The sequence below is a fragment of the Phodopus roborovskii genome, unplaced genomic scaffold, assembly GCF_943737965.1.
Source record: "Phodopus roborovskii unplaced genomic scaffold, PHOROB, whole genome shotgun sequence".
Taxonomy (NCBI): domain Eukaryota; kingdom Metazoa; phylum Chordata; class Mammalia; order Rodentia; family Cricetidae; genus Phodopus; species Phodopus roborovskii.
This window is the reverse complement of record NW_026125281.1, coordinates 33,129,350-33,374,698: the sequence shown is the minus strand read 5'-3', so window position 1 is coordinate 33,374,698 and position 245,349 is coordinate 33,129,350. Positions and strand designations below refer to the sequence as shown.

The 245,349-nt window shown below is 40.0% G+C and overlaps 4 protein-coding genes across 4 annotated transcripts; 2 read left to right on the top strand and 2 right to left on the bottom strand.

Annotated features, from left to right (window-relative positions):
* Window positions 1-12,713: 12,713 nt before the first annotated feature.
* LOC127233520 (putative methyl-CpG-binding domain protein 3-like 5) lies at window positions 12,714-14,048 on the top strand. Its single transcript, XM_051200027.1, has 2 exons — window positions 12,714-12,758; window positions 13,452-14,048. The coding sequence occupies exons 1-2, from the start codon at window positions 12,714-12,716 to the stop codon at window positions 14,046-14,048; spliced, it is 642 nt and encodes a 213-aa protein (XP_051055984.1).
* Window positions 14,049-21,828: 7,780 nt separating this feature from the next.
* Znf558 (zinc finger protein 558) lies at window positions 21,829-36,403 on the bottom strand. The gene is made up of 7 exons (XM_051198677.1): window positions 36,211-36,403; window positions 32,072-32,188; window positions 31,501-31,589; window positions 30,809-30,935; window positions 24,922-25,017; window positions 24,186-24,280; window positions 21,829-23,743 (listed from the first exon to the last, which is right to left on the bottom strand). Exons 2-7 carry the CDS (start codon window positions 32,103-32,105, stop codon window positions 22,958-22,960), a joined length of 1,227 nt encoding a protein of 408 aa, XP_051054634.1. The 5' UTR covers window positions 32,106-32,188; window positions 36,211-36,403; the 3' UTR covers window positions 21,829-22,957.
* Window positions 36,404-46,253: 9,850 nt separating this feature from the next.
* Window positions 46,254-50,540, top strand: Mbd3l1 (methyl-CpG binding domain protein 3 like 1). Its single transcript, XM_051200018.1, has 2 exons — window positions 46,254-46,308; window positions 49,890-50,540. Exon 2 carries the CDS (start codon window positions 49,908-49,910, stop codon window positions 50,475-50,477), a length of 570 nt encoding a protein of 189 aa, XP_051055975.1. The 5' UTR covers window positions 46,254-46,308; window positions 49,890-49,907; the 3' UTR covers window positions 50,478-50,540.
* Window positions 50,541-54,134: 3,594 nt separating this feature from the next.
* Window positions 54,135-192,949, bottom strand: LOC127233096 (mucin-16-like). The gene is given in 89 exon segments (XM_051199507.1): window positions 54,135-54,288; window positions 56,172-56,251; window positions 56,570-56,611; window positions 57,325-57,491; window positions 59,693-59,760; window positions 60,079-60,239; window positions 62,365-62,400; window positions 63,156-63,328; window positions 63,459-63,517; window positions 63,601-63,713; window positions 65,324-65,389; window positions 67,367-67,402; window positions 68,813-68,985; window positions 69,116-69,174; window positions 69,267-69,388; window positions 70,645-70,710; window positions 74,840-74,875; window positions 80,148-80,320; window positions 80,421-80,479; window positions 80,577-80,698; window positions 81,607-81,681; window positions 83,091-83,126; window positions 84,322-84,494; window positions 84,634-84,692; window positions 84,786-84,907; window positions 85,832-85,897; window positions 87,923-87,958; window positions 89,068-89,240; window positions 89,371-89,429; window positions 89,531-89,652; window positions 90,373-90,438; window positions 91,366-91,401; window positions 92,785-92,957; window positions 96,195-96,262; window positions 96,356-96,480; window positions 98,092-98,127; window positions 98,841-99,013; window positions 100,111-100,178; window positions 100,279-100,403; window positions 103,412-103,584; window positions 105,419-105,486; window positions 107,081-107,205; window positions 109,552-109,608; window positions 109,898-110,070; window positions 111,164-111,231; window positions 111,364-111,488; window positions 113,259-113,294; window positions 113,404-113,576; window positions 114,163-114,230; window positions 114,423-114,544; window positions 117,216-117,272; window positions 117,435-117,470; window positions 117,564-117,736; window positions 118,851-118,918; window positions 119,051-119,242; window positions 120,592-120,749; window positions 120,956-120,991; window positions 121,102-121,274; window positions 121,862-121,929; window positions 122,122-122,243; window positions 125,151-125,186; window positions 125,280-125,452; window positions 126,532-126,599; window positions 126,732-126,923; window positions 128,269-128,426; window positions 128,633-128,668; window positions 128,778-128,950; window positions 129,535-129,602; window positions 129,795-129,916; window positions 132,585-132,641; window positions 132,802-132,837; window positions 132,934-133,106; window positions 134,166-134,233; window positions 134,366-134,490; window positions 137,975-138,010; window positions 138,122-138,294; window positions 139,792-139,954; window positions 141,781-141,837; window positions 142,789-142,961; window positions 143,964-144,031; window positions 144,238-144,362; window positions 154,806-164,105; window positions 165,324-165,866; window positions 168,455-168,568; window positions 171,920-173,735; window positions 173,738-173,972; window positions 173,974-174,415; window positions 174,656-177,718; window positions 192,871-192,949. Coding segments are annotated over 89 exon segments (23,844 nt in total). The 3' UTR covers window positions 54,135-54,189.
* Window positions 192,950-245,349: the final 52,400 nt, after the last annotated feature.

The following is a 245,349-nucleotide window of genomic DNA, read 5'->3' as shown; positions in this document are numbered from 1 at the left end:
AAACTAGGAATACTTCTAACAAATATCTAGACCTACAGCTGCCCAAGGATTTATCCTACTGCACAAGAAGAAAAAAACCTACTGTTTGGTTCCATGGTTATCCAATCAGAAATCCTCTTGGGGTTAGGGTGATTAAATTTGGGTACAGTTTCTCAGTAAGCAATTCTTGTTATTTAAATAAGATCATTTCTGTAATATCAGGTTGCAAATAATTTTGATTAGCTGCACAAATCTGCTGTTCTATTAGGTAAAGGGCAACGCGTGTTTTTGTCTAGGGAATGTTTTTTGGAGCTTGGTTAAAACTGACCTTCATCCCATCTGTACTATCACTCTCCTGTTGTGGGACAGACTTTTTGTACACTGTGAAGATGTGTCTTTGTCAAGGCACCTTTTGATTGGTTCAATAAGGAGCTGCATAACCAATACCTATGAAGGAGAGGATAGGCAGGACTTCTGGGGAGAGAAAGGAACTCAGGGGAAGAATCTGAGAAGGAGGATTTCCATTCAGACACAGAGGAAGTAGGGCATATGGTACTGAGGAGTGGTAATAAGCAATGTAACAGAACATAGATTAATATAAATAGTTAATTTAAGTTTTAATAGCCAGGTGGGAACAAGCCTAAGCTAAGACCAAGCTTTATACTTAATAAGTCTCTGGGTAAGTCTCCACAGAAAGCCCTGCTATGCTCTCCCTCTCCCTCCCTCAATTTTATTATTTTATGTCTGTGGGTGTTTTGCCTGAATGTATGTCAGTGAGTGCATCACATGCAGGCCAGGCACCCGCAGAGAGTTGCCTGTCCTGGAACAGGAGTAAAGGGCTGTCGGGGCTGTGTGAGTACTGGGAACCAAACCCGGTTTCCCTGGGAGAACATGCAGAGCTCCTAACTGCTGAGCTATCTAGCCTCCACCCCACACTGCTCTTCCTCTACACTCTGGTCTTTGACTTCACCTGCCTTTTACTATTAATGTTTCCTGTGCGAAATATATGTAATGTACACAAAAGCCGAGAAGCCTAACAAAATGACCCCCAGGGTTTCACCAGCCATTAAAAAACTTAAAATTCCCGTAACCTTGCATTCATCCTAGACGTAACTACGGCTACGGATATCCTTTTATTTCATTATATTATGATCTTCTACAAATCACACAGAAAGGAGGCAACTGGAAGTAGTGGGGTTATCTCTCAGATTAGTGGGACACCTAGGAATCCTCCTAAAGTTCTCTTTCTCTCCCCCCCTCCCTCCCTATCTCTCTCTCAATGACCAATGGCATTTGGCACAAAGAGAAACACCTGCTCATGACAAATGCATGAAGATACCAGAAGAGGGCACCCAAACATCACCTTTAGTTTTCCACTGGGTGACTGGGAACTTTTTTTACACTTGGCACAGGGCTGTGGTCAGCCTATTTCTGTGTTGGAGTCCCTTGATAAACAAATACAGACACGGATAAAATATGAATAAATAAATTGTATGTGTGTGAGGTGGAGTAGAGGATGCTCTGTATGTGAAGGTTGGAGGACAAATACAGATGTAATTTTTCTTCTGAATTGTGGGTCCCAGAGACACAGCTCAGGTTGGTGGGCTCACTGGCAAACACTTTTACACTTTAATCCATCCCACCACTGCCATAGGTGATTTATTTGTTGACACCTGGTTTGGCTTGGAAATATTATGTAAAACAGCCTGGCCTCAAACTCATAGATCTCTTCCTGCCTCTGTCTTCTTGGTTCTAGGATTAAATGCAGGCATCACCATGCATAGATAGCCCCGGTGACATTTTAAAGTGCTGTAAATGAACACTTGGAAACAATCATAGATCGTCTACTCTCACCTCCCATGAGGGAAAAGGTGGGACTAAGCTAGTATAGTGAAACCTGTTTGCCTTTCAGGTCAATGCCATCAAAAAATGCCATGGACCAGTCATTCATATATGGCAGGAGTGTTCATTAGATGCTGCTTGCACTTGTCTAGCTATCTTCAGCTTCATGGTAAACTGAAGGTTCATGGAAGGACTGTACCGGGTTTACTGGGAGCTGAGTGTCACCACCCAATGACCCCGAGAGCAGACATTTCACCAAAGAGCTCTTCCAGGACAATCTAGAAGACATGATGAGATGAGCCTTGATCCATGACCATAGCCCATTATCTTTAGCCGGCAAGAATTCCTAGGGTCTTATCTTCAACTTAACAGCTAGTAGTACAGTAATCATTATGGTATTTGACTCTCCACACTTCTGTAGTATCTACTGCTGGAGTTTTCTTCATTTTTGCTGTATGAGATTATAGAGACATGCAGGGAAGGCTACTGAAACTCTTTCCAACTTTCATAAGGCCTTTGAGCATCTTCTCTTTCTGAGTCTGGTTTTATGAGAGCCACAATTACATTTTAAGTTTTGACTACTGTGCCTAAAAGATGTATAAAACAAAAATGCTCTAAACTGTAACCCCCTAACCCAAGACCAGATGCTTTCTGAAGTGCTGTTGTTCATATAACAAGCCACATATTCCAATTCCCTAAACATGTTTGGTTGACCCAACTGCACTGAATGTGCTTGAATTCATGAAGGTGGGAGGTATGTAGGCTGGAAGTACTTCATGATGTATGCTTGCCCCTGACTGGATGAAGGTGGAAAATGTGTATCTTGTGGTTTTGCCATTATAAGGAGCTGGCTGTTGTAGCTCTTGGCCATTTTCTGGGAACCCTTTAAGGGACCTTGCCAGAGTTCATCATCCTGGCCAGTATTCAATTAAAACTTGCTTAAAATTTGGTTAAAATAGTGGTAGTGGTCTTATTCTCACCCATTGGGATTAATAGCTTAACCCCCCCCCCAAAAAAAACCCACACGGACCTTGGAGACTTCCAGTCTCCTGCTGGATTGCTTGAAGTTTTTCTTAGTTTAGAGTGGTTGGCTGTTAGATGCTGGTCTATAGTTTATGTAATGTAGAGAGAATTTCAGCTTTGATTGTTATTTGATATTGTTTATCTGATGTAGGTAGCAATTTCTTTGTGCTTATTCTTTCCTTTTCTTTCTTCTTCTTCTTCTTTTTCTTCTTCTTCTTCTTTTTTTTTTTTTTGTAAGCACTTAGCTAAAATTTCTCCATGGGACTGATTTTATTGTATTTCAGGGGTTGTGTTTTTACTTTTATTTAGTTCCATAAGTAAACTATTTCTTGACTCTTTTTTGCCCTATTTATCATGCAGTGATGAATGAGTTGTTTAATCTCGAGTCCCAGGGGACCATGTCAGTTCTCTGAGGGCAAGTGCCATGTACATGATGTCTAGAAACATGTGCAAGCAAAGACCCATCTTTATAAAAATAAAAGGATCAAAAGGTCAGGGTCGTCATTTATTCATAGCAAATTGACCTTGTGCCAGAGACTGCAGGGAAAAACAATGATGGGTGAGTCATATCCTAACATGACCACTTAGATATGCATAGATCTTGTCTTACAGCTAAACTTCACTTTATAGATTGTAGGTGAGGCATGATGATGTGTCCACCACACACTGTAGTTGTGCCCAAGGTGAGTGCATAGGCAGGGACCTGGGTAGCTGGTGGGAACGTGGGAACATGGTGACAATAGTCACCAAGAATTGGGAACTGGGTTTTTTTTTTTTTTTTTTTTTTTTTTGGCACCTTTCCTTTGTTCTGAGACTCACTGAGAGGCATATTTGGAGACAGGGAGAGGGAGAGAGAGAGAGAGAGAGAGAGAGAGAGAGGAGAGAGAAGTAGGTCTTTCTGGGCTGTGCAGGCATGAGCTGCAGCTTCCAACCAAGCAATATAACAATATGCAACCAGGATTCACCAACTCACCTTAGCACAGACTCCCCATTTTTCTCCTTAGAAACCCACTCGTGCAAAAATCACCTGCTGCTGCTTTCTGTCTGCCTTTGCCTGGCCCAGAGGCAGCCTCCTCCCCATACCCACATCCCCAGGTAGCAAATATCCTCTATGCTGAGAATTCGGTATCCGGTTGTGTCTGTACTGACTTGGGGATGCCAGGCACCCCTCCCCTACACGTGTTACAGGAAATTTTGAGATGTTTGATCTGGGTGCTGGGAATGGATCTCAGGCCTCTGGACTCAGTACTCAGGAATTTACTATACTTTGTTTTTCTACTGTTATTATTGCTCATGTCAGTGTTATCATTCTTATTCTTTGACAATTTTCATATTCCAACTCTTCACATGTTCTCCCTCTTTCCCTCCCTTTCTGAGACATACATATCATACATATATGAATAATCTCACCACAGTTCAAAAGTGCAAATCTTTTATTTATTTTTATTTATTTATTTTTTTAAACATGGTTTCTCAGTGTAGCTTTGGAGCCTGTCCTGGAACTAGCTCTTGTAGACCAGACTAGTCTCGAACTCACAGAGGTCAGCCTGTATCTGCCTCCCGATTGCTGAGATTAAAGGTGTGTGCCACCACTGCCCTGCTTCAAAAGTACAAATACATATTTTCAACACAAACCCACTTAAAGCCTCAGTGCCAGAGAAGTTGCTTTTGGTCTTTCCCACCACTGGATTTTGCATTTATGTTCCCCAATGTATGCTAAAGCAAGGGTTGGGGTTAGGGATGGAGGAAAGGGAAACAGAAGAGAAAACCTTAGCAAGGCAAGGTCACACCCTTGGTCATAAAGCAGCCTCAGAGAGGCCATTCGTTCTTCCACATGTATCCCTTTTAAAAAAAATATATTTCAGAAGAGTGTTGGATCTGTTGCAATTGAGGTTTCAGGTGTTTGCAAGATACCTGATGTGGGTTCTTGGAACCAAGCTCAGGTCCTCTACAAGAGCAGCAGCAGCAAGCACTTTTAGCAAATGAGGTATCTCACCAAATATCACAACTAGGCTTAAAATTGTCCATGTGCATGCTCCTTTCTGCTGGGGTAGGTTAGAAATTCCCTTAACTTTACCTTTTCTAAAGGCCTGGGTATCTCTGTACGCTGAGGAAAGTTGGTTCACAGATGGAAGCAGCTAGAAAGACAAAGGTATGCTGGTGCAGCTATCAAAACGAACACAGAAGTTATCAGGCTAGGGGTCCTTCCGGCAGGAACATTGACTCAAAAAGCAAAATCAGTTGCTCTCACAAAGGCAATAACCCTGGGAAAGGGAAAAAGACTTAATATTTATACAGACAGCCACTGTGCCTTTTCCACAGCCCACGTCCACGGGGCCATTTATAAGGAAAGAAGGCTTTTAACTGCAGAGGGGAGAATAATAAAAAACAAACAAGAAATTTCAGGACTACTACAGGCCCTGTGGGAACCCTGTGAATTGGCCATCATCCTGCCCAGGTCATGAGAAGCGCACTGGACCAATAACAGCTAGAAAACAGCCTAGCAGACCAGGCGGCCAAACACGCAGCCTTAACCCGAAAAGTTGGCTCCTTGTGGAGGTCTGTTTGGGGTTCCATGAACCTGGAATAACACAGTGAATCAAGAAGCACACTCCATAAGGAACCCTGCAAGGGGCGCCATTCCCACCCTGCCTCTCCCCCCTCAGGTAGGGAGAGAGAGCCTTCACCCAGTGGATGATGAAGACAGAGGCAGATACCTGCACTTGGTCTCTGAGCCAAACTCCTGGAGTCAAGTTGCAGACAGGGAGAGGTGATGAGCAAGAGGGCCAAGACCAGGCTGCAGAAATCCAGAGAAAGCTGACCGGAACAAGGGGGAGTTCATGGACCCCAGACTGATGGCTGGGAGACCAGCATGGGTCAGGAAACCCGAGCAGTCTAAGGGACCTCTGACAGTGAAACCAGGATATGTTCCTGGTGCATGAAAGGACTTCAGGAGCACATTCCCCATGGAGGGACACTCCCTTAGCCTAGAGACAGGAGGGAGGGCCTAGGCCATCCCCCAAGTGAACTTGATACATTTTGATGATCCCTCCCTGCAGAGTGGATGGTGAATGGGAGGGGTTAGGGTGGGGACACATGGGAGCAAGAGAGGGAGAGGGAACTGGGGTCAATAAGTGAAATTTTAAAAAAATAATAAATAAAATAAAAATAAATAAAAGAAGTACACTTCATCTCATAGAGCGCACATGAACCGTCCAGGAAATCAGTGCTCAGCCAGTGTTCAGGAAGATACTCAAAGCACTGGTAAAAAGTCCTCATAAAAGTCCAATCCCAGAGAAAAACCTACTCAAACAGAGCCCACAGGCTCCTGGCTTGCTACTGAAATTCATTTAATTTAGCCACGGCCTCTAGCATCTCCCATGTCAAACTTAAAAGAACATATAATGAATTACATTTTTTTTTAAACAATTTCAAGCTTTGGGGAACACAATGTTTGACAATCATCTACCAGCAGGACTCAGGTTTCAAAAAAATGAAGCTAAGGCTTGGGTGTGCCTTTAATCCCAGCACTCTACTCAGGAGGCAGAGGCAATTGAATCTCTGTGAGTTCAAGGACAGCCTGGAGCCTGGTCTAGAAAGCAAGGTTCAGGACTGCCAGTGCTTTTAGTAGAGACACCCTGTCTCAAAACAAAACAACAAAAAACAACAACCAAAAAAGAAAAAAAAAGAAGCTTTGTCAAGAAACTATGAAATCCAAGGAGTCACTTAGATGTGTAGTTCTCTACATAGACCTGTCTGTCCTGGGATAAACTTATCCCATAAAAATAAAATAAATCATCACAGAGAAAATAACAAATAATGGGCTGGAAAATAACAAATAATGGAGTTAAAAGCACTTGCTTCTCCTTGGTTCTGGGTTCAATTCCCAGCCTCCATATCTCACTGAAAGGAGTAAACTAATAAAGGGACCAGACCCTCACTCAGCTCCCTGATTTAGAAGCTGTGACAGGCTACAGAAAAGACATGTAGGCCTCTCACTCAGTACATGATTCAAAGAAACTTCAGATCCCCTCGCCTCCTGGAGCCTAAGGCCAAAACTGAACACAAAGAAACTCCATATCCCCCCCCTCCCCCAGCCTCCTTAATGCTTGGTTCCTGGGAACTGTTTGGCCACAAAAGAAACTCCAAGGGAGACCAAAACCTCCCTCCCATGCAGTCTCCAAGATACAGTTCTGAAAATTATTGGTATCTATGAACAACAGGCCATCTGCAAGTAACAAGACAAAGCCATAGAAACCACAGAATGTTCCCTTTCAGCACTGACCAATGAAATAATTGGTACACAGGTATTTCATTGCCAAAATGTGACTTTGAGAAATTCCCCTTATTGTTCCCCAAATGTCACCCAATCAGAAACCATCCCATACCTACTGATGTAATCCTGTGAGTTTTGCCTTTAAAAACCTGACAGTAGACAGGAAACTCAGTTCCTCTGGTGGCTGCTGTGTTGGCCAGCTAGACGAGGTCCCCATCATGGTTGGGTGAACAATATAAGCAGTAAACCTTATGCATTTGCATCAGTGGGTCTGTCCCTCCCTGGTGGTCTTTGAGGACCTTTGTGACTTGGGCACAATGGTATAATAGCACCTTTAATCTCACTACTGGGGAGGCAGAGGAAGGCAGACCTTTGTGAGTTTAATATCAGCCTGGCCTACATAGTGAATTCCGGGCCAGCCAATGAGTAAGATGCTGTCTCAAACAACAACTAACCCAACCCTCCAAAACAAAAAACAATCAAAACCCAAAAAACATAGTAGATGCTCATGCAAATAAAGGGCAATGTTTGCAACAAGCATGACAGACCCTCAAAAAACAAAACACTACAATTGAAGCAATTATAGGCATTTCACTGACTGTTACAAGAACTGAGTGAAATAGGCTATAGGGTCACTTGGAGTTCAGTCAGGCTTGTAACAGCAGAACTCAAGGTACCTGTGATGGCTATTCTTGGAAAGCACAATCCAGAAATGGAGGGCACACCTGTGATCCAGGATGGACGACACTTTTTTTTTTTTTTCCGTTTTGTTTGTTTTTGTTTTTTGAGAGAGGGGTTCTCTGTTTAACAGCCCTGGCTGTCCTGGACCTCACTCTGCATACCAGGATGCCCTTGAATTTACAGAGATCTGCCTGCCTCTGCATGGATTAAAGGCGTGCTCCACCACCACCTGGCAAAACACTGGCTTTTGACCCAGATTTTGAGGTGAGAAAACTCATCCCTTTAACCCAGATCTGGGCCACACCTTGTGCTGCAAACCTATATAAGGACAATGGTAGAAGAAAGGTTCATTCTTTGCCTGCTTGCCCTCGTCTTGGGAGCATATCCATTCCTTCACTGGCATTGGGGCCTATTTGTTTGGGATTCCAGCATATCCGGAAGACCAGCTTAGACAACCCGCCTTGTGAGAGTGAGTACTACTGGGTTCTTGATCTTCCTTTGATAGATAGCAATTGCTGGACTATAACTTGTAAGTCATTCCAGTAAATTCATATGTATATATGTATGTATATATAATATATTCTGTAAGTTCTGTGACTCTAGAGAACCCTGACTAATACAGTATTTTAGGATTCTTTATGGATTCTGAGTCCTCAGGTTGGATGCTCTGTGTGCCAGTACTTTAGTCAAGGCAGCTGTGGCTGCAGGAAGGGTTTAATTAATGACTCTCAGTTAGGGAGTCAAATTATGGCAGCATCTAACAACTCAGCTTTTACAAGGGACACGTTAAATTAAGAGAGGCCTTTACAGTAAAGTCTTATCAAAACCAAAAGCAGTGATTTAGTTCTTAGTACTGTTTAATTCAGAATACAACACTCCTATCTCAGGGCCCTTAACAACAAGAGGAAATTTTTCTCTAACATCTTCCAGGTGAAGCCTCTGTGTGTGCATTATCATTAGGGTAAATGAGGCAGAAGTAGAGAGAAGGTGAAGTCAAGGGTGTAGAAAGATACTCCAGTGTGCAAGACCAGAAAAGAGAAACATGGACCCCTGATGGTTAGAACTGCCCCCACTGCATGTGAGATGCTTCCTAATATTTATGTAAATTATGCTGTATGGAGCTCTGTCTGTTGAACATTCTGCATTTTTTTTTTAAAAATCCATTGTCTTGTTGAATATTTTCATTTAAATTTATTCTAGTTCACAGCTAGTTTGAGTCTAGTTTCTAAGACCAAAGTAAAATGTGTACAGTGTTGATGGGGATGGTTGGCTATGTGCAGGGGAATATAGTATTTGTTTTGTCTGTGTTTTGACACAGAATTTCAGAATTTCATTATTTAGGCTAGGGGAAACTAGAGTTTACAACACCCCACCACCACCACCACACCATCCTGAGTGATGGGGTAACCATGCTCAGTACAATTGACTTACATTGTGCATACAGCTTTTATAAATGTTACTCAGGCCTAGGATGGTGGCACAAGCCTTTAATCCAAGCATGGGGAGGCAGAGGTACGGGGATCTCTTTGAGTTCTCAGTCAGCCTGGTCTACAGAGCTAGTTCCAGGATAGGCTTCAAAGCAATACAGAGAAATCCTTTATCAACAAAACAAAACAATAAATATTACTCAGGTGTTCTCAGGGTAGATGGGCTAACTTGAACTTCCACGAACCTCCTTTGAATGATCTTCTCATCACCCGTGACTGCTGTTTTCAATTTACCTAAATTAGCTGGGTATACTAGTGTTTTACTGTGACTTTAAAAACAATATTCACCATAAATTAATGATATCAAACATTTCTTTACATGTTTATTAACCATTTGTTTTAACTTCTTTTGTGTAGGGATTACCAAATTTGTCACCCATTTTACAAACTGTTTCTACTTATTTTTGTTGATGGACTTTACTGGATGTATATAACCCAAATCTCTTTGCCCATACTGTGGGTTTTCCCCATCTTTTGAATATACTTTGACAAATATTAGCAACTAACATAAATTAGTGTGTTATAAATTATAATTTTGCCTATTTTAATTTATTGTATCCAAAGAAACTATATTCTCCTCATTGATTGTAAAGTTTCCATTCTTCAAGTTTTAAATTAAAGCTATTGACTACTTAGAACTGAAATTCTAAGATAATATTAAGAAGAAATTAGAGATCAATCTGGACATAAGTTTGGAAAGCAGTAGAAACCGGAAGTATTCCAAAGTAATGAGTGAAGGGCAATTTAAAATTTAGAACTATGTGATTAGTAATTGTGTGAGATGTGATCAAATGGCAAAGACTGAGTATCAGAAACAAAATTTCCAAGCAAGCTGGGTGAGAGACTCTTTGCTATTAATGTAAACACTTGCCCAGTGGAGGCAAGATGTCAGAAGCACAAGGTTCTTGTCTATCTGGGAATTACAGCAAGTTTGAGGTAAGCTTTGTGCTAAAGAAAACTGGCTAAAAAGCTGGGCAATGGTGCCACATGCCTTTAATCCCAACACTGAGGAGGCAGAGGTAGGTGGATCTCTAAGTTTGAGGAGGTCCTGGTCTACAGGGTGAGTTTCAGAGAAACCCCCGTCTTAACAAAACAAAGTATTAGGTAGCAATGCTGTTTCCAGTGCAAGATGTTACATATGCTAAAACTCCAGAAGATTATGAATCCATGATATGAGATTAGTCACTTTTGATAAAGCTATGGTCTTTAATCAGATATTGGTTGACTGAACCTGTACAATTTATTTTTGAGTGTTGGGGATCAAACCTGGGGTCTTTCAAACGGGGAAAAACAAAACAAAACAAAACAAAAAAGAAAACAAACAACAACAACAAAAAAACCCAAAACCTTGGAGAAATTTCCTTCCAAGTGTGAGGCCGGGAGTTTGATCCCTAGCACAAAAAATAAATTGTAGAATGAGTTCACAAGTTAGGTGAAAATAATTTCTAGTGAAATAGATCCAGGTATCTTTCCTAACACCAGGCACTACTGAGCATGTAAATATTCTCTATCCTGCGCGAAGTGTTGTGTTGGGTGTGTTTGTGCACACCTTTAATCCTAGTACTAGGGAGGCAGAGACTGAAGGATCTCTCTCAGAAGTATGATACAAGGAAATCTCAAGTTCAAGGCTAACTGAGCAATTTAATAAAGCCCTCTCTCAAAAGTTAATGTTGAAAGCCCAGGGAGTACAGCCCAATGATAGAACTTCCCTAGCTACCCAGAATCTCAAGTGCAAACTAAGAAGAGAGCCGAACATATATAATATAAAATATATAGAGTATAAATGAAGGTGGGCTCAGTAGTGGACTTAGCTCAGCAGAAGCAGGCAGGTGGAGCTATCTATGTTCCAGGGCAGTTAAAGTTAGAGTGACTATTAAAAAAAAAAAAAAAGAAAGAAAGAAAAAGAAAAACAAGGTATAAGTGAATGTTATTAAGAACATAGATCTGTATGTTAATTATAGTAAGCTTATATAGAGAAAAGTAGAATAAAAAATACTTAATTCTAGCCAGATAGTGGTGGTACCCACCTTTAATCCCAACACCTTTGAGTCAGAGGCAATTGGTTCTTTGAGTTGAGGCCAGCCTGATCTACAGAGTGAGTTCTAGGATAACCAGGATTACACAGAAAAACTGCCTTGAAAAAACAAATATATGGTTCTAAATTGGATTAAAAGAAAATAAACCAAGGGCCTCAGAAAGGATGTGATATAAGCATGGTTTATCAGAAATGACATGAAATTTCAATTTACAAAATAACAGTTTCTGTTTCAAGACCTATGTATTGTATTGAAACATCTGTGCTATTTCTATAAAGCACACAGTTTAACTGTTTGGGTATTTATTGATAAAATATTTATTTATTTATTTATTTTTGAGAAAGGGTCTCCTTTGTAACTTTGGCTGTCATGGAACTCACTCTGTAGACCAAGCTGCCAGAAATTCAGAGATCTGCTTGTCTCTGTCACCTCAGTGCTGGGAATAAAGGAGTGTGCCACCTCACTCAGACCTGATGAACCAGTAAATACTATCAAATTTTATTCTGTACAAAAGGTGTTGGACTAGGTGTGGCCAAGTACACCTTTAAACCAAGCAGGAGGAAGGCAGAGACCGAAGGATCTTGAGTTTCAGGCCAGCCTGATTTCCACAGTGAGAACCTGTCATTAAAAAAAAAAAAAAGTGTGAACATTTATTTACATAGAAACATCTATTTTCATTTTTATAGAATGTATTTGGAAACATTCAAGTATGGAGAAAAAAATGAATACATTTTAAATGCTGCTATGAAAAAGTTGGTGAGACAATTGGTATGGTATTTAGATTAGTGGTGTCTTCATACTTACACATAGATCAGAACATTCAATTGTTCTTTATAAACAGCTTGTGTTGTGTTTTCCATATAGGCTTTCTCGTAAGAGTCTCATCTGTCATGGAGTTGGCTTTGTATACAGGCTGGACTCACAGATCAGCCTGCCTCTGCCTCCCAAGTGCTGAGATTAAAGGTGTGTGCCACACCCTTCCCAGTTTATAAGGTTTTAAAAATGTAATCTTTAAGAGTTTCAATATAATGAAACACTATTGTCACCTCATATTTAAATGCTTTTTGTGTATTAACAGGGTCAATATTTTTGCCTTTGAATAAACACTTAAATACCCTCAAACTCCATGGGTATGAGACAGGTTCTCCCATAGATTGTTCATTGATCATTTTATCCAGTTCATTTGTGGTTGGATTATCCACCAACTGATTTATTTCCTAGCAGTTTTAACACTCATTGGTTTATTTGTAGGTTGGACTGTCTGATAATTTGAATATCCATCTCTTCCTATATAAGAACAACATTAGAAGAGAAAGACACTGCTATTTCTAGCAACTCAGGCCTTGTTTGCATCTCTGTAGCGTAGCTTTCAGGAAAAGCTCTACAACCATGCAAGGATCTTCGGGAAACTCATGTCCAAGCCAGCCTTCGATAGTGAGTACTTAATTCATACTATTTAATGTTCATTCTTGTCCTTTCTCTTTATATTTAAATCTTTTAATTTAATATATAGTTGTACTTGATACAAACTCATGTCCCATGGAAAGCTGCTAATTACTTGTTAAAATTTGTTGGAAGAAATTTAAAATGTACTTCATCAGCCCCTAATGTCAAGGCACATTGTTCTGTGAAATGCATTGCTGGATGATTTTTGTCCTTGCATGAACATCTAGAGTATTCTGGTACGATCTTAGATTGTACATTTCTGTACTAGTAAGAACTGTGGGTCACTGAGGGTAGGTTTGGGACATAAGCCTGCAGTGACCGTAAGAAAGAAGAGTATCATTCTTAAAGGAAGATAGAGGGAATTTGTGTGTAACTGGCTTAGTAGAGACCCTTGGCTTCCAATCCTTGATAGTCACATGAGCTAGATGTCCAAGAAGCCTCCTAACTAGAGCCTTTATTGCAGCCACATGAATGATCTAGCAAAAATTCAAATTCTGGGCCCCACCCTAAACATTTTGAATTTAGAAAACTTCCCAGATGACTTTGGTCCAGGCTCCGATTTGAGACCTGTTTTTTCAGAGAAAAGGGATGGTAGAAGATCTGATCCATGAACAGAGAAGATTCTGCATATCTGAGTAGTAGATTTAATCCTCTGTGTTTACATTTCCTTTGTTTTCAAAGGGAAGGCTCATAAGAAGTATGATACCCCAGGAAATAAAGACCTGGAGGGCCCAGCCTGCCCAGAAGAAGGCCAAGGCCAAACAGCCTCATAGGGGTACTCCTGTGAGGATGACTAGTTGTATCTTCTCAAGGCCTGTGGCTAGAGTAACTTCCCACCCTGAGAATATCACCAAATACAGGAGGAACGAAAAGAAGCTGGAGAAACCCCAGCGGCTTTGTGTATTTAGCAGACTGCAGAAACATCTACTTGAAGACAGGAATGAAGAACTATTATGTTCATTGGATATTACAAATGTTTTGGCTGAAGCCAAAGTTCAAAGCTGGAATAATCCCCACACTTCCCCACACTTTACCTCTGTCCCACCCCAGAGTTTGGATAAGACAGTGCAAGAGAGTGTTCAGCTGTCGCCATCTTCCTTCAGTCAAGGGGTAAGAATGCCAATTGCTCTTCAGTTGTCATCATCTTTGTTTAATCAAGTAGTAACTACTGCAGACATCAGAAGACAGGCCCAGAAGGTAAAGACAGCCAGGAAGAGACTGGCCAAGGCTTTGGAGGCAGACAGGCTTGCCAGACAGGCAGAGACTATGGGAGAATAGAGCAAATAGGAGTATTCTGAAAACTAAATGAAAACAAAACAAAACAAACCGGAAAACATGAGTGTGGTGGACTCTACAAGTTCTCCATGAAGGAACTTTGTTTTACTTGTATGTCTGTTTTTCAAGGTAGAGTTTCTCTGGGTAGCCCTAGCTGTCCTGGAACTCTGGAGACCAGGCTGGCCTCGAACTCAAGAGATTTGCCTTCCTCTGCCTCCAGAGTGTTGGGTTTAAAGGCCCACATCACTACCACTCAGCATTACCTGTATGTCTTTATATAACAATCCTACCCTGCTGCTGTTGATATACCCAAATCACTCCTTTTAAAGCTCTTTTTGAAAAGCAAAAATATAAGCAGCAGTGCTTTAAATAATAAAGCTTTCAGTTTTGATAGAGATGTTCTGAAATAGATTTCATGTGAAAACATCCTTTAGGTCAACTGTAGTCCACAACAGGACCCTGGAATAGATGCAACAGCAACTTACAGAGCAAAGGGAATTCCCTGTTACAGCATTTCAATGAGGTGGCTCTATGTCCTGAGCAGTTAGTTCAGTGAAGCTCCTGGGTGGATAACAAAGCCTTAACTCAGGCTAGTCAGGCCTGGCCAGCATGAAGCTACTTCTTTGTCCCTCCCTACCATGGGACTTCTACTTGCTATGTGGTTAGCTCCTTAGTGATGGTACTAGACAGCATATAAGACTGGAATTCTGGTTACCTTAGCCCTGGAGAGAAAAGCTTCAGCTGGTATGGCTAATCCCATCTCTAGTGATAGGTCTATGACCTAACAAGTATATGGCTTTATAATATTAGGTTTAATGGGAGAAGAAATGGGCTCTTTACTCAATTGTTCAATTTCAGGTTATCTTTTTTAAAAACTTGGTAACTGTTGGAGTCTCCCGTTATATGTCCTGCATTTGATCCTCCTGCCTCAGCCTGATGAATGTTATGAATGCATGCCACATTCAACTATATTTATTTTTATTCACTTTTTAGTCTACAGGAACAATCTAGCCTGAGCTAGTTAGTATTTTATATTATTTAACTTAATACTTCTTAATGAAAAGGTGCTCCTTGTGCTGTACTTTATATACTACTGTCTTAGACTTTATTTTTATTATTTTTTTTGTGGAAATCTCTGTTGTAATCCTAAACTATCAATAAAGGTTTCCATTTTAAATACAAGTTCAGTGATTCTTTTATGTGCTGGTAATTTGATGCCATAAGATATTAAAGATGTGGTTATATCTATCATTTATCTATCCCTCTATACTAGCTCTCAATCATGAGCTATACTCTCCCATATCCTACAGCTAATTTTAAAAATAAATTCTTTTTTTTTTATTATATAAAGTTACATTGAAAGACTTAAAACTAGCAAAGAAATTAAATGGAGCCCAAATAATTGGAATGCAGGGCAGTCTGACCCAGAAAGCTGACCAAGGCCACTGTGACTTAGTTCCGCTAACCACCTGCAACCTCTCCCTTACAAGGCCCTAAGATAGCCGGATACCAAGAATTTCCAGATGGGACGTAGAGAAACAAAGAGATAGCTGTAACTCCTGTTTGCTTAGGCAAGATTGATTAGCACACCTTGAGGCCTACTGACCCATAGTGAGACCATCTAAACCGGTAAAGAGCATGCTAGAGCCCATGATTCTGGTCACCTGGGTCACGGACTCTCCCTAAGCTTGTGGATTTTGCCTTTAAAAATACCCGCATCAGGAGAATGTTTGTGCCCATTTGCACAAACGTTTCCCATTCATTAAAGCCTCTTGATTGATGCATCAACTGGACTGGACATTGAGTTCTTGGGGTGGGGGGAACCGACCGAAATGGGGAGACTCCTCATTCTGAGAGTCTTACAACATAGGTCATTTACATGTGAGGATATAATCCTGCTGGGCATAGTAGCACACGTTTGATCAAATCAGAGGCTTTGATCACTTCAGAGGCAAACTGGTTTGTTTTTGGAGACAGAATTTCTCTATGTAGTTCTGGAACTCACTCTGTAGATCAGTGTCCATGGAACTTGGAGATCTGCCTACCTGATTCCTCAGTGCTGGGATTAAAGGCATGTGCCACCACCTGTTGGCCTGAAGACATTATCTTGGTAATGGCTCCTATTGTAACCCAGATTCTTAAGCACTACTAGGTAAATATCTGGTACTCATACAATGCATGCCCAACATTTGGGCATTGTGGTGTTATTGTCTACACAATATATGCTGAGGTTTTTTTTCAGTGCACAAAAAACCTTTTAAATAAGTTTTGTGATTTTTGTGTTGGTCTGAATTCATAGCTATCCTTAGCTACATGTTCCTACATGGTCCCTTGGACCATAGGTTGGGAATAGCTGTCAGTAATTATACACTGTTCCCATGATGTTCTGCCACACCACAGCCCAGAAACAAGAGATAGAACTATAGACTGGAATTTCTGAAAGTGATCAAAAATAAAAAAAAAAAAAATAAAAAAAAAAAAAAATCTTTCTTCCTTTGACCCAGTTAAAAATATATATTTGTCACAGTAGTAAACTCTAACTCAGATTAAGTTTGGAAGGAGCCAGAATTTTTGACTAATATCAAGATGTTAGACCATTAGAATTAGGTGTTAGCAATGGTGACTGCAGTAACCCTGGTTACAGTGGGTCAAATAGTGAACAAGAATGAAGGAATAGTTATGCTTTGTACTTCTTGTAACTGGTTCTAGCTTACCTTACTCCTGAAAGACCGTGGACCTTCACACTCCCACTCAGGAAAGGCGACACCCCAAATCACTCACAAGAAGCAGTCTTGATGTAAAAGCATGAGGTCTTTTATATTCCAAGTGCACTGGGGTCCACAGTCATAGGCCACACAGGGATAGAGGACTGAGGACCCTGAGTACAGAATTGAGACAGCTTTTATAGGGTTACAACAAAGCCCGCACATCATAAACCCAATCATAGCATCCAGAGCCCATGCCATGAGGGCCAATCAGTTTAAACCATCCAATCTGTTTTCTATAGCCCTGGAGGTCTGCATTTGCATGAGCTCCTAGGTGGGTGGTGACAAATGGCAGATAGGTTAGGTCATTGGGGTGGGGGTTTCACAGTTTACAAAGTCAGATAAGTGGCAAGGAGTGTGACCTTTCGCCTATTTACTGGCTGAGGACAGGGTCTGGAATTTAAGGTATTTAGTATTTTTAAACTTCTAGCTTCCTGGGGTCATTGGAGAGTTAGGTTGTAGTTTTCCATTCTTACACTTCATCCTAGTGCATATTGGTTCTCTTAGGTATCTGTTGTGTGGTCTTGTAGTTCCTCCCCTTTCTCCTTAGGCAAGTCTAGTCCTCCAATGGTCAACCAAAGGATAAAATTAGTCTTATCTAGTCCCTTCCTGTCTGACTCTTATCACACAGGCTGTTAAGTGGTGTGGAAACTCACCCCATAAACCTCCAAGAGCAAGAAATCCAGAGTTCCTGCCCAATTGTCTATTGTAACTCTCCAAATTAAAATTCATCTGAAAGTAATATGTCTCAGCTTTCTATGAAAAAAATGAAATCAAAACAAAACAAATTCAGGACATGAATGACTGCTACATTTGTTTATCATCATTCGGGGAAAGAATACCCAAGTGCATATGTGGTGTTGGGAACAGGTAAAAAGCATCTTGTCTTCAGTGCTGCCATTTTAGCTTCAGATCCCATTATACCCATAAGGTGAAACAAAGGTCAGGTTCTCAAACCTTAGGGGAGCTAGAAACCTTCCAATTACTGATCCACCTCCAGAGAAATAGTCATTATGCATCTTTAATTCTCTAGAAACATTATGGCTGTTCCTAACAAGCAAAAGAAAAATGAATCTGTCTGGACTGAAAAGCTAGTATTGTATTATTAGAGTGTGTGAAATATGAGCATAGGTGTATGTGTGGCAGGGTGTACAGGTAAAGGTCAGAGGACAATTCTGGGTGGTTCTCTTTTATGGTGGGCTCTGGGGCTCAAACTGGTCATCAGGCCTGCATAACAAGCACTCTTACCTACTAAGCCATCTTGCTAAATCTGTCTTTTTCTTCATCCATTATTTCCTGATCCCTGATATTCCAGAGGACTTTAACTAGTGAAAGCCCAAGTGTCCCCAGTGCTTCTGAATCTGCCTAGGTAGAACCGATTTTTTTCTTTTATTTCCTTAGATTACATAGCTATCAATTCAAGGAAGAACAAGTAGATATAGTAACTCAGCCTCTCCACTTTCCCACTAAGATTGATGATCCCATCTCTATCATAATCTCACATGCTAAGCTTCCAGGGGGCTCCTTCATTTCATGTTTAAGTCTTCCCTAATTGAAGTAGTTCAGATGCAGTTTTCTGTACGAGACAGCCAACACACCTATCTACAAGCCAATACAGATTTTCTATAGTAAGAGTCAGACTTGAAGGTAACCTTCTATCATTTCTACTTTGCTCTTTCTCTTTTGCTTTTTTGCTACTTTGCTACTTTGCTTTTTCACGGATTCCAACTTGTGTTCTCAGGGAGGCATCTTTGGCACTGGTCTAGTTATTAGTCTTTTTACCCTTGTACCCTGACATCTATAATAGCAAGCCACACCTGCATTTCATTCATTTTCGTTTCAACATTCTCCTGCTAAGTAAGAGTACTGGTAATCAGAACAGGATCATATTTTTCTTCTTGTAGTTCTCCCATTACATGGACAAGTTCGTTATGGGCAGGCAGTGGAGCTTGTCATCTTTCACCACTCACACAGAAGGGCAAACTGCCATAAGTTGCTTACCATCTGGTCCCATAGTACCACTTTTGGGAACTGTTGTATGTTCTCTAGTTCATTGGCATTTTTACTAGTATACCCTCACTCTTGTAGAGAACTCCAGTAAGGTGTGCCACCTCACCCCATGCAAAGACTGTACTAATTAGGTATTTTTGTTTGTTTGGTGTTGGTTATTTGGTTTTTCGAGACAGTTTCTCTGTGGCTTTGGAGCCTATCCTGGAACTAGTTCTTGTAGACCAGGCTGGTCTCGAACTCACAGAGATGCACCTGTGTCTGCCTCTTGAGTGCTGTGGTTAAAGGCATGTGCTGCCACTACTACCAGTTTGCTCTAATTAGTTGTAACTGTCAACTTTACAAACTCAAAAGGAATCAGAAATGAGTGCCTCAATTGAAGACTTGCCTAAACCAAACTGGCCCTTGGGAAATGTCCAAATTGGTGTAGGAGGGCCTAGGGTACTTTGAGTAGGCAGGTGGTCCTTAGTTATATAAGCTAGTTTAGCATGATCCTATAATCACGGCAGACAATGAATCATTCCCCTATGGTTTCTGCCAGAGTTCTTACCCTAACTTCCCTCAATAACATGATTTGGAAGTGTAAGATAAAACATGTTCGGCCCTTTCTTAGGAAGCTTTTGGTCAGTGTTTTATAAAAGCAACAGAAATAAAGTTCAGTCACTCTGGATTTTTCAAGATATTCCCCTTTCAGATGGCTCAGCCTTGGTTGCATGTCTTATTCATATCGGACAGCATGAAATTACCACTAAAGCAAAGAAGGCACACCATCTCCTACCATATTGGGGAAGGTCTGTATCAGGACTACTCCAAAGATACTCCATCCTCACAAGGATCAGTTTTGGGAGTACAGATTAAATCCCAATACAGAGTTCAAACAGCTATAATCTCCCCAAAGAGATCTTTGGTTTTCTGTCCCTGTATGGGTGCCCTATTTGTAGTGTGTGACTTTCTGTGGAAAAGTAAACAAATATCTACTTCCCAGATAGGGTGCCAAAGCCAGATCAAGGGATCTATTCCATCAAGCCTGGCTTGGCAAACAAATGAATTACTGAAGGTACTTATAGGAATATGGATGACCCTGAGGCAGCTGTAACACCAAAATCCCTATCCCAGCATGGGAGGTAACAAAATAAGCTGCATCTTTGGGGCTTCCTTCCCAATTTATTGGCAGTTCCATACATTATATACAAGCTTTCTCTTTAGCAGCAATTATTTACTGTTCTGTAACCTGGGGGATGGCCCCTGAGCATTTTGAGTCCTGAAGGTTTGACAAGTTTTCCTGTTTCATTAGCTTCTTCTTCCAGTATCATTTAGGGTATCTTTGTTTACTCTAGGAGAGAAGATTTCAATTCAGCAAATACCTATATAACAATTCCCAGAACATACTCAATACATGGACTAGTATTAAGATAACAGACTGTCTTATGTTCAAATCAGTACTATAATATTAGCCAGAGAACTCAGGCAAGTGTGATGCATGCCATATTAATGTTTTTATTGGTAAATTGGGAATAATAACAGAACACTTCAATGCTTATTCAGAGCACTCAATAGTTACTCATAAGGCATTCCTTCTTGTCTATGAGAAGCACTACATAGCCTATTTACCATTATCAAGGCATTATAGTACTTTGTTATGAAAAATGCCATCTCAGTACAAAACACTTCTCACAAAAAGACACCCAATCTTGTATGCACCTAGTTACAGAACTCCAAAATAAATAGGAAAAAATGCCAAAATTATAAATATGTTAATCCATAATCACAGTGGAAGACTAATATGGCTCTACCACAAATTATTTTTAAACCATTTGTACATACCATTAAAATAGATTGTGTTAATGTGCATCCTATATCAACACGTAAGAATATATATTACTCTCAAAGAACTATGGATATTATTTGATGAATAGGTTTATCAGTTTGATACTGCTTTATGCTGGAACTTAGTATCACCTTATACACAATCAGGAAATTATGTTGGCTTCAACTAGTAAGGTGTTACTTTTAATCAAAGAATGATTAAAAAAGAAAAAAAAAGGAATCTAGAACTAATATACTCAGAGGTTTTTTGAGGAAACTAAGTCACTGTTACTGTTCCACTGTTTATATAATGATCAAAACAAACAAACAGAAAAAAAAAAAAAAAAAAAAAGAAACTCACTCCAGATCTTATGGCCACTTGTCAGAGAAATAGAAAATAAATGACAAGTCAGGCTTTCCCTTCAGTCCCTTCAGTCTCCAAATTTCATGATTATCAGTCTTAAGCTTAAAGAAATCCTGGCATAGCATACTATTTTTCTTAATGATTGATTTATTTTTATGTGCATTGGTGTTTTGCCGGCATCTATGTCTATATGAGGTTGTTGGATCCCCTGGACCTGGAGTTACAGACAGTTAAGAGCTGTTATGAGGATGCTGGAAATTGAACTTGGGTGCTCTGGAAGAGAAGCCAGTGGTGCTCTTAACTGCTGAGCCATCCGTCCAGGCCCCTGACATCTTATTCTAAAACACCTACAGATTTTAAAAACAATATTTATTTTGTTGTTGGGCTGATGTGTGTGGATGTCAGAGGACAACTTGTGGGAGTCTGTTGTCTACTTTCACTGTCTGGGTCCTGGGGACTGAACTCATGTGATCAGGCATGGTGGCAAACACTGTCACTCATTGAGACATCTTGTTGGTCCTAAGCAGGACAAAATGGACATTAGATACTTTGAAGAAAGAAAGAAAAAGGATCAAAAGTTCTATACTCTGACAAAAAATACTATGTCAGCTAGTTCTAGCTTGCATCAAATTCACAATCCACCTTTTGAGCCTCCCAAATGCAAGGATTACTAGTGTGTGTCACTGCACCCAGCCCTTCGGAAGATAAGCTGTAAATATATTGCAGTGCATTGGAATTTGGGAAAAGACACACGTTTATAAAACAAAGGTTGAAAATTACGAATTTGGTAACTGAGCCTACAGATACTGCCTACTATTAGAGATAATCCCACACTCTTCCATTTCATTTCCAGTATAAACTTTATTACACAGTTACTCAGCAGAAAACTGATGTGGCTGGCACGCATTTCTTCATTTCCTAAGTGTTCCTCAAATTTATGTGCTTAAGAGGAATTTGCCAGTTGTTTTCCTACATCACAGGAAACCTTGAGGGCTTGCCAATGGCTATGATACTCAGGGGGGCTTATCAAAAAGCATTCTCATACCTCTTTAAGAAAGGAAAACAGTTAACGATTTCCCATTATTACATCAGAGCGACTCATTATCTGTGGTGAGCAATGTGAACACTTTGTTGCAGTTTCCTGAATTTCTCTGTTCCTTAATTGTGTGATTTCCCACAAGAAAGACTAATATGACTGACATCACTGAAGACAATCACCATGTGACCACTATTCTACTCACCAGGTTTTCCCAACACATCATCTTTGGGGCACCTTATGATAAGTGAACTAAAAAACATTATCACACAGATGTTTCTGCAGAGAGATTTAACAATTTACTGAATGTTATTTCATACTGATTGAAAGGATAAAGGCGTATTAGACTTCATTAATTTCATGGTAGGTTTCTCAGATGGTTCCAGAGAGCTGTCTCCTGAACCTCAGATATTCTGTAGTTTTCTCCCTTGTTATATCAAGGCTGGTCTGTGTTTGATGAATACAACAGAGAAGAAGTGAAACTATATCTTTTGAAGACAAGGTCATAAATATTTAATTTTTTGAACTTGTTACTCTTGGAACACTTGGGGTAGGGGATTTTTGCCATATTATAAAGAAATGTAATCATGTGGAGAGGCCTATATACATGTTAAGTCAGTGAAGGTTGTCAATAACCAACAGTAAATTCCCAGCCATGTGATGAGCCATCCAAGTGATTCCTCCAATAACAACTTTAGAAGATGAAACTCTGCTTGATGTCTTGAATGTAAGCTCATGAGAAGACCTGAGGAAGAACTACCCAACTAAGGTGCCCTCATATTCCTGACCTATAAAATGTGAGGTATTTGTTTAAAGCCACAAAATTTGGGATGAGTATATATTATACTGCAATAGATAATTTGTGTACCTGATGAAAATTCTCCCATTATCTTAGGATCAACAAAACTTTCTTTCAGTAATTTCTCACCACCATTCATATCCATCTATTATGTACTCTTTTGTGCACAGAGAGGTAGGAGTTACTGGTGAAAGATTTCCCACAATCATTACATCCATAGGGCTTTTGCCCAGTATGAGTCATTAAGTGCTTCTTTACAGCTGAGAGATTATTAAAAGCTTTTCCACAGTAACTGCATTCATATGGTTTTTCTCCAGTGTGTATTCTCTTGTGGACAGTTAGAGAAAAGCTACTGCTGAAGCACTTCCCACACTCATTACATTCATAGGGCTTCTCTCCAGTGTGAGTTCTTAAGTGCTGGGTTAGGTACGAGCTCTTCCTGAAGGTTTTCCCACAATCCTGGCATTCAAAGGGTTTTTCTCCAGTATGAATACTATTATGTCCAGTGAGAGAGGACCTTGTACTGAAGGCCTTTCCACACTGAGTACATTCATGGTGATTCTCACCCCCTGTGTGAATTCTCTTGTGGCTTTTGAGGTTACAACTGGTACGGAAGACATGAAAGCACTGATTACATTCATAGGGCTTTTCCCCAGTGTGAATTCTTACATGAAGTCTGAGGGATGAGGGATCACTAAATGCTTTCCCACAGTGATTGCATTCAAATGGTTTCTCCCCATTATGGATTCTTCTGTGAACAGTAAGATAAGATTTACTGCGGAAGGATTTTCCACACTGACTACAGTCGTAGGGTTTTTCTCCAGTATGAATTCTTTTGTGCTGAGTAAGGTTAGATTTCGTGCTGAAGACTTTAAAACATTGATTGCATTCATTGACTTTCATTCCATGATGATCTCTTTCCTGTTAATTATGACATAAATCATAATTTATAATGTTAATAATAAATCATGCTAAAATAAGATTACCTTTCCCAGAAAATCTATGACATAAAATAAGTTGGCTCTTTTCAGGACTTATACATGATTTCTGCTTAGTTTGAGCTCCTTCAAATGCACAGCCATTTGGCTATCAATCCTTATATCCAAAAATATTTTCTGATAAATTTAGGACCACTTATGTTTCAAACACCCAACAACTGATTCAAACTTAATTAAATGGGAACTTCTTGGAACTCTCACTAACGAAATATGTTTGAGGTTGGCTTAATTTTTTTTTCTATCAAAATATCATACTTTCACAGTATTTCCTCAGACAATGCCCTTCCTCAAGTTTAAATGATACTGTTCATATGACTCTCTGGGGTTTCTACCTTTTCTAAAATGGAAAAACTAGAAATCATTACCTCCAGTTTTACTGTTTTTTCATTATTAGCATGTTCTTTTCTAGAAATCAGCTTTTCAGGAGTTAGCCATTTGGCTTTAAGTACAGTCTCCGAATCTGAAACAAATTAAAAAGAAAAATAAGTCAACAGAAGAAGAAAGATGGTGAGGTGCATACATCATTTAAGGGAGACTCTGAGAGGTCAGAATACTTGGTAAAGACTGCAAAGAAGGGGTAGTCAGTTCTGGAAATTTTAGGAGTTAAAGAAAATAGACATATACTGAGATTCAGAAGAAATGGACAAAATAAATTATCAGGAATGGGAACGGTGACTTAAAATTTACATTAAAAAATTTTTTTTAACTGTGTTCATGTGTGCTGGTCTATACTGATGTCTGTGGTAAACAGAGGGGTTAGGGTCCCCAGAAGTGGGAATTATAGGCAGGTGTGAGTCTTCCTATGTGGTTGCTGATAACTGAACTCTGTTTCTCTGCAAGAGCAGTATGGGCTGTTAACCTTAGAGCCATCTCTCTAGCCTGTGGCTTAAAATTTAAAACACAAAGAACTGCATCTTTGTTTTTCTTTCACAGGCCAAAGTGTGAGATGACAAAGGCTGAGTTGACAGAAAAGTAAAAATAGTGGTAGTTCATGCCAAATGTTCACATCTACCTTTGTCAAAGGAAAAGAATACTTTTTTTCACTCTTGCTTCCTAGGCCAAAGGAACTTCTCAGAAGAGCTCAGATCCACTTGTACTCACCTGGAGAAATGCCTGAAATACTTCCTCTGTCCTCTGTTATAGCCTTGTCTTCCTGCTCCAACTGGGAAATCAGATTTGGTTTATCAAGGCAATACCCTATTTATGGAGAAAACACATGTAACGTTAGTGAAATTTTTCATGGGCTATGGAAATCTGTAGATGGAGGTTTCTGTCCCACCTGGTTCCATAGCCCCTTAATTCCAAATAAACACAGAGACTTATATTAATTATAAACTATTTGGCTGATGGCTCAGGCTTCTTATTGGTTAGCTCTCTCTTAATTATTAACCCATTTCTATTAAACAATGTATTACCACAAGGCTATGGCTTACCTGTAATGCTCAAGCATGTTACTCCAAGTTCCTTCTCCCTGCCTTCTCCTAGTTTGGTAGCCCCGCCTATATATACTTCCTGCATGGCTACATCCTGCCTGCCTATTTGCCAAAACAGCTTTATTCATCAACCAATAAGATAAACATATATTCACAGCATACAGAATAACATCTACTATCACAAATCCATAAACCTGAAGCCAAACTTTAAAAGGTGAAAAAAATATGACTTTAGGTACAGTGGAATTTTGTCTAAATTCCAAAGAACATAGTGACTTTTATAAGAAACAAAAATATCTCTATCTCAATTTGCAAAGTAATGAGTTATTAATAACCCCAGATATACATGCCTAAGTTCAGACATCCATTTAAAAGGCCTTCATGTTTGAACTATGGAGAACATAAACTCAGGGCATGAGAGAAAATAATTCCTCAAGGAAGAAGTTAGACAGAAAGTTCCACATCTATTTTCAACACTGTGCTTTGTGAAATCTCTATTCACATTTAAGGAGATAAAAGTGCTTAGAAAGACTTATAAAATTGACTATGGAAATGGTGAAAAGGTGAATTCAAACTTTCCCTGAACCCAAACAGAAACAGTAGGTAAACTTAACAGAATGAATTACTTTTCTGAACTACAAACTTCACATAAATAAATAAGTAAATAAATCTATTAGTAGACTGTTTAGATATGGAAATAAAATTCAAATAACACATGTCCAACTAAATCTGTGTAAGAGGGCTTCAGTCCATTTTTAAATGACTCACACCCATGTTTTCTCTGTTCTGGTGTGTACCCGAAGAAGGCAGCAAGCATTGTCTGTCCTAGAAGGAACAGAACAGAGCTCTGTCTATGTTTTCTTTTGTCCTCCAGGGTCTTCCTGCAAGACTGGTTTAAATGGCTTTATTTGTTTAACTCTAAACTCAGAGACACATGTGATAAATACATTTAAAGGCCGGTGTATAAGAAAAGAAGAGTAGACATAAACAAGCACTAAGGAAGTAAAGCTCAGGAGGAAAAGTAGACTAAAAGATGTTTGCTTAAAAGGGTATTGCAAACATAATGTTCTCCAGAACAAGATTGTTACAGACACAACCAAAGCAATAGCACACCCTCAGGAAAGACCTTACTGGGCTCACATTCTTGGGTGATCTCTGGCTTTGCATGAAGCAGAAGGTCAAGGCAGTATTAGAAACATAGCTTTAAGTTTTAGTATTATATGCCTGCACCCCATGCTGACAGCTAAACTGAGTACAGTTAAGACTCTCCCAAGTATTTCTATTTTTGAAGGATGAAGGTATTAGGAAGGACAGCTAAGGCTTGGAACCTTGTGGCAGGGTTGGAGTCCCTGAAGAAAGGCCCAGGATGATATTAGTTGAAGGTACAGCTCAGTTGCAATGGAGACTGGAACATGATGCTGGAGAAGCCAGTATCATGGCATGATGACTAAAGACATCAGAAGCTGTGGAGTGGAGCTGTCTAAGCTTAGGAAATAAGCTCTGTGTGGTGTAGAGGGTGGAGCTCCAAACCCTTTGGAGAAGCCCAGAGCAGGGTGAGTGATCGGAGGATGCCCAGCATTTTATACTGTTGAACTTTGGTTTTGCTTTGTTTTGATTGTAATTGTACTCTGATTTTTCCCACATGGAGTTAAGAAAGTGTGTCAGTTTTTCCTTTGTAGGAGCTCACAGTTGAGAGTTAGTGACTTTATAGTTTTAGAGAGACTAGGGATATTTTAGAGGTATTTTGAATATTTTAGAGAAACTATGAACTTTGAGATTTTGGATATTTTAAAGAAACTGGATTTAAAAAGTATTTGAATTTTTTAAAGACTTTTAAATGTTGGAAGTTTTTATATTATGATATTAATATAAAAATGTGATCTTGAGGATGAACAAGAAAGTAAAGTTATAGTTGTGATGTGCTTGTGTGTCAAGTTGGCAAGGGGTCACTTGTACTGGTGAGTTTTAAGTCAACTGGACATCAGCTAGAGTTACTTTGGAGGGGAGAATTTCATCTGAGAAAATGCCCACACCAGACTGGCCTGTGGTATATATTCTTGATTGATGAATGATATGGGAGGGCCTAGTTCACTGAGGGTGGTACCACCCCTGGGCTAGTATTCAGGGTGCTATAAGGCAGAGAAAGCCATGAGGAGCTTAGTAAAACAGCATTCCTCCATGGCTTCTGTTCCTGCCTCCAGGTTTCTGCCCTGAGTTCCTGTCCTGGCTTCCCTTACTTAGTGTTGGGCTTTATAAGCTATAAGGTGAAACAACTCTTTCCTCCCCAACTTGCTTTTGGTCCCAGTTTTATCAGAGCAATAAAAACCCACAATTAAGACAAAGGGCAACAATGAAAAAAATGAAAAGACATGTAACAGAAGAGTTAGTAGGAAACTGTAATTTGAAAAGGTCTCTGGTATTCAAAACACCTAGCAAACTATAACAAAAATACAACCCCACGGACAAAGGACTTGAATGGACATTTTATTTTTTCACAGTTAATTGGTTAACAAGTACAAGCAAAGATGCTCAACATCATTACTCATTTAAAAAAATGCAAATCAAAACAATGAGTAAGTTTTCACACCTATTAGAATGATTATGATCAAAAGAAAATGTTGTAGACGAATTAGTGTGACTATATAATGGGGCATAAGACATGGAAGACTTAGGGAGTTTATAACAAAACAAGTATCACAATAAAGAAGAGCAAATGATTAAACTAATGTATAAGTATTTATAATAGTATTATTCACAATAATCAAAAATAAAAGTGTACCCAAATGATTATCAACAAATTGGCAGATAAGCAAAATGTAGTATCTCCATAATACTAGTGATTAATTGCAATGAATGAAACACTAGTACATGTTACCCCATGGCTAAACCTTTAAAATACAGTATTTGAAAGCAGATCAATGGTAACCAGGGGCAGCGGATAAGGTTTGAGAGTCACCTTAGCAAGCTCTGTATTTTTCTCTCATAAATGGTTCCTACTCCAGGGCCATGCCTGCCTGCCTGCTTGTCTACCTGCTACTATGCCATCCACCACGATGGTGGATGCTCTGAAACTGTAAGCAATTTATAATTAAATGTTTTCTTCTATAAGTCACAATGCCTTTTCATAGTGATAGAACAGCAACTAAGACAAGCATTTTGGATACACATAAAAAGTAGAGTTTGATAGCTGACTATATCAGGAAGGAGACAAAATGCCAGCTTCCAGAGATCTAGGCAACATTCTGTACCCCAGGGTTACTGCTTCCTAGAAAACCCGATTCATCTTCAGTATTTGTTTTATGCAGGGCAGGTTTTTATCAGAGGTAAAACTGTGCAGCACTTGGATAATCTTCGCAGCCTTTACTTGCCAAAGGATGGTGTTACAAACACCATCTGCTGTCACTGCTCTATTTTAAAACACAGAGTGAGGATGTTTGACATTCTGAAGTTGTGACCTTCAGCCATAAGGCCTTTGATATTTCAACATTGACTTTCTCAATCTGGGGAAGGAAAAGGACACAGATGAGGCGGTGAGGGGATGGAGGATGGGGTTAAAATACCTTGGTGTTTAAAAGTGTTAACTGAGAAATTTTAAAAAGTTTGTCTCTAATTAAATCCTAAACTTCATGTTGGTTTAAAGAACATGGATAGAAAAAGAAATAGAGTTTGAATAAGAGTATCTTTCTAGAAATCTTAGTGCCAGACATGAAATACCTCCCTACTAAGTTATTGATCTGGAGCTATTGCCACTGTTAAGTTGTCCACCATAACTAGACAATAAGACCCAGTGCTGAAGACATCATTTACAGTGGATGCACAAATATAGAAAAATTAACCTTAAAATGATCAGGAACCTCTTTCTCTGATGACTCAGTTGTTTAGTGCCAGAACGTGTTATTTAGGCTCCCGATGGAGAAGAGACATCAATGGTCTTACCCAGTGCTATATCCTGCATGCCATAATACCAACTAGCTGACAAAAATGTGCCCACTTGTGCAACAGTGAGTGGCATGATGATTATGGGGTTAATCAATTGCTTTCTGACTGGCTATGTGTCCTGCTTCACAGGAGAGATTTCATGCCTGGTACTGTAAACCTGGTCAAAAGTCCATGGCTGGAGAAATCATAGATTCTAGGGAGGAATACACTTGTCTTTTGCTAAATGATTATGCTGTCAAATAGCACTTGTTAAATACTTATGTTTATGTCCATACATCTGTTCTTCTCTCAACTTTGTTTAGAAAGCTTTTTTCTGCCTTGGACAGTAGTTAATACAGAGAATCACAACTGATTAAAGTGCTGAGGGATGGGTCATCACTTAAGTGGATGAGAAATAATGTAGGAGCTGGCAGATTGAGGGGACAAGGATGAAATGCTGACTTTTGGACACATCATGGCCATTGCATGCACCAACTCATAACAGATGTGGTTACTTATACAAGATCGAGCCAGTCAAAATTACAGCATAGCTGGAGGAGGGTCCCCAAGGTGGAGTGAGTGGCCACATACTCGTGTGGATTCAGGCAACACTAATTAGACCCAACACTAATTAGACAGAATCAAAAAGATGAGAAAGTTGAAAGGGAGTTAAGTGGGGGAATTTAGGTGTAGGGAGGTAGTGATGGACAGTATTAATATACATTAAATACATGTATGAAACATTCAAAGAACACACATACACACACACACAAACACAAAGCTGTCTTAGTCTCTTTTTAATGCTGTAACAAAATATTGTGGCAAAGTACTTGATAAGGAAAAGAGCCTTATTTTGACTAAAGATTTTGGTGTTCAGAAAGTAGAAACAGCATGGCACTTGCATTTTAAAGAAGGCCCCTCCCTGGCTTTGTCCCAATATGGCAGAGAAGGGCTAGAGAGGCAGTGTAGTGGTTACGATTGTATACTGCTCTTACAGTGGATTCAGGTTCAATTTGCTACACTTACACTTAGCAACTTACAACTGCCTATAATTCCAGCTCCAGAAGGATGTGACACCTCTGGCCTCCATGGGCACAGACACTCATACATATGTCACGCATGAACACATACTTAAATACAATAAAACAAATGGCTTTCTGTTTTAAAGGGTTAATATGGCAGAGAAGTAGAAAGGGAATCAACTGTATGAAGAAGACTCTAAACATTGAGTTGCCTCCCTCTATAACAACTCATTCTTAAAACAGAATTAACTTGGTTCCACAAGACCTGACTGTCAACCAAGAAACAGCACACATCCATTTTGAGGAAGGTCTCTTAATCTTAAAACTGTCTAACATACCCACCATCAGAGGTTTCCACTACTTTAACACTGACTTCCATAGGGGACTAAATTTCTAGCACATAAACCTTTGGAGGTTAAACCAAACCATGGCAGAAGTAATGAAATGTTGTGAAGTTACATCGCTGTACAGGATGATAAATATACTAAAAGTCACCCAATTGTATATTTTAAATATGGTTCGAACATTGCTTTGTTCTATACCCATACACAAACTGGACTGTAAATCTTGCTTGAAGTCACTAAATAAATGCAGCATAGGCAGATGGTGGCTTACCGAGTGAGGCCAGGTTCTTCCAGTTTTCCAGCATTACCTTCCTGTACAAGGTTCTTTGTAAAGGATCCAGCAAAGCCCACTCCTCCTCTGTGAACTGCACAGTCACATCTTCGAATGACACCAGCTCCTAAATCATTCACACATCACAGTTTAGTTAAGGATGCCATCAAAGACCAGGAGAAGAGAGCTGAAGATTGCAGACACTCAGGTGAGAACCAAGAATACAAGATGTATTGGCAGATTGAATTCTGTCTGCCTTGCTTTCCATGTTTGGTGTCCTGGCTTTTGTCCTGTCTACTGTCCTACCTCCCAAAGTCCCTTTCTTCTACTCAGATTTGAGCTCCTGAAATCTCATTTCCCGGATCTGAGCACAGGCTTGGGACAATCCACAAAGAGAAGAAACAATTGTTATATGAATGAATAATTCCCCTATGCTGTGATAAACTGCATGAAAGAAAGACAGAGTCAAAACTTTTAGTTGACCTCACTACAAACTCTTAGGAAGTATATGGCGTCCTTAAGGGCTCTGGAAGGAACTCCGAGAACACAGTGAATATTAATACAAGAGACATTTTCTGAGATGTCTCCCAGCCCTTGCCAGATACTTGGTGATCCTGGCTGGAGTGTGTAAGTCTTTATAGTAACAAGTTTTATGCAAAGGATGACTTGGAAAAAAAGAATATCTGACTCACCTGTATCAAGTTTGTCAAGAACTCATTGTCCAGCCCTTCTTTCCCTGTGTGCTCTTTCTCAGGAGATGCTGGGTATAGAGAAGACTGAACTGAAGAAGAAATAAATCATGAGAATCTAAGGACATCCTAGGATGGTCTGAGGTTTACTTATCCAACTGAGACTGACAATATAATACTATCCACAGCATGCATATTCACAAGCACAGACAGATATTCTTTTATCCCTGCAGATACTCAGTCACAGCTTTCATACGCATGACAAAACCTTGTCTCAATTTAGCTAGATTTTAGGGCACCTGGGTCTGACCACTTACGAGGAACATTTACTCCAGGAACAATTAAATTCAAAAGAGACCACATAGTCATCATGAAGATCACAAATCCAATACCCAGAAACTACATCCTACCCCAAGAGCTGTCTATCACATCCAAGGACCAATGAGCTTCACTCTTGACTTTCCTGCTAGGCCTGAGCCTATTCAATAGCTACCCAACCTTTACCACTTTCTGAACTGTAGGCTTGGGGGCCTCTGAATATCACTCTAAGGGTTGCTAGGACCCAATGACTTACCATGGATCTGAGGAACGACATTTGCTTCCATCATGCTTCCAACACCAGAGTTCCTGAACACAATGAGTAGACTGGCCAGATATACTTCAGACTCCCACAGACACCAAGGGCAGCAGTCTGGAATCAAAAGAGGACAGGATGTCTACACAGCCACTCTCTTTCCTAGGGGTGTTGAGGGCCAGCCTTTTTTTCAAATCGTCTACCTTTGCCTTCTTCAAAATGCACATTCTGTCTCCTACACTGGGCCTGCTTGGCAGGTTGTTTGCCATGGTTAGGCTGGGGGCAGGGAAGGGAGTCTGTTTTCCCTCTGCTTTTACATCACCTTCAATGATTCTTCCCACTTAAAGCAACAAAGCAATTCTAAAGTCCTTTCCAGCTGGAAGTCTACTAATTCAATCCACTTCTGGAACAATCTGCTTGACTATATTATCTGACTTGAATATTCACAGGCTGCATGATCAGTTCCCTGAGTGCCCCTTAGATGCCAGTTGTCAGTACTTAGTGAGTGTCCCTATGTTCTGGACACAGTGGCTGAAAACTGGAGCTCCCAGTTCAATTAATTTGCTTGAAGGGTTCACACAACTTGAGGAACATTTAACTTTGTTGGTGGAGTGTAGCCATTTCTGTCTTATCTTGTTAAAACTCACAAAGTTTTAAGGAGGCTTATTAAGATGCTGCAAATTCTAAACTGAGGCTCCTTAAGACATGGGAAGTAAACAACTCAGGGGAACCTGAACATCCATAAAAGTGACCAGACTCACAAGGCCCAGTCGCTCAGTTATATAAGCAGTAAAGACTGCTGAGGAGACTAGGCCAGCCTAGCTACCTGAAGAGGATCAGAACAGCTAAGCTGCCTTGAAGAGATGTTCTCTGACCTATGGCGCTGCCTGCAAGCATTGAGTTGCAGGGCTTCAGTACTAGTAAGCAACCACCGATGTTGGGGTAGTTTTCGGTGATATACTTACTCTTGGTGGTCCCATGCACCTTTTCCCTCAAGCCACGCAAGCCAGGTGAATAATCTTGGTGAAATAATCTTATCCTTAAGTATGTTTTGTTTGTAGTTACTGTCCAGTCTGTTTTCCTATATCAGCCAATGTTTCTCATGATGTCTCCCTTCCTCTTTTCCTACACTCTCCTCACATGGAAGCACCTACTGTCTACCACTTCCACCTCTGAAACAATATTTCTGAACCAATGACGTTGACTGTAATAGAGGCACAAACTACTGTTACCTGACACTATTTCCCATCTGTTCCATGAGCAAACCACAGAAGGCTGCAGCCTTTGCTGAGGATACAAGGAAAAGCTTTCTCACACACAGCTGAGCATGGCTCTTATGAAATCAAGCTGTCAACGTTAGGCCAACGAGAATAAACGTTCAACATTTACCCTTTCAATTCCATTTCTAAGAAATAGCTCAATCATATTCAAATACCAGAAGACTCGGGTAAGGTCACTGACTGCATTTATAACAGCAAATAAGATAACCACAAATGGGTCTGGGGAAATAGCTTAGCACACAAAGGCACTTGCTGTCCAGCCTTGAGACTTCTCTTGATCCCAGGAGCCCACATGGTGGAAGATGAGAACTAGCAAGGTGTCCTCTTACGACACACTATGACACATAATACTCATGCAAAAAATAGATAAATGCAATAAATACAGCCCACATAGTACAAGGAGAGACCCAACTTTTACAAGTTGTTCTCTTACCTCTGACACATATGAAAATAAGAGGGTAATAAAATTTAAAAAAATTAAATGCAAATGATCATCTAATGGGAAAGGGTAAATAAAACTGTAGGTAGCAAGAAGAAACATAAAATCCAACTTGAAAACATCTATAGGTACAGACAAAATTTATCTTCAATTTAAGTGGAAAAAATGAATCTAGGTACCAAGAAAGTGCCATGTATATACATATTTTTCCCCCCCTAGAGGAAGGGGAGATCTCCTTTTTCTGAAACAAGCACCATAAAAGCAGCTTCTTGAGGTTTAGGTGATCCCAAGGAAAGTAGTGTAGGGCACACAAAGCAAGGACACAACATAAAGAGTTTGGACAATGTGATAAAGTGGATTTACAGGGATTCTTTGGCTCTTGATGCTCTTTGAAAGACAGATTTGTAACTCCTCTCTCTCAGTTCTACTTTACAGCGCCTATAAGTATGTCTCTATAGTTTGCAGAAAGAATTATGATGCTGTAAATAAGGTGAAAACATTGAGTTAGGGAATTATCCTGGATGATACAAATTGGGCTGCATGAGGTGGAAGGAGAGAGGAGGCAGAATCTCAGATTTGATGGTATGAAAGCACAGGAGTGAGAAAGGGTAAGGAAGGTGGGAACCGAGATAGGACAGACAGGACCAAAGGCAGACAAACACAGAGGCAGAGAAAGCAGAGGCTGCCTCCTCGTTGGTTTTAAAAGTGGAGGAAGATTGTCAGGTATATGGTGCATACCTTAAAGCACTCAGGAGGTGGAGGCAAGAGGATCTATGAGCTGGAGGCCGTGCAGGGCACTATAAAATGAGACCCTATGGGAAGGGGGCATGAAGGGAGGTGGAGGAAAGAACCACAAGTCAAGGGATGTGGAAAGTTTTGAACATAGAAAAGGCTTTTTAAAAAGCTTGAAGGAAAGCTGTCTGAGGCACTTAGAAATACTCAGCTCCAGAAGAGTCATCTGAGGCCACTGTTTATAGTAATTTGAGATACCAGGCACTATTAGCTTGCAACCAATTACTATTCCTTTCCAAATGGCTCTGTTGTCTCCTTAGACTCAGTTCTCAATATTCTCATCCTTACTGTCTTTTCTGTTAGAAAGTACATTCCATGGAGATAGGTCAAAGTCATTTTTGGGCCTCATGCATCAGGCCAAAGGCCCAGCTCATGAAAGTGACCAACTGTCCTAGATTGTCTATGACTATTCTAATCCTTTGTCCTAAGAAGCCTTGAATAAAATGAGGGTCTTGATCCTAACTTGTACAATAACACATATCAATCACATAATAACCAAACATTCCCTTAATATTACTACAGGAACACTAAAATAAAACTTGGCAGGAGTAGGGATTTGGCTCATTGGTAGCACACTTGCTTAACTTGTCCAAGACAAGTGTTTGCTCCCTTGCACTGGATAAAAGAAATCAAACATATAGCTAAAACTATTTTCCACATATAAAAGGTCATACTGCTGTTTCAGAAATGTTAAGTTCCTATTGGGAGGCAAGATGGGAAGGACAGCCTTGTATTTTGTTCTTAATCTGAAAGGTATTCTTTAATAGTCTTCCAAATGTTTTCAATCTTATCAACATTTAGTAGCTAGTCTATTCAATTTTAGATTTTGTTACTAATATAAGGAAACACAAAACATTTTCATACATGCCCCTTTATTCTGAAACTTCCTGAATATGTACAGGTTTATAGAAGTCACATGGAATAAGCTTGAAGAATGCTACTACTTAGCTCTAGCATTTACTGGGAAGGCTTGTAAGTGCTAAAAATACATATAATTATCTCATGTTCACACTTAAAATAAAACCCTCAAAATTTTGGTGTTGAAGTACACAAGAAAATTCCCTACTTATGTGCTTATTCATATTCATGGTTAATTATGCCTACTTTGTGAAATTTGCATTTATCTACATTTACTTATTAGACACCTTAGTATCCATTCCTTAAATACAACTTATCCAAACATTAATCCAGCTTCTTGAGATAACCTACATTTTTAAATGGTTGCATTTTTTGAGTTACAACCTGTTACAAGCAAAAGAAAAGCCCTATATTAGTTCCATACTGCAGGGTCCGCTGGAACTCGTTTTGCTTTACATATCACGTCATATTCACCTGGTTACATGAAATTCATAGATTAATGAGGGCAGGCGTTCGCCGAGGGGTTTCAATACAATATTGAGGTTTCAACACAAATCTGAGTTTGAATGCTTTTTTTTTTTTTTTTTTTTTTTGGTCTGAAAAGCAAAAAGCATTTAAAAACAATTGACGCTGAGGCCTTTTACAGAAAACACTAAAGTTATGACTGAAAGCAAAACAAATACCACTCCAATCACCCCCCCCCCCCAACATGTATTTACTGATTTAACATGTAATAACAGCCCAGCCTGTGGCTGGGGAAATGGAATTACCTGATCTCTATGCAGGCACAAGCTCAAAGGGGCAGGCAGAGGATGAAATGATATGTCTGTTTAATTGTGCAACTTATTTGACTGGAGAGCGATCTTCCGGCGACTCCAGGGATGGTCAACATGCCTCGTCGCTTAGAGGGCCTGCAAGTGACAGGGCTGGGCTAGCTTCTTCACCGAGCTGAAGAATTGCCACTCTGCTGCCTGCACGGCAGGATGGATGCAGACGGGACGGATGCAGACAGGACAGCGTCCCGGGCCTCCACCCCGCCTCTCTCTCCAGAGCTGTGAGGTGGAAGAGCCCGGGCTTTATGCTCGAGGCCTGCAGGAGGACGCTCGCAGTCAGCGCTGCAGTCCGTGCTCCGTGTCAGCTGGACCGGAGCTGTGCACGGCGGCCCGGAGCTGCGCGAGCTCTGCAGGGCGGCCCGGGGCTGCGCGAGCTCTGCAGGGCGGCCCGGGGCTGCGCGAGCTGTGCACGCCCGACAACGCCCCGCCCAGCGGCGCCGCCCTCACCAGCAACCCGAGCCCGGTTCCGCCTTCAGTTCCGCCTTCAATTCCGCTCTGCGCTTCCACTTCCGGCCCCGTGCGGGCCTCTTCCAGTTCATTTCCGCCCAAAACTTCCTGGAGGGGGGCGGTTCAGGGCGGGGCAGTGGGCGGCAGATTGGCCCGCGTGTCCCTTCTAGATTGTTCTCCCCACTTTGCTTATTGACCATGTGCACAGCCGGACTTTGGGATAGGTCAGCCGAGGAGACCGGGGCGGGGGGGGGGGCCTGCGGGAGGAAGGGACCGTGGGAGAACGCGGGCGTGGGAGAGACGAATAGTTTGCAGGTAGTGGCTGCAGCAGGGATGAGTTCCGGGGGAAAGATGGTGGGCGCACACAAAGCCAGCAGGGAACTTGGTCGATTGAGGGTGGAGATTGGTTTCAAGGGCGACCAATGGTAGTGTAGGGTGTGAGGTAGGGCTTGCTACTGTCCCAGGGAATTGGAGGGGCTAGTGGCAGGGAAGAGAATATGGATGGCCATGGGTAGTGCCGGGTGTGGGAGCCCTCTGGCCGGCCCTAGGGGATGCAAGGGATCATCCCCAGGGGTGCTGCTGCATGACCCTCCATGGATCATGTCAGGACACGGTCTACGAGTGAAGCTGTGTAAGCAGAATTCTGAATGGTTTAAGGAAACTCCAAGAGAACAGGCAAGAGTCTGTGACCTCAGCCCCCGTCCCCCTGCACAAAAATTGTTCTTGGAATGTTCTTTCATTCCCCCTCCCAGGTATAGTGAATAGGAGTGGGTTTACTTCAGATTACCTTACTATTGAGATGGTGTTTCTAAGCATGGGTTGTTTTTAATAACTGTATGTAGCAGTTCTCAACCCGTGGGGGCGGGGTTCCTAAAACCATCGGAAAACAAAGATATTTACAATACGCTTCATAACACTAGCAAAATTACAGTTATGAAGTAACAAGGAAAATATCTTTTTGTGGTCGGGGGTCACCATAATATGAGGAACTGTATTAAAAACTCACAGCGTTTGGAATGTTGAGAACCACTGGTATACAGCCTAAGCTCACGTGAACATGCTTTGCCCTTGTGACTGTATACAGCTTGAATTCATGTGAACTTTGCTCTTATGGCCTTGCCTAACCCTTGGATATACATTGTCTGATGCTCTGAATAAAGTTGACTATTGAATAAGACTTTTAGTCTGCCTCATTTTTAGGCTCCGATCTTCTAGGCTCACACAACCACCAAGAGTGATGACAGATCGCTCAACAGTAACTTTTCTTCAGTCTGTTCTCCATGACTGTACAGCCTACTAGAATTGCATATTGTATACATTTCTCTGCAACTTACTTCTTGAAAGACCAATATTACTTAAATTTTTTGACACTTTTACACACATCTATATAATGTATTATGGTAAAATAATTGGAGGTATAAGCAGAAAACTTTCAGCATTAACACTGGATAGGGAGGGATGACAAAAATGATTCACCTCATGACCCTAATCGCTGGAGCTTTATGGTAGGAAGGAGGAGGTTTATTATATTTAGAGCATATGATAGTTGTAGTTCTAGTGCTGTGAAGAACTTCCTTACTGACTCCCATGGTGGCTACACTATTTTACGTTCTCTGAAACAGTTTATGAGATTTTCTTTATTCTTTATCCTTAACACCATGTGTTTTTTTTTTTTTTTTCCTGATGAAAGGTATCCTAACTGAGCAAGTTAAAAGTCCCTGCTATGCTGTTGTGTTATACTACAAAGAATCAGCATTCTAGTTTGCTTTCTACTGCTATGATAGAACATTCTGATAAAACACTACTTGAGAAAGAAAGGCTAGATTTAGCTTACACATCCTGATTGCAGTCCATCACTTAGAGAAGTCTGGACAGGAACTAAAACTAAAACAGATGTGGAGGAACACTGCTTACTGTCTTAGTCCCTTAGATTGCCCAGCCTTCTTTCTGAAACAACCTAAGATTTCCTGCCAGGGTGGTATTGCCCATAGTGTTAGGGATTCTCCCACATCAATCATAATTGTTAAGGGGCCCCTTCAGGCTTATCTGATGGAGGCATTTTCTCAATTGAAGTTTTATCTTTACAGATGACTCTAGCTTATGTCTGCTTGACAAAAACCACCTCAATTTGCTATAGACATATCTACATACTCATGTTTGTTACTTCATTCTTCACAATAGCTATGGTGCAACCAGCCTATGTAGCCATTAACAGAGAAATGAATAAAATGTAATTATATATGGTCTATCCAGCCATAAAGAATATGCCATTTACAGAAAAGAATGGACGGGGTTGGGGATTTAGCTCAGTGGTAGAGTGCTTGCCTAGCAAGCACAAGGCCCTGGGTTCGGTCCTCAGGTCCGGGGCGGGTGGGGGGGGGGAAGACAGAAAAGAATGGACAAGGATGGTCATCATATTAAATAAAGCATCCCCACAAAGAAAAATATTGTGTGTTTGCTGTTACTCATGGAATCTAGGAAAAGATATAGGAGGAAATGTCATAAGCCCATTTCTTTGTACAATTAACATGTTAATTTAAAAGTACATTTGTTTAATTGTGTGTCCTCAGGAGTCAGTTTCCTCCTTCCACCCCATGGTTCCAGGGATAGAACTTATGTTGTTAGGCTTGTAAACAAGCACCCTTAACCACTGAGCTAATTTTTAGGTGCACTGTATATTAATTTGATAAAATATGTTTTTTTTTTTTATGCAAGACAGACTAATCCTAAGCTGTGTCAGGGGTCATTACCTTAACCTTGTTATACATAGGCATTTCACATTCTGTGTTCTCTTGGCTGAAATGGATTTCTCTTGAGTTTAATCTGTACCCAGGAATTAAAACAAGGACCAAAATGCCGAACGCAAGCATCAGGGCCAACTGGAGCCAGGGTGTCAAAGTCAGTTCCCAGGCACAGATGGAGTTCCGTTCCTGGTTCCACATCTACTGCAATCACCTGTGTGCTAGGGGATGTGCTGCAACTGAACAGCAACTTTGCTGGGATCAGAGTGGGCCATCAGTTGTCAGCAGTTTCACCCTTTACAGCGTGAAATCATGTGTAGCTAGAATAGGAATCAGCCTTAAAAGGCAGGAATACCGACCTGCAGTACAACATGAATGAAACATTTTGTTGACAAGATATGCCAGTCACAAAAGATAAATGCTATCCATTTATTCACACAGTCATCCCTATTGTAGTCATATGTATAGAAGTAAAAAATAGAACCGTAGACTCCCTAACCTGGGAGAGGAATAAAGAGTGTGTAGTAGGAGAATTATTTGTGTTTTGGAAATGACAGTTCTTGAGATGAATGGCAGTGATGCACGACAATGTGAACATATTAATACCGCCGAGCCAGGCACTGGAGAATGGGGCAGAGGGTTTAGTTTATGTTTTGTAGATTTTATGGGTTTTTTTTTTTAAAGCAAAGGAGTATGATCTGTAGCTACCCCAAGACTGCCCTGTTTTCTTTGTTCATTTGAATGCAGCTCCCTTCCTTTCCTCCACCTCTTCCCTCTCTCCCTGTGCCCCTTCCTCCTCCATCTCCTCTTCCTCAGTCTCCATTTTCTTCCCTTCCCTCCATTTTTATTTCTTCCTCTGTTATTGATTGCTCCAAGACTGTCTGTCTCTCTTTGCCTCTCTGTTTCTCCTCCTTCTCGTTTGTTTCTGTCATCTGCTTTTTAATCACACCTCCTCCCAGTTATGCCGCCAAATTATTTCCTTTCTGTTAGAAAATCCCATTTTTTTTTGTCTTTGTTTCTGTGCCCCTCAAAGCAGGTGGACCATTTAAGCCGTAAGAATTAAGATAAGGACTAGGATTTCATGAGAAAAAACAAGATATCATATTGCACCCCACAAATATATTCATCTGTCAAAAATTTAAAAGTACACAAGAATGATAAAATTTGTGAACAACCTATATAGACATAGAAGTGATTATATGGCCTTTTAAAACTAATATTCTTTTTATGTAAATTACATTTATTTTTAGCTAATATAACAACAAATTTTACATATTTACAGAACAATTTATTAGTTACTTTTGCATCATTGGGGTTAAAATATCTTATAGGAATGATTCAAAGCAGGGAAAGTTTGTTTAGCTATAGTTTCAGAACATTACCATCTATCTTGGCTTTGGGGTTGTGAGACAGCAGTTGTGCACATGTGAGCAGCCTAGGAATAAGAGGCAGCTAATCTAGAAATAGAAGTGGGTACAATGTTCACATTGCCAGTTCCTAGTGATTTTCTTCTGCTAGACAAGACCCTCCTGACAAAGGCTCTGTGCCTTCAAAATGCTTCCATAAGGTGGGGACTAAAAATTCAAATCATAAGTCTATGGGGTATAGTTCAGACTGAAGCCATAGCAGGTACGTGTATTGTAAAATGTTCAAATCAGGTTAAATATACTGATCTTTTTTTTTTTTTTTTTTTTTTTTTTTTTTTTTTGTCATTTCTACCGTTTTTGACTTTATTTTTTTAATTTATTTTATTTTATATAACAAAGTCGAATTAAATGAAAACAAACATTTATACACAATATTTGGATATTTGGGCGTTGTTCTTTCCATACTACTTCCTGCTGGTAAGGTGCTTTGTCATGGGGGATTCGAAGAAGATTCAGAAATCCTGGCTGTAGTCTGTAAGGCTGCTTTGTCCAGCTGTTTTGAATGTAGGGTCACCTTGTACTCTGTTTCAGGCAGCCTGGCATGATCAAACCACATTAGTCTGGAAGGAATCCACATCTTTTCATTTTCTGTGGAAACAAAAATAGAAATCCTTTTCCCCAGTAACTTGTTCTTCAACTTAAACACCCTCCCCTTCCATCCCCCCACCCCAATTCCATATGTAGGGGAATGCCACCCAGTTGGGGTCATGTAGATCTGACAGGTCCTGTGAAGTATGGACTAGGGCTTCTCTCCTGTCTCTAGGGTAAGGCAGTTATCCCTCCAAGGGGGATATGTTCGCAAAGTCCTTTTGTGCACCAGGGATACATCCTGGCTCCACTGTCTGAGGTCTCTTAGACTGCTCAGTCCTTCTGGCTGAGACCCATATTCAGGGGGGCCTGAGTCAGTCCCATGCTGGCTTCCCAGCTATCAGTCTAGTGGCCGTTAGCTCCTCCTTGTTCAGGTAAGCTGTCTCTATGTGTTTCTGCAGCATGGTCTTGTCCTCTCCATCTGCTTCTGGGTTCTAGTTCGACTCAGTGTTTATGTATGGGTGTTTGATCCTGTTTTCAACAGGCATTAGTTGAGGGCTCCATGGAGAATTTAGTTGTTGATCTCACTATCCAGGAAGGACATTTATGATAGCCTTTCCACAGAAGCTGAGATTGTTAGTTGGGAGCAGACTTGTAGTTCTCTAGACCTTTCTTTGTGTTCAATTTTATCTTCAAACCAATATTGGCTCCCTCTTTTATGTTCTCTCTCTCTCTCTCTCTCTCTCTCTCTCTCTCTCTCTCTCTCTCTCTCTCTCTCTCTCTCTCTTTCCTGTCTTCTATTCTTAACCAGGCTCAATCTTCCTGGTCGCACATGTTTTCTTTTCCTCCCCCTCATTTTCTCCTACTTCTCTCTCCATTCGCTGCCCCCCCCACTTCACCTGTGCTCTGGGGGACTTGTCCCTGCCCAGTTCTGTGAGGGACTTTATATGACTCTCTTAGAATACACCTTGTATCCTAGTTCCTCTGGTGGTGTGAATTTTAGGCTGGTGATACTTTGATCTAGGTCTAAAATCCATATATGAGTGAGTACATACTGTGTTCCTCTTTTTTGTGACTGGGTTACCTCATTCAGGATGGTTTCTTCAAGTGCCATCCACTTGCCTGCGAATTTCAAGATACCATTATTTTTTTTCTGCAGAGTAGTATTCCATTGTGTAGATGTGCCACATCTTCATTAACCATTCTTCAATTGAGGGGCATCTAGGTTGCTTCCAGGTTCTTGCTATTACAAATAGTGCTGCTATGAACATAGTTGAACAGATGTCTTTGTTGCATGGATGTGAATCCTTTGGGTATATGCCTAAGAGGGGGATTGCCAGGTCCTTTGGTAAACTAATTCCCATTTTCCTGAGGAACCGCCATACCGATCTCCAAAATGGCTGTGTGAGTTTGCACTCCCACCAGCAGTGCAGGAGTGTTCCACTTTCTCCACATCCTCTCCAACATGAATCATCATTGGTGTTTCTAATTTAGACATTCTGGCAGGGGTAAGATGGTATCTCAAAGTTGTTTTGATTTGCATTTCCCTGATAGCTAAGGATGTGGAGCATTTTCTTAACTGTCTTTCAGCCTTTTTGATTTCCTCTATTGAGAATTCTTTCTTCAGTTCTGTACCCCATATTTTAATAGGGTTATTTGGTGTTTTGTTGACTAGTTTCTTGAGTTCTTTGTGTATTTTGGAGATCATCCCTTTGTCGGATATAGGATTGGTGAAAATCTTTTCCCAGTCTGTGGTCTGCTGTTTGGTCTTGTCCACTGTGTCCTTTGCCTTACAGAAGCTTCTAAGTTTGAAGAGGTCCCATTTATTAATTGTTTCTTTCAGTGTCTGTGCCCCTGGAGTTATGTTCAAGAAGCAGTCTCCTATACCAATTTGTTCAAGGGTACCTCCTACTTTCTCTTCTAAGAGGTTCAATGTGGCTGGATTGATGTTGAAGTCTTTGATCCATTTGGACTTGAGTTTTGTGCTTGGCGACAGACATGGGTCTATCTGCAGTCTTCTACACACCCTCATCCAATTGTGCCAGCACCATTTGTTGAAGATGCTGTCCTTGCCCCATTGTATAATTTTAGCTGTTTTCTCGAAAATCAGGTGTTCATAGGTGCGTGGATTAATATCAGGATTTTCAATTCGATTCCATTGGTCTACCTGTCTATTTTTATGCCAATACCAGGCTGTTTTCAGAACTATATAGCTCTGTAGTAGAGCTTAAAGTCAGGAATGGTGATGCCTTCTGATGTTCTTTTATTGTATAGGGTTGTTTTGGCTATCCTGGGTCTTTTGTTTTTCCATATAAAGTTGATTATTATCCTTTCAAGGTCAGTGAAGAATTGTGGTGGGATTTTAATGGGGATTGCATTGAATCTGTAGATTTCTTTTGGTAAGATTGCCATTTTTATTATGTTAATCCTACCTAACTAAGAGCATGGGAGATCTTTCCATTTTCTGCTATCTTCTTTAATTTCTTTCTTTAGAGTCACAAAGTTCTTATTATATAGGTCTTTTACTTGTTTGGTAAGTGTTACACCAAGATACTTTATGTTGCTTGTGGCTATTGTAAAGGGTGATGTTTCTCTGATTTCTTTCTCTGCCTCTTTGTCGTCTGAAAAAAATAGGGCTACTGATTTTTTTTTGAGTTTATCTTGTATCCTGCTAGTTTGCTGAAGGTGTTTATCAGCTGTAGGAGTTCCCTGGTAGAGTTTATTGGGTCGCTTATGTAAACTATCATATCATCTGCAAATAGAGACAGTTTGACTTCTTCCTTTCCAATTTGGATGTCCTAGATCTCCTTTTGTTGTCTTATAGCATTAGCTAAAACTTCTAGTACGATATTGAAGAGATATGGAGAGAGAGGACAGCCTTGTCTTGTTCCTGATTTTAGAGGAATTGGTTTAAGTTTCTCTCCATTCAGTTTGATGTTGGCAGTTGGTTTGCTGTATATTGCTCTTATTATGTTTAGGTATGTTCCTGTTATCCCTGACCTCTCCAAGACCTTTATCATGAAAGGGTGTTGAATTTTGTCAAAGGCTTTTTCCGCATCTAGGGAGATGATCATATGGTTTTTCTTTTTCTGTTTGTTTATATGGTGGATCACGTTGATAGATTTTCGTATGTTAAACCATCCCTGCAATCCAGGTATGAAGCCTACTTGATCATGGTGGATGATTTCTCTGATGTATTTTTGAATTCGGTTTGCCATTATTTTATTGAGTATTTTTGCATCGATGTTCATCATGGATATCGGTCTGTAGTTTTCTTTCTTAGTTGTGTCTTTGTGAGGTTTGGGTACCAAAGTTATTGTGGCCTGGTAAAAAGAGTTTGGCAATGAATCTTCTGTTTCTATCTTGTGGAAGAGTTTGAGGAGTAGTGGTATTAGTTCTTCCTTGAATGTCTGGTAGAATTCTGCACTGAATCCATCTGGCCCTGGACTTTTTTTGGTTGGAAGGCTTTCAATGACTGCTTCCATTTCATTGCGGGTTATAGGTCTATTTAAGTTGTTTGTCTGTTCTTGATTTAATTTTGGTAAGTGATAGTTATCCAGAAACTTGTCCATTTCCTTTGAATTTTCAATTTTTTGTGGAATACAGATTTTCAAAGTATGTCTGGATTTCCTCTGTTTTTATGTTCCCCATTTCGTTTATGATTTTGTAATTTGCATGTTCTGTCTCTGCTTTTTCGTTAGTTTGGATAAAGGTTTGTCTATCTTGTTGATTTTCTCAAAAAGCAACTCTTTGTTGCATTGATTTTTTGTATTGTTTTCCTGGTTTCTATTTTGTTGATTTCAGCCCTCAAATTGATTATTTCCTGGTGTGTACTCCTGCAGGGTGAATTCGCTTCTCTCTGTTCTAAGGTTTTCAGTTGGGCTGTTAATTCTCTTATGTGACTATCCTCTGTTTTCTTCATATGGGCACTTAGTGCAATGAACTTCCCTCGTAGCACTGCTTTCAAGGTGTCCCATAAGTTCGGGTATGTTGTATCCTCATTCTCGTTGAATATTAGAAAGTCCGAAGTAGGGTGGACTATTGGCTCCACCCTCTGTCCCAGTGCTCAACCAGAGCAGCAGGACCATGGGTGGGGTAGGGGACAGGGTAGGGGGGGTAGGCTGGCGGTGGAGATGGGTGGGGGTGTATCAGAGCTCCAAGGGTGCTCTCAATGGGGACCTGAGACAGGAGCAGCAGGATCAGGGGCCAACCCAGGGAGTCTAAATATACTGATCTTAAGACATCATTTGTTTATGCTGACAATATAAAAACCCATCAAAATTTTAATACATAGCCATTATTATTTCTATAGTCATTTACATAAAAACACATTCTACACATGGGGGAGGGCCTGGGCCCTGTTCCAAATGATATGACAGACTTTGAAGACTCCCTATGGAAGGCATCACCTTCCCTGGGGAGCAGAATGTGGATGGGATGGGGGTTGGTGGGTGGGTGGGGGGGGGACAGAGAAGAACGGGAGGGTGTGGGGACTGGGATTGATATGTAAAATAAGCTTGTTTCTAATTTAAATAAAAAATTATATTAAAAATACATTCTAATAATTAAGTTTGTATTTTCTGTTAATAGCACATATTAATGTATGTGGTGAATTTTATCTCTGTAGTCAGGATAATTATGTTGGTGTGATAAGTCATTTTAAAGGCTGAGGCTTAGACAGGAGGATAGCGACTCCAAGGCTAGCCTGGGTTATACAACAGGTTGAAGGCTGACAAAGATTATGTACAGCCAGAATCTGTTTTAAAAATTATTATGTGAAAAGTTCCTTTTGGATGTAACAACAAAGGGTCATTGTGACGTCTTCAAGGGAAAGAGCCACAGAATGATCACGCCATATGAAGGTTCCAAGTAGTCTGAGGAGCTGGTTGGAGGTAAGATGTTCCAGAAAAACATAATACAGATGTCTCTTTTGAGCAGCTTGTGCTAAGAGGAAGGGACAGAGGAGGTTAGGCAAGGGCTTTCTATGTAGCTCAGAGAAATGTAGGCAGTAAATGCTGAAGGAAGGATTCTATAGAGAAAGAGACATTGAAGATTGAGGGACTTATTGGTGCATTGTGGGCATGAGGTTACTAAACAGGAAGATGGGAAAATCTCAGATCAGGAGACAAAGGAACTAGCAACATACCTGGAAGAAATTTACAGTCTAACATACGTGTAAATATGTCAACTAGATATATTTATAGTTTCTCCAAGAAGTACTGGGGAAGTTTTAAGGGAATTTGACTGTGTAAGAGTGTGAGGGTTTTATTCCTCTGATCTTGAGTGCATGTAAAGCCTGCTCTCATTCCCTTGCAGTGATGGACTATTATATGCAATTGTAAGCCAAATAAGCTCATTTTCCATCCACTGCTTTTGTCAGGGCATTTTATCACAGCAATAAGAAGTGGAAATAACAAAAAGTAAATGTGGAAAAAGAATCAAACAGGCTTAAGGGAGATTCAGTGACTCATAACACATAAATGCCCAGGTATTATGACTTTTTTCCATGTTATTTCTAAATATTTTGTATTTATAGTTGCACCAAAATAGTATGTTGTGTTTTTTTCTTCCAATAGGTATCATAGGGCAAGCAATAACTGTGGTATGGTGATGATGGCAATCTTCCTAATTTGAAGTTTTACAAGGTAGATAAGCTAAATGGAAAAGACTTTTTCAGTAATACCAGTGGAATTATTGAGACCACAGACTGTAAAACTGAGTATGGATATGGGATCAGGAGGAGGGTACTTGGATAATGGTAAAGTTATGCTTCAAGAGTCAGTTCTTACATTCTATGAGCATGTGACTGTAGTTGACAATATTTCATACATATGGTAAAAAGCTAGGAAAAAGAAATTTGAAGCTCCCCCAATAAAGGAAATGATAAATACTAAGATAGTTAAAATGCTAATTATAATCACAATATAGTATATATATATATATATATATATCACATGATCATACTCTTCGTAAATGTTTTTATTTAGTATGTTAATCTAAAAGAACAATTCCTACAGAAGTCAAATTATAGAATATGCCCAGATGTCTATCATCATATGAATGGTTAAAGAAAATGTGGTTTATATAGGCAATTGAAATTTTAATTTTTGTGACAGGGTTTTGTGACAGCCTATGTAGCATAGGCTGATCTCAAACTCACTGTGTAGCTGAAGATGCCCTTAAATTTTTGACTTTTTTGTCTCTGTATCCCAGGTGCTATCATTATCAACCAACATCATCACACTCAGTTTTAATGAGATCAAACCTAGGGTTTTGTGCACACGAGGCAAAAACTCTACCAACTAAGCTCTATAGTCAGCCCCTACACAATAGACTGTTATTCAGCCATAACGCAGAATGAAACTGTACCATTTGCAAGACAGTGACTAGAACTAGAGACCAACATACTGAGTGGAAGAAGTCAGACTTGGAAAGACAGATACTAGGCTGGGGAGATGGTTCAGTGGATAAAACACTTTGTGCAGTTATGAGGATTGGAGTTTGAATCCCCAGAACCCACATAAAAGGCAGATAATATTTAGGAATGTACATATATATGGGTAGGTAGACAACAACAATGAATAAAAAAGGGGTCAAGAATTTATAAAAGAGAAAGGAGGGGCATATGGGGGCTTGGTGGGAGGAAGGAGAAGGGAGATGATATAATCTCAAAAATAAAATATATTGAAAGACAAAAGCAAAACAACCAAAACAACCAAATGGGCAGTGGCCACCTGCAATCCCAGCACTGAGGAAATAATAGATCTCAGGGGTAAGTTGGATTCCTCAGCTAGACTGCTCAGAATTGGTGAGCTCTGTGTTCAATGAGAGACACTGCCTCAATAAATAAATAAATAAATAAATAAATAAATAAATAGAGTATAAGTCTATTCCAGAACATAAATGACATCAACCCCAGGCCTTCACAGGCACACATGTACATACGCACACACACATACAAAGACATAGCACATGCACATTCTACCCATACACACCCCAAAGAAAAGACAAATACCATATTCCCTCTCATGTGGAAACTATATTTAAAGCAACTTTAATATTTGTGTCCTTTTATGTATTTGGGTGTAGATATGTTTGCCATGACGAGCATGTGGAGGCCAGAGAACAGCTCATGGGAGCTGATGCTCAGGTTATCAGGTTCATCTGTAAGGGTCCTTCCCTTCAGAGCCACCTCTACATGGGATGTGTGTTTTAAATAACATGAAAGGGGGAAACATGATAGAAGCAGAAGGGAAGATCAGAAAAGGAGGAGGGAGAAGAGGCATAATAAAGAGCAGTAGCTGTGGTGTCTATGATCAAAGTACATTATTTGTGAATATGGAAGTGCCACAGTGAAGCCCTTTTGTGTAGTTAATGTATATTAATAAATACTTAGTAGATAAAAGGGATAGAAGTGTTCCAGACTCATCTTTTGTTTTTGAGAAATAGTTATGTGCCGTGTACTCTTACATACATTCTAGAAAAACAACCTACTAGAATAAAAATATGGTAGTGAGTATTCGTCCTTCCTTCCTTTCTTCCTTCCTTCCTCCCATCCTTCCTCCTTCCTTCCTTCTTTTCTTTTTCTCAGGTCTTGTAGTGATTCTTCAGGAGTGATATTGTTGGTATTAATTTTTTAAAAATACATATTTATTATTTGAAAGTTTCATACATGTATGAAATGTATTGATCATATCGTCTTCCATTTTATCCCCCAGCTTCACCCAGATACCCTCACCACTTCTTCTTCCAACTCCACGTCCTTCTTTTTGAACCTACTGAAACTTATTAGTGTTTCCAGTATGTGCATGGGTGTAGGGCCATCCACTGAAGCAACCAATCAGAGTCCACATTCTGAGGAAAACTCACTGTTCCTTCCTTAGCAGTATCAGCTGCCATGAGCTTCTCTCATATCTGTTCTGGAATGTTGGCTGGCCTGGTCTTGTACAGGTTTTCTGCAAGTAATTAGAGTGTCTGTGAGTTCCTGACTGCAGTGTTCCTGTTGTGTCCAGGAAATGCTTTTTCCATAGCACTCTTTCCCAACCTCTAGCTCTTATGATCTAATTTCACTTTTATTTAAATGTCAAAGGAGCTATGAAAGCCATGTGGCTAATAACAAATTCATCAAATATCACAGAAGAATGGCAAAATTAGATACTTAGAGGAAGAATGGGAACTGTGTGTCATGACAGGGAATATGAGAACTCAAGCAGTTGGCAGTTGATCCAGAGAGAATAAAAATACACTCAAGCAAGGAGGGAGTTTTGCCAAGTGGTTGGGGAGTTTGGACTTTGAGCTTTCTGTGCTAAACTTAGATCTGTTGGATGATGTCCTTGAATACAGGTCAAATCCATCACCAGAGAGAGGGGGATGGTGGAAGTTAAAAGCGACACTGATAATTGATAAGTATCACATAGAAAATATAAGGAGGCAACCTGCATCACATTAATGCAATTTTCTGACATGCTTATAGGATTAAGAAAGGAGTCAGATGGGCAAGGCTTCACAGAGGAAGCAACGTGACTATGAGAACATATCAAAGCCAAAGGCCTGTTTAAACACCTCAATCCCCTTGAGGATGTCCAGTTATACATTTAAGAGGCCAGTCACTAGAATCACATCCCATCAGTGCAATGAGGTGAGATATCATCAGTGGGAGGAGACCTTGGACAAGCCCCAACAAGTCTGCTGGCAGAAGAGACTGCAAGGACTCCAGGCCTACAGCAGTGTAGGAGAACTTTTGAGCACTTCAGATCTCACCAAAGCATTGCAAGACCTTACACCTAGAGGCACAGATGCCTCTGTTTCAGAGACTCAAGCCAACAGCATTGACTCCAGGCCCATGCCCACCCATAAGTCATCTTCGCATTTGGTGGAGATGATTCCAGAAGCAGGTATCCCACGGACCTTTTGCAATCAGTTTCTCGTCACTGAAGAAGATATTAGCAACCAGGAAAGGAAAGTGAAAATAGCAAGAGAAAGACTGGCAGGTGCATTGATTGCACACAGGCTAGCCAACGAGGCAGAGAAAATGAGGGAGTCAAGGAAGGCAAACTTATAAACACAGGGATGGGGAGCAGGGGAGCAGGTACTGCAGATGAAATGCAGACTTGTTTTAACACTTCTTTGCAGTGTCTTTTTGTTGTTACTTTGAAGATTTAAACTTGGCAATACTTTGTTAAAATTCTTTGTGCAATGCAAAAAGTGCAAATGATTGTTCTCCTATACTCACCTCTTTCTCTGTGTTGAAGATTGACCCCAACTTCCCACTCATACCGGGAGAATGCTCTACCATAGAGCTATATCACACAGCCAGTAATTTTTATTTTTTAAAATTATTTTAGAGGCTGGAGAGATGGCTCAATGATTAAGAGCACTGGCTGCTCTCCAGAGGATACAAATTTAATTCCCACCATCTACATAGCAGTTGACAACTGTCCATAATTTCAATTCCAAGGGGATCCAATTGCTCTTTCCTTATCTCTATGGAAAACACACACACACACACACACACACACACACACACACACACACACACACGATACATAGGCATACATAGAGGTGTAAACATAACAAATTACTTTTAATTTATGTGTCTGTGTGTGTTATGTGCATATGAGAACAAGTGCATGAAGTGAACAGAAGAAGAGGATATTGTATTCCCAGAAACTCTAGTTATAGGCAGTTGTGAGCTATCATACAATGGTTATGGGAACCAAACTTGGACCCTCTGAGAGAGTTTTAAATGCTCTTAGGTATTGAGCTATCTCTCCAGCCTCAGTAATTTGTTTTTGAGAAGAGAAACTGAGATGAGAAAAGATTTTTCTTTTGCTCTTTATAGTCCTATATTCATTCACTATTTTATTTTTTAAAATGTTTATGTATATGTTATGCATGTTTTACCTGCATGTATATCTGTGAATGGTATGTGTGTTGATGCCCATTGGATACCCTGGAACTAGACTTAGAGGCTGTTGGGAGCTGTCATACAGCTTCTGGGAAAGCTTTAATCCCAGGTCCTCTGGAAGAGCACCAGGTACTCTACTTCCAAGCCATAATTTACTAGTTACCTAACATTCTTGTATTTTACTTACTATGTTTTAAAAATTGTTGTGGCCTATGACATTCCTAGGAGGCACAATCTCACAGAAAACTCCCTGGATTTTAATTTTTTCTCTTTACAGTCTTTCTGTCCCTTAGCAATGATGCCTGAACCTTAGGTTCAGAAGTTAAGTTGTATGTGTACCCATTGGGACTGGACTCCACAACTGCATTTTGATTCATTGTGGCTTTCTGTAATGATGTCTGTCTGCTGTAAAAGAAAAGTTTCCCTGACACAGGTACTATATTTTTCTGTATAAAGGTATATGATACAGTGTTTTGATATGCATATGTAACAAGAATAACAACTATCATGTATCACTTTTCCAACCACTAATGAAAGACATGTCAAAAGCAACTTGAGAAAAGTGTTTATTTTGCTTTACAGTTCGAGGGAGCAGTGAGGAGACTTGGATGCAGGAATATGAGGCAACTGCTCACATTGTATCTGTAGCCAGGGAAACAGTAAGGCAATGCTGGGGTTCTAGTCACTTCTCCCTCCATTTTTTCTTCATATTCAGCCTGAGACTTCAGGATAGTACCAGTCATGTTTACGATGGAGCTTCTTTCCTCAATTAAACTATGAAAATATACTCATAGACATATACGGAATTTTGTCCTCTAGGTAACTCTAGGACCACTCAAGCTGACAGTGGAGACGAATACCCTGATCTAGTTACAATCTCACGGGTAGTACAAACATGTAGGATCTGGCTTAATCAATTTCCATTATATAGCATGGTGTTACTGATTGGAATCCTACACTGCACATTAGAGCTCTGGATATAGTCTACATAACTAGTTTTGTGCTCTCTAATCTGCATCTGTCTGTGCTCACTACTGTCCATAGTTACAATCATTCTATTGTCTATTTTCACATATCTGATTTTGAAAGACTCCATAAAGCTGTATCATGAAGTCAACTACCACCACCGTGTGTGTGTGTGTGTGTGTGTGTGTGTGTGTGTGTGTTAAATGTGTACCACAGAACATTTCAGAGGACAAACTCATGTGTTGATCTTCACCTTTCATCTTATTTGAGACAGGATCTCAAGCCCATAATCTTCCATGGACTCTCTGGCTTCTTTCCTATTTCCTCACAGTAGTGCTGGGATTTCAGACACATTCCACTGTGTCCAGATTGTAGAATTCAAACTCCATGTCTGCCCAGTATTTACCCACTAGGCTGTGGCCCCAGATTGCATATTTCTTTTTATGTCAAACTTATTTTGCTTAAGGTCAACAGGAGTTATTGCATATGTCATGGAATTAGGCAGACCTGCTGACATAGGCTTTTATAGTACCAGCACCTGAGACGGTAGAGGTGTGTATTGGGGGCCATAGTTGCAAGCACAGACTACAGAGCTACACGGAACGTCACAGAATTATGTAGTGCTTTGTCCTTACAGGTTTTGAAGGCTGTTCTTGGTTGTCAACTTGATTGCATATGGGATTAACTAAAACCCAAATGGCTGGGCACATCTCTGAGGGATTCTTTTCCTTAATTAACTCATTCTATTCTGGATCTTTGAGGTGGGAAGATAAACCTTTAATGTGGGCCACACCTTCAGCCTGTGTAAAGGACTTGGAAGAATGAAGCTTGCTGTCTTTTTTCTTGTTCTTGCTTTCACTATCAAGTCCATTCCTTCATTGGCATTACAACCTACTCAGGATGCTGGCATATACTGAAGACATCTAGCCTTGTGGACTGAACGAGTACTGGATTCTTAGACCTTCAATTGGTAGACAGCCATTGTGTTAACTGGACCACAGTCTGTAAGCCATTCTAACAAATCCCCTTTCTTCTCCTACCCCCCACTCCAATTGCAGCACTTATAATTTTCAAACTGGATAGATGTTAAAAGTGCACACTATTCTTTCTGATGGCCAAAGTTCAATCTTCAGCATCCACATCTGGTTGCTTACAACACATTGTAACTCTACTTTGGGGGATCCAACAATTTCTACACTGATGTGGTTTGAATGTAGACTGTTCCTTACAGTCTCACATATTTAACCACTTTGTCTCTCCAGCTGGTTGTGGGAGAGTTATGAAATGGAACCTTTCTGGAAGAAGAGTTGCATAGAGTTATGGGCTCTGAGATATTATAACCTGGCCCCCCACTAACATCCTCTGTAATATGACCAGCTTGGTGCCTGCTTTGGCCACCACCTTTCCCCTACCATAATGGACTGTGTCCCTCTGGAACTGTAAGCCTAACCAAACCATTTTTTTTTTCTTTCAAGACAAGGCTTCTCTGTGTAACAGCTCTAGCTGTCCTGGAGCTAGCTCGCTAGTCCAGGCTGGCCTTGAACTCACAGAGATCCGCCTGCCTCTACCTCCCAACTCCTGGGATTAAAGGTGTGTGCTACCAGCACCTGGCTTAAACCATTCTTTAAGATGCTGTTGTCAGGAATTTTGTTTTAGCAGCAAAAAAGTAGCTGCTACAACCAGTTTCACAAAACCTGCTGTGCCTGAAGCATGATGTACTATGAGGCCACAGACCATAACTAACAGTCTCCATCAGGACTTAATAAAAGAGGAACACTTTTCACTTGATCCCCAGGGACATCCTCAGGGATAAAGTCAAGAAAGTCACAGGTTCTGAATCTGACCAATGTGGTTTATTCTTTGGACCCTGCTAGGGAGAAAGTACCCCTGGTAGGTGGAGTCATGGGAGCTTCCTCAGGTCTAGGTGAGGCAGGTAGTAACCTAGGCGATGACGTTGAACCTGGTAGTCTCCCTCCTTTTTTCTTCTGCAGATAGTCACCTGTGAAGGTCAGGAGAAGCCATAAGAATAAATTAGCCAGACCCCAGATACAGGAGATCACGAAGGAAAACATGGCCAAAGCCAGAGGTCTGATGTTTCTTATATCTCTTTTCTTCCTTTTTCTATTTGGGTTTCTCCCTTAAAATGCCTTCTTCCCCCTCTAGTCTTAATTAATACTCCACCCATATATCTCTTATTTCCATTTCTGAATTAATTTATTAATATTCATTTAACACTTAGCTATAAGTCTTATATAGGATTCTCTACCATGCATCATTAATTTACTCTCTGCTTGTGTCACCATTTGTCTCTGAATTATCTGTCATCTTGCAATCATTTATGAATCTATCATCTATCTATCATGTATTCATAATGTATTGTCTGTTATCTATATAGTTACTATCAACCATCTGTATATCCTGTCAATTAGCAGTATGAATCGACTATCCATCATCTATCTTATGTATTTCTAACTACCTAGCTGATTTATAATTTTTTTCTCCCAATATTCTTTTCTCATTTTATTCTCAGCTCAATTTCTGGGCTTCCTCCCCACTGTCATTTTTTCTATCTTAAAGGAGAAATAACTGACATGTAATAAAGTCAACACATTTAAAGTGAATGATTTAGTGAGGCATAGTGATATGTCTCTCTACTCCTCGCAATTAGGAAGTTGATTTAAGAAGATTCTTAATACTAGCATGAGCTTTATAGTGAAATTCTGTTTCAAGAAGAAATAAATTATTTGATTTTTATGACAACTCCCTAAGTTATCACTCAGAAAGGCGATGAGAAACACCCATTCATCATCTCCAACTGTGTTCGACTTCATCATAATGCTTCCTATTTGCAAACATAACTATGATTCCAGAAATCTCTGGGCTGATTTCTGCCTCTACAGATCAACCATTCATTTTTTTTTAAATTATTGAATAGTATTCAATTGTTGAGATATACCTCTTGATGGAAATGGAACTAGTTTGTTTTTGGGTTGAGTTCATTTTTCTTTTCTTTTTTAAAAGTTTGGCTAGGACTGAAAAGGTATTTATGTACATTTTTGTACAAGTCTTTGGATAGGTATTCTCTTTATTATTATTATTATTTTTTCTCATTTTACATATCGATCCCAGTTCTCCCTTGTTTTATTTATGCTGCTGTGTCATGGCATTTCACTAATGCCTAGTGTTAGAATTTTAAGGAACATGCTGACTACAGTTAATGTAATACATATTTAAGAAATACCCAGAGTAAGATTCATACCACCCAAAATGATATGATGATATTTACTTGATTTAGTAATTTCTTAATGCATACCTTGCAACTCATACAAATACACATTATTTGTCAAATAAAAATAAAATATATAGTGAGCATGGTCCTCCCATTATTTGGGAGGCAGAAACTGGTAGGGAGTTCTTGAACTCATGATCCTCCTTAACTACTCAGTGAAGAAGCCAGCCTGGGTTAAAAGCAATAAATCACAAACAAACAAACAAACAAACATAATTAACAGTAAAATTAGAAGAGAGGGATTAAAAGGGCCAGCTGCATGCAGTCTAAAAGAAAATGTTCATAAATCATCACCAGTAAAGGACTTGTATATGTATAATGGACAGTCATATACTGTATAAGATTAAGGCCTTATTTTATGAATGCAATGCCATTATACAAACATCATCGACAATATTTAAATAAGCTTAGATGGATACAATGGCATCAGGAAGCATCATTTTGGAGAAGATTGTCATTTATGTGACATATATGTCACATCTTAGGTCCATCCTAGACCAACGAAGTGCTGTATGGTGCTTGCCTGTTTAAAACTTCTTAACAATTCAATATTGAGAATACAGTACCCCTCCCCCCCACACTTTCTTGCTCACCAGGAAACAGCACATCAGGCATGTGATGAGTATCAGTAGTACTGCCAAGCAGATGAGAATGATAGCCCAGAAGGGAAGACCTAGGAAGACAAATACTGGAATGAATTCCCTATTGCCATCTCCTGGCAATCCTTCCTGAATTCTAAGTGGTCTGAGGATGGGTATGAATCTTGTGGAGAGAGCTTAGTGCCTCAATTTCATATGAATCTGCCTCACACTTCTTTTTGTGTGGGCTTCCAACAGGACAAAAACCCTAATGTGTGTCCTCTCTACCTTATCAGTCCCTGCCATGGGTCGACCCTCTTTCACCATGACCCTCTGCATACAGCACTTGATAACAGAGTTACAAAGAAGATGCTCCTGATGATACCCCAGATATGGACTAGTCTGGAACTCACCAGAATTCTTTATCACATCATCATCCCTGCTTGAACAATACCCTGGAAATAAATAAAAAAGAATGCACATGAGAATGGTTTTTTGAGTTTTCAAGACAGGGTTTCTCTGTGTAGACCTTAGCTGTCCTTGAACTTGCTCTGTAGACTAGGCTGGCCTCAAACTCAGAGATCCACCTGCCTCTGCCTCTGCCTCCTGTGTGCTGGGATTAAAGGCATGTTCTATGACATCTTTTTTACTTTCTGAGTCTAGGTATAAAGTCCAGGCTCTTGGACATGGGGAGAGAGTTATGTACCACTGAGATATATCCCCAGCCATGCTTTATTTTTAAAAATTTTTATTTCTCTGAGACAGGATCTCTGAGACAGGATTATATAGCCCTAGCTGGCCTGGAACTCACTATTTATTCTAGGCTGGCCTTCAACTCACAGAGCTCTGCCTATCTCTGCCTCCATAGAACTTAGACAAAAGACATTCATCATCCTGCCTGGCTATTCATTTAAATAAAACTTAACAGAAATACAGAAAAGTAGACAGAATAGTATAATAATTCACTGCTTAAGTTTATTAGTATTTTATCCAATTAAAATAGTAATTACAAATGATTGCCATTTACTATCCTTGTTTCATTTAGCATTTTCATTCAAATTTTAAAATCAATTTGACATCACAAATTTTATTCTGAAAACAGAAGAAATCTAGCTAAAAACCCATGGCTATGAATATCATTTTGCCTTTACTGACCAGGGAGCCTTACCATCCACAAGAACACTCTTCCGGTCCAATGTGAAGTTTAGCAACTGGGTACCATTTTGTGTCATCCGAAGGAATTCCTTGTAGATAGAAACTCGATCCACTTGTCGAGCCAATGGTGAGAAGTTACACACAGAATCTACTCCTGTGTGGTTGCTGTTGGAGACAGACCTGAGAGGGCACAGAGGATGAACAAGGGTGTTTGCTATTCTACATTTACGACAGATTATCTGTTGCTTTTCCCTTTCTTGAAGAATTTTGTCCAACATTCTGCAACTACACTTTCTGATACAGGTGTTAATTGTATCATGCTGCTCCTTTATAATAGAAATGTAGCTAAGCCTGAATGAATCTTCTGTATTATACTCTTCCTCAAAGGGTCCTGTGATCCTGTGTAATGAGGCAGGAAGTATGTAAAGCCAGAGGTCAGGAAGTAGGGCTGTGAAACAGTGTTTTCTAGATATAACTGGACCACTGCATTCATGATTCACAGGTTCTGTGGTTGCCTACAAACAGTTTACAGAAGTCAAAGCCAGACTAAGACCTTGTTACTGAAGGCACCAAACACTTTTTCCATAGGACATGGAGTAATCATGAGCATCTTGGGGAATCATATTCATATTAAGTGTGTTTTTATCTACTCAGATATCTTATCGATAGAGAAACTCTCAGATCTTGAAGTCACTTATTTATCTGATGAATAAAGAAAACTTTGGGACATATGATTATTTATTTGAGATTGGGTGCCACTGTGTAGTCCAGGCTAGCCTTGAACTCCTGATCCTCCTGCCTTGGTATTTAATGCTTAAGAAAGACATTAGCAGGTGTGGAGGCCATGGAAGATGGTCCCCTCCCTCATAATCAGCATCATATTCTATAGACTTATTTCTTAACACTAAAAAACAAACAAAAAAATTACATTTGCATTCCTTAAAATTTAGAATGTATATAAAAAGGTGGCAACATAATTTGTTGAAATCCTTTAAGGCAAAGTTGCTTCCCTCTGGTCAAAAGAATGTATTCTGAGTTCTACCTCTGTCTCTGGGTAGAGCTATGACATTCTGTTCTGCTTAGAGGGAAGAACATTATATAACACTATTTCCCTATTTAAGAGTTAATCTAATCAGGGCAAGATCTAAATAAAGGAACAATTATCCTCCTAATAAAGTTATGTATTTAGACTCACTAGAAGTCTGTACTTTGATACAGTTGCTTACAAATTCTCACTGTTTGCTTTTCTGAGTTCTAATTCAAAACTTATTGTTTTTCTCCTTTCTATCTATTCTTTACAAGTCAACGAAATTCCTAAGCATGCTTTCCTTGTCAATCTAAGCCATCTTAGTTTTTCTTCGAAGAATTCCTTCATCCCCTGTGGCTCACACATTTCATATACTTCTTGAAGACCTATAAGGCTTAACCTGACTCAATCATAGATTTTTCTTTCCCTCCTCTTCCTGGAAACCCCTTGTTGCCTGTCCTGTTTTTCTCTCAAAGTCTAATAAAAGAGTTTTCACGTTTCTCGTTTAGTTCTTTTAAAAGTTGGTTTTGTCAACAAGTTTAAACTCCCAAATTGGAAACCCCAATTCTCCAGGAAACAGAGTACTGGCATTACAGATAGGTCTCCATGCCTGGCTTCATGGTGCTTCTTGACAAGTCTTACTCTCATTTACAAATCAACTATTTTATGTTGAAATCCAGATTATTTAAATAAAAGTTAGCTTCTTTGAATATTTCTATTTTTTATTGCAGATATATATTTGCTATCATTCTACACTCTTGATTTCATGACACATCACCTACCAATCACCATCATGTCTGGCAGGCTTCACAAACTCAGCGAAGTTTCTAAGACAGCTGGACTTCCTGCTGTATGAAAGTGCTAGCTTTTAGAAAACAATGTTATATGCCATGGAATGTCTTCCTTAAAATAGGAACCAAGAAATTATGAAAAGGAAATCATCTTAAGTTTCTCTCCCCTGTCCAGCTTTGGGGTAACAGGCATATGAGGCCATGCCAGGTTTTTAATATGTGTTCTAGGGATCAAACTCAGATCTCCATGCAAGGTAAGTATTTTACTTTCTGAGGTATCTGCCAAACCTACCCCCTCCTCATTCTCTTTTTGAAACCATATTATGGCTGCTATCCTTGACAAGGCCACTGGAGAGCAATACTGTCCTATGACTGTTCCCCATGGTTATTAAACTGTAGAGATTTAGTAATTTACCATATTTGATGATATAGGGCTGTACTCCCAGCACTCTATTCCAGAGGTAGAGGTAGCAGGACCAGAAATTCAAGGTTATATTCATTTACAAAATGAGTCTGAGGCAAAGGAAGTCCTCAGGGTCAATAGGTCTTGAATCAGCACTTACCTGAAGGCTAAAACTTGACAGTCTGAAAAGTAACTCTTGATGCTGCTGTTTCTGAAAAGCTGATTGAGCTGAAAGATAGGACAATGTTTCCTATGTCAGAACCTCAGGTTCCATTGTCAAATTTGACAGCTAATAAGGATACTTCCCAATCTATGTTTTCAACGACAAATGCAAACCCAAGCGTAGAATGTCTTATTCTAGGGCATGGCATAGCTGTAGGACCCTTTCCTAGTTATTGAATCTCTTACTGTTTTTTTTTCAATTTATAAGTGGGAATAAGAATGTGTTTTCAAGAACTCTTATTTAAAAAAAAATTACCCACTGACCCAGTGTTCACAGTCAGTTTCTGCCTGGGAATAAAGTTGGACAAGCAACATGATTCTCACCGCATATTCAATACTTCTTTTGTTTTGCTGGTGTTTGGTGGTGCCTGGCTGTGCTATGTCTTGGGAATAGGGTAGGTTGGTGATGGTGAAGTTGAGGTTGAAATGCTGAGAATTGGAACTTGTTGGGATTTCTGTTGGCAGAAGAATTGGTGGCTTCATGTCTAGAGAGAGAGTGAGAGCGAGTGAGAGAGTGTGAGAAAGAGAGGTAAGACTTCTATATTAATTTATTTGTCAACAAACATTCAGCCATTCATTATTTATTAAGGACACCCAAGGAGGAAGCTCATCTTAGTTTACATGTAGGTTGTTAAGGAGATGGCTCAGTCTGCCTGTGCTCACTTCACAAGAATGAAGACCCGTGTTTGAAACCCTAATACTCATATAAAAAAAACTGGGAGCAATGATCTCCTGCTGTTATTCTGCTAAATTTATATAGTATAAACTACCTTATAAATCATATCTCTCTACATATAGATTAATGCTACTTTTAGACCTCACCATAGAAGTTCTTTTGCACAGTAGAAATTGACAATACTTAATAAAGAAATTCATAACTGATCAAAATACAGAGGATAATTTGTTTTGGAGTACTCAGCAAATGGGACATCTATATCACACATATACCACCTCTGGAGGATTTGAGAACCATTATGGAACAGAGGGTGGAGAGATTTTATGAGCCAGAGGTCAGAAAGGACTGGAGCAAATCAACATCTGGTAGACATAGTATTATTTCTGTATAGCAGTTGTGGTTGTCATCACAAGGTCTGTAGAAGATCAATCCAGTAAACATTCCAGCATGGAGAAGAGAAGCCTCCATCCACAGCTAAGGTGCCTGACAGTTGGAGGCTTATGAGGGAGGGGAAATCCATTTTTTTTTTTGTAAAATGTGGCCCTTCCAGTGTGTCACTCCACATTCATGAATATATGGACATCATAAAATAGACTTGGTGGGTTATGAGAAACAAAAGAGGATATTAACTTGGGAGGGGTGGAAGATGAGGGCTGATATATAGAGTTGAGGGAGGGGTAGGAGTGAATATCATCAATTTGTATGCAAGTATGAATTTTTCAAAACATTAATAAAATTTATATTAAAAAACCTGGGTGTTGAGCACTTAAGTGTCTTTCAGCCTTTTTGATTTCCTCTATTGAGAATTCTCTCTTCAGTTTTGTACCCCATTTTTTAATAGGGTTGTTTGGTATTTTGGTGACTAGTTTCTTGAGTTCTTTGTATATTTTGGAGATCAACACTCTGTCAGATGTAGGGTTGGTGAAGATCTTTTCCCAGTCTGTGGGGTTCAACATCCTTAGCTATCAGGGAAATACAAATCAAAACAACTCTAACATACCGTCTTACTCATGCCAGAATGGCTAAAATTAGAAACACCAATGACAACTTATGCTGGAGAGGAGGTGGAGAAAGGGGACCACTCCTCCACTGCTGGTGGGAGTGCACAGCCATTTTGGAGAATGGTGGTTCCTCAAGAAAATGGGAATCAGTTTACCACAGGACCTGGCAATACCACTCTTAGGCATATACCCGAATGATCCACATTCATGCAACAAAGACATCTGTTCAACTATGTTCATTGCAGCATTATTTGTAATAGCAAGAACCTGGAAGCAACCTAGATGCCCCTCAACTGAAGAATGGATAAAGAAGATATGGTACATTTCCACAATGGAGTACTACTTCATTGTAAAAGCAAAGGAACAATCAACTTTAAAATAGATGATGACATTAGATTTCTTGCTATTTATCTGCCCTCTTTGTGATAGGGAAGGTTATTATTCTACAACCAACATACAGGCTAACTTGGTTTTACAGAGAAGGAGACAGAATAAAGTCATGAAATATTCATTGTAAATGCAGGTTCAGGACAACCAATCATGGCTGTTGATGGCTTTTCTTGTTCATGAGCTAAAGACCTGCCTTTCTTATATAAAGCATTTTCTATCCACCCACTGAAACAACTTATTTTAAGACCACATCTTGTTCCTCAAGATGGGTTTAAACCGTTGGTTTAAATAATCTTCCTGCCTCATCTTTCCAAATATTGAGGACCAAATGTACACACCACAACCCCAATCTACACAATTAATATTTAATGATCATTTATCTGATTCCTGCCAATAAATGGAGGGGATTCATACTTTGTTTTTATTCAGGAAATACCCTATCTTGTGTTTCTAGCTACTCTCCTCCATGGTGAGGATATGGGCAGGAACTGTTGTTTCCCATCCTGAATATAGTGGAAGGAGGTTTGGGATTGGGTCACTTACCACTAGGGCTAGTTCCTGCAATCTTGTGAGTATAACCTAGAAGAAGCAGAGATATTGGTGAAGTATTTGTAAAAACAATTTAGCAACCTGGGACTCCATCTGTAAACACATTCCTTTCTCATTGGAGCAATAAGTCAGTTGACCACCACAAGTTCTTACCAGCTTACTAGCCACCACCTACTTACCCCTTTTGTGGGCAAACATATCCATGAACTAGAAGCAGTGTACAAATCTATCCAGTTTGTTTTAGATGCCCCAGTATACTTTTGGAAAAATTCTCTATATACCACCTTATGACTGCCTGAGTAGATATGAATATGATTAAAATAAAATGCATCATTAGAAAGTAGAACCATAGTAAACAAAGGTTTATATGACCTACATATAACAAAACAGAAAGCCAGCTGCAATCCACACCTAGAAAACAATTCAACCTCCTCCAGGACCCAAAGGGAAGAGCTGTGAGAAAGTGACTCAAGGCTCTTGAGGAAATCTAGCTTCAGCTTGATGCTTCCTTCTAGTTTATTTGATCTGTATATTTTGTTTTGCTTTTGAATTAAAGCTCCTGCTTCTTAAGAATATAAAAACAAAAACAAAAGAACAAACAAAAACAAAAAGGAACAAAAAAAGCTCTTGCTACTTATTTATGTGTGCTTTTTCAATTCTTTGAAGAAATTCTGAGAAGCTAGAAACAGTAAGATCAGAAGGACACCACCAGTAACTTTGGCAGGTATAGAGAAAACTAAAAAGTGCCTGGAAACACTCCATAGCAAACCACATACCACACTCACCATTGACATAGAGACTATTCTGGTCCAGCATATAGCTGCCAAGATGTGTAACTCCATGAATCAGCTGGCTCAGCTTTGTGTACAGCTCCTGAATGTCAAGCTCAGGATATGCTGGGTTATGATGGTAGGAGCAGATGGCATTCACCCCCGTTGCTGTTCCATTTTTCTTAGACCTGAAGAGAAAGGGATATAGAGACATTAGAAAGAACCTAATATGGATGTAAGTTCCAAAGCAGGGCCAAGCAAAAGAGTCACAATAGGGGATGATCATTTCTGTGAAATGGATTAAAAAAGTAGAATTACCTGAGGGAAACCAGTTTGCAATCTGAGTAGAGGGATTCATTCTGGAAAAATGGTCCAAGCTGAAAGGGAAAAGCAAGGGAAGAGGTAATGGAGGCAGGAACAGGCCTCATTAAACTGCAAGTTATCAAAGCGAGTATCTCACCAGGTGCTGCAGGATCCTCTCAGTGGAGTTGAACATGGCTGAGCTCATGTCTGCTGAGTATGGGAGGTTGGAGATGGTAAAGTTGAGTGTGAAAGTCTTCAAATGCTCCATGGCTACAGGAAGAGAGGAAGAGGCATAACCACAAGTTATAGTTTATGTGGAATAAATCTGAAGTCCTGCACTTACCAGGCCATCTTCTTTCCCACTGTATGACTACCTACAATGTACCTATCCTTGAAAGAACCTGAACAGATCTACATTTCCGTGATGGGAGATGTCATTCTGTATATGTTTCTCATACTGGTTAATAATAAAGCACTGTTGGCCAATAGGAAAGGAAGATAGGAGGGACTAGGAGACAAGGAGGAAATAGGAAGTAGTAAAGAAAGCCAAGATGGAGAGTCTGGAGAAAGCAGTATGCTGTCGGCTCCCTGGTAAGAGAAATACATAGATCAGCACAAATGGGTTAATAATTAAAGGCAGAGCTAGCCGATAAGAAACAAGTAACCAGGCCAACAGTATAATACCAAATACAAAGTCTCTGTGTATTATTTGGGGCTGGCGGCATGGCGGCGGGACAAGACTAGCGGCAGCGGGCAGAAAAACCGTACTCGTTACATTTCCGTGTCATACCAACTCTGTTTTCTGAGTGTTCTTCACATGAATTCTCTCTGCTCCCCATCACAGCAAGGTCTTATCCTCTACATGCTAGAATACCCATTAGTTTTTGTTTGTTTTTGTTTAAAGGATGTTATCTATGCACTCCAGCAGAAGAATCTTTATATAATGGAAATCTCACTAAAACTTCCCCATGAGTAGGATTACTCATGACTCCTTTGAACTTTCAATATTAAATTCAAGTTGATTTTACTGTGGTGTTGGGGTCTCTCTCTCTCTCTCTCTCTCTCTCTCTCTCTCTCTGTGTATGTGCACATGCATGCCCTCACATGTAAATGTGGGGGTCAGGGATTAATATCAAGTATCTTCCTTGATCCCTAACAATCATTATATATTGAGACAGGGTCTTTTATTGAACCTAGGGTTACATTATTGACTAGACTAGCTTGTCAGTTTTCAGAGGGGCCCTCTTTCTCATCTTTCCCAGTGCTGAGATTATGTCTACCATGTTGGGATTTTAAGTGTAGTCCTCATGTTTGTTTAGCAAGAGTGAAAACCACTATGCAGACTCCCCAATCCCAAGGTGAATCTTTTTGATTATGCACTCAAAGTTTTTTCTGATCTGGTTTTTAATGTCCTTTTATCATTAGTTACCTATCCATTCCACAACTACCAGCACAACTCTGTGAGTTCAGAACTAGACATATAGAAGCTATATGAGAAGAAGAACTTTTTTGGTTCAGGAAAACCAAGTTCTCTGTTCTCCCCTCACATTAAGTTGCTGTGAGCCACTGAGCCCTCACTGAGGGAATACTATCAGTATGACTCTACTCCTTATCTATCTGGGTCACTTCTACTCATCTTGAGAGAGTCAGTTCAGGTACAACATTCTCTAGGACGTCATTCCCTCTTTATATTATGCTATATGGCTCCTCTCTGACTAAAATACCTCACTGTATTATAATTATTAATTCAGACTCTGGTGGTTGCATGAAGGGAGGCATCAGATTGAATTATTAGACTCATCTTTATTATTACAATGACATGTGGAAGTTAGGTAGTGAATGGGAATCTCAGCTAGGATAGGAAAAAAGCTCTAACATACCTGTTGTGGGTTCTGGCTGCATAGATGTTGATGGAGAAGCCAGGATGGTGGTGGGTGACTCAGGAGCTGGGGAAAAGATTGTCATCAGGATGGACTGAGACTTCACATAATGAGAGAACATTTCATTAGTGTTCCATGTTATAGAAATCGTTCCCATGAACAAGAGTAAAGGGATTGCCTGAATGTAGGGGGATAAGTCTGTGAATGTTACTAATTCAAGATAGTGAAAGTGGATAGCAGGAGAGGGTAAACAAACAGGCCAGATGAACTGGAAGACAAAAATGTGGAAGAGATGAATGCATGAGTGGCAGAATGATAGATAAATGAATAGTAAAAACAGATTAAAGAATAAAAATAAAGACAAGGTAGAGTGATGGAAGGAAGATAAGATTTAAGAAAGAGTAGATAAATAAATATGCATGTGGTTGGTATATAAGTATATGGGTGATGGATGCAAGGATTGGTGTGGGTGGTTATTTGGATGGATGTGGGGCTATAGAGAGTAAGGACAGGCTGCAGGGAAAATGCTAAGAAGATAACTGGACAGAAAATGTTGGCAGATGGATAGATAGATAAATATATAGACATAGGGGTCAGTAGGTAAATATATGAGTAGGCACACCATAGATGAATGGATAAGAGAGTAGGTGAATTGATGGGTAAGTAGATACATATACACATGAAGAAAAGACAGAAGTATTTCCAAGCAGGCAAATGAACAGAAGGAGGTGATTTATAGATAGATGAACAAATTGACAGATGTAGAAGTAGGTAGACATATGGATACGTGTCTAGTTAGGTGGGTGGTTGTCTAGCTGGATAGAAGGTTAGGTAGGTATATGCATGTGTTTGTAGATAGAGAAAGCAAAGAATTATTAATGAAGGATTAGTAAGACAATGGGTCAAAATATTGATGGATGAATGTGAGGAATGAAAATGGATTAACAAGTGAACAGTAGAAGGGATGAGGATAATTCATGAGAATGGGCAAAAAAGTGGGTAGGAGGATAGACAAGTAGATATGTGGATAGATATATGAGTGTAATGTGGTACTTGAGGATGAATGAGTAGAAAAAAAATGGATAGCAAGAAAGGCAGAGGAATGGGTCACCAAACAAGAGAAAGTGAAAATTTTGTGAAAATCTCTTAAGTATCCATCAGAATTTTTAACTTAATAATGAAGCTCCTGTAGGGGGACATTTTATTTGTTTTAAAAGACATAAACTGTATTACAGTCTTCATTTGAACTCAGCCCTGTAATTCTGCAGACAACATTTATATAAACATCTTTCTACAGCCAAGAGGAGTGAAGAAAAAAAATCTAACACTTTAACTGATTTTCAAGAAGAGGCCAGAGACAGCAAATTTTCTTCCACTAAGGCCTTAGTCCCTTTCAAGAAATTGACTTGTTCTTGATTGATGACTACCTTATATGCCATCCTGGAGCCTTCATTCAGTAGCTAACAGAAGCAGAAGCAGACACCCATAGCTAAACACTGAGCCAAACTCCTGGAATCTAGTTGCAGAGAGGGAGGAGTGATGAGCAAAGGGGTCAAGACCAGGGTGGAGAACCCACAGAAACAGCTGACCTGAACAAGGAGGAGCTCATGGACCCCAGACTGATAGCTGGAAAACCAGCATAAGACTGACCCCGGACTCTGTATACATGGGTTTCAATTAGAAGGCCTGGGAAGTCTTTGGGACCTCTGACAGTAGAACCAGGATGTATCCCTAGTGCATGAATGGACTTGGGGAGCCCATTCCCCATGGAGGGATACTCCCTTAGCCTAGAAGCAGGACGGAGGGCCCAGACCTACTCCAAATGACTTGACAGATTTTGATGATCCCTCATGGAAGGCCTCACCCTCTCTAGAGGGTGGATGGGGGATGGGATGGGGGTATCTGTGAGGGTATTGAAGGACGGGAGGGAAAGGGAACTGGGATAGATATGTAAAATAATAAAAATATTAAATAAAAAAGTTTCCTTTAGAAATGAAGAGAAATGTGTGGACCAGGACCTAGATAGGCCAAATTTATACATACTTGTAGGAAGCCCTTCTGCACCATGGTCATTGTAACCTATAACACAAAAGGCACACATAAGAGGAAGGAGCAACAAGGCCCTATACACCATGCCATGGTACATACGGGACAAATATGGATGCACGTTTTTGTATATAATTATTTAGCAACTATTTATGCTCCAAGAACTAACATAAATGCCAACATGAACAAGAATTTATTGCCACTTCAGCCAGATCCAACATTTCTTTACCACATCTAGGACATGTTCCTAACAAGAGCTTCTCATAAGATTTAGTATCATATCTCAGTCCCCATTTATACATATCCACCTACACTATTATCTTCCCTTTTACTCTTCTTCTATTTATTCATCCAGTTTACGTTTATTGAGTACTTTTTTTTTCTAGACAGGGTTTTTTTGTGTAGCTTTGGAGCCTGTGCTGGAACTCAAACCCACAGAGATCTGCCTGCCTCTCTCTCAAGTGGGATTAAAGGAGTGTTCCATCACTGCCTGGCTTCTTGAGTACTTTACATATGGTTTCCCTACTTATAGTTGAAGAAATAGTGACTTAAAAAATTCTGTGCCTACTGTAGTTTACATTGGGACAAACTGCATATGTAGCTTATTTGTCTCTGGTATCTTGCTTAATGTTTGCCTAAGATGCTTGATGTTGAGTAGACAATATATTGATGCATATAAATTGTGTACTTTCTGAAACTGTATACAATTTCAGAATTATAGTGAAAAGATCAAAACTCAGATCATTAAAGTTCTAATTAGCAATAAACCTGTTGTGTGAATTCCACTCTCCCTATCTTCAGTTCTCATTGTTGAAGTGAGGGTAATAGATAGAAAGGCAAGACACCAACACTCTGATATATAGGACTTAATCAATCTTGAACTGAACTGGAGTCTTAGTCACTGCTAACTGGTGTACCTTTAGCAGAAGGTGAAGTTCAGGATGCTGAGAGAGAAAACTAATTAACATTTTACCTAGCTGTGAACCTTGTGTGTTACAATACCAAATTCTCAGGTAAGATATGTTCAATAGTGCAATTGTGGCATGACTATTATGGATATCCAACTGATTTCAGATTAGATTTGGGAATGGTTTAATGAAAGTAAATTATTCCTGGTATATTAAATCTCCTAAAAACCTCTGACTGAGAAGGTAATCAGCCCTACATGGAAAATTATTATGTTGTTCTAAAAAGACATGGCATTAAACTGCTTTTTAAATACTTATATTCATAACCACAGACAATGTCATTTTAGGCTTGATCAATCATAATACAGAGAAAAATGCAGACTCAAGGTGTTGAGAAAGACTGTTGCATATTCAGACATAAAGAAGACATTTAAAATATCTCTCTGAAGTTCAGAGAATTTTTTATATACTCAGAAGTGTCTGAAAATAAATAATGAATGTGGATAACCTGTAGCAAATTACAGAGCATACGCACCATTGACAAATAAACTATCCTTGTCCAGTGAGTAGTTGCCCAGCTGGGTGATTCCCTGGGTTAGATTTTTCAGCTGTGAATACAGCTCCTGGATGTCCATCCAAGGATGTGCAGGGTCATGGTAGAAGGCACAGATGGCATCCACACCAGTGGCTGTTCCATTCTTCTTAGGCCTGAAAAGAGAGAGTGTGTGGACTCTAGAACAGCCATAGTGTATCTCCGAAGCAGAAGGAATGGGCAGCAATGAGAATGGGAACTATAAGCAATGGTCATTCCTGTCTAATGCACAGAAAGAGGACTCACCTGAGGGAATCCAGTCTGCAACTAGAGTTGAAGGAGCCATTCTGGAACAGGTGTTCAAGCTGTGGATGGGCAAGGAGGGACATCAAAACAGGTGTGGATAAAGGGGTCATATGGGATCAATCTCCCCCAGGCTGCAGCATAAGCTTCTCACCAGGTGCTGGAGGACACTCTCAGTTGAGCTGAACACAGCTGAGGCATTGCTCATATTTGATGAATATGGAAGGTTGGTTATGGTGAAGTTGATTGTGAGGATCTGCTGATGGTACCCCATAGCTGCAGCTACAGAAGAAGTACAACTGTGAATTCACTGATACCAGAAAAAAATTCTGTTCTCATTAGCTTGTCTTGTTTTTCAGTCTCCTACCACATCCCACAGCATCAGTCAGTCAGAACATAACCAGTTCTTAAGAGCACAGAAATAGCCTTTCCTTAACATGCCCCGAATACATTTCCTGCAGACTTATTCAAAGCTGTGTTTAAGATGTTCTCTCTTCTGAGCAAAGAAGCCTCTTTCTGAAATGAAAACTCACACCAGAATGGTCTATAGTCCATTACTATCTATGGTTCCATTTGTATTTTCAGTGTAATTTTTAACTTGAAGATTTGATGCTTGGTGTGGCTAATATTGGTTGTTAAGTAATCATATGTGGGAATAAGAATTGAGAATTGCTTCCATCAGATTGACCTGTGGGTTATCTATGGGGAAAATTTATTCATTGCTATTTAATGTAGGAGACACAGTCATCAATTTGCAGCATCACCACAAGGCAGGAGGCCTGGGTTTGTACAAGAAAGGTAGCTGATATGAAGCCAAAATCAAGGAAATAAAGAGTGTAACTCCATGGTTTGCTTTAGGTCTTCTCTGCAGGTTTCTGCCTTGAGTTCTTGCTAATGTATACACACATACTCCCGCAAGCCGCATTAGGCTATGTCATTAATCACAGCAACAGAATATATCCTATAACAGCATTCAATTTGTCTTCCAAAACTTCTGAGTCTCATATTCACATCCTTCCTGAGCCTACCACTATGATCCAGCAGTTGTTAATCAGGACATGTAGAGGCTGCACTTGGCTGAACATTATGATTCCTGGAAATCAAATTCCTCCCATTCTTCTGATTCCCTATAATGTTGCTGGTCCCTGAGCCTTTGTACTGAGATCCTCATTTCTAGGAATATTTCATGCTTTATTTGTCTGGATCACACCTACTCATCCTGAGAGATTCAGTACATGAGGAATTCCCACTCCCCAAAGCCTTTCCCTTTCTACATTATGTTACATACCTGTTAGCCCCATTCACCAACACCACAAACATCCAAACTATTGCTGTAGTCTACTTTTCTCACACGCTTTTGGCTGCATGTGGGCAATTGCCCATTTTGATTTTTAGTCTGTTTTTTTGTGCATGTGAAGATCACCGTGACAGTAGCACCTTTGTATACTGGTTCCTTAGCACTTTCTGGAGGATAGGTGGTAGAAGAATGGACTGGAATCTAATCTAAGGTAGACAATGGGATCCCAAGATACCTGTTGTAGATTCGGGCTGCAGAGAAGTAGATGGAGAAGGTAGCATAGTGGTGGCTGGCTCAGGGGCTGTGGAAGAGATTATCACTGCTGAAATCCTCACTTCCAAGAATATTTCATACTTTACTTACCTGAATTGCTTCCACTCATCATGAGAGATTCAGTTCTGGGAGAATGTTTTTCAGAAAAGCATCCCCTTTCTACACACAACAAAGCCTGTCTACAGTGAGAGTAATTTTATGAGTATGGTTAGGGAGAACCACTGTTCACATGTGAACCATGTGAATTGTTCACATGTGAACCATATAGTGGAGTGATTTTGTGACTGGAAAAGTGAACAAGAGTATGAGTGGAATTACCTCAAAGTATTGTTATCAGCACAAAGGATGAGAAAAGAACACACATTTATTAGGAAGGTAGAAAATAGAATGGGTAAATAGAAGGATGGATGGATGGATAGATATATGAAAGGAGAGTCAAAGCAGAATCTAAGAAGAATCAAATCACACAAAACTTGGAGAGACTGAAGAAAGGAGATAACAAAGGCAAATTAGGTGAATGAACCTGATGGTGGGGGAAACACGTGTGTGTGTGTTTGTGTGTTTGTGTGTGTGTGCGTTTTCCTGTATGTGTCTCTGTGTGTTGATGGCTCTAGAGGAGATTATAGCATATGCATGCACTACTATCTTGTTTGTACAAATAGAACCTGTCTGTTGGTTGGGGGAATGGATCTTGCCACTAGCTACCAGTAGATATCTGGAAGTCTGTGCAGACAGGCAAGAAGTGAGATACCTGGGTTGACCCACAACCAAGCAGGGAGAAACAGGAATTCACTCTCTTGTCTGCTGATAGATAACCTAAGGAGGTAAGGTGTGACATTGGATTGCTCCATTATCTGACATTCAGATAAGCTTTATTTGTACAAGCAAGATATCACCACATAGGTATATATTTGTGTAGGTGATTACTAAATAGATGGGAAGATGCATGGATGAGTAGATAGGTGCTGTATTCATGGATACATGAATAGATTGACTCGTGAATTCACAGAAAAAGAAAGAGAAAAAATGATTGCTAAGCAGCCAAGCAAACAGGAGTAATAGGTATACAAAGAGTTGAATGGACTGAGAGATACATAGGTTGTAGCTGACCGGAGAGTGGCTGATCATACAGGGTGTGAATACATGTAATTATAGGCAGGATTTGGTAGATCAAAGTTCAGGTAGATCTACGTGTGTATGAATAGAGAAAAATAAAAGGAATAAAGTACAACTGGGAAAAGGAACTCTAGTTTGGATTTACTGATGCATTTGAATGAGCTTGTGAATGAAATTCTGAATAAGAAATGGGAGAGGAAAGAAACAAAGGAAGTATAAAATATCTAGGAGAACAGATGGATGGATGGACAGAATGATTAATAGAAAGACTGATGGAGATGTTATTTGAGTGCAGGAATATTTAGAAAAATGGAAGAATGAACTGCTAGAATGATAAATGATGAATAGGTTGCTGAAAATCCAAAACTCATCCCCAAGTGATTAAACAATATTTACATAAGTCCTGATTCCCTGATCTTGTTTAGGAAAAAATGGGGAATGCACTTGAACTTACTGCCATGGGAAAGTACTTTTGGGACTGAGTATGTACAGCATAATTTTAAAGATTAATTATTAATAAAAAGTACTTCATGAATCTAAAAAGTTTCTCCTCAGAACAAGATTACATTGTTTGAACATAGTGGCTTCCTAGAGAATGGCAAAATTCTTTATACCAGCTAAATATCTGTATATACACAAAAATTAATCATCCAGATAGTAAACCAATTAAAAACTATGGCATGGCTCAGATAATTCTCACAAAGAAGTACAAATGAAAGAGAAACATCTTTGAATAAATGTACAATATCCCTTGGTATCTGGGGAAAAAAATTAAACCTCTAAATAGGAGAGGGAGGTCAGAAGTTCAGGCACACAGCAGCTTCAGAAGAGCCACAATCCTCAGATGCAGGAGCACAGCAGAGGGGAGCCTAAACTTCAGGCCAGAGCAGTAGCAGAGGGAGGTTCTAGTTTCAGGTTCAAGAAGCCCCAGACCTCGGTGGAGTGTCAGGTGGTGGCCCTAGCCTCAGGCCCAGGAGTGAGGAGTGATAACCTGGTGAAACAGCAGCAATGTTTTCCAGCAGCAGATTCCAGAAACTATTGCAAAAAGTTCCTCTGGGAAAGAGCACTGTTGGGCATATATCTAAAGGAGGCATATTCACACCACAAGGACATATCCTCTAGTACTTACATAACAACACTTTTTATAATAGATCTTGGAAACAATCTAGATGCATCTCAAATAAATAATGGCTAAAAATGTATATTTACACAATACTACTCAGGGGTAAGAAACAATGACATCTTAAAATTCACAGGTAAACAGACAGACTAGGAAAAAAAAAACATCCTGAGTGAGGTAACCCAAAACCGGAAATAAAAATATCGTATCTACTCACTCATAAGTGGATAACAGACATAAAGCAAAGCATACCCAGCCTACAATCAACAAACCTAGAGAAAGTACAACCCTCTTCTATATACAGATGGAATCAGATGAAGAAATCCAAACTAACCAATGGGCCAAGCTCCTGGAGTATAATTTAAGTGAGGGAGAAGCAATAATAAGAACAAAAGTGTCAAGAATACGATGGGAAACCTACAGAATCAATTGACCCAAGTTATTGAGAGATATCTGACTCAGATCTGACAAATAGAGAACCTACAGAAGACCAAACTAGACTACCTTAATACAGGTGACAATGGTGTGACTCGGACAATATATGAGGTCACTAGCAGTGTGACCAAGATTTAATTAAATGCAAAAACTGACTTATTGGAGCCCATTCTATATGTAGTGAAAGCTTGCCCAGCCTAGACAGAGGGGTGTGGGAGGTGTAGAGTTATGTTGGTCTTGCCTCTATGAGATGATAGGACAGACTGAGTAGACTTTCTAGGGGAAGGCATTACCCTCTCTGAGGAGGAGATGTGAGGTCAGCATGGGATAATCGGGGGAGTGGGAGGAGAGGAGGAAAGGAACCGGGATTAGAAAGTAAAAAAAAAATAAAATTTTAAATAGTCTGAATAAAAATGATACAGTTAAGATGTCCAGGTAAATGGGTGGATTAGGAAACAATCATTATGAGTGAAGTATCCTGGAGTCATATGTCCTCTATAATTTGTAGATTTAGCTTTGAAACTTTAGATTTTAGTGTTTCATTACATGGATATGGTGATATTAAAGATTGAAGGGGAATGATAGACAGGAAGGTTCAAATGCAGAATGAATATGGGATGACCAGGTAGAGATGTAATACAGGGAGGGATAATTTCCACTAAGGGCATTCAAAAAAGTCACACAGACCACTAATGCTGTAGAAGATTCCTGACATATATGCACACACACAAAAATGTCTCTAAATTGAATTGATGTACAATGAGGGAACAGTGCCCAAGTAGATACCACAGAATGGCAAGTAATAGCCCAGAATCAGGAGTGGATTATGCCTTCTGTAGTTGTTGGTGATGCACTATAGACTCACATACTTTACTGCCTATTGTCACTGCTTTTGGTTACCCTCCTGAACATCTTCCTTAGACATTTCTTCTGACTAACTTTAGAGTGGTGGTAGGTGCTGTGCATGCTACTGTAGGAGGAAAGGAATCACAAAACTTACTCAACTATTAACACTTTGGGCTACAACAATGACTGGCCTGGTAACACACGAACACTGATGCAACAGCAACACAGATCCATTGTATAAAAGTCTCAAAGAACTAATACAAATTAGAAAAAAATTAAAGAGAGAAGGGAATTTTAGATAAAATTCCTAAATATTTATCAGATTTTGCAGGCTGTTAATGAGATCCCTGACAGTGAAATTTTTTTTAGGAAACATAAATTAGATGGTAACCATCTAAAGAGTCCCATAATTCTGCAAGTTACATATTTACAGATATTTTTATCCAACAAAGAAGAATATGAAAAATTCAGAAAACCAACATGAGGGCTGCAGTTTCAAGAGAGAGCAATTGTTTTGCATCAGAACTTCACTGAGACCTTGTTGTCTCTGAACAGACTGGCTTGTATTTGTGTCAATTTTCCTTTGGACATGAAGAGAAAATATGAACAAAGACTTAGGTTGGTGTAAATCGATACATACTTGTAGAAGGTTCTTCTTGACCAGGTTTATTATAGCCTAGAAAATAGAAGACATGTAAAAGGAAGGAATAGGAAAGGAAAGGATTCTGCCTGCTTTTGTCCACATGTCACCACACCACCCTTATATAGATCACTGAATCACCATTCATAGGACAAATGATAGATTACCAAACCACCATTCACAGGACAAATGATTCTGGAAATGAATTTCCTCTTATTTCAACTATGACTATCTCTCCCCCTTCATGCAGCATTTTCTCAGTTAATCCTTACAAACCATGTTTTCACACCTCCATTTCTTAATAATATACATACACATGAGTTTCTTCCCATGTATTCTACCAGTATGCATCCATCCAGAAGATCCTTATTGAGCACTTTTTCTGTGAAGTATTTGAAGTATATAGTACTAACAGACAAAAAATATAGTGTGTTTCCCCTCTTCAGTAACACAAGGAAAAGGTACAGACGATAGTTATTTGTTCTGTGTATCAGCAATAAACTATGGTATAAAGTAAAAGCTGAATGGAAAACAGTAAGAGGTTAAATGGTACAAAATCTCTGCCCACATCATGGAGTCTTATGGTTACAATGGCTAGGCAAATGATCAGACATAGAGTGATTGAACTGACAATTCTCTGGATATATCTGAAAGCAAGTTTCTATGTCTGGTTAATCAGGATGGAAAAACCAGTGTAAGTAAATGTGTGTTCAATAAGCATTGGGATACATTCCTGGATTGATGTAGAAGTAGAAAGGAAACTCAGCAAATACATTCATATCCCTACACTTGCTTACTTTGTATACATTATAATCACACACCCATACCTCCATGCCAGGCTATTCCTGTGTGCTTCTTAGGTTCCTGAAACAAGGTACTAAGTACACAGAATCAACTAGTGTAGACAGTACTAACAATGTTACTGATAGATGAAGAAAAAATAAAGGATACCAGGAGAAATTCCACAGCATACCACAGAGAACACTCACTATTGACATATACACTATCCTTGTCCAGTGAGTAGTTGCCCAGCTGGGTGATTCCCTGGGTTAGATTTTTCAGCTGTGAATACAGTTCCTGGATGTCCATCCAAGGATGTGCAGGGTCATGGTAGAAGGCACAGATGGCATCCACACCAGTGGCTGTTCCATTCTTCTTAGGCCTGAAAAGAGAGAGTGTGTGGACTCTAGAACAGCCATAGTGTATCTCCGAAGCAGAAGGAATGGGCAGCAATGAGAATGGGAACTATAAGCAATGGTCATTCCTGTCTAATGCACAGAAAGAGGACTCACCTGAGGGAATCCAGTCTGCAACTAGAGTTGAAGGAGCCATTCTGGAACAGGTGTTCAAGCTGTGGATGGGCAAGGAGGGACATCAAAACAGGTGTGGATAAAGGGGTCATATGGGATTAATCTCCCCCAGGCTGCAGCATAAGCTTCTTACCAGGTGCTGAAGGAGACTCTCAGTTGAGCTGAACACAGCTGAGGCATTGCTCATATTTGATGAATATGGAAGGTTGGTTATGGTGAAGTTGATTGTGAGGATCTGCTGATGGTGCCCCATAGCTGCAGCTAGAGAAGAACTACAACTGAGAATTTGTTGATTCCAGAAAAAAATCCTGTTATTACCAGCTTGTCTTCTCTTTCTTTCTGCTATTGCATCCCAAAGCATCCAGTCAAAACCTCCTCAAGTTCTTAACTACACATTACCCAATTAGCCTTTCTTTAAGATTATTAACATTAATTCTCTCCAATATCTAACTTAGATCTTATCTTTTTATGCACAGAATATATATCTCAAATGCTTACTAGATTCTCTGTATATCTGTATAATGATGTTCTGTATCCTAACCAAAGGAACCTCTTTCTGTAAACCTTTACTTGCCATGATTCCATTTGTACATCCAGTGTCAAGTTTGCACTTGAATATTTGACACTTGGTGTGTCTTATATTGGTTGCTAAGTAGTCCCATGTGGGAATGAGTATTGAAGAACTACTTCCATCAAGTTGACCTGTGGGAATATCTATGGGGTATTTTCTTGATTGCTATTTGATGTAGCAGACACAGTCATCTAAGTTCAGCACCACCACCAGGCAGGTGGGTTTGTGTTGTACAACAAAGATAGCCGAAATGACACTGAAGTCAAGCCAGTAAGCTGTTTTCCTCCTTTGTCTGTTTTATATCCTCTCTCTAGGTTCCTGTCTTGAGTTCTTACTTAGCCTTCCTTAATATTAGTCTCATATTACCCAAAGCTGCTTTAGACTATAGCATTAATCACAGCAACAGCATGCATTTATATAATAGCATTCTATTTGTCTTCTAATGACTTCCAATTTTCGTTTACACATTCATCATTATCATACTCTTATCCCCAGTAGTGCTAAGCAGGACATAAAGATGCTGCACTTCGCATTGAGCATTACATTTTATGAAAATCAAATTCTTCCCATTTCTTCCCATTCACTATATTGTTGGTCACTGAGCCCTTATACTGAATTTCTCATTTCCAGGAACATTTCATGCTTCATTTATATTGTTCATTCCTCCTCCTATGAGATTCACTTCAGGAAGAATTTTCCCTGATGGTCTTCCCCTGTCTGTCTACATTATATTATATGTCTTGTAAGCACATCCCACTCTCATAAGAAACAAAGTATTGCAGTAGCCTATTTGTCTCACCTTCTTATTCTTTTCATGTGAGCAAGTACGTATTTGGATTGTTAGACTAATTTTGGCATATATGAATATTACCTTGACACTAGCATCTTTATACCCTGATTTCCTGGCTGTCTTTGGAGTATATGTGGGGGAAGTGTATGATAAGGGATATAAACTAATGGGATCCTTAAATACCTGTGATTGATCCCGGCTGCAGATATGTAGATGGAGAAGGTAGGGTAGTGGTTGCTGGCTCAGGAGCTGTGGGAAGGATTGTCATTGCTGAAAAATCTCATTTCCAGTAACATTTCATGTGATTTACCTGGATTACTCTTACTAATCTTGAGAGATTAGTAAAGGAAGTATTTTTTTTTTCTCAGAAAAAATTCTCCTTTTTATATACATCAAAGTTTGTCCATAGTGAGAGAGGCTTTTCTACCTATGGTCAGAGGTAGAATGTCAATTGACAGTTGAACCATGAGCTAAATTGGAGTAATTGTGTGAGTGGAGAATAAATCTATGTAAATGGTATTAACTCAAAACATTGAGATTAGTTATCAGCATAAAAGACGAGCAAACAATACAAATAGATTAGGAAGACAGAAAATAGAAAGGGTAAGTATATGGATGGAAGGAAGGATATATAAAAGGAAAGCCAAGGCCGTTGGAGAGATGGCTCACAGGTTACTAGCACTGGCTGCTCTTTCACAGGTCTAGTCTTTAATTCCCACTAACCACTAGTTGCTCACACTCATCTATAATGTGTTCTGGTGCCCTCTTCTGTAGTGCTCACATACATTCAGACAGAACACTGTGTACTTAATAAATGTATAAATCTTTATAAATAAATAAAGAGAACTCAAGAAGATTCAATGAAAGACAACTTGGAGAGATTTAGGAAAGGAGAGAATCGACAACTAAGGAAATTAACTTGATGTTGCATAAACAAGTGTGTGTGTGCCTATGTTTTTGTGTATGTGTGTGTCTCTGTGTTTGCATTTATTGATCAATAGGCAGATTATGGCATAGGTATCTAGATATGTAGATGATTATAGAATAGATGGGAAGGTACATGATTGAGTAGATAAGTACTGCATGCATGGATACATGGATGCATTAGTTTGTAAATTCACAGAAGGAGAGATAGAAAGTGAATGCTAAACAGCTAAGTCAACAGAAGAAATAGAAGTATAGTTGAATGGACTGAAAATACATAGGTAGTACTTCACATAAGAATGACTTATCATACAGGTTGTGAATATATAGGTAGATTAAAGATTAGGTGGATCTATGAATGGATAAAGAAAAAATAAGAAATAATAATGTATGATCTGTAAAATAGACACTAGTTTGGATTTATCAGTGAATGTGGATGCATGAATTAACCTGATCGTGAACAAAGGAGAGAGAGAAGGAGCAAAGTAAATACAAAAGAATAGGTAGGAGAATTGAATGGATTTAGGGATTTATGTATGTATGTATGTATGTATGTATGTATGTATGTATGTATGTGTGCATGGGTGAATGGATGGATAGATGAATGTGTCAATGTATCAGTGGTTCAGTGGTTGGATGGATAGAAGAATTGACGGGAATGTGGTATGAGTGCAAGAATAACTAGAAAAATGGAAGAATGAACAGCTGAAAAGATGTGATAATTAGGCTACTGAACACCCAAACTCAAGTCCGAATACTTAAAACAAAACAAAACAAAAACAAACAAATAAACAAACAAACAAAAACCTTACAGAAGTCCTGGTACCCTATCATAATTGAAATACATTTGAATTTATTTGTATGGGAGAGGAGTTTTGGTAGTGAAACTGGATAGCATAGTCTTTAAGACTAACAATTAACAAACAGGTCCCCATTAATCTAAAAAGCTTCTATACAGAAAAGAGAAAACATTGTATTAGCAAAGTGGCTTTCTGTAGAATGGCAAAATTCTCAGCTAAATATCTGACAGAGGATTAGTTAAGAATAAAAAATTGACCACCAAGAAAACAAGCCAATTATAAATTGTTCCATGTCTCTAATAATTCTCACAAAATGAAATACAATTTTTTGAAAAACTGTTCAACATCCCTAGGTATCAATAAAAAATATTAAAACTTCTTTAAGATTTCATTTTACCCCTATCAGAATGGCTAAGATCAGAATAAAACAAACAAACAAACAAACAAACAAAATGACAACAAAGGCTGGCATGGTTGTGAGAAAACAAGAACAATTATTCCCTTCTAGTGGGGGTGTTACCACTATAGAAATAAGTGTGCTTGTTCCTAAACTCCTGGAGATAGATCTATTATAAGAACCAATGTTACCACTTTTTGGCATACACACAAAGAAGTCTATATTTTTTTTTATATCTGGTTAGTTTGTATGGAAAAACCAAGTGTGAATAAATGTGGGTACCATAAACACTGAGGTACATTCTTGAAAGTAGATACAAGAAGTAGAAAGGAAGCTCAACAAAGTCACTCAAATCCCTCTGCTTGCTGATTTTGAATGTGCAACCATACTTCCTTGCCAGGCTATTTCACTGTGGTTCATGAATTCTGGAAATAAAATACTATCAATACTATTTTTAGTGTAAGAAAAAAAGGGGGTGGTTGGGTACATTCCACAGCAAGCACAGGTCATGCTTACAATTCACATGTAGACTTTCTTTGTCCAGTGTATAGTTGCCCAGTTGGGTTATTCCATGAGTCAGTTTGCTTAGGTCTGAGTACAGTTCCTGGGTGTCCAACCCAGGATTTGCTGGGTCATGTAAGTAAGTGCAGATGGCCTCTACACCAGTGGCAGTTCCATTCTTATCAGGCCTAGATCAAGAGGATTTTAGAGATTTTAGAAATGTAGTAATGTAGATAGGAATCAGGAGGAAGAAGCAAGCAGAATAATATATTTTAGGCAAATGGACACCTGAGGGAATCCAGTCTGCAGCTTGAGTTGAAAGAAGCATTATGGAGCAAGGGTTCCATCTGGGGAGAAAAACATTGAAAGCAATGAAAATAAAATTTGGATAGAGTTGGTAGATATGATTTATCCATACAGAAGCTACTGGAATGAGGATCTCACCAGGTTCTTTATGAGTGTCTCAGTGGAGTTGAACACAGCTGAGCCATTGTTCATATTTGCTGAATATGGAAGGTTGGAAATGGTAAAGCTGACTGTAATAATCTTCAAGTGGTGCCCCAAAGCTAAAAGAGATGAGGACATGTATAGTTAAGAATTTACCTTGGACAAGACTGGAATCCTAATCTCTTCAAGTCATATCTCCTGTGTCTTAGCACCTACCAATGTACCCATTCTGAATATAAACTTAATATCACATCTCCACACCACACCAATTTACCTTTCTGAATGTTCCTAACACACTTTGTATATACTTTCCCACAATAACCGTATTTTCTCTTATCCACACTATCACCCTACCAGACTCATGGGATATACTGTCTAGAGAACTTTTTCTACACTGAACTTAAAAGGAGTGTTATGAAAAGAAAGTCTTATTGATACTGCCCTGTAATTTTTACAACTCATATATCTATGCAGTTTCAGTGTTCCATTTGAGTGTTTTGATTTGTCATTTCTAATCTGGTTTCTCATGATCTCTTAGCTTTGGTTACTCATTAGTCCATAACTACCATCCTGTCTTTATGGGCTCTGAATGAGAAATTCAAAGGCTATATTGGGATATGAACTTTATTCTCCATAGAAGCCAAATTCCTCTAACTTATCCTAATATACTATGTCTTTTTTGTTTAGGAGCCCTCATTGTTAATATAATTTCCAGCAATACTTATGTCCTTTTTATCTGGACCACTCCTACTCAGCCTGAGAGATTCAGATCAGGTTGGACTGTCTCTAGGAAGCCCTTTACTGCAAGTCCACAACAAATTAGGCACTACACTGCATCGGTCTGTTTATCTTATAATCCTGGTGGTTGTCTGAGGCTTGGAAGCTGATTGAATTGCTTCTAAAAACTTCATGTCTGTAATGAAAGCTATGACACTAGGTTCTTTATATCCTTGTGTCTAGATCTCATATAGAAATTGGGACTGTTGAACAGGAGATCTTCTGAAAATAGAAACATGTCCTCTGATACCTGTGGTGGATTCTGTTTGCACGAGTGTTGATGGAGAAGGCAGCATGGTAGTAATCGTAGTGGCTGATTCAGGATCTGTGGGAAGGGATGTCATGAGGGATGGGTAAGTCCATATGTAATTAGAGAAGTGGCAGTAGTCCAAGTGTGACTAAATGTGGGTACCATAAACACTGAGGTACATTCTTGAAAGTAGGTGGAAAATACACAGAAAGGTCAAAGGAGTGAATGTGTATTAATGTTAAAAAAGCCTGTGAATAAAATTAACTCAGATACTGAGTGGTTGGCTGGAGAATGGCTGAGAATGTAGGACAAAATAATTGAAAGACAGTAATGGAATTATATGTAGATAAGTAGAAAGATGAATAAGCATATGTAGAAGCAGAAGGAAGGAAAGAAGGAACAAATAACATATAAGTAAATGAACATAATGAATAGTGGGGAAATACATTAATAAATTTGTGTTGGGGTAAGTATATGAATGAATAGGTAAGTGCATAGGTGATGGATAGACATACTGGCAAGTGGTCAGGAAGGTAAATGGGGGAATGGATGGATTGATGACTGACTTTTATGGTGGGTAGATAAATTAATGAATAGTTAATGAATGGATAGATATGTGTGCATATGGCTAGGTAGATGCACAAACAAATTAAGTGAAAAGGAGTGAATGCTAATCAGACCAACAGATGAGAGAATGAAGTAGTTGAGTGGATTGACAAATGAATAGGTACTGAATATATGGGTGGGTTGTTGTATTGTGGGTGGATATATGAGTGGAAAGGTATATAGGATAATGGATGGATAACAGGGTAGGGGTGTGTGTGTTTGTGTGTGTGTGTGTGTGTGTGTGTGTATTTAAAGGAAACATATCAAAGAAATAAAGGACAAGCTAGCAAGTGGAGAGAAGTAGGAGTTGATGAATAAATAGTGAACAGATGAAGGGTTAGAAGGATGAATAGAGAAGCAATGACAGAATAAATGAAGCAATACAGTAGAATGAAAAGCAGGATGGATGGATGATAAATAAATGGACAGGTGGGTGGGTGCATAGATGGATAGATGGCAGAAAATATGGCTATGGAGGAACAATAACTAGCAAATGAAAGAATGGACAGCTGGAAATATAGATGAGTGGAATAATGCACAAGTGGACTATTTTACCCAAACACTTTAGTTAGACATCAGAATTTGCTAGGTAACAATGAAGCCCCTACTGCATCCTCAATAGCATTTGATTTAGGTAACACAAACTTCAGTTTCTGCATAATTTGGTAAATATTACCACACATCTTCTGGCTCAGAAGATTGAGGAAAATTCAGATATCCAACCCAAGGACTATCAAGTGTCTATAAACTTTGCAATCTTCTTTCCACTGAGCCTTTGGCCTCTTCTCGGAGACTGGGTTATGTTTAGGACAAGCTTCCTTTAGAAGTGAGAAGAAAAGCATGGATCAAGACATAGGTCAAGCTAAATTGGCACTTACTTGTGATTGGTTCTTCTGTGCCAGTTCCACTGTAACCTAGAAAAATAAGAAACACACACACACACACACACACACACACACACACACACACACACACACACACAAGAAGAAGGCGTTACATAGTCCTTAGCACCATGATGTAGATATATATCACTTTATATACTAACTGTGCATCTACTGATGTCCTATGGTCTGATTTATTTGGCATTGTGAAGAATGTCTTGGTGTTTCAACTGAAAACCTTTTCTACTTTATCTCAAATGTGTTTTCCCAAAGTGTGTCTTATTTTCATATATCACTCAACATATTTATATGCATCCACTTACACCATCATCCTTTCTTCTCTCTCTCTCTCTCTCTCTCTCTCTCTCTCTCTTTCTCTCTCTCTCGCACACACACACACACACACACACACACACACACACACACACAGACAGACACATATGTTTATTTGGGAAGTTATCATGTGTGGTACTGCATTTTTACTTGTGTGTAGAATTGAACTAAACACTCCATGCTCCACTACTGTTTACACTGGGACAAAGTGCACATGTAACTTATTTTTCTTAGTGTTAAATATAATGTCTGAAATACAATGGATATTTATAAAATACTGAGTGAACAATATAATGATCAAGTTAAGCTGTGTAAACTATTAGAGAGAAAAATCCTACACAAGTCCTTGTAACAGCCAAGGTAAAGGACCAGAATAAAACATTGAACATTAGAATTCATATCCAGATAGTAGGTAGGTTCATTTTTGTACACGTGTTTTAATTTTTCTCATTGTTAAAATGAGAATAGCTTGGTAAACATCATGGTACACAGTGGTCAATACTGATTGCAAACTGACAAGACCCACAACTTTCAAGAAGACAAAGCACTGGGCATTCTGTGAGGGGGCTTTGGAATTGGCTTAAATAAACTGCATTGCTTCACTCCAATTCTTGGTAGTTCCAGCCTATGGACAAGGTTTCTAAATTGTAAAAGAAATAGGAAGAGAGAGATGAGGGCCATTATTTATGTCCATCTTCTCATTGGCTCAGAACACCATGTGACTAGCTAATTCTACTTTCCTGAAATGCTATTTATGGGTACTTCTCAAATTCTTGGAAGAAGAAGCTAAGCACATGGAAGCAACTGGTCTGGAAAGAGATCACTGGCTTTGAAAAAGCAAGGAAAATAAATAATTGCTGAAGATATTCTACAGGAAAACACAGACCATGCTTACCATTCACATAGAGACTATCTTTGTCCAATGTATAGTTGCCCAGTTGAGTAACTCCGTAGGTCAGATTACTCAATTCTAAATATAGCTCCTCTGTGTACAGTCCAGGATGTGTAGAGTCATGTTGGTAGGAGCAAATGACATTTACATTACTGGAGGTTTGATTCTTTTCAGGCCTGAAAAGAGTGAAAGAGTAAGAGGTTGGGACTCTAGAGATAACCTAATGTGGATGTGAGAACCAAGAAAAGGAGGGAACATCAGAAGGGTCAAAATAGGTACTGCCATTCCTGGAAAATGGCAAGGAAGTGAACCCACCTGATGGAGATCAGTCTGCATCTTGGGTTGAATGAGATATTCTGGAGCAAGGGTATAAGCTATAGAGGAAGAAAATGGGGAAAAGAGAAAAGTGTTAAATGTACGATGCACATTGTTTCTCCTAAAAGGATGTTTTAGGATAAGGGTCTCACCAAGTTCTGTAGAACACTCTCAGTGGAGTTGAACATGACTGAGCTATAGCTCATGTCTTCTGAATATGGAAGATTAGAGATGGTGAAACTGATTGTGAAAGTCTTTAGGTGATGCTCTACAGCTGTAAGAAGACAGGAAGACAGAAGCCTGTAACTGAGAGTTTGCCTGATACTACACTAGATTCCTATATGCATCAAATTATATTGCACTCATCCAAGTTTGAGCTAAACATCTCATCTTCATGTTACCCCAATTTCCTTTTCTGAATGTTCTTCATGTATGCTATCTCTTTTGGCATAACAGATCAGGTCTTATCTTCTCATATCCAAATTATTACCCCCACAATATTCACTGTGTGTCCCAGTGATTTTTTTCTATGACAAACACAAGAAAAGTATTTATGTAGGCAACTTACTAGGATACTCCCCAGTCTTCTTACCAACTATGGCTCCCCTTGAAATTTCATGTTTCTTGTTTCTTGGCTTGATATTCAAGATTACTTTAATGTGGTTTCTTACAATTCCCAGATTCAGTTACTTATCAATTCTGTGCCTAATGCTATGGTCTTATGGGTCCTGAGGTGGACATAGAGAGCTATCACTGGGAATTGAGTTTCATGCTTTAGAAATCCCAAATTCACCACTGTCCATTCACTTGCTCTTGATGGCCACAGAGCCCACACTGTTAGAATATTCTTTCACAGCAACAAACCATGACAGTTTATCTATTATTTTTTTATCCATCCTGGGAGATTCAGTTCCGTTGGAGCTTTCTCCAGAATGCCCCCACCCAGTTATATTGTGTTAGGAGCCTCTCTCTTCACAGGAATCTCTCATTGTATTGTCATGGTATGTTCATCTCAGAAGCCTGGTAGCTGCATGAGGCCAGGCATCTGATTGAAATGATAGTCTAATCTCTGCTGTTGTAATAATGATACTGGCAATACATCCATACAACATGGCTTGCCAGGTCTCATCTAAAGTCAGGAGGTAGAATTGTGGGATAGGGCTTCTTATAAAGTGTAGGAAAAGGCTTTCTCAAATACCTGTGGCGGATTCTGGCTGCATAGATGTCAATGTAAACGGCAGGATGGTGGTGCTTGGCTCAGGAGCTGTGGAAAAGGCTGTCAGCAGTGATGACCCCCATACAGTCAAGAAAGTTCTTATAGAAGTGGTTCAAACCAGGCCAACCCCTCACAAGTGGACCATAAGCAAGAGTGACGGTGTAAGTGAAGGGACAACTAAGTCTCTGAATGAAATTTATTCAAGGCAATGAAAACTGTGAGCAGTTCATCGATTTAAAGTCAGATAAGAAAGTGATGGGTGGATTAAGAAATGAAGAAAGAACAGGGAAAGGACATTATTATGGGTGCATGTATGGTTGATAACTGAGAGAATGGATGGCAGGAAAAAGAGGAAGAATGAAAATGAAAAGTAAATAAAAAATTATGAGGAAAATTAGCAGACTGATATAAATAAGACACCATAGGACTAATAAAGATGGAAAAAATGGTTGCAGAAAAGGGTAGGTGATTGGGTCATGGAATGAAATTGTAATATTTTAGCCAAAACAACTTAATTAGCAATCTGTTGTAGAATATCATTTTAAGGTGTGCTACATTTGTTTATGCCATGGGATATTTGTTTAGTGATGCAAAGATGTATTGCATTCTTTTATGTTGCATTTGTTTAACTCTGTGAAACTGTGTTACTTTGCATATCTAAAACACCTGATGATGTAAGAAAGAGCTGAATGATCAATAGTGAGGCAGGAGAAAGGATAGGCAGGGATGACAGGCAGAGAGAATAAGTAAAAATATAGAAGGATAGGATCAAGGAGGAAAGAGCGCGAAAAGAATCACCAGCCACCCAGCCACATAGCCAGATACAGATTAAGAAGGAAAGAAAGGATATACAGAAATAGATAAATGTAAAAATCACAGAGTCAAAAGATAGATGGGATAATTTAAGTTCAGAAAAGCTTTCTAGAAATAATGGCCAGATGGACATTCATAAGTAAGAAAAACCTCTGTGAATGTATTTATTTGGAAGCTGGGTGGCAGGTCTCCCAAAAGAGCAAAAGAACCAAAGAGAGAGAGAGAGAGAGAGAGAGAGAGAGAGAGAGAGAGAGAGAGAGAAACAACTATAGCAATCACAATTCATAATTTGACAATGAAGAAGCCCCTACTAAGACTATGATAGTTAAGATTATAATAGATGTAAATTAAAGAATTACTTTTTAAAGTATATTCCATAGCCCTCATCAAGGAAACTTCTTTTTGAAACACACAGAGACCATTACAGAGTTCCCAACCAATCAAAATGCATAGTGGTGAAGCCAAGTACCAATGACACTGGATACATCTATAAAACAACTCCTACACCCAAGGCACTAAAATCATCACAGAAGTGTCAGGGGAAAGTTTGTAAGAGCCAAAGGATTAGGGAGTTTGCTATGAGACTATAGACTACAATAATGTCAGAAGCTACACTCATAAAGTCTCACCAACATGACTAAATAAACATAAGATGAACAAGAACAATGACAATAGATATGCCAAAGTGAATGAGGAAAATCCCAAGAGTTCTCAACCCTATCCAAAGAACTACACGCAACTAAGGAATGGTAAGAGTTGGAAAAATAGTCTTTCCTAGGGAAGAGCACAGCAATTGGTTATCCAATATCAAGTACTCAGTCCTGAAAACATAGTTACGAGTAACATTATAGAGACTGAACAGGTTATATTTAAGAATATATATGCATACACATATATGTCTATGCAAGTAACAGCGAATAATAAAAAAAAAGGCCATAAATGGTTTTTGAGGAAGGAAAAATGTTGTAAGTATATTACAATCTCAAAATTAAAATTAGAAATAAATAATTACTATTTGACATGACACTTTTTATAAGTAACAATCTCTCATTTATATTTCTTCCTCTAAACTTAAGGAGTAAAGGGAATTCAGAAATTAAACTCTAGGGATGAAGGGCAAAACATAAGCTAGGGGATAATATTTCTGCTTCTAAGGCCGTGGGTACACACAGGAGACTGGACTGTGTTTGGGGCAAGCTTCATTTGTAAATGAGGAGGAAAGCCTTGACCAAGACCAAGTTGGCATGATTTGATACTTACTTGTAGTAAGTATGTCTGAACCAAGTCCATTGTAACCTAGAAAACAAAGGTCAAGCATAGGTGCAAGGTGCAGAATGATCTCATACATTACACTCTCATGTATGTGGGAAATGGATACTTGTCCTTGTGAGTACTTATTAAATATCTACTCATGTTGTAGGATCTTATGTAAATATCATCACAAGGGAAACCTTCCTGATGTGTTATTCCAATCCAACTCTTCTCTACTAGCTCCCTTGTAGGCTGCTAGAATGAGTGTCTCATATGATTTATGTCCATACCTCAAAATCCAAAGATATACTCTCATCAATGCCATTATACCTATATTCCTGTATATAAAATATAATAACCCATTTGTTATGTGTCTTATTCCACTTAAAGTTGAAGAATACTGTGCTGAATAATATTGTAGCTTGGCTCTGCCTCACTATAGATTACATTCAGATGAGGTGAACATGAAACTTATTCATCTCTGGTGCCAGAAACAAATTCCTGTTTTCAATAGATTCTTAATAAATGCTGACTTGGCAACAAATTAGGCATATAAATTTTGCATTTATTTTGAGAGAGAAACAATGCATAGGTCTTCAATGGTCAAAGGATGAAATATAAACTCAGGACACCAAGACTCTTTTCAGCTACAAACTTCATTTCTTAAAAGTGTATCTTGGCCCATTTCATTTCCAGTGCCTTAATTTCTTTCTTTGTTAAAATGGAAGTATGATGTTCTTTCACACTGCATGGGGTGTAAATATTACTACAAATAGTCAGTATGACAATTTAGTATCACCAAGGAGAAAAACTCTAAGCATGATGTTAAAGGAGTTCATAGATTGGGTCAACCCAGGAGGGATGGCATTCCTTAACTCTAGACAGCACTGTTCCAGGGCCTAGATACCTGGATGGATAAAAGGTAGAGAGCTAAAGACTAACATTTATATCGTTTTCCTTCTTGATGTTGTCTGTGATGTGATTATATACCTTACCTTTCTATGCTTTTTGTGTGTGCTTATTTAATTATTTGGACAGAAATGAAGGCCATAGAAACAGCTAGTCTACACAAAGACCACTAGGAACATTTGACAGTACAGAGTAAATAATGGATGCCTGAGGAGATCATACAACATACAACAGACCATGCTCACCATTTACATAGAGGCTATGATTCTCCAGTGTGTAGTTTCCCAGTTGGGTGACTCCATGGCTCAGAAGGCTCAGTTCTGAGTACAGACCCCATGTGTCCATTCCAGGATGTGCAGTGTCATTCTGATATGTGCAGGTGGTCACCACACCTGTGAATGTTCCATTCTTCTCAGGTCTTAGAGAGAAAGGTATAGAGATTCAAGGGGTGGTCCTAATGTAGATGGAAGCCTCAAGAAAGGAGAAAAGTGAAGATTATCAAAAGAAGGGATGGTAATTCTTGGGTAATTAGATGGAAGTAGAATCACCTGAGGGAGACCAGTCTGCAACTTGAGTTAAGGGAGCTATTCTGAAACAAGGCTCCAAGCTGTGGATGAAAAAGGAAAAAAAAAAAGAGAGTAAACAGTTAGTTGGAGAATGTAGATGAAGTTAATTCTGACATGGTATTTTTAGGACAGAGGGTCTTACCAGGTGTTGCAGGACATTCTCAATGGAGTTGAACATGGCTGAGCCACTGATCATATCTGCTGAGTATTGAAGGTTGGAGATAGTGAAGTTGATTGTGAAGGTTTCCAGGTGGTGCCACATAGCTGGAGGAAAACAGAAAGGTAAAACCTGACTCAGTGTGGTGACATGACTGGAAGACTGCTCTGATCATTTCATTTTCTCTATTATGTGGTCTGTCATGACTACCCAACACTTAACATGGGTGCTAGGAATTTGAACTTTGATCTTCATGTTTGGGGCCAAGCACTTTACCCACTGTTTCATCTACCCATCTTAAGGAGAAGCTTCTTAATTTGGAACTGAAGTTCATTCTAAGCTGTTTGTTATGCCTTTCTTCCTTCATGAATTATCCTTTCTGTAGTGAGTGGTATTCTTCATGCAAACCACTGTCCTGTCAATTATCTGTGTGCACATGCTGTTTCTGATTTACTGAGTCATTGCTGAAGTAATTTTCCTTCAATCAACACTTTATTACCCTTTTGTCTGGATCATTCCTATTCATAACAGCAGTATCAGTATGGGTGGAATTTTCTTCATAAGCCGTCTTTTCTATTATGCCGCTTGTATCTCCTTCTTATTTCCCCTCATTATATTTTAATCATCTGATTACCTTATGAACATGGTGTTTGTGTGAGGGCAGACATCTAATTTAATTGCTGCTTGGATTTTTTGTATGTAATGATGAACCTAGCACTGGGCTCTTCACATCTTAAGTTTCGTAGCTCTCAATGACATGTGGCAACTGTTAGAGGTGTGGGGCAAGGCATTCTTGTCAAGTAAAATAAAAGGATCCCCCCGTATACCTGTACTGGACTCTGGCTGTAGAGAAACTGGTGGGGAGGGTAAGATGGTGGTGGCTGGCTCTGGAGCTGTGGAAAAGGCAGTCATTAGGCATGAACAGAGTGACCTGATATGGAAACCCTTATAGCATTGGTTCATGTCAGAAAAATTACCCATAAGAGTAAGGGAAAGAGAATCATGTTAGTAGAGGAATGAGAAATATCTGTAGATAAAATTAGTAAGACAGTGAGGGTGATAAAAAGAGGAGAAGCTCATCAAAGAGTACAGATATATTTGAATGCAGAAAGTAGAAGGGGTGATTGTAAAGAAAAACATATAAATGATAGGTCAAAGCAGAATTCAAAAAGGTTGAAAGCAGTTTTAGGAGGTAGAAGCAAAACAGAAGGAAGAAAGTACAATTAAATGAATGAGCATGGACATAGGTAGATAACTGGGCAGAAACAGGGTATGAATGTGTGATAGGAAGGTATATTGATAAATGGAAAAATAGGAAGATGGATGGATGGGTGGCCAAGTTGTTCACAGGGTGTCTAGAGAGGCATATAGATGCATAGTGACAGCAATAAAGGGAAATGAGTGTCAAATAGGCATTTGGACAAAAGAAAATGTGTGGATATAGGGGAGAATGGATTGACAAATGCATAGGTAGGTGGGCAGAAAGATTCATGAATAGATAGTTCATGGATAAATGCTTATATGGGCAAGTATACAGATGTATGTGAAGATGTATGGATGGATGGGCAAATGGATAGAAGAAATGAAGGACAAACAACAGAAAACACAAGTAAAGGATGGATGAATGAATATAAAAATAAAAAACATGAAAAGTTCAGTCCAATGCTAGGGATGCAGGTCAAAAAAAGAGGGCCAAGGACTCAACATTATTCATCTACTAAGACCTTAGCCTCTCTTGGGAGCCTGGTTTGTTCTGAGGCATGCCTTTTTGAATGAGAAGACATACATAAGCCAAAATTCTTAATGATACAGACACATACTTGTAGGAGGTACATCCGGACCAGGTTCATTGTAACCTAGGGAAAAAAGTTGCACTTTATTTCTACGAAGCATACAGTAATGAACAAATCGATTTTTTATTGTTCTGAAATTTACACTGGGACAAGATACATTTAAAAATTATTAGTTCCCGGCCCCAGGGATATGATCTGATTTATAGTAGATTTTGGCAAATGTTGACTGGACAACAAAGTGATGCACTTAAAGAGTGAAATTTTTGAAGGTGGATTCTAACCAAGTTTTTTTTTCTGTGACAGAATTGAAGGGATGGATGTGAAGCAGAATACCAAAGTGGGGACATGTTCCTTCCGTTCTCTTTGCCTCAGTGTCCCCTTTGTTAAAATGAGAGCAATGGGGAGGGTGCCAATATCGGCCCTCTCTTCCGTACTTGTGTATAACAGTTACAGTTGATTTCCCAATTTTAGTGATCTTAGAAACAGCTAGGAGACAAACTTCTGGGCATGTCTCTGAGAGAGTTTCTAAGTTTGAGATGTGGTTGAAAGATGTGCCTTAACTGTGGGTATCTCCTTATCATGAGCCATGTCTAAATAGGTAGGAGAGAGTAACCCGAAGGCTTGCACTTGGCTGTTTCTTCTTCCTGACCATTGGCGCTATGTGACCAGGTGCCTCACCTTCCTTACCATGATGAGAGTGATTTCCTTACATTGGAAAATAAATTAAACCTTTCTTCTGTTAAGCTGATTTTGTTAGGTATTTGATCACAGCAATAAAAATAAAGCTACATCATGAGGCAATGGTGATACATGAGTGTGAGTTCCTAGGAACTAGTTCTAGGCATGGTGTGGAAGGATAGGGGAACAGATGAAAAGGGAGGAAAAGGAAAGGTAGGTAATGACAGGAAGAGGAGGGGTAGGAGGAAAGGGAAGTAGGAGGGAGAGGAAGATGGGAGGGAGTTAAGGCAAGGGAAAGAGGGAATTATTTTGACAAGTTGCATTTTAAAATGCCATACAAGGTGTATCTCTTAGAATCTGTCCTTTCTTGGTTTTAGGCCGATATGTAGTGTCAGAATCTTAGGTCATTAGGGACACTCATGCCTGCTTTTCTCCCTCTGTAAGAAAACAGCCCAGAAGAGAAGTTAGTCTACTATCAAGGGTGAGAAGGATGCAGGCTTTGAGACAAATGTATTCTCTTTATTTCTCCAAGATTGACTCTTTTGTGAAGTAATTGCCTAGGGCATCACATTGGCAGTGACATCTGGGATCCTGTCTTAGATTCAAAACTCTCAAGTTGGGATTTGTTAAGGAGTAGGCTTTTGGGGAATAGGTGGGGCTTTGGGTTAGGAGACTAGATTTGAATCCTAATGTCTCCCCAAAGAATTGGTAACTGGTAACTTTTGGGGCATGCAGGAGAGTATGGAGGTACAGATAGAAAATGCTCACCATTGATGTAAAGGCTGTCTTTATCCAGAGAGTAAGGACCCAGTTGGGTGATTCCATGGGTTTGCCAACTTAGATCATAGAAAATTGACTTGGCAGGAAGTCCCAGACTATTGGGAACCTGGTGGTATGTACAGAGGACATCTACCTGGGTCTGGGCACCATTCTTCACTGACCTGAGTTGGGGAGAAAGAGGTGTACATGGAGGAGATTCTGATCACCTGCTGCCCCTCCCCCTGTAGTCACTCTACACAGCTCATAGTCTACACTCTGATTTTATTGATATTGTTTGCTGCTTTGCTCTCTCACTTTTTCAATTTAGGATCTTCACATTGTGCTTACTTTTGTCTAAAAGTTTCTTTCTTCAACAAAATTATCCCAACTTTAGTTTCACCTCTTTTTCTCCCTCTTAACCTCTCCCCTTCTTGCTCATCTCCCTTCTGTTATTTTCTTCCTTCTCTTCCTTTCCTTCTCCTCTTCCTCTTCTATGTTTCCTCTCATCCCCTTTCTCATATTCATTTTTCTTCCCTGTTCTTCTTTCACTGTCCCTTCACCTTCTTTGTCCCTTTCCTTCTTTTATCCTGCTCTTCCTCTTTCCCTCTCCATCACAGTCTTCTTTATTCTCTTTTTCATCTTCTTCTTACTTTTCCTTGTTTTGTAGCAGTTTCTTCCACATTGAAACATTCTATTCTGGTTAGAGGCTCATTATAGACCCAAAGTTTTACAGGGAGGCTCAGTAAAGCAAGAAAATAAAGACTACAGATGTATCAGAAAGAACACTTCTGAAATGTATCAGATTCACAAGGCTCCTCCCTTCCTGAAGTTATATAATCAATAGGAGTGCTGAAGAGGGGAGACTGTCCAACCTGCTCAGACATTCTCAAGTTGCAACGAGACCTCCAGCACAAAATCTTTCATGAGGTTTTTGTCTATATTGGGCTGGGCTTGCAGTAATGTCACTGCCCAAGAGTTGTCCGTGTTCCGATAAGTAATCACTCAAACTCAAGCCTATAAATATCCCAGTAATCTCGTTGGTTCACTGAGTTGTACTTTGGTGATACAGTGACTTTGATGTGTCATCATTTCCTTCTTTGGAGTGAGTAGATGTTCATTCAAATATCCCTGCTAATACTATCATACATTATCCCTCTCTCCTCTTTCCTCTTTTCCCTTATTTCTTCTCCTTTTTCCCATCTACTTCTTTCTCATCTTTTTTATTTCTATTTCTCCTTCAGTGTTTTAGGACCAAGCCAGCAGGCTTTTCTAAACCTCGCAGAATCTCATCCTTCTCCCATTATAGCACTGGCCACCCCCTAGGGAATCGTGTGTTATCTGTCCCAGTTTCTTTCAGAATACAGCACCCATAAAGGCAGGGATTAGACAATTTTGTTTTTTCCTGTCATATTAAAAGTCCTGAACCTGGCACATTTGCCTGTCCTCATGCAAAACTCAAGGTCATATTCAACAGATAAACAAAACATGACATTTACATACAGGTGAAACATTACTTTGATGGGAGATGTCATTCTGTAAATATGCTTCTCTTATTGGTTAATGAATAAAGCACTGTTGGCAAATAGGAAGACAAAATAGGCAGGACTAGAAGACAAGGAGGATTCTGGGAGATGTAGTAGAGGGGAGTCAAAATGTAGGACCAAGAGGAGTAAGAGGTCTGGACCCTTTCTCTGATAAGATAAGACCATGTGAAAATACTTAGACTGATAGAAATGAGTTAATATTTAAGACAGAACTAGCCAATAAAAAACATAGCCAGTGGCCAACAGTTTCATAACTAATACAGTGTCTCTGTGTGTTATTTTGGGACTGACATGGCCGTGGGACAGGCTGGTGGGAAAGTGCACATAACATTACTTGATACTAGAAAAAAATGGAATTCTTACATATCACAACACAGATAAACTTTGAGGACACTGTGCTAAATTTAATGAACCATCCACCTAAGATGAATATTTTATGATGAAAAGAAGAATGGTAGGTAGAAGGGGTCTGCATGTGTGGGTGAATAGTCATGTTTACTTGGAACAGAGTTTCAGTTTGGGAAGATAAAGTTTCAGAGATTGATAGTAGTGATGATCATACAACAATGTAAAGATATTTAGTAGCACTTTACTGTTCACTTTGAAATCCTTAAAAAGACTCAATATGGATGAACAGTTGTTCCTCAAAGGTCTATGTGTTAAAAGCTTTGTTTCAGGCTCCTGTGATAAGGAGGTATTGTGAGTCATTAGAAGGTAAGACCTCATAGTTCATCCTTAGGGCATTGGAGGATGCCCTTAATGTTTAGCACTGGACTCCAACACTCATTCAGTTTTGTTTCCTAGCTTTAATGTGATTTTCCTTCTTTTACCACATGCTAGAGGCCTAATGATGTAGTCCTGTCCCATTTCTTGATCAAACCGTCCAGAACATAAACCAAATACTCTTTTCTTTCTTAAGTTAATTTTATTAGATGGTTCATTAATGTAATCTGAAGCTGACTAATATAGATGGTAAATTTTTGTGAAAAATATAGTTATATATCTACAATTAAAAAGAAATAAGGGAAGAAGAAATGACTTGGTGGGTAATAATGCTTGCTCTTAAAGCAAGATAACCTGAGTTTTTTCTTCTTGTTTTTATTTATTTTTCTATCATACAATACATCCTGACCACTCCCTTCACAACTTTTAGTTCCCCCTCCCTTCTCATTCAGATTCATCACCCCTCTATTTTCCTTCAGAAAAAAAAATCCTCCCAAGGATATCCACCAAATACAGCATAACAAAAATGCAATAACAGTAAACACAACCCTCAAATCAAGGCTTGATGAGGCAACCCAGTAGAAATCTAAGCACTCAGACAGGAGCTCGCTAGTCAGCCAGCCAGTCCATTTTAAGTTTTGGTTTGCTTTTTGTTTGTTTGTTATTTTTGTTTTTGAAACAGTGTTTCACTGTGCATCATAGGCCATTCTGGAGCTCACTACAAAGTCCAGGCTGGCCTTGAACTCAAAGAAATCTGCCTGTCTGTCTCTGCCTCCAAAATTCTGGGATTAAAGATGTGTGTTATTATACCCAGTCTTATGTTTTGTTTTTGTTTTACAATAATTTAATATTTTTGTGATTCTGGCATCAAAACTAGGATCTTGTGCATTCTTGGTAGGTGATCTACAGCCAGGCCATCCCCAAGTCCATTAACTGGTGGATTCTAAGCCATGCCACCACCCCAGTACTGAGGGATTATTGACAAGTACCCTGTTGCTATGAAATATTAAATTATCCTAAAAAAATTAAAAGACAAAACAAAAATATAACTAGGTCTGAGGTCTCCCTATCACCACAACTCTAAGCCTTTTCAAATTGGATAATGGGTTGTTGAGGAGGAGAGGGGAGCTATAAGTGGAAAATGTGTCTCACCTTAGAGTGGCTACTCTACAGCCTGTGTATAGGGGGCCAAGGCTGCTTCTCTGAAACAAAGGGCGGAGCTGTAGAGAAAGAAGTGAGCCAGAGTTGGTTAGAGACAGGCATCCCACTTAGGAGAGGAAATAGAAGTGCCTGAGGGGAAGCAGGCAGCTTACCAGGTGCTGCATGAGTGTATCTGTGATATTGAACTTGGGGGAGCCAACTTGGCCCATGTCAGCTGAGTAACGCAGGTTGTTGATGGTGAAGTTCACTGTGAACATCTCTTCATTAACTTCCCCAGCTGTGCAGGTAGAAAGAGATAAAGCTAAAAGCTGATATGGCAGGTAGATGAGGATGAAGACATTATAGTGAGTCTTTCAAGGGCTCATTTTATGACTCTGGGTTAATTTAAGGGTGATTTGTTAATGGAGGCAACTGCAGGTATCAGCTAAGGGTACCCTTGATGTGAGGACTCCTGATAGACCATTGCTACCCTCCCACCTTCCACATGAGTAAGTTCAGTATAACCACAGGACATTTGCTTTGTGAGGGGAAAGGATAATATTACATACTCAAGCAGGATTGATGCTACCTAATGTCTGTTTGTCCTTTTACTCTCCCTCTGCTCCATCTCTTCCCCCCATGCTTCTCCCTTCCCTTTCTCCTTTCCTATTCTCTCCTTCCCCTCTTAGCCACCTACATTTTCTCTCTTCCTTTACCTCTCTTCTTTGTCTCTTCTTGTTACACTCATCCCTTTTTCTCTGCCCATTCCTCCTCCTTTTTTCTAGATTCCCTCTTCTGTCCTATTTGTCCTTTTCTCTCTCATTTATTTCTTTCCTACACTTCCTTTCTGGCTACTTCTGTTCCACTTGCCATCTCCCCTTTTCTCTCCCCTCTGTCCCACATCCTCCCTTTTTCCCTTTTCCTGTTCCCTCTGTTAACCTCTTCCAAGCACCCTCCATGTCTCCTTGCCCCCAATCTCTTGTCCTCCGTCTTCTTTTCTCCCTTCATCTTAGTATCAACACCAGTGTAAAAGAGGTACAGAAAGTCTGAGAGATAAGACGAGAGAAATAAAAAGATAAAAAGATGGAAAAGAAAAAAAGAAGAAAAGAAAGCATCTCAGTCAAAATAAAAGTTACCAGTAACCTATTCAACAAGATTTAGAGCCATTCAAATAAGAACTCTATAATACATACTTGAATATAACTAAGTACTTTCCTAGTTTTGTTCAGAATTTGTCTGTAATTACACCCCCATGGTCTTTCTTTGGAAGATCTGAACCAACTTTGATTTGGGTCTTCTCATTTCATAAATTATGACTTGATGAAATAAATTATTTAAAAGAAAGTGTTATTGTGCCTCAGTTTATTTCTTAAGGACAGGATTGTAGGAGACTTAAAATGGAACCCATGAAAGGACCAATGTGGTAGGAGACGGCTTCCTCTCCTAAGGAGCCAGGGGAGGAGGGTATTGTGTCTTTCATTGAGGTGGTGGGGAGATGTTGGTGGTGGTGAAGTTGAGAGTGATGGGTACCATCATAGAACACTGAGTAGCTGTTAAAGAGAGAAGCAAGCTCCCAACCTGGAATAAAGCAGTGAGCAAAAGCTCTTCCCAGACCTAACCACAAAAACACTGAGAGACTAACAGTGTCTGAAACAGGGGATATTCTATAACTCTTAAGTTATTAAGACCATCTTTTCTTCATTCTTCCAAGTAACATGTATTGTGTATGTTTACAAGGTTCTCCAGTAGCATCTATGGGTTAAATTCTTTGGCTAGGGAAGTGAAATCTAGTAGGAGATGACTATAAAATCCAACCAAAGACTGAACAAACTCTTTGGGAAAAAATACTATTTCTGGGGTCCCTGAAAGTGGATGCAGAACCTAGGCAATGACAGACAGAAATACTTACTGGTGGTAGTTGGGGCTGCACCTCCAAAATGGTCACCTGAACAGAAAGAAAATGTGAGGGACTTATGGATGAATATCCAGGATCAAGGGAAAAGGAGAACATGTAGTCTTTGGGGCAAAAGCAGAGACAAAGGCAGGAAACAAATGTTCATGAGGATACAGCTAACTAGGCAATGAGACTGAAGGTGGCTAGAGCTAGTTATTGTCTCTGTGAATGCTTTATGGAGGCAAGGGTGTAATTATATCACTAGATCCAAGCTAAATAATAACTGGGTGCTTATTGGAGGCAATTATATAGAAAAAAACCCAAAGAACCACCAGAGAATTCCCCTGCTCTTCCTACTGGATCTGCTGACCCAACAGGAATTAAAGGAAAGCCATGCCTCAAGCACCCCTCTTTCTGCTCCTGCCATCCTGAAGCCACACCCAAAGGGGTGTGGCTGCTATTTCAGGTCCATCAACCAGATACCTACAGTTTTATACTTGCTCTTAGCCAAACAACTGACAAGTGGTTCTGAGATATAAAACTGGAATGCTAATGGGACCAACATCCCTATTCATTCAAAGCAGGCATTCTGTCCAGTTCCCCAGGGTGGTTTTGAACCATCACAATAAAGAGAGAATCAACACACAAAAGGAAGGAAAAATGGACAATATTCATTTTAGATAGAAGTATGAATTGATCAGTACTTTAGCAAAACATAAGATTCTAAGTGGGAGAGAGATCATGGCTTAAATGTTGGAATTCACCATTAATGTAGAGACTGTTCTGGTCCAGGGTGTAGGGGCCCAGACGGGTGATGCCATGGGTCTCATGGCTCAACTCCCAAAATAACTGATCTTGGTCTAACACTGGACTCATGGGATCAGAGTGAAAAGTGCAGATGATGTCCACCCCTGTGGCTGCTCTATGGTTGTCAGACCTGGAAGAAAGACATGAGAGTTTGGAACAGTGAGGTCAGTTCATGAGCCTCTGGAGCATTGAAAGAAAGGGGTAGAAGGGAGAAGGCTGAAGATCATGAATGGGACAGTTACAAAGTTTAAAAGTGGGTCCTCATTGTCTCCTCTGAGTCTCTGGATACTGTTATCATAAATCATTTTTGTGTGTGTGTGTGTGTGTGTGTGTGTGTGTGTGTGTGTGTGCATGCTTGCGCATGTGTGCTCATGTATTTGCACACACATGTGCACATGTGACAGTTGCACAAACACACAATGTGTATGATTAGGCTCAAGCAAGAAATGTTGAGTGTGTGGACAGCTTGCAGGAGTCAGCTTTCTCACATTGTTGAATCAGGCTCTCTCTTGTTTCTGCTGTACTGCATATTCCAGGACCTGGCTGGGGCATTCCTCTCTGTCTGATTCTCACCTCATTATAGGAGTATTAGGATTACTAATGCATGCTACCAAATCTGAATTTTATATTGGTTCTGGGAATCAAATTCGTCATCAAGTTTGCATTGAAAATGCTTTTACCTAGTAAGTCATCTTGTCAGCCCTGCATTCTGCATTATTTTTAATATTCTTTCTTATTGTCCTAAGATAGGGTCATTTATTGGAACCCGAGGCTTTCCAGTTAGGCTAGGCTGACTGATTAGTGAGCTTCGTCATCTGCCTGTCACTTCTGGGTCTCTCATATTGTTCAATCAGGGTTTCTCTTATTTGCCAGTGCTGTGATTACAAATGTTGTCCACCACAACTAGCTTTTTTATGTGGACTCTGGGAGTTAGGTTCACTTTTTCATGTTTCTATGGGAAGCATTCTACAAAATGATCTATCTCCCTAACCCTTCATAAAATATTTTACTTATACTGTAAACAGAATACCCAGTTCTTCTAAGAAAACCCCTGTTTTAAATAGACTATCACTTGAATTTTCAACATTAAACAATTCCTATTAGTAAGTTACTAATTGCTCAATCTACACTCTATCTGGGCAGGAAGAAAGTGTTATGCTAGAAAGAAATTTTATAAGTGCATGATATCTGCTGTTTTACAACAGTTTACTCCCTCTGCAGTCTCACCTGAGTGAAGCCAATCTACATCCAGAGTACTGTGGGGCAATGCTGGTCTTATTGAGTAAGGTGTCAAACTGATGAAAAAAAAAAAAGCATTAGGAAAACTATAGAGAGGGCCTTGCCAGGGAATTGTAACATAGGGTTAGAGTTGGTGCAGTTTTTGGAAGGACTTACCCAATAATGTAAGATCCACTTAGTGGAGTTAAACTTCAAAGAACCTGGATGTCCCATCTCCTCTGTATAGTGCAAGTTGGTGATGGTGAAGTTGAGTGTGATGGGTACTATAATGGTATCATTGCCTGCAGCAGTGAGGAAAATAGAGATGTCCAGATTTAGAACTGGTAATGACCAAGGGTGCTAAAAATACTATGTGACATTGTTGGTCTAATAGGGTTTGAAGCAAGGGATATTCTGGACCTATTAAAACATTAGAATTGGAACTTTTCTTCATGCATCTAGGAATGATTAGTGTGTGAAATCTTCTGTGATAAACTCTTTAGGTCCAAAGATGAATAGGGAAGTGCCACCTAATGTAGAAGCCAGGGAAGTTTCCACTATTATACTTCGAGAGAAGCTAGTAAAAGGGCACTAGGAAAATCATGAGTGACACAACCAATGACTTTAAAAAGCTGTTTGGAGAGAGCATTATTTCAGTTGTGACAAACAGTATAGCTATGAGTTTCTAGAATCTAATCAGTAGGGAGACTACTCCAGATAGCCTGAGTAAAGGCATGCAGGATAAGAGAGCATGGTGAATTACTGGAACTTAATATTACTTCACAATGGCCAGAGGGGAGTACAGGTGTGAGATTTGCAAGATCCTTTGAGCTTATTCCAGAGAAGCAGTGGTTAAATAACACAAAGCTTTGGATGTGACTCAAAGAACAAATGAAGTCACTCAAATGTTATTTATAGGCAAGGAATTCTATACCCTGGATGCATGAACTGGCTTCTTGATTCTGTGATGGGATGCCTTGCTCAGGCTTGATTTAGGGTGGGAGAGGGGTTGGTCATACTTCAATTTGGTATGCCAGATTTTGTTGACTCCCCAAGGGAAGCCTTGGCCCCTATGAGAAGTATATGTGGCTGATTTTGGGGTGGATTGGGGGGAGAAGAGGAAGGGGACACTGGGGTTGGTGTGTAAAATGGAAAAAAATTAAATAAAAAAGAAAGGCATTCAATAGACATAAACACAAAATAAAAATGCTATAGCTACTATGTAGAAGATGCTAGGAAGTCATAATAGATGCTGCTACAGTTTTTCTAGGAAAAATATGCTGGCCTCAATAGAGTCTAAATGATATAGATACAGAGAAAGAAAAGATTCAAGAGTGCTCCCAAAGGAACAAGAGATGAGATTTGGTGACAGTTGGATATGGGGTGAAAGTCAGTATCCTACCTCTGCCCTTGTAATTATGAGAAGAATTGTTATATTTGGAAGACAATTATATCTTCAGGATGAGTGATTGTGACAGTTACTGTTGATGATAAATTAAAAGCGTCACTGGGGAGATGGACTTAGCATACCTGTGGGAGATCATCTTGATTATATAAATTGATGTGAGAAAATATATTTTAACTATGAACAGGACTTTTCCTGGTGGGGTACCCTGTAATGCATAAAATGGAAAAAGGGTATTGGAGCACTAACATGTATTCATGATCTTGTATTCCAATTGTGAATATGATGTGAACAACCCCTTCATTCTCTTGCTGCTTTAACTCTATGATGGATTGTACCTTAAAGAGATAAAAATAAATCTGTCCTTCCTTTATTCCTTCCTTCCTTGAGTTGATTGGATCAGAATGTTTTATCACAGTAACAACAAAAAAAGTAAGTTGGATGTCAAAGAGACTTGACTGGTATCTAGGAAGTGTGTAGACCAATGCTTAGGAACTTGTTTGTGGTACTGACTGGGATCATAATTTGGATCTCAAGTAACCAGACTGAATAATGTAAAATAATGTTATAACTGAAAAGGTAGATGGGGATTGAGAGAAGAATGGTTTGCTTACCTTACTGGTACTAATTAAGAACATGTATCCCTCCCTACCTGTGAAATTGGTTGTAGGGGATGGAGCCAGAGAGGAAGCTTGGATGGATGTAGTAGTCACAGGTGCTGAGATAAAACAAAAATAACAACAAAAAACCTAAGGTGAGAAATGAAATGGTAATTTTATTGGGCTTCTTGAAACCTAATCCCTATGTGACACATATTTAAGGTGTGTTTACTCATCCAGACTTCCATATTTGAGAAGGGAGGCAACCAGGGCTATGTAGAGGTCTGCAATACTCACTGTTAAGGATTGTACCTGAGCCTGGATGCGTATAACCTGTAGAGACATGGAAAGGTGATGAGGAAAGAGAAAGATTGTCAACAAAAAGACAATTTTTGGCATGAACAGGTCTATCTGTTGCAGAACATCTTAAATTACTAGTTTCAAAGTCTGTCTTTATAAAGATGTTATTTCCAATTTTACTTCAGACTGTGTTTGCAGCATACCTTTAGCCACAGAGCACACCCAGATAGAAAGAAGAGACCCACATTCAAACATGAACTTTTATGCTGAAGTAGGAGCTCCTAGTGTAAAAGCTAGGGAGAAAGTATCCTAAACAGTTTGTTGGGAACTCTATTTTTCTATATTTTTTTTCAGAGAGGAAGTGTCTATATCTGGGTCAACTGCAGGAAGCATATCTCTGCTCACTCAAGGCTGGACATTGGGTGAGGGTGAGCTATAGAGACAAGTAGGCTCATGAGCTCCTCCATTTATAATGTCTGGGTTGATTATGGTACAAAATTTCAACCTTAACAGACACCTGAAACCTCATCTTATTCACTGCTGGAGGTAGTGACTAAGATTTGGTGGATATAAGCTGCATAGCTAGAGGAATAAAAGAAGAAGGGTCAAGTAGAAAAAAGAAAAGGAGTATGTGTGGCTTCCTGAGCAGCATTAAAGGTGAGCAGCCTGTAAAGGCTTAATCTTGGCTGTCAGTTTGATGGGATTTGGAGTAACATATGAGATACACCTGGACATGTCTGTGAAAGCATTTCCAGATGAGTTTAACTGAGTAGGGAAGATGCTCACCGAATATGGGTAGTAGCACTCCACAGCTTTAGGCCATGAAGTGAATAAAAAGGAGAAAGTAAATGAAGGCCAGCATTCCTGTCTCTGCCCATGCCCTCTGTGGCATAAAACACTGTATCTTTCCTCAGACTCTGAGACAAAGTTAAGCTTCTCTCCTTAAATTGTGTTGCTGAGGTGTTTTGTTGCATCAAAAGAAAAATGGCCAATACTCATTCCTCACCATTAACATAGAGGCTGTCCTGATCCAAAGTGTAGGGGCCCAGCTGAGTGACACCATAGGTCAGCTTGCTCAGCTCCAAGTACAGTTGCTCTCTGGCCAGGTCATGACCTATGTGGTCAGGGTGATAGGTGCAAACTATATCCACTCCAGTGGCTTCTCCATTCCTCCTGGGACTGTGGAGAGAGTAAAAATGGTAATCATAAATGGTCTTGAAAATTACTGGAGTGACAAAGGAAGAAGCCATCAGGAATAAGAGGTCTGGTACAGAGGCAGGAGGCCAGGTTTAACAAAGAATAACAGACTGTGAGTATTCAGCCCTAAATTATAAACCTTTAATAGCTTTTTTTATGATCAAGGCTTGGACAACACTGAAAAAGTGAAAGCAATAAGAAAGTAACAACTAGAAGTTGGGAATGAGTGCTTTAAAATACATGGCTACTATACTCATGAACTCACAGCAGCTATGTTTACTTGCACAAGAGAAGAATCAAGTCAGCAAAACTTCTAGCATATATGAGGGTCTTACCCATTCCTGTGGAACTATTAGCAGTTGATGGCTACTAGGTAAGATAGAATACTTTTTGTATTCATATTATTTTTATTAATTCTTTGAGAATTTCATAATGCATGCAATGTGTTTTGATCATACCTTACACTCTTTCCTCAAGTTCTTCCAAATATACCCCTCCCTCTATCCTCTCCCAATTTCATATCCTCTTTTTTTCTATACTCCACTGAGGTCAATATGTGTTGTTGCTGATGTACTCATGGGTATGCAGCTGTCCAATCTTATGGAAGAAAACTGAACTCCCCTAGAATTGATTGATTGTCAATAGTTTTTCAACTAGGGGCAGTGGCTCATTGGCATATACTAACTGCTTGTTGTGTGTGAACCATCAGGAACAGTTGAATGTGTCTTGGAATGTATTTTAAGACTGTAGAATATCTTTTGTAAAGGCTAGGGGTATGCCCCTTATGAAAGAGATTCATTCATAATTTCCAGCAGCTTTGCCATATTAGTCACAAATACTGTTCTGGGCTGTGGGTTGAGTTGGGATGATTGGCCTAATTAAGCAGGTATCCACTTCCTCCATCAGCAGCCATGTACATCCTTTCTAAAACTGTATGCTTAGTTAAAGAGGATCAATTTCACAATTAGAGGAGGATTGGTCTTCAATTAAGGGCATCAAAGTAGCATCAAAAGAACACCCAAATGAATTTTTAGGAAAGCCTGTACTACAAATCTTAAATATCCCCCAGATGTTCACACTGCACAGGTGTGATCTCTAGGGTGGAGCTATTGAGAATCGGGGGATTGTTGAAGCTGAGTGAGAGCTCTTTAGATCATTGTGTGGTGTGTCTTCAAGGAAACTCCAGCTTATTACTCTTTCTCACTTTTATTTTTTGTCTAGATATGGGCAAATTTGCTCTATTGCCCCTCCATGAACCAAAAGTGATGATCTTTCTGATTGTGGATAAAGGCGCCTCTAAAACTCTGATCAAAATTAAACTTTTAGTTTTTTGATGTAGCTCAGTTGTAGAGTGCTGATGTAGTGTTCATGAGACTCTGGGTGCCATTATTCTATCACCATATACACTGAGTCTGATAGTACACACCAGTAATACCAGCACTCAAGAGGTAAAGATAAGAGAATCATAAGTTCAGGGTCATTCTCCAACACACACTAAAGTTTTGTAAGCCTGGTTGTTTTTAAAACAACAACAACAAATATCAAGCAAACAAAAAGTGCTTTCTCTTTGTAAGTTGATTATTTCTGGGATATTTGTTTGGTTTTGTTTTCTTTGGTTTGGGTTTTGTATGTTTATGTGACAGAAAGTAATACAAAGTACATGGGAGATTGAAGTTCAGAAGAACAAGAAAGGATAGAATCTGGCATAACCCAGGTCCTGTAAAAGGGCCAAGACCAAAAGGAAGACCTGACTATAGAGAAGGATGTGTAGAAACTTCACTGTGCCTCCCTGGCTGGTCTTCTCTATAAGTCTCACCTGAGTGAGGTCAATCTGCAACCAGAATAGAGTAGGCCAACACTGGTATTTTGAAGCAAAGGTTTGAGCTGTGAAGAAGAGAGAGGGTACAATTAAATATACAGTCTGTTTAGGGAAAAGGGGAGAGGGCGTGAAATAAGTGTGTTGCAAGAAGGGGTAGACTGGGGAAATAGTAGGTGAGGCAAGTAGGGATATGGATGAGACTTGATGGGTGAGAGAGGCAGTAGAGATGTTGATCAGCAGCAGGGAAATAAAGGTAAGTAGACAGGGTTTTAGTGGAAAGGCTGGGCAAGTGGAAGGCAGACAGGACTAAAGAGAGTTGGTAGGACCTCAATGTCTGTGGCAAGAGAGGGATAAGTGGGGATAAGAGAGGTGGAAGAGATGCTAGTGGATGTAGCAACAAAAAAATAGGAAGGGTTGGGATGGGTGGGCCCAGTCATATGAGATATCATATGAGAGATGTGGGCAGATGTCAGAGCAAAGGACAAGAGGAGCAAGTGAAGCAGTGTTAGATGTGGGCTTGGGGACTTTAGTGGGGGAAACAAGACATTGGTATGTCTGGGGCAGGTGAGCACAACAACTGTGTGTAGTGTGCAAGGGCTGTGGGTATGTACCCACCAATGATAAAGGCAAGGGAGATAGGCAGAGATAGATTGGGTGTGTTATAAGTTTGTGAAGCAAGAGGTGGTCTAAGCTGAAACAAGTGGGTGGGGCAAAGTATAACAAGACAAATGTGGTATGTACCAGTAAGTGTGGCAATATGGGGGTTTTAGTGGAGCTTTGATGAAGGGGTAGGAAAAGGGAAGTGAGAAAGCTTTGACTTCATGGACAAGCAGTAAGTGGGTTTGGTAAGAGAGAGATGGAGGACCTGGAACAGGACGGTGGGTACCAGAATGAGTGAATATCAATAGGCGAGGCAAGAGGGGTTGTGGGTGGGACCCTAGTGAGTGAGCATGGACAGAAGAAGGTGATGGTAGGGCTGAGTGGATGGGAAAACAGGGGATAGGGTAAGGGAGGTAGGCAGGTCACCAGAAGGAAAGACAAGAGAAGTAGGTTGGGCTGAAAGAGATGGGTAGGGCACCATGGAGGGTCAGAGGAGAAATATGAGTAAAAACAAATGGCAGAACAAGATAGAGAGGTGGGTAGGACTTTAGTGAATGAGCTGGGTAAGCGGGTAGTGGGTGGAGATAATCTGTAGGCATGGCAAGAAGAGATGAGTAGGACTGGGAAACGTAGGTAGAGAACCAATAAATATTATGAAAGCAATCTGAGTGAGCAAATGTTGGTGAAATAAACAGGGACGTGGATGTAGTGAGTGGGCTAAACAACCACGGCTAGAGTGAGAGAAAGGAGGGGTATGGTTGAAGAGGCATCCGTGACTGTGGCAAGAAGACAGGAATGGAGTGGGTGAATGGGTACCAGTGAACCAGGCAAGGGAGTGGTGTGACTGGAGGAAACAGGTGAGACTTAAGTAGGTGAGACAAAAGGTAGGCAGACACCAATGAGTGTAACATGGGGAATGTATGTGACTGATGATAAATAGAACAAGAAAAAAAAGTGGATGAGGCTTTAGTGGTTGACTGGGGCAAGAGGTGGCAAGTATGGATGGAGTGAGCAAAGACCCAAGGTAGGTGAATCAAGGGGTATGGGGAAGGGTCTCACCAGGAGCTGCAGGACTTTCTCTACTTTGTTGAACTTGGCGTATCCTGGGTCCCACATGTCCTTCGTGTAGGGTAGGTTGGTGATAGTGAAGTTAAGAGTGAGCAGCAGCAGAGCAGAGCTTGAGGCTACAATAAAATTAGGAGAGGTTGAGTTCTGAGTCATACTGGTACAAGATTGTGTTTAGGACAGTCTATATTCATATCATTGGGTGTATTCACAACTAGGGAAATAGTTCATGACATCTCTACCAGAATTAAAAAAAATATTTTGAATGATACCAATAATAGTAATAAAATGCAAGACAATTAAAATAGCAATATCAATGTGCTTTTGCGCTTGGTAAGAGAGCATATTTTGGAGCAGACAGCAGTTACTGCAGGGACTCTTTACTAGTCAGGGTTCTGAGAATGACTGTTAGTGTTTAGATATGAACAGAACACCTATATCATCCCTGAAAAGGTTAGGGATTACCACAATAGGAGGAGGAAAGAATGTGGGAGAAGGATGGGGAAGAGCCATGTGGGATATTGTCTTCAGAATACCACATGGCTGCTGCACTTAAACTCATAGCTACTCTTACCTAGAGAAGTTCTAACATGGATGGAGGAGAGGCTCATCTAGCCCATCCCTGTCTGAGGAGGTATTAACAGGTAATGGTCTCTGGAGTGGTGGTAAAGTTGTGTGGCTACTGGTAGATGGCATACATCTCTATTACTGTTTTGGATTAATTATCTCTTTTTTCTGTTGATTCCCTTCATGCAACAACACGGCAACTGTATAGAGCATTATCCAATCACCACTTCCATGTTTGCTCACTGGCCATGTCCATCACAGAAGACCTTAGATGACTAGGGTACAGGGCTAATTTCTCCAAGCAGGGTTAATTTTCAGCTCAGATTAAGACATTAAGGTAGAGGGCTCTGATAAGAAAAAAATATTTTTAAAGCTATAGAATTTTTTTGTTTTGACATATGCATGTGTGAAGTATGCATATCTGTATGTGTGTTCAAATACATTCTGAATATGTGTGGTGTACAAGTGCATGTACATGCTTGTGAGAGCCAAGGCTAATGTCAGGTATCTTATTTTATTATATATTGAGTCAAGATCTCTCAAAGGGAACACAGAGCTTGTCCTTTCTGTTAGTCTGGCTATCCAGAGATTTCATGTCCTAGTCTCTTGTAGGGTTACAAACAGGTTGCTATGCTCATCCAGGTTTTATGTGGGTTCTGGAAACCAAAACTCTGGTCCTCACGCTAAAGTAACAAATAGAATACTTATTGAACCGCCAGTCAGAACTGTATTTCTAAGATGAAACCTGAGAAAAACAACAGAAACTAATCTCTGGCTTTCACAGTGTAAGTACACACAAGCATGTTTGTGTGCACATGTGCATGCACACACAGAGACACAGACACACGCATAAAGACACACACAGAAACACAGGCAAACACACACACACAAAAACACACACACATAGACACACACACACACACACACACACACACACACACACACACACACACAACCCTTGGTGTTTTGATCTAGTGGGTTAAACCAGGGGATTGACAAAATCATGAGTTGATAATCTTGTACATTGCAGTTTTCACAGAGAAAATATTGTAGAATAGTTGGGGGAAAATGCAGGAACGCCAGAAATGCCTGGTTCATAGATTTTGGACAAATCAAACCTTTAAAATTCTGCTAACGACATATGAGTATACTTTTGCACTCAGGAAGGTAGATACACCTTTACACTGAGGACTTAAGGTTCAGTGCCAAAAACTAGTTACTAAAAGAAACTCATTGATTAGTTGATAAACTATAGCCTGGATTGTTTAATGTGCTGGATCCTTTCACATTAGCAATTACAGATTAAATAAATACCCTCAACCAATAGCCCTGATAGAATGTACTATTGTCAGGGGTGTTGGATGATGATGTGTTTAAGGACCAATAAGATTGAGAAACAGGTTCTAGGGGATGTTTTAGGATGAAGGGTGCTAGGGCCTTGTCTGGTGTTCAAAGATTCCTCAGTGACTTGGGAAAATGCTGTGAGATCCATTTGGGATCATTTGGGATTTTCACCTATGCCTCTACTGATCTTTCAAATGAGTTGGAAAGTCTAAACAGAGGGACATTCTTTATATATATATATATATATATATATATATATATATATATATATGCATACCTGATTTATTGTATGATGCAATTCACTTTTCTTTTTCTTTTTTATTTTTTTAAATTTTATTTAATTTTATATAACAGTCCAATTAAATGAAAACAAACATTTATACACAATATTTGGGAATTTGGGCGTCATTCTTTCCAAACTACTTCCTGCTGGTAAGGGGCACAGTCTTGGGGGATTCGAAGAAGATTCAGATATGCTGGCTGTAGTCTGTAGGGCTGTTTTGTCCAGCTGTTTTGAATGTAGGATCAGCTTGTACTCAGAGGGACATTCTTACCTGTAGGAATGGAGGAAGTTTTTGGCATGCCTTCAGAAACAGTAGCCACCACTGACGCTGAAAAGTAAAAACAATTTAAGTTTTTTGATTGGAGATTTTATGTAATAGGAGATACAGGAGAATCACACTTTCCATGTTCATCTCTACATGAAGGTGTGTTATAGGCATCGAATAGAGATTCAGACTCATGGGCTTACTTATAAATCAAGATACTCACTCCTGTGGGTGGTGGCCAGAATCTGCTGTGTATAGCCTACATAGACAGTGAAAAAAACGTCAAAATGGGGTGGGATGGAGAAAGTAGAGACATGTGAGGAGAGGAGTATGACTCTGAAATATAGCTCACCATTGACATAGAGACTGTTGTGGTCCAGGGTGTAGGGCCCTAGCTGCATGCTGCCATCGTTCAGTCTTTTCAGCTCCCAGTACACATGCTCTCTGTCCAGTTCTTGATTAGAAGTGTTGGGGTGGTAGATACAGATGGCATCTACTCCTGTGGCTGCTCCACTGTCCTCAGGCCTGGGAAGGGCAGGCAAGGAAGGTGATTGACATTAAATAATTTGATTACCTAGGGAGGGATCCAGATGTGTTTGCAACAAACCTGGGTAGAGCCGAAAGAAATGAAGCAATCTGGTATATAGATGAAAAAACAAGTATATACTCTCTGAATGTACTGACTTCTGGTAGTTACCTTATGGCATGAGCAGACATGGAGTGGAACTATTAAATATAATGCAAGACTCAAAGCTACATCCTCATGTCACAGTGCCTAAAGGGCTCATATTTACAATAGATGAACACTGGAAAAGGGAGTGGAAAATCACCTTACCTAAAGAGAAGTCTTATACTATTAACTTAAAACTATCCCTTGCAATGTTTTTTTTTTTTTTTATTCCAAAGCCAGAGAAAAAGGGGGAAAATGGAGAATAGCTGAGAATTAGGATCCTGTGGAGGGTATAGTCTATGGGGATAGCTGAGGACAAATGGTAGGAACAGAAAATAGTCTGTAACTGGAGGTTATGTGTCATTAACTTTCCAGTGCTGAGGTCATAAAGAGTGAAGGCAAGCAAAACGAACTGGCTTAGGAATACCTGAGGTATAATTGGTGTTGTTGTTGTTGGTGGTGGTGGTGGTAGGGTGTTTGTGTGTGTGTGTGTGTGTGTGTGTGTGTGGTGTGTTAAGTCTTTTCATGGAAGAGCATGGTGACCTATATGTGTGTGTGTTCCTGCTTATGTATGCATATGAAGGTTAGAGAATAACTTGAGAGTTTATTCTTCCTTGGGAGCCATTCATCCCGTATTTTTTGTTGTTGCTGTTGTTTTTTTGGGTTTTGTTTTTTATTTTGTTTTTATTTTTTTTTGTTTTTTGTTTTTTGAGATACGTCTTAATCTGAGAACCAGGTTTCACAGATTTGGCTAGGTTCACTGACAAGTCAATTCCAGGGTTCCTCCATTATCTACTGTTACAATGCTGGTTTGACAAACACATGACATCATGCCTGGCTTTTTAGGTGGATGTTTGGGATCAAACTTAATATCCTCATGCTTGGTCCGCAAGTAGTTTGTGATTGAAATATCTCCTCAGCCCCTAGCCTGATATTATAAGATCTCACCTGAGCAATGTCAGTCTGCATCCTTCGTACTGGGGGCCAAGGCTGGTTTTACTGAACAATGACCTGAGCTGCGGAGAAACAGAAGAGCATGTGAGAACTATGCTGAGGATTTAGGGGCCTTCTTCATGGTCATGACATGGTTTTCTGAGTGCAGCTTCCTTCTGTGGGTGGACCTTTGTTCACTCTGGTGGGTATCTCACCAGTCTCTGCAGGATTCTCTCAGTGGCATTGAACTTCCTGGATCCTGGGTGACCCATCTCCTCCACATACTCCAGATTAATGACAGTGAAGTTGATGGTAAAAGTCACTGGAATGGGGGCTGCCACTACAGGAGAGGGACAGGATGTGAGAAACACATTATCTGAACTTTGTCTTATTTTCTGTCTCTGAACCTGAGTTGGGGCATCACCAATGTGCTTCTTTAATCATTCAGAAGGTTTTTGTTTTCCCCAAAAGTGGACAGTTTTCTCATAGAGAAGACACAAACATCAGCCTTACCTAATAGTTACCATGGATGAATAGGATTACTCTAAACTGGCAAATATGCTATCAAGCAGAAGAAATAGTATGTGACTCTCAGGAGAATGAAAGTCACATAAGTATTTTCCTTTTGAATTTTTGTAAGGTGTTCTTGATATCTGACCACTCTTTGACTACGGGTCTGGGTTTAGCTATACCTGTAATTGAGTATGTGTGCACTGTGTGTGCGCATGTGCGTGTGTGTGTTTCTGTGTGTTTGCTTACATGTGTACATGTTTTTGGGTAGTTGTGCTTGTGAGTGTGCATACATGTGGATGACAGAGGACAGCCTAGAAGGTTTTTTTTCAGGAACTGTTCATCTGCTCTTTTTGATACAAGGTCTTTAATTGGCTAATTACTGGTCAAGTATGCTTGACCGGCTGCCCAGTGAATTCCAGGGATCCTCAAGGCTCTATCTCTCATGAACTATGATTATAAGTACATGACACCATGAATTTCCTTCCTTGTTTCCTTTTCTTTCTTCCCTTCTTTCCCTCTTTTCTTCTTATTCCTTCCTTGTTCTCTTCTATCTCCCTCTTTCTCAGCCTCTAACACACATGGGTTTTGGGAAATTGATTTCTGATCCTCAAGCTTGCAAAGAAAGTACTTTAGAACTCATATATCTTACCAGGTTCTATTCTTATTCAAGAAATGTTTGTTGGTCATTTGTTTGAGAGGTCTTTTTATATAGCTCAAAAACAATGACGTGTTATAGAGGACCACGTAGGTATTGTGATGTCCATTTTTGAGCCAATGAGGACTGGAAAATGTCTTAGTAGATTAAACTGCTTGCTGCCAAGGCAAGTAACTTATGTTATATCTGAGAGACCGACATGGTGTAAGAAAAGAAGAATCTCAAGGGGTCTTCTGACTTCCACTTGTGCATAGTGAAACACACACACACACACTCATACACACACACACACTCACACATACATACACACACACCTTGGTCATTTGATCTAGTGGGTCATATCAGAGGAATGATAAATTCATGAGATGATATTCTTGTATATTGCTCTCTGCACAAATTTGTCTTGGATAAGTTGTCTGCTGGATAATTAACATTTTTAAAGGGTTTGAGAAAGACGAATAAGTCAGTATACAACTACATTAAGAATCAGGAACCAGAGAATGGCTTTGAGGATTGGATGCTGGGGTGAGAAATAGTATTCTGAGAATTCTCAGATCTTTGAAGTCCTTCTATCATACATCATTTGTTAACCTTAGGGTGCCTTTGGACATGGTTCTCCACCGTTTCTCCTGCCTTCTGTTATTGAAATCTCCTGAAGCATTTTCAGAGCGAATTTTACCTGGGAGATTGGAGGTGGGAGCTGGCATAATTGAAGAAACAATGTTTGCCATAGACACTGTGAAGGGAAAAGAAATCCATTTGGAGTAGATATATCATCTATGTGGAGACACCAGTGACATCCCATCTGGGTTCAGGCAGGGTTTAAAGTGCTATACTTCTTAGGTTGGAGTTTAGGTGAAGAGTGAAATTGACACAACAGGCTACTTGCTTTCTTTCATTTCAAAGAGCTGGGTATAGTGGTAGGTGGGGTAGAGTACTCACTTCTGGGTGTTGTAGCCAGGATCTGGTGTGTGTAACCTACATAGATAGAAGGAGATTTAAACTATAGTGGAATTGAGGGGAAGAAAGCCTTGGAAGGGAGGGCATGGGCTCTGCAATATAGCAAAACACAGTGGCAGCTGCTCACCATTGACATAGAGACTGTTCTGGTCCAGGAAGTAGGGGCCCAGCTGGGTAACACCCTGAGTCAGACTGCTCAGCTCCCCATATAGTTGCTCATTTTCAAGCCTATGGCCAGTAGGGACTAGATGATAGGTACAGATGGCATCTACCCCGGTGGCTGCTCCATCTTTCTCACGCCTGGGAAGGGTAGATGAGAAGAATGATGATAAATTGATGTCCCCAGGAGGGATTCTGAGTGATCTGGAATGGCACAAGAAGGGCTCAGAGGAGCAGAAATATCTGATAGAGACTTACAAAGTCTTTTGTGGAATTTCTATCATATTGCCCTCCAGCAATGTTTGACCCTGAATTTTAAGTGAGTCCAGAATTTTAATCAGTTACAAGAATCAATTAAGCAAGTGTATGCTATGAGAAAAGTAGAAGTCATACCTGACACATTTGAATGAATAATAATTGGCCCACCAAAGGTCAAAATTAGTGAACAGAAAGGGCATGTCTGTTTTAAGAGAAATCATGTGGGCCAACTTTAAAGTTCATAAGATAGAAGGAAGTAGGAAATTCAAAATGCATGAAAAAAAAGGAGGTCCAGTTTGTTGATAGATTGTGGGACAAGTGTTCCAGAATCAGGAGACATTTGGTACTAGATATGGTACTTCAGTAACTCACCTGTACATAGGACATTCAGAAGAAGGGAAGAATTTAAACACAATATTAGGACTGAGAGTGCTTTAAACCACTCTAGTCTGCCAGTCTAAGGACTCACCTGAGCAAGATCAGTCTGCAGCCAGCATACAATGGCCCAATACTGGTTTTATTGAACAAGAACCTAAGCTGTGGAGAAAGAGGAGAGGGGTGAGACGGAGGCATAGGGGATAGAGACAGGACACAAGTAGATGAGCAAAACAGGCAATAGTAAGTTGAATTTGCACATGTATAGTCAGGATGAGATGGGCAGTGCCTTCTTCAAGGACTTGGATGGCATGGCCAGTAGATGGTGCTGGCTGCAGTGAGCAGGACTCTCACCAGCCTCTGCAGGGTTCTCTCAGTGATGTTGAACTTCCTGGATCCAGGATGACCCATGTCCTCTTCAAACTCCAGGTTAATGATGGTGAAGTTGATAATGAAAGGTAACAGGACAGGGGCAGCTGCAGAGAGATTGAGAGAAACACTTGTTATCAGCCTGGATCATACCCTTCCCTTGCACAGATCTCTTCCCTCTACTTTTCTCTTCTTCCATCTCCCATTACATCTACTCCCTATGACAGTAACACTTCCAGTTCCTTATCATCTATTCATGCACAATTACATATAAACATGGATGTAATCTACGAAACACAAATGAGAGAGAAATATGCTATTTGTTTTACTGAAACTAACAATTCAAAATGTATGAATTTTCCATAAATTTAAATAACCTGTTCTTTATTGCTAGTACACCTGTTCAAAAATTAAAATAAAATGAAGCCCATTCTACAGCTTGAAAAGGCAGAGACAGGTTGATCCCTGGAACTGATTGGATAGCCAGCCTAATTGAATTGGTGAATTTCATATCTGGTGTGAAAAGGCATCCTTAAAACTGTGAAAGAGCTGTAGAGATGTCTCAGTAGTTCAGAGCTCTTAGGTACATGACAGCTTACAACCGTCTGTAACTCTAATTTTAGAGTATCTGGAAGCCAGCTATGCTCACCACTGTACCACCAATGCAATATCAGTTCTAGGGTATCTGATGCCCTCCTCTGTTATCACAGGGCACTGCATGCACATAAAACACCACACACATAAAATAAATAAGCTGGAGAGCCATCCATGGCTTCCCCATGCATGCCCTTACAACCTGCACGTGCTTACACATACACACACATGAATAGCCACACATACAGTGAGATAGATCAGTGGGTAAAGGCACTGTCAAGCCTGATAACTTGAGCTTGATTCCTGGAACTCACACAGAAGTAGAAAGAAAAATCAGTTCCCTCTAGTTGTGCTCCAAACTCCACATGTCATGCCACACACACATACATGAGCAAATGTGCAAATACACACATACAATGCACACCTACACCTACATTCATATACAAATAAGGAATTCTTTGTGGAAACACATTATGAATTTTTGTGTCTCACAAAGGCTTATTGCTTTGGGAGAACATATTGTAATTTTTTAATTAAATTAAAATTTTATTATGATGACTCTTTAAACAGATTTAAATTTTAGTTAAAATATTTTGTGCAGGTACATATTTTTCATGACATTTTCTTTACCCCTTCCGTGTGTTTCCATTCTTTTTTTTTTTTTTTCTTTCTCACATTTCCTCTTCTTATTGACCACCTTTTTTCTCCAGGAAAACTTCACTTCTTTTATTTTTATATGTGTATATGTAGACACACATGTATAAATAAATAAATATATACACAGGTTTTCTGTGACTACATAAATCTAGGAATCATAAATAATAGAAAATATGACATTTTTCTTTTAGAGAATGTCTCAATTCACTTAATAGGTTTAGCAGATATTATTGTGATTCCCACTTCACAGATATGAAGACTGAGCCAATGGGAACCTGAATACATTCTTTCAATTCATGCAACTGTTAATGTGCAGATCTTAATATAAACATTATTTATGCTAATTACATAGCTTTATTTTATTATTTTCTTAATATATGAGATTTTGTGTTGGATTTGGACTATTTTTACACTTTTAAATGCTATTGTATTATTTCTATGTATTAATGTTTGTGTATGAATATGTGCCATATATGTACAGGTGCCTATTGAGGCCAGAGAGGGCAATGAATCCCCTGTATCTGGAGGTACATGTGAGCATGGGTCCTCTGGAAAAGCAGTCCTCTGAACCGCTGAGTCATCCTTCCAACTCCATTTTTTTTTAACATTTTCGAATTTCAAGTGTTGATTCTCAGTGATAATTTGAACACTAACTCCCAGTTAAAGTACATGACAATGCATCCTAAGAGTCTAATTTTTAGGAATTTTGCTGTGGTTTGAAGGACAAGATGGTCCACAGTCTATCAGTCAGCCTCCTACTTCACTGCCCTGCCTTCTCTACACCAAAACAATCCCTTGCTCCCAAAAGCAGCCTCTTGTTGGATATTTTGTCACAGCCTTGAGCAAAGTAACTTTTATGTAACTGACAAAATTTTATGTCACCAGATTTTACAGTACACACTCCTAGATTCAAACATCACAAGTCGTGTACAAGCACCTTATCCCAGAGGTGAGCATATGGATTTTCTTGTTGTATTTACTTTTTGTTATCACACACAAAATACTGTAGAATAATTGAGGGAAAATGCAGGAACTCCAGAAATGCCTGGTTCATAGATTTTGGACAAATCAAACCTTTAAAATTCTGCTAACGACATATGAGTATACTTTTGCACTCAGGAAGGTAGATACACCTTTACACTGAGGACTTAAGGTTCAGTGCCAAAAACTAGTTACTAAAAGAAACTCATGGATTTGTTGATAAACTATAGCCTGGATTGTTTAATGTGCTGGTTCATTTCACATTATCCATTACAGATTAAATAAATACCCTCAACCAATAGCCCTGATAGAATGTACTATTGTCAAAGGTGTTGGATGATGCTGTGTTTAAGGAACAATAGGTCTGAGAAACAGGTTCTAGGGGATGTTTTTAGGATGAAGGATGCTAGGGCCTTGTCTGGTGACCAAACATACCTCAGTGACCTGGGAAAATGCTGTGAGATCCATTTGGGATTTTTCACCTGTGCCAAGCATCTACTGATCTTTCAAATGAGATGGAAAGTCTAAACAGAGGGAAATGCATACCTGTAGGAATGGAGGAAGTGTTTGGCATTCCTTCAGAAACATTAGCCACCACTGATGCTGAAAAGAAAAAAATCAATTTAAGTTTTTTGACTGGAGACCCCATGTAATAGGAGATAAAGGAGAATAAGGCCTTCTCTGTTTATCCCTACATGAAGGTGAGTTATAGGCATGGAATAGAGATTCAGACTCATGGGCTTACTTATAAATCAAGATACTCACTCCTGTGGGTGGTGGCCAGAATCTGCTGTGTGTAACCTACATAGACAGTGAAAAAGACGTCAAAATGGGGTGGGATGGAGAAAGTAGAGACATGTGAGGAGAGGAGTATGACTCTGAAATATAGCTCACCATTGACATAGAGACTGTTGTGGTCCAGGGTGTAGGGCCCTAGCTGCATGCTGCCATCGTTCAGTCTTTTCAGCTCCCAGTACACATGCTCTCTGTCCAGTTCTTGATTAGAAGTGTTGGGGTGGTAGATACAGATGGCATCTACTCCTGTGGCTGCTCCACTGTCCTCAGGCCTGGGAAGGGCAGGCAAGGAAGGGGATTGACATTAAATACATTTGATTACCTAGGGAGGGATCCAGATGTGTTTGCAACAAACCTGGGTAGAGCCGGAAGAAATGAAGCAATCTGGTATATAGATGAAAAGACAAGTATACACTCTCTGAATGTACTGACTTCTAGTAGTTACCTTGTGGCATGAGCAGACATGGAGTGAATCTATTAAATATAATGCAAGACTCAAAGCTACATCCTCATGTCACAGTGCCTAAAGGGCTCATATTTCCAAAAGATGAACACTGGAAAAGGAAGTGGAAAATCACCTAACCTAAAGAGAAGTCTTATGCTATTAACTTAAAACTATCCCTTGCAATGTTTTTTTTTTTTTTTATTCCAAAGCCAGAGAAAAAGGGGGAAAATGGAGAATAGCTAAGAATTAGGATCCTGTGGAGGGTATAGTCTATGGGGATAGCTGAGGACAAATGGTAGGAACAGAAAATAGTCTGTAACTGGAGGTTATGTGTCATTAACTTTCCAGTGCTGAGGTCATAAAGAGTGAAGGCAAGCAAAACGAACTGGCTTAGGAATACCTGAGGTATAATTGGTGTTGTTGTTGTTGGCGGTGGTGGTGGTAGTGTGTGTGTGTGTGTGTGTGTGTGTGTGTGTGTGTGTGTGTGTGTGTGGTGTGTTAAGTCTTTTCATGGAAGAGCATGGTGACCTATATGTGTGTGTTCCTGCTTATGTATGCATATGAAGGTTAGAGAATAACTTGAGAGTTTATTCTTCTTTGGCAGCCATTCATCCCATAGTTTTTGTTGTTGCTGTTGTTTTTTGGGTTTTGTTTGTTATTTTGTTTTTTTTTTTTTTTGTTTGTTTTTTTTTGTTTTGTTTTTTGAGATACGTCTTAATCTGAGAACCAGGTTTCACAGATTTGGCTAGGTTCACTGACAAGTCAATTCCAGGGTTCCTCCATTATCTACTGTTACAATGCTGGTTTGACAAACACATGACATCATGCCTGGCTTTTTAGGTGGATGTTTGGGATCAAACTTAATATCCTCATGCTTGGTCCGCAAGTAGTTTATGATTGAAATATCTCTCAGCCCCTAGCCTGATATTATAAGGTCTCACCTGAGCAATGTCAGTCTGCATCCTTCGTACTGGGGGCCAAGGCTGGTTTTACTGAACAATGACCTGAGCTGCAGAGAAACGGAAGAGCGTGTGAGAACTATGCTGAGGATTTAGGGGCCTTCTTCATGGTCATGACATGGTTTTCTGAGTGCAGCTTCCTTCTGTGGGTGGACCTTTGTTCACTCTGGTGGGTATCTCACCAGTCTCTGAAGGATTCTCACAGTGGCATTGAACTTCCTGGATCCTGGGTGATCCATCTCCTCCACATACTCCAGATTAATGACAGTGAAGTTGATGGTAAAAGTCACTGGAATGGGGGCTGCCACTACAGGAGAGGGACAGGATGTGAGAAACACATTATCTGAACTTTGTCTTATTTTCTGTCTCTGAACCTGAGTTGAGGCATTGGCAATGTGCTTCTTTAATCATTCAGAAGGTTTTTGTTTTCCCCAAAAGTGGACAGTTTTCTCATAGAGAAGACACAAACATCAGCCTTACCTAATAGTTACCATGGATGAATAGGATTACTCTAGACTGGCAAATATGCTATCAAGCAGAAAGAAATAGTATGTGACTCTCAGGAGAATGAAAGTCACATAAGTATTTTCCTTTTGAATTTTTGTAAGGTGTTCTTGATATCTGACAACTCTTTGACTACGGGTCTGGGTTTAGCTATACCTGTAATTGAGTATGTGTGCACTGTGTGTGTGTGTGTGTGTGTGTGTGTGTGTTTGTGTTTGTGTGTGTTTCTGTGTGTTTACCTGCATGTGTACATGTTTTTGGATACTTGTGCTTGTGAGTGTGCATACATGTGGATGACAGATGACAGCCTAGAAGGTTTTTTTTTCAGGAACTGTTCATCTGCTCTTTTTGATACAAGGTCTTTAATTGGCTAATTACTGGTCAAGTATGCTTGACTGGCTGTCCAGTGAATTCCCGGGATCCTCAAGGCTCTATCTCCCATGAACTAGGATTATAAGTACATGACACCATGAATTTCCTTCCTTGTTTCCTTTTCGTTCTTCCCTTCTTTCTCTCTTCTCTTCTTATTCCTTCCTTGTTCTCTTCTATCTCCCTCTTTCTCAGCCTCTAATACACATGAGTTTTGGGGAATTGATTTCTGATCCTCAAGCTTGCAAAGAACGTACTTTAGAACTCATATATCTTACCAGGTTCTATTCTTATTCAAGAAGTGTTTGTTGGTCATTTGTTTGAGAGGTCTTTTTATATAGCTCAAAAACAATGACGTGTTATAGAGGACCACGTAGGTATTGTGATGTCCATTTTTGAGCCAATGAGGACTGGAAAATGTCTTAGTAGATTAAACTGCTTGCTGCCAAGGCAAGTAACTTATGTTATATCTGAGAGACCGAAATGGTGTAAGAAAAGAAGAATCTCAAGGGGTCTTCTGACTTCCACTTGTGCATAGTGAAACACACACACACACACACACACACACACACACACACACACACACCTGGTCATTTGATCTAGTTGGTCATACTAGAGGAATGATAAATTCATGAGATGATATTTTTGGATATTGCTCTCTACACAAATTTGGCTTGGATAACTTGTCTGCTGGTTAATTAATATTCTTTAAAGGGTTTGAGAAAGATGAATAAGTCAGTAGACACCTACATTAAGAAGCAGGCACCAGAGAATGGCTTTGACGGTTGGATGCTGGAGTGAGAAATAGTATTCTGAGAATTCTCAGATCTTTGAGGTCCTTCTATCATACATCATTTGTTAACCTTAGGATCCCTTTGGACATGGTTCTCCACCCTTTCTCCTGCCTTCTGTTATTGAAATCTCCTGAAGCATTTTCAGAGAGAATTTTACCTGTGAGATTGGAGGTGGGAGCTGGCATAATTGAAGAAACAATGTTTGCCATAGACACTGTGAAGGGAAAAGAAATCCATTTGGAGTAGAGTCATCATCTATGTGGAGACACCAGTGACATCCCATCTGGGTTCAGGCTGGGTTTAAAGTGCTATACTTCTTAGGTTGGAGTTTAGGTGAAGAGTGAAATTGACACAACAGGCTACTTGCTTTCTTTCATTTCAAAGAGCTGGGTATAGTGGTAGGTGGGGTAGAGCACTCACTTCTGGGTGTTGTAGCCAGGATCTGGTGTGTGTAACCTACATAGACAGAAGGAGATTTAAACTATAGTGGAATTGAGGGGAAGAAAGCCTTGGAAGGGGAGGGCATGGGCTCTGCAATATAGCAAAACACAGTGGCAGCTGCTCACCATTGACATAGAGACTGTTCTGGTCCAGGAAGTAGGGGCCCAGCTGGGTAACACCCTGAGTCAGACTGCTCAGCTCCCCATATAGTTGCTCATTTTCTAGCCTATGGCCAGTAGGGTCTAGATGATAGGTACAGGTGGCATCTACCCCGGTGGCTGCTCCATCTTTCTCACGCCTGGGAAGGGTAGATGAGAAGAATGATGATAAATTGATGTCCCCAGGAGGGATTCTGAGTGATCTGGAATGGCACAAGAAGGGCTCAGAGGAGCAGAAATATCTGATAGAGACTTACAAAGTCTTTTGTGGAATTTCTATCATATTGCCCTCCAGCAATGTTTGACCCTGAATTTTAAGTGAGTCCAGAATTTTAATCAGTTGCAAGAATTAATTAAGGAAGTGTATGCTATGAGAAAAGTAGAAGTCAACCTGACACATTTGAATGAATAATAATTGGCCCACCAAAGGTCAAAATTAATGAACAGAAAGGGCATGTTTGTTTTAAGAGAAATCATGTGGGCCAACTTTAAAGTTAATAAGATAGAAGGAAGTAGGAAATTCAAAATGCATGAAAAAAAGGAGGTCCAGTTTGTTGATAGATTGTGGGAAAAGTGGTAGAATCAGGAGACATTTGGTACTAGATATGGTACCTCCGAAACTCACCTGTACATAGGACATTCAGAAGAAGTGCAGGGAAGAATTTGAACACAATATTAGGACTGAGAGTGCTTTAAACCACTCTAGTCTGCCAGTCTAAGGACTCACCTGAGCAAGATCAGTCTGCAGCCAGCATACAATGGCCCAATACTGGTTTTATTGAACAAGAACCTAAGCTGTGGAGAAAGAGGAGAGGGGTGAGACGGAGGCATAGGGGATAGAGACAGGACACAAGTAGATGAGCAAAACAGGCAATAGTAAGTTGAATTTGCACATGAATAGTCAGGATGAGATGGGCAGTGCCTTCTTCAAGGACTTGGATGGCATGGCCAGTAGATGGTGCTGGCTGCAGTGAGCAGGACTCTCACCAGCCTCTGCAGGGTTCTCTCAGTGATGTTGAACTTCCTGGATCCAGGATGACCCATGTCCTCTTCAAACTCCAGGTTAATGATGGTGAAGTTGATAATGAAAGGTAACAGGACAGGGGCAGCTGCAGAGAGATTGAGAGAAACACTTGTTATCAGCCTGGATCATACCCTTCCCTTGCACAGATCTCTTCCCTCTACTTTTCTCTTCTTCCATCTCCCATTACATCTACTCCCTAAGTTAGTAACACTTCCAGTTCCTTATCATCTATTCATGCACAATTACATATAAACATGGATGTAATCTACGAAACACAAATGAGAGAGAAATATGCTATTTGTTTTACTGAAACTAACAATTCAAAATGTATGAATTTTCCATAAATTTAAATAACCTGTTCTTTATTGCTAGTACACCTGTTCAAAAATTAAAATAAAATGAAGCCCATTCTACAGCTTGAAAAGGTAGAGACAGGTTGATCCCTAGTACTGATTGGATAGCCAGCCTAATTGAATTGGTGAATTTCATATCTGGTGTGAGAAGGTATCCTTAAAACTGTGAAAGAGCTGTAGAGATGTCTCAGTAGTTCAGAGCTCTTAGGTACATGACAGCTTACAACCATCTGTAACTCTAATTTTAGAGTATCTGGAAGCCAGCTATGCTCACCACTGTACCACCAATGCAACATCAGTTCTAGGGTATCTGATGCCCTCCTCTGTTATCACAGGCACTGCATGCACATAAAACACCACACTCATAAAATAAATAAGGTGGAGAGCCATCCAGAAAGACACCTATGATTGATCTTAGGCTTACCCATGCATGCCCTTACAACCTGCACGTGCTTACACATACACACACATGAATAGCCACACATACAGTGAGATAGATCAGTGGGTAAAGGCACTGTCAAGCCTGATAACTTGAGCTTGATTCCTGGAACTCACACAGTGGTAGAAAGAAAAATCAGTTCCCTCTAGTTGTGCTCCAAACTCCACATGTCATGCCACACACACATACATGAGCAAATGTGCAAATACACACATACAATGCATACCTACACCTACATTCATATACAAATAAGGAATTCTTTGTGGAAACACATTATGAATTTTTGTGTCTCACAAAGGCTTATCGCTTTGGGAGAACATATTGTAATTTTTTAAATTAAATTAAAATTTTACTATGATGACTCTTTAAACAGATTTAAATTTTAGTTAAAATATTTTGTGCAGGTACATATTTTTCATGACATTTTCTTTACCCCTTCCGTGTGTTTCCATTCTTTTTTTTTTCTTTCTCACATTTCCTCGTCTTATTGACCGCCTTTTTTCTCCAGGAAAACTTCACTTCTTTTATTTTTATATGTGTATATGTAGACACACATGTATAAATAAATAAATATATACACAGGTTTTCTGTGACTACATAAATCTAGGAATCATAAATAATAGAAAATATGACATTTTTCTTTTAGAGAATGTCTCAATTCACTTAATAGGTTTAGCAGATATTATTGTGATTCCCATTTCACAGATATGAAGACTGAGCCAATGGGAACCTGAATACATTCTTTCAATTCATGCAACTGTTAATGTGCAGATCTTAATATAAACATTATTTATGCTAATTACATAGCTTTATTTTATTATTTTCTTAATATATGAGATTTTGTGTTGGATTTGGACTATTTTTACACTTTTAAATGCTATTGTATTATTTCTATGTATTAATGTTTGTGTATGAATATGTGCCATATATGTACAGGTGCCTATTGAGGCCAGAGAGGGCAATGAATCCCCTGTATCTGGAGGTACATGTGAGCATGGGTCCTCTGGAAAAGCAGTCCTCTGAACCGCTGAGTCATGCTTCCAACTCCATTTTTTTAAAAAATTTTTGAATTTCAAGTTTTGATTCTCAGTGATAATTTGAACACTAACTCCCAGTTAAAGTACATGACAATGCATCATAAGAGTCTAATTTTTAGGAAGTTTGCTGTGGTTTGAAGGGGAAGATGGCCCACAGTATATCAGTCAGCCTCCTACTTCACTGCCCTGCCTTCTCTACACCAGAACAATCCCTTGCTCCCAAAAGCAGCCTCTTGTTGGATATTTTGTCACAGCCTTGAGCAAAGTAACTTTTATGTAACTGACAAAATTTTATGTCACCAGATTGTACAGTACACACTCCTAGATTCAAACAACACAAGTTGTGTACAAGCACCTAATCCCAGAGGTGAGCATATGGATTTTCTTGTTGTATTTACTTTTTGTTATCACAGACAAAATACTGTAGAATAATTGGGGGAAAATGCAGGAACTCCAGAAATGCCTGGTTCATAGATTTTGGACAAATCAAACCTTTAAAATTCTGCTAACGACAAATGAGTATACTTTTGCACTCAGGAAGGTAGATACACCTTTACATTGAGGACTTAAGGTTCAGTGCCAAAAACTAGTTACTAAAAGAAACTCATGGATTAGTTGATAAACTATAGCCTGGATTGTTTAATGTGCTGGTTCCTTTCACATTAGCCATTACAGATTAAATAAATACCCTCAACCAATAGTCCTGATAGAATGTACTATTGCCAGGGGTGTTGGATGATGATGTGTTTAAGGACCAATAGGATTGAGAAACAGGTTCTAGGGGATGTTTTAGGATGAAGGATGCTAGGGCCTTGTCTGGTGACCAAAGATTCTTCAGTGACCTGGGAAAATGCTGTGAGATCCATTTGGGATTTTTCACCTGTGCCAGGCCTCTACTGATCTTTCAAATGAGTTTGAAAGTTTAAACAGAGGGAAATGGATACCTGTAGGAATGGAGGAAGTGTTTGGCATTCCTTCAGAAACATTAGCCACCACTGATGCTGAAAAGAAAAAAAACAATTTAAGTTTTTTGACTGGGGACCCCATGTAATAGGAGATAAAGGAGAATAACACCTTCTCTGTTTATCCCTACATGAAGGTGAGTTATAGGCATGGAATAGAGATTCAGATTCATGCGCTTACTGATAAATCAAGATACTCACTCCTGTGGGTGGTGGCCAGAATCTGCTGTGTGTAACCTACATAGACAGTGAAACAAATGTCAAAATGGGGTGGGATGGAGAAAGTAGAGACATGTGAGGAGAGGAGTATGACACTGAAATATAGCTCACCATTGACATAGAGACTGTTGTGGTCCAGGGTGTAGGGCCCTAGCTGCATGCTGCCATCGTTCAGTCTTTTCAGCTCCCAGTACACATGCTCTCTGTCCAGTTCTTGATTAGAAGTGTTGGGGTGGTAGATACAGATGGCATCTACTCCTGTGGCTGCTCCACTGTCCTCAGGCCTGGGAAGGGCAGGCAAGGAAGGGGATTGACATTAAATACATTTGATTACCTAGGGAGGGATCCAGATGTGTTTGCAACAAACCTGGGTAGAGCCGGAAGAAATGAAGCAATCTGGTATATTGATGAAAAGACAAGTATACACTCTCTGAATGTACTGACTTCTGGTAGTTACCTTATGGCATGAGCAGACATGGAGTGGAACTAGTAAATATAATGCAAGACTCAAAGCTACATCCTCATGTCACAGTGCCTAAAGGGCTCATATTTACAATAGATGAACACTGGAAAAGGGAGTGGAAAATTACCTTGCCTAAAGAGAAGTATTATACTATTAACTTAAAACTATCCCTTGCAATGTTTTTTTTTTTTATTCCAAAGCCAGAGAAAAAGGGGGAAAATGGAGAATAGCTAAGAATTAGGATCCTGTGGAGGGTATAGTCTATGAGGATAGCTGAGGACAAATGGTAGGAACAGAAAATAGTCTGTAACTGGAGGTTATGTGTCATTAACTCTCCAGTGCTGAGGTCATAAAGAGTGAAGGCAAGCAAAACGAACTGGCTTAGGAATACCTGAGGTATAATTGGTGTTGTTGTTGTTGGCGGTGGTGGTGGTAGGGTGTGTGTGTGTGTGTGTGTGTGTGTGGTGTGTTAAGTCTTTTCATGGGAGAGCATGATGACCTATATGTGTGTGTTCCTGCTTATGTATGCATATGAAGGTTAGAGAATAACTTGAGAGTTTATTCTTCCTTAGGAGCCATTCATCCCGTATTTTTTGTTGTTGCTGTTGTTTTTTTGGGTTTTGTTTGTTATTTTGTTTTTTTTTTTTTTTTTTTTTTTTTTTTGAGATACGTCTTAATCTGAGAACCAGGTTTCACAGATTTGGCTAGGTTCACTGACAAGTCAATTCCAGGGTTCCTCCATTATCTACTGTTACAATGCTGGTTTGACAAACACATGACATCATGCCTGGCTTTTTAGGTGGATGTTTGGGATCAAACATAATATCCTCATGCTTGGTCCGCAAGTAGTTTATGATTGAAATATCTCTCAACCCCTAGCCTGATATTATAAGGTCTCACCTGAGCAATGTCAGTCTGCATCCTTCGTACTGGGGGCCAAGGCTGGTTTTACTGAACAATGTCCTGAGCTGCGGAGAAACAAAAGAGCGTGTGAGAACTATGCTGAGGATTTAGGGGCCTTCTTCATGGTCATGACATAGTTTTCTGAGTGCAGCTTCCTTCTGTGGGTGGACCTTTGTACACTCTGGTGGGTATCTCACCAGTCTCTGCAGGATTCTCTCAGTGGCATTGAACTTCCTGGATCCTGGGTGACCCATCTCCTCCACATACTCCAGATTAATGACAGTGAAGTTGATGGTAAAAGTCACTGGAATGGGGGCTGCCACTACAGGAGAGGGACAGGATGTGAGAAACACATTATCTGAACTTTGTCTTATTTTCTGTCTCTGAACCTGAGTTGGGGCATCACCAATGTGCTTCTTTAATCATTCAGAAGGTTTTTGTTTTCCCCAAAAGTGGACAGTTTTCTCATAGAGAAGACACAAACATCAGCCTTACCTAATAGTTACCATGGATGAATAGGATTACTCTAAACTGGCAAATATGCTATCAAGCAGAAGAAATAGTATGTGACTCTCAGGAGAATGAAAGTCACATAAGTATTTTCCTTTTGAATTTTTGTAAGGTGTTCTTGATATCTGACCACTCTTTGACTACGGGTCTGGGTTTAGCTATACCTGTAATTGAGTATGTGTGCACTGTGTGTGTGTGTGTGTGTGTGTGTGTGTGTGTTTGTGTGTGTTTCTGTGTGTTTTCCTGCATGTGTACATGTTTTTGGATACTTGTGCTTGTGAGTGTGCATACATGTGGATGACAGATGACAACCTAGAAGGTTTTTTTTTCAGGAACTGTTCATCTGCTCTTTTTGATACAAGGTCTTTAATTGGCTAATTACTGGTCAAGTATGCTTGACTGGCTGTCCAGTGAATTCCCGGGATCCTCAAGGCTCTATCTCCCATGAACTAGGATTATAAGTACATGACACCATGAATTTCCTTCCTTGTTTCCTTTTCTTTCTTCCCTTCTTTCTCTCTTCTCTTCTTATTCCTTCCTTGTTCTCTTCTATTTCCCTCTTTCTCAGCCTCTAATACACATGAGTTTTGGGGAATTGATTTCTGATCCTCAAGCTTGCAAAGAAAGTACTTTAGAACTCATATATCTTACCAGGTTCTATTCTTATTCAAGAAATGTTTGTTGGTCATTTGTTTGAGAGGTCTTTTTATATAGCTCAAAAACAATGACCTGGTATAGAGGACCACGTAGCTATTGTGATGTCCATTTTTGAGCCAATGAGGACTGGAAAATGTCTTAGTAGATTAAACTGCTTGCTGCCAAGTCAAGTAACTTATGTTATATCTGAGAGACCGAAATGGTGTAAGAAAAGGAGAATCTCAAGGGGTCTTCTGACTTCCACTTGTGCATAGTGAAACACACACACACTCACTCACACACACACACACACACACACACACCTTGGTCATTTGATCTAGTTGGTCATACTAGAGGAATGATAAATTCATGAGATGATATTTTTGTATATTGCTCTCTACAAAAATTTGGCTTGGATAACTTGTCTGCTGGTTAATTAATATTCTTTAAAGGGTTTGAGAAAGATGAATAAGTCAGTAGACACCTACATTAAGAAGCAGGCACCAGAGAATGGCTTTGACGGTTGGATGCTGGAGTGAGAAATAGTATTCTGAGAATTCTCAGATCTTTGAGGTCCTTCTATCATACATCATTTGTTAACCTTAGGATCCCTTTGGACATGGTTCTCCACCCTTTCTCCTGCCTTCTGTTATTGAAATCTCCTGAAGCATTTTCAGAGAGAATTTTACCTGTGAGATTGGAGGTGGGAGCTGGCATAATTGAAGAAACAATGTTTGCCATAGACACTGTGAAGGGAAAAGAAATCCATTTGGAGTAGAGTCATCATCTATGTGGAGACACCAGTGACATCCCATCTGGGTTCAGGCTGGGTTTAAAGTGCTATACTTCTTAGGTTGGAGTTTAGGTGAAGAGTGAAATTGACACAACAGGCTACTTGCTTTCTTTCATTTCAAAGAGCTGGGTATAGTGGTAGGTGGGGTAGAGCACTCACTTCTGGGTGTTGTAGCCAGGATCTGGTGTGTGTAACCTACATAGACAGAAGGAGATTTAAACTATAGTGGAATTGAGGGGAAGAAAGCCTTGGAAGGGAGGGCATGGGCTCTGCAATATAGCAAAACACAGTGGCAGCTGCTCACCATTGACATAGAGACTGTTCTGGTCCAGGAAGTAGGGGCCCAGCTGGGTAACACCCTGAGTCAGACTGCTCAGCTCCCCATATAGTTGCTCATTTTCTAGCCTATGGCCAGTAGGGTCTAGATGATAGGTACAGGTGGCATCTACCCCGGTGGCTGCTCCATCTTTCTCACGCCTGGGAAGGGTAGATGAGAAGAATGATGATAAATTGATGTCCCCAGGAGGGATTCTGAGTGATCTGGAATGGCACAAGAAGGGCTCAGAGGAGCAGAAATATCTGATAGAGACTTACAAAGTCTTTTGTGGAATTTCTATCATATTGCCCTCGGGTAATATTTGACCCTGAATTTTAAGTGAATCCAGAATTTTAATCAGTTGCAAGAATCAAATAAGCAAGTGTATGCTATGAGAAAAGTAGAAGTCATACCTGACACATTTGAGTGAATAATAATTAGCCCACCAAAGGTCAAAATTAGTGAACAGAAAGGGCATGTTTGTTTTAAGAGAAATCATGTGGGCCAACTTTAAAGTTAATAAGATAGAAGGAAGTAGGAAATTCAAAATGCATGAAAAAAGGAGGTCCAGTTTGTTGATAGATTGTGGGACAAGTGTTCCAGAATCAGGAGACATTTGGTACTAGATATGGTACCTCCGAAACTCACCTGTACATAGGACATTCAGAAGAAGGGAAGAATTTAAACACAATATTAGGACTGAGAGTGCTTCAAACCACTCTAGTCTGCCAGTCTAAGGACTCACCTGAGCAAGATCAGTCTGCAGCCAGCATACAATGGCCCAATACTGGTTTTATTGAACAAGAACCTAAGCTGTGGAGAAAGAGGAGAGGGGTGAGACGGAGGCATAGGGGATAGAGACAGGACACAAGTAGATGAGCAAAACAGGCAATAATAAGTTGAATTTGCACATGTATAGTCAGGATGAGATGGGCAGTGCCTTCTTCAGGGACTTGGATGGCATGGCCAGTAGATGGTGCTGGCTGCAGTGAGCAGGACTCTCACCAGCCTCTGCAGGGTTCTCTCAGTGATGTTGAACTTCCTGGATCCAGGATGACCCATGTCCTCTTCAAACTCCAGGTTAATGATGGTGAAGTTGATAATGAAAGGTAACAGGACAGGGGCAGCTGCAGAGAGATTGAGAGAAACACTTGTTATCAGCCTGTATCATACCCTTCCCTTGCACAGATCTCTTCCCTCTACTTTTCTCTTCTTCCATCTCCCATTACATCTACTCCCTAAGTTAGTAACACTTCCAGTTCCTTATCATCTATTCATGCACAATTACATATAAACATGGATGTAATCTACGAAACACAAATGAGAGAGAAATATGCTATTTGTTTTACTGAAACTAACAATTCAAAATGTATGAATTTTCCATAAATTTAAATAACCTGTTCTTTATTGCTAGTACACCTGTAAAAAAAATTAAAATAAAATGAAGCCCATTCTACAGCTCGAAAAGGCAGAGACAGGTTGATCCCTAGAACTGATTGGATAGCCAGCCTAATTGAATTGGTGAATTTCATATCTGGTGTGAGAAGGCATCCTTAAAACTGTGAAAGAGCTGTAGAGATGTCTCAGTAGTTCAGAGCTCTTAGGTACATGACAGCTTACAACCGTCTGTAACTCTAATTTTAGAGTATCTGGAAGCCAGCTATGCTCACCACTGTACCACCAATGCAACATCAGTTCTAGGGTATCTGATGCCCTCCTCTGTTATCACAGGCACTGCATGCACATAAAACACCACACTCATAAAATAAATAAGCTGGAGAGCCATCCATGGCTTCCCCATGCATGCCCTTGCAACCTGCACATGCTTACACATACACACACATGAATAGCCACACATACAGTGAGATAGATCAGTGGGTAAAGGCACTGTCAAGCCTGATAACTTGAGCTTGATTCCTGGAACTCACTCAGTGGTAGAAAGAAAAATCTGTTCCCTCCAGTTGTGCTGCAAACTCCACATGTCATGCCACACACACATACATGAACAAATGTGCAAATACACACATACAATGCATACCTACACCTACATTCATATACAAATAAGGAATTCTTTGTGGAAACACATTATGAATTTTTGTGTCTCACAAAGGCTTATCGCTTTGGGAGAACATATTGTAATTTTTTAAATTAAATTAAAATTTTACTATGATGACTCTTTAAACAGATTTAAATTTTAGTTAAAATATTTTGTGCAGGTACATATTTTTCATGACATTTTCTTTACCCCTTCCGTGTGTTTCCATTCTTTTTTTTTTTCTTTCTCACATTTCCTCGTCTTATTGACCGCCTTTTTTCTCCAGGAAAACTTCACTTCTTTTATTGTTATATGTGTATATGTAGACACACATGTATAAATAAATAAATATATACACAGGTTTTCTGTGACTACATAAATCTAGGAATCATAAATAATAGAAAATATGACATTTTTCTTTTAGAGAATGTCTCAATTCACTTAATAGGTTTAGCAGATATTATTGTGATTCCCATTTCACAGATATGAAGACTGAGCCAATGGGAACCTGAATACATTCTTTCAATTCATGCAACTGTTAATGTGCAGATCTTAATATAAACATTATTTATGCTAATTACATAGCTTTATTTTATTATTTTCTTAATATATGAGATTTTGTGTTGGATTTGGACTATTTTTACACTTTTAAATGCTATTGTATTATTTCTATGTATTAATGTTTGTGTATGAATATGTGCCATATATGTACAGGTGCCTATTGAGGCCAGAGAGGGCAATGAATCCCCTGTACCTGGAGGTACATGTGAGCATGGGTCCTCTGGAAAAGCAGTCCTCTGAACCGCTGAGTCATCCTTCCAACTCCATTTTTTTTTAACATTTTTGAATTTCAAGTGTTGATTCTCAGTGATAATTTGAACACTAACTCCCAGTTAAAGTACATGACAATGCATCATTAGAGTCTAATTTTTAGGAATTTTGCTGTGGTTTGAAGGACAAGATGGCCCGCAGTATATCAGTCAGCCTCCTACTTCACTGCCCTGCCTTCTCTACACCAGAACAATCCCTTGCTCCCAAAAGCAGCCTCTTGTTGGATATTTTGTCACAGCCTTGAGCAAAGTAACTTTTATGTAACTGACAAAATTTTATGTCACCAGATTGTACAGTACACATTCCTAGATTCAAACAACACAAGTTGTGTACAAGCACCTACTCCCAGTGGTGAGCATATGGATTTTCTTGTTGTATTTACTTTTTGTTATCACAGACAAAATACTGTAGAATAATTGGGGGAAAATGCAGGAACTCCAGAAATGCCTGGTTCATAGATTTTGGACAAATCAAACCTTTAAAATTCTGCTAACGACATATGAGTATACTTTTGCACTCAGGAAGGTAGATACACCTTTACACTGAGGACTTAAGGTTCAGTGCCAAAAACTAGTTACTAAAAGAAACTCATGGATTAGTTGATAAACTATAGCCTGGATTGTTTAATGTGCTGGTTCCTTTCACATTAGCCATTACAGATTAAATAAATACCCTCAACCAATAGTCCTGATAGAATGTACTATTGCCAGGGGTGTTGGATGATGCTGTGTTTAAGGACCAACAGGTTTGAGAAACAGGTTCTAGGGGATGTTTTTAGGATGAAGGATGCTAGGGCCTTGTCTGGTGACCAAAGATTCCTCAGTGACCTGGGAAAATGCTGTGAGATCCATTTGGGATTTTTCACCTGTGCCAGGCCTCTACTGATCTTTCAAATGAGTTTGAAAGTCTAAACAGAGGGAAATGGATACCTGTAGGAATGGAGGAAGTGTTTGGCATTCCTTCAGAAACATTAGCCACCACTGATGCTGAAAAGAAAAAAACAATTTAAGTTTTTTTACTGGAGACCCCATGTAATAGGAGATAAAGGAGAATAACGCCTTTCTGTTTATCCCTACATGAAGGTGAGTTATAGGCATCGAATAGAGATTCAGACTCATGGGCTTACTTAAAAATCAAGATACTCACTCCTGTGGGTGGTGGCCAGAATCTGCTGTGTGTAACCTACATAGACAGTGAAAAAAAAAACGTGAAAATGGGGTGGGATGGAGAAAGTAGAGACATGTGAGGAGAGGAGTATGACTCTGAAATATAGCTCACCATTGACATAGAGACTGTTGTGGTCCAGGGTGTAGGGCCCTAGCTGCATGCTTCCATCGTTCAGTCTTTTCAGCTCCCAGTACACATGCTCTCTGTCCAGTTCTTGATTAGAAGTGTTGGGGTGGTAGATACAGATGGCATCTACTCCTGTGGCTGCTCCACTGTCCTCAGGCCTGGGAAGGGCAGGCAAGGAAGGTGATTGACATTAAATAATTTGATTGCCTAGGGAGGGATCCAGATGTTTTTGCAACAAACCTGGGTAGAGCCGGAAGAAATGAAGCAATCTGGTATATTGATGAAAAGACAAGCATACACTCTCTGAATGTACTGACTTCTAGTAGTTACCTTGTGGCATGAGCAGACATGGAATGAAACTATTAAATATAATGCAAGACTCAAAGCTACATCCTCATGTCACAGTGCCTAAAGGGCTCATATTTACAATAGATGAACACTGGAAAAGGGAGTGGAAAATTACCTTACCTAAAGAGAAGTATTACACTATTAACTTAAAACTATCCCTTGCAATGTTTTTTTTATTCCAAAGCCAGAGAAAAAGGGAAAAAATGAAAAATAGCTGAGAATTAGGATCCTGTGGAGGGTATAGTCTATGGGGATAGCTGAGGACTAATGGTAGGAACAGAAAATAATCTGGACCATAACTGGAGGTTATGTGTCATTAACTTTCCAGTGCTGAGGACATAAAGACAGAAGGCAAACAGACTAAACTGGCTTAGGAATACCTGAGGTAAAATTGGTGGTGTTGATGGTGTTGGTGGTGTTGGTGGTGGTGTTGGTGGTGGTGGTGGTGGTGGTGGTGGTGGTGCGTGTGTGTGTGTGTGTGTGTGTGTGTGTAAAATATTTTAATGGGAGAGCATGGTGGTGTATAGTTTTGTGTTAGTGCTTATGTATGCATATGGAGGTTAGAGAATAACAAGAGAGTTTATTCTTCCTTGGGAGCCATCTATCCTGTTGTTTTGTTTTCTAATTTTTTCTAGATAGGTCTCAATCTGAGAACCAGTGTTCACAGATTTGGCTAGGTTGACAGACCAGTCAATCCCAGGGATCCTACAGTATCTACTGTTCAGTGCTGGGTTGACAAACACATGACATCATGCCTGGCTTTTTAGGTGGATGTTTGGGATCAAACTCAATGTCCTCATGCTTGGTCCACAAGTAGTTTATGATTGAAATATCTCCTCAGCCCCTAGCCTGACATTATAAGGTCTTACCTGAGCAATGTCAGTCTGCATCCTTCGTACTGGGGGCCAAGGCTGGTTTTACTGAACAATGTCCTGAGCTGCGGAGAAACGGAAGAGCGTGTGAGAACTATGCTGAGGATTTATGGGCCTTCTTCATGGTCATGATATTGTTTTCTGAGTGCAGCTTCCTTCTGTGAGTGGACCTTTGTACACTCTGGTGGGTATCTCACCAGTCTCTTCAGGATTCTCTCAGTGGCATTGAACTTCCTGGATCCTGGGTGACCCATCTCTTCCACATACTCCAGATTAATGACAGTGAAGTTGATGGTAAAAGTCACTGGAATGGAGGCTGCCACTACAGGAGAGGGACAGGATGTGAGAAACACATTATCTGAACTTTGTCTTATTTTCTGTCTCTGAACTTGAGTTGAGGCATCACCAATGTGCATCTTTTATCATTCAGAAGGGTTTTTTTTTCCAGAGTGGGCAGTTTTCTCATAGAGAAGACACAAACCTCAGGCTTACCTAATAGTTATCTTGGATGAATAGGATTACTCTAGACTGGCAAATATGCTATCAACCAGAAAGAAATAGTAAGTGACTATCAGGAGAATGAAAGTTGCATAAGCATTTTCCTTTTGAATTTTTGTAAGGTGTTCTTGATATCTGACTACTCTTTGACTACATTTCTGGGTTTAGCTATACCTATAATTGAGTATGTGTGCACTGTGTGTGTGTGTGTGTGTGTGTGTGTGTGTGTATGTGTGTATGTATGTGTGTGTACATGTGTTGTGGTCGTTGTGCTTGTGGGAATGCACATATGTGGATGACAGAAGACAGCCTAGATGGTTTTCCTTCAGGAACTGTGCATCTTGCACTTTTTGAGACAAGGTCTTCAATTGGCTAATTACTGGTCTAGTAGTTTTGACTGGCAGTCCATTGAGTCCCAGTGATCCTCAAGGCTCTATCTCCCAAGAACTAGGATTATAAGTACATGACACCATGTAATTTCATTCCTTCTTTCCTTTTCTTCCTTCCCTTCTTTTCCCTTTCTCTTCTTATTCTTTCTTCTTTCTCTCCTCTGTTCCTCTTCCTGTAACACACACGGGGACTTGAATTCTGATCCTCAGGCTTGCAAAGAAAGTTCTTTGAAACTCATATATCTCAGCAGGATGTATTCTTATTCTTTTCTTATTTTTATTCCACTTCTTATTCAAGTAATGTATGTTGGTCATTGGTCTGAGAGGTATTATTTATTTAGTTCACACACAATGGATTTGTTATTGTGGACCAAGTAGCTATTGTGATGTCCGTTTCTGAGGTTATGAGGAATGGAAAATGGCTTAGTGGTTTAAACTGCTTTCTGCTAAGCCTGATGACTTAAGTTATATCCAAGAAACCCACATAGTGGAAAAACAGAACAGTCTCAAATGGTCTTCTGACTTGCACTTGTGCATAGACATGCACACACACACACACACACACACACACACACACACACACACACACACAAATTAAGCAACCAGTAAATTCAAATAAATAATCCTAAGCCAATGGGAAATTAAAACAATTTTCCCAGATCACAGAATCCAACTTTAATATATGTTATATTATTGTAGTGTTTGTATATTGATTATTCATTTAACACACATCAAGTAGTGCTATTGCATAAAATTCTGATTGCCTTTATATAATTGACATTTTTCAAATGCTGTATTTCAACTCTTATTTTTTTAATAATATACTTTTATTTCACCTTCATTGGTATTTTGTCTGCAAGTGTGCTTGTATCATAATGTGCAGCAGAAGCCCTGGAACTGTACTTAAAGACAGGTGTGAGCTGCCATGTGGGTCTGGGGAATTGAACCTAGGTCCTCTGGAAGAGCAACCAGTCCTCTTAACCACTGAGCCATCCCTCCAGCTTCTCAAAACTAATTTTCAACCGAAATCCTATAATTCTTTCTGACAAGTTGGTATTTCCCATTCCAGTCTCCATCTAGCTACACAGTAAAGATTGAAAAATTATTTTTCTGCCTCCATTTTACAGGCCTCTACCAGCATACCCAGTTTAAGTGATACTGGTGGTAGCACCTGGGGTTTTGTGAATGTTAGGTCAGCACTTAATCAGTTGAGCTATATTAATAGTCAAGTCTTTGAATTTTGATTTATGATAATTTATCATAGCAGTGTAATTTGGGGAAGCACTTACATCTCCAGATAATACAACTCTCTGCATACTAGAATAAAATAGAAGAAGTTGCTAACTGATTAAATTCTAAAGGGTTTTCTTTGCCATGTTTTGAGATTGTTTTTGGTGTTTTTTACCTTTAACTTTTAATAATTCTGTTTTGTGGAGGGTAAATGCACATCTTTATGGGCATGTGCATAGAGGTCAAAGGGCAACATTGGGGAAATGGTTTTCTCCTTCTACCTTGTGGGTCCCAGGGACTGAACTCAGATTTGCAGCTTTTACCCACTGAACTATTACACTCCTGATATTTTTTATAGTTCTCACAATGAAAATATTGCAGATGGTATAGAAATAAATGAAGAGCAAAATCCTGAAAATATAGGAATGGTTTGTCATGGTTCATCAATTTTAGACAAATCAAATTTTCTTTAAAAGTCTGGTGAAAGAATGATTATAATTTTTACACATAGTATAGAACCTGATAAACATTTATATTAAGTAATATATTCATGGTGAATTCTCCAGAATAATCACTTATCTGTCACAGAAGTCCTTTAAGCAAGCTGTATGTTACTTGCTTAGTTGATAAACTAAGGATTTGATATTTTGCTGAGAGACTTGATAGCACCCCAGTTTGTAGATATTTAGTCTCAGCCAACAATACTACTTGTATGCATCCTTCTAAGGACTGCAGAAGGATTTAGAAATCCTTGGCCACCAATAAGCATCAGAAACAATTACCAGAGATTCTAAGGACCAGGGAATAGATAGGATTAATCTTGGTAGCCTGAGAAGAACCTGTAAGAGTCATCAAGAGGCAACCTTAGGATTCTGTGGAACATGTCACTTCTCTACTCCTTCTTCTGACTCTGAAGATTTTAGAACTACTGGAAGCATCTTCATAGTGGAGCATTCCTACCTGTAGACCTGGGAGGGTTGGTAGTAATCACTGTAGAAGCAGTGGTCCTCATTGAAGCTGTGGAGATAAATTCTCAGATGATTAGAGTAGAAACTCTATTAGTTTAGAGATATCAGGGAGAGAATGCAGAAGTTGGGTTTAATTTTGTGGTTAAGTCCATGTCCATCACAGGATAGAGATAAGTTAGGCTTGTATCATTTAGAAATTTCCTCTGAAATGAAATATTCATTTCAAAAAGGAGAGGGAAAGCTCATGAGACTTAAAAAAAAGTAAACTTAAAGTCTGTTAAAGCTTAGCTAGGAGATTCTTGAGAGCCCATGATTATAGAAACAGTGAAAAACATTTAAGGGAGAGGACTCTGACCATCTGAGCTGTCTAGAAGATACTCTCTGAGCTGCCTACAAGTCAAGTGGAGAGCTTCAGGATTCCAGATTTTGTGAGGTTTTCAACATGCTAGAGTGGCTGTTGACGATGAAGCAGTCTTTTGGAGTCATCCTTGCTCTTGTGAGTAACCCTAACAAACTCACTGGTTACCCAAGTTGGATGGTAGTGGAATTTATATTAATCAGTTCCCTCTCTGGGATGAGCAGATGTATGTGTGTCACATCTCTCTGGGAAATGTCTAACACCACAGTTTGTGAAGTGAAGATTAATCCTTTCACTTCTTTCATTCCAAAGTCTTGAGAAACATAGGTGTGGTAGATATTTATAAAAAGTGAGAATACTCACGCTTGGTGGTGGTCCCCAGAACTTGATGTGTGTAACCTGCAAAAGAATGAAAGAACAAGTGGAAATAGAGGGGGTACTGATATAGAAGTAAGAGAGAGGAGAATATGGGCTCTTCACTAAACCAAAGTGAAGGTGGCCACTGCTCACCAGCAACATAGAGACTGTTCTGGTCCAGAGTGTAAGGGCCCAGCCTGGTGACATCATAGGTCAGCCTTCTGAGCTCCGAATAAACCATCTTTCTGTCCAGTCCCAGGCCAGTGGGGTCAGGGTGGTGAGTGCAGACAGCATCCACTCCTGTGCCTGCACCATCATTTTCAGATCTGAGAAGGACCAGGGAGAGAATGAATAATAAATGGCTTCCTTAAGAAGGCATCCTAAAATGCTAGGATAGGGCAGGGAGTAGCCTGTAGCAATATATTATTTATGATTTGTTAAAGTTTGACTAAGGATTCAGAAAAGCAAAGTCAGCCACAAGCTATAGAGGTCAGACAGTGGTGGCATATACCTTTAATCACAGAACCAGAGGGCCAAAGGCAGATGGATCTAGATCTGAGTTCATAGCCACACAGGTTTATACAAGATTTAATCAGTCTAAAAGAGTAATGGAGCTCATACCTTTAATCCAAGGACTCATGAGAGGTATTTAAGATAAGGACAGATTCAATATGGGGTATTCATTCCCCAGCCACACAGAGGAAAGGCAACAGTTTGAGACTTGGTGAAGAGCTCATGTATGGATCAGCCCTTTCAACTTGAGCTAGAGCTGAGTGCTATTGTCTGGCTGCTTTGCTTTCTTGATCTTCAGCTTGAACCCGGATATCTGTCTCTGGGTCATTTATTTTTGATGTTATAGTAGCCAGAGTAAATGAAAAGGTTTATAGAGGGCCAGAGAGTTGGATCAACATGTGAGGAATTTTCTACCAGTTCTGATAACTTGGGTTCCATACCTGGGACCCACATGGTGGTACCAATAAATTAAATTATGCTCTGGTTTCCACACGGATTCCATGGTACTGTTGTGTATACACACACCCACTTGCACAAATGCATGCATGCACTAACACATGCATATTGAACAATTTTTAAAAGGGAAAAAATAAAATTGGAAAGGATCAGAAACAAGAGTTAGAGTCTGAGCATATTGATTTCTACTAGAATGAGACAATGAGAAGTCAAGGAGTCATGAATTTTTATCAAATATAAGACTCAAATCTCCACTCTCATGTTCTGGGATCTGAGGAGATCATGTATTTAAGACAAATGAGTCCTGGATTTAGGATTGATAGAAAGTGGAAATGGCAATTTTTGTCTTCACAGTAATCAAAGGACATAATTTGAATTTATTCCAAAGGCAGAAATTGGGATCAGGAATTCAGGCATGATAATCAGGAATAGTTACAATTGTGGGAACAGTCTCCTGGGTATGTAGATTGCTGCAAGGAGGTGGTAGGATTGGGAGATACCCAGTATCAGAACTTCCTCATTTCACCCGAATTGAAGCTATGCAGGACAGTAAGAAGGAAACTCACTAAGTTTCGAGGTCTGACACCCCTTGTCTATAACCTAAAACCCACCTGAGTGAGGTCAGTGTGCAGCCAGAATACAGGGGACCAACACTGGAGTTTTGGAGCAAGGACCTCAGCTGTGGAAGAAGGTTAGAGGAATGGGAATGAGAGGTGAGCAGATAGAGGTGGGGCAGAAGTGAAGATGGCAAGGCACTGGGGCATTTCATTCTTGCAGCCAGGCTGAGATTTCATCTTTTGGGTCACAGGTAGACTCTTCCTGGGGCTTCTGTGACATATAGGCATGGCTTATACCTGTTTGCAGGGCCAGGTACAGTAAGCAGGATTCTCACCAGGTTCTGCAGGATACTCTCAGTGATATTGAACTTTGTCGACCCAGGACGACTCATGTCCTCTTCAAATGCTAAGTTAGTGATGGTGAAGTTGATAGTAAAATGCACCAGGACAGGGCTTGCTGCTGCAGAGGGGTGGGAGAAAGACACACACTAAGTTACTGTTTCTCTCTGAACTTGAGCTTGATGCATCACCTGCATGCATAATCTTGCAGTGAGGAGATTCTTCCTCTAGGAAACAGTTTGCTTGGAATGGAGACCTCACACCAGCTTCAACTAAATTAAAAAGGAATTCTGTGTGTGGGTGACTTCGTAATGAAGAGGAAAGGAAATATATGTGTCTCTCAAGTTGGCAAAATCTCTATAGGTTTCGTCCTTTCCTGGAGTTCCTCTTTTTTTTCTTAATTGTTTTTTATTTTACATATCAATCCCAGTTCCCTCTCCCTCCCTTCCTCTTACCCTGTCTCCCACCCTCCCATCTCCCCCTCCATCTTCCCCTCCCACCCCACCCCCACTCCACATGTAGGGTGATGTCTTCCAGGAGGGGTCATCTAAATCTATCAAGTTATTTGGAGTAGGGACTAGGCCTTCTCTCCTGTCTCTAGGTTAAGGCAGTTATCCCTCCATGGGGAATGTGTTCCCAAAGACCTTTTGTGCACCAGGGATACATCCTGGTTCCACTGTCTGAGGTCCCTTAGACTGCCCAGGCCTTCTAACTGAGACCCAAGTTCAGGGGATCTGAGTCAGTCCCATGCTGGTTTCCCAGCTGTAAGTCTGGGGCCCATTAGCTCCTCCTTGTTCAGGTCAGGTGTCTCTAGGTGTTTCTGTAGCCTGGTCTTGTCCTGGAGTTCCTCTTTAAAGCCAATTCTTTTCTGAAGTCTCCATATTTACTAACTTAATTCTTCAATGAAGACTGTGCCAGAATTTATTTATATGTTTGTTTGTTTAGTGATGACTCTGTGTGTGTGTGTGTGTGTGTGTGTGTGTGTGTGTGTGTGTGCGTGCCAAAGCATGGATGTGAAGATCAGAGGAAATCTTTTAGAAACTGATTCCCTCCTTTCACCATGTAGTCCCCGGAATAAAAATCAGTCCATCATATTTGGCAGCAAACACCTTTACTCCCTAAGTCATCTTAGCCAACTGTTCATATGTAGTATGTCAGATCATGTTTGAAGTTCTTTGCTTATATTAGACTGATTGTTTGCCCTGGACAAAGTCTTGTAATGCAATGAAGTCAGCATGAAAATGGAAGACAAATGTAAAAACTCCATCAAATTATGAAGGCTTTGTTTCCAAGACACACAATCTGTAAGTGGAAGGAAATACATTGCAGTCATTATGTTTTCTAAGCACTCGGCCTATGTGAGGTTGTGCTCTTACATTAGATATTATTTTCTTATTAATGTGAATGTAGCCATATATGACAGTGCATGCTCATATACACGTGCATGTGTGTGAAGGCCAGAGGAACAACCTTGGGTGTCACCCTCAGGAAAACCTACTTCCCTTTCAATGGTGACCTCATTGGCCTGAAGCTCACCATCTGTCCAATGAGGTCCAGGGATTTGCTTTATTTTGCCTCTATGTTTTGAAATTTCAAGTCTTACAACTATATATGGCCATTTTACATGGGTTTAAGGAATGAAACTGAGGTTCTGGTTACAAGCCAAGAGTTACTCCTCTACTGCTGAGTTGGTGTTTGGCACAGTGACCACTATATACTTCAGTTTTCACCTAGCAGTTCTCACCTGGCTTGGGCTCTTCAAAGGACTGGGAAAGGATTGAAAACTATAGACTGAATAAGGGTTTCATAAATGAAGTTTTAGAAGATGTCTTGGGACATTGGGTCTGGTATTTAAGGAACTGTCAGGGAACTGAGATGTGTCACCAGCTCCATCCCTCCTTCTGCCTGCTGCAATTATAGGAACATCTTCAGAGAGAAAATTCCTACCTGTGGGACTGGAGACAGGAGTTGTCATCCTGCTAGAAATGGTGGTCACCACAGAAGCTGGGAATTAAAAAAAAATACCAGCTGTTTAGAGTGAAAATCCTTTTGTTCAAGAAACCAGAAGATAGCGCACATGCCAGAGTCTTTGATATAATGTGCCGATATGCATGTGCACATGGAGGCCAGAGGACAACATCTCACGTCATTCTTTATATAAATTATTTTATTTTAATTTATGTGTAGTGGTGTTGTGCTACATCGTGTTTATGCAACATATGCATGCCTGGTGCTCAGGGAGACCAGAAAAGGACATCTAATTCTCTAGAACTGGAGTTAGATGGTTGAGAGCCATCCCATGGGTATGTGGAATAGAAGCCAGGACCTCTGGAAGAACAGCCAACACTGTTAACTGCTGAGTTATCTCTCCAACCCCACAGGTATTGTTCTCCCTCAAGCGCTCTCTACTTTGTGTTTTGAGCCCAAGGTGTAAGGGCCTCGCTGAATAATATCATTGGTCAGCTTTCTCAGTTCCCAGTACACCACTCATTGTCCAGACCAGGCTACACACCTGTGAATCCCCAATTCAATTAGGCTGGCTGACCAGTAAACCCCATATATGCTCCTATTTACTCTTACAACTAGGATTACAGAAGTGCACCAATATACCAGGTTTTTTCCATGGGTGCTAGGGGTCAAACTTCAGACCTGATGAAAGCACTTTACTGTCTAACCCTAACTTAGGAAAAGGGCATGTTTCTGTACTTTCAAAGCTGGAGAGGGGCAACAGGGATGAAATGTAGGGCTTTTGTTTTTATTTCAGGGGTTTGTGACTTATGGCATAGGAGATACTTACAGAGTCTCATAATACTCACTCATGGATGTGTTGGGAAGGATCTGGTATGTATAACCTGAGGCAATAATATAAAAGAGAGAATGGGGGTGGGGTGAGGAAGTGGAGGCTGAAAGGGGAGGATTATGCTGTGCAATACAACACATGTGGTCTCTGCTCACCATTGATGTAAAGACTGTTCTGGTCTAAGGTGTAAGGGCCCAGCTGGGTGACATCATTGGTGAGCTTGCGCAATTCCCAGTACACCTGCTCATTGTCCAGCTCAGATCCAGTGGGGTCTGGATGGTGACTACAGATGGCATCTACTCCTGTGGCTGCTTCATCTTTCTCAGGCCTGACAAGGATAGATGAGAAGAATGATGATACAGAGATTGCCTAGTAAGCATCTTGAGATGATGGGGACAGAATGAGAAGGAGCCATAGGGAGATGAGATGACTGGTATAGAGATGATATATCAAGCTTAGAATTTCTGAATGTACTGACTTCCAGTAGCCTTTGAATGAGCAGACATGGAGTAAAGATCTATTGAATGTTAGACACTAATCTACATTGTCATAGTGTGAAGAACAGGGAGCTCATATTTAAGACAGATATGGGTTTGGGAATTAATGCAAAGGGAAAAGGCTTTGATGTATGTGCTGGTTAGCTTTAGCTATCAACCTGGATAACCTGGAAGAGAGTTTAAGTGGGTGATTATCTCCATTGGGTTGACCTGTGGTCATGTTTGTAGGGGTTGGTATTAATGAAGCTAATTAATGTGGGAATAACTAGCCCATTGTGATCAGCACCATTCCCTAAGCAGTGGATCCTGAACTGTATAAGAATGGAGAAGTCAAGGTGAGTATAGGCGAAAGAGAATCTCTGTTTTTATTTCTCTCTGTTCTTGATTGTGGTGTGACTGTCTCAATCATCAGCTGCTGTGACTTTCAATTATGGACTATTAATTGAATGTTTGAGCTGAAGTAAACCACTTCTCCTCTAAGTTTCTTTTGGTTAAGGTGTTTTGTCACAGTGACAGAAATGAAACTAGAACAGAATCTTAAGAGAAATTCTGGGGATAGAATTTAAAGCTGCTTTTGTTCAGCACTGAGTAAATGAAAGTGGGGATTCAGAACAGAGGAACAGGAAAAGGCCATCAACCTACTAAAGGTCTGTAGGCTGTGGGGATGATTCAAGTGGCAGTTGTTGGATTAGGGGACACCTTGGAAGTTGTGTCTAGTGCTTTCTAAAGTCCACACGGGCAATGTACAGACAGGAGGAAAGGAAGAAAGCCAACCACACTTTGGGTTTGTAACACATTCAGGATCTCTGGCTTCCCCCCCCCCCAGGACTCACCTGAGTGAGATCAGTCTGCAGCCAGAATACAGGAGGCTGATTTTTGTTTTATTGAACAAAGGCCAGAGCTGTGGGGAAAGGGTAGAAGGCTGTGAATATAAGAACTGAGGGGATGCAAACTTTTTTTGAGATGTGTGGAGCTAGCATCTGTGAGCAAAGATGGAATTTGTGGAACAAGGTTAAGGATGGTGTGTCCTTCTTGCAGTGTGTGGTCTAGCTGATAGGCATGGTTTAATGTGTGGGAAATTCTGCACATATTGGACAGAGCTCTTACCAATCTTTGTAGGATTCTCTCAGTGGCATTAAACTTCCAAGATCCAGGGCGATGCATGCCCTCTTCGTACTTGAGGTTAGTGATGGTGAAGTTGACTGTGAAGTGCACCAGAGGTGAGACTGGCACTAGAGTGGGGGTGGGAGAAAGACATACAGAGCTGAAGCATCTGCTGTGAACTTGGGTACCTTTCAGCACGATACTCTTTCTATTGGACCACAGCTTTCCCAGGGAAGGGAATAAATCCAGCATCAACTGTCCTGTATTAAGCATGTGTAGGATTTCTCTGTGGGGGTTAGTACCCTATGGTACAGAAACTAATCACATCAGACCCTGTGCTGATAAAATTCTAATACGCAAGGGCCCTGCTTGGAGCTTCCTGAGGACTGGCAACTGTATACAGAGGGGCCTTCCCAGAGTCTGCCAGCTTCCTGGTTCCACCTCAACCTATGGTAGGAGATAAGCTAGGGCCTGTTTCTGGCCTGCTATCCAGGGTCCTGCTTGGAGCCTCCTGAGGCATGGGGCCAGGCAAACTGGCCTGCCAAGAGTCTGCCAGCATCCTGGTTCTGCCTCAGCACAAGGAGGGAGCCTGATTTCCTGTGCCCTGCTCAGAGACTCCTGAGGTCTGGGAACTGTGCACAGGGTAACCCATCCCAGTCTACCAGCCCATCCTCAGTCTGCCAGTGCCCTAATCCGATTTTCACCCACTGGAAAAGGAGAGCCATGAGAGTATTGGAACTGTTTGCACTCACTGGAAGAGAACCTTCTCTAAAATCGACCACATACTCAGCAACATAGGAAACCTCAATAGGTACAAAAAAAAAAAAAAAAAAAAAAAAAAAAAAAAAAGAATAACCCCCTGTATCTTACCAGACCATCATGATCTAAAGTTAGAATTCAACAATACAAATTACAGAAACCCTACAAATTCATGGAGATGGAACAATGTGCAATTGCATTATTCTTGGGTCAAGGAAGAAATAAAGAAAGAAATTAAAGACTTCCTAGAATTCAATGAGAATGAAGACAACATACTCTGCTTTATGGAACACTTTGAAAGCAGTACTAAGAGGAAAGTTCATAGCACTAAGTGCCCACATGAAGAAATTGGAGAATAGTCGCGTTAGAGAATTCACAGCACAACTGAAAGCCCTAGAACAAAAGGAAGCAAACTTACCCCAGAGGAGTAGATGCCAGGAAAAAATCAATTTGAGAGTTGAAAACAATAAAGTAGAAACTAGGAAAACAATTCAAAGAATCAATGTAACTAAGAGTTGGTTATTTGAGAAAATCAACAAGATAGAATAACTTTTATCCAAACTAGCCAAAAGGCAGAGAGAGAACATGCAAATTAATAAAATCAGAAATGAAAAGGGAGACATACAACAGACACTGAGGAAATACAGAGACTCTTCAGGTCATACTTTGAAAACCTGTACTTCACAAAATTCAAATATTCAAAGGAAATGAACAAATTTCAGGATAACTATCACTTAACAAATTAAATTGAGAACAGATAAGCAATTTAAATAGACCTATAACCCCTAATGAAATAGAAGCAGTCATCACAAGCCTCCCAACCAAAAAAAAGAAAAAACAATCCCAGGGCCAGATAGCTTCAGTGCAGAAATTCAAAGAAGAGCTAATATCAATACTCTTCAAAGTGTTCCACACAATAGTTGCAGAAGGATCATTGCCAAACTCTTTTTTCAATGCTACACTTACCTTTGTACCCAAGCAACACTAAGCCATAACTAAGAAAAAGAACTACAGACCAATATCCCTCACGAACATTGATGCTAAAATACTGGCAAGAAGAATCCAAGAACAAATCAGAGAAATCATCATCCATGTTCAAGTAGGCTTGTTCCCAGGGATTCAGGGATGGTTCAACATACTAAAACCTATCAATGTAATAAACCATATGAACAAACTGAAAAAGAAAAATCATATGATCATCTCACTAGATGCTGAAAAAGACTTTGACAAAATCCAACAGTCCTTCATGATAAAGGACTTGGGGAGATCAGAGATAGCAGGAACACACCTAAACATAATGAAAGCAATATACAGTAAACCAACAGCCAACATAAAACAAAATGGAGAGAAACTTAGTGCAATTCCTCTAAAATCAGGAACAAGACAAGGCTGTCCACTCTCCATTTCCCTTCAATATTTTACTTGAAGTTCTAGCTAGAGCAATAAGACAACAAAAGGCGATCAAGGAGATATAAATTGGAAAGGAAGAAGTTCAACTTTCACCATTTTCAGATGATATGATAGTTTACAAATGAAAATCTCTACCTGGGAACACCTACAGCTGATGAAAACCTTCAACAAAGTGGCAGGATACAAGACTAAGTTTAAAAAAAAAAAATCAGCTGCTCCATTATATTCAGGTGATAAAGGGGCTGAGAAAAAAAATCAGAGAATCATATCCTTTTAGAATAGCCATAAACAAGATAAAGTATCTTGGGGTAATGCTGACAAAACAAGTGAAAGACCTATATGACAAGAACTTTGTGTCTTTAAAGAAAGAAATTAAAGGAGATACCAGAAAATGGAAAGATTTCCCATTCTCTTGGATAGGTAGGATCAATGTAGTAAAAAATAGCTACCTTGAAAAAAGCAGATTCAATACAACCCCATCAAAATCCCAGCACAAAAGTATAATACTCAAGTTTATATGGGAAAACAAAGGACCCAGGGTAGCCAAAATAACCTAGTAAAATAAAGGAACTTCAAGAGGCATCACTATCCTTTACTTCAACCTCTACAATAGAGCTATAATCCTGAAAACAGCTTGGTATTGGCACAAAAAATAGACAGGTAGACCAATGGAATCAAATCAAAAATCCTGATGTTAGTCCAACTATCTAAAAACACCTGATGTTTTACAAAATAGCTAAAAGTATACAATGGGAGGAGGAAAGCATCTTCAACAAATGGTGCTGGCATAACTGGATGCTGGTGTGTAGAAGACTGCAGATAGACCCATGTCTATTACCATGCACAAAACTTAAGTTCAAATGTATCAAAGACCTCAGCATGATTTCAGGCACACCGAACCTATTAGAAGAGAAAGCGGGAGGTACATTTGAACAAATTGGTACAGGAGACTGCTTCATCAACCTAACACCAGCAGCACAGATACTGAGATTGACAATTAATAAATGGGACCTCCTGAAACTGAGAAGCATCTGTAAGGCAAAGGACACAGTCAACAAGACAAAAAGGTAGCCCACTGAGTGGGAAAAGATCTTCCCCAACCCTATTCTGACAGAGGACTGATTACCAAACTATACAAAGAACTCAAGTATCTAGTCACCAAAACTCTAAATAATCCAATTAAAAAGTAGGGTACAGAACTGAATAGAGAAGACTCAATAGAGTAATCCAAAATGGCTGAAAGACCCTTAAGAAAATGCTCCACATCCTAAGCCATCAGGGAAATGCAAATCTTACTCCTAACACAATGGCTAAAATAAACAACTCCAAAGGCAGTTTATGCTTGAGTGGATGTGGAGAAAGGGGAACACTCCTCCACTGCTGGTGGGAGTGTAAACTTGTAAAGCTATTTTGGAGACTAGTGTGGCACTTCCTCAGGAACATGGGAATTAGTCTATCACAGGTTCAGGCAATTCCATTCTAAGACATATACCCAAAAGATGCACATCTATGCAACAAAGACATCTGTTCAGTTATGTTCATAGCAGCATTATGTGTAATAGTTAAAACCTGAAAACAACCTAGATTCTCCACCCCTAAAGAATATGTGGCACATTTGCACAATGGAATACTACTCAGTGGAAGAAAAAAAAAACAACAAAAGAAACAAAACAAACAAACGATGGAATCTTGAAAATAGCAGAATTGCAGGCAAATGGATGGAACTAGAAGAAACCATCCTGAATGAGGTAACCCAGCCACAAAAAGAGGAACATGGTCTGTATTCACTCATACATGTATTTTAGACATAGATCACCTGCCTACAATTGACACCACCAGAGAAGCTGGATATAAGGAGGACCCTAAGGGAGTCATATAAGTTCCCCCACAGAAGGGGAAAAGGACAAAATTTCCTGAGCATATTTGGAGCAGTGTGAAACAAGGAGTGGAGATGGAGTTAGGAAAACAGAAAAGGGAACTAGAGAACATAAGGGACCAGAAAGTTTGAGTTGGGGGATGAATAGAGGAGAGCAAGAATAGAGATACCATTATAAAGGGAGCCATTATAGCTTTGAAAAGAAATTTGACACTAGAAAAATGTCCAGAGACCTACAAGGATGACCTCATCTAACAATCTGAGCAATAGTGGAGAGGCTACCTTAAGTGACCTTCCCTGATTATTTAATTGATAACTAATTTATATGTCATCTTAGAGCCCTCATCTAGTAGCTGATGGAAACAGAAGCAGACACCCATGACTAAACACTGAGCCAAACTCCTTGAATCTGGTTGCAGAGAGTGAGGAGTGATGAGCAAGTGGCTCAAGACCGGGCTACAGAAACCCACAGAGACAGCTGACCTGAACAAAGGGGAGCTTATGGACTCCAGACTAATAGCTGGGAAGTCAACATAGGACTGAGCCAGACCCCCTGAACATGAGTCTCATTTAAAAGTCCTGGGAAGTCTATTGGACCTCTGACTGTGGAACCAGGATGTATAACCGGTGCAGATAAAGACTTCAGAAGCACATTCCCCATAGAGGTATACTCCCTTAACCTAGACACAGGAGAGAGGCCCTAGGCCCTACAGGAAATGACAGATTTTGATGTTCTCTTCTAAAAAACACCACTCTCCCTGTGGAGTGGGTAGGGAATGGTATAGGAGGGGATTCAGGGGCCATGGGAGGATGGGAAGGAGAGGGAACTGGGATCAATATGTAACATAAGAAAAAAATAATAAAAAAGTAAGAAATGAGTAAATAGGAAAGGATAGAATACAAATTGGCTTTACATAAAGATTTCCACTTGAGAGAAATTTATGGATATGATAAATTACAGACTTTTCAGATAAAGGTAATTTCATAAACCAAAAGAAAACCCCAGAATTCCAAGAGCATCACATATAGCAGCCCTGTATGTAGGAAGATGTGAACTATGGGAAATTGGGTTAAAGCGGTATGGCTAGACAGATGGATGAAATGTACAGAATGCAAATGGCTGTGGCTTGTAGACATCACACCCAGTTGATCCAAGAACTCACAGCTCAAGATTTCTCATTGTTTTCTCCATGGTCTAATCTAGTGAGTGTCTCTGAAAGCCTCCTTTCTTACTTTCTTCTCGATTTTCAGTATTTGTTCCACACAGTTCTCCAGATAGTCTTGTTAACCCCCCGCATTGCAAACCACCTCTAGGATTCCACCAGGACCAACTGTAATTACTGTCACAACAGGTCTCTTTTATACCACATCCAGCCTCTCTACCTGTTGTGCTTTGAATAATAATGACCCCCATAGTATCATGTATTTGAATTCTTAGTCACCAGAGTGTAGAACTATTTTAAAAGGACTAAGGAACTACATGTAAAGGTTTGTCTGCCATAATTGAAGGAGAAAAACTTTCTGTGATAGTCATAGCCTAAAAGAATCATATACCACAGAATTAACTAACCTTGGCTCATAGGAGCTCACAAAGTCTGAACCAACAACCAGGGAGCCTGCAAGGGGCTGACATAGGCCCTCTGCATATATGTGACAGTTTTAAAGCTTAGTATTCTCATGGGACTGTTAACAGTGGGAACAGGGCTGTTTCTATCTTTTTACTGACTTTTGGGATCCTCTTGTTCATATTGGGTTGCCTTGACCAGCCTTAACACAAGAAGTGCTTAATCTTAGCACAACTTGATATGCCATGTTTTACTGATATACATGGGAGGTCTGCCCTTTTCTGAACAGAAACAGAGAAGGAGGATTGGAAGGGGGGCAAAGGGGAGAAGATGGGGAGGGGAAACTGTGGTCAGGATGTGAAATAAATAAATTTTAAAAATCATATCCAACAAACCAAACCTAAAGAAAGTACAGGAACACTTCAGATTGAAAAAAAGAATGAACATAGTAGAGAAACTGTGGGGAAAATTATACAAATTATACAAATATAATTATACAAATACAAAGTCCTACTGAAAACACAAACAACTTCAAAAATCAACAATGTGTTGGCCACAATTTAACATAAGCATTTTAATAATAACTTTAAATATTAGTGACTTAATTTTTTCAATAAAAAGACATGAGGGAATTGATTGGATAAAGGAACAATGTCCCTTTATTTGTTTTCTACAAGAAACACATCTCACTTTCAAAGATAGGTACCACCTTAGAGTAAAAGGATGTATAAAAAAAGCAAAACAAACAAACAAACAAAAATCAAATGGGACCAAGACACAAGCAGGCAGGCATTGTTATCTTAAGAAAAATAGACTTCAAATTGAAATCAATCAGAAGTGATAAAGAGTAGCTCTTCTTTCTCATCAAGGGAATACTTAAGCAAGAAGTCATTACTATCTCAAATATATATATACCAAACTCTGAGGTGCTCAATTTCATAGAAATACAGAAAGTACAACTGTATTTAAAAACACAGATTAGCACAGGTGTTGAAGGACCTATCCCACATGCATGAACTGATTTTTTGGAGCCCATTCCTTATGGTAGGATACTTTGCTCAACCTTGATATAGCAGGGAGGGACTTGGTCCTGTCTCAGCTTGGTGTGCCAGCCTTTGTTGAGTACCCAAGGAAATCCTTATCCCCTTTGAGGAGTAGATAGGGGTGGAAAGGCAGGGAGATGGAGGATGAGAGAAGGGGAGGGGGGGAACTGGGGTGGGTATGTAAAATGAAAAGTAAATATTTTTAAATTAAAAAATTTTCTGGCCAAGTGATGGTGGCACATGCTTTTAGTCCCAGTGCTCACAAGACAGAGACAGGTAGATCTCTATGAGTTTAAGTCGATCCTGGTCTACAAAGCCAATTCAAGGACAAGCTGCAAAGCTACACAGAGAAACCCTGTCTCAAAAGAAAAAAAAAACCTAACAGAAAATTCAGGACCCTATGAACAGACCAAACCTATAAATAATTGGAATAGAAGAAGGACAAGAATCCCAGCTCAAAAACCTAGAGAAAAATTTTAACAAAATCAAGAAAGAAAATTTCTCCAACCTAAAGAAAGGCATGCTATAAGGGTACAAGAAGCTTACAGAACTCTAAATATATTGGATTAGAAAGAAAATCCCTAATCAAACCACTAAACATACAGAACAAGGAAAGAATATTGAAAGTGCCAAGGGCTATGTAGCATAAAGGCAGACCTATTAGAATCACACCTAACTCTTCAATGGATGCTCTAAAATCAAGATGGGCCTGGACTGATGACCTGAAGATTCTAAGAGACTACAGATACCAGCCCAGACTACTATACCCAACAACACTGTCAATCACCATAGATGGAGAAAACAAGATATTTCATAACAAAGTCAAATGTGAAATATCTATCCATAAATTCAGCCCTACAGAAGGTACTAGAAAGGAAGCTCCAATGCAAGAAGCTTAACCACACCAACAAAAACAGGCAATGCATAATCTCACTACAGCAAATCTCAAAGAAGACACACACACACACACACACACACACACACACACACACACAGAGAGAGAGAGAGAGAGAGAGAGAGAGAGAGAGAGAGAGAGAAACACTACCACTACCACCAATAACAAAATAACAGAAATTAACAATCATTGGTCATTAATATCTTTCAATATCATTGGACTCAATTCCCCAATAAAAAGACACAGAATAACAGAATGGATTAAAACCAATATCCATCTTTCTGCTGCATACAAGAAACATATCTCAATATCAAAGACAGATATCACCTCAGAATAAAGGGTTGGAAAAAGATTTTCTAAGTAAATGAACTTGAAAAACAAGCTTGTGTAGCTACTCTAATATCTAACAAAATGGACTTCAAACCAAAATTAATCAAAAGAGAGGGAAAACATTTCATTCTCATCAAAGAAAAAGTTCACCAAGATCACATTTCACTTTTTAACATCTATGCTCCAAATGCAAGGGTACTCACATTTTAAAAAGGTTCATTACTAACGCTGCAATCACACATTGTACTAAAGCTCCTCATACACTAACAGTGGGAGACTCCAATACCCAACTCCCACCAATGGACAGGCCATCCAGATGAAATGTAAACAGAGAAATAACGGAGCTAATAGATGTTATAAATCAAAAGGACCTAACAAATACCATTGAACATTTTATCCAAATACAAAAGCATATACCTTATTCTCAGTACTTCATAGAACATTCACCAAATTGACCACATAGCATAAAACAAGTCTAAACAGATATAAGAAAATTGAACTAACCTCATCCTATGAGGTCACCACAGATTAAAACTGGATGTCAACAAGAACAGAAACAATAGAAAGTCTACACCTCCTGAAAATGGAACAACTAATGCATCAATGGAGAAATAAAGATATCATTTAAAAACTTCCTAGAATTCGATGAAAGTGAATGCACAACATGCACAAACTTATGGGGCATAAAAAAGCAGTGTTAATAGGAAAGTTTATAGCACTAAGTGCCTTCATAAAGAAATTGAAGAGATCCCATACTAGCATTTTAACAGCTTATCTGAGAGCTATAGAAAAAAAAAGAAGAAGAAAAGAAAAAGAAAAAGAAATGGGTGCTCTAATCATGGAGGAGGGAGGAAGATAAATGCAGAAGAATGTAAAACTATGTCTGAAAAAGTCACAAAATAACTATACTATTAGCTACATACCTAAAATTTACCTATATTGCACATAAATAATGGTATAGATACACATACATAATTGAATGAAATTTTCTCTTGTGGACTGACAATGCTCCCTTCAAAAACAAGACTACTCAACAAAGTCACCAATATTATGCATAAGAAGCCCCCCTTTGAGTTGTTGGTCAGAATTTTCCATTGAAAACCATAGCCATTTCCTTTGGTTTCTCCCCTCCCCTTGCCACAGGTGGAAGTAAGTCCCAGTTTGCTAAAGATACCATGGACTTAAGAAACAGGGACCAAAAGATCATGAGCTGGAACTGATTTGAATGCTTCCTCATTGAAGACTACTTTTCATGGTACTAAAAGGCACTATGGAAGATACAGTCCTACACAGCTATAATGCCTATGACATGCCTGCACAGCTATAATGCCTACACTGCCAACATAGCCTTACAGGTAAGTAGTGGTATGAATACCTTGGTGGTAACCAACAGCTCTCTATTTAGACTTCAGAAAGATCTGAAAAAATTATTACTATGGAAAACATTCAAATACCAATTTACTAAATCAGCATAATCCCAAACAACAATCTAAACATTTGTCTTTATGCCCACAAAGAAGTGTAGTCCTTAATCTTCATCAAGGAAATTTCTTTTTGCAATAGAAACCATTTCAAAGAACAATAACCAGTCATAACACAGAGTTAAGGAGTCCAGTTCTAATGGATGCATCTACAAAACACTCCAGCACCTAAGACTCAGGAACATTGATGAGGAGGCAGAAGGATTGTAAAAGACAGCAGCTCAGGGAGTTTGCTGTGAGATTGTGTCTGTTAGTAATGTTAGAAGCCACACTCAAAAATTCTTACCAACATCACTGCCAAAACATGAACTGAACTAGGGCAATAATAGACATGCCAAAGTGGATATCAAAAGACCACAAGTACTTAACCCTACAAAAAGAACACAGGTAACTATGGAATACTCAGAGTAGAACAGGGAAGAACATACTAATTGCTTGTAAAAGCCAAAGGATTGGCCCTGAAAATATTCATACATTGCATAGATTTGGTAGATTATATTTAGGGATATGTATATATGTATGTGTGTGTGTGTGTGTGTGTGTGTGTGAACAACTAATAAAATAAGTGTCATAACTTTGAAAAAGAGCAAGGTGAAGGTTTATTGGATGATTTAGAGGGAGGATAGGGAAAGGAAAATTTATGTAATTATATTAAAATGTCAAAAACAAAAGACAAAGAAAAAAATCAATTCAAAATGTAATAAAAAAGATTATAGCTCTTGGGGCTATGTAGAGGGATATGTGAATGAGAGTGTTTGTAGGACAAGTATGAGAGCCTGAGTTTGAATCCCTTGCACACATGTAAAATATTGGGCTTGACCATATGTGTACCTGCTACACCAGACAGAGCAGTGATGTGGGTGGAGATAGGAGAATCTTATATTCCTTCACTTCCAGTCTAGTTCTAAGTTCCGTGAAAGACCCTGACTAAATGGAATGAAGTGAAGAGTGATAACGGAGAATACTTGATGTTGTCTTGTCTCTGACTGCACATTCTTTGGAGGCTTGTGGATATGGGTTAGTGGCATAACACTTGAAGTCTGTGAGGTCCTAGATTCAATCCTCACAAAGCCAATAATGAACAGGAATCCAAAAACTGGAAGCAAAGTGCATGCAACAATACTGAATTGTATACCTAAAACACAAAGAGGAAGTATTTATATTACATACATATATGTTGTATATTACTACAATAATAAAATGTATTCTTACTTGGTCTTGAAGTCACATTCTCAGAAGACCATGTGGACAATCGGGAGGTAGCCATAGGGGCAAAAGGACTTCCATGTAGTGTAGTTGTGGTCTTAGCCTCAGTGGGTCTTGAACTTGTGGTAGCTAAATGAGAAGTCTCACTTGTAGTTTCCAGGTCAGTAAGTGAGATTGTTGAGGACTCTGATGATATCAAGGTCATTACAGGGCTTGTGACATCACTGACAAAATTGGGAAGTCTAACTGTAGTGACAGATGCTGAACTTTCTGTGCTCTGTAAAATTGCACTGCTAAATTTACTAGTTGTAGGAGCACCAGGAAACCCAGAGACACTATGGGGTATAGTCAGAGTAGATTCTGTTGAAGGGATGGAAGTCCAGAAGCCTGTGGTTCTTGCTAAAACAAGGGAAGGGGTTACAGTTAGAATGGTTGTGTTGGTGTCAGTTCCAGAGTGGATGGAGAGAGATGCTGTTTTTTCAGAAACACTAGATGAAAATGTTGTACCCAGGTCATTTCTGCTGTCCTCAGTCACAAATGAGTTCAAGAGGAATTTTGTCATTTCTGGTCCACCAGAAGAGATGGTCTGTGTTAAGAGAGTTGCATTACTGTCTACTCTGGGTGTAATTGGTTCAGAGGATGTGGTCTCCAAGACAGTTGAAGGAAAACCAGTTGAAACAGGTAATGTTCTGTTAGTCTCTGGACTGAGGAGGGTGGTTAATGAGGCTGTGCTTTTTGGTTTACTAGGAGACAGAACTGTAGCTGGAAATGCACTCTTTGATGGCCCAGAGCTAGTAAATTGTGAGATCATTACACCTGGTGCTCCAGAAGAGACAGTCATTGTTGGCACAGATGAATTGGTCTCTATTCCAGGATAATTGACTATTGAGGTTGTTATATCTAAACCACTATCAGAAAAACTGGAAGTTTGTTGGGTTAAGGTAGATTGAGTGATCGAGGAGACTGCTGATGTTGGTTCACGCATCAGTGTACTCAATGGAAGAAAAATCATACTATTGTCTGTTGTAGAACCAGGAACCAGAGGAGTGGTCATATATTGTACACCAGATGAAAGAGTTTTTGGAATGGCTGGAGTGGCCTCTGTCTTAGAAGCTGAAGGAGTGATGTCTGATTCACTATATGAAAATGTAGGAGTTGTTGTGGAAAGTGGTGTGTTGGGTTTGGCAGAAAGAGTGAGCCATGTTTCAGTTCTTTTTGGCTCACCAAGTAAAGTAGACAGAGTAGAAATTGTTGATGTTGCTTCCTTTCCAGGATGGCTGACCCAAGAGGCTGTGGCCTCTGTTTGAGTTGAAACAGATAGAGTTAGAGTAGATGAATGTGTCTCTGTCTCAGAAGTAGTGACCAGTGATGTCATCATTTCAGTCATACTTGGAGGGACAGGCCTTGTAGACATGCCTGAACTGGACTCTCCCCCAATGTGGGATTCTAAAGTCATTGTGGTATATGGTTCAGAAGGAAAAAGAGTGGGTGAGGCCATTATGTCTGGAACACTAGGAGAGATGGGTGTCCTTGGAATACTTGAAGTGGCTTCTGTTACAGGAAGAGTGACCCATGAGGCTGTGGTCTCTTGCTGACTTGTAGAAGCAGCCAGAGTGGAAGATACTAAATCACTTTCTTTGTGAGATCTAGTGGCTAGTGATGGTCTTGTTTCTGTTACATGGGAAGAGACAGGCCTTGTAGACATGGTTGAACTAAGCTGCTCTGCAGTGTGGGTGACCATAGAAATTGTGGTATGTGCTTCAGAAGAAATAAGATTTGGTGAAGTCATCTTTTCTGTCACACCAGAGCTAGTGACTGGTATTGTTTCTGTTACATGGGAAGAGATAGCCAGGGAAGATGTAGATAAAGTAGGCTGTCCCCCGGCATTGATGAACAATGTTGTGGTCTGTGGTTCAGAAGTAATGTGGTTCAGAGATGTTGAGGTCATCAGACCAGAAGCACTAGGTGAGATGGCTAGAGTTACAACTCCAGAAGTGTCTTCTTGTCTAGGACGGCTGGACCATAGGGCTGTGGTCTCTGTTTGACCTGGGGAAATGGCCATAGTTGAAGTTACTACATGACTTTCTGAGCCAGAACTAGTAACCAGTGATGGTATCATTTCTGTTATACCTAGAGAAGCAGGGCTTGTAGACATGGCTGAACTGGGTTGCTCCCCAATGTCAGTGACCAATGAAATGGCAGTATGTGCTTCAGAAGGAATAAGAGTTGGTGCAGACATTATTTCTGGCACACTAGGGGAGATGGTTGTAGATAAAACCCCTAAAGTACCTTCTCTTCCAGGATTGGTGGCCCATGGAACTGTGATCTCAGATAACCCTGAGGAAACAGCCAGAATTGTAGTCTTTGCATAACTTTCTGTGCCAAAACCAGTATATACTGATGGTTTCATTTCTGTTATACCTGGAGAGACAGCTTTAGTAGACATGGATGAACTTGGATGTCCACCAGCATGGGTGATCGATGTTATGATCTGTGGTTTAGAAGGAGTGTGGTTCAGACTTATTGAGGTCATTGTATCTGTACTAGGTGAGATGGTTGTAGTTACAGCCATTGAAGTGCCTTCTTTTCCAGGATAGGTGACCAATGGGGCTGTTGGTCCTAGGGAAATGGCCAGAGTTGAAGTCACTGGATGACTTTCTGAGCCAGAACTAGTGACCAGTGATGGTATCATTTCTGTTATACCTGGAGAGACAGGCATTGTAAATGTGGCTGGAGTGGGCTGTTCCCCAATGTCAGTGACCAATGAAACTGCAGTATGTGCTTCAGAAGGAATAAGAGTTAGTGAAGTAATCTCATCTGGAACATTAGTTGAAATAGTGGTAGTTTGAGAACCTAAGGTGGCTTCTCTTTCAATATGAGTCACCCATGAAGCTGTGGTCTCCTTTGGACCTGGGGAAACAAATAGAACTGGAGGAATTTTATGTGTCTCTGTCCCAGAAGCAGTGGCCTGTGATGTCATGATTTCTGTTATATTTGGAGAGACAACCATGGTAGATAGGTTTAAACTGGTCTCACCCTCAGCAGAGGTGACAAATGAAATTCTGGTCTGTGGTTCAGAAGGAGTAAGAATTGTTGCTGTCATCATTTCTGGGACACCAGTTGAAATGATAGTAGTTGGTACCCCAGATATGGCTTCTCTTTCATGATGGGTGACCAATGTGGCTGTAGTCTCAGGCTGACCTATGGAAATATCTAGAGTTGAAGTAATTCCATAGCTTCCTGTGCCCAAGCTAGTGACCAGTGATGGTACTCTTTCTGTCTCACCTGAAGAGACAGACAGAGTAGACATGGATAAACTGGGATGTCCATTAGCAGGAGTCACCAATGATGCTGTGACCTGTGGTTCAGAAGGAGTATGGTTCAGAGTTGTTGAGGTTATCATGTCTGGAACACTAGGTGAGATGGTTGCAGATAGATCCCCTGAAGAGTTTTCTTTTCCAGGATAGGTAACCAATGGGGTTGTGGTCCCTGGATGATCTGTGGAAACTGCCAGAGTTGAATTATTCTCTTCAGCATAGCTAGTGCCCGGTGACAACATCATTTCTGTTAAGCTTTGAGAGACTGCCAGAGTAGGCACAACTGAATTGAACTGTTCACCAATTTGTGTGGCAAAAGAAATGGTGGAATGTGGTTTAGAAGAAATAAGAGTTGTGTCATTAAAGAGGTTTGGAACACTAGCTGAAATGGTTGTATTTAAGACAACTGCAGTTTCTTCCTTTTCAGCATGAGTTGTCACTGAGGCAGTAGACTCTGTTTGACCTGGGGAAACAAATAGAGCTGGACTGGATTCATGTGCTGCTGTTCCAGTAGTAGTGTCTTGTAATGTTTTCATTTCTGTTACTCCTGAGGAGACAGCCTGAATAGACATGGATGAACTGGAATATCCACTGTGATGGGTAACCAATGCTGTTATGGTCTGTGTTTCAGAAGGAGCACTGGTAAGATACATTGCAGTTGTGTTTTCTGCAGAACTAAGTGGCATGGCTGTAGTTAATATGTCTGAAGTGACTGCCTTTACAGAATGGGTGACCCATGAACCTGTGGCTTCTGGTTGATCTGTAGAAACTGCCAAGGTTGTAGCTGTTGAAATGGTTTTTGTACCAGAGCTAGGGACCAGTGATGGTGTCATTCTTGTTATACCTGAAGAGACAGCCAGAGTAGGGATGGTAGAGTTGGGCTGTTCACTGATGTGGGTAAAAAATGAAACTGTGGAATGTGGTTCAGAAGGAATAAGAGTTGTGGAAGTAACACGGTCTGGAACATTGGCTGAAATGGTGGTATTTAGAACACCTGAAGTGGTTTCTCTTTCCGCGTGAGTTGTCCTTAAGGCTATAGACTCTGTTTGCAGTGGGGAAACAAATAGAGCAGGGCTAGTTTCATATGTCACTGTGCTAGAACTAGTGACCTGAGTTGTTGTCATTTCTGTTATGCCTGAAGAGAAACCATGAGTAGATGTAGATAGAGTGTGATGACCACTATCATAGGTGACTAATGATGTTATTGTCTTTTCTTCAGAAGGAGTATGGTTCAGAGTTGTTGAGGTCCTTATGTCTGGAATAGCAGGTGAGATAGTTGCATTTAGAATCTCTGAAGTACTTTCTTTTCCAGGATGAGTGGCCCATGAACCTGTGGTCCCAGGTTGATCTGGGGAAACAGCCACAGTTGAAGTCACTGAATGGCTTTCTGTGCTTGCACTAGTGACAAGAGATGATATAATTTCTGTTAAACCCAGAGAGACAGGCTTTGTAGACATTCCTGAACTGGGCTGCCCCTCAATATGAGTGACCAATGACACTGTGGTGTGTGGTTCACCAGAAAAAAGACTATCTGATGGTGATGTCATCATTTCTGATATACTAGGTGAGATGGTAGTAGACAGTATCCCTGAAGTACCTTCTTTTCCAAGATGGTTGACCCATGGAGCTGTGATCCCTGGTTGATTTGAGTAAACATCCACAGTTGAAGTCATGGAATGACTTTCTGTGCTTGAGCTAGTGACCAGGGATTGTACTATTTCTGTCATACCTGGAGACATAGGCTTTGTAGACAAGGTTGAACTGGGCTCTCCCTCGATGTGGGTGAGCAATGGAAGTGTATTATGTGATTCGGAAGGATTAAGAGTTGTTTTAGTCATCACTTCTGGGACACCAGTTGAAATGATATTAGTTGGTACCCCTGATGTGACTTCTCTTTCAGGATGGGTGACCAATGTGGCTGTGGTCTCAGGCTCACCTATGGAAACATCCAGAGTTGAAGTGACTGCATAACTTCCTATGCCCAAGTCAGTGTCTAGTGATGGTGTCATTTCTGTTACTCTTGATGAGACATACTGAGTAGACATGGATAAACTGGGATGTCCACCAGCATGGGTGTCCAATGTTGTTATGGTCTGTGATTCAGAAGGAGTACTGGTCAGACTTGTTGAGGTCATCATGTCTGGAACACTAGGTGATATGGTTGTAGATAGAACTGAAGAACCTTCTTTTCCAGAATGGCTGACCCATGAACCTGTGGTGCCTAGTTGATATTGGGAAACTGCCAGAGTTGTAGCTGTTGAAATGTTTTTTGTTCCAGAGCTAGGTATCAGGGATGGTGTAATTTTTGTTATACCTGGAGAGACAACTGGAGTAGGCATGGATGAACTGAGCTGTTCACCAATGTGGGTAACAAATGAAACTGTGGAATGTGGTTCAGAAGGAATAAGAGTTGTGGAAGTAACTAAGTCTGGAACGCTGGCTGAAATGGTGGTATTTAGAACACCTGATGTGGCTTCTCTTTCCCTGTGAGTGGTCCATGAGGCTGTGGACTCACTATGAATCTGGGAAACAAATAGAGCTGGGCTAGTTTTATGTGTCACTGTGCTAGAACTAGGGGCCTGAGATGGCATCATTTTTGTTACCCCTGAAGAGACACCCTGAATAGCTATGGATGAAGTGGGATATCCACCAGTATGAGTGACCAATGATGCTATGGTCTGTATTTCAAAGTGGTCCTGAGTTGTTGAGGTCATCATTTCTGGAACACTAGTTGAGATGGTTGTAGATAAATCCCCTGAAGTATCTTTTTTTCCTGGACGAGTGACCAATGTCCCCATGGTCCCTGGTTGACCTGGGGAACAACAAAGAGTTGAAGTTACAGGATGGCTCTTTGTGCTTGACTTGGTAACCAGTGATTGTATAATTTCTGTTAATCCTGGAGACACAGGCTTTGTCAACAAGGTTGAACTGGGCTGTCCTTCAATGTGGGTGACCAATGAAATTGTGTTATGTGGGTCAGAAGGAATAAGCGTTCTTGCTGTCATCATTTCTGGGACACCAGTTGAAATGGTGGTTGTTAGAACACCTGGTGTGGCTTCTCTTTCAGGATGGGTGACCAATGCAGATGTGGTCTGACCCATAGAATCATCCAGAGTTGAAGTGATCACATAGCTTCCTGTACCCAAGCTAGTGACTAGTAATGGTGTCATTTCTGTTAAACCTGAAGAGGAAGACTGAGTAGACATGGATGAACTTGGATGTCCACTAGCAGGGGTGACCAATGATGTTATAAACTGTGTTTCAGATGCAGTGTGCTTCAGGGTTGTTGCGTTCATTGTGTCTGAAACACTAGGTGATATGGTTGTAGATAAATCCCCTGAAAAGCCTTCTTTTCCAAGATGGGTGACCCATAGAGTTGTGATTTCTGTTTGTTCTGTGGAAACCTCCAGAGTTGTAACTGGTAAATTGTTTTGTGTAGTAGACTTAGTAACCAGTGATGGAGTCATTTCTGTTACACCTGCAGTGAAATCCAGAGTAGGCATGACTGGATTGAACTGTTCACCATTGTGAATAGCAAATGAAACTGTTGAATGTGGTTCAGAAGAAATAAGAGTTGTGTCATTAAGGAGGTCAGAAACACTAGTTGAATTTGTGGTATTTAGAACAACTGAAATTTCTTCCCTTTCAGCATGAGTTGTCCATGAGGTCTCTGTTTGACCTGGGGGAACAAATACAGGTGGGCTTGTTTTATGTGTCTTTGTCCCAGTAGTGGTGGCCTGGGATTTCATCATTTCTGTTACTCCTGAAGAGACAGTCAGAGTAGACAGCGATGAACTGGGTTGTGCCTCAGCATGGGTAAAAACTCCTATTATGGTCTGTGTTTCAGAAGGAATGCTCAGCAGACTTGTTTCAGTTATGTTCTCTGGAGCAACAGGTTGCTTGGTTTTAGAAAAAATGTCTGAAGTGACTGCTTTTACAGGATGGGTGACCCATGAATCTGTGGTCTCTGGTTGACCTATGGAAACTGCCAGAATTGTAGCTGTTGAAATGTGTTTTGTACCAGAGCTAGGGAGCAGTGCTGGTATCATTTTTGTTATACCTGGAGAGACAGCCAGAGTAGAGATGGCAGAGCTGGGCTGTTCATCAATGTGGGTAACAGATGAAACTGTGGAATGTGTTTCTGATGGAATAAGAGATGTGAAAGTAACAAGGTCTAGAACACTTGCTGAAATGGTAGTATTTAGAATATCTGAAGTGGTTTCTCTTTCCATATGAGTTGTCCATGAGGCTGTAGACTCTGTTTGCAGTGGGGAAACAAGTAGAGTGGAGCTATCTTCATGTGTCACTGTGCTAGAATTAGTGGCTTGAGATGGCATTATTTCTGTTATATCTGAAGAGACAGCTTGGGTAGACATAGATGAAATAGGATGTCTTCCAGCATAGGTGACCAATGGTGCTTTGGTCTGTGGTTCTGAAGGAGTGTAGTTCAGAGTCATTGAGGTCATTATATCTGGAATAGCAGTTGATATAGTTGTACTTAGATTCTCTGATGTGCCTTCTTTTTCATGATTGGTGACCCATGAACCTATGGTCCCAGGTTTATCTGGAGAAACAATTCGTGTTGAAGTCAGGGAATGGCTTTCTGTGCCTGAACTGGTGACAAGTGTTGGTATCATTTCTGTTATACCTGGAGGGACTGACCTTGTAGACATGGTTAAACTGGGCTGTTCCCAAATGTGGGTGACTAATGAACGTGTGGTATGTGGTTCAGAAGGAATAAAATTTGTTGAAGTGATCATTTCTGGGATACCAGCTGAAATGGTAGTAGTTAAGACCCCTAGTGTGGCTTCTTTTCCAGAATGAGTGAGCCATGGGTCTGTGTTCTCTGGTTGACTTAGTGAAACATCCAGTGTTGAAGACACTGAATACTTTTCTGTGTTATAGGTATTAAGGAGTGATGGTATCATTTTTGTTATATTTGCAGAGATAGGCCTTGTAAACCTGGATGAACTGGACTGTTTCCCAATGTTGGTGACCAATGAAACTTCAGTATCTGGTTCAGAAGGAATAATAGTTGGCACAGTAGGTAATATGCTTGTAGATAACATCCCTGAAATGTCTTCTATTGTAGGATGGGTTATCCCATTTGTTGTGGTCTCTGGTTGTATAGGGATTAAAGCCATATTTGTAGGTACTGCATGGCTTTCTTTGCCAGAGCTGTTGACAAGTGATGTCATTTCTGTTATACCCTGAGTGACTACCATGCTATTCATGTCCAAACTGTGTTGTTTCCCAGCATGAGTGGCCAATGGTGTTGTGTTCTGTGCTTCAGAAGGGGTGTGGTTCATGATTGTTGAGGTCATCATGTCTGTAACACTAGGTTTTGAATTTGTCATTATAACCCCTGAAGTGGCTTCTTTTTTAAGCTTGTTCATCCAGGATATTGTTGTCTCTGGTGGGCCTGAAGAAAAGGGTAGAGTTGAAGTTGTTGCATGGTTTTCTGAACCTAAGTTAGTGATCATTGATGTGGTTACTTCTGTATTACCTGCAAAGTCAGCCAGAGTAGACATGGCTGAACTGTATACTTCCCCAACATCAGTTACTAATGAAATTGTGTTCTGTAGTTTAGGAGTTTGGCTCACAGATTTCGAGGTCACTGTGTCTAAAACACTAGGTGAGATGGTTGTAGGTTTCACCCTTGAAATCACTTCTATTCCAGGATTCATAGTCCATGAGGTTGTGGTCTCTGGTTGACCTGGGGAAATAGTTTGATTTCTTTTATCTATCCATGTCTCAGAGCTAGTGAACAGTGGTCTCCTTATTTCTGTTACTCCTGGAGAGACAGTAGTAGTAAATATAGGTGAACTAGTCTTTTCCCAAGCATGAGAGATCAGAGAAATTTTGGTAATTGGTTTAGATGTTCTTGCATCTTCCTCAGAACTGTGACCGTCTAGTGTTACCATATTTGGAATACTATTTGAGATAGATATAGTTGGAGCAAATGATATGGCTTCTTGTTCAATAGCAGTAGTTGTTGAGGGTATAGTATGAGACTCAATATGGGAAAACCTTGGGCTTGTCCTGGGAAGCCTGGAGTGGGTTTCTTCAGGATTGGTAACAAATGAGGCTGATGCACCTGCTTTACCTGATAAGGTAGTAAGAGTTGTAACAGGAAACCTATCTTCTGATGTTGTAGAAATAGTTACTTGTGATGTTGTTTTCTCTAGCTCTTGTGAATATTTTGTTATTGTTGGGGAAATTATACTGGTGTATATCTCAGAACTGGGGACTAGTGAAGTCTCTATTCCAAGTATGCCAGAGGAAGCAGTCATAGTCGAAAAGGATGAAGTTTTCTGTACCCCAGTATGAGTGATTATTGTGGCTCCTGTCTCTGGAAGATCAGAACTGGATTCTTCCCCAGTACTTGTGGTTGTTGAGAGTTTCAAATTTGATCCACCATGGTAAACTGTTAGGTCTGTCTTAGGCACAGTAAAGCTTGTCTCTGTGGGATGGGTGATTCCCAATGTTGTTGTATTTGGCTCACCAGAGGAAAAATGCACATTGGGAATGGCTGATGGGACTTCTGACCCAGTCTGGGTAGTCCAAGAGGCCGTCTTAAATGGTTGACTTGGAAAAGCAATAAAAGTTGAAATAGTTGGCTCTATTTTCTTTCCTGATACAGCAGCCAAAGTAGTTGTATTTAGAATAGCTGTACTTCCCCATGCTTCAAGATCAGTGACAATTATGGTAATGGATTCTGGTTCACCATCAGGAGTCATAGTTGACATACTATTTTTTTCCTGTGTCTGAGAACTAATGTCCAGTGAGGTTGTCAATCTTGTCATACCAGGTGATGTGGTAGTGGTTGGAAAGGCTGCCATGATTTCTGTCCCATGAGTAGTATCCATTGTAAGTGTGGTAGTATCAGATTCACCATAGAAAATGTCAGAAATATTTTCAGAAACAAGGATTCTGCTCTGTGTAAGATGCATGGCAGTTGATACTGTTGTATGTGACTCAAAAGTCAGACTTTGAAGAGCTGGTTTGGTCTCTGCTCCAGAACTAATATCCAATGAAGTTGCCATTCCTGATGTGTCAGTAGAAAATGTAGTGGGAACAGAATAACTCACTTCTGCCCCAGAATGGGTGACCCCAGAGCCTGTTGTCTTTGGTTCACTCAGGAAATCAGTAAGAGTCGGAGTAAACAAAATGGTGCTTTCTTTAGGCCTGGTAATCAGTGAGGTCACCAAATTTGGTATAAGAGGAGAAACTGCTGCTGCTGGAATGTCTGAACTGGCTTCTTCTCTGGGAGTGGTGGCTGTGGACACTATGGAATCCGATTCATCTTGAAAACCATTCTGGTTTATATTGGCAACAGCTGAAGTAATCTCTAAAGGATGGGTGACCAATGAGACTGATTCAGACTCACCAGACGAGATGTGTAAAGGATAAACATCTGGGCTGGTCTCTGTCCTAAGACTGGAGCTCCATGAAGCTGTGCTCTCTGATTCTGTACTGTAAAAAGATGGTCTTGTACTGAGGACCAGGCTGGCATTTTCTCCAGAGCCTGTGGAAAATAATGCTGCTATGCCTAGGAAAGTGTGGGAAGCATCTGAGGCTGTGATAATCATCTCTGTTGCATTTATGTTGCCTGTTTTCTCTGCTGTCTTGAGGTGAATCAAGGGTTTTGAAGTTGTAGTAGAGATTTTGGTAGTTGAAGTGGCACTGGGAGTAAACTTCAGAGCTGTGGTGGTGGTATCCTCCTTTGCTGCTGCTTCTGTGGATGGCTCTGTAAGTTTAGACATGCAACACAACTTGTAAAAATGTTTACACATTTTAGATAGGCAATTCATATTTTCCCCTACATGATAATAAAAGGGAAAGATCTATTTATGACATTGCTGCTTTCCTGGGATGGGATGCACTATCTGGCCAGGGAAAAAGGTACTGTGAATTTTGCTGTATTGCTCATCCTTTTTCCCCACAGATGCTTTTTTTTTATTTTCTGGTGTGTGTGTGTGTGTGTGTGTGTGTGTGTGTGTGTGTGTGTGTGTGTGAGAGAGAGAGAGAGAGAGAGAGAGAGAGAGAGAGAGAAACACAAAGACATAGAGATACAGAGAGACAGACAGAGAGCAAGAAGGAGACAGGAACACAGACAGACAGATAACAGAGACAGAAAGATAGGGTTTCCTATTTACCAGGCCAACATTAAGCTCACTACATAGCTAAGGTGTCCTTAAACTTTTTATCCAACTGGTTCCTAAGTACTGAGATTATAGATATGCAGCATCACCTCATTTACTTTATATGGTGCCAAGTTAAAAAAAAAAACAAAAAACAAAAAAAACCTCAAGGCTTTGTGAATTCTAGGCAAGTACTGTACCAACTGAGCCACAACTTTTGCCCTCCTATATCCTTTGAGCTACAACTCCTCCATAAATTTGTGATCATAATTATCCAAACCTTGTTCCTTCTATTTTCTGTACTACTTAAGGTTACACTCTTCCCTCCTCCTGATCTACTGATCCCTCATCAAACCCCATCAATTCTGGTCATCTGCAAGCTTATATCCACCTTCACTGACAATTATATTTCATTTGCTCCATATTTGCCTACCACAATGTCTGAACTGAAATTTCTCATTGTCAGAAATTCTGCCTGTTAACAATTACTGTCTGACTGCTTGATGAGTGGTAGGTGTTCAACTTAAAGTATGAGTGAATAAATGAATAAATGAAGACATGAAACAGTGGTACATAAAAATTCATCTCCTTTGATTTGAGAGAGGTGACAAGTGGCATTTGTTTGAAAGTTTGGATTCCATAATGTGATAGTCCTGTGTTGATTTGTTAGTTCATTTGTTTGTATTTCTAGAGATGTGGCTGTAGAACTTGTTTGGCTTTGTTCAAACCCAGGTTTACTAGCACTGTTTGATTACATAATTTTTTTTTCCAATTTGGAAGATAATGAACATTTCACAGTACTGTTTTATGTGTACATTTCAGTGTACATTGACTGGGCATGGAGTTCACTGGGTAGAATATTTACCTAGCATTTAAAGTGTTCAATCCCTAGAACTGCATAATCTGAGTATGGTAGAGAACACCTGTAAATACTGTGACCCAGACTGGAATCTGCACACTAAGGTACCTTGAATTGAATTCTTTTCCTTTTCTTCTTTGTCTTCTTGGCCAAGTGCAATCTGGGACCTCTCTCAACTTGGGATAGCCTATGAGCTTCAACATCTTAGATTTAAAGACTGTTTCTTAGGAAAGCCACTTAAGATGCTTTGGCCACAAGATGAATTAACAGTTCTGACTTGGTGGTAACTTTACTATAAACCTAGATCTCAAAAGTAGCTCACTAAAACCTGGGCTTCCACTAAGTCTATAGGTGAAAATGCTCAACATTCTTAGCCATTATAGAAATGCAAAGTTACACCAAGACTTACTTCTATCTTAGTAAAAATGACATTTCCATACAAAGTATAAAAAACACTTATAACTGTTGAAAAAAATGAACATTATACACTCTTGGTGGTAAAGTAGGCTATTGAGTCCATCCACTTAAAAAATGTATAGAGGTTCCTTAAGAAACTAAAAACATGGAACAGTAAATATGGCTCCACAGTTAAGAACACTTTCTGCTCATGCAAAAGCCCATTTTTTTGGTTCAAAGTATCCACTTACTGGCTTATAAACATCCATAACTCCAGTTCCAAGGAACTGGTGAGCTCTTATGCTTTCAGGCTTCAGACATGCCTAAAATCCCCCAGTGAGGAGTTGGGGGAATGGTTCTGGGGTACAGTCCCTACCTAGAATCTTCCAGTGAGAAACCTGGACATGTTGTTCGGAAGTATAGTTCTTGACTTAAAATCTGCTAGTGAGAAGCTGTGGGCAGGTTTCAGCAATAGTGTGCTTGCCTAGCAAATACAAACTGCTGTGGCTTACCACCAGCACTCCCCACACACAAAGTTGCATTACAGTGATTTTGTTGATTTGATGTCTTTCTTTGCATTCTCAATTTATATCACAGATTTCATATATTTGAAATCTTAGCATTTAGGAGGCCATGTCAGTAAAATTGTCAGTCTAAAGCCAGCTTGAGTTATATAGAAAGGCTTTAGAGACAGAGTGAGGGGAGAAAATAAAGTTTGAGATCCAGAGTAAATCTTTCTTTCTCAGCATATGATGAGAATACTGTTATACATTGTCTTCTATGCAGTAACCATTAGACAAACATCATGCTCAGACAAGGATCAATGAAAACCATATAGTATTCTCGTAGAGGAAATTAAGAGATTTGGTGCTCTGGAACAGGAAATAAGGCAAAGGTTATTATTTATACTTTCTAGGGAATAAGCACAGTGGGACTTACCTTTAGGGCTAGCAAGTGATATAGAAGCCAGAGGGGCCTTTCCTAGGCTTGTTGTGTTTCCACGGGTAGTTCCATCAGGTGTCTCTGTGTGGGACTGAATGCCATCTTCTGTTTCTGAAGGAAAGGGCAAGGTAGAAAATAGGTAAGTATCTCTTCCAGAAAGACTGTACAGCCTTAATAGATCATTTCATTGAGCACATTTCATTTTTTTTCTAGAATCTATTACAATGACCTTGAGCCATAGCCTGTCTCCAAGCTCTTGGAATATGGGTGTATACCACCATGCCTACTTTATCCAATGTTGGAGTGGAACCAAGAGCCTTGTGCATATTAAGCAGCACACTACCAAATAAATAATGTCCCACTTCTTACTTTCTCTCTGCCCTCTTTTTCTTCAATCTTTACTTAAATGTTTCCTTATCTTTTTATTTGACTTTATTTCTCTTCAGAGTATGGATGAACTGCAACTACAAGACCAGAAATCCAAACACTTTGAGTCTGAAGCCCACTGGTGATATATAAAGATAATGTATAGAGAAAATGAATCTATGTAGGGACTCAAACACACTTCCTCTGGAGATTGCCTAATGAATCTAGTAGTGTTGCTGAGGGTCATTTTTAGAATTGTGTCACAAATGAAATCTGATAACAAATTTAGTTCTCTTACACTGATAGCATCCTTAAGGTGTCTTCTAGTGTATTCAGTGCTTTCTGGGTCCATCCCACATCATCAGGTGCTTTCTGTTTTCATGATCACATGATTTGCCTTCTTTCTGACATTGTTCTAATTCTAGTAGCATGTTGAACTCAAAGGTAGAAAATCTCTGTTGAGTCAGGTCTAGTACTATAATGCCTATAATCTCTGCTATATTGGAGTCTAGGGCAGGACTGTTTCAAATTCAAGCTCAGCATAATTTACAGAGTTAGTTCTAGACTATCCAGGGCCTCCATATGCCACAATATATATATATATATATATATATATATATATATATATATATATATATATATGGACTGCATATGCTGTTTAGGAATAAAGCATATGTGTCAATCCATATGGAATAACTTCCCAAAACAAACCAAATCAATATCTCTCCCTTTTATCTCCATTTAACTTTGGCTGAAGTCGAGTCCTCTATGCTTCACTTCATGGCAGCTTAGCCTTTCTGCATTATTTGACAAAGCTAACAATTTCTCTCTAAAATCTTGTCTTTACATGACTACTGTAATGCCAGAATCTCTTGTACTTTCTGCTAGCTTTTTAACTTCCCCTACTTAAATTAATGACTAAGAACATAAATCCCTACTCCTGTTTAGTTAGACTTATTTTTTGTTGGGGGGAAATCCTTGGATTCAAACCTGTGGCATTATACATGCTAGTTGAGGTTTTCTAGCACTAAAGTATACCCGTACACTTTGATTTTTCAGATAGGGTCTCACTAACTCCAGTTCTTTTTGAAGACAGGATCTTTTTGCCTTGTCTTTCTCCCATGCTAGAGTGACAGGCATGAACCAAGCACATATGACTAAGTTATTAGCTTACTTCTGTCACTTATGAGCTTGATAGTGAGAAAATTATATCTTCCATGTATCTCAACTTCATTACCCACAAATTAATATTACAATAAAGATACAAAGCATATATGAAACAATGTATACATAGAAATAATTGCCATATATGCCTAATTGTTATTATCATCACTATTAAATATCATTAACAATCACACTAAAACATTTATTATATTATAGACTATTATATCTATTACATTGTAGAAATTACTCATAGACTGTCTTATTTTCTATATTTGGCCTGTGCCAACCTCTATTAATAGATGTGATTGGTGTTAGTAGTTCAACCACTGTTATCTAAAGAAATTTCTAGGATGAGGGTAGAGGATATAGATTATCTGTATTACACTTGCCTCACATGTGTGAGGTCCTAAGTCCCATGTTCAGTAATGCACAAAACAAGATTCATGCTTTTAAATAGTTAGATGAATTTAAAAATCTACAGTATATACAACAGAGTTTTACTCAGATGTAAGTTCTAGGAACTAGATATAATCGTGTTTAACAATATTAGGCAAACAGAAAAATAAATATGATAGACTTTATGTTATGTGTAAACAAACATGTAAAAGCTGTAAAGGCAGAAAACTGACTACAAAGGAATTTAGAAGGTAGAAAATAAAGTGAGAAGAGTTCATAGTAGGAAGTGGGATGATGAGAGCATTGTTTCAGCATGTATGAGCATAACACTTACTAATTTTTATGATTTGATGTGACTAGGAAGATTGAGTCAGGATAGGAATAGAAGACAGGAGAGAGAGAGAGAGAGAGAGAGAGAGAGAGAGAGAGAGAGAGAGAGAGAGAGAGAGAGAATGAACATAAAAGAGGAAGCCATTATTAGTTTGAAGAGAAAACTGAACCTAAAGAAAGGTCTAGAGAACTACAAGACTGCCGCCAACTAACAATTTGAGCAACCATGGAAAGGCTACGATAAATTCCCTTCCCCAATAATGAGATCAACAACTAACTTATCCATGGAGCCCTCATCTAATGCCTGTTGGAAACAGAAGCAAACACCCATACCTAAACACTGAGTCGAAGTAGAACCCAGATGCAGATGGAGAGGTCAAGACCAGGTTGCAGAAACACATAAAGTCAGCTGACCTGAACAAGAAGGAGCTAACGGGCCCCCGACTGATAGCTGGGAAGCCAGCATGGGACTGACTCAGGAAGGAAGAAGGACTGAACAGTCTAAGGAACCTCAGACAGTGGGACCAGGATGTATTCCTGGTGCACAAAAGGACCTTGCGAACACATCCCCCATGGAGGGATACTGCCTTAACCTAGAGACAGGAGAGAAGTCCTAGTCACTATTTCAAATGACATGACAGATACAAATGACCCCACCTGGATAGCTTTGCCCTACATGTGGAATTGGGGTGGGGGATGGGAGGGGAAGGTGGTTAGAGTGCATGTGAGGAGGCAGAGAGGGTAAGGGGGAGGGAGGAAGGGAGAGAGAGGGAACTGAGATCCACATGTAAAATTAAAAATAAATTAAAAAAAAAGAATGTGACTTTGAGACCAGCATAGGCTACATAGCTAAAACCCATCTCAAAACAAAAAGAAGAAATGGCTCAGAAAAAAAAAATTCTAACTATAGTAAACATAAATCAATATAATGCAATAATGAACTCCTAACTTTTCGTTCTACTCTTAGGAAAGGGCTATTGTCTATTATCTTCCCCAGTCTCTGGATGTAGGGACAACCTCAGTGAATGTGTAGGAGGCTGAAAACACTGCCTCCTTCCCAAATCAGAACTCTCAGTCATTATGTTTCTGAAGAAAGGTGATAATAATGTCTTGATGGGATTAGTTCTAGGCTTCAAGATCCAAACATAATCATGGAATCTTGAGTGCTGCCACTCATTATAACAATATCTTCTGTTTGTAAATTACCTGAAAGAGGAATCCCATGGAGAGCTGGGATGGATGTAAAGTCAGTGCTAGTGGATGCAGAAAAGAGCACTGGTGTAGAAGTTGAAGAAGGAAGTTTTTCTGTAGTGGTTGAAACCAAAACATCAACATGGCTTGACTGTGTTACAGAATGAGGACTGCTCAAATTCATAGCTGAGTTGCCTTTTGCAGTGCTGGTTATGGCAAATGGAGGCATTTCTTCTGTTGGAGAAAGGGTTGTTGTTTCAATAAGAGTGGTCTCATCTGTAGGTAGTATATTAGTTCTAGGAACATGAGTACTTTCTGATGAAGGCATAGAAAAATTGGATTCTGAGAAGGATGTTGCCACAGTAGATTCTATAGTAGACAAATAAGGATGTACGATGGTGACTGTTTCTAATGGAATTTCAGTAAACTTTGAAGATGGAGTCTGATATGGAGTTGATATGCTCATAGCAGAAGTGACAGCAGTCTCAGACTTTGGCACAGGAGTGGACAAAGGAGCTGAAGGTATGTTTGTTTGTAGGGATATGCTAATGTCTCTCAATCCAGTAGTCAAATGGGAAACTTGCTCAGTATCAGACCTTGTAGTCTCTAAATAGGCAGGCAATGATGTGGACATAGAAGACACCAAAATGTAAGAAGTACCCACTGTATAGGTATCCCTGGATGACTCAGGGGGTGTTGGTACAGTGGAACTTAGCTCATGTCCTGTACTGATGGTCTTCATGCTTGTTACTTCAAATTTTGAGGAAGAATGAAATTTTTCTGTATCAGTATTAACTTCAGGTAAGCCAAATATTTCAAGTGAGGTGCTGCTCAAATTTGGAGGCAAACTTGTTCCAGTATCCAAGCTTCTACCCAATGTGTCTGTTGTCTTAGAGAATTCAGAGGTGAGAAATGACATCTCAGGTAAAGAAATAGAGTTTGAACTCTGTGGTGATAGAGAATAAGCAGAAGAAAGTGAAGTCTTTGTTGGTGATGTCAACAAAGATGAGGCAGTCCCATCATGTGAAACAGCATCCAATGATACAGTGTTTTGAAACTGGGGTCCAGAAGTGCTTATATCCTCACTAGTTACTTCACTTCTGGTGAACATGTAAGATGTTTGTGAGGTTCTTGTATCCTTTGAAATGGCTAACTCACTGCTTTTCCAGCTTGGAAATAAAGTTGTAAGAGAAGCTAAGTTTGTGTCCTTTGCAGTTGTTTCCTTAGAAGAGAATGTGGAGGCCATCGAAGCAGTAGAGGAGAGACTTTGTCCTTCTGATGTGGAAGTAGCAGGGAAATGTGATGTTGTCTGATATATTTCTGCAGAATTCACAGAGGAGGGTGCTTCATGGGATGGGAAGTCTGTCCATGACAGTGACTCAGAACTGTTGGGAAGAGTCATGGAGTGTACTTGGAGAACTGTCTTAGTTACAGTAGAAAGGGCCTGGGTATCAGCAATAGTACCTGAGGTGTTCCAGACAGTGGTGATTTTGGATGATTCTGTAGCATTAATTACTTTTTTCATGTCAATATTTGGGATGGAAAGTGTATAGATACTAGAACTATTTCCTGTGGAGATGTCTGTTGTCTTAGTGAGGAGCGTTGAACTTGAAACAGATAGTCTATCAGTTGAGTTAGCTTCTGTTCTTGAAAGACCGGTGGAAATCCTAGTAGGCACTGTGAAAAGATCAGAACTAGGTTTTGTCATCAAGTTAGTATTTTCAGGCATGGTGAATTCTTGTTTTACTGAAGTTAGGGGGAAATCTTTCTGAGTTTCTCTGTGTGCAGTTTTAGATAAGAATATTGGTGTGGAAAATGGTGCATCCCATCCTCATTGTTTTGTGAGGTCATAATTACAGTTGTTAGTCTTGATAGGACTGAATTATCTAGGAGAGTACCTTGGGGATGCACTCTGGGACTATTGGTTTCTACTCTGCTTTCTGGACTTTTTGAGAATATGTGACCTTTTTTTATGTTTCTTATGTTGTATGAAGGACTTAGAGTTGAAAGCCCTGTGTTATCTAGGCCTTGGATTGGGGTACTCCCAGAAACTAGATTTTTGTCTTTGAACAGCAGTTACAAGTGCAGCCACAAAAGCAAGGGAAGAGACATTTTGTGCTTGTGGTGTAGGAGTGACTGGTGAAGGTATGTTTTTCTCAATCATAGTTGGTGTTGAATCTGAAGAGCTGTGTTTTTCTTTGAGTAAAGAACTTTCATGTGACTGTTCCTCAGGACCACTAGGTTCAGATATCAGTGCTAATTATGGAGATGTTTGAGGCTCCAGTGAAGAAAATTGTGTCATAGAAGTAGAGGTTGCAGTGTCCCTGGACAGGGTTTAATATAATAAAGACCCAGAATTACCTGCTTCAAAGATGACAGGTAACTCTTCTTTTGTGCTAGGAAAGGTAATATGTCTGGGACTGCTTCCAGGCATGATGTCTTCTGATGCTGAGACATAAAGAGGGCTTTTGGTGGAGATTCTTTCAGTTGCCATGGACTCTGAAATGGAGATTCCAGTAGTCATGCTTGGGGGCAACTGAGAAAAGTCAGTATTGTGTGTTGTGGCGGTGGTGGTCTCTTCAAGAATGGTAGTTTGTGGAAGTGATTGGCTCATGGAAGCTGTGCGATCCATTACTCCAGAGGCATCAGAAAATGTTACCTGTGAAACAGAAACTGTAGTATCTACCAAAGGATGCTGAAATGTGGTAGAAAATGCAGTTTTAGAGGAAACTGATGTAGGTGTGATAGAGGACTTGGATTGGGGTATGGAACTTCTGGCTTCCATAACTGTTTTTGCTTTAAGAGAGGAATCAGAGCTTGTCTGTGAGAATTCGGTGACCTGTGAAGTCTCTTGGCTTGAAGGCATACTACTGCTCCAATTTGGAAATGAAGTAGACAAATTATGTATTTCCAACCAAGTTGTGATTGCCTCCCTAGAAGAAGAGGTGAAGGCAGAGATCACAGAACTAGGAGATGGGGTGCTGTGTTCTGCTGTGGAATTAATAGGGGAGGTTAAAGTAGGACCATCATGATATCCTGGAGAATTGGCAGGTTGGCTTCCTTTCAGGTCTGGAAAAGGTGCAATTGATGGAACTTCATAACTTTGGCTTAGAAATGTGGATGTCTCTGTGACTAGGGAAGTTGGAATGAAACTAGTGATATTGTCAGACACTGAAGACATAGGTGATGCTTCCAGGGAGAGGACCATGTTTGATGTTACTTTAGAATCCCCAATCTTGCTGGTAGATAATTCTTCTGATTCTGTGATGTTGGATCCATAGAGTTTGGTGACAATTCCACTGGATGTATCTTCTGATGTAAACTGCTGAAGTGTTGGAAGTGTTGTATTATCAAGAGACATGGATACTGTTCTGGATACAGGAAGGGAGGAACTATAAGGCATTTCAGAATGGCTACTAATGAAATCTGTGCTTGAGTACACCTTCTCAGGTATATTAGCTTGTGTCTGTGTGGTCAAGAGGGTAAATGACTGTGTCCCAATCTTTTCATTATCAAATAGTGTTGATTGTGTAGGTGAAAGAGTGGATATGTGGGCGGTAGGAAGGGTAGTGGTGAAAGCTTTATTTTCAGATGACACTGAAGTAGGTGTATTCGTATATTTGAATTGGGATCCAGAACTGCTGGCTTCCATTTTTGGCCCTGGTGTAACTGAGGAAAACTTACTCTTTTGTGAGGTTTGGGAATAATGCGCAATTTTGGACCTTGGCTGAGAGATGCTGCTCCAGCTTGGAATGTACGCTGTCACAGGATCTGCACTTGTGTGAGAAGCTGTTGGAAACAGATACTTGGTAACTGTGAAAACAGAAGCAACAGAAACAGGAGGGCGAATACTGTGTCTCTCTGTCAAGGAAGCATCAGGGGTCAGTGAAAGCAACTCTGGTATTGTTGTGGAATCTGTAGATATGGATCCTTTCTCAGGAGTAAGTGTCCATGAGGCTGAAGCAGGACTGTTGATAGGAACTACGGATTCTGAATGTGGAAATGTATGCATTTCACTGGAGTGGATGTCTTTGACCAAGGATGTGTCTGGGTAAGTCAAAATGTCTGATGTAACTGGAGAATGTCCCGTGGATCTGCTTGTCATCTCCTTGGTTTCTGTACTGATGGTGGAGGTAGGGAGACTGGTGGAGATTCCAATGGAAGTATCTTCTGATGTTGACTGATGAGGGACTGACAGCAATGTGTGGTCAGCAGACAGGATTCCTGTCCTAAACTGAAAAAGAGAAGGGCTAGTGGGCAGTTCACTTTGGCTTGTACTGTGTTTTGTGGTTGAATTTATGTCTTTAGATGTACTGAAATCTGCCCATGCTGTTCTCTGGGAGGAAGCTGTGCCTGTCTCAATCTCTGCACTTTCAGATGAGATTGGCTGTGAAGGTGAATGTCTGGTATGTTCCATGGTGGACAAATTGGTTGTGAAAGATTCCTTTTCAGGTGAGACTGATGTAGGCATGATGTTGTGTTGGGCATGGGATGTGTAAGTCCTATCTTCTATGTTCTTCACTGGTGTGGGTGAAGAAACAGAGGTTGTCTGTGAGATTTTGGAGAGTTCAGTGTTGGAGCTTGGTATGGAAAGAGTCACTGACCCTGAGGTTGTAAATAATTTGGTAGGGATTAGGTTCTTAGAAACTGTGAAGACAGAGGTGATAGAAACAGGAGAATTGGTGCTGTATTTGTCTGCACTGGCAGGAACTGGAGAATGTGAGGGTGCTTCAGGTATAGGTGTTGATGACTTCGCAGACCTGGATCCCTTCCAAGTTGAATGAGTCCATGATGGGGATAGAGAACTGGTAGAATGGCCTATAGATTCTGAAAGTAGAAATGTCTGTGTTCCAGTGTGCTGGGTCTCTCTGTTTGAAGCAGTGGTTGATGTGCTTTCAGAAGTCACCACATTTGATGTCACTACTAGGGGTGAGTTCATAGAACCTGCAAAAGAGTGACTATGCCTTTTTGATGTGGAATTAACAGGTGATGAAGAGCTTGTTCTGACTGTAGTTCCCCAGGAATGTTCCAGTGCTGAGGGTTTTGTCTTAGATGGAGCATTATAACTTGTGCTGAGAAAAGTGGATTTCTCTAATAATGGATAACTCTGAGAGACACTGGAGAGCATTCCGGGAACTGAGAAATTTTCTGGTGTGCCTTGGGAGAAGAGCATGTTTGAGGTTATATCATGTCCTGACTGATTAGTGGTAATCTCTGTGCTGGTGATAGAGTTTGGTGACCCAGTGGACATTTCACTGGATGTTTCTTCTGGCTTGATTGGCTGATGAGGGCTTGAATAGGATGTGTTGTTAGTAGTTTCTGTCCTGGATACAAGAACAGAATCAATAAAGAATATTTTAGTGGAGCTTGGAGTATGTTCTGTGGTTGAAATCACTTCAGGCATGTTCGTTTCCATCATAGTAACAGTTGTGGATGTGTCTGACAATGCAGTGCTATTTAATTCAGCCCCATTATGTGTGTCAATCCTTGTAGAATTAGATGTATTCACTGAGACAGAAACAGTGCTCTTCCCTGTGGCTTCAGGGATCAAGGTGGACAATGTGGTTTTAGGTACAACTGATTCAAATGATATATGGGGAGCAGAACTGGTGGACTCCATGCTGTTCACTGCTTTCTGTGACTTTCTTGTGACTTTTAGAGTGGCCAACTTGGAAGGAATGCTACTTCTCCAATATAAAGTAGAAGTGGTCACTGCTGTGCGTGTGTCCAACATTCTTGTACTTGTCCCCGGTGTTGTTCTGACCACTGAAGCCATAAATCCAGTAGAACTATGTGGTTCTTGTAATGTTGATGCTACATAAGAAGGCAAGGTTGGTTTGAATTTATTTGACACAGTAAGCTCTTGATAAATAATAGATAATTATAAAAGGGTGACCTAATAATACCCTCAGGGACAGTCTTACATACATTCTTACATACCTATAAGGTGATGAAAATCACAAATTGATTAACATTTGCATTAATAATATCTTTTTGCATTCATCTAGTGGGATAAATTGAATCCTGGACTATATTTATGTTGTTCTAGGATAAAATATTTCTCATTTAGTATTCATGTCTATATAAACATTATTAAAAATCATAGTGTAAATTGTATTATTTCTCAGGTGAAATTACATGAAATATAGCTTATAAATAAAACCTAAAGTCTTATAACTGTCAGATTAGCTCTAATTGCAGGGAATAAATGACTATGGAATGTTCAGTTCTGAATAATACTCCCTCTCTCTAATGCTCATGGAGCCTCCTAGAAAAGGAAGTGGAAAGTCTATAAGAAACAGATCTATAAAATAATGTCTTCTGAGCATAACAGGAATGTTGTTCTCATGAACCCATGGCTTTTCTAATGGCCTATCAAAACCTGAACAAGACCAACTCAATTAACATTCCAGCATGGGTGGGAGAGCTGAAGAGTTATTGACAGTTGCATGTGAATGGACAGGAGACAGTCAGTTCTCTCCAGATGTGTGGCTCCTGGTAGATTTCCCATGTCTCAATGGATGATTGGCCCTGCAGCCTTACAAATATAGCCAACATTAATTAGACTCAATATGTCATTCAAGAAAGAAGAAGCTGAAGGAGAAGGGGGAGTAGAGGGGCTGGAGACATGGCTCAACAGATAAAGGTACCTGCTGCCACATCTGATAACCTGAGTTTGATTCCTAGAGCTGGAGCTCTATATGTATATCTCAATAGGTACAAGCAGTTATTACAAAAACGTGAGGACCTATTTGGATTCCAGCGACCATGTAAAAAGGCAGGTGAGGGCATGCCTACATCTGTAACCCTAGAGCTACACAGATTGGGGAGCAAGCAGGTTCACTGAAGGTTGTTGGCCACCAGCTTAGCTCAGGTTTCAGTAAGAGACCCTGTCTCATAGGAATGTAATGAAACATCTTCCCATGGTCAATTTTTGGGCCTGCAGGGGGTATGCATCTGTAACACACATTTGTGTGCACCACATGCACACACATAATACATGACTATATTGCCCACATATTCCTGAGGTATTATTTCCTGTACTACAAGCTAGCATTTCTGTTGGAAGACATAGCTATGAAAAAGTTGAGGTATTCTAGCTCACTATACTAACTGGTCAAACCCTCTCCATTCTCCAAGCTCTCATAACATTCTCTATACTGCTCTACATCTCCCTAAACTGGAGCTGAGAAACACCTACTGTAATGATATTGGCCCAGGCTAGAACACTTGAGCTCTCTCAGTGGAAATAAGAAAGTAAACAAACAACTCAGTGGATTACAAGCACCATCAATAAAATAAGAATGGGGTAGGGGCATGAAAGAGATGGTTAAATGGCTAAGAGCACTTTTGGCTCTTGCAGAAGACCTGGATTTGGTTCCTAGAACCCACATGGTAGCTCATAGACATGTGCATTCCAGTCCCAGGGGATGCAATACCTTTCTCTGACCTCTGACAGGTATTCACATGGTGTGCATGCATATAAACATGCTTGCAAACAAAACACTCATACATAAAATTAAATGAATATAAACCTAAGGGGATGTAATGGAATATATAATATGTCAGAGTGTGTTAAATGAAGCAAAAATAAATTATCTTTGAAAAGCTTTCTCATTTGGGCACATTTTACTTAGTTGAGGGAAAATTTTAGGAGAGCTACTGCACAAAACTGGGCATTCTGTGTATGGTGCTTTGAATAAGAATGACTCCAATATATGTTTGAATACTTGGTCGCAGTTCATGGAACTGTTTGCCAGTAATTAGGAGCTATGACCTTGTTGGAAGATGTGTATCACTAGTGGCAGCGTTTGAGGTTTCAAAGGACTTGCTCAGTTCCCAGTGTACCTTTCTCTCTGCCTGCTATTTGTAGATCAAAATATAAGTTTTCAGCTCTTCTTGCTACCATGCCCTTGCTCCATCAACATGGACTTTAATCCTCTGAAACTGTAAGGCCAAATTAAACACATTCTGTTATAACTTTCTTTGGTATATTATCAGATTAATATGAAAGTAATGAAGACAGAAACTGGTCCAAGGGAGTGAGTGGGCTATTGCTGCCTGACCACACTGTCTCTTAGAGGTATAAGACGTCGAGACTTTGAACTAAGAAAGCAGAAGAATGTTATAAGCAGTGCTTAATAGGCCATCTAGTTGGAGCTTGGAAGACAGTACTGGCTGAGAACAAAGTAGACTATGGAGACTATGGAAGTTAAAACGATATTAGCAAATGGGCTAGAGACAATTCTTGTGTTACCTTAGCAAGTAATGTGGTTTCTTTCTGTCTGGGGTTAAATTAAAAGATATTAAATTAATTTCCTAGGAGGCAAAAACTTCAAGACAGCCCAATGGTTATCCAATTTGTGCTTATTAGTAATCATAGTTACCATGAAAAAGAAAAATGGGGCAAAAAATGTGTATAATTTGAAAAGAAAAACAATTCCAGGAAACGGAATGCTGAAGCCTATGCTTGTATGTAAGAGATAAGAAGATTAAAGAAAGACCTGTTCCAAAATGGAATAGAGGGAGAGATGCCCTGAGGACAAGATCCCACTCAGCTAGGCTTCCACCTTGTAAAAAGGAAAGGCCTGTGGAATTTTGTGCTCCTATGCAACAAGAAAGGAACTCCTCTGCAAATGTGATTTAATGAGGACAAGCTCCATCCCAAACAGGCAGCTGAACCTGGCCATGCTGTCCATATGGTTCTGCTTTATAGTCATGAAGGTAAATGAGCAACAGGGTTATAGAATCTTCTTCTATGGTTAAGGACAGCTGCTGAGGCTAGGTAGGCATGTGGCAAGGAAGTCTTAGCATGGAAGTCCTGAGAGACTATTGCATGAAGCTGTGGAAGTGAAGCCTGGGTTGGATGGTATGGTATTGATATGATTACTTTGTTTTGGAATGGATTTTCATTTATTGATACAATTTAATGTCAATTTTGTGATATGTATATTTCTCCTCTTGTTTAGGTATCGTGTTTATTGAGCTCAGTTAGAAATGTAATGTACAATATAGTACCGATTATAGATAATTACCTATGATAGTCAAAGCTTAGAGATTAGTTAGGTTTTTCAAAATACACAGAGATGTATTTGAGATAGATAGGCATTCTTCAAACCTTTCAAAGACCTACAGAATATGGCATTTAAAATGTTTTAGGGTTTTTCTTGACAGTGAGACATAATTGCTCCTGGCAACGCCACCTGGGTCAGAAAGGAAGATGGACATGGAAGAAACGCGTTATGGAGTTTGCTTCCAGTATGGCAAGACTAGCCATTTGGACAAGATACAGCTCTTGTCTGGACTGTTTGAGTTTATGCTGTATAAACTGGACATGCAGGACCCACAGAAAAGTGACTGCTGATTCAAGATGGACATTGCTACAGAGTTCCTGCTTCATGGAAGAGTCTGCGAGACAGTATGCAGGACACAGAGAAAAGTGACTGATAAACTGCCAATACAAGAAGACAGTTTAAAGCCCCCTGCATTGCTGAAGAGTCTGCCAGACACACTATGGCCTATGGGCTGAAGATGGAAGATTACAAAAGAACTTCGGGTGACCAGGCAGTGAGTTGTCTCTGTCATTTCTAGAGTTTATATATTATCCTTCTGTGGTCTTTGAAGGAGTTGAAGACAGATAGTTATGGTTATAGTTTTCCTTAGTTAGGCTTACAGATAAGTTACATATAGGACTTTAGATTCACAAATATAGGATAGATGATAGAATAGTTTCCTTTAATCTTGATAAATGTTAATGGACTAAATATTGTTAACTGTGATTCTTATTTGATAACTGTTGTGTTATATATTTTGCTATGCTAAGGTTAAAACCCTTCTTTTTATTTAGACAGAAAAGAGGAGATGATGGGAGATGTCATTCTGTATATGTTTCTCATACTGGTTAATAATAAAGCACTGTTGGCCAATAGGAGAGGAAGATAGGAGGGACTAGGAGACAAGGAGGAAATAGGAAGTAGTAAGGAGGAGTCAAGATGGAGAGTCTGGAGAAAGCAGTATGCCGCCGGCTCCCCGGTAAGAGAAATACATAGATCATCAGAAATGGGTTAATAATTAAGGCAGAGCTAGCCGATAAGAAACAAGTAACAGGGCCAACAGCATTGTATCAAATACAGAGTCTCTGTGCATTATTTGGGGCTGGTGCGGCAGCAGGACAAGACCAGCGGCGGCAGGCAGAAAAACAGTACACGTTACAGGATGGTGGAAGTCCCCAAGATATTTGGCAAGCCACATTATTTTGTCATGGTAATATGTATGCTCTATGTCATTGTATAGTGGAAGTATGTAATTTGCCTTCTGGTTTTACAGGAGGTCACAATTAAGAAATTTCCTTGAATATTAGAAGAGAATTTAGACTTTGGAATTTTAAACTGTGCTGAGATTGTGAAAGACTATGGGACTTTTGAAGTTAGATTAAATGCAAGTTACATTATGATATGCCCATTAGTCTATGGGGACTACAGAGGGGAGGGAATGTGATGGTTTGAATGAAAATGGCATTAATAGGTACAAGTTTGGATATTTAGCCCTTAATCAGTGAAACCATTGGGAAGGACTAGGAGTTATGCTGTTATTGAGGGGATGTGTCAATGGAGCTAGCTTTGATGTTTCCAAAAATTAATGCCATTTCCAGTATACCTCTCTCTGCCTCCTACTTGCAGATTAAGATGGAAGCTCTCAGGTATTTCTGCTGCCATGGGTTATTCCACCATCATGGACTCTAACCTTCTGAAATACATTCTTATAAGTTGCCTTGGCCATGGTTTCAAATCAAAGCAATAGAAAAGTAATTAAGACAGTGATTCACACATGTAATCCCAGCACTCAGAAAGCTAAAGCAGGATGACTTCCCTGAATCTGAAGACAATCTGGGCTACAGAGTGACTATCAGGGCATTGAATATATATATATACCCTTCTCACGGATATGAGGGCGATCTGGCTGTGACATCTGTCACCCCATTGATCGCCAGGGTTGATTCGGCTGATCTGGCTGGCTAGGCGGGTGTCCCCTTCCTCCCTCACTCCATGTGCGTCCCTCCCGAAGCTGTGCGCTCAGTCGAAGAGGACGACCTTCCCAGAATTGAGGAGGATCAGTCTTCCGTCAAGGGTATACGAGTAGCTGCGCTCCCCTACTAGAACCTTCAAACAAGCTCTCAAAATCCCTTCTCACACAACAAAAATAGACTCACTGTACAACATAGTGACTATAGTTAATAATGCCTTTTATATTTTAAAATTGATAAGAGTAATTTTAAATGCCCATGCCACTTTAAAATGATATATAGGCTTGATGGCAGAGACATTAAATATGTGATTCATGATTATGTAAACATGTGTATATACACATATTAAATTATCATATTCCAGGGTCTCCTACAGATATCAGCATCCACAAACCCTAAAGTTCTTTGTATAGAATGTAGGAGTTTGGGGACTGGGTAGATAATAGGTAGGTCAGTGGTTAGGGAGGCTTACTGCTCTTGCAGGGGACCTGAATAGAATTCCTGCCACCAACTTTAGGTGGCTCACAACTTCCTGTAACTCCAATTCCAGGGAACCTAACCCAATCTCCCAGCCTCTTTAGACATTACACACACACACACACACACACACACACACACACGCACACACACACAGAGGAGAGAGAGAACCCACACCTTCTGTACCCTTTGCTTTCTATATTATTTATAGAACATAAAATGTAAATGCAGTATAAATAATTGTTATACTGTGTTGACTAGGCAGTAATAATGAGAGAAATATCCTCCATACTCATTTACAATAGATGCATTTTTTCCTAAATACTTTCTGCACATTGTTGATTGAATCCAATGATGGAGAGCCCAAGGATATGGAGACTCATGGTATATATAGCCTGTCTATGCACAATTTAAAAATTCTTCCAATTATACCATGCATATAGACAAAGTTTGTCACAGCATTCAGTACATTTCTTACTAAGTTTAAGTCTTTACAAGCTGTTGCACTTTATTGAATTTGTCATCACAACTCATTCTCTGCTAGCCATCTCCTACATCTCTTTGCCTATTCCCAGTATGATGTTATCACTGAGAGATCATTACATGGTATCCTGAGGCAGAAACTCTATCTCTGAGAATCTTAGAGCTATTTTGCTGAAATTTAAAGTGCCGCTGTATCAGGCACCAGCTGCCCACGTTGGGGTAATTGTCATAACTGATGGTGACTTTTCACCAAAATGGAAGTAAGAAGTTATTTTTTATTAAGATTTAATATAGTCTAACAACATTCTATATTGCTTTAAGTTTTATATGTAGCTGAATATAAATGATCAGAAAAAAATGTATGTAGGTTGCATACATAGCATTAGAAATGCTATGTTCTAGAAGTGTATATTGAAGAGTATTTTTCCTGTTTACTGTCTTTTATGAAAGATTTAATTTTATAGCTAATTATGGGTATGTGTGCATATCAGTGTGAGGCCAGGAGAGGGTGTTGATTTCCTTTCAAACTGGAGTTACTAGAACTCCTGAACTGCTTGATGTGGACACTGGAAACCAAACTTGATTCCTCTGAAAGAGCATCTAGCATTCTTAACCACCCACATCAATGTCTGTTATCATCATCCTGACTCCCTTTAGTTAGTGCCTACCATACAGTAGAGCTGTTTTGTTTGGTTTTATAATTTGGAAAGGAAAATCCATGGTTAGGAGTGGATCAGAGATGTAGGAAGGAGAGCCAGAAGCAAAATACAAATGACTTCAAAAGTCATTTGTGTCTTTGTCTTTGAAGTTTTTTTTTAATCTTAAAAATGCTTTTGTTGCAAACAAGTATATAATTGTCCTTTGCTCCTATTCACCCCACATTTCCCTCTCTTTTTTCCACTCTCACTCTTCCCTACTTTTTCATAATATATATGTATTATATATATTATATTAAGCATACAGTAGACATTATATCTATATATGCTGGAACTACTCTTATATATGAATATATTTGCATATACACTATACTCACCAGGACACACTCATGCATGTGCACTGATATATTTATATTTAAATTAAAAACTGCATATGAGAAAAATCATGGGAACATTTCTTTCTCTCTGTATCTATGACTTTATCACATATATCTCTCCTCACCCCTTTGAACTCAACCCACTATAGGATGAAATATTTAGAAAAAGAAGTGTATTTTTACTGAAGCTGTACAGACTTTTGTCCTTATTAGACCCTAAACAACACCTTGTAATGACTAAGGACTTACAAATACAGATGAATTGCAATAGATATTATAAGTAGTCTAGATAAAATTTAAAATATATAAGAGACTGTGGGTAGACCATGCTAATGCTACAGCATTTAATAAAAGTGACTTTACCATCCTGGGACGTTGGTGTCCCAAAGTATTCTTCACCTATTTCCTTGTAGATTCCGAGGAAAGTTTATAACTGTGAGAATTAGTGTGTTTTAGGAGTGGGATAGGGTGCTAGAATAGCAAACATAAAAGACAAAAATCCAGAACAGATCTCAGGAACAGATAGATGCAAGCAGGTGAAATGGTGAGGATAGAAAGAAAGAATAGGAGGGCTAAGACCCAACAGCAAGCTTCATCCACCCCACCCTTCAGCTGCATCAGAGGGTTTGTCTCTTCACAGTGGGAAAGTCCAGAGCCACAGAAAGACAAGGTCAGACAAGTCTGGGCAGCCTCCAGACAAGGATGAGGAGGGGCTCAGGGAGTCTTGAAAATGCTAACTGATCTTGCCTCCTGAAGACAATAGGTAGAACTACCTGTTTCTGACCAGCCTTCTATCTTGCTATCTCATCCTCAATTCACAAAGAAGCTGGTTTCTTGGAGATCTAGGTAAAAGTGGTTCCTTGTGTGGCTCCCTGCCCTGGAAGGAGAGATTTAAGGGTGACTACCGACATGAGTAAAGTGAAGGTATTCTACTAGGAATGAAAAACTGGGAACTTTCAGGAAGAGAAATGACCTCATTACATATGTGCACCCACACTGCTGTGGAGGAAGAAAGAGAGAATGAAGAAAACTATAAGATAAAGCAAGAAATAAAAGATGCCAATTGGCAGAGAAAATCTGAAAGCCCTTCTCCACCTGGCCTTCATACAACAAATGGAGCATGCTCAAGTAAAGTCCAGGATATACAAACATGAGTGAGACAGCTGCTGTGTAAATGTCCTTTCAATGACTATGAGAGTCATGACCTGGAGTCAGTTTTCTCAACTGACTGACCCACTTCGATTCTGGGCTTATTTTCCTTTCTTAACATACTGTCACTACCACTGCTTCTCATTATGTGTTGGGGCCCAAGTCTTCGCCATGGACCATAAGAACCTGGGCACTTCAACACAGGCTCAGATCTTCATCTTAACAATATTCATGCAGATACAAATGCAAAAATGGTCAATACTTACGTGTACAGATACTAACCCTCAGACAGGGATATGTAGGCAGAAACTTGCGTACACACTTTCACTTAAGCACACAAATTTTGTCATACATGCATATACACAGTCTCACATGCACTGATACCCACACATATATCAAACATTCATGCACTCAAATACACACATAGTATACTCCCTATTGCATGTTCATACATACCTATTTACACACTCAAAAATGCACTGAAAACAGAAAGGAATGCAGGTCCCAAAACTCAGAATTTCTTCCTGGTTCTGACTCAACTCACTTCACTGAATGTCAGTTTCCCCAAGATTAAAGCAGACATGATTAGACAAACACCTGCCAAAAAATGAAGGCAGGGTTTGAATGAGCCCACCAGACCCGAGATAAATGATAAATAGATATTTATTAGGGAAGCACTTACACAAATTGGAGTAAATAATTGCCACGTTCTTCCTGCTTCAGAAGATGCAGCCTTTGCCCTCTCCACAACCCAAAAGAGCATGGGCCAGACCCTCCTATACCTTATAAAGGGTCACATTTGCACCTGAAACCATGCCCAAAGGGTGTAGCCACCACTATAAGTTCACTGGCAAGGCAAGATGCTGCTACAAAGCTTAACTAAGACGAGATAAATTATTGTAGTTGATTAAGACAATATCTTACTTCTCTATAACACTACTCTATTGAAAAAGTCACTTCTCTTCTCCACACTGCAGTCCTGTACCCGTGATTCTCCATTTTTCCTTCATATTGACCCCTTAATATTGTATATTTTACTTCTTTTTGTGATAATATTTTTATTTAAATTTGAAACAAGCTTGTTTTACATGTCAATCCCAGTTCCCTCACCCTCTCCTCCTCCCCTCTCGCCCTCCCAACCCCCATCCCATCCTGTTTCTGCTCCCCAGGGAGGGTGAAGCCCTCCATGAGGAGTCTTCAAAGTCTGTCATATCATTTGGAGCAGGGCCCAGGCCCTCCCCCATGTGTCTAGGCTGAGAGAGTATCCCTCTATGTGGGATGGGTTCACAAAGTCCATTTGTATACTAGGGATAAATACTGATCCACTATCAGAGACCCCATAGACTGCCCAGTCCTCCTAACTACACCCACATTCAGGGGGTCTGGGTCAGTCCTATGCCTATGCTGGTTTCCCAGCCATCAGTCTGGAGTCTATGAGCTCCCCCTTGTTCTGGTCAGCTGTTTCTGTGGGTTTCTCCAGCCTGATCTTGACCCCTTTGCTCATTACTTCTCCCTTTCTGCAACTGGATTCCAGGAGTTCAGCCCAGTGTCTAGCTGTGGGTATTTGCTTCTGCTTCCATCAGCTACTAGATGAAAGCTCTAGGATGGCATATAAGGTAGTCATCGATTTCATTATTGAGTATAATTTGCTTCTTACCATCATGATTTGTAAAGTTTCCCTTTGCTAGCATACCCAATTCAGGGATATTAGGTTTTTGTTTTGTTTTGTTTTCCAGGTATAATATACAATCTTAGGAGAGATGAGAGGTGAAGACAGGAGACTCATATGGAAGCTCCTAGGCTAGCAAGCCTATAGACAATATAGGGAAGCAGAAAGAAATGAGAGAGACACCATCTCAACAAGATAGAGAGAAATGACTCCCAAATTTGCCCTTTGATCTATACACACATGCACCAAGACATGAATCCCTCAAGAAATAAACACAAAAATGAATAAGTACTTTTAAATGTGAGTCGTATATCATAAAGAAAAAGGAAGAAGTGTTTTTAAACATGCGATATATATCATAAAGAAAAAGGTTAATATATGCAGGAAGCCAGTTGCCAGAAAGGCTAGAAGTGCTTTTCTACCTGGGCTGCTATTAACAAGCAGAGCATGTTCCCCAAAGCTCATGATATACAGGGCAGATGTTTTGTAAATGATCTATAAAGGGTATGTGCCTCACTGCCCAGTACTCTTGAGTACATGCCTTTTCCTCAACTCACTAGTCCACCCCAGTGCTTAGGAGTGCTTTACCTTTCTTAATTATTCTTAATTTCTATGTCCCTAGTCTAATTATTTGTTCTGGGATTTGAGAATCTATGTATTTCAGGTTCCTTGGGACACAGATCCACCCTTTTAATAGTAGAAACAACATGGAATAATGCTTGGCTGGTCTAGGCACAGCTATGTCTCCTTAGCATAAAGTGTGTGTCATAAGTAAGGTCCATAAGAAACCTGTAGGTGGAGGTATACTAGACCACTTCAACTGTTACTTCCATTACCAACATGTAACAGAGCTTGTTTGGACATTGGTATATAAAATCCCAGTCGGTGGTACAGCATTCGCTACTGAGCTTTTGACCTTTTTCTCAACTCTGGTCCACTTCCTCTCTTGGAAGTCTTGTTTCCCTCCCTCCCTTCCTCCCTTTTCCCCTCTCTCCCTCCTCCTCTCCATTTCTCTCTTTCTGTTCCCTCCTTCCTTCCTTCTTTCCTTGATTTCTTTCTCTTTCTCTGTGTGAATGTGATGCATGTACACATGTTTGCATGAGGGCTTTGCACAGGCCAGAAAAGGATGTTGAATATCTTTCTTTATCACTGACTGTCTTATTCCATTGAGATAGGGTCTTTCAGAAAACTATGCTTGCAGCCAGCATGCCCCAGTGGGTCTCCTTCCTCCATGTTCCACTGCACTGGAGTTACAGGTGGATTCATACCTATTTTTGCTGTTGCTTTAACATGAGTGCAGAGGATCTGAAATCAAGTTATCTTGTTTATGCTACAGCATTCTTGCATGGGTCCATTTTCCCAGCCTGGGTATTCTGTCTTAATAACCTGTTTCTGCTTCTGTTACTACTCACATATCTCCTTATCTGTGGTGGTGTGGATGAGAATAGCCCCCATAGGCTTATAGACTTTAGTGCTTGGTCCCCAGCTGGTGGAACTACTTGGGAAATGGTAAGATGTATGGCCGTGTTGGTAGAGGCATGTCACTGGGGTGAGCTTCAAAGGCCCATGCCATCCCAGTTCCCTTGCTCTCTCCCTCATGGTTATGTCTCGGGTTTTAAGCTCCCAGTTATTCCTCCAGTGTCGTGTCTGCCTGCTGCCATACTCCTCAGCATGATGGTCTTGCAGTCTAACGCATTGGAACTTCAAATTAAATGTTTCCTTTTATAAGTTACCTTGATCGCATCATCTTTGTCATGGCAAATCACTAAGACACTATACAATTCTCATTCCACATCACAAGAATCTGGAAATTCTAGCAGGCACACATTGAACACCAATATCTGCTGATAACACTTCCTTATCTACGAGGGATCTTTTCAGACCATGATTAACAAAGGGAGAAGTCAGACTCCAGTAATTAGAGTGTTGATTAGCATTCTGCTTCTTGTCTGTACCTCAGACAGACCTTTTTGGCTACAATACTGGACAAACTCAGTATATTGCAATTTTCTCTTTGTTTTGGTTAACTTACTGTGCCCAGATGATGTTAAATTTTATCATGTCTGTATATAGAGGGGACAGACTTCTCACTCTGCCTGGCAGATTTACTGCTCAGAGAACAAGAGATTCATTTTCAGTGTTTCACATCAAAAGTCCTGAAGGGAGTCTGGACTGATTCCAGGAGACTTTTTGGGAGGGCCTGAGGAGGTTGGTGAAGAGGCCATCTACCTATAACCCAGGCCATGGCTCTTCACTGACACAGAAATGGGGCTGCCCTGATCAACAGCTCTCATAATCAAACCCTGAATGAGCCTTGGTGACAAAAGCAGTTAAACAACCTATGTTTGTACCAACTTGGGAACAGTTGTAAAAACCTGTTCTATATGATTAATGACCACACAAAGATATCCAGCTACAAAGCTCTTTCAGAGTCCTCTGACTGCTAGGTCTTAAACGATTCAATATTAGCCAAGTTGGGGTTGAGGGAGGAAAGAGCAAGGGAGGAGGAAGAGTCAAGACCACCTTTGGATTTTGAAATATGCTGAAAGCTTCCTGACTTCACCCCTTCAGAGGCTTGGAGGTGTCTTTGTACCAAGCAAAGAATATATGAATAGATATTTAAGAGCCCAGGTGCACGGAGGGCTATCCCTTGAACAACAGTGTTTGGTGGGAAAGTCAACATTTCCTGCTCACAAAGTCAGAGTAGAACAGGATCAGTTTGGGTGGTTCCAGGTTGAAGACTGCAGGATGCTGGCTCTTCTTTCTGCAGGTGTGTGTGTGTGTGTGTGTGTGTGTATGTGTGTGTTTCCTGATACTCCACAGTGCTTAAAGACTTAGAGCCCTTTCCTACAGTCAGGGCAGGATAGCTCAAGAAGACTTGTGTAAGTGACCTGCAGACCAGAAAAGTTCATCCTTTGGACCCATGAGGGAGGTTCTTGGAATGCCTTTCTGTTTCTACTCTTGCCCCTGTGCATCTTCACATCACACAACTCTAGTCTGAGCTTTCACAACCCTATACAAATATGCTTGGTGCTAGCTGCTTACAGTCTCCTGTGCCAGGAATGCCTTCTCCTCCCAAGACCCACAGCTATGACATTCCCCACCAGTTCCCTGCTTTGAAAACTCTGTGCTACTGACCCTTGGAGCCATTCTTCCCCACCTTTTGTGCTTCAACGCCACCCAAGCACTGTGCCTCCAAGATGGGCAATCATTTGTCTTGCCCATCACATAGATCGTGGAATCCTGTGGGAGCAATGATTACTGAGTTTGTTCCACATCCACCCTGAGAATTTCTCTTATGTCCTAGAAGCCCAGAATTCTCTGAAATTATCAGAGACCAAGGCTGTGAATGATAAGCAAAAGGTACGTAGTCAGCTGCACTCAAATCCCAGGGTTTATTTCCTGAACAAAACAAGAGCTTTGGAACTCAGTCAACTCAGTTCAGAAAGTTCAGCCTTGGCTTTGAAGGGAGTCTTTACTCAAAACTGAGAGCAAAGAGCATGTCCTGGTTCTGGCTGCCTCTGAGGCAGAAAGCCCAGCTTAAAAAAAAAAAATCAACAACAACAACAGAAACCTAAAAACCCCAAAACCTAAAACAAGGCAAAACAAAACAAAAGGGACACCAGGAAGGGAAGGACACCCCACTGCCACTCACTCCCCTGGTTCCGATTTCTCTCTCACTCACACCATGAACACCAAGGAGTTTCCTACATAATTGACCAGACCACCTGCCAAAGGAACTGTACACCTATTTCTACAAAGCACAAACATGGTTGCTGAAAATAGTTAATGAGGGATTGTGAGTTTCTGTGGCAAACTCACAGAAGCAGCTGACCTGAGCAAGTGGGAGTTTATGAACTCCAGACTGACAACTGAGGAACCAGTATAGGACCGAGCCAGGCCCCGTGAACTTGGGTGTTAGTTAGAAGGCTTGCGCGGTCTCTGGGGCCCTGCCAGTATTTATCCCTAGTGCATGAATGGACTTTGGCTTCCATTCCCTATGGAGGGATACTCTCTCAGCCTAGATACATGGGGAAGGGCCTAGGCCCTGCCCTAAATGATGTGACAGACTTTGATGATCCCCCATGGGAAGCCTCACCCTCCCTGAGGAGTGGCTAGTGTAGGATGGGAAGATGGTGGGGCAAACAGGAGGATGGGAGGGAGAAGGAACTTGAATTGGTATGTAAAATAAGATTGTTTTAATTTAAATAAAAAAAGAAGAGAAAATAGTTTAAATACTTAACAGGAAGCCATGGAGGTGGCTCATTGGGTAAAGCACTTGCAATAGAAGCCTGATACCTAGGGCCCAATAAGCCAGACACTGCAGTGCATGCCTATGGAGACAACTGAGTTGCTGGAAGGTCATGGACTAACTAGCTTGTCATGTGCAGAGCTGAACAAAAAACTCAGTCTCTAGCAAGGTGGAAGATAAGGAACTGATACCTGAGGTTATCCATTTTGACCTTCATATGTGCTCTGTGACACATGAACATACACACACACACACACACACACACACACACACACACACATACACACATACACACACACAGAGAGAGAGACAGACAGACTGACAGACAGAGACACAGAGAGAGAGACAGAGGGACAGAGAGAGATTTTTTTTAAAAAAGCTCATGAACTATGCCTCAAGTCCAATCTCCTTCATACTGCATATAAATAAGGATTCTCCTTTTTAAATATCTATCTCTCTTCCAACTGCAACATATCTAAGACAGGCTCTATGTTGCAAACAAAATTCTGTAGATAAGAAAAAGGAGTATACCAATACCTACTTTCCCTTGGACCTCAACTTAATTACAAATCAAGTAACCCTGAAGCTGCTTTAATACACCGACAGTTATTGCTGACAATATGACGGCACCTGACTCTCCTTGAGTTCCTATTGTCTTTCTGCTTAATCAATAACCTCACTTGTGTCCATTCTGACTTGTCCTTCAGCTTTGTTCCATGAGAGATGGAACTGAAGTCCCTGAGTCTATGAGGTGAACGCCTCAATCAACAGTTGTTATTCCTGCTGCTAGTGACAACACCATGGAAAGACTTACAAACGCCAGAGCACCCTAGTTTTTGCTCCTTTCCTCCCAGAGTCTATCCAGTTCAGTACTTCTTACCTGGCCCATAGGTGAGGAGAAGACTGGCAGCCAGAGTCAGCAGGTGTCTGCATCGATGTGCCAGGTCCTCCTGGCCCATCCTCTTACCCTCCTACCTGGCAGTGCTGTGCTTTGCTTCTTACTCCTTTGAGTGAGCCCCTGAGAGTGAACACAGCCTAACCTGGCTCCAGCTTATCTTCAGGGAGGGTGGTGAGGACACACCTTGCTGGGTTTCACAGGAGGGGCAGGGCCTGCCCTGAGGGTAAATGGATGCCATAGCTGGCAAAGGTCATCTGGCATTATCCAGAGCCCATACAATGACTAACACCTTGTAGACCAATACAAGCCCCACGGTATCTATGGTCGATAACAAAGCTTGATTCTTGGGCTAAGCCAAGACATCTATACTAATCTATCTGAGTTTGAAGGTGAACAAAGGAGCCTCTGGTATACATTTATCCTTTTAAAATTTTGCCCACATTCTACCTGACATCCTTGCTTAGAGCCTGGTACCACCAGACAGGACTGGGGTGGACCCTCCCTTGGGGAAGGTGCTATTCCTCCAGAGTGCAGCTCGGTATGTGTAGGAGTGCAGGGGAGGCAGAATTCCTGTGTAGGAACTCCCTAATTGCTGGGAAAGATGAAAACTAAGCTTTTTAGAATCCTGCAAAGACCACCTGCTTCCTTTCCTTCCCACCATGATCCCTCCCCTGCCACTGTAGGAATTGTAATGTGCTGATAGACAAGAGAGGTGCAAGGGGCTGTATAGAATTCAGCAAGAGGGGTTAGAGATACAGCTTAGTGTGTTAGGAGCACTGGATACTCTTCCAAAGGACCCCGGTTCAATTTCAAGCACTTACACAGTGGCTAACAATCTGTAACTCCAGTTCCAGGAGATCTGACACCCTCAGCGTTCATGGATACCAGGCATACAAGTGGTACATAGGAATACATGCAGGCAAACACCCATATACATAAAAAATAAATAAAATATAAAACTTAAAAAGAAAAATTCAGAATTCAGCAGGACATTTGAGGGTTCTGACTCGTATTTGCAAGGTCTCTTCCAGGTTCTGTGGGGTGAGTACTCACTCTTTTATATACATGTGTTGGTGCATGTGTCCATGTTGGGTGTTGATCTTCTAATATGTGTGTGCACATTCATGCACACTGTAGCACTCATGTAAAGGTCAGGTGACAAGTTGTGGGGGTCACTTTTCTCCTTCCACCACATGGCTTTCTTATGTGGATCGAACTCAGATTCTCAAGATTGGTAACAACTGCTTTTGCTCACTGAGCCATGTGGATGGCCCTGCATTATCTTGAGGCTCACAAAAGTAATTAGATGGGTTGGTTGGGAAGCTCAGTGTCTGCATGTCTCCACCTCCCCAGCATAGGGAGTACAGATGTACAGCACACCACCACAACACTGTACTGTGAGCACAGCTCAGATGTTTCATAGATACGTTATAAGACTTGAACTTGGGTTTTCCTGCTTGCAAAACAAGCATTTAACTGATTTAGATTTTTTTCTCCAAACCTCTCCCTCAATATATTATTAAAAATAAACTGGGGCAAGAAATGGGATCTCCTTGATCCTTCAGTCCTCTTATCCAGGCGCTTGGGAAATCTTCATCTTTCTAGCCTTACAACAGCCAATTGTGGTGGATTTAAGATAACCCATCTCTAAGAAGCAGAGTGAGGATAGGTGCTCAGAGTAAAGGAGTTTGGGATTCAGGGTATCATATCTCTCTTACATCTTATACCTAGAACTAAACTACATAAGCCTATGGTTGGTACAAGTATTTCAGTAACTTTTACTTCCCACCCCTAAGGTCACCATACTTTTGGCAGTTTCCCGAAGAATGACTCACCTGTCTGCTTGCCCTACTTATGTCACCTATAATATAAACACATTTGAGCCCCCATCATATTCCTAGCTTGTATCTCAAGGGTGATGGACAAATGAACAAACACAGGGTTGAAGTGTAGCTAATAAGTCAGTGTGAGACAGCAGACTTCATCGTGGAAGTTGGTGGAGAAGCGGGTCAGGCTTCCTGGAACAGATGTTTCAGAACCCTATGTGAAAGGGTAAGCTGGAATTGCCGGACCAGGGGAGGTGGGAGCGAAGAAGGGAGATTTCCAAAGGGAATATCCCAGCTGGAGGTATAGGAAAGGAAGAGCAGAAGGAGCTCTGTTTGGCTTTTGCCTGAACTCTTAAGCTCAGTTCCTACCAAGGTGTTCCCCAACTAGGAAAAGCAAACACAGAGAAGCAGAAACATTGCTCCCCCAAGTGCCAGTACTTGGGTGTTTACACAGTTCTAGCACTTTTTCTGGGGTGGAACCGCAAGCCTCTCATGCATCATTAGCCAATCAGTCCTGAGAGCCAAAGTCTAAAAGCTTCCCTGCCTTTACAAAAGAGCAAGCTGGACCCTGGTTCATTCTCCAGAACCCATGTCATACAGTTCACAACTGCCTAAACTCCAGCTACAATATGTCTGGTGCCCTCGTCTAGCTTCCCTAGTAACTCTACTGCGATGTCCACACTCAGAGATACTTAAAAATCAAGTAAATATTAAAATAAAGAATAAGCAGAGCATGGATTTAGTTTCACTATAGGCAATCATAACTGCTGTTTGTTGAACATCTACTAGGTGATGTAAATGACTTCTATTTATCAAAAGCTAGGATTTCCCCTCTTCCATAGGCAATTGTATGGGGAATATGGGGGTAGGGTTGGGGCCTCATGCAAGATAGGCAAGTACTCTTCAACTGAACCATGCCTCTCCAGCCTCTCACTGGATGGCTCTAGAACAGAGGTCTGTCTCTCACACTTGTAGCCCTCACTGGGGAATTTCAGGCACATTCAAACACAGAGCAATTCTAATATGTTAGCATCCCACATGCATGTGGAAGCAGAAGGATATTTCAGGTGCCTTCCTCAATCACTCTCCACTTCAAATTTTTATCATTTAAGGGTTTTAGATGTGTGAACAGTGTATTTTGATCAAGCATATCCATGGAGTACATTTTAAGAAGTGTGCCCCTTGGACATCAAAGATATCAAAAAAACCTACTCAGGAAGGAGACGAAGACTCCAAATGTGTACATTGATACCAGGCTCAACAAATCTGTTCAGACTAAAGGAATAAATAAGGAAAGTTCAATACTGTATCCATGTGTTTTTTATATAGAAAACATAATGAAAATGAGAATTCACCAAACAAGTTCTATCCTTGTTATCACATTAAAAAATCTACAGTGTCTCTTAGCAATGAGGAAACCTCTAAGGATCTGCATTGTGGAGGACAGATGGGCATCTCCCACCTTTCCCCAGTCCTCTAAATAAAGTCTTTGATTAAAACAATAAAATCACTGTCAATGTGGATGAGAACTAACTTTTAAATGTCAAATCAAGTTATAAAACTGAAAAGAGAAAGAGAAGATACTTGTACATAGTTTTTTCATCTAACCAGCCAGAAAAGTAGATTTTAAAAACAAGGAAGTGAATCCACCACTTCAAATGCCACAGGGAAGGTGGAGTTTGAGGAAGCTCAGAAGAATCTGTTGAGAAGTCTTATGAAGGGAGTTCCCACAAAAGAATGAATGAGGGTCAGAATGTCAGGCAGAGATGTCAAGAAAGAATGATGGAGGATCTGGAGATAGCTCCAGTGTCAACCCCCATAGCAACAGTTATGACGATTGTAAATATGTTTACTGACCACTTAACTGGGTGTGAGGCATCAGGGAACAAAATGATACTAAGAGTCAAAGCCGTGGATATGAAATTCCAGTAACAACAAAAGACATTTATTTAATATTTCCTCTGAGCTACACCCTTCACAACACTTTCTGACTCACTGAGTTCCCAAGGTTTTGCAAGCATATATCCATGCTTGTGCAGTTGGCTAGTGAATTTTCATTCATATAATGCTTAAGGGCAATAGAAAATGTACCTTATCTTGTAGAGAGCTCATCTGGGTTCAACCCCAACACTGTATAAACTGGATTTGGAAGTGCATACTTGAAATCCTTCTTTAAGAAGAAGACAGTTCACAAATTCAAGGTCATCCTCAACTACACAGTCAGTTAATGACCAGCCTGAGCTAGAGGACAACTTGGCTAAAAACAAAACAACAAACAATTAAGGATAGATAAGAGTAATATAAGGGACAGAAGTCAGACAAGTGTATGTAGGTATAATGAACTCTTTGGAAAAGGACTATGAATTAATTGCCCAAAACAATAGCTCTCAAGTTAAAGCAACTGACTTCCTCCAAGACCCTAGGGACATCTAGAAATGTGTGGAGATTTCTGCTCATCAATCTGAGAGGAGGGGAACATTTAAGGTATTTAGTGGATAGAGACCAGGGCCAAGAAATTATCATCCTATAACGCAAATTACAACCTCTCACAATAGACAATCATCCAACCCCAATATCAGAAACATCCATACTAAGAAACCCTGGTTTTGAACCCTGCCTCATTTACTTGGCACTTTCCATTTAAATACTGAAAGTGCATTACCCCTTCGGTACAAACCACATTGTTCTGCTCCAAACTATGGTCTCATTTTACCCTCAAAAACATCCAATGATGCGTTAGGAAGATGATTCAATTGATAAAGTACTTGCTGTTCAAGCATGGGGACCTGAACTTGATCTCCCTAATCTACTCAGAATAATAAATAAATAAATAAATAAATAAATAAATAAATAAATAGTCGAGTATGGTAGTATGTGTGTGTTTGTGGTCTTACTGTGAAAATCTATTTTTGCCAACATGGGGAAAGACATAAGTTGCCACCTGCATTAGAGCAGCAAAGTGCACTTAGTGCTCTGTACTGCTTGCTAGTGGGATTTAGGTTCTGGCATACTCCTTTAAAGCAGAAGTTGACTCATTGAGCCATTTCTATTTTGTTCCTGTGTTCCTTTGTGTGAGATAGAGATTATCCTTTCTTTGTTTTTAACATGATCACTGGGAATGCAGAGGTAGAAATATCACTGCAGCTCACTAGCCAGCCAGCCTAGACCACGCAGAAAGTGCCCAGTCCTGGGGAGTTTGTCATAAACAAACAAAGAACACAACAACAACATCCAACAGGGTAGATCTGGAGAGATGGTTTAGTGGCTAAACCCTTGCCAAGTCAGTAGAAGAACCCTAACTTTGTTCCCCAGAACCCACATAAAAGTTGGGTGGGCATGGTAGCTTGCCTTTCATTCCAGCCTGGAAAGGCAGAGGCAGTGGTGTGAATGAGAATGCCCCCCCATCCCATATAGGCTTACATATTTGAATGATTAGTTCCCAGTTAGTAGAACTATGTGGGAAGGATTAGGAGGTGTGGGTCATGTTATAGAAGGAATGTCACTAGGGGTTGGCATTGAGGTTTCAAAACCTCACACCATTCCTAATATGTTCTCTCTGCCTTACCTACAGCATGGTGTTCCAGCACCATGCCTTCCTGCCTGTTGCCATGCTCCTGGCATGATGGTAATACTTATGTCAGCCCAATAAATTCTTTCTTCTGTAAGTTGCTTTGTGTGGTCTTTCATCACACAAATAGAAAAGTAACTAAGATGGCTGGCCAGTGCGATTAGTCACATTAGTGAGCTCAGGATTTGATTGAGTGACCATTCCTCAATGATGAACTTGAAAGATTGAGAATGAGTTGCAACAGCAATAACCTCAGGACTACAAATGCACCTGCAAACATGTGTATACCCAATATTCAACACACACACACACCCACACACACACACACTTCAAGATCTTTGCACCTATCATGTCACTTTTTTCTCCCAATAATTAACATCTTGAGATCTTTCCATGTGTTACTCATTTTGACTTTCTGTAAATCTGGATCCTTCCATTCCTCAAGCCTCCACAAAAACTATCACCTTATCAGAAAGCTCTGTTCTTCCTTTCTTCTCTAGCTACTGTCTTCTTTATTTTCTGCTAGGAACACACCATTGTTCTGTATGTACCATTTTATTGTTCTTTTTTTTCTTTTTTCTTTTCATTTTATTGCCTCCATCTATCTGAAGTGACCAGGGACTGTGCCTAACTTATTAGTGGCTACATCCCTAATGTATGGCATACATCAGATGCCAAACATTTCTCTAAACAATCTGGATATATGATATAGGCCCAACTGTGTTAAGCGTATGTTTTCCCTGATGGTCTAGTCCCACAGCCACGCCAGCCCCAAATAACACACAGAGATGCTGTATTAGATATAATGCTGTTGGCCTGTTACTAGCATTTCTTATTGGCTAGCTCTGTCTTAAATATTAACCCATTTCTATTAATCTAAGTATTTCCACGTGGTCTCATTTTACCAGAGAGAGGGCCCAGACCTCTGGTCTCTCGTCTCTACATCTTGACTCCTCCCTACTACTTCCTCGAATCCTCCTTGTCTCCTAGCCCCTCCTATCTTGCTTTCCTATTGGCCAACAGTGCTTTATTCATTTCCCAATAAGAGAAACATATTTACAGAATGACATCTCCCATCACAACTCTTCAGTAGGCTGTGAGGCATGAGGATTAAGACTTTGCAGACCAGTCTGAGTAGTATAGAGAGATACCAAATAACATAGCAAAAGAGGTGCTTGATTAGGCAGCACATTTACTAATATTCGGAAAGTAGAGAGAAGATTAACATAGCCCCTGTGCAAAATTAACACAAAATCTGTAAAGCAACACACACACAAACACTAATGAAAGTATATCTTTAGTAGAATATTTACCTAGCATGTACAAAGTCATGAGCTCCATTCTAGTACTGCATAAGCTAGATATGGTGGTGTAGGCCTGTCATTTCAGTTCTAGGAAGATGAAGGTAGGGGGGTTCAAGGTCATTCTCTGTAATAAATCATATTTGAGACTAGCATGGGCTACATGAGACCTTGTCTCAAAATACAGCATATTAAAACTAATAAAATAACAACAAAAACGGTAATTACAACCAAAAGCATTTGCTGGACAAAAAGAGCTGATAAGCTCAGGGTTTCCTTGAAATGTGGTGATGGGAACCCCAACTCACAGGGTAGATGTTTGAAAGGAAGCACAACTAGGCTTTTAGGGACACAGTTGGTCAAATTTCATTTGGGTCTCTTCCTTTGACAACTTTCTGAGTGATTTTTGAGCTGCCTGCCACTTCACCTCAGCTAACACCTTCCTTGCTGCTTTGACTTTGAGAATTATCTTTATTGACACTGATCACTTTCTAACATCCCTACCACTATGTGTTTGCCTCCAGCAAGCCACCACAGTGACCTTTGAAAATTGCAAAGCCAGCCTCCCATGACCCTGGTACAAATTATTCCTTGCTTTCTCACCATATTAGATTCAAGTCTAAAGTTTTCCAGCTTGCTATTAAGATTCACCTTGAATTGTAGGTGTCCTTCATTTGCCTAAAACAGAACCTACATTCTCAGGTCTCCATGCCCAGCCCCTGACCTATACCAGGTCTGCTTTCATCCCTTGCCCTGATACATCATGAATATCCTGAGTCTCTGAGCTTTGCCTGGTTCCCCAGAAAAAAAGCAAAATTCACTTTTCTGTATCCAAAACTCATTATGCATTAATTTTTTATGAGATATAGGGATAAATGCCTTAAGCTGTAGTACACTCAACTGTGTACATTGTTGTGCATAAATCTTATGGCTATCCCCCCAAAAAAGAGAGGGAAAATAAGACCAGCTCCCGCCGCTGGTCTTGTCCCGCCGCCACACCAGCCCCAAATAATACACAGAGACTCTGTATTTGATACAATGCTATTGGCCAGGTGCTAGTTTCTAATCGGCTAGCTCTGTCTTAATTATCTTTTTATGGCCACGAGTGTTTTATCTGGTAAACAACAACATTGCTGAAATGAAAGTCATAGTTGTTCCTGCCTGGTTTACCAAAGATGGCGGCGGCTATTTTACCGCCAGCATTGAGAGCTGTGGTTACTGCCTTGGTCTGTACTGCAATCTAGCCCCATGCTGCCGGCTTGGAGATGTGGTTCCTGCCATTGACAGCTCTCATACACACATTTTTACTATTATAGGTAACTAGCTATAATCTGCACACAGGTTTTTACTATTATAGGTAACTAGCTATAATCTGCATTAAATTATACATTACATTTCTAAATGAGCTATAAAAACACAATACCTAAATAAGAAGAGAAATATACATACGACAAAATTGAACTTAAATTTGTATCAATAAATGAAAATCCATTCCAAAACAAAGTATTCATATCTATACCATAATTCCCTTTTTACCTTTAAAAAGAACTGGCTGTGATCATTAACCATTTATAACCAACCCCATTTAAATGAAAACAAACATTTATAAACAATATTTGGGAATTTGGGTGTCATTTTTTCCAAACTACTTCCTGCTGGTAAAGGGCGCTGTCATGGGGGAATCCTAAGAAGACGCAGATATCCTGGCTGTAGTCTGTAAGGCTGCCTTGTTTAAGCTGTTTTGAATGTTGGATCACCAGGAACTCTGTTTTAGGGGATCTGGCTTGCTCAAACCACATTAGTCTGGAAAGAATCTACAGCTTTTCATTTTTTGTGGAAACAAAAATAGAAATCCTTTTCCCCAGTAACTTGTCCTTAAACTTAAATTTTGGAGTCAAAGCATTTTTGGAATTATCTTGATTATGTTAATTGATGTGGGAAGACCACTTCTTAATTATGAGACCATTCCCTGACCAGTGGACCCTGGAATGTATAAATAGAAAAAGCACAATGAGAAGCATCATATATAGCTCTAGATGTAATGAGGCAGTTAGTGACTGCTGAGGTAGGAGAAGTCATTTTTCTTCAGAGATGTAGCCACTGAGATGTAGTTCATGGACAAGTAAATAATTCCACACCTATTCACATACAATTAAAGTCATTAACTTAACTAATTTTTAAAAGCCAATTAAACTCACTATTTTAAAAAAGAGGCTGGTGGTGGCACACACCTTTAATCCAGCACTAGAGAGGCAGAAGCACGCAGATCTCTTTGAGTTTGAGACAAGCCTGATGTACAGAGTGAGTTCAAGGACAGACAGGACTGTTTCACAGAGAAACTCTGTCTTGGGAAAAGAGACAGAAGCAGAGAGACAGAGACAAAGAGAGAAGATGAAGAAGGAGGAGTAAGTATATTAGGAAGAAGGACTCCAGAGGAAGATTGAGGGGATATTGGATATTTGGGGATGAAAATAATCAAAATACATTGTTTAAATGTTTCTTTAAAGCCCAGCACCCCTGAAGTAGAAGGAGAAGGATATTTGAATGTGAGGCCAGCCTGGTCTATTCATTATTTTTAAAAAATGTTTTTAAAATAAACAAACTAAAGGAAATGAAGAAAGGAAGGCAGATATAAAGGCAAGCAAGTAAAATTCTACTATGTGTGCACTTTCTATGTTGCTGTGGTTTCTTACCATGGATGTGGTATGTACAACTCTATGGAGCCTACATCTACTTAGTCTCAAATCTAGAAATGCCAGGCCAGTCTTAGAGGTGGGGAGAGTTGGAGGACTGAAGGCCCCTTGACATTTCTTGATACTATGAACATTTCAGGGTGGATATTTCTTTATGTTGGGTAGAAGGGTCTTTCCTAGGCTTAGTAAGATATTTGGTAGCTTCCTCTGCCTCTATGATTAAGATTTGACAGTCTCACTCCATTATACAAAGAAAAAAAATGTTGCCAGACCTTGATAAATATCTACAGAGGCAAAAATAATTTGTATTTGAAAACTGTTGGTTTATATTTATGGTGTATAGAACCTGACCTAAAAGCAAGATCCATTTATAAAACAGTGAAGAGCCAGTTTGGTATCTAAGCAACTTAGAAGACTCAAGGTAGAGGACGAGAAGTTCAATCAAGATCAGCCTAAGGAACTTAGAGATGTGGAAATAGAAAAACAACAAGAGGTTGGACAGTACTTTAGTAGTAAAGCTTAAAATCTCCTCTGAGGGCCTTGAGATATGACTAACAGTAGACCATCTACCTACTACCAGAGTGGGCCTGGAAGTGTGATCCAGAAAGTAGAGCCCCTGCCTAGAATCCCACAGTAAGGGATTGAGGTTGTGTATCGACAGGTAGTTCCTGCCTAGAATCCACAGTAGTGGTGCTAAGATTGAGGCTCAATGATTGAGGCCCTACCTAGAATCCCACAATGAAAGGGTAGGGGTGTGTATCAGAAGTTAGAGCCCCTGTCTAGAATTTCCCAGTGAGAGGCTTAGGGGTGTGGCTCAGTTGGTAGAGCTCCTGCATATAATCCTCCAGTAAATGACTGGGGACATATTTCCATGATAGACTGCCTATAGAGTGGGTTAAAAGCCTCAAGTTCCATCCCATCACCCATCAAAATATTATACAGTTGAGTTGAATGTATTTAATCTGTGACCTTTCCTGGTTGAAAATTATACCTTCAAGAAAAAGAAGACAATCTCTATGGTTCTCTGGAACGATGTCGGTGTTCTGTATCTCCACAGGAGCTTGGGCTATGTAAGGCATTTGTCTAAATGTGGCATTCATACAGTTGATGTCTGAGAATTTTGTCAAGTATAGATGTGATCTCAAAAGAGATGAACTTACCCAAGAATATTTTGTCACAGTAGTACAGTAGTCTCAAGAAGCTAATGTGTCCTGTATACAGCAAAGAAGTAATTGGTGGTGAGGAGAGGAAGGAGAGGAAGAGGTAAGGACTGAATCACCATAGTCATTTTTTGGCTGGGAGCTGGTATGTGCAGTGTATGAAGACATGACAGTGAAGGATGGTCACAGTGCCTGTCCTAAGGAATCTAATGAACATAATGGGTTGAACACATACACACACAAAAGATTTTATTTGATCTTGAGGCTCAGTGAAACCTGGAGAAAGAGAACTAAAATGTGAGTAATTCTAGCTACACAAAAGGAGGGCAGGAAAGCAGATAAAACAGAAAGAGGCCATGGCAGGGTTGAAAAGGTGGTGAATATCCAAGAGAGCTAGTTTCTTCAGCCTCCTGACCTGAGACAAAAGCCTGACAGCTTTTTATTCCCACCAGCAGATCCTCTGTTGATAGACCAGTTCAGAGCTCAAGACTGAGTCAGAACATGACATACCTCAGTTCCAAATCAATTAAACACGTGATCTGTCTTCAAACTGACCAACTGAAGTGGGGAGGAAAGCTCTTCAGAGGCTTTAAAACTCCTAGTCCCCAGCCCAGAAGAGACTTGGTTTTTCAGCTTCGGAAATGCCCCAATAGTGCTTTGTTTAGGGTTTTTTCTCTGTGTATCCACTGCATGTGTGGTTTCCTCACCCACAACAAGCACCTCCCTTCAACTGCTGCTTCTGTTTTTGATTTCTCTGCTGCTTCCTGCTGTGCTTCAGATTCTTCCTGCCTGTAAATTCTTTAACTGGCTGGGGAAGTGAACCCAATCAAGACCCCCCCCCAAGTGTATCATTTTAAGATCCCTAGACTGCATCAGAACCATATGCCCAAACTCAGGGGCCTACAAGATGTATCAGAAGGCATGTGCAAGAAAGAAAATAAAGAGATGATTACCTGCGAATGTAGCTCATTAGGTAGAGTGCTTGCCTGACATGAATTAAGCCTTGGGTTGTTCACTATCCTCCACCACTTCTCCACTTGCATTATGCACTACACACACACACACACACACACACACACACACACACACAGAGAGAGAGAGAGAGAGAGAGAGAGAGAGAGGAGAGAGAGAGAGGAATAGATGATAGATAGTTTCTAGTTAAAAACTTAAAAATACATAGAGAGATAGAGAAACAAAGCTACATCCACCTCCAACCTCTACCTGAAAAACATGTATATACACATACACACATAGTAAGGTTGTATCTTCCTCTGGTTTTGGTAAGCAGTCCTCTTTTTTAAGGTTAATTTTTTAAAATATATATATATATGTGTGTGTGTGTGTGTGTGTGTGTGTGTGTGTGTGTGTGTGTGTATGAGAGAGTATTCCATGTGTGAAGGTGTCCACAGAGGGTAAAGGAAAGCATCAGATTGACTGGAGCCAGAGTTACAGGTGCTTATGAGCCTCCCAACATGGGTACTAGGAAGGACTCTTAACTGATAAATCATCTATTAAATCCTAATAACCAACATTCTACTCTTTGCTTCTGTTAATTTATTTTACACACCATGTGTAATGGAATAATAGACTCCCCATCTTTATGTGTGTATGTGTATGGGTTGGGTTCATGTACTGTGTGTATGTTAGAGATAATGGTAGATAGTTGAGACAAAGTCTTGCTATGTAACCAAACATACTTGAACTTGAGGGGAACTGTCTTTTCCTGAGGGGTATAATAGCAGGTTTATACCACTATATCTGGTGATTTTCTTCTTTTTTATGGCTGAATAATATTCCAGTATGTGTTTATGCATGCACCTACACATATCTATTTTAGTTTGTTTATCCATTCATTCATCTATAGATAGTTAGGTGGATTCCTTATCTTGGCTATGGTCAATAATGCTGAAAGAATCATAAGAATCTAAGTATTTATTTGAGATCCTGATTTATTTTTTCTGTACTTAGTAAGAATATGAGTTTTGGATGATAAGATAGCATAGTCTCCTTAGCAGATTCACTGAAGCATATTTTTAACTATAAGAAAAGAGTTATATTAAAGGACGAAGCCTCTGGGGTCACGTTTCAGCCTTGTAGGTCTTTCTGACCAGGCAGATAGCACAAGATGAGACCAGAGTTGTCTCTTGAGTGACCCTATAGGGACAGCTGACACCAGGTAGCAGATGGCCAGAGCCAACTATTTCAGCCATGGATAATTCTTCTGCAAGAATGAGGTACAGAGCTGGGGCTATAGCTCAGTTTGGTAGAGTGATTGCCTAACAAGACTGAAGCCCAAATCCACATCTCCAGAACCACAAACTATGTACAGTGATGCAACACTGCCATCCCAGGACTCTGGAGGTAGAACCAGGAGTTCCAGGAGTTCAAGACTATTCTTGGCTATACAGTGCGAGTTTGAGGCCAGCCTGAGCTATATAAGACACTATATATATCAGCAGGTCAGTGGTGGCGCACACCTTTAATCCCAGCAGAGACAGGCATATCTTTGTGAGTTTGAGAGAATTCTATGCCAGGCTCCAAAGCTACAGAGAAACCTGTCTCAAAACAAACAAACAAAAATATGGCACTATATCCACAACTCACACCTAGCACCTACACACAGAGAGAGGAGGATGGGAAGAAATGAGGAACATATTTGCTGGATACATCAATTTTTCAGTTATTGCTATTGCAATTTCAAATTTCACTAACACGATTTTTCACATGAGATATCTTCACTTTTAATATTTACAATTTGCTTTACATCAACATCACATTTATAATCTTTTACAGTGGTTGGTGAATTGACAGATGCGGAATCAATGGGTACAGGTAGTTGTCAACACTGGCAGTGGAATACTGTGCATGATCTAACTCTTCTGTAAAACTAAAATGACCTAAACTTTGAGAGATCTTTGAAAGATGCACTAACTGATACAGACCAATTGTTCATTCCTAATCTGGGAGCTCAAGTGAAAAGCATAGTCTTTTAATGTTAGATGCTATATTGGTGGCTTTTCTTGATGCTATGACAAAATATCTGACAAAAGCTTGAAGGAAAGGTTTGTTTAGTCTCACCGTTGAAGGGTACGCTCTACCCTGACTGGGAAATCTCGGAGGGAGGAACTTCAGAAAGTGGGCTACACTCCTCAATCCACAATTAAGAAGCAGTGAGAGAAGACTGCTAGTGCTTAGCTCACTTTCTCCTGTTTTATTCAGAACAGGACCCAAACCATGAAATAGTGCCATACACACCCAGGATGGATCTTCATATCTCAGAGAATCCAGTCTCAAAATCCCCTCACAGACATATCTGGAGGGCGCTCTTTACATAATTTGGATGGTTCTGTCAAGCTGACAATCAAGAGGTGTGCCAGGAATAGTGGCCCACATGCTGCATCACACTGAACTTATTTCTATCTTATTACTTTTATTTTCTATCTTATTACTTTGGTATGGAGTCTTATGCAGCCCAGGCTGGCTTCAAATCAAGTCTGGCTTGAACTCCACTGAATAAATGATACCAACTCTTCCAGAGCCTATTAATTGCTAATGTTAAATAGTCTCTCAGGTGAGGGTAGGTCTTCACTGGCCCCTCCCTTATCCTTGTTGTGCAGGTCTTGTGCAGATACGCACAGCTGCAGTGAGTTCATGAATGCCATGTAAAGCAGACACCACTCAGAGCACTTCCCTCTTCTTTTTACAATCTTTATTATAATCATCTAAGAAGGCAGAAGTTATGACTTCATAATTCCTCGTAAAACAATTGTCTCTGCATATGCATTGTTATAAGGTAGGTACTCAGTAAATGCCTTAAAAAGTGAACAAATGAGTGAGGAATGCAGGTACAAATAGGACTGTTGGTTACCTTCATTCTGTGAGCTGGGAAACAAAGGAGATGAGTATGAATTCACAACAGGTACATATCCTGCCAGATCTGGAGTCCTGATACTGAGTTCAGTTCTTGCTGAAGTTTGGCAGAAGGGTTCAGCCTGAACTTTCAGTAGCCTAGGTAGAGACTTTGTGCCATTTCTCAGATGCCAGGATAACCCCTTCCTGCTGCAAAGTTAGTCTGATTATAGTCACACCCTATCGCTTTTCAGTGTCTCCAGGACAGGCCTTTAAATATCTGACAGCTCAGGAAACATTCGGTCAATCTGCTAATCCCAAGTGTCCACAAAAGTATCTGAGACTGAGAAATGCTTCAAGGAAGTGTTTCTGTGGAAATCAAGCCCAAAACCCAGGCCAAGAGGGTCTTGGTCTTCTTAAGAAGACATTCAGTTCCAGGAAGTAGTGACTGGACTGGCAGGGTTCTGAGCAAAAAACTTAGACGCATCCTACTCTTTCAAATACTTTTTGTCAGCCAGATTCTTTTTTAGCTTTTTGGTGTGTGTGGTATGTCATTAACTATTCTTACATCCAGAATTTATAATTAGAACTGCTGAAAAGCAATAACTTAACCAACTTGTGCTATTAAAGCTCACAGAACATGAAGCTAGACACCAATTAGAATCTACACTAGCCTTGGTTTCTCCTTCTTTGATCTGCACTCACAGAATGGTGTGGAAGAAAAGCATTGAGCAAGAGTTGAGATAGGGGATTGGGGAGATGGCTCAGTGGTTAAGAGCACTGGCTACTCTTCCAGAGGACCCATGTTCAACTCCCAGCACCCACATGGCAGCTCACAACTATCTATAACTCCAGTTGCAGGGGATCTGACAACCTTACACAAACAAATGTGAACATAAAATATAAAAATAATATAAAAAAAAGAGTTGAGAGAGAATTTCTGCCATATTGGGGAAGAACCAGGGAAACTTATAGAACCGTCTTTCTGGTAGAGATATAGTGCAAACTTCTTATGGGTTAGATCTGGAATGTTCTTGAAAAGCTTATATTTTGAAGGTTTGGTTCCTGTGTGAGATGGTCGGTAGGTGTGTGTGTGTGTGTGTGTGTGTGTGTGTGCATCTTCCTTGATATCTTCTGTCTAATTTTGTGAAACTAGGTCCGTCACTGAACATGGACCTTATTGATGTAGCTACACTTGCTGACCAGCTCTGTGTTTCTAGCAGCCAGGAAAGTAAATATGGACAATTGTGAGTTCACCCCGGACTACAAAGCAACTTCAAGGACAACTTGACCAACATAGTGAGATCCTGTATTTAAAAACTGTAACTGGAGGAGAAAGCAAATATGGAAAGGGAAGAGGAAGAAATAAATGGAAGCAGGGAAGAAAGAATTCCACAGCCCATAGTCCTGATCTTCTTTACTTCTGAGAACCTGTCACCAAAGAATGAGCTGCTGGTCTGCATCATTAGACTACGAAACAATGTGTGTCTGCAAAGTGCAGTCTCTCCAGTGTTCTCAAGCTGAGAGAAGGGGTGTGAACAGTGTCAGCCAAACGGGAGGTCATCTTCTAGAAAAAGACTCCACATATCTTTGACAACCTGCAAGACTACTTTTCAAGAGATACTGGAGCAAGATGACAGTGATGGATGGGCCACATCTTGGCCAGTCCTGCTTACTTACTCATGTCACTGGCCTTGGTTTAAACCCAAACCACCTCACAGGTCTGTGGTTGAAGTGTTGCTGGATCTCTTGGTTCTTCCCAAAGTGACTACAATGAAGAAATCATTTTCTGTTTTTGAATATTTTTTGTTTGTTCAATTGGCCTAGAGATAGGAGCCTGTTTGCCCCAAAAGGTCCTAGTCTGTGACCCTAACAACTCTAGTCTTAAAAAGAAAAATCCCCATGGAGGGATCCTCCCTTAACTCAGAGGCAGGAGGGAGGGCCTAGTCCCTATTCCAAATGACTTGACAGATTCTTGTTGATCCCTCCTACAAGGCATCACCCTCCCTGTGGAGTATGTGGGGGGTGGGAATGGGATGGGAGGATGTTCGGTGGCCATGGGAGGGAAGGAGGGAGAGAGAAAGGGAGAAGGAATTGGGATTTATATATATATATATATATATATATATATATATATATATATATATTTCCACACAAAAAATTTAAAAAAAAAGAAAATGAAAAAAAGAAAGAAAGAAAAATCAAAAGACAAGAATCCATGTAAAATCTGGGCACGAGCATCTGTAATTTTCAGCAGATGGGAAAGGTTTAGAATAATACCATAGGTTGCCTTAATATGGTCATCATGGTACCTGAATATCATCACAAACATACACACACACACACACACACACACACACACACACACACACAAGAGAGAGAGAGAGAGAGAGAGGAAGAGAGAGAGAGGGAGGGAGAGGGAGGGAGAGACTAAGAGGGGGAATAGGAGAGTGGGGTAAGGGCAGGAAGAGAGAAAAGACAGAGTGAGGAGGTTGTAAAGGGCGGGGGCAGGGGAGAAAATATCCACAGAGCTCTTTCATCTACGGCACTCCCTCTGTGTGCTGTAGATGATCATAGCGACTTCAATTTTAGTGACCAGGGACTGGAGAGAAGGTTCACCAGTTGAGTACATTCTGCTTTTGCAGAGAACTGGAGTTCAGTTCCCAGCACCCATACTGGGCAGCTCACAACTGCCTATAATTCTAGCTCCAGCAGATCCCATACCTCTGGCCTCCGCGCACCAACATCCTTGTTTATATAACTCTTCACAAACACATACATACATATAATTAAAATTAACCTTTAATAGTTTTATTTTCTGTTACTAATAGAAAAACGAAAAGAATCCACATAACAGGTCATTCCTTCAAGATTACCTAGCCTGCCTGAAAACTATTTACTTCCAAGATCCTATATCAGTGTGTTTAATTGTGACAACTCATCTATAACCTATCTTCATTGTGTGGTACTAGATAGGTGTGAACCCAGAAACAAATGTCTTGTTCAGTATCAGGAATAGATTCAACATCAATTAAACCGATGAAAACAAACAAAACAACAAAACAAAACAAAACAAAACAAAAAAACAGATGCAAAAGGGTGGATGTGAAGTGATGTTAACAAAAAGATGATAATGATGTGAGATAGATATGAGGTCTATTTGGCAAGATTTAGAATAGTCATGGAAACAGACCTCTGAGAATATCCGTGAGAGAACTCTAATTAGGTTAATTGAGAAGGGTGATCTACCCAAAATGTGAACAATAGATTTTATAGTGTGGGGTCTTGCAATAAAAGGAAAAAATGAGCCAGGTAGATAAAATGATGGGATAAAGCAATAGTCATGCAATATTAATGACCCGAGTTTGATTCCTAGAATCTACATCAGAAGCCTGTTGTGGCAGTGTGCATCTGAATTCCAGAATTCCTATAGTGGGATGGAAGGTAGAGATAGGAGAATCACTTGGAAGTAGGTGAACAACTGGCTTGAGTGAGGCAGAGCAATAGAAATTATGAGAGAGACACTTCCTCAACAAGATGGAGGGTTGGAACTAACTCCGACAAGTTGTCCTCTGACCTGCACATATGCACCATGGAATGTACACACTTGCACGTACATACATACATACACATGAGCACACACATGGACATGTGCAAACACAAATACAAATAATTTTTTTAAAAGAAGAAAGGGGGTTGAAGAGATGGCTTAGTAGTTAAGAGTATTGTTGCTCTCTTAGGGGATCTGAGTTTGGTTTCCAGAACCCACACTGAGTGGCTCATGTCCAGCTGTCATTCCAGTTCCTGAGGATTTGATTCCTTCTTGTGGTGTCCATGAGCACCTGTACATATGTGGCATATAGTCCCACAAACACACCTACATGTGAACATCATAAAAATAGATCTTTTTTTTAAACTGAAATGAACCTTCTCTCTCTCTCTCTCTCTCTCTCTCTCTCTCTCTCTCTCTCTCTCTCTCTCTCTCTCTCTCTCTCTCTCTCTCCCATCTCTCTCCTTCCTGACTGTGGATACAATGTAACCAGCTGTCTCCAAGTCCTGCTTCTAAGCCTTCTCCACCATGATACACTGCCCTGTTAAACAGTAAAACAAGATAAATGTGTCCTTTCTTAAGTTGTTTTCCTTAGGTCTTTGATCATAGCAAATATGAAGGTAACCAGTGAGGTATAAACCAGTGTGTTAAATAGCCAGATTTAGTCATTCATTCCACAGAGCATTTTTTTTGTTTTTTTATATAATTTTTTATTTAATTTTATATAACAAAGTCCAATTAAATGAAAACAAACATTTATACACAATATTTGGGAATTTGGGCGTCGTTCTTTCCAAACTACTTCCTGCTGGTAAGGGGCGCTGTCTTGGGGGATTCAAAGAAGATTCAGATATCCTAGCTGTAGTCTGTAAGGCCCACAGAGCATTTTTACAGTCATGTTCCAGTAACAGTGTTTCAGTGAATGTCAGAGAAATATACCACTCTAGTTCTAAAACATTATAATGGAGTGTAAAAGTTCCCTCTTCCCATGAACATCTGAATACGTTTTGCACAAACTTGTGGTGCTACTGGTGTAATCAATCCTTGTGTAAAAGTGTCCAGTAGTGCTGGTGAAAGCAGTAGCTGCCAAGCCTGATGACTTGACTTTGATTCCCAGAATCTACATTTCCACATGTTGAATGGGGAGGAACAACTCATGAAAGTTTTCTTCTGTGTTGATGGTTACTTTTTTTTCTGTATTGTATATTTTTAAGTTAGTTTATTTTTTTCTCATTTTTCCTGTATGTTGGTTCATGTACCCTGCACATGTATCCATGATCATGTGAATAGGAGACTAAAGATTGATTCAGGGACTCATTCTCCATTACTTGTCCATCTTATTCATTGAAGGAGGGTCAATCAAATACAAAGCTCAAAGACATGGTTAGTGTTGCCAGTTTGTAGTTGTATCCTGCTGGCTTGGAGAAGCAGTGATAGCAACTAGCCCTAACCACACAGCTGACACACCCTGGCCTAGCTCAGGGGAGCTAGCACCTAACCTAATCCATTCTTTGGCCAACTGGGTATCTTTTGTCCCCCTATGTGAATTTTATTTGTGAATTTCTCAAGAAGACAGAAGTCCTATGCAAAACTTAAGTTTCATTCCAGTTGTTCTGAGCATATGGTAATAAAATGGCTAAAGTGTAAATATAGAGAGAAATAAAAATGTCCTGGGCATAGGGAAGGTACTTCAGTTCCTCAAAGCTGAGGTCCTCTGCAGCAGCAATGACTAAATTCATTCTTACAGTGCCTCTTAAGTTTTGTTTAGATGGAGCCTTTTAACCCACACCCTCGACATCTGTGACACCAGTCATCTTGCTCTTTTGATGCACTGACACCACCTTTCCAGGCTACAATTACAGGTGAGCTGCCATGCCCACTCTGGCATTTACACAGAATTCCGGAGACAGAAACTCTGGAGCTCATGCTTGCATGGTAAGTGCTTTAACCTCTGAGCCATCTCTCTCACCTCAGTTTTAAAAAATCATCATCATCATCATCATCATCATCATCATCATCATCATCATCCTCACATACAGCTTCCAGTCAAAGGTAAGAGACAAAATACAACCAGTTTTGCTCTGGCATTTCTGTAGTCCTGAAAGGATCTTCTAGAGGGGTTGTGGTGGTGGCGGCGTGTGTGTGTGTGTGTGTGTGTGTGTGTGTGTGTGTGTGTGTGTGTGCGTGTGTGTGTGCCCCCTCTGTGCTTTTTTAGATCTACCTTTAATCCTGGACACACCTATGTGTCACCCTATATAAAAGACATGAAGGAAGGAAGTTGTCACTATTTGCCTGCTTGCTCACTGTCTTTCTTACAAGTCCATTTCTTCACTAGCATTAGAGCCAACTTCTTTGGGAATCTAGGATATAATGAAGAGCATAAAGTGAAATATGCAGACTCATAGACTAAACAACTATTGGATTCTTGGACTTTTTATTGGTAGATAATCACTGTTGGACTAGTGGGACCACAGCCTATAAACCATCCTAATAAATCCCATTCTGTAAGTTTTGTTCCTGTAGAGAACCCTGAGTAACATATCACTTCTCGGTTGCATTTAGAATCCATGTGGTGTGAGGTAGGAGAATTGGCTCAATACATAAGAGAGTGTACTGCTTGCATAGGATCTAAATTTTGATTCAAGAACCCATACTAGGTAGCTCACAACAGCCAGTAATGCCAGCTTCAGGGGTATCTGAGATTGATAGCATCTGTGAAAACTTATGGTAATGTGCTCCTACATATAGATAAGTAAACACAATATTTAAAGTAAAATAAATCTTAGAATAAACATGAGAATGGTTGTGGGGTAGCACATTTAGAAGAGTGCTTGCCTAGCATGCACAAGACCTTGGATGTCATCCCTAGCGCCCTACCAACTGGGCATGGTGGTTCACATTGTAATCCCAATACTTTGACAATAGAGGCAGAAAGGCAGAAAGTTCAGGCCTGTCTCAGCTACATAGCTAATGTGAGACAAGCCTGGGACATGTGAGAGCCGGTTGGTGAGATAAGGAAGAGAAATTTATCAGCTAGAGCAGGAACTGCAAAGCAGCAATTCCCAGAATGTCCTTGCTGGAAAAAGAAACACCAGAGCAGAACTCTGGTTCCTGGTTCTATTTTGTCTCTTATCTTTGCCTGGAAGGTGCATGTGAGGGTAGGACTGAAACCGAGAGATACACAAAACGTCTCAGTGTTCCCCATTATTCACCCAACTAGAATGATGAGTTCGCCTAGAATGATGAAAACACATCCAGTTTCCCCCTAAGTCCTGTGATAAGTTCCTAGTCTAGAACTTTCTGGAACTGCACCTCTGTGCATGAGCTCTGCCCTCTCTCCATCTTACAAACTTCCACCTTTGAGTCTATCTATAATCACCTTTAAAATTCAACCTCTATAGTTCATGAATTTTACTGACTCAATCATTTTGTGTAACCTTGAACATCCTAACCCCTGATTCCTGAGTTACAGATCATGTGAGGTAAAGGCCTACTTCAAATGCAAAGATGCCTTCAAGTTTCCCACATTAATATCTCAAAGGAAAATAAAATATCCATGGACAGTGATTAATCTGCATCCCCAGTGATGATCATGAAGAAACCACACCCTCACCTAGCTCCCTGCTTTAGCAGCCATGATAGGCTGCAGGAAAGACCTAGCAAAGACAAAGGACCCTGACTCAGCATATGTGCTTGGTTTTTGACTTCCTGACCTTGTAGGAGCTTCCCTAGGTCAGATACCCTCCATGTGGCAAAGAACCAATCAGAAGTTAGATGACCTGCTTTATGGTAAAAGTGGTATAACAGTGATGTGTAGTTCATAGCAACCATCCTGGGAGGGACTAAAGGCCATAGCAACCAGTTAACCAATCAACATAGGACAGGTCTCCCAAGCCAGGAAGTACACCAAACCTGAGACTGTTGCATACCCCTAGACACTCCCCTTGCAGACCCAATAAATTCCCCACCTTATGGTTTCTCCAGTTCCTTCTTATGCCAGTCACCATGTTGGATGGATGAAGGGCCCAAGTTAATACAGTTAACTCTTTAATAATCAGACCCTTTGCTTTTGCATCTGAATGGGTTTCTTGGTGATTTTCAGGTTCAGAATTTGGGCACAACAATCACTCGATGAAATCAAGGGTACATCACTCAGAATGTGCTCTACCATGAAGCCATTCACTAACCTACTTCAAAACATCAAATTAATATAATTTATAGTAATATAATTATTTTGTTAAATAAAAAAATAAAATGGGTTGCTTGAAAATTTTGTAGGAAAATAGAGGTAATCATTTTAAATAAAATAAACTATACTCAAAACCACAAAGACTGCATATTTTCAATTAGGAATTAAATTATTTGCAAATAGGAAAATGACCAGGGGAAGATGGAAGAGGTATACCTTAAAGAGTATTAAGGGGTGGATCCATAAAAGTATGTAATTTCACGTATAAAATGTAACAATAAACAGATTATTTTATATTAATAATATATAATATATAATAAAATAATATATTAATATTAAATAATAACCCATCTTTGTTGCTGCTCTATTTACAATAGCTAGGAAATGAAATCAGCCTAAATGTTCAACAATTGACGAATGGATAATAAAATGGTACGTACACAATGAAATTTTATCCAATCACAGAAATCTAAAATTTGCAGAAGGTGTATTAATAAGAAGATGTAACATAAGAAAATATAAAGGGGTCCACACAGGTTCATAAAATTAAATATCTTATGTTTTTTCAAATATGTATCTTAGTTTGTAAATGTATGTATGTATGTATGTATGTATGTATGTATGTGTATGATTGCAATTTCCTGGAAACAAGAAAGAGGCCCATGAGTGGTAGTAAAAGATGTTTTAAGCTAGAGAGGTAGGGGAGGTAATAGAATATGTCATATAAAAATGAAGGAGGAGTATAACCAAGGGGAGAGACAACCAAAAGTTAGTATGACATAAGACAACTTGCTAGTTTGAATGCTAAGATTTTTTAGGAAAATAAAGCAACACTAACAAACTAAAACACTAAACTTTTCTGCCAATGGTAAATATGATAAATTTTATAATAAATAAATTTATGACCAAAAGCAATTTTAAATGCCAAAAAGTCAAAGAGAATACAATAGGTATATGATCGATGTAATATATACTTGAAAAAGTAAAAAGCAAGCACCTACTAGGTCTGGTCCTGGAGTGTGCTGAGTGTGGCTGAACATGTGGAAAGGGAGGCTCTGGGGGTCTCTGGCCTCCTGGATCCCATCCTTGGCCTCTGGTACCTAGTTTCCAGGGCCTCATAGGGCCTACTGGCTTTCCGGGTGACTTTGAAGAGCCTGAGCTGGATCCCGCCTTTCTGATGAGCTTTCTCTGGTCCAGCTGCTTTCTGCCATCCATGGTTGAACCACTCATGTTTCCCACTTGGAGCAGTAAATATTTTCTTGGTGGTTTTCCAGAGTAGATGAGCATCTCAGGGTACAGTTCCTCTATAAAAGGGTGAGATGTAGGTGCATGATTGTAACCCATGACCCCTGTGGTTGTAAAGAAGCCTTGCATAGCACTGGCATTCAAGTGTACAGTTCCTCCTGTGGAGAGGAGAGAAGGAAAGGAGAGCCATATCACTTTTTCAGAAATTTAGAAAATCTGACCACAAATGAGCTTCACGGGAGGAAATACCTAGAAAGTTTACATAGCAGACACCTATCATTGCAAACAAAGGGCCAGCTTAGTTCTAGAAGTTAAAATGTACATGGATGTATTGGGGGAATGGCTCAGTTGATAAGACCCTAGACATGCAATCACAACAAGGACCTAATTTGAAGTAAAAAATCCAGGCATGACCATGTATGCCCAGAATCCCAGCATGAGGGAGGCAATAACAGGGGAATAACTGAGGATCTCTGCCTGAAAATCTAGCCTAATCAACAAACACCAGGCTAATAAGAAAGCCTGACTTGGGATGGTCACTATTCTTCAACATTGTACTCAAAGTACTAGCAGAAGCAATAAGACAAGAGAATAAAAGTAAGGAATATAAGTAGCAGATAAAAAAGTGAAACTGTATTTACAGATACCATGTGTGATGGTTTGAAAGAAAAGGCCCCCAAAGGGAGTGGCGCTGTGAAGAGGTTTGGTTTTGTTGGAGTAGATATGGCCTTGTTGGAGGAAGTACATTACTATGAAGATAGGCTTTGAGGTCTCATATATGCTCAAGCCACGCCCAGTGGTTCAGACCACTTCCTGTTGTCTGCATATCAAGTTGTAAAACTCTCAGCTCCTTCTCTAGCACCATGTCTACCTGCATGTCACCATGTTCCATCATGATGATAATGGGCTGAAACTGAAATATAAGCCATCAAATTAAATGTTTTCCTTTATAAGAGTTGCCATGGTCATTGTGTCTCTTCACTGTAATAGAAACCCTGACTAAGACAGAAGTTGGTACCAGAGACTGAGGAACTACTGTAATAGGCCTGACCATGTTTTTGTTTAGAGGAATTTGGATTTTGGTAGTTTAGGTTAGGAAAGCAGTAAAATGATTTAAGTACTACTTAATGGGCCATACCAGAAATGGCATAGAAGACAGTGATGCTAAAAATGATTTAAATTGTTGAGTGATGGCTCAAGAGGTTTCAGAGAATTTTAATAGATTGCCTAGAAATTGTTCTTGTGATACTTGATGAAAAATGTGGATGCTTTTTGGCATTATATGAAGAGTCTGTCTGAGGCTAAAGTGAAGAGTTTTAGATTAATTCCATTGCCAGAGAAAATCTCAAAACAGCCTAGCATTGATTCTGTTGGTTATTTCTGGCCATGCTAATACAGATTTATTATGAAATGGAGCAAAAAACTATTTAAAAAAAAAAGAAATGAGAAAAGGAGCACCAGGAAGTGTAATAGAGCTAAGTGTTGCATTTAAGGAGATGTCCCAGAGTTGTGAGGTTGTTTGAATGTTATAGGCCCCTATAAATTCATAGGGAGTGGAAGCATTAGGAGGTGTGGCTTTTTTGGAGTAGGTATGGCCTTGATGGGGAAAGTGTGTCACTGTGGAGGCAGGCTTTGAGAGTTCATAGATGCTCAAGCCCAGGGTGACACTTCCTGTTGCCTTCTGATCAAGATGTAGGCAGCACCATAGCTGCAAGCATGTCCGCATGGTCCCCACCATGATGATAATGGAATGAATGAACTTCTGACCAGTAAGTTACCACCACAAATAAATGTTTTCATTTGTAAGAGTTGCTGTGGTCACAGTGTCTCTTCACAGCAATAGAAACTCTAACCAAGACAGAGGTTGGTGCCTTGGGTAGGGGTATTGCTGGGCTTACAGATGTTGTAAAACTGTAACAGAGCCACATTTTGTGAAGGAGCCACATTGTTATACATTGTAATTAAGTCTCCATCCCTTACAAAAACAAGTTTCTGTTTCCTAAACCTAAAGTATCCTAGATTTGTAATCCCATGATGCACACCTACCCCTTTGCCAGAACCCGTAATACAAGATTGCCTTTTTGCTTTATGAACACAAATGTATCTTCCCTGATACCTTTAAGATTCCCTTTCTGCATAATGTATGTTTATACTTGTACCTATTGCCTCCTTTCTAACAGCCAATTAACCCGACAGCTATTTTCCAACACACTTGTCTACCCACAGGCAGCCTTGAGCTCTCAGTCCTGCACTCTTCTGTGCAGGTGCTAACAGCCCATTATCCTCACAGCTGTCCTGTATCAACCTTAACATTTCCCCATAAAAGGGACCTCAATAGCCAGTGAGCAACTGCTTTCTGAAACCCCAGTTTATAGTGAGGCAGCTGCCAGGCCAGTCGTTTGTGCTTCTCTCAGTAAAGCTTACTAATCAAACAGTTGTGGAAGAGGGTTTTTCTTGGGTCTAACAGCATGCATTACCATGACTGCATCAGCTCCTGCTCCAGGATCCTGCCCTTTTGGAGTTCTAGTCCTGACTTCCTTGGATGATGAATAGCAATGCTGAAGTGTAAACCAAATAAACCTTTTCCTTCACAACTTGCTTTCTGGTCATGGTGCTTCATCGCAGCTATAGAAATCATAAGACAGGGTTCAAACTATTTCCAAGTTATTTCATCCTCTTTATAATCTGAGAGGATCCTCTTCGCCTTTGAAAACATGGGGCCACAAAGAATGATTTATAAAAACAGATATTAATGAAGTTACTCAACTTTATTACCTCCAGGTCATATTTTGCGGTCAGCCACCCTTCCAAATGGCTACCCACACCTTCACCAGAAAAAAAAAAAATTAAAAAAGCCCAGCCTGGGCCTGGGGAGATGGCTTATGTGTAGTAGTGCTTTCTGCATAGTGATGAGACCCTGAGATTGATCGACAGAACCCGTGTAAAAGCCAGATCCATAGATACTTGCCTAGAACCCTAGTCCTGGAGAAGGGGAAACAGGAGGATCTCTGGGGCTTAATGGCCAGCCACTGGAGCTGAATCCCTTAGCTCCAGGGACAGTGAAGAAACCCTGTCTCACAAAGGTTAATGTTGAGAACCTTCTTACAAATGTGAACACCCATCACCCATTCACCCATGGACGTGTACATTCACAACACATCACACACACACACACACACACACACACACACACACACACACAACGAGAGAGAGAGAGAGAGAGAGAGAGAGAGAGAGCCATGTAAACTTAACACAGGTTTTCCTTTTCCTTTAAGTCTTCATTTTCAAAGGTTCCTTTTTCATGTAAAACTATACATTAAAATTTTGTGCTCAGCTGGGCAGTGGTGGCACATGCCTTTAGTCCCAGCATTCTGGAGGTGGAGGCAGGCAGATCTTTATGAATTCAAGGCCAGCCTGATCTACAAAGCTACACAGAGAAACTGTGACTTGAAAAAAAAAAATCATGCTCTTTTTCAGTTAATCTTACAGGCACTCTAGCCAGCCTGATCATGGCTTAATGTTCTCCCCAACTCCCTCTGCCTTGCTAAAAAATAAAGAACATTCCATTCCATTCCATTTCTAAACTTAGACCAAAGGTTTATACCCTCATTTGGCTACTTCCTTCTCCTGAGGCTGACTACCAAGGTCCAGATATCAAAGTATGAAGTCTAACAATCAAAAGCCCCCTTGTCTCACCTAATTAACATGCCCAGTTAAGATTAAACAGCTCATCCTAATATGGATTTTCCATCTTTGCCTTCATAGCCACCATTTGCCTTTGTGCTATGTCTCCCTCCTCTCTGTCTGGAGGCAGTCAGTCCCTTGTCCCCATCTCTGTCTGGAGGCAGTCAGTCCCTTGTCCCCATCTCTTCTGCTGTATCTATCTTATGTTTTTGACCCTTATCCTCAACCTTTGTCCCTCTGAGGCAAATAAATCCCCTTTGTGGTGAGAACTTGGTCTTGGGATGTCTTGAGCCGAATCCAAGTTTTCCCCCACAACTCTGTCTTGCTGCAGAGGCCTTTCAGACTGTTTGAAAGGATATATTCACTGATATGATATGAATGCCTGTATGTTTCTCATCCAAAGTGAAAAGAGATACTTCAAGATGAAACTAAAATGAGGAAATGAGAGCAAAGGCAAAGAAAGAAGTGGCCCCTTTGGGAAGGCCGGTGCTTACATTTCATTCTCTAAGGTGCTATAAGAAAGTTCTGTGTAAACGTGGCCATGAGCCAATGTAACATGAGAAATATAATCAGCTTATAAGAGCCATTGTCCTGAGGGGAAACTGACATTTTCCCTTTCTTCCCTCACCCATATTTTTTTCTTCAATCATATCTTTTTAGAATAACAATTGAGGTTCACTAAGGCCTAAAAGTTTGAGGTCTTTTGTTATACACACACACACACACACACACACACACACACACACACGCACACACACACACACACACACACACACACACAGTATTAGATTCATCTAGCTCCTGAGATAGTTAAATCCCTAGACAACAGTAGCTAAATACCACTGTACATATGAGAAATTTTCAGCAAAGTCTCTGCTATGTCAAATGTTCTAGAAAAAAGATTTAATTTTATATATTAATTTGGGTCTTCATCTTATGAAAATACTTTTTCAAGGGGGGGGACCTTTCATTTACATGAAGGTTGAGGCTCTGGAAGGGAGGAGATTCAGGGTCAGGGTAACATAAGGAACTACAGTTCCCAGTGAGACCCGGGATCATGATGAAACTGGGGTGGGGGGGGGAAGAAATGTCAATCCATTGTTGGAGCCTAGTTGAAATCTTTTACCAGCTCAAAAAATAAGAATTCGAAAATGACTAAAAGCTGCTTAAGGCCTTTCTTGCTTCCCAACTATAAAGCTGCAATTCTCCATGAATCTTATCAGAAAGCCCCTTTAAAGGAGTTATACCCTAAACCTGGGTGCAACCCTAGTGGCTCCTGGTTTTTACTTTATGGAATTATAATTCCATTCAAGCTTTCTCTAGAGCTACCATATGATCTTCTTTATTAAAAGAAAGGAGAAGCTCTCCATGGAACCAGGATGTATTTATCATTCCTAGTTCCTAGGGCACTAATGGACTTCAGTAGCCCATTTGCCCATTTCCCATGGAGGGATGTTCCCTCAGTCTGGAGGGGGGGGAGTGGGGGTGGTCCTAGACCTGCCCACAATGGCTTTGACAGACTTTGATGATGCTACATGGAAGCCCACACCCTCCCTGGGCAGTGCATGGGGGATGGGATGGGGGGCATGGGAGGATGTGAGGGACAGGGAACTGGGATTGATATATAAAATAAGATTTAAATATATATAAAATAAAATATAAAAAGAGAGAAGATATATGTGTGTGTATCAAAAATAAATAAACAAATAAAAGATAAGTTTTCTCATATAACCTGGCAATCACTGATTTGGTTCTCCAGGCTGGTCAGGAAGCCCTGGGGCCCCTCCTCTGGCATTAATGGCATAAGCCACAGTGCTCAGCTTTTTTTTTTTTCATTTTTTAATTTAAATTTGAAACAGGTTGTTTTACATGTCAATCCTAGTTTCCTCACCCTCCTATTCCCCCCCTTATTACCCCCACCAATCCCCATCCCATCCCCTTTCTGCTCCCCAGGGAGGGTGAGGCCTCCCGTTCAGAGTCTTCAAAGTCTGCCATATCATTTAGGGCAGGGCCTAAGTCCTCTCCAATGTCTCCAGGCTGAGAAAGTATCTCTCTATGTGGGATGGGCTCCCACAGTCTATTTGTATACTAGGGATAAATACTAATCCATTACTAGAGGCCCCAGAGACTGCCCAGTCCTCCTAACACCCACTTTCAAAAGGTCTGGGTCAGTGCTATGCTGGTTTCCCAGCTATCAGTCAGGAGTTCGTGAGCTCTGCCTTATTCTGATCAGCTGATTGTATGGGTTTCTCCAGCCTGGTCTTGACCCCTTTGCTCATCACTTCTCCCTTTCTGTAACTGGATTCCATCCCAGGAGTTCGGCTAGTGTTTAGCTATAGGTGTCTGCTTCTGCTTCCATCAGTTACTAGATGAAGGCTCTAGGATGGCATGTAAGGTAGACATCAATCTCATTATCAGGGAAGGGCATTAAAGGTAGCCTCTCCACTATTGCTTAGATTGCTAATTGGGTTCATCCTTGTAGGTCTCTAGACATTTCTCTAGTGCCAGATTTCTCCTTAAATATATAATAGCTCCTTCTATTATGGTAACTCTTTTCTTGTTCTCCTTTATTCTTTCCCTGTCTCAGTCTTCCTGTTCTCTCATGCCCATCTCACCCTCCTCCTCTCCCTTTCTCTTTCTCCTAACTCCCATTTCCCTCCCTCTATTCTCCAAATTTTAGGAAACAAGGGAGACCCTAAGAGAGACATACATAGTCCTCTGGAGAAGAAGAAAGGGACAAGATCTCCAGTGCTCAGCTTTTATATGAGTGATGAGGATCTGAACTTGGGTCCTTATGCTTATACAGCAAACACTTTATCAAGTGAGCCTCTTATGTTAAGTCTGAAGTCTCCTACATATCTCTTCTCTTCCCTACTCGCCTACATCAGCCATATGAAGTACAGTTTTGACTTAGAATATTTACAATATATGATGACATCATTAGAATGTAGTCACAGGCTATATTGAGAAACATCTATATAAATATTCCCAAGAAACTGCTAGTAGCATGGATAGCCTTGAGATATCCAGGTTGGCAGAATAACCCCTGGGCCAATAAACATGAAGGTGTGTACAGAGTAGATGTGATAACTGATCAATGTCAGCAAGATTTACTTTCCCATACTTCTTGCAAACTGTAGGGTCAGCACATGCTGCTACTGGTCGTGTATGTGTGTGCAAGTGTGTGTGAGTGTGAATGTGAATGTGTGTGTGTGAGTGACTTTGAGTGTATGTATGTGAAAGTGGTGTGTGTGTGTATGAGAGAGAGAGAGAGAGAGAGAGAGAGAGAGAGAGTTTCAAGGGCAGCTTCACAGGTATTGAAGCTCAAAAGTAAGTCTTGCTGTGATTGAAAGCTTCCCCATAGGTCTTTCCTGCTCCTCTCTGAACTCAGGTTTCCTTTCTTCTCCTTTGCCTGTCTTCTCTTCATCTTTCCTTTCCTTTTCTTTTTCTTTCTGTGAAAAGATCTTACATAACAAAACTTCAAACGTGATATGCTATGTAACCCAGGCTGTGATTGAAAGCTTGCTCTTCCTGCCTCCACCTCCCAAACACTGGGGCTACAGATGTGTGCCGCCACATCCAGTATGTGGTGCTGGGGTCTGAATTTGTGGCTTTATGCATGCTAATCATGTGCTCTCCAGAGATTCATCTACCACTCATTATATGGATTTTGTCACCACACACACACACACACACACACACACACACACACACACACACACCTATCCCTAGGAGATTAATGGCTTCAGTGAACACTGAGCTGCTGTGAACTTGACTGAGATAAAAGCATTTTAAAATTAAATATTTGCAAAGCACAGTTCCTGCTGCAAGGCAACCCTACAGGCTGAATAAACCACAGGGATGGGACATATAAAGGTACATAGATGTTAAGATCTTAGACACATAGATGAGAAATGGGGAAGCTCATGGTTCGGCATTGTTTACCCAGCAAGCTGACATGCAGGAACTTTCCAGCTTCATTTACTTTCTATTGTCCAAGTCTTTCTCTTCTTTCTCCTGGGCCCAAGGTTCAGGGAACAAGTGACACTGAAACTGAAATCTACTTTGTTACTTATGAGCCCTTAATTGCTGTATTCTGTGTTCCCTATTGGGAAATTTAAGAGAAATGTGCTATATTTTTTTCTTTCAAAGAGACATTTATCTCTAAAATGTTAGAGACTTCATGAGTCAGCCACAATCTACATATCCTGTGTCTCCAGTAGGGAGATGTTAGCTCTCTGCTATGGATTCTCAACAGACTTGACAACATTTGTCTAATAGCAAAGCATGAGCTCAAAGTTTCATCCCACTCTTAAAAATTTCAACTGTGTTGCTTTTAAGTTTTTATTTATTTTCATTCACATAAGAATGTATGTTCCAGTGCTGATCTTGAGAAACCAGATCCTCCTGGGGTAGGGGTTGGGGGATGGGGATAAAAGCCTGGGGGAACTGAATGTGCGGGGGTTTTTTTTTTTTTTTTTTTTTTTTGCCATCTGAATAAGTTACACTGTTGCTCTCTTGTGCAGAAGTTACATTTTCTTTGCTAGAGTTCCTTAGGTGTGGGGTAACTTTCCTGAGTCCCTAACACAAAACAGAAAAACAACTCCTGTCTTTGTTTTCCCCTTATTAACTGCTGCAGGGAAAGTGATAGACAAAGACAAGATTGGGTTTTACAATTGCTTTAGGCTGATACCCTGGCTCATCCTCTTGCCTAACTTCTGTAATTTTTATAATTGCATTTATTTGTTTATGTATTTGTTTTTTATTCTTTGTTTGTCTGGGGATGTGGGCATGCCATGGCACCCATGTGAAATCAGAGGACAACTTTGATTGGTTGTTTCCATTCATTCCATGAAATCTAAGAAGCAATGTCAGTTCAGTTACTCTGCTCTTAGCTTTTAAAATCAGTTGGTTTTAGTTAATGAATCACCTTTACTAAATAAGTGTAGCTACCATCCCTCATTGAAGTCCACTTTACAGCAAGTGGACACCACCATAGAAAAACACAACTGGACACAATACAGAGAAATACATATATCTACTCCATAACTACCGCACCTCTAGGTATCAGAGAACACTGAGGAAAAAAGGATTAGTAAGATTGTAAAAGTCAGAATGCCAGGAAGTCTTCTATGAAATTGTGTCTTCTAGAATTGACTGCATAGATAAGACAGGAATAATGGCAAAATCAGTGCCAATGTCACTGTGGATAGGGAAATCTTTGCTGTACCCAACTCCCACACAGAGACCCACAGGTCACTAAGGGATCTGAGATTAAAAAGAATCAGTCTCTCCCAGAGATGAGCCCCCTTTGTTGACTGCCTAGTGGAGAATGGTCAGCCTTGAAATTATATATATACAAACAACAAAAATTGATTCAGTGTGTGTGTGTGTGTCTGCATTTGTTCATAAACATACAAACATATATGTATGTAACAATTATAATAAAACAAAAGAGGTCATCAACTTGAGAATTGGGGGCATAAAAAGTGTTAGAAAGAGGATAGCTGAGATGATTGACAACTAACTTATTCACCATCATGGAGCCCTCATCTAGTAGCTGATGGAAACAGAAGCAGACACCCACAGCTAAACACTGAGCTGAACTGGAATCCAGATGCAGAGAGGGAGGACAAGACCAGGCTGTAGAAACACATAGAGACAGCTGACCTGAACAAGGAGGAGATAATGGGCCACCAGACTGATAGCTGGGAAACCAGCATGGGACTGACTCAGATCCCCTGAATATGGGCCTGGGCAGTCTAAGGGACCTCAGACAGTGGAGCCAGGATGTATCCCTGGTGCACAAAAGGACTTTGGGAGCACATTCCCCATGGAGGGATAACTGCCTTAACCTAGAGACAGGAAAGAAGGCCTAGTCCCTACTCCAAATAATTTGACAGATTTAGATGACCCCTTCTGGAGAGCATCACCCCACATGTGGAGTCTGGAGTCGGGGGAGGATGGGAGGGGAAGGTGGTGGTAGGGCATGGGAGGGTAGAAGAGAGGGGAGGGGTAGGGAGGGAGGGAGAGAGGGAGAGAGAGGGAACTGGAATCAATATATAAAATAAAAATAAATTAAAAAAAGAAAGGATAGTTCAGAGGCTGGATGGAGTGAAGAGATGGAGAAAAATGATATAATTCTATTTCAATTAATAACTTTAAAAGTAAATAAATGACAAATAAGTCAGTTGGCTTTGTCAATTCTGCGAGTATAAGAACTATTTTGGTTTAGATCTCTAAGGGATCCCAAGCACCATATGCTTTAGACTTGATGGTGGCCTGTGGTTCTATTGGGAAGCGGTGTACCTTTGAATATACCTTCATTCCCAGCACTTGGAAGGTGCCGGCAGTAGAAACAGGATTTTGAGATGATCTTCAACTATATAGAAACCCTGTCTCAAAAACAAACAAAATTGTGGACTGGTGAGATGGCCCAGTAGGTAAGGGTGCTTACTGCCTAGCCTGACAAGCTGTTTGATCCCTATGTCCCACATGGTAGAAAGAGATGACTCCCCAAAGTTCTCTTGTGACCTCCACACACACACTTTGTGGTATGTGCCCTTCCATCTTGCCCCCCTTTTCTCTCCTTGATCTTTTTCCCTGCCCTTTCTCTGTTTCTCCATTTTGCTCCTAGGACCTGACACAGCTTCCTGATATGATATGTTGTTGCCTAATTGCTGGCCCAAACCCATCAAGTGATCCAATCTAGGACTAAAAGTTCTAAAACCATGAGCCCCAAATGCACCTTTTCTCTTTGTAAGTTGATTACTGATGTATTTGGTGTAGTGGTAGAGATCTGACTAATGCAGTATCAATAGCTGAGCAGAACACTCAGCTATTGATTGCACTAGAATTTTTCTATCCATCATCTTTAGAACTTCTACTTCAGCTGTCTCCTAGATTAAAAGGTTAAGCAGATCTTTGGCAAATTTACTATAAATCCAGATTCTATCACTGATCAGGTACGAGAACTTCTTTATCCCTGTTTCTTCACTGAAAAATAGGAATAACAACATGTAGCTGAGATGTTACACACCTTTATTCCCAGCACTTGGTAGGTAAAGGCAGGTAGATCTCTGTAAGTTCAAGGCCAGTCTGGTCCACAGAGTGAAGGGATATTATTTCACTCAACGATGTGGCACTGGCAGGCCTTGCCCCTTCTACCCTTTCACTGTGCCTTGATAAAAACCATTAGATTACATTCCCAAAGTTAGCCATCGAGTTCTAGTTCCTTTTTTGTCCACTTCCTCCTCCTAAGACCAACTACCAAAGTCAAGCTGTCCAAGTATTAAAGTCTAGCAATCAAATGCCCCCTTTGACTACTCTAGTAAACATCCCGGTTAAAATTAAACACCTCGTTTTTATTTATAAATGTACACAGGGTTTCTCTTTGTATCTTTATAAACTGCCATTTTCCCATGTGCCCAGTCAGTCTCTCCTCTATCCAGAGACAGTCCTTTGTCTCTCAGGGGCAAATATATTTGCCCCCTTCCCCCTGCTCTCTCCTCCTTCTCTCTCATCCTCTCTCTCCTGTCTTTGCCTCTTATTTCTTGCCTTCCATTCCTTCTGGGCAAAAGAAAAAAAAGTCTCCTTTGTGCTGAGAACTTGATTTTGGGGGTCTTGAACCAATATTTTCCATTCACACTGTGAGTTTTATGATAGCCTTGTCTGCACAGAAAACAAATAGGGAGTGGTGGAGGGTGGATCTGAGAGAAGTTTGGGGTGGGGGAGGCATGCATATGATGTGGAGATGTACATGTAGAAAAAACACCCATATACATGTAAAGAAGCAACAGAAAATCATTGTACTCAATAGATGTGGGATGTTATCTTTCTTTAAATGTTTAAAAATTAAATTTATTTTATTCAGGAGTGTGTGAGAGAGGGGGGAGGGGGAGGAGGGAAGGGGACAGAGAGAGAGAAAGGAGAGAGACAGAGAAAGAGATGTGCTCATATATTCACACTCTCATGCCATTGTGCCAGCTTGTAAGTCAGAGGACAGTTTGACAACTTGCAAGAGTCAATTCTCTCTTTCCCCCACTCAGGTCCTGGCTATCAACCTCTTGTCATCTGGCTTAGGGGCAAACCCCTTTATCTGCAGAGTCATTGTGCCAGTTCCGTGCTGCTATTTTCATTAGCATAAACTGAGGGCAGACTTTTATGCATTGGGTACTTTCATTGAACCCTCTGTTAAAACTGAGTCCCGTATCGAAGGAATTCCACATTATGTGCTAGACCCACATCAAATTTTACAGCTTTCCCATCCCTCCTCCATAACACCCCTTCCCTTCATCATACTCTGTACCCCAGCAAAACTGGCTAGACTATCAGACCTGTGATGACACCCAGGGTGGAGCTTATGCTTCCTCTCCAGACAACTCACGGAAGACACTGCAGTGGAATAAACACAGACCACGTTCCAGTCTGCTACATAGCAATCTCTTTTGAGATGAAACCTTCCATATTGGGAGGGAAGTTTCTTAAGACACAGGATAGACTAAGAGGTGGTAAAACACTTCAACCTCTAGGAACATAACCTTAGGAAGTAAACAACTCCAAGGTTTCAGAAAGTTCCTGAAACTGAACATGTGTACAAGGCCTCTTAAAGTGGTTTAAACAAGAATGGCCCTCATAAGCTCACATATATGAATGCTATATATCTATAGAGTTCTTGAAATACAGTGATTACCACCCTAACCATAATATGTAATGTGACTGAATAACTTAATTTTTGTTTTTATTGAAAGTTTGCATTATGTGTATTCATTTATTTATTTTATATGCAACGAGAGGTGTGGTCATGTGTCACTCTGTGCATAAAGAGGTCAGAGGAGAACTTGTATGAATCGACTCTCTCCTTCTATCATTTGGTTCCTGAGAAATCAAACTCAGGTCTTGTAAACAATCACTATTTCCAGCTGAGCCATCTAATCAGCTCTTTAATATTCATGTGTGCTTCTGTAGACTTAATTTCATTTTGTAAATCAGAGATGGGGATAGAACCCAACCAAGGCTTCTTGCAGGCTAGACAAAGACTAAACCACAGTGGCATATCCCTAACCTCTTCTGCTGCCATAAATCTTTTTAAAACATTGTGTATAACACAGACAACTGACCTGAGCAACGAGGAGCTCACAGTCTCTGGACTGACAGCTAGGGAGCCTGCATGGGATGTACGTAGGCCCTCCGCATGTGGGTAACAGTTATGAAGCTTGGTCTGTTGTGGGACTCCTAACAGTAGGATCAGACCTATGCCTGGCGTTTGAGCTGGCTTTTTGGGGACCTATTAATCATGCCCGATTGCCTTGTCCAGCCTTGATGCAGGGGGAGGAGCTTGATCTGCCTCCACTTGATATGCTATGCTTTGTTGATGCCCCTTTCTGAACCAATGTTCAGAGGAGGAATGGATGGGGAGGGGAGTTGATGGGAGGTGGGGGGAGGGAACAGGAGGAGAGGAGGGAGAGAAAGCTGTGTTTGGTGTGTAAAATAAATGGAAAATAATAGTAAAAGAAAAAATGTGTGAGTGAGAAAGCCAGTGTAGTTGTGGAGGTCAGAGGACAATTGTATTCAAGTCAGTTCTGTCCTTGGTTATGTGGGTCCCAGTAATTAAGCTCAATTTCTAAATTGTTGGTTTGTTATCTGTATTATTTTTGCAACATTACTTAAAATTTCAGAACGTTTTCTGAGCTCTGTTGAATCTGATGGCATAGATCTTGCGGATATGGAGGTTCTCTGAAGCTCCTCCTGTGTTCTAGCAATTTGAAGCTTTATTTGTCACTTCACCCAGAGATACTAAATCTAGGTAAATAATTTACCTTTTCCTAAATGTAATTCCACCAAAAAAAATCAGAACAGCTGTTCTGTGTGAGGTAAGGCTGGCTGAAACTTTAGGCCATTTAAAAAAGAGATTGCTTTTCATTATCTTTTAACTGTGTGGTAAGCATGGGTATGAGCATTTACGTATATGCATCCAGAGGTCTGAGGTATTTGAGCCCTCAGATCTGCAGCCACAGGTAGTTGCACTATGAATGAACTCAGATTCTCTGCAAGAACAGTATGTGCTCTTACCTGTACAGCCCTCTATTTGGCTCCGTCTTACTGTGTTTTGAGACGGGTTTCTTGAGTTACAGGTAGCCTTGACTTCAATGTGCTGCTGAGAATGGGCTTGAACTCCTAATCCTACTGTGTCTGCCTCCTCAATTCTGGGTCTATGGGTTTGATCCACCACTCCAGGCTTGCTTGACATTGGAGATCGACCTCAGGGTTTTATGATTGATAAGCAGGTCCTTTACCAACTGAGCTAAACGCCCAGCATAAAATGAGCCCTTTGACAGAAGGAAAGGAGTTGCAGAGGTATCTCATTAGCAGAATATGATTGTGTTTAGCGTGGAGAAGGCACTTAGTTTGATTCCCAGCACCTCAAAATAATATGTTGCAAACTTGAAATTTTACTTTGGGGATTTAATTTGGTTTTGTTACATTTGTTTGTTTGTTTGTTGTGTGTGTGTGTGTGTGTGTGTTTACGTACAGAAGGGGTGCATGCACACTATGGTAGTTTTCTTCCTCTATCAAGTGGGTCTCAGAGATTGAATTCAGGTAGACAGGCTTAGTGGAGGGTACTTTTGCCTGTTGAACAATCTCATAGTGTCTGGAAAGTTTTCCTTTTTAAATAAAGGGTCTCATGTAGATCAGATTTCCTCAACCTGACTGTGTAGCCCAGGATGAACTTCTGATCCTCTAGCCTATACTTCATGAGTGTTAGCATTATAGGTATTTGCAATCACACTGGTTCATGACATGCTAGTCATCAAACATAGGGCTGTATGTAAGTAAACCCTCTCATAATTGATCTATAGCCTCAGGTCAGAAGGTTTTTAATTATTGACAAAGAATTCAAACATTTCCAAGACAGGGTGTGGCAAGCATGTGTCTGTAAGCCTAAATGGTTCCATGGTTATCATTTAGAAACTATACTTTACTACAAAGTTCTTACTTAGTCTCAGCTGTGTGTTAAGGTATTTTGATGAAGCTTTTCCAAGAAATACCAATTTGAGGCAGAGTCCTGAGATATTACCTTTAAATGCAACCAGGGAGATCGTGTGGATCTGAAACTTGGCATCTGTCCAAAGAACATTCATAGCTGTGCTATCATACAGTATTTTTATAGTAGGTACATAACAGGCATTTAATGAATTTCATACAAAAATGGAAAAGAAACAGGCACCTTGCTTGATCTCTTGCCATCATTTATTTCTTTCTATGTCCTCTGTGAGGAATGTTTCTGTTTTACAGAAGGCAGCTAGCCTGACAGTATATTCCCTAAACTTTCCCCATTTTGTGATGTACATATTTACCCAGCCCCTAGACTCTATCATACCTTTTCCCTAAGCATAAGTTAGCTGATCTCATTTGTGAGGTCAAGCCCCCTACCAATGGTGTGAGACAATGACTATCTGCATTAGGGATAAAAGACAGGCTACTTTGGCCAAATGTGTTTCTTGCTAGCCTGCTCTGGATTCTGGCACACAATTTTTTCAAAAATAAATTGTCCACACTTTTTAACTAAGAGAAAGTTCCTTGCGTGGTTACATCCACTTAGTGTATCTGTTTGAACCATACTGAGATTATTGCTTTCCAACAACCCCTTCATCTTTTACCCCTAACTCCTCTCCTCACACACTTGCTATCTTTATTGACTATCCTCTGCTCCTTCATGCCTGGGTAGCGAATCTAGGGGCTCACGCCTGTTACATTCTACCGTGGCATGGAAAGTTAAGGGTCTAGGCAGGAAGAAGGACAAGGTTTCCGAAGAGGGCCACTTCACTTCTCATGGGAAAAGATGGGAAAGGCCTGCTCAGGGACAAACATCTGGGGCTCTTCTAATGGTCACCAGGACCATGGTACACAGTAAATTACATCCTAAGCCTGCCTCCCTTCTCACTCCCCTTTCTCCCAGTCTTGGTATATTGCCTCTGTATTTCTTTCTCAGCGTTGCCCATTCCCCTTCTCCCTTCTCTTTCCCTCAGCTTCTTCCCCCTCTGCCTTCTGTTCTCTGTGCATTGTCTTTGCCCAGGCCACATAGAATTGAACTATGTTTTCTTTTGCCTTCATCTCTTTCCTTCACTCGCTCCTGATAATTTTCTCTTACAAGCCATCTCTCTAAATTGCTCTTTTACTCAAGATGTCTGCCTCTCTTTCTCTCATTCTTCCATATCCCCTGCTCTCCTCACTTTCTCTAGGAGTCTCTGTATCTCTCAACATCTTTTTTTTTCCTTCCTTCCTTCCTTCCTTTCTGTCCTCTTCAAAATGCCACTCCCCTCCTCTTCCTCTCCTTTTATCTACCCCCCTTCCCCTCTGGATCACCTATCTCCCCTTCCCATTTTCTCTCTCGTGTTACTGATTTTTTCTATTCTCTCACCTTCCCCTTCTCCCTGTCTCCCTCCCACATGTGCTCTCTTCCCTTCTCTCTTTTCTTTCTATTTATTCCTACCCTCTCTCCTTTCCTTCTCTTTCACTCTGCTCTTTCACAGGAAGCTTCCCTAGGCCTGGGGTGCTGTGGGAACTTTCCTACCTAGTGTATAACTGCTGTTATTTGTCTCTGCTTCCATTGAAACTTGAGCCCTGAGGCACTGAAGGCCTGGACTTTATAAATAATTTTTGGCAGCCAGGCTTTGGCAGAACCCCAGCATCAAGTGACACCCACTAATCCTTCCCAGACATGGTTGATCACAGAGTGTACAGGGCCTAGCAGTTTTCATAAACCTAACAGAAAATCAGCCTTGTGAGAATCAAAGCCACACGGGTAAGTGGGTGCCTGAGTTGTTCTCTGCAATTCTGAGAATATTTTTCTTTAAAAACTTTTAGGGAAGAAAGACCGTGAGGAAAGACATGCCAGAATGTAATTTCTGACTTCTCAGCCCAGTATAAAAGCTCTCTCCAACTCCAGGAATTGGCCAAACTATATAATTCAGCTTATGTTCAGATTCTAGTACTTTACAGACATATATGCTATTGAGTAACATTTCAGCATGCTTTTTCCTGACACCTGAGTTTTGAAATCAGGAAAGAGAGAGAGAGAGAGAGAGAGGAAAGAAGGAAGGGAGAGACAGGAGGGAAGGAGGGAGAAAGAGAGGAAGGGAAGACAGGAAGCAAAAGAACGAGAGAAAGGAAAAGCAGAGGCCAAAGAGTTCTCCTGACATCTTCCCTAGCCAGACTCTGTTTTTGAAAATAAGATGATACTGTTTTTTTTTTTTCAGCCAGCCAGCCTGACTGTTTATACTGAGTGCATGCCAACTTACAGTGTTAGAAATGAGCAATATAATTATGACTGTTTTAACAGGAACAGAAACAGTAAGAGCTTAAAAGACCCCTGCTCTGAGCAGGCTTCCTATTTTGTCTGGAATTTGTTAATTTAATTTTTATAATGTCTGTAGCATTTGGTAGAAGAAGAAACAGGAGGGCAGAGAGGCTCCTGATAAAGAACTGAACTCGTATCTGAAGCAGAACTGTTTGGTCCCAGCTGAATTCTTTCCACACATTCATGGAACCATAATTGACTTGAGGAAAGAGAAGGAGTATGCATATTTAAATGCAACTACAGATATTTAAACACTTGTTGTGGGGTAATAGTCTCAGTCATGAGGAATTGAATAGGGCTGCATGTGACATAGGCCCTGGTCTTCAAGTATGCTTAGCTCCAATCTGTTTTGATCCACCTATAAAGGCAGTATGCCCAAGTATCGAAAACAACCTAATCTGCTTCCAATCCAATCAAACCATTAAAAACAAATAAACAAACAAATAAAGCTGTAATTTGCTACCATCTACCCATGTCTCTCTCTGTGTGTGTATACCTGTCCCACAGTCCCTCTAAGCCCATTCAACCTTTATTCTTGGTAAAGGTCGAGGACCCTTCCTGTTCCAACAAACAAGTCTGAGCCTGTTGAGATCGAGTCTTGTCTGCCTTTCTACCTCCGTTTCCTTTGTATCTGTGTCAAAACCTGGGACCCTTTTAGGGCAAAAGCCCCCCCTCTTTTCCCTGGAGTTATTCTCCTAGGGACATAGTCACCCTCTAAATTCACTGTACAGTTCAAACAGCCACCAGTCCGACCTGAGACGGCTGGCTGGTCTTTGTTGCCCCTGCCTTCGTGAGTAGTGCAAGTCCGGTGAACAGAACTTCAGTTCTTGGAACCTTACTGGTGTTCTGTTTAAGTCCAGCTTGACCCCAGTCCTCTCTGCTTTCCTCCTGGAGAGATCCCTTCATCCATCTTCCTCTGACCCTTCCTCCAAACTCGTCTTTCCCCTCTCTTATCATTCCCATCCATGCATCCAAATTCCGCCAGACAAGGTCTGACTCAGACAAGCCCCAGATCACAGAAGTCACTGAGTGTAGAAGCATCCCATGTTTAAGTGACTACCCCGAATCTTACAGCAAGGGTAGGACGGCACCTCCTAACACTTGGCTGATTTTCTTCTTTCCCAAAACCCAGGGTTACTTCACACAACAAGATAAGACACTTCACCAGTACAGCTTGTCATTTAAAACTTAAACCAACTTTTTTTTTTTCTCTCTTTTTAAAAATGAGTCTCGAAAAGCTCCAGCTCACCAAACGCAATTATCCACTCAAATCTGGCCACATTTCTCTGGTAATGGTCATCCCTGGCGCCAATTTTGAAACTTTCAATTTTGATATTTTGTAGACCTAAACAACTTTCTTTCTCAAAGGAAATGACAAAGTATCTGAGACCATCCCCCCTCCCCCCAACACAGGCACATTTTAACCCTTTTCATCCTTTTCATTCCAGACTGGAAGCTCCATTTTACAACCCGAATTTAACACAATTCAAAAGAAAACTAGAGAAGAGATACAATCTACATGGGTCCTAATGCCTGCTGTTTCTACCGGATCTCCAAGCCTGCTTCTCCTAACTTAGGGGAGATAAGATGTTCTTTTTGTTCACAGGACTGTTCAAAATTATTATTAATTAAATTTGCTCATTCATTTTAAATCCCCATCACATTTTCCCCTCTTTCCTGTCATCCTTCCCTTATTCTCTCTTACCCTCTATCCTCCAACCTGTTTCTGTTCAGAAATGGGCAGGCCTTCCATGAGTATCAACAAAGCATGGCATATCAAGTTGAGCTAGGACTAAGATCATCTCCTCGTATTAAGGCTTGGTAAGGCAATCCAGTATGAGGAATAGGTTCCCAAAATCCTGTCAAAGTGTCAAGGACAGGCCCTGCTCCCACCCTTAGTCCCCATAATTCTATTTGTAAAATATATATGGATACCAAAAGCCAGTGTCATTTCTAAGATACCACCCATCTTGATTTTGATCTTTCTGTAGGATCTTGGGTTCTCTGATTCATTCACAGGCCAGAAATCCCTAATGGATCCCCCTTCTCCTGCCTTGGAGAGAGGAGGTAGGATAAATGATAAGCATAATCAGAACATATGCATATATAGAATTTTTATAATGAAACCCATTTTTATATAATTCATTTAAATTTGCTTTATGTGCATTGGTGTGAAGGAATCAGATCACCTGGAACTGGAATTACAGACAGTTGTGAGCTGCCACATGGGTGCTGGGAATTGAACCTGGGCCCTCTGAAAAAAACAGCCAGTGCTCTTAACCACGGAGTCATCTCTATAGCTCTGAGACCCATTAATTTTAATAACTAATATGCATTAATAATCATAATAAATAGCTAGCCATGCTCTGGAAAATCCCATTGAGTCTTACCATTCCACCCTATGAGTATAGTGTACGTTTTACAAATGGAGAACACAGAAGCTTAAAATGACCAAGTCAGTTATTTATGGCATTGTAGTTAGTAAAAATCAATGATTAAACCTCCAACAGTCAGCCTTTGACCATCATGTTATTCATTCCCACCTACATAAGAAAAATATTTACAGAAAGCTTACTGTGGGTGAAACTATAATCCTGTTTCATGAAGCTCAGAAATTAAGAGTAGAGATCAAGAAACAAATAGATAAATGAATGTGGGGTAAGAGTGAGGAAATAAAAGGGGGAGAAGTGTGGGCTCCTGTAGAAGAGATATTTGAGGACATGGAAGTTACAGGCAGGTGGTAGCACTGGCTGGAAATAGAGGTCCGGTAGAGTTGACAGTTATGGCTGAAAGAGAATGAACCTGGGTCCTGTGCACCGCTTCCCTCCTTTCCCAAGGACAGAGACGCCAGAAAACCCTCACCTGTAGGTAGTAGGAATCTTAGTGCCACCAGTGCCAGCAGCCATTGCCGGCCACCAAGGTGGTCTTGCTTCAGGCCTGCCATTCACCTCATCAAGAAGATGCAGGAGACTTTTCTTGAGCCTGGTCCAGCTTCCTGGTTGGGGGCCCATAGACACTCCTTTCCCAGGGTAGGGCATCCAGGTGGCTGAGTTCCACTGATATCAAATGTGCACAATTGTTCTAATCCCTCAAGGCTGGGCAGGGCTGGAAACGATGCTCTCGCCTGTTCCCAGGCCTTTTAGATTGGCTTTTAGAACCTTGCTATAGCTTTGCTGCATTCCCAACAAGACAGGGATCCAGGAGTGTGTGAGGTCAGCTGACAGGCACAGGCATGAGATTTAGAAAGAGGCTCCCCAGTCTATTTTCCATACCTGAAGCAAGCTGGAAGCAGCAGGAGTCAGAGCCAGAATGTCTGCTCAGATCATGCAGGCTGAGGGTATGATAACCTTAAAAACTATTATGTACTGGATGCATCTCAGTGTTAAAATACATACTACCAACACTGAATTCAACTCCTAGAATTATACAAAAAGATTTAGAAATTTAAAAAATTATTGTATATACTTATTGAATGTTACTGTTTTATGTAACAATATTTTCATACAGTTATATATTGTGTGTTGTGCAAATTCCCTCTCCTTGATACCCCATCTCTCATTTTTAATGCTACCCTGTTTCTCATCCGTTCTTTTCATTCCTCTAGACCAGTGCTTCTCAACCTTCTTAATGCTGTGAACCTTTAATAGAGTTCTTCCTGTTGGTGAGCTTCAACAACAAAAGTACTTTCATTGTACTTCATAACTGTAATTTCACTACTGTTTTGAATTGTAATATAAATACCTGTATTTTTCAATGGTCTTAGGTGACCGAAATGAAAGGCTCATTAGACCCCCAAAGAGGGCATTACCCACAGGTTGTGCACTGTTTGTTGTGTTAGATATTTTTGCTTCTACTTTCATGTCATAAAACATATAATTTTATGGATTTATGTAAAACACAGGCTCCACATATGAGAGAAAACAATATCTGTCCTTCTGAGATTAGCTTAACTTGCTTAATCTGATTTTTCGAGTTATATCCATTTTCCTGCAAAACAAAATGATTTCATTCTTTCTTATGTCTGATAGACAATTAGCTTAGTTCTAATTTCCTTATCTTGAGCAGTGCTACAATAATCATTAAAAATAGATATTTCTGAGATGTATGGTCTTGAAGTTCTTAGGTCAACCTAGTCATCCCTGTTTGTAAATGAATATTTTCACAGGAGTGAATATTTAGGAACTGCCATACTGATTTCTACAGTGGTTGAACTAATTTGCATTCCCACAAACAGAACATAGGATTTCAAATGTCACCTAAACTCAAGAACAGAATGACAAGAACACTGAGTTCAGAACATAGTATTGAAAGTATTTACCAGATCAGAACTGTTATAAAAGTTCAAAGTTTAGTGAAGAAGAGACACTGTATAAAGAAAGAGTGGAAAGTGTGTGTGTGTGTGTGTGTGTGTGTGTGTCAGAGAGAGGGGGAAAAGAGGGGGACGGGGAGGGGGACAGACAGACAGACAGGTGGAAAATGGGATGGAAAGAGGGAAATTTTGTGAAAATATTTGGAAATATTGTGAAAGGAAATGGGCATTTTAGCAATACTTGAGGTCATATTTGAATAGAATGGTTCACTATCTTGATATACGTGTGCTCATCTGTCATAAACCCTGAAATATAAAAGCAATCTTTAGGTAAAAGAGAAACAAAACTGAAGATACCACTTGCATAGTCTGTTTTCTGTTGTTGTTACTACCTACCTGGTACAAAGCAAATTATAAAGAACAGAAGTTTATGAAGGGTGGAACAATATAGGTCTTTAACCTCAGCACTCAGGAGACAAAGGTTGGTGGATCTCTGAGAGTCTGAGGTCAGGCTACCTCAGCAAGTTATAGATCAGCCAGGATGCAAAGTGAGACACAGCTTCAATGAATGAATGAATGAATGAAAAGAAAGAGAGGAAGAAAGAAAGAAAGGAAGGAAGGAAGGAAGGAAGGAAGGAAGAGAAAGAAAGGAAAGTTTATGTGCCTCATAGTTATGAATACATGGAAGTCCTGGAGGATGATTCTGAGCATCACATCACAAAACAAAGTAAGCATGCCAGCATGAGTTTTCCTTCCTGTTCTTATAAAGCCTCAAAAGCCATCATAAGGGACCCATTGGTGTGGCTTCATATAATCCTAGTCACCTCCCAAAAGGCTCCATTTTCCAAATGCCATTCACATATGTCTTTGAGAATTAAAATTTTGCCATACAAATAAAGTAATTTATCATGTTTTGAAACATATTTGCTTATTTGTCTATTATGCCTATGTTCTTAAGTGTGGGTAAATGTGTGTCATGCTTGCATGTGGAGCTAAGAAGATCGCTCTCTGGAGTTTTGCTTCTCTTCCCCTGCCTTATGAGATCTGAACTCAGGTTGTTGGGCCTACACATTAGCTCCTCTACCTGTGGAGCTAGACTGCCAGGTCCAAATGGTTCATTTTTAACCCAAAGTGTTCCAAAGCCTCTTTAGAAATAACCCTTCTTAATTTTTCCTCAACTATATTTTATTGAATACTTTCATCTGCCTACTGCATCCCTTTACTCATTTAGTTATGTGTATATTACTTCAGCAAGCATGATAATAAGAGCAATGAATTTTTATTTTGAGACTTTATGTACTTCAAGCTAGTCTCAAACTTGTGATACTTCTGACTCTATCTCATTCATACATGCATGCATCCATCCGTTCATCCACCCATCTACCCATTCATCCTTCCATACACACATCCACCTATCCATCTATACATTTACCCATGTACCAACCCATCCATCCTTCCATCCATCCATCCATCTACCCACCACACATCCATCCATCCGTGCATCCATATGTCCATTCATCCATCTATCCATTTATACATCAACACTCCCAAAAGTTCAAAATTCAGAGGATAGGAAATAAAATAGAATTCTTACCAATAAAACTCAACTCTCCTCTTTTTTTCTGACTTTCTTCTTTTTTTCTCAGTCCCTGATTTTCAATCGCATTAGTGACAGGGACACACCCACACCAGGGACTTTGTACTTGCTCTTTTCTTCAATGTTCTCCTCCAGGTGTTTCATGTATCCTTTTTCTTTGACAACGTCGTGTTCCCTCGTCGTGTTCCCTCTGCAACCCTCCTTTTGATTAGTCACTGCATAGTCTGTCCCATTTTTCATTCTTTCCTTCATAGTGATATCTGAAGTGATTGTGCCCATGTGTTTGCTTGTTTGGGATCTGTCTCCTAGATAGGAATTCTTGTCTCCTTTTATCACAATGCTTTGAATTTTGCCCCTAAAACAAGAAACCTCCCCACAAAGCTATTGTTCAATAAGTCTTTGTTGTTTGACAAGGATGAGCTTTGAGAACATACATAATGTGAAATAAATCAAATCCAGAAAAATAGTTATGGTACACTCTCACTTTTATGCACAGACTCTGAAAGATAATAAATAAACAATCCTCTAGAACACTAGCTCTCAATCTGTTTTTGAAGGGTCATATTACCCTTTAAAATGGTCACCTAAGACCATCAAAAAACAGATATTTATATTATAATTCATTATAATTCAGTTATGAAATAATAATGAAAATAACTTTATTGTTAGAGCACACCATAGCATGAAGAACTGTATGAAAGGATTGCAGCATAAGGAAGATTGAGAAGATCTAGATGAATGAAAATAAGGAATAAAAATTAGGGTGGCTTTAAAAACAAGAGATAGATCATTGTGGAGAGGGAATTTTCACAACAGACACTATGTAACTATGAAATTATTGTTGTATAAAACAATACCATATACAATAAAGTACATATAATACATTTTTTAAATTTGTAAATCTTTGTCAAACTGGAGCCAGGTCTTTCCCCCCTAAGATAGGTTTGATCAGTTTAAAAAGAAATGGGGAAGCTGATAGGCTCAGGTCTAGCCTCTAATAGCCAGTTGGCAAGGAGTTGTTAGGGAGAAGGAAAGCATTTGTGCATTTGTCTCAAGCTATCCTTCCTTAGGAAGAAAATCAGAAGCTACAGGTCTGTGTTCGTCTTTCCTTTGCTGTCTGTCAAATAGCTTTGTAACTCCTAGTCCCTCAGTGAGATCAGGATAATAAACATTTCTGTGTCTCTCACGTGTGTAGGGTTATGTGTATGTCTTTGGAGTCTTTGTTGATATAAAAAACACAACTATCACCTCAAAGTGGTAAGGGATAGTTTATTCTGAAGCCAATTACAAGTGATCATAACTTGAGAATACAGATTTAAGTTTCCTCCAATTCAGTGTTCCAATGAAATCACAATTTTATAAACTTTTTCTAGGAACAAAACCAAGAAAGCCATGAATGAAGACACATTTTGAATACATTGGCAACATCAGAGACTCTGGTTACAGCAAAGATAGGAAAATCTCAGCCGCAATAGGCTTCAAATGCTATTTGATAGCATTACTACCATTTTGGTTGGTGGAAAATTAGGGATTTGTTCATACATTCCAGAATATTTTTAAATAACATTTTTATTGGTTCTTTGAGAATTTCATACAATTTTTGATCATACTCATACCTCCCATATCTACCTCTATATCTTCCCATCAGTACTCATCAACTTTTGATCCCTTCCTCCAAAATAAAAAATAAAAGAAAAAGTCCATTCCAGAATGAGAACTGATGCAAACATTAGTAATAATACATCTTGCCCAGAACTGCTTAATTATACATATGTCTTCCACCTTGCCACAAAATATGTTTTGTTTAAACCTAAAGTCTCAGAAGCTGTGCATCAGTCTCCGGATTCTGTTACCCAGATCCTTTTATCAATGTGACCACACTGAATAAATCCCCTTTTTTGTCCTTCTTTGTAACTCTTCTTTAATTGATATATTGGAATGGATGGCTAAGCCTAGCTTGTTGGGGATGCCGGTGTGGTTACACTCATTCCCCATTATAGCCATAGATAATTAGCATTTTAATCTCTTCTTTTTCAGGGCATCCCCATCTCTATTTTTACTTTTATTTTTCTCTTTTGTATGTGTGTGTTGTGGCATGCATACATGCGTACATATATGTTTACGTGAGAGAGAGAGAGAGAGAGAAAGAAAGTACGTGTGTCTCTGTATGGATGTATATGTGCAGGTATGTATAGTCCACACAGGACAGGAAAGTGCATCAGATTCTCCTGGAGCTGAGTATAAGGCAATTGTGAGCAGCCTCAAACAGGTGCTGGGAACTGAATTCTGATCCTTTGCAAGTGCTTATAACTATTGGAATACTATTTCTGGTTTTTATTATTGACCTTTCTTCCACATTAATTACTACTGTTCATTTCTTGTTGTCCTATTTATAAACTAAGCTTTATAATAGAAATGTATATAAAGGAAGAATATATGTAGATCACTGGAAGTATTAGACATGGCCTTGGAAGCTTTATTATTGAACTGTATGTTCTCAGGATTAAGGGGGCTAAGTGTATTCCTAGGCCTAGGGATTCATCAGGGACATAGATTCACCAATGGTATTGAGTGAGGTAAGTATTCAATCATTTTATGAAAAATGTCTTTTTTTTTTTTCTTGATGTTTCCCCTTCTCTGTGCTCTTGCCCTTCCCATCAAGTTAGACTGGATTTTCTCCACACCCAAAGAGTATATACTTCCCCCATATTTTTGTTTTAGAAATTTCCGTAAATAAAATCTCTAGTCTATCTCATCACATTGCTAGCCAAAGATCATTCATTCTACGAAGTTTTTTCTCCATGCCTAAATGGAAGGAAAGAGGCCGAGAATTCTGAAGAAATCCAAAGAGGGTTAGGGTTAGGGTCATGCCCCTTCAATCTTTTGGCAATAGAGGTCATTCCCATTTTTGCATCTCCAGTAGGAAGTCAGAGGGGCTGTTGTGATTCATGGTGGTGGAAAAAAAAAAAAAAATCTGAGCAATTAAGCAATGAAACTATGTTTCGGAGGTACTGGCAATTTGAGTTCCAAGAATTTGCAGGGCTTTAGACTTCTAAACAATGTGTTTGTGCTGCCACCATGTGTATATATTTGGAACTGCAACAACATCCAGTCAAAATGTTAAGAACATAGATGTGTGGTCCAGAGGGCAACCATTGAGAACTCCAGGTTTTTAAGTCAGAGAATACTGAATTGTTCCAGAGATACACGTATAGTGATGCAAATATAGTTTATTAAGAAAGAGAAATGTATTTGTTTTAAGAACTTTCTACATATGAGAGAAAATATGCAATAGTTTCTGTGTCTTAAATTTGCTGTGAATGACAGGATTTCATGTCTGCATTTTTGAGACAAAGTCTATCTTGTGCATATGCTTTTTACTAATATGTCTATCTTCTCATGGTCGCTTACACTGACACCATATTTTGGCTACTCCAAATGGTGCATACAGTATATCTGCATATTATGGCAGTCATAATGGTTGTAGTTCCACTGACGAATTTCCATATCACTTCTCAAATGCTTGTGCTACTGTAATTCCCACCAACATGTAAACAAGGTTTTTTTTTCAAATTTAAGTAAAAAAAAATAAAAGAATATCCCACATCAGCAAAGCCTAAAGAAAGTAAACACATGCGCAATTAGCACCACCAACAACAAAACCAGAAATAACAGAAATAACAATCACTGGTCAATAGTATCTTAATATCAATGGTCTCAATTAGCCTATAAAAAGACAAAGGCTAACAGAATGGATACAGAGACGGAATCCATCCTTCTGTTGCATAGAAGAAACATACATTAACTTCAAAGAAAGACATTTTCCATAGTAAAGGATTTGGAAAAGATTTTCCAGTCAAATGGGCCTAAGAAACAAGCTGATGTAGCTATCCTAATAACTAACAAAACAACTGGGTGTAGCTATCCTAATATTTAACAAAATATACTTTAAACTAGAATTAATCCAAAGAGATGAAGAAGGACATTTCATTTCATCACAGGTAAAATCCATCAAGATGAAGTCTTAGTTCTGAGCATCTATGCCCCAAACATAAGGCCACCCACATTTCTAAAAGAAATATTACTAAAGCTTAAATGACATATAAAACACTGTACACTAATAGTGGGATACTTCAACATCCCATTCTCACCAGTGGATAGGAATGCCAGACAGAAACTTAACAGAGAAATAAATGAACTAAGAGATGTTATGTCTCAAACAGGCATAACAGATATCTATAAAATATTCCATCCAAATAGAAAAGAATATACCTTCCCCTTCCTCCTCCTTTTCTTTGTACCTCATGGAACCTAGAACCTACTTTAAAACTAACAATATGCTCAATAGTAAAATAACCCTCAACAAATTAAAAAAAAATGAAATAACCCCCTGTATCTTTTCAGATCACCATGGCTTGAAGTTAGAATTCAAAAACAACACTAATTGCAGAAATTCCACAAACACGTGGAAATTGAAGTATGCTAAACTGAATTTACACTGGGTCAAGGAAGAAATAAAGACAGAAATTAGAGACATACCCAAACTTAAGGGACACTGTGAAAGCAGTGCTAAGAGGAAAGTTCATAGCACTAAGTGCCTACATAAAAGACATAAAAGAAATCTCACACTGGCAACTTAATAGCACACCTGAAAGCTCTAGAAAAGAAGATGCAAATTCACTCAGAAGTAGATGCCAGCAAATAATCAAATTGAGGGTTAAAATAAATAAAATAGAAACAAAGAAACAATACAAAGAATCAATGAGACAAAAAGTTGGTTCTTTGAGAAAATCAACAGGATAGACAAACCTTTATCTAAACTAATCAAAAGGCAGAGAGTGAATATCCAAATTAACAAAATCAGAAATGAAAAGGGGAACTTAACAATGGACACCGAGGAAATCCAGAGAACTATTAGGTTATACTGTAAACATCTATACTCCACAAAATTGGAAAATTTAAAGGAAATGAACAATTTTCTGGATAGGTACCATATACCAAAATTAAATCAATACCATGTAAACAATTTAGATATATCTATAACCCCTAAAGAAATAGAAGAAATCATCAAATGTCTCCCAACCAAAAAAAGCCCAAGAAGAAACAGTTTCAGTGTAGAATTCTACCAGAATTTCAAATAAGATGGAGAGGGAACTGGGATCAATATGTAAAACATGAATATGTAAAACATATTCAAATTGTTTCACACAATAGAAACAGATGAAACATTGCCAAACTCTTACAATGCTATAGTTACTCTAGTACTCAAATCACACTAAGAAGCAAATGAAAAAGAGAATTACAAGCTTTTCATCCTCATGAATTTTGTTGCAAAAATACTTAGTAAAATACTGTAAAACTGAATCCAAGAACATATCAGAAAAATCATCCATCATGATCAAATAGGCTCCATACCAGAGATGCAGGGATGGTTCAAGATATGAAAATCTGTCAATGTAATCCATCATATAAACAAACTGAAAGCAAAATAAAACACATGATCATCTCATTAGATGCTAAAAAAAAAAAAAAAAAAAAAAAAAAAAAAAAAAGCCTTCAACAAAATCCAACACTTCTTCATGATAAAGGTCTTGGAGAAATAAGGAATAAAAGGAACATACCTAAACATAATAAAGGCAATATACAACAAGACAACAGCCAACATCAACCTAAGTGAAGAGAAATGCAGAGCAATTCCTCCAAAATCAGGAAGAAGCCAGGGCTGTTTTTTCTCTCTCCTTATTTATTCTATAAAAGCCCCACCTAGAGTAATAAGACAACAAAAGGGGGTCAAGGGGATACAAATTAGAAAGGAAGAAGTCAAACTTTCACTATTTGCAGATGATATGATAATATACATAAGCGACCCAAAAAATTCTACCAGGGAACTCTTACAACTGATAAACACCTTCAGTAAAGTGTCAGGATACAAGATAACTTATAGAGATCAGTAGCCCTCGTATATACAGATGATAAATGGGCTGAGAAAGAAATCAGAAAACACTACTCTTCACAACAGCCACAAACAACATAAAATAAAGTTGCATCTTCCATGTTATAATGTTATATTACTCTGAATACTTTAAAGTTGCTGCATTGATCTGTAGGTGAGAAGCAGATTTATCACAAT

Coding starts and splice junctions, on each gene's coding strand:
- Mbd3l1 (XM_051200018.1), top strand. CDS start 49,908: ATGGGCAAGGCTTCACAGAGGAAGCAACGTGACTATGAGAACATATCA.
- LOC127233520 (XM_051200027.1), top strand. CDS start 12,714: ATGCAAGGATCTTCGGGAAACTCATGTCCAAGCCAGCCTTCGATA. Junction 12,759..13,451: donor GTCCAAGCCAGCCTTCGATA/GTGAGTACTTAA, acceptor TTGTTTTCAAAG/GGAAGGCTCATAAGAAGTAT.
- Znf558 (XM_051198677.1), bottom strand. CDS start 32,105: ATGATGGAAGCAAATGTCGTTCCTCAGATCCATG. Junction 30,936..31,500: donor TCTTGACAAACTTGATACAG/GTGAGTCAGATA, acceptor TGAATGATTTAG/GAGCTGGTGTCATTCGAAGA. Junction 23,744..24,185: donor AAAAAACAGTAAAACTGGAG/GTAATGATTTCT, acceptor CATAATTAACAG/GAAAGAGATCATCATGGAAT.